Source organism: Osmerus mordax, chromosome 12 (assembly GCF_038355195.1).
Source record: "Osmerus mordax isolate fOsmMor3 chromosome 12, fOsmMor3.pri, whole genome shotgun sequence".
In the NCBI taxonomy this organism is placed as follows: Eukaryota; Metazoa; Chordata; class Actinopteri; order Osmeriformes; family Osmeridae; genus Osmerus; species Osmerus mordax.
In genome coordinates, this window is record NC_090061.1 from 98,747 (window position 1) to 362,798 (window position 264,052).

Genomic DNA, 264,052 nt, shown 5'->3' on the forward strand with positions numbered 1-264,052 from the left:
GCCCCAAACTTGGTCTGGTCTGCTCTAGTCCCCTCTACGGGCGTGTTTCGGATTGGATTTTGATATTTTTTATCATATTTTTGACCATATTTTTGAAATGCACCCCCCTTTATTGTCTGTTCTGTATATCCCAGCATCAAATGATTCTCACTGTACACTGAGGGCACTAGTATGAGTGACCACAGTAAGTTTCAGGCATGTGACACTTTCCTAGTCAGAGTTAGCAAGGGGTGCATTTCATGGCAAGAAGGAATACAACAAGCCTGTCGTGAAATGCACCCCCTCTATTGTCTGTTCTTTATATCCCAGCATCAAATGATTCTGACTGTACACTGAGGGCACTAGTATGAGTAAGCACAGTAAGTTTCAGGCATGTGACACTTTCCTAGTTAGGGTTAGCAGGGGGTGCATTTCATGGCAAGAAGGAATACAACAAGCCTGTCGTGAAATGCACTCCCCTGTATTGCCTGTTCTGTATATCCCAGCATCAAATGATTCTTACTGTACACTGAGAGCCTTAGTATGAGTAAGCACAGTAAGTTTCAGGCATGTAACACTTTCCTAGTCAGGGTTAGCAGGGGGTGCATTAAGCCTGTTGTGAAATGCACCCCTCTTTATTGTCTGTTCTGTATATCCCAGCATCAAATGATTCTTACTGTACACTGAGGGCACTAGTATGAGTAACCACAGTAAGTTTCAGGCATGTGACACTTTCCTAGTCAGAGTTAGCAGGGGGTGCATTTCATGGCAAGAAGGAATACAACAAGCCTGTTGTGAAATGCACCAAACTTGGTCTGGTCTACTCATTGGAGTCCCCTCTACGGGCGTGTTTTGGATTGGATTTTATTTTATTTTTTACCATATTTGTCTTCCCTTTTTGTCCGGCCCATAACTCTGCCTAGAAAGGCCCCACATGCCCCAAACTTGGTCTGGTCTGCTCATCACAGTCCCCTCTAAGGGCGTGTTTTTGATTGGATTTTAAGATTTTTAACCATACTAGACAGCTTTAGTTAGCTTCCGTTACCTAGTAACCTAGCATAATACTCGTAGCAATGCTACTACCTGCTACTTGTTAGCTTCCTCAGTGTACATTTTGAAGCCATACTATAGAGTTTGTCATATAGTTTTTGTCTATTGGAAAATAGTTGGAATGTTTGAAATCACATATGTGCGACGCTTCTCCTTAACGGGTTAATGTGTTTACTGTGTTAATGGACTGAGGATGGGAGTAGGATTCGGTATTCTATTTCGGATTCGAACCATAACCCTAACCCAAAAATCTGGATTCGGTGCATCCCTAATCCGGACATCTAATTTCTTCAAAAGGGTGCGGTCCAATCCCCCCCCCCCTTATAAATGGTACGGTGCACCCCCCCCCCCCTTTCTTCAAAATGGTTTGGTCCAAATCCCAGGTACTGGACGCCATGGCACGACTACCTTCAGGGAGAGCTCCGGGGCCTGATGGTTTCTCAATAGACTTCTTTAAGACATTTGCAGCTAAACTTATAGATAATTTCTTAGATATGTTAAACTACTCCATCAAGGATGGTAGGTTGCCTGAAACCCTGGAGCAGGCCCTTATTATAGTTTTACCTAAACCAGGGAAGGATCCTAGGTTGTGTGAATCATATAGACCTATTTCGCTTTTATCATCGGAGTATAAAATTCTAACAAAAATAATTACCACTCGACTTGAGAAAGTAATTCCTTCTCTTGTTAATGTTGACCAGACTGGATTTATACAGAACCGTTCATTATCAGATAATGTTAGGAGACTCCTTAATATAATACACTGTGCCAAATCCATGGCGAACCCGGTCATAGCGATATCACTGGACGCAGAGAAAGCCTTTGACCGGGTAGAGTGGCACTTTCTCTTTGCGGTCCTTGAAAAAGAAAAAACCTGAAAAAGACCTGAAAAAAAGGCTTCAGAGGGGGTGTTTCCAAAAAATACAAATCCAAAAATCCCATCCAAAAACTGCACATAGAGGGGCGTCTAATGAGCAAACCAGACCAATTTTGGGGCCTGGGGGAGCCTCCTAGGCAGAGTTATGGGGGGGGGAAAGGTAGACAGAGTCAAGCGGTCAAGCGGGAGTCCAAAACCATCTTTTCTTCAAAATGGTACAGTCCAAAAAAAAACTACATGGTAAAGTCCAAACCCCCCTTTCTTCTCCATGGTAAAGTCCTAAAGTCTCTTTCTCTGACCCTAACCCTCAGGTGCCTGGTCCCGCCCTACACTGCCATGTCCCCTGGACTGACAGGTCGGTGGACCCATTTAGTTTCACAGGGGCCCCTCCCCATCTCTCTGGGGGGGGGGTGGCCCTGGACCTCTCCTCATTTCTGGGGAGTGGCTCTGACACCTTTGGTGCCAGTCAACCAATTGCTGTGTCTATCAGACAAACAGATTGGCTTTATCTTCACTTAAAATCCTGCCGGTACCCCTCTTCGTGGCTACCATTCCTACCTTTGGTTTCTCTCAATCAAGCGGGAGTCCAAACCTCCCTTTCTTCAAAATGGTAAAAGTCTCTTTCTCTCTGTCTCTAACACTAACCCTTAGGTGCCTGGTCCTGCCCTACACTGCCATGTCCCCTGGACTGACAGGTTGGGGGAGGGGACCCATTTTATTTCACAGGGGCCCCTCCCCATTTCTGGGGAGCGGCCCTGACACTTTGGTGCCAGTCAACCAATCGCTGTGTCTATCAGACAAGCAGATCGATTTAATCTTCACTAATACTCAGGCCGATACCCCTCTTCGGGGCTACCATTCCTACCTTTGGTTTCTCAATCATTTTCCAGTTTGATTAGGCTCAATGGGGTTTTTGATACCCGCTGCCGACACCGCTTGCCGCTCTCACCGTTGAAAGATTTGCTACCTCAGTTGATGGGGTCTCCCTGAAACGATTCAAGGCCTCATCCGGATCCCTTGGCAGACTCCTGACGTAGGAGTTCCAGACCGGGTTTTACACAGCTTTGGTGAGTATGATTTTCCGTGGTATAGTTAGCGTCGGTAGAAGATTGGTGGGTCCAGTGGTTTAACACAATGGGACATATTCCCAGGACTCACCCGCCGACAAACCTAGGCCCTAGCCACTGGTTGAAGCTTGTAGGGAGTTCCATGGCTCGATAGGAGCCTTACCTTCCTTCCGCCAGCACTCCTTAGCCCCTGCTGGGTAAGCTGTGACAGGGGCAGCTTGTCTGGGTGGGCGGGATACTTTGATCCACTCTGGGCAGGCTGTGATCACAAGCAGTCTGTCCGGGCAAGTGGTTCTTCAGGCCCTCTCCGGGCAGGCTGTGGTAACCTTGCGGTGTTAACAAGCAGTCTGTTTGGGTGGGCGGTAAGTATGCGGCCCTCCTGCGTCCCACTCGGGACAGCACGCAGGATGTGGTGGTCCAGGGCTCAGGACCTTGATCGTAGCCCAGTCTTCTACGGGGGGTAGCCCCACTCATGCACCAATGCACTACACCTTGAATGATTCTGATCATCACCCTTTAGCCCAAGGGGTGTGATCAAACCCATACCCCAGGATACGCTTTTGCCTCCCTGGTTTCTGGTGCTTGTTGGCTTCCCCATGAGAAATGTATTCTCTTGGACATGTTCTCTTGCACAGTTTATTGTGCCTCTTACTGGGTATCCATTCTACCCCAACATTTTCCGTGTGGCGAGAGCAGTGGGCAGGATCCAAGGTAAGAATTGCACCATTTTTGCTTATTAGCATTAGCATTGATTGCTAATATATATTTTTTTAAATTACTTTTCAAAGAAATGTATTTTTCCAAAAATTCAAGCTTTACAATTCAAATTTTATTTCACATTGAACTTACTCTCCAATTCCTCCTAAAACTTGCACCATTTTGCTTATTAGCATTAGCATTGATTGCTAATATATATTTTTTTAATTAATTTTCAAAGAAATATATTTTTCCAAAAATTCAAGCTTTACAATTCAAATTTTATTTCACATTGAACTTACTCTCCAATTCCTCCTAAAACTTGCACCATTTTGCTTATTAGCATTGATTGCTAATTAAAAAAAATTAATTAATTTTCAAAGAATTTATTTTTCCAAAAATTCAAGCTTTACAATTAAAATTTTATTTCACATTGAACTTACTCTCCAATTCCTCCTAAAACTTGCACCATTTTGCTTATTAGCATTAGCATTGATTAATAATAAAAAATAATAAAATAAAGGTGTCCTTCACAAATTAGTTCTACTGGCCCGATTTGGACAAGAATGGGGTTAGTCTTCGGACAGCGGTATGTCATCACTTTCACTCCCATTCTCCAGACCGGTTTCCAACAGATCTCATCCTAGACCTTGGGATATCCAGTTTGTCATTGCTAGACCTATATTACCAAATGTTGGGATTGATACCCTTCTTGGATCTTTACTGGACTTTAGACATTATACAAACTCTATACTAACCCTAATTTATCATAAGGCTACCTATCATGGCCCGTATCAGATTCAAGACCCTGGTATTGACCTTCCGAGCAGTGAACGGGACTTCACCCGTCTACATCAAGTCTCTCCTGCAGCCTTACACCCCCACCCGTCACCTACGGTCTTCTTCAGACAACCGCCTGGTGGTCCCACCGCTCAAGACCGCCCGGTCCCAACACAAGCTCTTCTCCTGTCTGGCCCCCCAGTGGTGGAATCAACTCCCCACCTCCATCAGAGACACTGACTGTCTCTCCACCTTCAAGAAAAGGCTCAAGACGCACTTGTTCCGGGAGTACAACGGTACTTAGGAACGGTTCGCTTGACCCGATGTTAGTTTCCTCAAGGATCACAATGACTCTTGCTTAGAGACTTGTTGCTCTTGTGGTTAGTGGTAACTGATTTAAATTTTTGTTCTCGCTGTGATATATTGTTTTATTACTGTTGCTTGCTTTTTTCCACAGGTACACTTGCACTTATAGCTGTTCATGTTGTTTAATTGTAACTTGTTTAACTACATGCTCTTATGGTTCTTCCCTTTGGCACTTACTTTGGTTGTTCACAATGTGTGCTTCATGTTTTGGCTACTCGCGATGTTTTTTGGCTATCTTGTTGTTATGATCAGTGACCTATGCACTTTGTAAAGCTCTCTCTTGGAAGTCGCTTTGGATAAAAGCGTCTGCTAAATGAATAAATGTAAATGTAAATGTGTTGCAGCTGATAACTTGGCTGCCCATGGTCTTGCAGGTTTTGTGCAGTGTTTTAGAGCACACTATGTTTGCAGATTCTGTTGCTGTACTTCAGACCAGACAGTCCAGTGACGTTTCTGAATCAGAGTTTACTATGAGAACGAAAGCCAGCCATGATCTTCATGTGCAGAATGTTGTGCAAGGAGAAAATGCAACTCAGTGTTACAGGAGAGTGTTCTCTCAGCAAGGCATTGCAGCATTTTCATCCGATTACTGGTTTCCCACCTGATATACTTCACAACCTGTTTGAGGATATTGTGCCAGTTGAGTTGGCCTTGTGCATCCGTGAGATGATTCGTCTAAAGTATTTCACTCTTGAATATCTGAACACACAAATTCGCACATTTCCATATCAGCACTCTGATAGGCTTGATAAACCACAACTGATACCAAAGAACTTTGCAACTAAACTAAGCATTGGCGGGAATGGGCATGAAAATTCCACATTGCTGAGGTTATTACCACTCATGGTCGGAAGTAAAGTTCCCGAAGGAGATGAAGCATGGGCCATATTGATGGACCTTAAAGAAATTGTGCAACTGGTGTTGTCCCCATCTTTCACAGAGGAATCAATTCAGTACATGCAGACTAAAATAAGTGATCACAGAGAAGGTCTTCAAGCGACCTTTCCAGATTTTAGGCTCCGACCCAAGCATCATTATGTTGAGCATTACCCAGAACTGACAAAGCGTTTTGGACCTCTTGTTCGCCTATGGACTATGAGGTTCGAGGGAAAACATCGCTTTTTCAAAAGGGTGATACATGACACACACAATTTCAAGAATGTCTTGAAAACTCTCGCTACCAGGCATCAGCACATGATGGCGTATCATTTCAGTGCCTCATCATTTTTCAGACCCCACACACAAGCTTCAAGTGTCACCTCTGTCCAAGTTGCCACACTGCCTCAAGTGGCAAAAGACTTTGTAGCAACAAAAACAGTTAGCCAAAACATATATAGTACATCAAAGATCTCCATACATGGCACAGACTGCAAAAGGAATGTTTGTTTCTGCAGGCCAGACTGGAGGACTTCAAAATTTAGCAGGATTGAGCATATACTGCTTGTGAATAACTTGGTTTCCTTTTATTCCAGAAACTACGAGTGCTGGTACACAGAGCATTTGAGATCATTTGAGCTGATATCCTCTGACAATTTCTCAGTGCATGAGGTGTCAGAGCTAAAAGACACAGTAAGTCTCACAGCTTACAATATTGGTGGGCATTTGATGTTGACACAAAAAAGATTTATTTCAATCACAGACATGCAGGCTTAAGTGGAGTAGAGTAAAAAACAGGTGTAATGTCACAGTAAATGTCACCACACCAATATGCCATTAGTGACACTTCCCATCATGACAAGCCTAGAAAGACTCACTGAACTGAACCAGCTTTTTTCTTTCTCTCATTTTAGGTCAGTAATACTTGATCCAAATGTTTTTCATTCAAAATGAAAAAGAAATCTGTAAATTGCCTGATTCTGTTTTGCAAAGCTGAATGTTTATCATAGATCCATTCTTATCTTCTTTTTAATTATAGGAAATGGCAGCTCAAAACTTCCTCCTACATGTACATATCTCCACAGACATGATCAGAAAGATGACTCTAGCTTCACGACCAGAATCTGTGGATGAGCTAAAAACCATGAAGATAGATAAGTTTAAGCTAGACTTTGACTTTAGCTTATCATACCAAGATCCAGACTTTGACGGGCAGTTATGTTCCCTTGTAGACATTGAGGAACTTCCACAGAAGGCTGTGCTAAAAGTTGTAAGGCCTGAGAGTGATGCCAGTTCAATAGCATCAGATGACACCATAATATTACCCCATGCCATAACTCCAGACAGAACTGAGAGATGACCAGATGTTTTTCCAGTGCCCACTTTTTCCTACGAGGTAGAACTCATACTGGGTGAGGGAAATGTCACAAACGAGAGAACAGGGAAAACTCTGAAGTTATCTAGGGGCCAAAAGCACAACATCCTAGAGATCCTTGCAGCCAAAATGCATAGCTTCAAAGCATACCCCAATGACAATGAAGTGTCAAGGGTAGTGGAAGCACTTGTAACTAGGCATCTGTGTCTAAAAGAGCCAGGATCTCGGACAGGATGGTATGGCTGGAAAAATTGTTAAGTTTAAGATGGGGAACTACCGCACAAAGTTGAGTCGAGCAGGATTTCATGAGGTAGCTGTAAATTCTGGGAAGAGGAGTAGGAACAACCCAGACAAACAAGCTCCCCACACTAACATCAAAAGAGCAAAAAGAGCAGAAGCAAATTTCCTCCCTAATTTCCCAAGAGGGGAAGATGGTGCAAGCCTTGAGCAATTGAGGCTCCAAATTTTAGAACAAGTTAGGATGACTGACAAAGACCATCACCTGATTGCAAAGTTAATGCAGACTACCTTTGCCCTGCGGCGCAAAGAGGTCATCAATGACAACCTACCTCTTGGAGACATCCTGGAACGCTGGCCCGCCCTAAAAATAGTCACAGGTGACAATATTTTCCTTGGTATATTTGTAATTCTTTTGTATGGCTGTGATAAATTGGACAGGCTTACTCAGATATACATCAATCTTGGCATGTATTTTTATATTTGTGTAGACTTGTGCCGAGTTTCAGAGAATAACAAACATCAATCTGAAGAACCACTTCTATGCCGAGTTGGATCAACATGTCCCTCGTCTTCAGAGCTTGTTCAGGAAGAAAGCTGCACGCACAGGGAAAGTAGCTGGACTGCTCATTCTTGTGATATATATTGTGTGGCTATACTGTTTTAGCATCCCAAATCAAGCAAGAATATGTTCTCACACTCAAGGAACAAGTTGATGTCCATGTCAGACGTGCTGCTGTCCTCCGTGGTCTCCCTGCATATCTGCATGACGATGACTCCAGGTTTCTTAAGCTGTGGGATTTAAGTCAGCCTATTGTTAGAGCATGTAGACCTCCTGTCCTGCATGTTTGGGATGTTTAAAGGCCTTCCGCCACTTCTACCTGGTGAAAAACTTCAACTAAGGACACGCGGGGTGTTTTATTTTAGACACTATAGATTTGACTGCTCTTTTCTTAGCTGAAAGGCCAGCAGTCGGCTCGCACGATTCCCCATCTCCTAATATCTTAGGGAGTCAGGTGGCTGAGCGGTTAGGGAATCGGGCTAGTAATCCGAAGGTTGCCAGTTCGATTCCCGGTCATGCCAACTGACGTTGTGTCCTTGGGCAAGGCACTTCACCCTACTTGCCTCGGGGGAATGTCCCTGTACTTACTGTAAGTCGCTCTGGATAAGAGCGTCTGCTAAATTACTAAATGTAAATGTAAAAAAAAAAGGTAGGAAAAAAGGTGGAACAAAAGGTAGGAAAAGAAAAGTTGCAAAAAAAAGTAGCAAGAAAGGTAGGAAAAAGAAATGTGGAAAATGGCGAAATAAAGGTAGCAAAAAGGTAGCAAAAAAAAAGTTGGAAAAAGGTCTATAGGAGAGGGATTACAGAGCAGAGAGGGATTAAAGAGCAGATACCTCTATAGGAGAGGGATTACAGAGCAGAGGTGTATATGAGGTGTATATGGTGTATATCACTTTAGCCTTCCTTTCCACAGGCCTTGCTCAACTCCTTGTGTAAACTTTGTAACTTTTAAACCGGTACATTTCATTGAGATGGATGGGATGTTTTAAACTTGTCTTATCTTGAATAGTGATTAGGACAGCAGGTAATGCTGGATTGTGGCACTTTGATTGGCTCCAGGGTTGCTCTAAATACTGTAGAGATACACTGGGTTACCACTGCATCTGGAATGTTTCAAAAACATTCAGCGAAGACCGGCAGTTCTGGAAGAGGCCAGTCAGGCTGGGACATGCAGAGCGACAAGCAGTCAGGCTGGGACAAGCAGTCAGGCTGGGACATGCAGAGAGACAAGCAGTCAGGCTGGGACAAGCAGTCAGGCTGGGACATGCAGAGAGACAAGCAGTCAGGCTGGGACAAGCAGAGACAAGCAGTCAGGCTGGGACATGCAGTCAGGCTGGGACATGCAGAGACAAGCAGTCAGGCTGGGACAAGCAGAGGGACAAGCAGTAAGGTTTGGACATGCAGACAGGCTGGGACAAGCAGAGACGAGCAGTCAGGCTGGGACATGCAGAGAGACAAGCAGTCAGGCTGGGACATGCAGAGAGACAAGCAGTCAGGCTGGGACACGCAGAGGGACAAGCAGTCAGGCTGAATCTGTCATCCTGCCTCTCCACCCCGCCATGTCATCTCTCAGCGTTCCTGTCCTGTGGTACTGTAGAGCCTATGGTGCTGGGTGCAGCTGTGTGAACACAGGGGCCCCTGCATGGCTGCTCCAGGTGCTTCCCAGGTGCTTAACAGCCTAGGTGCTTCCCAGGTGCTTTCCACGTGCTTTCCAGGTGCCTAACAGGTGCCTAACAGCCTAGGTGCTTCCCAGGTGCTTCCCAGGTGCTTAACAGCCTAGGTGCTTCCCAGGTGCTTCTCAGGTGCTTCCCGGGTGCTTAACAGCCTAGGTGCTTCCCAGGTGCTTCCCAGGTGCTTTCCAGGTGCTTAACAGGTGCCTTAACAGGTGCCTAACAGCCTAGGTGCTTTCCAGGTGCTTAACATGTGCCTAACAGGTGCTTAACAGCCTAGGTGCTTCCCAGGTGCTTCTCAGGTGCTTCCCAGGTGCTTCCCAGGTGCTTTCCAGGTGCTTAACAGGTGCCTTAACAGGTGCCTAACAGCCTAGGTGCTTTCCAGGTGCTTAACATGTGCCTAACAGGTGCTTAACGGCCTAGGTGCTTCCCAGGTGCTTCCCAGGTGCTTCCCAGGTGCCTAACAGCCCAGGTGCTTCCCAGGTGCCTAACAGCCTAGATGCTTCCCAGGTGCCTAACAGCCTAGGTGCTTCCCAGGTGCTTCCCAGGTGCCTAACAGCCCAGGTGCTTCCCAGGTGCCTAACAGCCCAGGTTCTTCCCAGGTGCTTCCCAAGTGCTTCCCAGGTGCTTCCCAGGTGCTTTCCAGGTACTTCCCAGGTGCTTCACAGGTGCTTTCCAGGTGCCTAACAGCCTAGGTGCTTCCCAGGTGCTTAACAGCCCAGGTGCTTCCCAGGTGCTTAAAAAAGTAAACCTCCTAAATATACAGATAAATATAAAAATACAATATCCTAAGACAGACAGACAGACTGGCAGACAGACAGGCAGTAAGGTAGGCAGGCAGTAAACAGATTAGTCTGGAGTGTGGGGGAAAAAAAGACTTCAGCGGCAAGACTTCAACACACTGCGACACCATCATTTGGCAGACACTTCAAAACACGCCAGGAAGGGGGGTGAGCGCCGCTTTTCAGAGGACTCGCTCCGTGGAAGAGAGGGAAGAGGCGTGGGAGTTTTCGGAGAGGTCGCTTGCTCGGAAGTGTCGGGAAAAAAAGGCTTCAGAGGGGGTGTTTCCAAAAAATAAAAATCCAAATATCCCATCCAAAAACTGCACATAGAGGGGCTTCTAATGAGCAAACCAGACCAAGTTTGGGGCCTGGGGGAGCCTCCTAGGCAGAGTTATGGGGGGGGGGGAAAGGTAGACAGTCAAGCGGTCAAGCGGGAGTCCAAAACCCCCTTTTCTTCAAAATGGTACAGTCCAAAAAAAAACTACATGGTAAAGTCCTAAGCCCCCTTTCATCTCCATGGTAAAGTCTTAAAGTCTCTTTCTCTAACCCTAACCCTCAGATGCCTGGTCCCGCCCTACACTGCCATGTCCCCTGGACTGACAGGTCGGTGGACCCATTTAGTTTCACAGGGGCCCCTCCCCATCTCTCTGGGGGGGTGGCCTTGGACCTCTCCTCATTTCTGGGGAGTGGCCCTGACACCTTTGGTGCCAGTCAACCAATTGCTGTGTCTATCAGACAAACAGATTGGCTTGATCTTCACTTAAAATCATGCCCGGTATCCCTCTTCGTGGCTACCATTCCTACCATTGGTTTCTCTCAATCAAGCGGGAGTCAAGCGGGAGTCCAAACCCCCCTTTCTTCAAAATGGTACAGTCCAAAACCTCCCTTTCTGCTCCATTGTAAAGTCCTAAAGTCTCTTTCTCTCTCTAACCCTAACCCTCATCAGAATCAGAATGGGTTTTATTCGCCATGAAAGTTTGCACAGACAAGGAATTTGCTTTGGCAGGAAAGTGCAAACATTAAACATATAGGAATCTAAAATGTAAATATGAGGACTAACTATACTAAGGGTACATAACTAGCAATACTAAGTGGAATTAGAATTAAAATAAACTATACAATAAAATATAAAATAAAATAAGTTGCAGTAATTTACAATATAAAAATACAAAAAATACAAATGGTACAAGATTGTGTAGTGCAGTGCAAAAAGCAGTGTGTTTTAAGGACATTGAGTCATGAAGTCAGTGTGAACCCTTGGCCTTGTTGAAGAGGCAAACAGCGGAAGGGAAGAAACTTTTTTTGTTGTGTGTGGTATTGGTCCTGATGGACTGCAGCCTTCTGCCGGAGGGGAGTGACAGAAACAGGAAGTGACCAGGGTGGGAGGAGTCGGCCACAATCTTCCTCGCTCGCCTCAGGGTCCTCGAGGTGTGCAGGTCCTCGAGGGCAGCCAGATTGCAGCCAATCACCTTCTCAGCAGTGCTGATGATACGCTGCAGCCTGCCTGGGTCTGTCCTACGCTGCCATGTCCCCTGGACTGACAGGTCTGGGGACCCATATTTTTTCACAGGGGCCTCTTCCCATTTCTGCGGAGCGGCCCTGACACGTTGGTGCCAGTCAACAAATCGCTGTGTCTATCAGACAAGAAGATCGATTTAATCTTCACTAATACTCAGGCCGATAACCATCTTTGGGGCTACCATTCCTACCTTTGGTTTCTCAATCATTTTGAGTTCCCATGATCCTTTGGGGCTGACTGTTTGGTGGACTTTGGTGGAATATTTTCCAGAAATTTTCCAGTTTGATTAGGCTCAATGGGGTTTTTGATACCCGCTGCCGACACCGCTTGCCGCTCTCACCGTTGAAAGATTTGCTACCTCAGTTGATGGGGTCTCCCTGAAACGATTCAAGACCTCATCCGGATCCCTCGGCAGACTCCTGACATAGGGGTTCCAGACCGGGTTTTCCACGGCTTTGGTGAGTATGCTTTTCCGAGGTATAGTTAGCGTCGGTAGAAGATTGGTGGGTCCAGTCGTTTAGCACAATGGGACATATTCCCAGGACTCACCCGCCGACAAACCTAGGCCCTAGCCGCTGGTAGAAGCTTGTAGGGAGTTCCAAGGCTCGATAGGAGCCTTACCTCCCTTCCGCCAGCACTCCTTAGCCCCCGCTGGGCAAGCTGTGACAGGGGCAGATTGTCTGGGTGGGCAGGAGACTTTGATCCACTCTGGGCAGGCTGTGATCACAAGCAGTCTGTCCGGGCAAGTGGTTCTTCAGGCCCTCTCCGGGCAGGCTGTGGTAACCTTGCGGTGTTAACAAGCAGTCTGTTTGGGTGGGCGGTAAGTATGCGGCCCTCCTGCGTCCCACTCGGGACAGCACGCAGGATGTGGTGGCCCAGGACCTTGATCGTAGCCCAGTCTTTTACGGGGGGTAGCCCCACTCATGCACCACTGCACCTTTGACTGATCCTGATCATCACCCTTTAGCCTCAGGGGTGTGATCAAACCCATACCCCAGGATACGCTTTTGCCTCCCTGGTTCCCGTGACTTTGCTCCTCCATGAGAAATATATTCTCTTGGCCCAGCACAGGATCAGAACATCAAGCCGTGACCTGGAAACAGTGAGACTCTAGGAATTCCTGTCTTTCCTGTATGTAAATACTAAATGCTTTGTTCTCTGTTTCCCTTTTCCTGTTATAACTCAGTTACAATGTACTTTTAGCCCAATTTGTAAGAAGTATGGGCTTCTGCACTTCAAACCTGAAATATCAGCATAGCATCAGTCATGGCTAAAGTAGCTTAGCCACTAGCTAGCCCTCAGCACTGTCTGGAGAACCCTTGTTTTTCTCCCCAAGCTCATCCTCACAACACCTTGGCGTGTTTAACATAATATTACTGGGAACTGTTGAAGCTTACCTCAGGAGAAGCAGTCATAGATGCCTTCCCTTCGGACAGTCCAGTGTCAGCTAATCTTGTTCCTGATCAGCCCTCTACACACTGAGGCCAGGCTTGAGGGAAAGCATAGCCAGAGCACAGTTTAACTTCAGTCTCTTAAGCAACAACAACATTCTTCCACACAAGTCCTCTTCCGGTCCAACCACCAGCAGAACAGCTTGGTTCAGCCCACCTCTCTTGCAATATCCTGAAAGAACTGAGCCTGCCTCTGCTGGAGTCGTTTCAGCCTGACTTGCATCTCAGACAGAATCAGTCCAAGCATCAACTCCTCCACAAACCAATACTCTCCAACACGACTCCTACAGTGAACATGCTGATCTCTGCACTCATTTGGAGTCCGGCTTTGAATATCTCTAAGAGTAAACAAACTGCACGTTTAGTATTTATGTATTATTGCACAACACTACTACATGCTCTCTCACCATAACCCTATGGCCAAGGACTCGCACTGATATAAAACTTTACCTATATTTATTTACTTAAGTCCACCACCTATTTGCACATGCCTTTTGCAGTATGCTGCCCGTTTTCATATCTCTTTGTATCATTTTATATTTATTATGGCTGGGAATCGATTTTTTATTAATTTTTTACTAATTTATCACACAATACGCTTTGATTAATCACAATTAATCGCATTTTCCCTGAGCTCGTTATCATCATATAAAACACTGAAATAAATCAATTAACACAATATATTTTAAATTGAACATTTTATGACATCTCGTGAACTGTAAACAATCTCTCCTGGGAACTACAGAATAGTCATTCCCACACTGTAAAACCCGATAAGTTAATTCAACTCAAAATAATTGTTGTAACTGATTACATCGAAATTTTTAAGTAAAACATACTCAGATTTGTAAGTTAAAAACGTATTCATTATTAAGTAACTTTTACTAGTCATTTTAAGTAACACAAACTTTATTTTGTAAGTTAAAGTAACATTACTGATTTAAGTACTTTCTACAAGGAAATTTGTTTTCACGGTACAAATAAAATCAACTCTAGTATACTTAAATATTTTCACAACCTATGAAATAAAATGTTTTATTTCTCTTTACGTAATTGTTTACTTAATCTTCACTTACGTTTTTAAGCTCAATGAAGCTATATGAACTCCATATTAACAATGTTGCTTCATTTCAACTCAAAACTGGATGTTGGTTTAATAAAATGATTTGTTGACAGTAGCTTTAAATCAAAATCCCAGTTTTAATGCAGGTAAATGTTTATTTAACAGTTCAGTGAATTGCATTGTTGCTCAAATAATACACAATAGCATAAAAAGATGAAGAAATTATGTCATACATGAATCTGCTCACTGGTTTATAATGGCCTAATAATTGAGAGAGAGAGAGAGAGAAACAAAGGGAGAGAAAGATATATTTTTTGTCTGGTCCTTCTTTAAACTTCTACTGTCTAGAAGTACATTCTAGAAACAAGATGCAGTGTAGTAGTCATAGGTCCAGTGTTCTCCATCTAAACAATTGTTTTGCTAGACAGGACTTGAAGGTGTCCATTTTAAATATGTTGATATCTCAATCACAACCAGGCCTGTTGGAAAATGGCATATCCATTCATGGGCATCGAAGATAAGTCGTAAACAAGCATCTACATCAGTTTAGGCAAAGGCCAAATATGGTTGACAACTCTCTTACACCGTACAAAAAGACTGCAGTTCTTAACATTATTCTATAAAAATTAGTCAAGGGCCTAAGAAAACGGCCTGGGCCAAGTTTTAAAGGATACAGAAAAAGTTTTAGATTATTGTTTTAGGCATCCATACAAACCATTTTCTCACATTTTAAGATGAACAGTAATGCTTTCAAAACTTGAACAATAACACTCAAAACTTTCCATAGTTTTGCTTTTAAACATTTCCGGAGTGACAGTAGTCCCTGTGCATACGAAAAGTCAAGGAGCAACTTCTGTTCAGAGTGAGATTACTCCACTGCCAAAAGTTCGTTTTTAAGGCTCAACACCCTGGGCTTCAGTTTCCCATCCTCCAAGCCCATCAAGACTTTCTGGGTAAAGTCAAAGGTGTTCGCCAAGTCCTTTGGGTAACTCAAATGCAGAGCTTAAATTAGTGCAAAAAGCATGACAAAGGCTTCAGCCAATGTGGAGAATTCGACAACTATGTTACCCTCAAGCACAACAGCAATCCTCTCTGGGCAGAAGAACGTGGCATCTGTTGAATTGCCTGTGATCAGAAGGAACCCAACCAGTATGTCATTGATGTTTGGTTCTTCAGACTGCACCTCCTGAAGACAAGAACATAAAACTGTTATACATTCAAAACCTGCAACTAAAACCTTAGAATTGAAGAACAGAAGTGATACAACGTTGAATGACTTATTCTGCAATGACACAATCAAGCTTTGATGACAACAGGACAGTTCATACTCTACACCATCAGTAATTCTCAACCCAGATCCTCAGGGTCCTGCTGCCCTGCATGTTTTAGATGTTTCCTTGCTTCCATAAACCCAATTCAAATGAATGGGTCATTATCAAGATCAGAAGATGGCTGATAATGACCCATTCATTTGAATCATGTGTCTTAGAAATGGGAAACCATCCAACTACCCATCCAAATTCGAATGAAAAAAATCCACCGACAAGCATGTTAAATTAGGCTTTGAAATCGTCTTCTCTGCTTGAGACTGGGGGGGCATGTCGCCTGAAGGAGCTGAGTCCCCGCCCCCTCGAATTGATTGAATTTAGCAACAACAGCAACACTAGCTAAATCAATTGCAGATATCAGAACAGACCTACCTGCAGTCTCTGAGTGTTTTATGTATTAATTACTTTGTCTTTGCATCGTACCAGCAGAGTAACCGAATGCAACCGTCTGTGATCTGACGTAGATAGGTCAAAGTGACGTAGATCGGTCATTTTTTGGCTCCGCCCATTAAAACCTGATCTGAAAACGGAAAATAAACTGTTCTACGGTCTAACTCCACATTTCAGTGCGACAAAGTTTTTGCGCTTTGCACATGCTTTCAGGAACTCAATTCGCACATATATAATGTACTGAGAAGCAAATAATGGAATTTGCAGGATCTTTAATTCATTTTATCAAAACCTTTATTACGCACCAGAAGGGTCTAACAATATGGCTACGTTGAGGGAAATCTTTAAAAAGATTGAGCTGTCAAGGCTTACAGAGGGAGAGGCAAAACAACTAACAGTCCCAATTATGTAAAGTGAATTAAGAGAGACCATCAAATTTATGAAGAACAATAAGTCACCTGGGACGGATGGTTTCCCCTGCAAATTTTAAGAAAAGTCTAATGGCTGCTTTTTACATAAGTATATGTCAGAGCCCACACTTCTTTACTTGAACTTGAGTGAAAAAGTCAGTACTTCAACTTTTACCAGTCTTTTTCAACATGAGTATCTATACTTCTACTTCTACTGAAGGATGTGTGTACTTTTGCCATCTCAAAAATTGTGCCGGAGACCAGAGACACCATGATAAAGGTACTAAACCACAAGGAGAATGTTCTAAAGCTGCTCAACAACACTGGGGCCGTCAAGAAGATCTGGCCTACTCGTTTTCATAATAACCATTGATATGCAGTGTTTGTCAAATTTAATCCAGGTTTTTCTTTTGGCACATGTAGGGGCACCCAAGCTAACCCCACCCCAAATCTCAAGTATGCAGCACCCCCCTTTTGTTACCTTTTTTAAGAGCTTTGTAACCTATAGTATCCATGTATGTATACGTGATGTAGATTGTGTTATATTCACCTTGGGGAGTAGTACTGGTTTGTTACTTTTGTAGAAACTGGGTTGGAATTCAGTCTTTGACTCATCAGCTGATACCATCTGATAGTTAAACTTTTTGTACTTTTTTTTTTAAATGCCAAGAAACATAAAATGGCATTGTTTTAATATAGTGCAAACTATTTCAGCATCACATCTGGCCTGTTATCAAACTTTCAGTTTGAGCTGCACCAACTCAAAAGTCCCGACCTAATAGGACAACGGAAGACATGTCACTGTGACGCTGCTCTAATCTGAATCATCTCATCTGATTCTCTGAGTGTCAGCATTTAATGTCAATATATAAATGGCTAGGGCTTTATGTTTAAAGTTAAACTGGTTCCAGCCTAACCTCCTGCCCTGAACTACAGTTGCTCAAAGCCATGAAGAGTGTGAGTTTTCTTTGCCTCATGTTTGTGCTGGTCTGCTCTGCACCAACTTCACAAAACAAAAAAGAAATAATACAGCTACTGTCGGAAATCATCACAGAAGCCAACATAACCTATCCAGAGGTAAGAAGACATGGTAGTGGACCGCTTAAACCTACTGAGGATTCCTTGTAAAGCTACAGGACACTTCTCACTTCTTTAGGACAGACTACTACTATCTTACTAACATTTTACTTTTTCTACCTGTAGCAATTGATGAACCAGTTTGTTCAGGAGCTGCCCATATTGCAGCAGTGTAACGTAAGTGACCGATCTTGAATCTGACAGAGTACACTTGCAGTAGGTTTTACATCAATTTAGCATGTCACTGACTTATTCAATTTTCCACAAAATATTGCTAGATATGGAACAATTGATTTATGCATGAGTGTATCATTTAAATATTATTTACTTTCAGAACACTTACCTCTGCCTTGCTGGGAAGATCCTGTCTCATATCAACTCAAAGGACTTGAATTGGAAGTTGCTGAAAAGACTGAATGAATACGAAAGGCTCACGGTAACAAACTAATTAACAAACGATTGTACTGACCATTGCCTTTAGCCGGGTAGGGTCTAACGGGTCTCTGGGACTCTAAAGTAAAAGGTTTACATGTCATTCTAAGGATCAGTGTAGATTGCACCCAAATTCAGGGTTGTGGCAAGCATTAACCTAAACAGTATTACAGTCTTGGATTAACACTAGCCATAGAGAAACAAATGTCACTGGGGATTTTACATTGAAATGCCTTGTTAGTCCTACACCAGGACCTACCTACAGTGGAATGATTCAGGGCAATGATTTAGGGATTGAATTCACATGGCACCACTGATCCCTATGCATGTTAAAGGTCCCAACATCCCCACACTTCAGGCGACAGCTATGGTTGAAAAAACCATGGAAGTCAGGGACCTGTGATGGACTTTCTGGTTCTGACTAATTGTTTTTCTTCTAGAACACTACATGCCATGTACCACACCCCGAGGACCAGTACGAGCTGAGAGCCCTGCTGACACAAGTCAGGGATTGTGCTAAAAAGCTCAACCGCACAAACCACTCTCACTCCAAATCCTAAACCCCAAAGGTTAATACTCTTTAAGGCATAGTATCAAGAATGACAACCTATTTAAGTTCTAAACCTTATTTATTTAAACATGTTACTTCTGAAATAATGTGTACTGTATCTACTAATTAATAAATAAAAATTATGTAAATGCAGAAATACAGTATCTGATGCTCCAGTAATTTTGTATGGTTTATCTTTTGTTTTATTTCTAAACCACAAGTTTCGGCATCAGTTTGTCAAACTATATGTTTGTACCAATAGGTAGCAATGCTGCTTTATCTGTTAACATATGAACACATCAATGGAACTGTTCCTGTGGACAGGGTTAGGGTTAACCCTTGAATGGAAGGAATTGTTCCCGTGGACAGAGCTGCACATTGCCAACTACACCAGAACACCAATAACCACCACCAATGCCTTAACTAAAAATAGAAATAAACAAAGACAGGAAAAATACACAAAGCAAGATAAAACATGTAAAATAATGTAATAAATTAAGTACAGTATACGGGGGTAAGGGGCATCAATAGATGTAAACATTTCAAACATACAGTATAATACAGAATGTCACTCTGCTTCGACTATGCTGCACAATAAAGACAAGAATAATAATGAAATAAAACTATTTGTGTTTTGAGCAAATGGCCATAGGACCCTAACCATAGGACCTGTCCAGCATGCATGTCTTACCTTTCTGACCTAAAGCATATAAAGCTTAAAGCACATTTTTGATTTCCACAACTCAAACTTCTCTACATAGAGGTGCAAAATACCTACCGTCCATAAGCGTACACTGTCATTAATTGGAGGAAGTGTATTTTCTTGGTTTTCTAACTTTATTTCTGCCCATTTCTATACCATCCTGAAGGATATTGAACAGATTGTTTGGAAGAGGAAACCCCCAGACATCACAGACAGGAACAAGGTTCTGTTTAGGAGGAACAGTGCAGACACTACTGCAAAAAACATTACACATTAAGACCCTCTTGAGGAAGCCAAAAAATGTAATGAAATAAAAATCCTTAATACTTAAAGTACAAGTTAAAGTAATCTCACTGTGTCTAAATCCTACAGTGGGTGCTCCCTGATCCTCTCACTTCTATACAGTGTGTTCACATACGTGTTTTAAACAACATTGAGGAGCCAGATCTCTGTCTCTTGTTGTCCCAGTGTGGCGTTGCAGGTCCCCGTCTTCAACTCACTGCAGGAGCGACTCGATCACCGCCTCAGGCTTTGCAGAGCGCTTCCTGTAGAGAGATCAATTAATCACTTCACCCCGGATAACTGATATCAAGCTTCACAATTTCTGAGAACTGCAACTTATGGCGAGAAGAACCTTTCCATCATTGAAATCAAAGAGGATCTCGGAGTAGAGACTTGGTCATACAGAGGCGTTTATTGGCAGCAAGCATTACTGCAGAGTCATCCCATTACCATGCATTCACAATTGTATGAATCTTTTATGCCAGTTATCTAGTAGATGTCTTGGTTTCCAAACACCCCGCGCCTATTATTCCCAGTGGGGCAGGAACAAACAGGAGCATGGAAATGTTGAAAGACTTGTTAAACTGAACCAAGAAGAGCAGCTTGCTTTTGTTGTGTTTGTAGTGCATGTTTACCTGCGTCCAGTCTTGGGCCTGCCACTCTTGGCGCTCCTGGAGGTGCGTGGCCTCTCCAGTCTCATGAGAGACTGCCTCATGCTCTCCTCTGTGTAGGCCAGGTACACGTGGGACAGGTCCACCTCCAACGGCTGCACACACACAAGGGCGTCGGTCAAGGGAGGGAGAAATAAAGAGACTGAAATGCTAATAGTTGTAGTCCAGCAAATCATGAGGAAACACTTACATCTTTCTCCTTCTTGTCTGGTAGGGGTGTCTGTTTCCTCATATTGTTGCCAGTGTAGGCCACGCATTTCTGGACAAACAGATCAACAACACCATGAGCGGAGAACTAATAGCACCTCCCATGATGAACCACTGCTGCTACTGCACCAGCTCCTCCCACGATGCACTACTGCTACTGCACCTCCCATGATGCACCACTGCTGCTACTGCACCAGCTCCTCCCACGATGCACTACTGCTACTGCACCTCCCATGATGCACCACTGCTGCTACTGCACCAGCTCCTCCCACGATGCACTACTGCTACTGCACCTCCCATGATGCACCACTGCTGTTACTGCACCAGCTCCTCCCACGATGCACTACTGCTACTGCACCTCCCATGATGCACCACTGCTGCTACTGCACCAGCTCCTCCCACGATGCACTACTGCTACTGCACCTCCCATGATGCACCACTGCTGCTACTGCACCAGCTCCTCCCACGATGCACTACTGCTACTGCACCTCCCATGATGCACTGCTGCTACTGCACCAGCACCTCCCAATGATTCACTACTGCAACTGAACATACCAGCTGCCATTCTCCAATGTCTTCGTTCCAGTGCACATAGTTCTCGATCATCTCCTGTACAGAGGAGACAAGCATCATTAAGACCACACACACCATGTAAATATGAATACACACATGCAAATATGAATACACACACACAAATACACACATTCACACTCACTAGTGGGCACTGCAACTGAACAGACTGACATCCCCCAGCAGACACACACAAACATCCCTGGTAGACACAGCCCTGGTAGACACACACACGTCCCTGGTACAAACAAGTCCCACAGTAGAGACATACACTCATCCCAGGTAGAGACACACATCCCTGGTGGAGCCAGCTTAGTACCTGGTACTCCTGAGGGATAAAGTTGTCTATGATCAGCATCTGCAAACGCAGCTCTCTGCTCAGCTGCCTGATGTTCTCCAGAAGACCCTCGATCTCCCTGTGGTGCTCCTGCTGCAGGTCTGCCATCTGACACACACACACCACCACACTACATAAGGGCTGCAACTAATGATTATTTTGATAGCCTAATCTAACGATTATTAGAACGATTAATCGACTAATCATCAAGACATTGTCATTCACTATTTATTTAACAAGTAACTGATGCATAATATCTCCTTTTGTATGTCATATGAATATGGAACAAAATAAAGGTGAGTGATAAGTGGTCTGTACTGTCTCTTTATTGTTGGCGCTGAGTGGCTTTACAAGCCAGTAGCATCTCCACTAGCTCTTTACCTCTGCTGCATAACTAGCTTTACAAACCAGTAGCATCTCCACTACAGGGCTCCAGACTAACTTTTTTTTACTAGGAGCACCGTAGACCCTGACTGAAAATTTTAGGAGCGCAAGCAGAAAATTTAGGGGCACACCTTTAAAACCGACCTGCAATGCAATTATTAATGTAACTAGAGAGGGTACAATTTCTGGGGAAATTGTGGGGTGTGCTTATGTCGGTTGCAATTGGGTCATTTTTACAACTGATATACAGCGACGCACCACACAAGCTTGAGTTTAAATACATGATCTAATGTGACATTACGTACTGTATGAAAGTCTTAGGTATGCCTTATATGTATGATGCACTTATCAATCAGTCCTCCTAGAAGGGGCGATTTTAGACCCTTTTAACCCTAAAAATAATAATAAAAAAACAATTATCATTGTTTATTATCATTTGATGCTGGTAGTCCTTAGTTTTTTCATTCATGCAATATTTTGCATAATAATAAATAAATTGTTATCCAGTGAAATTAGGGATTTATTAGCAAGGGGGTTTAGCACTTTTGCAAGGCACTGTATTCATGTCACATTCTCATTGGGGGATAAGCACCCCTGAAGGTCTGATCCTAGAATCGCCCCTGTCCTACACCACACTTGCTGAGCAACAGCGCAAACACATGCAGGGATACAGTAGCTAACAACTCTAGTGCTAAATAAGTATTTAGCTGCTCGGCTCCATGGCGCTGGGTAAGAAGGGCTCGTGAGACAGCTTTTAGTGACCATGTGCGAGGGAATGTTCATATTTACTGTATTAATGGAGTAATGAATGTAGTGCTGTAATGATTTGTTCAGAGTGATTTCTGGTGATGTTTATAATGATGTCTACAATGTTGACATTGATCATTGTTAAGTAATTTTTATTTGTTCTCTTTTTGTTGGACCCCAGGAAGATTAGCTCGTCCCACTTTGGTGACAGCTAATGGGGATCCTTTTAACAATAAACAATAAACCTAGCTAGCATCGCAGTGCAGCGCCACCTACTCTTCTGGCAGTGAAGTGTTTTCAGCACCCACAGCCTTCGGAGTACTATAAATTCAACCAATCCGTCCGACTCCGTCCATCCGTAACAGAGTCGGAGAAGTATAATTCGGCCTTTAGGGTTACAGCTAGCGATGAGGGTTATGGTTACAGCTAGTGGTGAGGGTTAGTGTTACAGCTAGCAATGAGGGTTAGTGTTACAGCTAGCGGTGAGGGTTAGTGTTACAGCTAGCGGTGATGGTTAGTGTTACAGCTAGCGGTGAGGGTTAGTGTTACAGCTCATGGAGAGTGCTAACCTCAGACTTGGCTGCCATCAGCATGGTCCACACCTTCTTCAGCTTCTTGGTCTTGCCCTGGGCCTCCTCCTGCAGGCTGCTGTACTTCTCCTCCATGTCCACGCGTTCCTGCTGCTCAGTTTCAACAAACAACAAGAACGCACAGTAAGCACTCAATTTCCAAAAGGAAAGCGGCTACATGGTATGTACATATATACTGTATTTCTGTCTGTGTCCGTATAGTTGTGTTAATCTCCGTTTCTCCCCTCACCCTTATTTACACATTCAGGTGTCCATCTGTGATTGGCTCATCACTGTTATGCATCACCATTTCAACTCCCATCTTGTTAAAAACACTAGGTGAGGAATGGGTGCCACCCAATGTACCTTTCTAGAGAGGCGTTATTTGGTGAGGCAAGTTAGTTCATCGTTTTTATGTGTTTGTTTTATGGTTCCCTTGTTTCCCTGTGGCATTCATGTAATAAATGTAACCTTTTATACTGAAACACTGTTTGCCTTTGTTGCTGCGCACACCTTTTCCCCTTCCAAACACGGTTCATACATTTGTTCGGCCCGTGTCTATCCCTCAACAGACACGAATCATAGAGAGATTCGTAATAGAAATACACCAATAACCAATCACCTCAGGAAACAACAATAAGCAGTCATTTTCCCAGCATCTGAAAGCCTATTTACAGACTAGGTTGAATAGGAATATAGAAGGTTGACGCTGAAGTTTGGATTTCATAGGAGCAGCGTCACCTATAGCAACAGAACCCTGAGCTAAAAGCTAACAGAAAATAACTTTCACTCCTTCAAACAAGCAAAATATGATAATTCTACTCATAACATTGGCATCCACTGTAATGCATTCAGTTATCAAATCAAAGTAAAAACTATGTCAGAACTCTGACAGCATGAAGCCCTCTGTGACATGCTTGCGTGTAAAAAGGGCTATATAAATAAATTTGATTTGATGATGCAGCACCTGCCTCCACCTAACCCTTACCAGCTATGACTCACCCCTGCTTCCCAGCAGAGGAAACCAAACATGTTAATGCCATTCCCCCACACATCCTGTCTGGGGGGAGGTGCCCTCTTCTGTAGTAGCAGATGTGTACTGAATGTCATGAAGACCTCCCCTTGTACTATATGTTTCGGCTGTTTACTTTTACGCCTTTTTACGCTTGGTATTTGACATGAGTCAAAACACTTCTGAACACATCTGAAACAGTCATGAGGTATTTTCTATGTTTGGCAGGGGTGAAAAGGCTGCCAGGTAATTCTACAGTTTGTGGTTGGTGGTGGTTTCAGGTAGCATGGTGGTGTCAGTGAGGGTGTTGGTGGACTCCCTACTAGCCTCCCCCTCCTCTTCCTCCCACCTCCTTCTCCTCTAGCTCCCTCCGTAGCTGCTCCGCCCTCCTGCGTCGCTCCTCCAGCTCATTGTTGGACTCCTGCAGCAGCTTCTCCTGCTCCTCGGCCTTGGCCAGCAGGTCCACGCCGCCCACGATCACCTTCTTCTCCAGCGCCAGCAGCTTCTCCAGCAGCAGTTGGTGCTCCTGTCTGCAGGCCAGAGGGCTCAATCAAAAGTCTTTATTTTATTAGCACAATTAAATTCATTGATTTGTTGGTTGATGTATTTAATGGAGGATTATTTACTTTGATTTACTGAGTGATTACTGGATTTAGACAATGAATTACAGAACAGTCACTTGCTGACTGCCGTGTGTTGCATTGTGTGGGGGTTTGTATTAAATTAGTCCGGGGATCACATACAGCCTTGAACCTAATATCTAGTCAACAGAACTCTTTAATCTCTCACTGCATCCTTTCAGAAGTCAATAAAGGAAGGATGGTTTCTTCAAGAGGTGTGTGTGTTGAGTGTGCTGCTCACTGGGCCTTGAGCAGATCCTTTTCCCTCTTCTCCAGCTCAGCCCTGGCCTTGTTCCTCTCCTCCTCCTCCATGTCCAGCTTCGCCTCCAGCACTCTGCGCTCCTCCTCAATCTTTGCCTGCATTTCCACCATCTTGTCTGGAGAAACTTTCTTCTTCCCTGGAGGAGTTCATGAGGAGTTCACAGTATATTTAGCCAAGTTGAGAGCTGAGGCAGATTTAAATTGCTTCATGAAATTCATTTTTTGGATTTAACTTAAGGGAACATTTCATGTCAAGATGGGTTTTTCTAAAAAACAACATTATATCCAAGCTGCTGTCTATCCGAATGGTTTTACAAGTCCAGACAACTTGTCTCTCTCGCTGTCTCTTTCACATTCCATGTTAGATGTATTTATAGATAGGGATGGTTACTCAGCACTGCACACCATTTTTGTTATCAGAATTATTATGTCCAAAGAAATCCAGAAAGGAGCCATATCTTAACTCTGGTCATGTGGAGGATGTCTCTTTTCTGGAGAAATTAGTTTAAAAGTTAAACTCACAGATACAGTATATGTGGTAAATACAATATTCCGTGTACCGTATTTTTCGGGAAATATGCCACTTTTTCTGAGAAACCGCACCCCACCAGAATGGGAGTAAAGGAGGGTTTGTAAATCTGAGTATAAACCGCACTGGAATATATGCCGAACTTGATAGGGAACAATGATACCAAGCAATGCACGAGTATAGGCAGTACAGCATGCCGTTGTGTAACACACTTCGAAAACGAAAGTAAGTAAGTGCGTAATGTATGTTTTCTATTGCCCGGGAATGAACTAATATTTGCCTTTAGACGCGTGAGTTCTAAATACTTCCGACGGTTAAGTTATTTTTCTGAAACGGTAGCTAGCTAGCTTTAGTTAGCTTCTGGGCTAAGTTAGCTAGCATAATACTCGTAGCATTGCTACTACCATGCTAGCAGACATCCTTAACATGCCAAAACTAATTTCAGGGAGGTTGATTCACCGGCTACGCATATATGCGACGTTACGCCGTGGCTACACCAAGCGTAGAAATGTTGTCTTGCGGACTCAGTGTGGACTCAGCAGAGTTCTAATCCATTGTAAGCAATTAGAGTGGCTACACCAGATGCAGAAATGGAATGTAAGCGACGACAATTTCCGCGCAGAAAATTGAGAAATAGACTGGCTTCTATTTTTATTATTTTCCGCAAGGTTTGCATGGCCCTTTTTAGATATTATGGTAATAAATCTATGAAATGTAATGAAAATTCTTATATATTTTGCTGTAAATAAGGAAGGAAGCAAAAATGCCCATTATTTCCCAAACCCTCGAGAGCTGTTTCCATGGAGGTTTCTAACGTTGCTTTTTTATTTGAAGATACGACAGTGATAGTAAGTACCGTATTTTTCGGACTATAAGACGCACTTAAAAGCCTTTAATTTTCTCAAAAAACGACTGTGCGCCTTATAATCCGGAGCGCCTTATATATGTATTAATTCTGGTTGTGCTTACTGACCTCGAAGCGATTTTGTGTGGTACACGGCGCTCTGTCAAAATGTTTTAGTACGACTTTGGTAAACTACAAAGCCGCTCCACTTGCAGCATTACGGCTACCGTAGTCAGGAGCGTCGCGGAGTAATACATACTGTGCTACGTTTGATTTAGCGGTCTCAGACTGTTTTTTTACGTGTTACAACTGAACAAGGTTGGGAGTTATTGTGAATACGCTCATTAACGTTTGAACAATGTTGAGAGTTATTGTGAACACGTTTAATAAAGTCTGACTGTTTTGTTTTGCTTAATGCGCCTTATAGTCCGGTGCGCTTTATATATGAAAAAAGATCGAAAATAGACCATTCATTGACAGTGCGCCTTATAATCCAGTGCGCCCAATACTGCGGAAAATACGTAGGTAGATTCAAGTGTTAAATAGTAAGATAGTTGACAGTGTTTCTAAAATAAATAAACAAAGACAGCAAAACTGATTCATCTTCAACGCATCCAGTGTAGCCGGTTAAATAAAAGATCCGCTTTGTGAACGTTCTATTTCCGCACGGCAGAATTTCCGTGCTTGGTGTAGCCATAGCGTAACGTGTTAAATAGCATTCAAGAAAAGAGTTTCTACTGTTGTTTTGTTATAAAAACGTTCTATAAGCCGCTTTAAAATATAAACTGCACCACCACAAGAACATTTTTAAATCGGTATATAAACCACGGTTTTATTTTCGAAAATTACGGTACTGTGATTAGTGATTTACTGTGGTTGTAACCCTAACCCTGTTGCTAATTAGATAGGCTTACAGTTAATCTTTATCTATATATCTTTTGATAGAAATGTTTTGAGAGCTTTACATAAAAATGCCAACATTGTTTGGTAAAACAAGCTACACAGATGGTACTGAGCCTAACCTTTAGTTCCAACACTCAATGTAACCTAAACCGGCACCCTAAGACAAACCATCTATCTCACCACCCTAACCCCCCACTCTAACGTATCCTGTAGCTGAAACAAACAGCAATCTGTATGCAAATGTAAAATAATGAGTATAAATAATCAGTATCTACTGAACAGAAGCTGTGGAGATTTTCGCACCAACCTCTTTCTTCTTGAGTTAAGATACATAGCAAGTCAGACAGGAGGCACCCAGAGTAAGAAAGAAAGAAAAAGAGTTCACATTACGCAGTGATCTGGAAAAGTTCTATGACGCTACAGAGCATAGGAATAACAGAGAAAGAGAGATTTAGTAAGAGAGAAAGAAAGAGGGGGGAAGACAGAAAGAAAGAATAAAAGAGAGGCCAGTAGATAGACCACAGATGTTTGCTTGTTCAAGAGGAGATTAACCAGATAGCAGACCTGTGAGAAAGATCAGATATGTGTTTAATCTCCTGAGTCAGAGAACCCCGCAGTAGCTGACATGCATTGTAGGAGCAGAGGAAGCTGTGTGATCTGTATCCCACCAAGTGTGGCGTGTTCAACTTAACGTAGCCGTTAACGGCTTGGACTATTCATCTAAGCTCCCCAACAAAACAATTTCAGGGTACTTGTTGGTACTAGGGGAGCCCAGCACAAGGTCCCCATTACATTGCGTTCTCACTACAGTGTGTTGTTACGGATCTGTCTGCACAGTGGCCATATTTTTGTGGCACATACCAACCGGGTTACTGTGCAGGAGTTGTGGAATATCTGTGTCCTATCCCTGATTGATTTTAGCGCTCTGTACCTACTCAAATGTTTAGCTTTTGTCTTTTTTACTTTTGTGTCCATATTACAAAAGGAAAATATGTCCACATCCATTTACAAAATTACAAATCCCCACAGTTGATAGAAATACACAAGTGAGAAAGAAGGGATGCATTTACATGAAGGAGCAGGGTTAGGATTGTATTGTGGATTATCATTAAGGTTGGGTTGAAGGTTAGAGTGCTGTTCTACTCACAGCAGGTCTTCCACTTGAAACCCTAACCTTAACCATAACCCTGTCATCTGCAGGCCAAGATGAGTGTTAGGGGGAGGGGCTAGAGAGGCACCCACACCCAGGCCCAAAGAAAGCTTAAATAAATAAAGGGTGGTTAAGAAGGGGGTGGATAAAGAAGAGGGGGATTGGGTGAAAGACAGCGTAAAGATCAGACCGAAAAGCAGCAAGCCTATAAGGCAATACTATAAACATTTACAAAGTGAAAAGATGTTTAGGAGAGGCACACTAATGCAGACAGAGACCATGGAAATACACTGTGTGGAATGACCATATCTGGCCAATATGCAACTTCTAAAACAACCCTGTGTCATGCTCATGAACTCCAGCAGTGACCAGGACCACTGTCTGACTGACTGAAACACACAAGGATCATCATATGAACATAGTTTCCTGCTGTTTCATAGGCCTGACCTCACCACATCCTGAACATCACTTTGCAGCAGGTTTTGCAGGTTCCCAGCATATTTCTGCTGGGTGGTTCCTAGGGGGTTGTTCCTCGGGTGATTACTAAGGGGTGGTTACTAATGTGATTACTAGGAGAGGATTGCTCGGGGGTGGTTCCTAGGAAAGCATCAGTGCTGTGGGGTGATTACCAGGAGGACGGTTGCTGCTTTGATGAGTCACTAACCTAACGAGGAACTTCAAACCCACAGCAAGCGTCAGGTGAAATATCCTGTGAGGAGGCTGGGGTGTGTGGGAGGATGTCCTTACGGATCCTATCAGCAGCTGATAATCAGGCCATGCAGCTGTTTCTGTTTGCTGTTGTTTGTCTATCTACTGATGCAAGACGCTGTTACAGGTTATAGATAAAAGTAAACATCAACTTAAAAATACAAAGTCTTCTTATAAACCCAAACATCGTTCACACAAGTGTGTGTGAGACAGTCTTACCTCAAGTGTGTGTGAGACAGTCTTACTTCAAGTGTGTGTGAGACAGTCTTACCTCTTCGTTTTCTGCGTTCCTCTCCAACCTCTCCCCCTTCATCTTCTCCTTCATCCATTTCTTCTGACCCGCTGCCTTCTGACCCTGAGATTTCCTCCCCTTAAAGGGCACAAAAGAGATCTAGTTAAGGAACAAGTTGCTTAGAAAACCTTAGTAATAGGCAGAAAACTGTTAAAGCATTCATTTAAACTTGGTAGATTGGAGAACTTCGTTTTTTCTGCACTGTACTGTGTAATATTGTAGTACTGTTCCTAGTAGCCAAAATTTGGTCCTTTGCCTGCTAAAGACTTGACTATGACCACTCAACTCCTGGATTCTGACCACAGAAATACAGTTACAACTTCTGATCCTTGATTTTTTGCTGTATTTCTATATACACTCTTTGTCGCTTTGTATACATTCGTCTGCTAAATCAACAAAATGTGTCAGGACTTTTCTCTTTACAATGCTAATTGTGCTCCCAGTGAAGAGTCTACCTTCCTCCAGCTTCTTCTTGAGCTCTTCGATCTCTTTTTGGAACTGGCGCAACAGCGCATCCTTCGGGTCCTCGTTGATGCGGGCCTTGTTCTTGATGTTCTTGGCCCGGTTGGCATACCGCAGCGTACTGATGGTCTCGTCATAGTTGTAATCTGCCGGCCCGATGTTAGCACACTGGCAGACACATATGGATGAAGGAGAGGGAGATGAAACAGAGGGAGAGAACGAGAGATGAAAGAGGTGGAGAGAGATTGCAGCCATAATGGAAGCTGGTGTGTATGAGTTGCTAAGTGGGCTACCATCATGGTTTTGGAGTTTCCCCCCAGGGAGTCCTGCAGCAACCGGGTGAGCTTGGAGTTCCTGTACGGCACGTGGGTGCTCTTTCCGTCCACCAGGGCGGAGATCACATTCCCCAGGGTGGACAGGGACAAATTGATCTTGGTGGCCTCCTTCAGGCGCTGGCCTGTTGCTCCGGTCTTGCCCTGCCTCTCTGAGCCCTGCATGTGGCAGGGGAGGGGGATCACACCACAAGGGAAAGGGTTTGGTTCCAGGAGGTTGTATCTGAGAGGTTAGGGTTAGGTGCTTGTATATGAGAGGTTAGGGTTAGGTGCTTGTATATGAGAGGTTAGGGTTAGGTGCTTGTATATGAGAGGTTATATATGAGAGGTTATATATGAATATATGTATATATATACAGTCAGGAAAATAAGTATTTGAACACCCTGCTATTTTGCAAGTTCTTCCACTTAGAAATCATGGAGGGGTCTGAAATTGTCATCGTAGGTGCATGTCCACTGTGAGAGACATAATCGAAGAAAAAAGAAATCCAGAAATCAAAATGTATGATTTTTTAACTATTTATTTGTATGATACAGCTGCAAATAAGTATTTGAACACCTGTCTATCAGCTAGAATTCTGACCCTCAAAGACCTGTTAGTCTGCCTTTAAAATGTCCACCTCCACTACATTTATTATCCTAAATTAGCTGCACCTGTTTGAGGTCTTTAGCTGCATAAAGCCACCTGTCCACCCCATACAATCAGTAAGAATCCAACTACTAACATGGCCAAGACCAAAGAGCTGTCCAAAGACACTAGAGTCAAAATTGTACACCTCCACAAGGCTGGAAAGGGCTACGGAGAAATTGCCAAGCAACTTGGTGAGAAAAGGTCCACTGTTGGAGCAATCATTAGAAAATGGAAGAAGCTAAACAGGACTGTCAATCTCCCTCGGACTAGGGCTCCATGCAAGATCTCACCTCGTGGGGTTTCAATGATCCTAAGGAAGGTGAGAAATCAGCCCAGAACTACACGGGAGGAGCTGGTCAATGACCTGAAAAGAGCTGGGACCACACTTTCCAAGGTTACTGTTGGTAATACACTGAGACGTCATGGTTTGAAATCATGCATGGCACGGAAGGTTCCCCTGCTTAAACCAGCACATGTCCAGGCACGTCTTAAGTTTGCCAATGACCATTTGGATGATCCAGAGGAGTCATGGGAGAAAGTCATGTGGTCAGATGAGACCAAAATAGAACTTTGGGGTCATAATTCCACTAAACGTGTTTGGAGGAATAAGAATGATGAGTACCATCCCAAGAACACCATCCCTACTGTGAAGCATGGGGGTGGTAGCATCATGCTTTGGGGGTGTTTTTCTGCACATGGGACAGGGTGACTGCACTGTATTAAGGAGAGGATGACCGGGGCCATGTATTGCGAGATTTTGGGGAACAACCTCCTTCCCTCAGTTAGAGCATTAAAGATGGGTCGAGGCTGGGTCTTCCAACATGACAATGACCCGAAGCACACAGCCAGGATAACCAAGGAGTGGCTCCGTAAGAAGCATATCAAGGTTCTGGCGTGGCCTAGCCAGTCTCCAGACCTAAACCCAATAGAGAATCTTTGGACGGAGCTCAAACTCTGTGTTTCTCAGCGACAGGCCGGAAACCTGACTGATCTAGAGAAGATATGTATGGAGGAGTGGGCCAAAATCCCTCCTGCAGTGTGTGCAAACCTGGTAAAAAAACTACAGGAAACGTTTGACCTCTGTAATTGCAAACAAAGGCTACTGTACCAAATATTAACATTGACTTTCTCAGGTGTTCAAATACTTATTTGCAGCTGTATCATACAAATAAATAGTTTAAAAAAAACATACATTGTGATTTCTGGATTTTTTGTTGTTGATTATGTCTCTCACAGTGGACATGCACCTACGATGACAATTTCAGACCCCTCCATGATTTCTAAGTGGGAGAACTTGCAAAATAGCAGGGTGTTGTATCTGAGAGGTTGTATATGAGAGGTTATATATGAATATATATATAGGTGGTTGTATCTGAGGTTATATATGAATATATATATGTGGTTGTATCTGAGAGGTAATATTTGAGAGGTTATATATATATGAGGTTATATCTGAGAGGTTGTATATGAGATGCTAGGGTCTGTACCGCCAGGTCCACCAGATGTAGCTTGCCCATGCGGACGTGCTGGTTGCCATCCATGCCCTTCTCGCTACACTCGATGGTGATGGTGAAGATAGCGTGCGAGCGTGAGCTGTGCTCGTTCATATTGGTGGCACCAACAGAGCCTGGGCAGGAAGAAAACACAGGAAAACCCATTCTGTTGTGTTCACGGAACCACAGTATGGTCTGCAGCGCGGTGGGCAAGGGAAGGAGCTTACGGTTCTTGTGTCCCAGGGTCATGATCCTGTCCATATCATCTGCATTGTTCACTACGTAACCAGACAGGTCCTTAATGTACACGCCCACGTCAGGCCTCTCTTTCACCTAGGAAACAGACACAAATGTTGATCCACTAAATGCAACGGTGATGTAATCAGAATGTTTTGCTGTGGTGGCTTTTAACCATCACAAAATCCTTTTAAAATCACTGTAGTCACCCTGCTACCAATTAAGGGGGAGGGGGGATAAAAGAAGCATTAGTTACTCAAAGAAAAAAAAGAAATGTTTTTATGTGCCTTCTTGACAAAGCCAGTAGCCAGCTAAAAGTAAGGGCTAGGGAAGGTGTTTCTTAATAAAGAAAAACACATCAAATTGCTTATGTTGCCTTTTGTATTGTGCCTCCACTTGAAATGGATGTAAAAAAAAATGACAATTAGCATTTTTCATTTCTGTAATGGCGATGATTGTTGTCTGTAAATCTAATTTCCACTTCTATCAACGACAATGATGAAACAAAAAAGGCTGGCTGTATGCAGGCAAAAGAAAGTTCAACGTCAACAGATTCTGATTTTTTGGTAGGTTTAATCGATTGACAAAAAAATTAAATTCTGTATGACTGTACTTATGACTCTACTGTATGGCCTACTCTGGCTTTCTCTTGTTCCGACTTCCTCTAGCTCTGGTACAAAACACCTTTCCTAGCCAGCTTTATGTCCTAGCCTGATTACCTCTCATATACTGACAGACCTCTTATATACTGACAGACTGAGGTGTGCCCCCTAGTGCCCAAATAAAAAAAAAAAAACATACAGCTGTAAAAAAATTACATGGTAGAGGGTCAGAGTTAACTCTTGACAAAGATAATGTTATAAAAAGTTTAATCCTGCCGCAGTCATCAAGATTCAAACTGCATATCATTTGGATACAACTGCTACGCTATAACCCACTGAGCCACTGGCACCTCTGTTAATACATGTAATCGTAATCACTCAATCACTGACGCGGAAGAAACTTTTACAGTGTCCAAAGCAGTCTCACAATATTTCTCAAAATACAACTTTTACACACATGAGACAAGAAATCCGAGACACTGGCTAGATGTAGCATGATCGTATCTACAAAACACAATATGGCAACTTGGACAACAAGAGGGAAAGAATATTTCACGTGGCAAACTGGCTAAATAGCTGGCTGAAGGGAGAATTACGAGTATGTGATGTCAAGTCAACCTCTATATCCACTCTGCTACACATCAACTGTTGACTCTAACTGAGATTTTGTCAATAGAAAGGGCAGTGTATTAGCTATGGTCAGTTTGAATCAGCTGTAATTCAGCCATCTTGTGACATCAAGGTGAAATTGTGCATGGTACTTCAGAGGGATGTCATCTTGAAGCCTATTAGGTTAGAAAAATAATCAGTCAAAAGGACATTTGCATTATAGACACATACATTGAGGCATTGTGGACATTTACATAAATCAGCCTGATTCAGTCATATTGTATTCATTTTTGCTAAATAAAGCTTTGAAAGACGTGTATCCTACACATCTATAACTAATTTCAAATTGATTGGACCTATGGTTCATGAGGAGAAGAGTTTCAAAGGCTGTCCCAAATTTGTACTGTACAAGAAAATCCATAAGTCTGACGTTATGGGTCCTTGAGACTTTTTGTGGTGTCTTCCTCGTGTGTGGAACAGATCAAGTCCCTAGGTCAATGTAGCATTGATTTATGGACAAATGAAATATGTGCAACAGATGTAAATTCATCAAAATGCTAATAAATCCGCCATATTGTATTACATTCTTTTTGCTAAATATAAAATTGAAAAACATGTATCCTACACACACACATCCCATATTTCAAGTCAATTGACCTATCGCTAAACCCTGCCCCTCAAATTCAAACGGGCCAATGGCAGTTTAGTAACAGCTGCACTCGGACATCTTCAGTTTACAACTCCATAGAGTAGCATTAGGAAAAGGGATTCTTCTCTTGTTTTATCGGGTTTGTTGTAATTTAAGTGTAAAAACAATGGTCAAACGATGTGCATGGGGTAGATGCAACACTGATACGAGGTATCATGAGAGGATGGGCAATGGGGTATATTTTATCCCATTTCCCAAACCAAAACAAGACAGGGCCAAATGTCTCCGGTGGATAAAGCTGTGTGGCAGACCACACAGTCAACTCAACGTAACAAAGATAAACAAGTATGTCATCACATTATTGTCATTGACAGTACTGGCTTACTTTCACCACTGATGTTATGCTAGGCTTAGGCAAGTTATCTCTGGTTAAAACTAGCTAACGTTAACGTTATTAGCTACGTATAATGTTTGGCTAGCTATTCACTAGCTAGAAAGTTAAGACACTGCCCTGTCAGGGACAGGGTAATGCTAGTAAATAAACTAATAAACGTAGGTTTACATCTCACAGCCTATCCAGATTAGTTAAATTAACTGAAGGTAAATTAATGTAGCTAATCTAACCCTGCGGTGCATCAACAATGCTGGTCTTGCCAAGCATTGGATATCCACGATTCAGGATACGATTTGCCACGATTCAGGATAACAACATCCAAGACTCTTGGATGTTGTTATCCTGAATCGTGAATGAGCGTGAGATGAAGCTTCTCCCTCTTGCATTGAGATCTGTAAATTCTCGCCTCCAATTTAAGTTTGTCATCCACCATATCTACTTTTAAATTCTGAACGTATCCCTCCATTCATTGCATAATGAAGTCCCTTTTGACGGCTAAAACTCTAGTCAGCTGCGATAGCTTGTTCGATTTAGCAACAGCTACTAAGGGGGGCGGTGCTTAGCGATAGGTCAATTGGAACTATGGTTCATAAGGGGTAGATTTTTGTAGTTTTGGACACATTTTTATTGTTCAGAAAATTACAATATGGCGGCCGTTATAGATTCTTTAGGCTTTTTTTAAATATTATACATCTGTTTGGTAGGTTGTCACAGGCAAACTACACTGCACTGTTTGTACATCAGAGTTAGGGATGTGGTAATATTTTTGTGTTGGTCATGAAGGTTTTGTCTCCAAATATTAATGCGATCCTGACTGTGCAATTATTACAATCCTTTGAAAAATAATAATAATGACATGTTCCAGGGTTCTGGCCATGTTATACTCTGACCTCTAGTCTCTGCATCTGATCCTTGCCCAGTAAGTCCCTCACTTCTTCATTGTAAATCTCCAGGTAAGAAACTCGTACTAGGAACCTGGGGAGAGAAAGAGAGACCAGAAAAACATCAGTCAACTAACAATCATAACATCCAAACTGTGAGTCTGTGATGAATTGGCCCTGAGCTCTTTCATCTCTTCCTGGCAGGGGGCCAGCCCCTGGGGTTAGGGTCAGACAAGCCAGGTGCCTTGTGTTCTTGCTGCCTCACCGAGTGTCACCCTCTGCCTTGGCAATGTGGCCAAAGACGTGAGCGAAGGAGTTGGGAATGATGCCTCTGAGTTCCGGCACTGCCCTCACACCCTCCATGGTGAACGTCTTGCCTGTTCCCGTCTGCCCGTATGCAAAGATAGTCCCTGTAATGGACACCAAGAAGCACTCACTAAACAAATCCAACAAAACTATCTAACAATCTGTTATTGGATAGTTATAATGGTAACACTAAAGATAAACAGTCAATTCAAGTAGGCCTATGTTAGTGACGTGAATATCACTTAAACGAAACTACCAACATAACCGATTTTTGTGTGGGAGGAATAACTACGTTATCATCTCCTTGTGTTTTGCTTTGTAAAGTAACATTGAGATTGACAATAATACGATTTACCATTGTAACCCTCTAAAACTGAGTCGATAATGGGGCGGGCTGTGAGATTGTAAACATCCAGCTGTTTACTCTCTGGTCCGAATACTGTGTCGAAGGTAAAGGTTTTGGGGGGTTCGTGGAGTGTCTCTAGTTTGTTGACGGTGATGGTTCCTCGGATCTCGTCCACACTGACTGCCTGTTTGTTGGCCATCATTTTCTCTTTCTGGTTGAGAGGCCGACATCTCACCACCACCTTGACGTTGTCACTGATCTCCGGCTTCTCGGGTTTATCAATCTTGTTGCTCTGCAAAAGCAAACCAGACGCATTCAAACCATGTTAGCTCACATAGCAACCATCGAACAGATGTTTCGTTTTCTGTTGTTACTATAAGAAGCCACAGCGCTGCCAGCTAGGCTAGCAGGCTAACGTATTGCTAATACGAACAAATTAAGACGGCTAGATTACAAGCGCAATTACACATTACAAATAACGACCGTATAAAAATAAAATCACAGACGCAACTCGTTACCTAACGGTAACTCGATGACTAACGTGGACACAGGCTAGTTGCTATGCATCTTCCGTCGTTAGCCGGGTGGAGGAAGGAAGGTAGTTTAGCTACTGTACAGTACCCCTCCCCTGCTTTGTCACAAAAAGCCTAACAAAAACAGAGCACACTTACCGGCATTTTAAGAATGCAGCGAAGTGTTACTATTCAAGCGACGAAAACCGAAGCGTCCTCGGGATCCCAATAGTTGTTTTTCTCGTTTTAAGATAATGCAACCGCTACCAGTTAGAGCTACCCATTTCCGAGATTGATGCCATTTTTTGTCAAGACTTGGCTGAGCCTGCGGCTGCGCAATATACGTTGTGCGAGGCGTATGCAGTAAATGCAGCTGTTGGTGTAAAAATGGATCAACACGGTGCATTCTTTACATCCAGCGCCAATACATATTATCACTATGTGCGTGTATTTAAAAAAGGTAAGGGTAAGGCTTTTTTGCACACTTGAAGTCTAGAAAAGTGAGACACATACATTGTTGATGGAAGCATTGTTTATTACCATATCTTTTTTTTACAAAGGCACTGACTACAGTGTGCAATAATATAGGTCAACACATAAAACACTCTTAAAGTCAGAGGTGAGTTTGTGCCGATGTTTGAACCACAGACAAATACACAAAAATACATTTTAGAACTTTATCTTAACCACAGTATTGAACAGGTTCATTACATTTCTAGGGAAAAATATATTTTGTACAGGTTGGCCATTTGTTGGGTAAATCTCTTGGAAGATGTGCAAACACGCACACACAGGATTTACATCCACACACACACATCCACAAGATATACATCATCCACACACACACACACTTGCTTTGGCAGGCCGGTCATCTCATCTTCAACACATTCAACAGCAAAATGACACATTACACAGCACATTTTAATGAATTATACACATGTACAGCCATAACCTCCTTTAAAGGACAGAAGACCACCAGTCAGCTCCCCCATAACCCTGCAGACCACCAGTCAGCTCAGCCTCTCTAGGAAGTGGAGCACGCTGCTGTGGAAGAGGCCTGTCTGGGCGCTGCTCTCCTGGGTCACCAGAACCCGCCCGTCAGGCCGGTGTGGATGGACCAGCACCAGCTCTCCCTTGGTCAGACTCAACTCGGAGTCTGTCTGGGCCCGGTAGGAGGACGTCAGCCTGTGCCTGGGGGGGAGTCGGGGGTAGGGGTGTTACTGTATTAGTCTAGACCAGGGGTGGCTAACCAGTCCAGCATAAAGAGCCCCCCAAAAAAACGCACCATAGCAAAGAGCCACACATGCACGCACGCACTACAACAGGGGCTTACATATCTAATGACAGTCATAATACAAAGCAGTTTTATACGACCGCACAGGGGGCCTCGCGGCACCGGGGGCCTCGCGGCACCGGGGGCCTCGCGGCACCGGGGGCCTCGCGGCACCGGGGGCCTCGCGGCACCGGGGGCCTCGCGCCACCGGGGGCCTCGCGCCACCGGGGGCCTCGCGCCACCGGGGGCCTCGCGCCACCGGGGGCCTCGCGCCACCGGGGGCCTCGCGCCACCGGGGGCCTCGCGCCACCGGGGGCCTCGCGCCACCGGGGGCCTCGCGCCACCGGGGGCCTCGCGCCACCGGGGGCCTCGCGCCACCGGGGGCCTCGCGCCACCGGGGGCCTCGCGCCACCGGGGGCCTCGCGCCACCGGGGGCCTCGCGCCACCGGGGGCCTCGCGCCACCGGGGGCCTCGCGCCACCGGGGGCCTCGCGCCACCGGGGGCCTCGCGCCACCGGGGGCCTCGCGCCACCGGGGGCGTGTTTGTCAAAAAATCTCATATATTTTTTCGTTCATGATTTATGTTACACCGTGCGAGGAGGAAGGAGACGGCCGGGAGAAACAAACGTCACCTACAAGAGAGCAAGACCGATTTTGCAAACATGAGTCGGGTGCTGAGAAAAGGAATAAAATGAAAAAGAAGCAAGAATTTCACAAGTCGATTCGAGGATTGCTGGATACATTTTTCAGCACGTCTTGCAGAAATGGTGTGGCTCCGCGTGCGCGCAGGATAATAGCTGTCGGAATTATGGACAGTCTCCGTGCGGGTTGAAAGTGATTCTTGCGTGTGCATCACGTGTATGTCAATAAGCAGGGCCTCGCATGTTAAGTTTGCACAGGGTCTCGCACCCCCCCCCCCTGTGACAGCTCTGTGTGGTTTGTTTAAGTCTTAAACAATGATGTGATATGTGATACTAAATGCGAAAGGCTCCATATATATATATACAGTATATATTTGTTGTATTCCTTTTATTCCCCAAGCCGCTCAGTAAGAGCCTCACAGGAGTAAGCAAAGAGCCGCATGCAGCTCTTGAGCCGCAGGTTTGCCCCCCCTGGTCTAGACTTATGCTTGATGTTGTTAGCTTTTTGCTTCATGGATGAATCAATGTATACACACTCTACCTGCTGGGACTGGCCTGTGTTGGTGATGCTGCTGACAGTGAGGTTGATGAGGGTGCGTATGAGGAAGGTTTCTGAGAAGAGGTTAGGCTGTCTGTAGAGGCCGTCCTGAGCACCCTGCCATCTTTGAGGAGGATGCCGGGGCCGTCGCGGCCCAGTGTGAGGGAGGGAGCCCACACCTCGCCCTGCCAGCTCTCCTCACCAGCCACAGGCCCCAGCTCATCCTGGGTGACAAACCTCACAGATTTGGTAGCCTGAAAAATTGAAATATGAAATATTCCATCTGAACTGACATCCATAAACATCAATCTTGTATGGATCTATGGAGGTAAGGGGTAGGGTAAAGGCTTGGGTAAGGTGTTTGCATACCTTGTCTGTGTGGTTCCTGCCTGCCTCTGGCCTCACCAGGATGGACTGAGGAACGCTGGAGGCCTTTCTGCCCAACACCTCTCTGTCCTTCACAACGCTGGCAGCAGAGGGCGCTATGGGCTCAGACGTCCTCCCCAGCATCCATTCGGGCTGGGGCAGCAGGCTGTGCTTCTTCCTGGGCAGAGTAGGGGAGTAGCCGTGTGGCTGGAGGCCCCAGCTGGAGGAGGCGTAATGGCTTCCTCTCTGAGCTGAGCCTGAGGACAACAGGGGTCAGGGACTCACACCACTCACACCACCAGAAGCCATTCTCATCATCTGTAGGGTTTTTGTAGTGTCTCTCCTGACTTCCTTCGACCTGACACTGCGCTGCTGAACATACCGGCGACCCACAAGGCAGGCAAACAGCTGACATCTCCTGACACCTAACCGTATCACTGACTTAACCTTTGTAACCCCACTACACTTCTCTGATCACTTCTTTATCCAGTTCTCTGTCTCTCTCCCCCAACTCCTCCTGTCTCCCCACCCCTCATAACTTTCCGTCTCAACCTCCACTCCCTATCCCCCTCCCATTTCTCCTCCATTGTAACATCCTCCCTCTCTCCCATTGACAAGTTCACGTCCCACCCCACTGACACTGCCACCAACACCCTGTTATCCATATTAACTGCATCACTTGACACTCTGTCCCCTGTCAACCAGGCCGGCACGATCTTCTCCCTCCTGCCCATGGCTCACGGATGTTATTCATGAAGAACGGTCCACCCTTCTGGCAGCTGAGAGGAGATGACGGTCTGGACCTTGATAATTATCACTCCCTCCTTAAATCCTTCTTTGCTCACATAACTGGTGCTAAAACCCACTACAAAATTAACTCAAACCCTCACAAACTTTTCTCTACCTTCTCCACCCTTCTTAACCCCCCTCCCCCGCCCCCCCCCCCTCCTCCCTGACTTTCCTCCTTCTTTGAGGAAAAAGTCGCTGACATTAGCAGTCAGTTCCCTGAGCCCACCGTTCCTGCCCACTCACCCTCTATGACTGACCCAACTAAATATCTAAACTCTTTCTTTCCCCTGTCCGAGGCAGAGATCTCAGACCTCATTCTCTCTCATCGCCCCACCTCCTGTCCCCTTGATCCAGTCCCCTCCCCTTTCAAACCATCTCTCCCTCCATCATAACTTTTCTTATCCATGTCCTTAACTCCTCTCTTACTTCCGGCACCTTCCCCTCTGCCTTCAAACAGGCCAGAATTACCCCTCTACTCAAAAAACCCTCCCTTAACCCTGCCGTCCTCCAGAACTACAGACCAGTATCAATGCTACCCTTCTTCAATAACAATTGAACGCGCTGTATCTAACCAACTGTCAGATGACTTTCTCTCTCAGAACAACCTGCTTGACCCCAACCAATCAGGCTTCAAGACTGGCCACTCCACAGAAACCGCCCTCCTGTCAGTCACCACTGCCCTCCAGTCTGCCAGAGCGGCCTCAAGATCATCCGTCATCATTCTGCTGGACCTTGCACCATTTGATACGGTTAACCATCAGATCCTGCTCACTAGACTTTCTGAGATGGGCATCTCTGGCACTGGATTTCAGTGGATCTCATCATACCTGTCGGGAAGATCCTACCAGGTCTCCTGGGGAGACAAAGTGTCAGGCTCCCACCAGCTCTCCACTGGTGTCCCACAGGGCTCTGTCCTTGGACCCCTCCTCTTCTCCCTGTACACCACCTCACTTGGTCCAATCATCACCTCCCATGGCTTCTCCTACCACTGCTACACTGACGACACGAAGCTGTACCTGTCGTTCCCCCCGACTGATCCGGGGAGCTAAGCTAGAATTGAGGCCTGCCTCACAGACATCTACGCCTGGATGACCAAGCACCACCTCCAGCTGAACCTCGCCCAAACAGAACTTCTCATCATCCCAGCCAAACCCTCCATCACCCACGATCTCTCAATCACCCTGGGATCTGCAACGGTGACGCCTTCATCCTCTGCCAGGAACCTCAGGGTTACCATGGACGACAAGCTCTCCCTCACAGCCCACATTGCTGCAGTCTCCCGGTCGTGTAGATTCACCCTCTACAACATCCAGAAGATCAGGAGATACCTGTCTAAGCATTCCACCCAGCTGCTAGTCCAAGCACTTGTCCTCTCCAAGTTGGAGTACTGCAACTAGCTGCTCGCCGGTCTCCCAGCACGCGCAACCTGCCCTCTTCAGAGAATTCAGAACGCAGCGGCCCGTCTGGTCTTCAATCTACCCAGACGCTCCCATGTTACCCCGTTCCTCATCTCCCTCCACTGGCTTCCCATCACGGCCCGTATCAGATTCAAGACCCTGGTACTGACCTTCTGAGCGGTGAACGGGACTGCACCCGACTACATCAAGTCTCTCCTCCAGCCTTACACATGGTCCCACCCCTCAAGAGCGCCCGATCCCAACCCAAGGTCTTCTCCTGTCTGGCCCCCCAATGGTGGAATCACCTCCCCACACTGCATCACAGATACTGACTGTCTCTCCACCTTCAAGAAAAGGCTAAAGACGCACTTGTTCCGGGAGTACAACGGTACTTGATTTGCTGGACCTGATGTTAGTTTCCTCCAGGAAAACAAAAATGACTCTTATTGAGGGACTTGTTTCTCTTGATGGTTAGTTGTAACTGATTTAACTTCTTGTACTCGCTTTGAATTATATTATTGTTACTTGCTTTCCTACAGGTACACTCTTGCACTTTGAGGTTCATGTTGTTTAAGTGTAACTTGTTTAACTACATGCTCTTATGTTTCTTCCCATTGGCACTTATTTTCTTTTCACAATATATGCTTCATATTTTGGCTACCCACAATGTTTTTGGGGCTATCTTGTTGTTTATGATCATTGACCTATGCACTTTTGTAAAGCTCTCTCTTGGAAGTCGTATTGGATAAAAGTGTCTGCTGAATGAATAAATGTAATGTAAATGTAAATGTTTTAGTAGGATGCCCCTTTTTGATGATGTAAAGATCAACTTACAATTTACGAACATTAATCTATTTAGCAATACATTTAGATACAACACTAATAACATAGGAAATGCATTACGGTTCAGCGGTGCAAGTTATTGTAAGTATTGTATTGTAAGCTATTGCACATCGAAACATGGTATGAGGGAGGTTAGGGTCTATCTGTTTGACTAGAAAAGTAAATTACACCTGTAAACGTCAGGTCTATCAAGACAGCCTGAAGATAAATGTTTACAAAGCACTATATTTGAGCACTATGTACGTTAGGTCCCTTCTCTCACCTCTATGTGATGAATGGAAGGCTCGTCTGACTTTGTCCCATCCTTGGGACCCCCCGTTCAGGGACATTCTCCCTGCGCCTGTTGATGACAACACAGGCTGCCCCCCCCCACTGCCAGACGGGGCCTGTCCTGCTGAGAAGGAGGTTCCTTCTGAATCAACTCTGTCAAGGGCGACGACCACCGCTGGGCCTTTGGAACCCGACGTTCTTTTTCCAGGCACTGTTCCGGAGGCCACAGAAGCAACTTTTGATTCTAGAAGCCTGGCTGAAGTTCTGTAGCAGGAGAATCAGATACAAAGAGGTTATATTGCGGACCAACATAACATGGTACAGTGTGAAGAGGTAAACTTCTTGAAAGTGAACAGTTCTCTTATTTGTTCCTCCTCCAATCACAGTAGCTAGCTACATCACAGTCCTAAAATTCCATTCATCCTTCACAGCCAGCTAATTAAGTTCTCTCAAAGTTATCTGGGGTCCCACCCTCTTACCTGAGCACTGGGGTGACATAGTTGCCTGGCAGAATGCCCACTTTACCCGTCCTAAGTGACAGGCCACGGAGCCAACCCTCCTTGAAACTGCCGTACACGCCCACCATCTCCCCCCTCCTCAGCTCCAGCTCCTCCGGACGCCGGGGCTTGTAGGAGTACAGAGCAGCACACCTGGGGCAACAAGAACACCATCACTAGACAACAAGAACACCATCACTAGGCAACAAGAACACCATCATTAGGCAACAAGAACACCATCAATACTGCTGGGACAACAGCCCTTGCCCGCCAATCATTACTGCTGGGACAACAGCCCTTGCCCGCCAGTCATTACTGCTGGGACAACAGCCCTTGCCCGCCAGTCATTACTGCTGGGACAACAGCCCATGCCCGCCAGTCATTACTGCTGGGACAACAGCCCATGCCCGCCAGTCATTACTGCTGGGACAACAGCCCTTGCCCGCCAGTCATTACTGTTTCCTCTCTCTCTCTGGGAGCATAGCTACTCGCTAGTCGTTACTCACACGCTGATGGAGAGCTGCTGGGTGGAAGATGGCAGTTTGGTGTCGGCTGAAGAAGAGGAGGAAGAGGTCTGGGGGTTGATCAGAGCCATAGTGATAGTGGGAGGAGTCTCGTTCATCCTCCTCTCACCCTGACACACAGAGCCAGAGAAAAAAGACAAGAGAGATAGAGAAGAGAGACAGAGAATAGAGATAGAGGAGGATAGAGATGTGGAGGAGGAGAAGAGAGAGAGATGAAGAGGACAATGTAAGAGGGAAAGACAGGAAGAAAGCAGAAAGGAAAAGAAAGTATGAGATATTGAGGATATTCTGTAAACAGACATGCATTCAAGCCAGTATAAACACCTGGTGGAGCCTCGGTAACCATCTCAGCACATTAGATTGTGTGCTGAGATCTACAGCTACAGCTATATCAGTAAATATATTTACTATAACTTAATAAATATGATAAATATATAAGACATAATACAACCAAAGCCTCTTTCTCTCTCCCACTCTGAGACGTAAAAAACAATGATGAACAAATCAGGGATTTATAGTATCTGACTCTAGGCTCCAATGTCTTTACTCCTTTTGGGGACAGACGGTCTCTCTCGTCCCCTAGCACAACAGTGAGTCAACCATGACGCTGCTTCCTCTCTCTCCCTCACTCTTTCTCTCTCTCACTCTCTCTCTCTCCCTCACTCTCTCTTGCTATTTTTCTTCCTCTACCTCCCTCCATATCACTCTCTTTCCCCCAAATATAGGGAGTCAGATGGCTGAGCGGTGAGGGAATCGGGTTAGTAATCCGAAGGTTGCCAGTTCGATTCCCGGTCATGCCAACTGACGTTGTGTCCTTGGGCAAGGCACTTCACCCTACTTGCCTCGGGGGAATGTCCCTGTACTTACTGTAAGTCGCTCTGGATAAGAGCGTCTGCTAAATGACTAAATGTAAATGTAATATCTCTCTCTCTTCTTCTCACTTTATTCTGCCCCATCTGCACCTAATAGGATGCTGTTAATTAATGACCATTTCGGTCGCTACACAGGAAATTACAGATTTCTTCTCTATGACTTAAAACAATCACACATAGCTATGGAAGTGGCGTCTTTCCCAGGCTAGTGTCAAGGAATACCACTGTTATTATACTTATCCTAATTTCCATCATTATTATCCAGATGTAAACACAGCCCTAGTTCCATTTGCATCTTGGTGAGGATTAGCAGCATGTTCCTGTGGAGGTCAGGGGGAGTCAGCCTCGAGGTGCTCCCATTCAGACATAACATTCACATGCAGCTGCTCTTCAGACTCATGGCTAAGATGCCGTTATTACGTGTGGTGAGTGAAAAGAAGCGCTGTGAGACTAAGTTAGCCCGAGGACAAGTTGCCTGCTTGTCAAGATACTGGGTAATGGTACTTCATTGTTCTACCTGCTGTCGATGGCAGATACTTTGGATGCATTACAGTATTTCTCTTTCAAAGCTTTTCCTCTAGAGCAACTGATAACCTATTTGAAGTGAGTGAGGTGTTCTGAGAGATGAGAAAGACAGATCTAGAAACTAAAGGCCTGGCGGTCATCATTGCCAGTTCCTAGTGCCATGCAGTGTTCATACCATATGAAAGACAGGAGAGTAACAGAAAATAGAAGGAGAGAAGGAGATGGATATACGGTTACCAGCCTACTGATGTACGAGAATAAATAATTGTTTCTCTGTATTTCATACTTGTGGTCTCTCCTGACTCCCCCTCCTACTCCTTTTTCTCTCCACTCCACTTCTCTCCTCCACTCCTTGTCTCCACTCCTCCAGTCCTCCTCTCCTTCATCTCCTCACCTCCTCCTCCATCTCCAATTCACTCATCCCTGTCTACACCATTCCTCATCTCCTCCTCTCCTTCTCACCACTCCTCTCGTCTAGTCCCTCTCTACTCCACTCCACTCCTCTCCTCCATCTCTACACCATTCCTCATCTCCTCCTCTCCCTTTCTCCTCCACTCCACTCCTCCTCTCCTCGCCACTCCTCATTTCCTCCACTCCTCATGGTTCACTGCAGTCACTAGGCATTTAGAAAGACTGAGGCAGAGCCCACTCTAAACTGAGGCAGGGCCTAGTTTTCTATTTTCATCCAAAAAAAGAGTCTTACCTTCTCGGTAAAGAGAAATAGGAAGGAGATCTGAACCAAAGGAGAGGAGAGGAGGGGTTTGTTATGTAACTAACCCTGCTGCCTAGTGAGTCATCATCATAAGCATGTAAGAAGGATAGAAAGAGACTGAGCTGGAGAAGTAAGCATCCTCTTTCCTCACACTTCTACTTCCACTAGACAGTGTTTCACCTTTCCTATTGTGAGAATTCATGATAATCCTTGTCTATCAACACGCTCCCTACCATTCCTGCAGTGTTATCCTCCTCTGCCTATTATTAGAGGAAGCAGAAAGCATGAAGACTCTCAACAACTGCAGGACGACAAGCTAAAGTAGAATAAGTATCTCCAAAAGAAAGACATACCATAAACACTTGACATACCCTGTTTGTTTCTTCCAGCATACATACACACACACATACACACTGTGACCTTACGTGTGACAGGTGTCTGTGTGTGTGTTGAGAGCAGTGCTTGACACGCCGTAAGAAGGTCCCAGAGTGGTGAACTGTGCTGGTCAAGTTGTGGGGGGGGTCCCGGGGCCGTAGGGGCCTGGGGAGGCCTGGGGGGTGGCCCTGGGGGGGGCGCTTCAGGCTGATGTAGTGGGGGGGTGGTGCCTGGGGGGGCTGGGCAGGAAGGTCATGGATGTTGGGGATCTTGGCAGGACCCTGGGGTGCCCCTACGACTGCTGTCCAGTTGGACACATCAGCAGTGTTCCGTTCAAGCTTGGTCCCATTACCGCTCCCTAGTTGAGGGGGATAATCTGACGAGTCACTCACTTTGTTCCTTCCCTCGAGAAGCTTGGCAGCCGCAGAGTTTGTCTTGAAGAGAATGGAAACTGTTAGTGTCTGACATAAATAAACAAGAGAGATGAAAAGAAAAACTGAAAACTCAGAACACAAGAGAAAACAGAAATATATCCCACAGTCAGAAACTCTCAGTCAATTCCACATCTTACAAAGAATAACCGATCATAAAATATATCCCTCCTGCCTTCTCCTTTTCTCTACTGACTTCTCCCTGTGTCTCTACTGCCTCTACTCCTGCTTTCTCCCTGTGTCTCTACAGCTGTGCCTCTTCTTAATATCGTCCTCACCAACTTCCCTTAGGCCTTACACTGGTTGGTTAGGCAGACAGTCAGGCAGACAGACAGTCAGGCAGACAGGCAGTCAGGCAGACACACAGTGGTGACTAGTGCTGTGCAGGGAGGTGGTAAGACAGACAGGCAGGCAAGCAGACAGACATAACACTCACTCTGTGATGGATGTGTTGTTATGTCATTCAAGCAGAGAAAGCATTACTTTGACTTCATACGTGGTTGCACGAGAGGAAAGGACAGGAGAAGAGAGGAAAGTAGAATAATGAAGATACGTTGTTTCATAATTTCAAACTCTAAAACAGTGATGCACTTGTCTGTCTGTGTGTGTGTAGACTGCAATTCCTGAGAAAACCACGTAATCGGTTGGCTACGCAGACAAGGTGGACCTGAGGACTGACATGTCTCTATGCATCAAAGATTAGAATCAACCAGCTGCTTCAGAGTTGAGGACTTATCACAGTCCACTCATCAACAAGCACTGGAGAAAGGGCAGATATGAAACCTGACATGTTTGGTAGACAAAGAAAGGTGGACTAAATGGAAAAGGAAAGAAAGAAAGACCACTGACCTCTGTAAATTGAAGAGGAAAAATCCCAACTTTGTCCCCGAGCTTCCCTTCAATCCAGTCGTCATCTATTCTCCTGATGACTGTGAGGAGGTCTCCCTAAGAGAGGAGAGGCAGAGTCAGGGGGAGGGGAGGAGAGAGGGGGGAGGGAAAAGGGTGGTGTGTTAAATAACTGAGCAAGCAAGTGAGACAGTGTGCATGTGTGTGAGAGGAGAGAGAGGGAGGGAATGGGGTTGAGAGAGAGAGAGTGAGATTGAGGGAGAAGGAGAAAGAGGGAGAGAGAGGGGTAGAGAGAGGGAGAGAGAGGGTAGAGCAGGCCAAGGCCTCTTTTAGGATAACCAGCCTTTCTTAACCCATCTGACTATCTGCTTTTAAAAAAACAGCCCAGATAAAGTATGCTTTAATGGAGAGTGTGTGTGCTTCAAGGTTCTTATATAACGGTCTCTCTGAAACAGTGCCTGTTAGGAGAGCAGTCTCTACTGGAGCTGTCCAGTGCGTGCCTCTGGCTCTGCTTCTTGCCATCTCTGAGCTTTAAAAAAAAAGAAAAACATGAATAGAAAGCAAGGAAAAGCAATCTAGAAATAGTCTGGTTGAAGAGCTGGCATTCATTTAGAAACCTGCATTTCAACTAGTAATAAGCAAACAGGATGAGTTCAACATGAGGGTGCTGTGATTTGTCATACAGACATTAACAGTTGTGAACTATGCCTGGTAGCTGAGATGTGGTTACACTGTGTCTGATACAGACTGTTCCTTAAGTCTGACCACCGAAATGCAGTTTGATGCACTTCTGATTTTTGGTTTTCTGCTATACTTTTTACATGCACTAGCTTGCCAGGTGGCGTGTTTCACAGCACACACACACACCACTACTCAGACAGAGAGTGTGGGTGTGTGAGCCATAGGTGTCCTAGCAGCCACTAAGCTCTTGGCAAAAAAAACCTACTTATACTTTAATTACAGCCTGCAACGCCAACACTAACCCTGACCCAACACAGGGATGAATCATGCAGACATGCCTTCCCTTAAAGACCAGTAACCTAACCAAGTTCTTAAGTATACAGGTTCCCTGTATAACTGAAAAAACATGCACACCCTTTCCTCTCTCTTTCTCTCTCCTGTCTCTGTCACTCTCCCTACTTCTCTGTCTCCCTGCCTTCTGTCTCCCTGCCTCACTCAGGTTCCAGAACAACCTTGAGGAAGGTGAGGCAGTCCTTGCAGTCCTCCAGACCCAGCTGCTTGGGGTCAAAGTTGTACCGGGCCTTGCAGAGGGCCATCTGGGGCTGTGGCTGGAGTTCTAGTTGTTGTTGATGATGATATTGTTGTTGGTGGTGATGTTGTCGTTGAGGCTGGTGCTGATACTGCTGCTTGAGGACCTGTAGACTGCTCACAGTGTTGGAAGGAGCCAGCTCAGAGCTGCTTAGATTTATCATGATTATGTCACCATAGTGCATGTCTTCCTCCACCTTCTGTCCCAGAATGATGATGTCACCAGGAGCCCCCTCAGGCTCCCCTGAGAGGCTGAGGGCCTCTCTGGATACACCCTACACACACAGATCAAGCACACACAGATCAAACACACACAGATCAAGCACACACAGATCAAGCACTCAAACACCTTGCAGACATACAAGACTGGACAGTGTTTATGGGTTTTGCCTGCTCCATTTGTGCCATTTTATTGGGCGAAGAGTTTGACAGAGAAGTCTGTTTAGTACATTTTTGGGCATATTACTGAAGCAATACAATGCAGAACAATGATGCTTGTGTTTCATGAGGTGACCCATATCCAGGTGTAGGTATAGGGAGTCAGGTGGCTGACCGGTGAGGGAATCGGGCTAGTAATCCGAAGGTTGCCAGTTCGATTCCCGGTCATGCCAACTGACGTTGTGTCCTTGGGCAAGGCACTTCACCCTACTTGCCTCGGGGGAATGTCCCTGTACTTACTGTAAGTCGCTCTGGAGCGTCTGCTAAATGACTAAATGTAAATGTAAATGTGTATTAGAAGGATGTTCCTTTTCTAGTAAACCTGCCAGTACAAACGCTTCTCCCTGCAGGGCAACATGAGGCTCTCAGTCTGACCAAGTTCAGCACGGCCCTAATGGCACCAGCCACTCTGGAGAACATAGTTTTAAGAACTATATTTTTTAGGGAAAATTGGACATTTGTTAATAAAAAAGGAAGATGTTAAACGTATAACTTAAAGATCCTTTAAAGCAAATTCCATGATTTGCTTCTCAGTACATTATATACGTGTGAAATGAGTTCCTGAAAGCATGTGCAAAGCTCAAAAACTTTGTCGCACTGAACTGTGGAGTTAGACCGTTGAACAGTTTCTCTTCCATTTCGTTTTCAGCTCAGGTTTTGTATAGGCGGAGCCAAAACCCGACCGATCTACGTCACAGTGACCTATCTATGTCAGATACAGACGGTTGCATTCTGTCACTCAGCTGGTACGATGCAAAGACAAAGTAATTAACACATAAAACACTCAGAGACTGCAGGTAGGTCTGTTCTGATATCTGCAATTGATTTAGCTAGTGTTGCTGTTGTTGCTAAATTCAATAAATTCGAGGAGGTGGAGCTTCAGCTCCTTCAGGCGACACGCCTGAACCCTAGAAGCACTAACCCAGTCTCAAGCAGAAGAAGACTGCTGATTTTCTCACGATTTCAAAGCCTAATTTAACATACTTGACAGTGTTTTTTTTTCATTCGAATTTGAATGGGTAGTTAACAACACATTCTTCTGTGGTGTGATGAACTTAAAACTCGTTTTCAATTCCACTTTACAGGATTTTTAAACGGGCAATGTATCTCGGGAGGTACTGGGTTTAAATTAAAAAATAAAGTGAACTTTTTGAAAATAACTATGAAATTGATTCATTTTTGCCTAGATACATTAGAAAATAGCAATACATTCATTTTCCAAAATGTTTATATGAGTTTTCCCATCTCTAAACTGTGATCACCACATCAGTCTCTAAGCTGTGCTTACCTTGCCTCCTTGCCTCTCTCTGTGCTGAGTGGGCCTGCCTTCCTGCCCCAGAGAGGGCTCCATGTACTGGGCAGCCTCTCTGGTCCTGCCCTCCTGCCCCAGAAAGGGCTCCATGTACTGGGAAGCCTCTCTGGTCCTGCCATTCTGCCCCCGGAGGGCCAACTCCTCCATCTTTGAAGAGGGCTGTCTGCTCTGATGGAGCTTCATGCATCAGGCAACAGTGGTCATACTGGGAAAGAAGTGACAAAATGACATTAGGGACGAGGCACAGGCATACGGAGGTACGTTTTCTGCCGAGTTGATAGTTGCATTGGCGAAAATCCTGGGGGGGATAGGGGACACGACCCCACAATCCTAGGAAAAATACGATTTGTCCTCCCCAATATACAACGTAGGTAATGTATTACAGCACTACTTTTGGTGTCCCCCCTCAAAATTGCCCTTGAGAAAATGTCATGCAAGTGTCACCCCCACCCCCCCGGATACCTGACAACGTACCCCAACTTTCACAGGTACGGTAATCTCACGACAAACTTTGGATAAAACTTGAGAGCCTTGTAAATGTATCAGTGGAGGGAGTTAGGGTCAGGGTGTCAAGGTGGCTGAGCGGTGAGGGAATCGGGCTAGTAATCCGAAGGTTGCCAGTTCGATTCCCCGTCATGCCAACTGACGTTGTGTCCTTGGGCAAGGCACTTCACCCTACTTGCCTTGGGGGAATGTCCCTGTACTTACTGTAAGTCGCTCTGGATAAGAGCGTCTGCTAAATGACTAAATGTAAATGTATCAACAGTGCAGTGTTAAATCCAGAGATGGCCAAAGTACACACATCCTTCACTCAAGTAGAAGTACAGATACTCATGTTTACAAAGACTCGGGTAAAAGTTGAAGTACTGACTACACTTTTCCCTCTATTCTCAGTCATGTAGACATCGCTAACTCCCTCTTTCTCATCCAAAACGTTTTTTCACACACAACACAATATTTTTACCTTAACACAGAGAAAGGAGAAGAGGAGAGCAGAGAGGAGAACAGAGAAGCCTAAAACAAAGTAGTTTAAAGCAGTGCACAAAAGAGTAGAGTCCTCATCAATGAAACAAAAGTTTTGGGAAAAGTTTTTGAAAAAAACTTTTAAAGGTAAAAAATTATAATCTTTTCAACCTTTTGAAACACACACAGTAAAAAGAGAGGAGTGGAGAACAGAGAAGCCTAAAACAGAGTGGAGTAAAGCAGAGCAGAGCACAATATAGTACAGCTAGTGTATAGTAGTTCTCATCAAGTAGTCATCAATGATGCATAAATTCTTTCAACCTTGCCAAACAAAAAAACACAAAAAAACGTCACACAAAAAGTTTTAATTCTTTTTAAATATATTTTTTCAATCTTTCAAAACGTTTTTTTCACAACGTTTTTTTCCAAAATATTTTTTTAACCTTTCGAAACTGATTTTTTTTTAGCAGAGTACAGTAGAGTCCTCATCAATGTTTATTTATTTATTTTGGAAAATCTTTTTCTTGTTGCCTTCTGCTTGCTCCATGGTATCTTACATTTGTTGTGCGTTATAGCCAGAACATGAAAAAACACCAAATACAGATTAAAACCAAAGTAACGAGCCTGGCTTGAAAATGCAATAAGTATTAACTACAGATATTTGTGTAAAAAGTGAAAGTAAAATGTTGTCAGAAAAATGTATTGTGAAGTAAAGTGCTGACACCAGAAATATCTACTTAAGTAGAGTAACAAAGTATTTGTATCCTACTTTGTTACTTCCAAAGTCTGGAGGCATATCAATATTACATAGGACTTGCGCAGGTCTTTCATAAAATATATTGCTATTACAGCGACTGACGATCGGAAATGACACCGAAAAGTGTGCTGGTGTCATGTCACCTGTCTGCATTTGCTGCCATCAGGAAGTGTCGGGTTCTCCTATTATGTCAATACACCTGTAGCGTCGGCTCAGGCTACTTATCCAACACTGACAGTATCGAAGACAGGCTTTTATTACTCTTTTTCATTTGTTCATGAATAAAGTGTAGGCATCAATAAACAAGTTGATTTTGCCTCAATTGGTTGCACAATACGAGGCACGCGCTTTCAAGCAGCTGACGCAGTTGAATCCCAGCAGGTTTAGATACATCAACACAAACAGCGAACTCCGTATCGAGTATATTATGTTCGTAAGTTACAGGGACACCGATTTACTATGACCAACTGAAACAGGAGCCTACGTACCTAAAGCCTATATATGGAAGAGACGGTCTTCAGTGGCTCTGTCCAAATAAAAGTTTGCCAGTTTAGAACTCGTGCACTTGTTACCTGTATTGGTGGCGGCGTTCTGATGACATCACGACTTGTACAGTTTGCAGAACTGGAAATATGAGTGAAGAACACATTCCTTGTAAGTGAAAATGTAGTGCCTTCATTCCTTTCAAATTTGTACTTTTTGAACATGCAAGGATGAGAATATAGGCATTTAACAGCCATGACTGCATTGTTACTGAGGTGAAAATCACGAATATGCACATAATTCATGAATTAGTATGTTCAAACGCGCACCGCAAGCTGTCTTTCTCTGACACAAGCACTTCCTTTAAATTTTAATTTATTCATTTAGCAGACGCTTTTATCCAAAGCGACTTCCAAGAGAGAGTTTTACAAAAAAGTGCATAGGTCAATGATCATAAACAGATAGCCCAAAAAAACATTGCGGGAAGCCAAAACATGAGCATACATTGTGATAAGCAACCAAGTGCCAATGGGAGGAAACATCAGAGCAAGTAGTTAAACAAGTTACAAATTAAACAACATGCATTCATCTTGCATGACTTTGTGCTTTCAAAATATTTCACACCGCTACAGTTCACATTCCCAAGACTAATCATTTTACATCTTAATTATTATTTAAGTAGCAATTTGGGGTTTTATTACAGGTTTTCATTAAATGATAGAAATTACATCTACTGTTAAATAGTAACAAATAGATTCAAATCAAATTTTACAGAACCTCTTGCAGTGATTAGGAGTGTTGGGTGTGTTTAGGTTGAACAAGGACTACTACGACGACTGTCTGTATTGGAACACAATCAATGTATTAGATGAAACTTGGTATTAAGGTGGCTAAATAAAGGTTAAAGGCTGTAAACAGCAGAGCGTCAGGGGAAGCTGCTGTCTCCTGACGTCATGCGCGTGTCATCGTCTCCCCCTGCTGGCGGCTTCTCTCAGCTCACCGCTCACACGCACGCACACACACTCACACACACACTCACCCCCCCCCCCCCCCCACACACACACACACACACACACACACACACACACACTACTTTCACCACTCACACACACACACACACACACACTACTCTCACTGCTCACACACACACACACACTCTATATGTACGATGAGGAATGTTTAGGGTTAATATGTACTAGGTCATGGATTGGTTTTGGTATGGAGGAATGTTTTAAAAATAAATCATGATGAAAATATTACAACATTTTAAAATTAGCATTAATCTCTTGATTGTAAAGAGTTATATATTTCATTATTTTCATAAAATTTCTATTAATTGAAGCCATTTAATTTGTACACTTTATTCGAAGACTCTAATTTTCTTTCTTATATCCCATAGATAAATCATTTAGGTGTATTGGCTAGGTACTCAAAGTTCAGGACATCCATTTAAATATTTTAAAGTAACATGAATGTTTTAAATGCTGTGTAGTCATCAGAACTTGGAGAATTCTTAAAATATATGGCTTATAACAAAAAGGAGAGTGTGAGAAAAAGACAGAGAGGCGAGTGAGAAAGAAAGAGAAATAAGGATCCCAACTATTGTTTCACCTAATTAAATGTATGTATGAACTGGACTGCATTCCTCTCAGGAAAATGTATTTGCATGTATACTGGCCTGAGTACGGGAGTAGGTAAAGTTAATCTTTATTATTACAAATGGTAGCACAGCCAGAAGTAAATAAGGTCATAATCAACAATCAACGCAAACAATTCAGACAAAAAAACAGAATGCCTTACAATGTGATTCAAAAAGAGAATAGCATAAGAGAAGCCCAGGGTCAGGAATAGGGTTACTGTGTGCATGTTTATGTGTGTGTGCGTGTTTATGTGTGTGTGTGAGGTCCTAACATGGTAGATTATTCATGTTGTGTGATGGTGTGTGTGTGTGTGCATGTACATGGTAGATTATTCATGGAGTGTGTATGATGGTGTGTGTGTACATGTAACGCAGTTAGAACCGTGAAACTCGCTCCTCAGGTATGTAACAGGCCACCCGCGTCAAAGAAGAGCTAGCTTTTCTTTGGCGTAGCTGGTAGTGGTCGCGCTTGGCAAGTCGGAGGTCGTGCGTTCGAGCCCAGTGAGTGGCGAACAAGCCTTGGCGTGGCTACAGCTGTTACATACCCGCGTCATACATGGTATGTTATTCATGGTGTGTGTGTGTGTGTGTGTGTGGGTGTGTGTGTGTGTGTGTGTGTGGGTGTGTGTGGGTGTGTGTGTGTGTGTGTGGGTGGGTGTGTGTGCGTGGGTGTGTGTGTGTGTGTGTGTGTGTGGGTGTCTGAGGAGCTGTCCCCAAGGCAGGGCTGGGAGGCCCATCTCAGAATATCCACACTGTCACACACTCCACGAGGACCCTGTCTGGTCCCATTTTATTGAGGATGCTGTCTTGCTGCTAACTTAGTGAATGTGTTACATGCTAACTTAATGAATGTGTTACATGCTAACTTAATGAATGTGTTACATGCTAACTTAATGAATGTGTTACATGCTAACTTAGTGAATGTGTTACATGCTAACTTAGTGAATGTGTTACATGCTAACTTAATGAATGTGTTACATGCTAACTTAATGAATGTGTTACATGCTAACTTAATGAATGTGTTACATGCTAACTTAATGAATGTGTTACATGCTAACTTAGTGAATGTGTTACATGCTAACTTAGTGAATGTGTTACATGCTAACTTAATGAATGTGTTACATACCCGAGCTTGCCGGGGACAACATTTTCTGTTTCTCTGTTTGTCTTGTCTAGTATTTTGTCAGGTGTTGGTTAACTGTGCACACCTGCTGCTCATCCTCTCATCAACCCAGGCTTTCCATACACTCCTCGCCAGTTCAATGCTTCTACGATACTTTTTAGTGTTTGCGCCTGTATTACAGTACCTAATCTCAGTGTCTCTTACAAACTGCTATGATAAATAAGTATGGTAAACAGCAAATGTTGACTCCTCGACAGGTCTGCAAACGCCTTTGTAAACCGAGATTTGTTAAAACGTTTGTTAACCGAGACCGTAGATCGAGGTTTACAAACAAATCGTTTTAACAAATCGAGGCGACAAAGCGTTTGCTGACCTGTCGAGGAGTAAACATTTGGTTTCTTATATACTACAACAATACGTTGGAAGATCACAAATCAAACAGGTCGAATCTGGAGCAGATGCCATATTGTCAGAGCAATCAGCTGCACTTGCACTGGTGATGTGAGGGAGTCAAGTGGCTGAGCGGTTAGGGAAGCGGGCTAGTAATCTGAAGGTTGCCAGTTCGATTCCCGGCCATGCCAAATGACGTTGTGTCCTTGGGCAAGGCACTTCACCCTACTTGCCTCGGGGGGAATGTCCCTGTACTTACTGTAAGTCGCTCTGGATAAGAGCGTCTGCTAAATGACTAAATGTAAATGTAATGTAATATGATGTCACTACACCTCCAAGGCAACATCAATTCGTCTTCTGTCTGCTTCAGATACTTTTTTTAAACGCGAAGCAATTGCGGGGCGTTTGCGGACCTGTGCAGAAACCATATTTGGTTGTTTTAGTTTTTTTTTTGGCAACTTAGGCTACTTTGTTGCCGAGCAGATGCTACGTTGTTAAGGTCAATGGCTACATCTCCAAGGCAACCGCTTGTTGCTAGGTCCATAAAACCGTTTATTTACCTCTGCGAACATTCCGGAGGTATATAAACGGTATTAATCCAATTATTACACTAGTATATAAGAAACCTATTTATCTCCTTAGGGGCAACACTATTGTTACATAAGTGTGTGTGAGTGTGTGAGACAGTAAGGAGTTAGACAGGGACAGAGTACATTTACATTTACATTTATTCATTTAGCAGACGCTTTTATCCAAAGCGACTTCCAAGAGAAAGCTTTACAAAGTGCATAGGTCACTGATCATAACAACGAGATAGCCACAAAACATTGCGAGTAGCCAAAACATGAAGCACACATTGTGAACAACCAAAGTAAGTGTCAAAGGGAAGAACCATAAGAGCATGTAGTTAAACAAGTTACAATTAAACAACATGAACTGCTATAAGTGCAAGTGTACCTGTGAGAAAAAAAAAGACAAGCAACAATAATAAAAAACAATATATCACAGCGAGAACAAACAATTTTAAATCAGTTACCACTAACCACAAGAGCAACAAGTCTCTGAGCAGTAAAGAATAAGAGGGAGATTGAAAGAGAAAGAGAGAGAGTAACAAAGAGAGATGGTAACGTGGCTCATCAGTTACGTTACAACAAAGGAAAAGTTGGGAGAATAAAAGGCTGTTAGCACTGACAAGAGCATTCTTACATGTTTAATGATCTGCAATATAAATTGTACCATTATTGGGTTTATGATAATGTTTTCAGGGCCCATGTCTAGTATGGGGGAGTCAGGTGGCTGAGCGGTTAGGGAAGCGGGCTTGTAATCAGAAGGTTGCCAGTTCGATTCCCGGCTGTGCCAGATGACGTTGTGTCCTTGGGCAAGGCACTTCACCCTACTTGCCTCGGGGGAATGTCCCTGTACTTACTGTAAGTCGCTCTGGATAAGAGCGTCTGCTAAATGACTAAATGTAAATGTAAATGTAGTATAACTGAGCTACTGTAGACACACACACTGACATGCACACATACGCACACACAAACACACATCTGGGGGCTATATGCTATTTAGAGGCAGGCTGTTTGTCATGCTGGAGGCTGTGGACATGACCTAACAACCCACTGGGTCTCTGCAAATGTGTGTGTTGATGGATCTCAGCCTGCTTGCACACACGCAAAGACACTCTTCACATGATCCATTTTACTGGGTGTTCATGAGCACTCATCTTGGTTTGAATCCATGACCAGGCTCAGTGATAAAGCCCCTGCACACACAAGACAGGGATCAAATATTAGGGGTGTTCTGGGTCCTTTAAGACTCTGTAGGACTGGGGTGTTCTGGGTACTGTAGGACTCTGTGGGACTGGTGTGTTCTGGGTACTCTGGGTCTGTCTCTCTCTCGCTCTCTCTCTCTCTCTCTCTGATATGTAAGTGTGTCTGTGTTTTTATGTGCATTTGCGTGTGTCTGGCATGTGCAGGATGTATGTTTGCCTGAATGTGTGTGTCTTTCTGTTAATAAGAAACTTGTCCTGTTTATCCTCCCACAAGACAGTGTGAACGGAGCGTTCTCTGTTTCCCAGTAACAGCAGTAACATGATTGTTATGGGCTGCCATATGGTCTGGGATGATGAAAGTGTTTCAGATCTGGAATGACTGGCTTGATTTCCTCCATTCATCTCCCTCTTGGAACAAACAACCCCATTTCCTTTGATGTTGTTTTGTTGTGTCTCTAATTCCTATTCAAAGCTTAAATACATTTCCATGCTTTACCTCACATGAGTTCTGAGGAGATGGAGACACAGCATGTTAAGGAGTTTATTGTTGTGCTGTCATTCTTTCCCTCTCTTATTCTGTCTCCCCCCACCCACTCCCTGCTGGTGGGTTCATGCTCATTCAAGCTGATAAATATTCATCTACACCATTTCATGCAACATGTTTGAAAAAGGCAAATAGAGGCAGAGTAACAGAATAACCATAACTTAATGACAGCTGACATGAGGTCCTATGAGGATCTCAGATCCCATATTGGAATGTTTGTCTTTTGCAAATTGCCTGTCTGCAATTAGGGTCACAGGATGCCCAGGGGGGTCATGACAAACACACACACATAAGTAGACATACCCACACACACACACACACACTGAAGAAGACACACACACTACCTTAAAACTTATTTTTACATGGGTTATCTGTAACTGGATGACCAAGCACCACCTCCAGCTGAACCTCGCCCAAACAGAACTTCTCATCATCCCAGCCAAACCCTCCATCACCACGATCTCTCAATCACCCTGGGATCTGCAACGGTGACCCCTTCATCCTCTGCCAGGAACCTCGGGGTTACCATGGATGACAAGCTCTCCCTCACGGCCCACATTGCTGCAGTCTCCGGGTCGTGTAGATTCACCCTCTACAACATCCGGAAGATCAGGAGATACCTGTCTAAGCATTCCACCTAGCTGCTAGTCCAAGCACTTGTCCTCTCCAAGTTGGACTACTGCAACTCGCTGCTCGCCAGTCTCCCAGCATGCGCAACCCGCCCTCTCCAGAGGATTCAGAAAGCATCAGCCCGCCTGGTCTTCAACCTACCCAGACGCTCCCATGTTACCCCGCTCCTCATCTCCCTCACTGGCTACCCATCACGGCCCGTATCAGATTCAATACCCTGGTACTGACCTTCCGAGCGGTGAACGGGACTGCACCCGACTACATCAAGTCTCTCCTCCAGCCTTACACCCCCACCAGGTCTTTTTCTGACAACCGTCTGATGGTCCCACCCCTCAAGAGTGCCCGCTCCCAACCCAAGCTCTTCTCCTGTCTGGCCCCCCAATGGTGGAATACTCTCCCCACACTCCATCAGAGACACTGACTGTCTCTCCACATTCAAGAAAAGGCTAAAGACGCACTTGTTCTGGGAGTACAACGGTACTTAAGAAAGATGTGTTGGATCTGATGTCAGTTTATTTACTCCAGGAACACAATGACACTTATTGAGGGACGTGTTGCACTTGTTGGATAGTTGTAACTGATTTAACTACTTGTACTCGCTGTAAATTATATTATTGTTGCTTGCTTTCCTACAGGTACACTCTTGCACTTTTGAGGTTCATGTTGTTTAATTTGTAATTTGTTTAACTACATGCTCTTGTGTTTCTTCCCATTGGCACTTAATTTCTTATCACAATGTATACTCATGTTTTGGCTACCCACAATGTTTTTGGGGCTATCTTGTTGTTTATGATCATTGACCTATGCACTTTTTGTAAAGCTCTCTCTTGGAAGTCCCTTTGGATAAAAGCGTCTGCTAAATGAACAAATGTAAATGTAATTACTGTCATCCTCTGTTAGGGTTAGGGTTAGACATCCTCCGTTTAGGCTGCTGAGCTCACACTAGCAGAGGTGCACTTTAACCTTGAGGTGACCTTAAGGTGACCTCAGGTGATCACTTCCTGTCTCTCCCCTTGCAGACAGATGCATGGGTGACATTTTGAGGAACAGTTCTGCTTTTACATAAGATCATTTCTGGACATCTGGCTCTGTCGTCTCAAAGCTTCTTAGAGTAAAGTCATCTGATCAGCTAAATCATAGGGAGTCAGATTATGTAGACAGAATGAAAAGGAATAAACACACTAGTCCACAACTGGTATTTTAGAACCACAATAAACACTCAAGTGCATATTTTTTTATGTTGAGGCTTTTGAATAGATTGTAGGGAGAACCACATTGATGACCAGATGATGGAGAGGTCTGGGTCTGACACTTCACCTGGAGAGAACACTTCCACACCAGCAGACACACACATGCACACAAACAGAAACTGTAGGCTTTCTGTCTGAATAGGTAGCATGACTAATTAGTAGTGCCCCAATTAGAAATTATTTTATAGTTGTTGATTTTACACCAATCAGAATCTAATCTAATCAACCAAGCCTTCGGGGTTCTCCAGAATTATAATGAGTATGTTGCCACAGTGATCATGTCCATCCCATAACCCCTCTAGAATGTTATGTTGAAAACAGGTTAAATCCCTATGATTCCATAGATGTGTGTCAAATCACAGTCTCTCATCCCAATGAACATTTCTATCCTTTTCTCCTGAGAGATGATGGTGATGGACATAGGTTTAGATCAGTTTCAATCCTTGAATGAGTTTTCTCTGATACTCTACCTCTCTTGCATTTAGTCAGTCTCTTCTGCTCTCCTGTCCTCTCCTTTGCTCTGCACTGCTCTCACATCCACCAGTACTGCAGGCTGTAGGTTAAACATCCACCAGTACTGCAGGCTGTAGGTTAAACATCCACCAGTACTGCAGGCTGTAGGTTAAACATCCACCAGTACTGCAGGCTGTAGGTTAAACATCCACCAGTACTACAGGTTGTAGGTTAAACATCCACCAGTACTGCAGGCTGTAGGTTAAACATCCACCAGTACTACAGGCTGTAGGTTAAACATCCACCAGTACTGCAGGCTGTAGGTTAAACATCCACCAGTACTACAGGTTGTAGGTTAAACATCCACCAGTACTGCAGGTTGTAGGAGGCTGTATGTTACACATCAGTTGTTTTGTGTCTCCTCTGGGCGCTTGCGTAATGTCTGGTGAGAGGTGGCTAAATGAGACTGTGAGATTGGAGTAATCTAGGACCACTCCTACCACTCCAGGTCTCCTACCTGAGACACGCAGCAATGGAGATTAATGCAGGCAAGGGTTCCTCTGTCTGCTGTGCGGGCAGATACACAGTGCTCTGCTCTGGAGGATTTACACTGCAGCATTTAGCTGCTCACTGGCCTAGTTAACTACCCTGGGTAACTAGCCTGGTTAATTAGACTGCCTGACTAGAATACTGGCTCACAATCCTCACATCCTAAAGCTTCCTTAAATGTGGACAGATATGAAGGATGAGAGTCAGTCTCCTCCTCCCAGCACCAGGAGAGAGTCAGTCCCCTCCTCCCAGCACCAGGAGAGAGTCAGTCTCCTCCTCCCAGCACCAGGAGAGAGTCAGTCTCCTCCTCCCAGCACCAGGAGAGTCAGTCTCCTCCTCCCAGCACCAGGAGAGAGTCAGTCTCTTCCCAGCACCAGGAAAGAGTCAGTCCCCTCATCCCAGCACCAGGAGAGAGTCAGTCTCCTCCTCCCAGCACCAGGAGAGAGTCAGTCCCCTCCTCCCAGCACCAGGAGAGAGTCAGTCTCCTCCTCCCAGCACCAGGAGAGAGTCAGTCTCCTCCTCCCAGCACCAGGAGAGAGTCAGTCTCCTCCTCCCAGCACCAGGAAAGAGTCAGTCCCCTCCTCCCAGCACCAGGAGAGAGTCAGTCTCCTCTTCCCAGCACCAGGACAGAGTCAGTCCCCTCCTCCCAGCACCAGGAGAGAGTCAGTCTCCTCCTCCCAGCACCAGGAGAGAGTCAGTCTCTTCCCAGCACCAGGAGAGTCAGTCTCCTCCTCCCAGCACCAGGAGAGAGTCAGTCTCTTCCCAGCACCAGGAGAGTCAGTCCCCTCCTCCCAGCACCAGGAGAGTCAGTCCCCTCCTCCCAGCACCAGGAGAGAGTCAGTCTCCTCCTCCCAGCACCAGGAGAGAGTCAGTCTTCCCCAGTCCTCTAACAAGCTGCAGGGCTGAGACTTGTTCCCCAATCACCCTCCTCTGCAACCAGCCCACAGGACCTTCAGAGCCCTCCTCCACAACCAGCATTCAAAATCATTTACATACAATTTGATTGATTTAGCAGACGCATTCATCCAAAGTGACATATGAATAATACATCTAGAAAGTACAGCAGAGAATTAAGGATTAGAAGTGCACAGCTGTCAGAGTGAAGGAACAGCCTGTATTTACCAGACACAGTGCAAAGTTAATCTCAGCTAAAAATGATATGGATGATGGAGAGGTGTGTGGTTGACACGGAGACCATCACTGCGGAGTGTGGAAGGAGAATGTAACTTGTCGACCTCCATCTCCACAGTGGGCTGTTAAATGATGTTGACAAAACGGCCTCTTTTAATTATTATATGAGAAAAGGCTGTGTTGGAGAATGAGTAAAGAACTAGAAGGGTTATTCAGTAGAATGAGTAAAGAACTAGAAGGGTTATTCAGTAGAATAAGGAAATAACTAAAAGGGTTATTCAGTAGAATAAGGAAAGAACTAGAAGGGTTATTCAGTAGAATGAGACTAGGTGATCTTGAGGATCGGTGGATAGTTTTAGGTTTCCACACGTAAAATAGAAAACCAAGAGTTTTGATACCGAAACAATTGAAACACTGTTTCAGTTGCTCAAACACTGAACAATGCACTTCTTATGACAATATTAGATTGGATAAAAGTTTAATTAATAAAATACATATCTTAGAATGCGAGAGGATTTTAGTTAGGTCTGCCTAACAGGAAGTGTTGTTATCAAACCTGTGCTGCTTGTAATCTGCCACCGAGTCTAAACTGCACCCTTTTACAGAGAACTGTGATTGGCCATTAAGCCGCAACATTACCGTCTTTAACAGGCTTCGGACATTACCTCCACTTATTCCAGTGGAGTGAGGGAGCAGTATGTGTGAGGGTGGTTGTTTGAGGGTGTGTGTGTTTGAGAGTGGTTGTGCATGTGTGCACCTGCATGCATTTGTTTGTATGCGTGTGCCGAGATCATCCAGAGAGGATGTGATGAAGACACGCCTGATGTTTAGTCTGCTCCTTCCGACAGTTTTAATCCTCTGTTACTTCCACCGCCGGCTTGGCAGAATAAGGTCAGAGTAAGGCCCAGAGTGGCCAGAGGCAGAATGCTGGGTCTCTCCTCACAGCTGGCAGAGATCCCACAGCAGACCACTAACACTGCTCGTTCTAGCTGTGCTAGAAGATGACCCCTCTTGCTGACCTCCATGTAGGTGACAAACAACAAACTAACTAACATATACTATTGACTAACTAACATACTAACTAACACTAACATATACTAACACCTCAACATTTTTATTGTATGTGTTTACCGTTTGTCAGCCATCCACACCAACCCTAACTTCCCCTGCATAGGCTGAGGAGCAACGACCACCTAAATGAATGGATTGACGGGAGCAGAGTTTGTATGTTGGGGTTATTTCTGTAGATGTGCTTCAGGCAGGCTGCTAGTAGACTTCTTCACTCTCCTAGTCAGGATTTAGATGTTTTATTCCAGACCCTGTAAATAAATGCATGATGTAGTTTCCTCTGTAGCTGGATGTGGAACTGGCAGCTCCTTGAGGGCAGCAGACCTGAGCTGTGAGCAGACTGGTCTGGTACTGTGGGAACACACAGGGGAGAAAACCACATAAAGACATTTAAAATGGTTGCAACTCTACTAGGAAGACAAGGAATATAAATCCCTTCGTGATTTTATTCAACTTTATCTACAGAACACATTTGTCTGGTTGAGGTCACCTTTGTTTAAAAAACAATTTCAGGTTAGTAAGAACCATGTAGGGTTCTGAAGAGCACCTTATTATCTAGATTCTAGAACCTCAAACTTAAGGTTTTATACCGGGCCGGATGTTGGGGTAGCTGGTGTGTCTATGAGTGTGTGTGTGTCTATGAGTGTGTGTGTGTTTGTGCATGTGTGTTTGTGCGTGTGGAAAAATGTGTGTGTGTGAGGAGAGCCTATGAGTTTATGAGAAACAGTATTGATCAGCGGGGTAATTGATCCTGTCGTCTGAGGGTGTGCCTGGAAAGGGTCATTGTATATTTTATTTGATTCTAATTCTGCTTAGTACTGCTAGTTTATGTACCCTTGGTATAGATAGTCCACATATTTACATTTTAGGTCCCTATATGTTAATTGTATGCACCTTCCTGCCAAAGCAAATTCCTTGTCTGTGCAAACTTTCATGGCGAATAAATCCCATTGTGATTCTGATTGAGTTTGTGGGATAGGGCAGCTTGGATGGGAGGGGCAGTATTATTGCCAGGGGAAAAGGATCTAAGGTTGATCTGAGGCTTTGGTGCCTGGATACGCCAATATGATAACACACAGCCCCTGTGTGTAGCAGGGGCTGTGTGTGTAGCAGGGGCTGTGTGTAGCAGGGGCTGTGTGTGTAGCAGGGGCTGTGTGTGTAGCAGGGGCTGTGTGTAGCAGGGGCTGAGTGTGTAGCAGGGGCTGTGTGTAGCAGGGGCTGTGTGTGTAGCAGGGGCTGTGTGTGTAGCAGGGGCTGTGTGTGCAGCAGGGGCTGTGTGTGTAGCAGGGGCTGTGTGTAGCAGGGACTGTGTGTGTAGCAGGGGCTGTGTGTGTAGCAGGGGCTGTGTGTGTAGCAGGGGCTATGTGTAGCAGGGGCTGAGTGTGTAGCAGGGGCTGTGTGTAGCAGGGGCTGTGTGTGTAGCAGGGGCTGTGTGTAGCAGGGGCTGTGTGTAGCAGGGGTGAAAAGGGAAGGAGACAGGACTGTCAGCAGAGGGGAAGAAAATGTCCTTTATCATTTTTCAAAAGCAGTTTTACACTCTCACCAAGATTCAGGAGATCTATCCCCCCTTCAATCCCACACTGTTTGGTTCCTATAGTTACTACCTAAACATTAATACAAGTCTAAAACTGAGTTGCAAGAAAGCTACGACTTAAAGAAATGTTCTGCTTATGCTGCATTCATAGTATGAGGATCGTTGCTCCTTTGTGGCCTGGATTATAAGGCTCCATTCAGAGGCAGGTGCTTCTACTTCGTCACCGTGGAGACTCTGAGAAGCTTAACTTTCAGTTGGAGGACATTGATGATGCAGAGTCTTGACACTGCCAATCATCACAGCTGCTTACTCTGGTTGTTGCGGCAGTGGCTCCTCCAGCCTCCAGAATCCTCCTCCCAGCCTCCTCCTCTTCATAGTCTCCTCCACCTCCCGGTCTCCTCCTTCTCCTCCTCCCAGACTCCTCCCCTCCTAGCCTTCTCCTCCCGGCCTGCTCCTTCTTCTCCTCCCAGACTCCTCCCCTCCTAGCCTTCTCCTCCCGGCCTGCTCCTTCTTCTCCTCCCAGACTCCTCCCCTCCTAGCCTTCTCTTCTGAGCCTCCTCCTTCTCCTCCTCCTGGCCTCCTCCTTCTTCTTGTCCTCCTCGCAGTCTCCTCCCAGTCTCCTCCTTCCAGCTTCCCCTAGCCTTCTTCTCCTCTTCCTCCCAGCCTCCTTCTACTTTTCTCTCCCTCCCTCCTCTTCCCACCCTCATTCTCCTCCTCTCTCCCAAACCTCCTAGCCTCCTTCTCCTCCTCTTCTTATTTCTCCCCCCAGCCTTCTCTTCCTCCCCCTAGCATCCCCCTTCTCTTGTTTCAATGTGGCGACACTGCAGAATCAGTTTTTGCTAAAAATAGTGCTTTCTATAAATGTTTCTTGATGCTCAGCTAGTCGTTGATCTTCATGTTTCCTTGTGAAGAGCAGATACACATTGCAATGTAAAAAAGAAAGGAAGGATCTAAGTAACTAAACTAAAAACTGCATTTTTCCATCTACGTAACATAGCCAAAATAAAAAATTTCCTCTCAAAGGATGATGCTGAAAAACTAATACATGCATTTGTTACATCCCGATTGGACTACTGCAATGTATTATTCTCTGGCCTCCCAAGTATCTACTTAAAAGATTTACAGCGGGTGCAAAATGCTACTGCTAGACTATTGACCAGAACCAGAAAGTAGGATCACATAACATCTAGTCTTGTCTCTTTACACTGGCTCCCTATCCAAGCCAGAGCTGATTTCCAAGTTCTATTACTAACTTACAAATCTCTGCACGGATTGGCACCACTACACCTCTCTGGTCTTCTTGCACCCTATCACCCCATAAGGACACTAAGATCTCAAGATGCCGGCTATCTGGTGGTTCCCAAAATTAATTAAAAAACTGCTGGAGGCAGGGCGTTCTCATATAGAGCACGTCTTCTCTGGAACAAATTACCTGTCTCAGTTAAGGAGGCTGATACCGTTTCGACATTCAAAATTAGGTAAAAAACGTCTTTGACAGTCTGCCAAAGCTGGAGCTAGTCGCCCAGTGGACACCGGTCTCCATGACGGACATCACAAGTTCCCGGTCCCTTTCCTCACCCCCCGGCCTGTGATGCTGCGCCGGTCACAGTCCCCAGCCCTGTGGCTACCTCTGCTTATACTGACATTTACCAACTGACCCAAGTTGAACACTGGGTTTTGGTGTTTCAACACCCATTGACACTTCCCTGCTGTATGACTATGTTAAGCCTGTGTTCTGCTCTTCTCTTTCACCAACCATCTCTGGAGGAGGGGATCCTTCACTGAATTGCTCCTCCCAAGGTGTCTTTAATTTTTTCTCCTCTAGTGAGTTTTTTTCTGGGAGTTTATCCTTGTTTTCCTTGAGGGTTTAGGTTGGTTGAGGGGCAGTTCTATGGGCATATATGAAGCCCTCTGTGACATTGCTTGTAAAAATGGCTACACAAATTGATTTTGATTTGACTACTGTTTCAAAACTCCTTCTGAAAATAAGGATAACAATAAGAAGGATTGGTTTAAAACTACACTTTCACTTCAACAGTTTTCACAGAGCTTTACCTACTTTAACCAAACCTAACCATACTTTAATTTGGTGCACAATGATCACTTCCTGTACTAAAATCTGAAGAGTCAGTAAAACTATTATTGTTACACTTTCAACTCATTTAATAGATTTTTTTCTATACATACGTATGAACAGAGTTCTACACATAATGACAAGGGTGGACAAATATTGTTTGTAAAAGCAAAAAAAGAATCAGGCAGTGCTTTCCTCGTTGTAGGTTTGCTTCAGTCACCTAGATGGTGCTGGATGATTCCTCTAAACACACAAATTGCATATATTTTGATGTTTTGTTTTCATTTGATGTCCGTTTGCTACAGAGGAGAAATGACATGCAGTGCTGGAGTTTTGCTCATTTGGGATAATTGAGTTATATTGTGCTGTATGGTCTAAATCAAGGCCATGAGTCTGACAGCATCAGGGAGTGTACAGGTGTTAGGCCGAATCCCAATACTCTGTCTTGCCCCTACCCCTTACCCCTAGCCCTTAGTTTACCCCTACCCCCTCGGCTTAAATAATATTACATTTATGGGACTCTGGATGATCTGTCCGCCATTGTTGCAGGTAGCACTGTATCAACATACCCCTAGATTTCAAGTAAGCTCCCGAGCTTACTTGGTTTTAAGGGGTGTATACCCCTTCGTCTTAGCCCTACCCCTCGATCAAAAAGAGTTGTTGGGACACCACTTACTCTCACGGGAACGTGCAAAAACTAAGGGCTAGGGCTAAGGGGTAGGGGTAAGACAGAGTATTGGGATTCGGCCTTAGTCTTCAACCAGGCCTGAAGAGGGATGACAGTCATCCAACAACAAGCACAGGGGTTGGGGGTAGAGTTGGAGTCAAGATAGGGGTCAGGGTTGGGGTCAGGGTAGGGGTCAGGGTTGGGGTCAGGGTAGGGGTCAGGGTTGGGGTCAAGGTGAGGGTAAGGGTTGGGGTCAAGGTTAGGGTCAGGTGTGATCAAGGTTAGGGTTAGGTTTAGAGAGCCTTTAGCTCGGCCAACTAACCATGACCATGCCATTAATGTTCTGTTCTGCATGCTGTTCATCACTCTATCCAGCATGTAGAAGAGCTGACCTATGTGCAGTCAGTGCAGTAACTAGTCACCCTGCATGCAACAGCATGGTGCCCTTACACTCACCTCATACTCCTTTCCCTCTCTTTCATTCTCTCTGTGCATCTTTTTAGTGTCTCTCTAACAGGATCTAAATACTCCATCCCCCCCCTGCCTCCTTCAGAGTCTGTACTTCATCAGCAGCTCAGACTGCCACATGTGCTTCCGCTCCGGGAAGTGCTCCGGGATGCGTATCCTGTGAAAGTCCTGGATGCACTTCTCCATTGCCTGCTCGGGCGTCAGCTTGTCCCCCCCTTTCCTCTTGGCAGGCTCCCGCTGGCGGAGACCCATGGTGCGCACACGGAGGAGGTCCGTCTGGTGCCGCATGAGCTCCACCTGCGCGGCCACGTGGGCGGGGCCTGTCCGGTCCAGTGTGTGGGCGGGGCCTGTCCGGTCCAGCATGTGAGCACTGACTGGGGGCCGGCAGATCACCGTCCCCTGAGGAGAGCTGGCCTCTGATTGGGTCTCAGAGCAAGAAGTAGACAGCTCATTAACAGAAGTGCCGCTCTCTCGCTCACGGCCCCGGCTGCAGCAGTCGCAGTGTGAGGACGACCATCTGGAGGGCCCGCCTGACACACACACACACATATGCACACACATCATACACACACACGCAAGAAGGAGCCAGGAGAGGAGTAAAAAAAGGGAAGGAAAGAAGGAAGAGAGGAAAGGGGAGTGAGGGAGGAATAAACGGGAGGGAGGGATGTAAAATATAAACAATGTACTTCCTTTTTCAATGTTCAGTATTTGTCTGTTGCAGGCAACAATAGTTGACTAAACACTAACCCAACATAGAATCAAGCAATTAAAATATGGTCAGAAAACATCCACAGACATCACTCAATCAGCAACACTTCCCCAGGGGAGGAAGCAGATTCAGCCCTACTACACCTGTGGACACTAAATTAATGTGTTGTGTGCAGGCGGCACAGAGCCAAAATGGGAGAGCATAAGATGGCTGACCTACCACAGGAAAGGCTGCAGCCAGACCTGCCTGCATTTTCAAATGTGGGTGTTGATTATTTCGGCTCTAGTGAAATTAAGAGAGGACGCACCTTATTACAGTTTTTCCTCTATTGCTACCACACACAAATGGTATGTGTAAGCCATCCTCACAAAACCATTTTGCCAAATCCCAGCAGAAAGACCATGTACCCCAGTTTTAACACAATTTACCCTTTTTGACAAATTTCTCAGGTTCATTCACACTTTTTTGCAAAAGTCTAAACACACCTCTCACTTTAAGACACAATTATCACCATTATGTCATTCAGAAAACACTGCTGTTTGATAAGTAAACTCAAACCAGCGCAATTCAAACACCCTTAACAACTAATTATCCATGTGTAAGCACTAACAAGCAAATATACTCAACAAGCAATCAGGGGTTTGGAATGAATACAAAGGTAAGCAAATCTGTACTTTGAAATCATGGATGCAAATATCAGAGGAAGAGGCAGAATTGTCAGAATGAGAGGAGGTGGACAAGGGAGAGGAAGAGGCAGAGGAAGAGTAAGAAGAACAACAATCTCAAATGAGATCCATGCCACACCATGACAGAAATCCCTATAACAGAAGAACATTGCTCTGGAGTCTTTTCAGGGATGGCTCAGGCATTCAAGGGCATTTTCCCTGCTGTTTGGCTTGAGAAAACATTGCCTGTGATGTTGAGGAAAATCTCTGGCCTGACCCTGGTCAGAGATAGGATGCTGACCCAGAATGAACAGCACTGTTGCGTACTCAAGCCCTGTTACCCAGGTAAACATTATTTGTTTATTTCCTTAGCTTTTGTTCCCCAAATTACAATTTACAGGAATACATTTGTGTTGTTGACTAACAGTATAGTTATAGTCAATGTTTCTTGAAAACCTTTTTATAATAGTGTTTTCAATTCCTCCCAGCAGTTTGTAAAGGGTATTCAAAAGGTTGAGTTTATTTTAGGGCTTTGTGTGTATTTTGAATGCAAAATTTGGTTTATACGATAGATAATATGGTTTTGACTACAGTGTTTGATTTTGGGTCAAAAGTCAAGGGTTTGGCCAAAACAGTGTACATAAGAAGATGTGTGTTTAGAGTTTGGAGAAAACACAGTACACATTCAAGAAATGTGTCTTAGCAATTGAGACAAACTGTAAAAAGATACGGCATGTTATTCACATGCATGACCAGTAGGGTCATGCATATTGTGCATATTGAAGTAGCCAACTCCCTCGACACCGACTCGTGTATCAATGCCCTAGGGCGTTTCCTTAGTAGATAAGGGCAAGTGAAATGTATCAGATCCGACAATGGAACCAATTTTGTTGGGGCTGAGAGAGAGCCAAGGGAAGCCCTCTCATTTCTAAATCAGAACCAAATACATGGACCAATACTGCAAAAGGGCGTACAGTGGAGTTTCAACCCCCCTGGAGCATCCCACCATGGAGGGGTGTGGGAGCGGCTTATTGGTTCCGTAAGACAGGTGCTCCATTCTGTTCTGAGACAACAGACTCTGGATGAAGAGGGACTGCAAACCGTCTCATGTGAAGTAGAGGCCATTCTGAACAGCCGCCCAATCACTACCGTCTCTAGTGACCCACAGGACCTAGAGCCCCTTACCCCAAACCATATTCTGTTGCTGAAATCCAAACCTACACTACCCCCTGGACTTTTCGACAAGAACGACATGTATGTAAGACGCCATTGATGGATTCGGCTCCTACAACTACAGACACAGGGAGCGGGAGAGGGATGGCGGAAGGAGAGAGGGGGAGAGAGAGGGATGGAGGGAGGAAAGAGGGGGAGAGAGAGGGATGGAGGGAGGGAGGAGAGAGGGGGAGAGAGAAGGATGGAGGGAGGAAAGAGGGGGAGAGAGAGGGATGGAGGGAGGGAGGAGAGAGGGGGAGAGAGAGGGATGGAGGGAGGAAAGAGGGGGAGAGAGAGGGATGGAGGAGAGAGGGGGAGAGAGAGGGATGGAGGGAGGAAAGAGGGGGAGAGAGGGATGGAGGGAGGAGAAAGGGGGAGCTTCTCTGTGTCTCCAGAGAAGCCCGGCCCAAACCCAGTAATAGCATCATAAAAGTTTCAAGACACAGGAGGAAAATGAGTGGTAATGTACTGACGGTAGCAGAATGTTCCATCTTATTCACCCCAACAACTCAACTAGCAACAGCCAAGCTCAAGCATGGAAAATAAATGAGCTTCTGAGCTTCTGAAATGAGCTTCTGAAATACCAGACAAATGATTCATGAGTCAGACATTGTGTTTCCGTGTGCTGTTGCTGGCTTGAACCAAGGTTGCTATCTATAGCTTGGTGCTGTGATAGCAATCCTTTACTCTGAATGTGTTTGAGTACTCAGCAGAGGTGGTCTAGTGGCCATACTGAGACTGGAGGTTTCTTGTGCTAGTGGATGATACCTGGCTTGGTACAGAGAAGACCTGGGTTAAATCCCCTCCATGAACCCACTCTGGTCCCTGCTGTATTGAGTGTGTAGGGACCACAGCATCTCTTCAGGAAGGAACTGGTTGTGTTAGTTGGAGCCTCATGTTTATCATAGTCCCTTAGAGGATGTCTGGGGATCTCACGGCAGAACATCTCTCTACTGATGCTTTGGGAGCTCATCAATATTACAGCAAGACAGAGATGGAGGGAGGAGAGGGATTGAGTAGAGGGAGGGACAAAGAGGGAGAGAGGAGAGGGAGGGTGAGAGATAGACAGACAGATCCAAAGCTTAATATTTTTCAGAAAGAATAAGAGTCATAAAGAGAGAGAAAAGGAGGAAGATTAAAATAGAGGGAGGGAGGAAAAAGGAGGGAGAGAGGGGGGGAGGGAGAGGAAGGGGAGAGAGAATGATAGGAGAGAGAAAGAGAGGAAGGGTGGGGGGGCAGAAAGAAAGGGGGGATTTTCCACAGTACATAGACACTTGTGCAGATTGAGGGTGTTTGACTATAACACATGCTAGCATGCAAATGTCAGCATGTCTGAAGTTTGGGACATGTCCACTACTTGCCTGTGTGGCTCAACTCATCACACACGGCTCCTACATGGTGTCATCACACACGGCTCCTACATGGTGTCATCACACACGGCTCCTACATGGTGTCATCACACACGGCTCCTACATGGTGTCATCACATACGGCTCCTACATGGTGTCATCACACACGGCTCCTACATGGTGTCATCACACACGGCTCCTACATGGTGTCATCACACACGGCTCCTACATGGTGTCATCACACACGGCTCCTACATGGTGTCATCACACACGGCTCCTACATGGTGTCATCACACACGGCTCCTACATGGTCTCATCACACACGGCTCCTACATGGTCTCTGTGTTCAAGATGTAACTACACTACACCACAGTGTGTGCGCTACACTACACGACTGGATCTATCTACTAACGCAAGGAATCTCTGTGTTCAATCTAGTCTACTACTGAATGTACTCCAAGGATCAAAACATCCCTCCTCTGTCCCCCCCTGTCTCCTCATCCTGTCTCCTCCTCCTCCTGTCTCCTCCTCCTGTCTCTTCATCCTGTTTCCTCCACCTCTGTCCCCCCTGTCTCCTCCTCCTGTCTCCTTCTCCTCAGACTGTTCCAGATGCTTCCTCCTAGTAGCACTCTGCAGTGCTGTTGTTTATCTGCTTTTTAACTCTGAAATGAGGCCAGAGTGTCCTTGCAAGCACAGGAGAGGGGAACTGTTCAACACTCTAGGGCTCAGCTGTCCTCACAGACAGACTGACAGAGAGAGAGGAGAGAGGGAGGGGCAGAGCTAGTGAAAGAGGAAGATGGGGAGAGAGAAGACGGAGATAGGGGAGAGAGGAGATGGTTGGAGAGGGATAGAGAAAGTGAGATGAGATTAGGGTTGGGTTAGAACCTGGTCTGTTAGGTTTAGCTCAGTGCAACATTCACCTTTTCAGTAGGAATAACAATCTCCCCATCCTGCTCCTTCCATTCCTCTCTGTGTCCACTTCTCTCTTTCTCTACCCCATATCCATATCAGGAGATACCTGTCTGAGCACTCCACCCAGCTGCTAGTCCAAGCACTTGTCCTCTCCAAGTTGGACTACTGCAACTCGCAGCTCGCTGGTCTCCCAGCATGTGCAACCCGCCCTCTTCAGAGGATTCAGAACGCAGCGGCCCGCCTGGTCTACAATCTACCCAGACGCACTTGTTCCGGGAGTACAACGGTACTTGGGAATGGTTTGCTTGACCCGATGTTAGTTTCCTCAAGGATCACAATGACTCTTGCTTAGAGACGTGTTGCTCTTGTGGTTAGTGGTAACTGATTTAAATTTTTGTACTCGCTGTGATATATTGTTTTTATTATTGTTGCTTGTTTTTCTACAGGTACATTTGCACTTATAACGGTTCATGTTGTTTAATTGTCTTTACAATTTGCTTCACTCTGAGACGAAAAGGGAACATCGACCTCCACTCCCCCTCTCTCCTTCTGTCTCTCTCTACCTCAACTCCCCCTCTCTCCTTCTGTCTCTCTCTACATCCACTACTCCTCTGTCTGTCTGCTCCCGCTCTCTTTCCATTCCAGCTCTTTTTTTTTACTTCTACTCCCCCCCTCTCTTTCTCTCTCTTTACCTCCACCCCCCCCCCTCTCTCTCCTCCTCCCATATCGCAACATCCATCCAACCATCTATTGGAGGACGCTAGGGTTCAGGTTCAGTTTTCATTATCGTCTTCCTATACTGTAACATATCTCTTTCCTCTTCTCTGTCTCTCTTCCGTCCTTCTCTCCCTTTCCTGCTTTCCTGGCCTCTCCATCTTCCTCTCGATGCCTTCTTGACAAATTATTACAACTCCATCAGGGTCACAAGTCACTCTCTTGACAGCAATCCTGGAGTTTCTCCTCCACCAGCCCTTGGTGGCCAGCTGCTGCTGCTCTTGGCATGGGGGGATGTAGGGACAGTGGGGACACTGTGGTACATTTACATTTAGTCATTTAGCAGACGCTCTTATCCAGAGCGACTTACAGTAAGTACAGGGACATTCCCCCTGAGGCAAGTAGGGTGAAGTGTCTTGCCCAAGGACACAACGTCATTGGCACAGCCAGGAATCGAACCGGTAACCTTCAGATTACTAGCCCGACTCCTTAACCGCTCAGCCACCTGACTTCCCAATGGTAGCAGACTGTGTCGCTTGTACATGAGATAAACAATCTGATCCCTGCATGCAGAGACTCAGTGTTTCCCACACATAGACTAATTCGTGGCGGTGCGCCACAGAATCAATACCGGCAGCCACATATTGCGTTTCGTTATTCTTTTAAAAATGTTGTTTAGCTATTTAAAACACGCAGCATATTCGTTCAGCTGCGTTTCCTTTCCCTGCTCTCCCTCCGTCTCTCGGTCACTCACGCGTCTCTCTCACATACAGCGTCAGCACACGTTAGCAACGACGCATAGATATGTCGTTCTAGACAGACAGCGATATCAGCGAGCCGTCAGCATTAGTACCATTGCTAAAAGTCTAGGAAAGTTAAGGTTACTTTTCGCTAGGTACCTATGAACATATCTTAATCTGCTAAACAAGTGGGTTCCTCTTTGGTCTTTTGGTGAGCAATCTCACGTGCCCTATACTGCATACCGGCATCATGGAGCCGACCAGCTAAATAGTTATTTAGCACTACAGTAGCGTTGCTACCTGCATATACCTACAGCTGGCAGCTCCATTTTTCTCCTAGATTCAGACCTAGCCCCGGTAAATTGTAGAGCTAGCTAACTACTACACTTCTACACTTCTGTAGTAGTGCAGTAACTACTACACCCCACAATTTCCCCAGAAATATATTCAGGCTTCAACCAGTGGTGCTCAAGCAGAAAGACAGGGTCAGGGAGAGAAAAGAGATAGATTCGTTAGGCATTGAAGAAAGAGTAGGAGAGGAGGACAGCATCCAACATGCTGCTGTGAGGGAGCCAGCTGAAGCAACAGGTGAGGTGGACAAACAGATGTAGAAACAGGCAGGTAAGAAAGCAGGTCTCAGGATAAGGAAACTCATTTATTTTCTTCCGTTTCTGGCAGATAGGACTTGAATGGGGTGTGAATTTTGTATAGGGTGTTAAATGTGTGTATTTTAGGTTGGGCGTGTGATTCATTTTTGATTAATATTATTTAATATAATAAGGTTCTGTGTAACAAATTGTTAACAAAGGAATTCTTTTTAACCCCCCCGGTCTGACATGGAACCCCCCCCCCCAACCCCCCCGGGCAGACAATGGGCGACCCCCCCACCACAAATTTCTTTTTAATCTGTGGGAAACACTGGAGGCTGATTACCTGTTTGAGGTCCACCTGGGATCCCTGTGGTAAACACTCTTAATCATGACCTGACCTTAAAGAACAAGATGCAGAACAGCTGCCATTATGTTCAGAAACAAGATGTCTAACAGCTGTCATGTAGTTCTGCATCAATTCATGTATTTTTCTAGATGTATTTAAACACCATGTTAGAGCTGGATGTACATCTAAACCAGAGAGACACTTAGCTCTCGATACCAAGATTACAGTACTTTATCACTAGGGCAATGCTGTCATCCCCAATTTAAAATATAAATATAAATCTTTTTATAAATGACGACCTACATTTTCACAGAACCACTGGGACTTGAAACTTGAATTTCTGTCAGAATAAAAAAAAAAAAAAAAGTTTATACCTCTGACTGAATTACAACCCACCACCTTTCGCACATCATCACTGCGTCTCATCCTATCAGCCATTCACAGACTTAGACATTTGACTGTTCAGTTTTTGTATCAGCAAATAAGCCGTTTCTCCAATGGGTTAGGGTCTCTCATCTCTCTATTCCTTTCCTCCCTTCCCAGCTCTCTGTCTCCTCTGTCCTCCCCCAATCTGCCAAGGGCTGGTGTCAAGGAAAGGGACCAGATCACCCGGCTTGCCTCAGTTTCCAAGGCGATCCGTTTGGAGGAATTAACACAATGCTCTCTAATTGGCCATCTGCTGCACCTACACCCCACTCCAAATAAGAGATCAACCCAAAGTGAATAACTTGTGTCTGGTGGTCTGGTGTTGTGTCATTTCTTCAGCATCAGCCCTGCTGGTTTAAGTGGAGGGTTCAATATGGGATGTGGAGATCTGCATTGCTTGTGCTGCTGTATATTATTCATGTCCCCATGCCCTTGGGCTGACAGGCTGCAGGTAGTCACAGATAGTTAGGCTGATGAGTGAGAAGCAGCACAGCGGCCTGGCAGTGCTAGCACAAGGTAGGCAGCCGAAGAGCTGACCTGAACGGTATATGCGGAGAGAAAGCAGGACTCCATACAACTGCCTTTTCATGGTCGGTTCACGTGCAAGTGCCCTGCGCAGCGATTATGTAGCATTTTTTAAATTGCTCTGGAATTTCCCCTCGAGCACAACGACATCCTGCTCATTAAAAAACTACGGTCTGAAGGTTTGATGTCAGAGTGGACATAAGTTTCACTTACGGTAGAAGACGTACTGCGTGCAGTTGGACCAGACCTTTTCGTCTGTGTAATGACTGAGAGAGGACGACGTCAGAGAGGAGCAGCAGGCAACGATGTGGAAACCGTTATCTGAGAGCATATCAAATGCTCTTTCCATGTGCCGGAATCTGAGATAGGACCGAGAGGAATACCGGTCCGGTGGCCTGTCCACGTCATGGCCCTGATTTAGCGTGTCTCCAAACACTTCTTTAGCCAAACCAACCCTGCCGCTAATAAAGATTCTTGGAACTTTCTTCGCTTTGGAATCAGTCTGAATTTCTCTACAATGTCCTTTGAACCCGACTGTTATGTAGCCGTACCTCCGGTCCAGGGCATACGGAGAAAATATCTGGTCGCTGTTGTCATCGAAATCACTGTAATCATCAGGACAATGTTTAGATTTATCGGAGGTCAAAAATTTTACCAATTCGGGCAGCTGAAAGTATTCCGCCTCTCTTCGCAGCCGTCCTCTCTCAGGGAAGTGATCGGGAAGAACGACTTGTTTATCTCGAAGGTAATCCAAAACATACCGAAACAGAAAACCATCTCTGTCGATGAAGTATCGTCCTCTAAGGTCCCTTACAATGTCGTTCGATGAACCTTTCTTGTTAGAGAACAATTTTCCGAGTAAAGAATTTGGGATGCTTGTTAAAGTACCAAAGCGAGTATAATACACCTGTCCTCCCACATTCAGTTCAACAACGTCCGACTGGATCGAACCCTGCTCTTTAGCCGGCTGGGTTCGGCCATTCTCGCTCAGTGCCATTCTTAGTTAAAGCGCGAAACCAGCTTTAAATCACGCAAAAAAGATTATCCAAAAAGTTTAATTCCCAGGGTTAATTTACTTGATGCCTTGGCTAATGCCCTATATATATCGCACACATTTCAAGAGCTAAATCCTCCGGTTGACTGAATGCGTAAATGTTTGACCACAGTGCATGCCATCGAAACTAAAGCGCTTCGCCCTACACTTTATATTTATTTCCAGTGCCTGCCATTGATGCTGGTCCATGAAAGTAATCCTCTTCTCTTCTCGGCCTGCTACACTAATCAACTACTTTCTACAACCCGTCTGTTAAAGAGGTGTCGATGGTACTGTTTAGGATGACATGTTTTTGTGGTGCGTAAAGTCCTTCCCGCAGATATTTACAGTCCAATTGACCTCGAAGAGCATTAATCAGTTTAGATCTGTGTTTTGCTGTCCACGTAGCCTACCGGCTGTCGCGAGGGAATACCACCAGATTAAAAATGGGACTCCAGCGCGCGCCCATCTCTCCAAACTCCAAACCACTGAACGGTGACTATCAGACTGGCACGGCGTAAAGACGGTCGAGATGATGTTGATCCAGCGGTGCGGGAAACCGTCCTAGGGAGTAACGTCTTACATCATCTTAAAGGAAAATTACGTGAGTGGAGTTTTTTCTCATAGATAAGCCATCTGTATCGGTTTTAATGTAAAGGCTTAATATAGGCCTGACAACAAAACAGTAGAATCGAATATTAGAGGTATCTAGTACCATTCTCATGTTGGATCAGCGTATCACTAACTACTGTGGGGGTATTTCCACTGAAGTAACAAAAATGCGCTTGGATGTGGCTAGCTGTGATCTTACGAATGTGACCTTTCCTCCAGTAGCGGTTAGAACCGAAACTGTACTGTACTGTAGCGAGTGGTACGTGACAGTGGAGCGAGTGGCACTGGCACGTGACAGTAGCTAGTGGTACATGCCAGTGCCTCTACTGGCACCTAGTGGTACGTGCCAGTGGAGCTAGTGGTACGTGACAGTAGCTAGTGGTACGTGCCAGTGGAGCTAGTGGTAGCTAGTGGTACATGCCAGTGCCTCCGCTGGTACATGACAGTAGCTAGTGGTACGTGACAGAGCCTCCACTGGTACATGACAGTTACTGTTCTGTTGATAGTGGTATGCAAGTGAGTCGTGGCAGTTGCATTGGGTGTCTTGCAGCTTTTGTTTACTGTCGTGTAACTGCCCCGCGGCCATTTTAGAATAGGAGAACAGGCTATAAACTTTTATTTAAAAAAATAAGTTAAACTGTTCGTGCTAACAGACTCCAAACCATACTTTTGATGTCTCACTACAAGCTCACCATACAAAGTAGTCGATTTAAACATTTACATTTACATTTATTCATTTAGCAGACGCTTTTATCCAAAGCGACTTCCAAGAGAGAGCTTTACAAAGTGCATAGGTCACTGATCATAACAACAAGATAGCCAAAAAACATCGCGAGTAGCCAAAACATGAAGCACACATTGTGAACAACCAAAGTAAGTGCCAAAGGGAAGAACCATAAGAGCATGTAGTTAAACAAGTCACAACCAAACAACATGAACAGCTATAAGTGCAAGTGTACCTGTGGGAAAAAGCAAGCAACAGTAATAAAACAATATATCACAGCGAGAACCAAAAATCTTAATCAGTTACCACTAACCACAAGAGCAACAAGTCTCTAAGCAAGAGTCATTGTGATCCTTGAGGAAACTAACATCGGGTCAAGCGAACCGTTCCTAAGTACCGTTGTACTCCCGGAACAAGTGCGTCTTGAGCCTTTTCTTGAAGGTGGAGAGACAGTCAGTGTCTCTGATGGAGGTGGGGAGTTGATTCCACCACTGGGGGGCCAGACAGGAGAAGAGCTTGTGTTGGGACCGGGCGGTCTTGAGCGGTGGGACCACCAGGCGGTTGTCTGAAGAAGACCGTAGGTGGCGGGTGGGGGTGTAAGGCTGCAGGAGAGACTTGATGTAGACGGGTGCAGTCCCGTTCACTGCTCGGAAGGTCAATACCAGGGTCTTGAATCTGATACGGGCCATGATAGGTAGCCAGTGGAGAGAGATGAGGAGCGGGGTAACATGGGAGCGTCTGGGTAGATTCATTATTTTCAGATGAAGAACCTTGTCAATTAATGACACCCTATGATTGCAAATGTACTTTCTGGGTAATATACATATTGGAAACTACAAACTCTCCTGGATACAAATCTGTTTAAATCACTCAGATATCTTTATCACAACTGAGGTTACATCATTTTAAAGTCGACCAGTGTCAAAAAGTTATATGGGAGAAAATCCTTTTGTTCGTAATGACGTTGTGAATGTAAATGTCAGTTTAAGTATAGGCTACATTAATAACTTCTCAGAAAGTTATTTCATTGATCGGTTGTTATGGGCTGCTGCAGCACTCAAAAGAGCAGGCAAATTAAGCATTTGATTTGACATCTTGCTAGCTGACATGTCCAAAAACCTTGAAATTAATAGTTTTTCATAAGTAATCATATACTTTTTGTACATTACAATGAAGTTTAGGGTGTTAACGATACAAAACATCATAAATCTCAATTTTGACAGAAAACGATTTTCGATCTTTTATGGCTTATAGCCAACAATGAGCGGCCGCGACATCCACGGGTTTCCGCAGGCCGCCACACATATTTAAACAATTCTATTCTAAAATGGCCGCGGGGCAGTTACACGACAGTATACAAAAGCTGCAAGACACCCAAGGCAACTGCCACGAGACACTTGCATACCACTATCAACAGAACAGTAACTGCCATGTACCAGTGGAGGCGCTGTCACGTACCACTAGCTAGTACTGTCATGTACCAGCGGAGGCACTGGCATGTACCACTAGCTACTGTCACGTACCAGTAGCTCCACTGGCACGTACCACTAGCTACTGTCACGTACCAGTGGAGGCACTGGCACGTACCACTAGCTACTGGCACGTACCAGTGGAGGCACTGGCACGTACCACTAGCTACTGTCACGTACCAGTAGAGGCACTGGCACGTAGCACTAGCTACTGGCACGTACCAGTAGAGGCACTGGCACGTAGCACTAGCTACTGTCACGTACCCCTCGCTCCACTGGCACGTACCACTAGCTACAGTACAGTACGGTTTCGGTTCTAACTGCCTCTCCTTTCCTCTTCATGGACAGCCAGGTAGCTATGGAACGCCGAGTTAGTCAGAATTAAATAAATAAATAGATAGGCAAATAAATAGATAAATACATAAATAAATATGGCAATGAAATAAATTCTTAAATTCAAAAAAGATGGCAATAAATATATAAATAGAGCATCATATAATTATATAGCTGAATCCATTTACCTAATTAATAATTAATAATTAACAAATTATTTCAAAATGACGTTTTTGTAAAGACAACATTTATTTATTTAATGGGACTTTTATTTCCTAATACCACATTTATTTATTTTTTGAGACTTTTATTTCCTAACGTCACATATATTTCCGAACACCACATTTATTTCTGTGCCTTATTTATTTCCAGTCTCACATGCAAACGAGAGGGGCGTGGTTCATAAATAAAGAATTCAAAACAACATGAGGCTGACATGGTATGGAATATTGCATGAGGTTGGGAAAAGTCTTAATGTCTCAATACCAGAGTTGGGAAGTAACGAAGTACAAATACTTTGTTACTGGTATCAGTACTTTACTTCACTATACATTTTTCTGACAATCTTTTACTTCTACTCCTATATTTTTTACTCCTAAATATATATCTTTAGTTTCTACTTCTTACATTTTCAAGCCAAGCTTGTTACTTTGGTTTTAATCTGTAATTTGGTGGTATTTAATTTCCTGGCTATCACGCAGAACAAACGTAAGATAGTCTACAAAGCTACCATGGATCAAGCAGAAAGCAACAAGAAAAATATTTAAAAAAATACATTTCGCAAAAATGTTTTGCATCATTGATGCAATGATGTACTTGATGAGGACTCTATACTCTACTATACTCTATTGTTCTCTACTATGATTTACTCTACTCTGTTTAAGTCTTCTCTGTTCTCCTCTCCCCTCTCCTCCTCTCTCCAATCCTCTCGTTTTACTTTTCATACCTCATGGAAAGTTTAAGAAAGATAGAGATTTATCTTTGTTATTGCTGAAAAACTACATTTTTGTGTGTGGAAAACATTTCAAGGTGGTATAAAATGATATGTACTTTTCAAGACAGAAAAGGAAGAAAGCTTATTTGTTAAAATATCAGAAAATACAGTTTAAAGCCTGTCCAAAACGTGTTGCATTTCTAACAGTCCATTCCTCGCAACATCGTAGGCCTTCGTTTGATCTGAATGAAAAATACGTTTGTGGCCTGACTTCTTATGCTGTAGAATGGGGGCGATGTGGCATGTTTACCATCTGTAAGATTTGCAGAGAGCCAACGCAACTACAGTGTTTCTATTTGTCGAAAGAGGGCGTTGCAGCATGCAGGATGTGACAGGTCAAGCCCAGCGCTCGGGCCGTGCTGTCAGATCTCCATTTTGTATGTTTTTCCTAGAGGTTAGCGCCTACTTTTCTCTTGGCTATGAACCGTGTCATAGCAGGCAGGCTACTTGAGTAGTTAGATAATTCTTTGCATTTCGTATGCATTTTGCTGTCGATTTCCTCGACGCGGATTAAAGGATTTTACTTAGATAATAGCTGTCCAATCTTATTTTATACCGAGGATCTGCAAATAAACACGCAGTTTGGTTCTGCTAATCGCTAGCATTAAGTAGTCCATAACCAAAACAATGTCAGACTATGCATGGACTCGCATCAACTACCAATCGTTTGACGGGTAGGCAAATGCAAACGATTGTTTTTTTCTCTAAATTAATGATTCCATACATTCAATGTTGTATGCATTTTGCGTTTCTGTTTTCAAATTATAAGCACCAGCTAAAAGGTAGCTATCTAGTTAAGAAACTTGACTAAATGTACATTAGTTAGCTAGCTAGCCTACATTCACTGCAGCGACATTTGGGGGGAACTTGTCAAAGTAATATGTTTAGGGAGCATATAGCTCCTAGCTAACGTTGTGGCAAGCGTTGTCGCAGCAGCTAGGGCTAGCTAGCTAGCTAGCATGCAGGAAATAGTGCACTACTAGACTACTAGCTACTAGTACAGTATTATTAATGACGTTGACGTTTAGCTAGTTAGTTTTGCTTGTTGACATGTTGGGCAAATATTGGTGACAAATTATCATCGCGTTAACAAGCAGCTAGCTTCATACTTTAAGTTTATTTTACTAACTTGCCCTTGGGTTTGTGTGGAAAAAATGACATCTAAATAGGGAACGATAGTTCCAAGTTAGCTAGCTAGCCAAATATGCTAGCTTGGCTACAGGGCGCGCATTGGTGCTCACAGAAGCGGGGCCTAATAATACTTTTACTTAGACATCATTAGCTAGCTTGCCAAATCATTATAAATCGTATGCCTGTCTACATTTTCAAACTAAATTTGTAATTTAACCGTACCAGTAGTGCTAGTTTCCTCTTTGGAACCTAGACAGAAATATAGCTCGATTAGATATTTAAGTACGTCATATAGTCTACAGATCGGGTTTTGACTACATTATGGCAGTGCAGTTTTGCTTGTCTAATTTGAAAGGTTTTGGCCAGGATAGCTTCCTCCTACACCCATCGCCATTAATTCACGCCATAAAGATATTCTTGAATGTATTAAGCTATTAAATGGCATTTATCTAAGTGATCATGTGCTAGTAGCACATTTTTGCTGGAGGATATGTCATCAAATATTTTTTGTTGCTTGCCTATGCTTTTTTGTTGAGGTAATCTGAGTTTCAGATTAAGATACATTTGTGTCAATATTGGTAAATTTGTTTTCCTGCTGTCATTACAACAAAACCTACCGTCAGCCACTTTACATGCGTAAACAGTGAGCAATTCACAGGATGCTGTGTTTTTATCTGCTAATTGGTTCTCTCTCAAACTCTCACCTTCTCTCTTTGTCTTGTTCTCTCAAACAATTAGGACCAAAAGATGGATGAAGGAGGAGTAAAGAGGAGAAAGAGTACCAGAGATGCCCATCTGAGCACGCTGGTGTACAGAGAGAGCCCTGCCGAGGGAGCCCCACTGAGAGTCGCTCCTCGCAGTGCCATGTCCGTAGCCTCCGCCACGTCTGTGGGGCTTCCGTCCAGCCTTCTCATGCAGCCCGGAGACGTGCTCAACGGCCTCAGCACCAGCCCCCCCCCAGAGGATCTCACCACAGGCTCTGTCACAGCCTCCGTCGGCCTCTACGTGGAAGACCTGGAGCTCAAGGGGCAGCGGCCCCAGCAGCAGCTGCAGTTTCCCCAACAGCAGGCTCAGAGCCACGCCTCCAGCTCCCTGGGTCTCTGTGCTGCGGGGGAGAACTTCTCCCGGCTGGAGGCTAGCATTGCTGACCTCACTAGTGCCTCCCCCTCCATGGAGTCTCTGATAGGGGGATCCGACCCCAGCCTGTTCTTGAAGACTGAGGACTTCTCCATGGATAAAGGAGACCCCATGGACCTGGATCACGACGCCTTCGGGCACAGGGACGTTGACGTGAGCCAGAAGCTGTTCAACGACAACACCCTGGACCTGCTCCAGGACTTTGAGCTGACCGGCTCGCCCTCAGACTTCTATGTAGGGGACGATGCGTTCCTCTCCACCCTGGGGGACGACGACTCCCTGATGGGGGAGCTGAGCTCTGAGAGGGACAGTAAGCCCTCCCTGGCTGGGCCTGGAGGAGGGGGCGGCTCCTCTGGCCTGAACGGCAGCAGCCTCACACCTTCTCAGGATGAGTCCAACTCAAGCACATCCACCTCCACCACGCCCACGCTTAGCGCTGCCCTGGTGGTGAAGAAGGAGAAGGACGCTGGTTTCCTGCAGCTTTGCACCCCAGGGGTGATCAAGCAGGAGAAGACATCTGCTGGGCGCAGCTACTGCCAGATGAGCAGTGGCTCCACTTCGTCGTCCTCCTCTGGCCTCCCCAGCCCCATCTCCATCTGTGGGGTAAGCACCTCCAGCGGGCAGAGCTACCACTTCGGGGTGAGCTCCTCCAGCCCGGCCTCCAGCTCCAGCTCCAGCAGTGGAGGCACTCACAAGGACCAGAAGCCCGGGTTCAGCCTCTACCCTGCACTGACGACCATCGGGGAAGCCTGGAGCAACCGGACGCCAGGCTACGTGGACGCCTCAGGAATGCAGAGGGGAGATGGCTTCTCCAGCTCCCCCGCCTCCTTCTCGGCTGGCTTCTCCAGGTAAGGAATGTTCTTAGTAAACACAAGCGGTCAGGAGGTGTGGGCTGGGCCAGGGGGCAGGAGGTGGTGTGGATCTGGAAAGGGGCCTTGCTAGCCAGCCCTGGAGGGAGATGGAAGGCAATTCAGATTTACATTTATTCATTTAGCTTTTAATCCAAAACTGTGATGGTAGGCTGCAGCTCTGTCCTAAACTGGCTTGTATCAACATGCACCAAATCACTGTGTTTGTGTGTGCCTTGTGTGCAGAATGAAATAGGCCTATTGTAGTTCCAGCTACAGTTCCGTGTTGGGTAGATTGCCAACTGTTATCCTGCCTTATCTTTACAGTAGAACTAGCTATTGCCTCCACAAATGGGTATAGAAACTAGGTCATAAATTGGGTCTTGCTGCAACTTCTGAACAGTCAGAAAATAAGTTTGTGAAGAGGGGCATGGCACCATGGCTATGCGGGTGTGTATATTGCTGAAGGGGAATTCCAGCCTCTATGCAGACAGTTGACATAATCAACAGTGCTACCTGTTTTGAACCACTCGTCCCTATGGCAACAATGAAGATTCAAGCTAGTTGCACTTTTTCTGTCTAGCTTATGAGAAATATCCATTCTCTAAGAGCCAGAGAGTTCATTTTGGCATATCCTCCCTTTGCTTTATTCTAAAGATAGACTAGAGGGAGACACTCTGCTAACCAGTGTAGCGACTGTACTAACCAGTGTAGCGACTGTGCTAACCAGCGTAGCGACTGTACTAACCAGTGTAGCGACTGTACTAACCAGTGTAGCGACTGTGCTAACCAGTGTAGCGACTGTACTAACCAGTGTAGCGACTGTACTAACCAGTGTAGCGACTGTGCTAGCCAGTGTAGCGACTGTGCTAACCAGTGTAGCGACTGTGCTTACCAGTGTAGCGACTCTGCTAACCACGGGTGAGGTGTAAGGACAGACTTAAGTCCTGGTCGGAGCAGGGTATGGAGCAGAGGAGGGGATGTCAAGCTTTATTCGATGACGATGAAAGAATAAACTTTGTAAGGTGTGTGTTGCACATTTTGTCTCTGCTAGGTGCTGCTCCTTCAGAGCTTGGACCGTCCACAGTTACTGTAAAACTAACACCACTAGTGATGGGTCGTTCGCGAATGAGCAGGCTCTAAGAGCCGGCTCTTGTAGGTGGACGTCGAGAGCTGGCTCGCATATCTGAAGAGCCGACTCTATTTTTAATAGATTAATATATCCTATATAGGGAGTCAGGTGGCCGAGCGGTTAGGGAATCGGGCTAGTAATCTGAAGGTTGCCAGTTCGATTCCCGGCCGTGCAAAATTACATTGTGTCCTTGGGCAAGGCACTTCACCCTACTTGCCTCGGGGGAATGTCCCTGTACTTACTGTAAGTCGCTCTGGATAAGAGCGTCTGCTAAATGACTAAATGTAAATGTCTATAGAAATTAAATGATTATGTAATAATGAAATAATGAATGATTTTATTTGTATTTAAAATAATTGACTAATTCAAAGAACAACAAAACAATTATTATATAAAGGCGCACACACATTCGTTTCGACTGTCTGATCAGTAGGGCTGTCCCCACTCAGTCGACTAGTCGATTTTCTGGTCGATATGCTCTTGGTTGATTAAGATTTTTTTAGTCAAGCTGCCATATGGCAGTGTGAGATCTGATTCCCGCTTGTGTCATCATTGCTGAATTAACTAAATGTTCTACAAAAATTGTAGATTATATTATTTAAGACAAATAAAGCAACTCTAAAACTGTATAATTTAATTATAATTTTTTTTTTTTACTTTCGTTAATCTGCGCTTTGTTTTGTTTTGGTATTTTGCACACGGCACGAGCACAATTGGATGCCGAACTACAAACTCTGCCATAGCCTATTTTGTCGGTGTTATTAGTCAAAAGGGCAAAGAAATCTGTGGTATGGCAGCATTTAATTAAAGTACATTTACAAAGTACCGGGTGACTCCAAAAACGTTGAATGCAAACTCTGCCAACAACGGTTTATTTTTCATAGTTCAACGTCGAATATGATGTAGCTTACCACCTGAAAAACATAAGTTGGCCTAACCCTACTTCATTCATGCTAACGTGCTGGGTTGAAAAATGAATGCCTATTATAAGAATCACATCCAAATCGAATGACATTATCTTCTCCGGCCAATACAACAAAATCTTTCTCTGTTGCACCGTTCCCAACTCAGCTTCTACGTAAGTTCGCATGCTGCAAGTTTTCAGCAAGTGATAAGTGCGCTCTGATGATTTGCATGTTAAACAAACAATATTTTTTATTTGTATTACATTGTAAGACATACTAAATACCATTGGCATTCGGTTACAACAGGACTGGTGATACGATGCTTATTATTAGTAGGCTATTAGCGGCTGAATCTGCAATGTCCAGCATCCATTGAGTCAGATCGGGAAAATGTTAGTACTGTAAGTGTTTCAAATTTCAATTAGTAAGTAAGTAAGTAAGACTTTATTTATATAGCACTTTTCATACAAGAATTGCAGCTCAAAGATTAGTCGATTTTCAGACGTTTTAGTCGAGTCTTGGTCGACCAAAGAAAATCTTATTCGGGGACAGCCCTAGTCACATTCTGTTGCTGTCAATCATACACGCAGTATCAACCAATTATACTGCATGAGGGAGGGCCGAGCCAACTCACACCCACACAGGCAGACGAGTAGTCGAAACTCGGAGGAGAGCCATAACAAATCAATGCATTTTAAAGACATTGTGGTTAAGGTAGAGTATGATTGAATTTAATAATTCAATTAGAATTGTTTTCACACCTAATATAGTCAGTCATAGTTCAAAAAAGTATTTTTTAAAGAGCCGTTTGGGAGCCAAATGAGACGGCTCTTTTCAGTGAGCCGAGTCAAACGAGCCGGCTCACGAAAAAGAGCTGGAATGCCCATCACTAAAAACCACAGAATGTGAAAAACTGAAAACTGGAGGTGCAGCAATACCATTTGTTATTATATAAATTTTTTATTGTAGAAATTAAGTGCCTTCTCTACAAATTAGCTGCAAACTGACATCAAACATAGCTTATCTAGCTTGTCTGTATATGTTGGTCATAAAAGCATACATCAAGAAATAGCCAATGTTTTGCATTTGAAAACTGGCAAGCCTAAACTTGGTTGGTAGCCGTTTCAGAGACATTACTTCCCTGGCCAGGTGGTCAGACTCTGCCTGACGTTTCTCTCTATGAGGAGAGGGCATGTTGGGGCATGCCTAACTACTGTGCGTCAACTCTAAATCAAACCTCATTCAACATCTTGTACTTATCATCATCACTAATTATCCAGATAGGACACAAACACCAACTCCAGCCATGCAGTTCCCTGACAAATGAGAAGTGTTTTGGGGTCAAGTTAATTGGGTTAGGGTTAGTTAGGTTTAGTTAATTTACATAAACATATTGTGACCATAAATGCAGATGTCCTGCATACATATTTAATCTTCACGCCAAATTAAAATTGTGGTTATTCTGGCGGTTGAAGTTTCAGTAGTTGGATTTAGGTTTCAGTGCAATGATGGGGTGGAGGTTGGTGTTGTGGGTGGTGTTGTGATGGCGGTCTGTTACAACGCCAGACAGTTCATGTTGGTGCAGTTCAGCCTTAATTTTATGGAGACAGAACAGATTGGTGAAAAAAAGGATAGGCCTCATACTCAATTCTCATGTGGGTCTAATTTCACACTCTCTTTGTGGTCTTGAGGTGTGTGTGTTAGAGATGATTGGGAGTAGGGTTTGCATGCGTCTGTTGGACTCGACCTGTGACATTTAGCAGCTTGCGGCTGATTTCTCGTCCTCTGTCAGGTAGGCCTCAAGTCACATCTGCCTCTTCACACGGACATGCTGCTCCCTCTAACACACCCTGTACACACACACACCACATACACTCACACACCATGTACACACACACCACATACAGTCACACACACACGCACACACCACATACACACACACACACACCACTGTCACATACTCACTCAAACACACACACCACACACACACACTGCTGCTTTGTCTCCCTCCTTATCCTCCTTCCTGCTGTGACTCAGCATGTCAGAGCCAGACAGTTGGACTGGTTCTTCCTCTCCTGGCTACAAGTCTTGTTAGCTGTCCTCCTGGCTACAGGTCTGGTTAGCTGTCATGGTAATAGGTCTGGTTAGCTGTCCTCCTGGCTACAGGTCTGGTTAGGTGTCCTCCTGGCTACAGGTCTGGTTAGCTGTCCTCCTGGCTACAGGTCTGGTTAGGTGTCCTCCTGGCTACAAGTCTGGTTAGCTGTCCTCCTGGCTACAGGTCTGGTTAGCTGTCCTCCTGGCCTCAGGTCTGATTAGCTGTCCTCCTGGCTACAGGTCTGGTTAGTAGTCCTCCTGGCTACAGGTCTGGTTATCTGTCCTCTCCTGGCTACAAGTCTGGTTAGCAGTCCTCCTGGCTACAGGTCTTGTTAGCTGTCCTCCTGGCTACAAGTCTGGTTAGCTGTCCTCCTGGCTACAGGTCTGGTTAGCTGTCCTCCTGGCTACAGGTCTGGTTAGCTGTCCTCCTGGCTACAGGTCTGGTTAGGTGTCCTCCTGGCTACAAGTCTGGTTAGCTGTCCTCCTGGCTACAGGTCTGGTTAGCTGTCCTCCTGGCCTCAGGTCTGATTAGCTGTCCTCCTGGCTACAAGTCTGGTTATCTGCAGGAAGGGTGCAGGAAATGTGGAACACATGCTGTGAAAGGGTGCAGGAGCTGCAGGGATGTTTAAATATATTGCTCTTCACTTCTTGAAGCCCTGGTTTAAATTCATATATTTTTTATGTCGCCACAATCTAAAAAGGATAAATTGCTCTTAAACATGCACATGATATTAATAGACACCTTTTTGTCTAATAGCATACAAGGAGCTCTTTGTCCACCAGTCACACTTGGCCTTGAGATGCTGCAAGCTCCAAGGGCTTAGCTCTGACACATACAGCTGCTTCAGCGTTATGAATGGTTAGGGTTAGGAGATGTCCTGGTTCTTTCTGCCAGGGTGGTTAGGGTTAGAAGTCCAGCCAGTTGTTTGCCTGCAACAGCAAGACTGAAACACTGAAAATACACTGAAATGTGATAAAAAGCTTATTGTTGTTCACACAGATGGAAACATTCCTTCTATGACCCATGCATACCACGGCTTGAAATTGCGACCTTTTTGTTGCATACGCTCCCGAAATTGTATCTGTGCGACCTCAAAATATATTTGAGAGCATTTGTGCAGGTGCAAATAATCATTATGGTGCGACCTGTTTTAACTTCTTAACAAAACGCTTGCAAATTAGCCTACTGTACAATTCCTGCTGTGAGCTGATACAGTGACCGGTCTACCGTTCTATCCAACGTTACGCAACCAATTTAACTTCATCTTTACGTTCTTAACTTTAATACAGATTTTAGATTGGTTAAAATTAGCTGTCAACTACTCCATGGCACTGCACTCCGTTGTCACGTGACAGGCAGCTAACTCTTGCAAAAAATGTGATGAGCTGAAAAGACAAGAATTTTTTTTTCAGTGGGTTCAATATTTGCTTTCCTAACTTTTAAAAGTTGGGAGCAAGGTTAAAAAGCAAAAAAAACTCACTGCACATATTACAGACATACTGTACTGGCATCTTACATTTTAAACAAAAGATGACATCAATATTAAAGATGTCATCATCTTGCAGTTATTTGTGCATTTGATGAGGACTTCAGATAGAGGAAGTAACTCTTTCAGGTCTCTCACGCAATGGAAACCCTAACCCTGTCCCACCTGTGGCTCCCAGATGTCTGGTAATTCTGTTGAAGGTTGTGTGGGAGTTGGTGGAGATGTGTGGTCAGGTTTGGAGATGTGAGGGGATGTGTGGTCAGGTTTGGAGATGTGAGGGGATGTGTGGTCAGGTTTGGAGATGTGAGGAGATGTGTGGTCAGGTTTGGAGATGTGAGGGGATGTGTGGTCAGGTTTGGAGATGTGAGGAGATGTGTGGTCAGGTTTGGAGATGTGAGGGGATGTGTGGTCGGGTTTGGAGATGTGAGGGGATGTGTGGTCAGGTTTGGAGATGTGAGGGGATGTGTGGTCAGGTTTGGAGATGTGAGGGGATGTGTGGTCAGGTTTGGAGATGTGAGGGGATGTGTGGTCAGGTTTGGAGATGTGAGGAGATGTGTGGTCAGGTTTGGAGATGTGAGGGGATGTGTGGTCAGGTTTGGAGATGTGAGGAGATGTGTGGTCAGGTTTGGAGATGTGAGGGGATGTGTGGTCAGGTTTGGAGATGTGAGGAGATGTGTGGTCAGGTTTGGAGATGTGAGGGGATGTGTGGTCAGGTTTGGAGATGTGAGGAGATGTGTGGTCAGGTTTGGAGATGTGAGGGGATGTGTGGTCGGGTTTGGAGATTGAGGAGATGTGTGGTCAGGTTTGGAGATGTGAGGAGATGTGTGGTCAGGTTTACATTTACATTTATTCATTTAGCAGACGCTTTTATCCAAAGCGACTTCCAAGAGAGAGCTTTACAAAGTGCATAGGTCACTGATCATAACAACGAGATATCCACAAAACATTGCGAGTAGCCAAAACATGAAGCACACATTGTGAACAACCAAAGTAAGTGCCAAAGGGAAGAACCATAAGAGCATGTAGTTAAACAAGTTACAATTAAACAACATGAACTGCTATAAGTGCAAGTGTACCTGTGAAAAAACAAAAAAACAAAACAAGCAACAATAATAAAAACAATATATCACAGCGAGTACAAACAATTTTAAATCAGTTACCACTAACCACAAGAGCAACAAGTCTCTGAGCAAGAGTCATTGTGATCCTTGAGGAAACTAACATTGGGTCAAGCGAACCATTCCTAAGTACCGTTGTACTCCCGGAACAAGTGCGTCTTGAGCCTTTTCTTGAAGGTGGAGAGACAGTCAGTGTCTCTGATGGAGGTGGGGAGTTGATTCCACCACTGGGGGGCCAGACAGGAGAAGAGCTTGTGTTGGGACCGGGTGGTCTTGAGCGGTGGGACCACCAGGCGGTTGTCTGAAGAAGACCGTAGGTGACGGGTGGGGGTGTAAGGCTGCAGGAGAGACTTGATGTAGACGGGTGCAGTCCCGTTCACTGCTCGGAAGGTCAATACCAGGGTCTTGAATCTGATACGGGCCGTGATAGGTAGCCAGTGGAGAGAGATGAGGAGCGGGGTAACATGGGAGCGTCTGGGTAGATTGTAGACCAGGCGGGCCGCTGCGTTCTGAATCCTCTGAAGAGGGCGGGTTGCACATGCTGGGAGACCAGCGAGCAGCGAGTTGCAATAGTCCAACTTGGAGAGGACAAGTGCTTGGACTAGCAGCTGGGTGGAGTGCTCAGACAGGTATCTCCTGATCTTCCGGATGTTGTAGAGGGTGAATCTACACGACTGGGAGACCGCAGCAATGTGGGCCGTGAGGGAGAGCTCGTCGTCCATGGTAACCCCAAGGTTCCTGGCAGAGGATGAAGGGGTCACCGTCGCAGATCTCCAGGTTTGGAGATGTGTGGTCAGGTTTGGAGATGTGAGGAGATGTGTGGTCAGGTTTGGAGATGTGAGGAGATGTGTGGTCAGGTTTGGAGATGTGAGGAGATGTGTGGTCAGGTTTGGAGATGTGAGGAGATGTGTGGTCAGGTTTGGAGATGTGAGGGGATGTGTGGTCAGGTTTGGAGATGTGAGGGGATGTGTGGAGATGTGAGGAGATGTGTGGTTGGGTGTGTAAATCTGTGGTCAGGTTTGGAGAATGTGAGGATATTAGGGCTGAACGATTTCGGAAAATAAGCTAATTGCAATTATTTTGACTAATATTGCAATTGCAATGTAATATGTGATTATTATATGATTTATTATTAATAAATATAGACTACTGATCTCCAGTCAGCAACATAACACACAAAGTTCAGATTTTTTAAATAAATTAAATCAAAGCTAAACGTAGGCTAATAAGATGTGCGTTGCACTTTCTTAACTAAAGCTAGCTAGCTACCGTTTTGGGAAAAAAAACTTGCGCTGTGGGGACCGTCGAAAATATTTAGAACTCAAGCATCTAAAGGTTAAATCTTAAAAGAAAAAGAAACACTGTCTGAACATTTCTGATCCAGTCAGTAGCCTAACAGAAAGAGTATAGCACTGACAGCCTAGTGATCCTACTGTATGTGTATCACCTAGGGGCATCATATCTTTCGTGATGAACGCTGTTACTGTTTGAGTAATTTCGTACATGAATATGGAGTTAGGCTTTGAAACAATTCGATCAGTAATCCTGTCGGGTGTTATCTGGCCTATTTGACACACTGGTGTTCAGAATTTTAGCTATGCATTGTAGATGGCTTTGTGCTGTTTTTTAGGGCCGAATTAGGTTGGTGTTGTTGCCCCGTGAGATAGCAACGTTAGCCAGGCCGGTTTTGCACAATACTTGACACTGCGCAGCATATTTTTTAAAGGCGAAATTGGCAAAGTGTCTGTAGTGTCAGGTTCTGTCGAGCCTGAGGCCATCGTACAGGTCAAGGTAAAGTGTAACGTGCAAAGTTGATCCTTCATCTGCAAACTGCGTTACTCTCGTGTGTCACGTGACCAAAGTAAAATCGCAGCCTTTGTGATTACAAAATCTTGTTTTGTCACATCGCGATATTATCGCAAATGCAATTAATCGTTCAGCTCTAGTGGAGATGTGAGGAGATGTGTGATCGGGTTCGGAGATGTGTGGAAAGTAGTTAAATTTGTACTTGCACGTTTGTTGCTCTTACTGTTATTAAGGTAAATTATTTTACTTTGTATTGTTGGTTATATGATTTTGATTGGCTTGCTCTAAAAACATCCTCTCATCTCTGCCTCCCTTCTTTCCCCGTAGCCAGTGGCAACAAGGCAGTCAACCTCAGAGATGTAAATCCCCTTGATGCGGTTGTGTGTGCGACGTGCGTGTGTTGTGTAGGTGTTGTGTATGTGTGTGTGATGTCAGGAGGGTGCTGGGTGGTGTGTAGGAAAACGTGTGTTGTGTAGGAAATGTCTTGTGCACGCCCCCGTGTTGCGTGGCTTCTCCAACCACAACACTGCTAACACCTCTCGTCTGACCTGCTTTCCTCACAGTAGACTGTTTTCCTACTCTACTCTGCTGTACTCTACTGTGAGGAAAGCAGCCTACTGTATTCTACTCTGCTCCTACTCTAATCTTTCCTCACAGCAGAGTAGATTAGGCATTTTAAAAACTCAATAGATCAGTTCCTCTTTTCTATTTTCATAGTAACTTGGGAAAGACACATTTCCTTCTGGTCCTCCTAGAGGTGGCTCTCTGGCACGGCCTGGTGTGTGTCGGGGGGAAGGAGGGAAAACTCAAGGTTACTTAACTACATTTTATGATGGATATTTTGGATTGGTTTGTTTGCATCAGCAGGAGAGCATCAGGTCCAGGGAGCATGGAGGCTCTGTATACTGCAGCACCAAGCACTGTTCTTCCTGCTCCCTCCTCTCTGAGCTAACCCAGGAAACCAGATTGTTTTCTTTTGTTTTGTGAGAAATGTTTCATAATGCCTGACTGAAAACAGACATTCTGAGTTAAATGGAGACCAGCCAGTAAGACTGTCTGCATGCTGATGGAGGGTGGATCAGTGGTGCTCATCTGATCCCAGTTTGACCAGTCAGAATGGGTTGGTATTGACATGATGTGTGTGTTGCTGTGTTTGTGGGGTTGTGCGATGGGACCTATGCATAGGGATGGGTTTTGAGAACTGGTATGAAATTGTTAGCGGTCCCTGGTCTGTACCAAACTATTCATAAGCTTCTGGACAAACGCTGCTGCTGGTATTCTCCGGCTGAGCAAATCTAGCACCAGCCTAACCATCCCCTGTTGATGAAGCTGCCGGCTCCGTAGAGAAACCTGCCCTCCCCCAAAGCTAAAACCAAGTGTCAGGATGGGTCGGGCTACGAGAATAGACATTGTATAACTACGTGTTTACATTCTGCTCTCCATTAAATAATAATGACCGATGGAAAAAAACTCGAGCGATGTCTGGAGTCATGTTGGTTTGAGGTGCTGCTTCTCTGGCAATGTGTGATTTATCTTTAACAAGAAGCGGTGGCTTTGTTCCCTCTATAGCTCTGGTTCAGAAGAGCGGCAAAACTTCGAACCAGTTTGTGACGTTTGAAGCATTGAAAGTCATCAATCACGTGGTTATCGTAATTTGATACAAGCTCCAAAAAAAAAATTCTAAACTGTACGTATTGGTTTTGCAACACAAGCATCGATGCGACAGTGCCATACGTCCCATCCCTAGTGATCTACATTTAGGCCATACCGCCCAGCCTTACTGGTGTACACATTTTAGTAGCTGCCTGTCTTAATGTACCTGCTAAGTTGTTTAACATAGGCGTGGCAAATGGAGTGTTGGGGGTTGAGTAGAGACCAAACACTGCTGGTGCAGTAATAGGATTTAACAAAGCTGTCCTCATACCTTCAGCCTCAATCCCAGTTCACCAATTGGAAGCCTCCCTCATTGTGATATCACTCTCAGATGAGATCACACACATTTAATGGTTGGTGGTGAGGGGTAGTGGGTGGTGGTGAGAGGTTAATGTGTAGTGGGTGGTGTGTGAGGGGTTAATGTGTAGTGGGTGGTGTGTGAGGGGTTAGGGTTAGTGGGTGGTGGTGAGGGGTTAATGTGTAGTGGGTGGTGTGTGAGGGATTAGGGTTAGTGGGTGGTGGTGAGGGGTTAATGTACAGTGGGTGGTGTGTGAGGGGTTAGGGTTAGTGGGTGGTGGTGAGGGGTTAATGTGTAGTGGGTGGTGTGTGAGGGGTTAGGGTTAGTGGGTGGTGGTGAGGGGTTAATGTGTAGTGGGTGGTGTGTGAGGGGTTAGGGTTAGTGGGTGGTGGTGAGGGGTTAATGTGTAGTGGGTGGTGTGTGAGGGGTTAGGGTTAGTGGGTGGTGGTGAGGGGTTAATGTGTAGTGGGTGGTGTGTGAGGGGTTAGGGTTAGTGGGTGGTGGTGAGGGGTTAATGTGTAGTGGGTGGTGTGTGAGGGGTTAGGGTTAGTGGGTGGTGGTGAGGGGTTAATGTGTAGTGGGTGGTGTGTGAGGGGTTAGGGTTAGTGGGTGGTGGTGAGGGGTTAGGGTTAGTGGGTGGTGTGTGAGGGGTGTTGCAGAGCCATCACCTACCGCAGTTCAATGCAGATTTGATCTGTGCATGTATGTTTATGTAGCCGATGAAGGACAGACAGGTAGTGACAGATGGTGTGGAAAATAAGCAGACCATTGGGTACAAAAACCAGGGACAGGAAGAGAAAGACAGAGACAGATGGACACGCTGGCAAAGTGAGGAACAGACAGGCAGACAGTAATGCTGGCTGAAAGATTAGTGATTTTCTATCATTTTATTTGAAACTTCATTGAAAAAGTAAAGGCTGTGTGGAAGTATACCAGACATTGTTAAGATACTCTGGTGTCTGTTTGAGGTTTTATATTCCTAAAAATATTATAAAAGTCAAACATTTTCAAAATGGTCATGTCCAATATGAAACTAACTTCACCTCGGTCAATTAACACACTGTTTCGAGGTATTTAGTTTAGTTAGAAATGCTCCCACACCTTGGATGACTTGGGTCGTACTGATTTCTCTGCCTCCGCCATGTGTTTCAGAACAACGTTACTCAACAACGTCTCTCCGATGGCCTTTCCTCTACCTCCGCTCCGCGCTCAACTAAACTTTTTTTTTTTAATACTCAAACATCTCCGCGACATTGAGTGGCGTAATAATCGTGCGACACAACGAATCGATAATGAAATTCGTTGCCAACGCTTTTAATAATCAATTTTAATCGATTTAATCGATTCGTTGTTGCAGCCCTACCTCGTATAATCCTAACCCTCTCTGGTTGTGTTGTAGGGCCTGGTAGATGGTACAGCCTTTACCCTGGTAGATTGTACAGTGCTAACCCTGGTACATTTACATTTAGTCATTTAGTAGATGCTCTTATCCAGAGCGACTTACAGTAAGTACAGGGACATTCCCCCAGAGGCAAGTAGGGTGAAGTGCCTTTCCCAAGGACACAACGTCATTTGGCATGGCCGGGAATTGAACTGGCAACCTTCTGAATAATAGCCCGATTCGATAACCACTCAGCCCTCTGACTCTCTGGTAGATGGTACAGAATTACCCTGGTAGATGGTACAGTCCTAGCCCTGGTAGATGGTACAATCCTAGCCCTGGTAGATGGTACAGTCCTAGCCCTGGTAGATGGTGCAGTCCTAGCCCTGGTAGATGGTACAGTCCTAGCCCTCTCTGTGTGGGCGTTGTTGCTGCTGGAGGCAGGACCTGTGGTTCAGGACTGCAGCAAAGCCAGGCGCCATCTAGTGGCCAGTTGGAGAATCCCAGGGGATTGATGCATTCATTTCATAGACCTTTTAAAAGTCCATTCAAACAGTATACAGCGTGGGTGGCTGTTGTTATTGAGAATCATGGACATTTTCAATTTGGGGGGGGAACACTGCTGCAGTGTGGTGTTTGTCCCCTGTACCAAATGTGTTCTACCATGAAAACCACTCACTTCTCATCCTTGACTTTTTACTGTACTTTGGCTAAAAGTGTCTAATAAATAAAATGTCAGATGTAAAAGGTGCCCAATTCCCTTTATAGAGCCCTGATCATAGACTGTAAAAAGAATGGACGATGCGTCTCCGCTTCCTCCCACTGCACAAAAATGAAGCCAAAATATCCCGGATACGGGTTCTGCCCTCTTGCTGTGGTGATGTCATTTGGAGCCAGTCTGTGCAGAGGTGATCAGGTGGTGGAGCCGCGGTATTGAGGTCCCACCCATACACTCGCCAGACCCAATGACGAACACACACTAACCCCTTTTTTATATTGTCAAATAACCAATTAATAACAAACTGATCAAAACAATGAGCACTTGAACAGTCTATGGCTCTGATCCTAACCTGCCTCTTCTCCTTGCAGTTCCACTTCCAGGCAGGAGGGGGGTGCTGGTTCTGTGTCCCAGAGCAAGGCCAGTGGCACCAAGGTCTGCCTGGTGTGCTCAGACGAGGCGTCGGGCTGCCACTATGGGGTGCTCACCTGCGGCAGCTGCAAGGTCTTCTTCAAGAGAGCTGTGGAAGGTATGGTCGCAAGAGGTGGGACACTGCAAGCACACACACGTGCACTTACACACACATTTACACACGCATGTACACACACATACGTACGCACACATACACACACATGTACACACACACACGTACGCACACATACACACATGTACACACTCTAGGGGTCGACTGATTATTGGCACCAATATTAAGAATCTTTATAGTTATCGATCATTTTCAAAAAATATAAATAAATATTTGTATTTATTATTTCAGCTTTTTGCACCACCTGGTGCTGCTGGATTGGGACTAATTGTTACCCATTTTATTAGCTTATAAAACTTCAGGGAACTATTACATTTATTTTCCATTATTTGTTCATTTGTTGCTTGTTGTGGTTTAAATTTACTTCTTTAAGTTTTACTAAATGTTTACAGAATGCTGTTGGATGCTCCCTGCACTTTTTATTTTTATTTTGTTATTATTATTAATATTAATGTAATGTTTAACATTAATGTAATGTTAAGATATGGTTAAAATAATTTAAAGAGAGTCTTTGTCAGAGGCCTTTTTATTCAAAATGTTGACTTTAATTTTTATTTTTACACTAGACATATATATCGGTTCAAAATATCGGTTATCGGTCTACTTGATCTGTAATAATCGGTATTGGTCCTGAAAAACGTATATCGGTCGACCCCCTAACACACACACGTACGCACACACAAGCATGTACACTCACACACGAAGGTTCAAATACATACATGTATATACACACACACGCGGAAATGTACATACAAGCATATCCACATAAACATACTCAAACATACACATTAACAAATATGCACAAACACACACATACATAAAAACACATGTACTTCACCCTACTTGCCTCGGGGGAATGTCCCTGTACTTACTGTAAGTCGCTCTGGATAAGAGCGTCTGCTAAATGACTAAATGTTATGTAAATGTATACACACGTAAGCAATTTTAGTCAACTGCTAAAAAAAAGCTATTGTATTGGTGCCTGTCATAGACGATGACATGTTAAATTAAAGTCTGATAGTGACCTGTTGTTTATTTTTTACCCTGACTTAGCCAACTCAGTTTTAACTGATATTCACACACTAAACTGTCTCCCCCACTCAGGACAACATAATTACCTGTGTGCTGGGAGGAACGACTGCATCATCGACAAGATCAGACGGAAAAACTGTCCAGCCTGCCGATTCCGGAAGTGTCTAGTGGCAGGAATGAACCTGGAGGGTAAGTGTCTATCTCTCTCTCTCTCTTTGTCTGTCTGTCTCTCTGTCTGATCTCTTGTCACTGTCTCTCTTTCTCATCCATGCCTCCCCCTTCATATTGAAAGTGTACTTGCCCATTCTGAAGGTGTGATCACTGCTGTGTTTCTCCTGTCAGCTCGTAAGACCAAGAAGCTGAACCGTCTGAAGGGAATCCAGCCGAGCGCCCCAGCGGAGCTCAGCCCGCCCCCCCTGCCCGAGGCCCGCTCCCTGGTGCCCCGGTCCATGCCCCAGCTCATCCCCACCATGCTGTCCCTGCTCAAGGCCATTGAGCCAGACACCATCTATGCCGGCTACGACAGCACGGTGCCCGACACCTCCACGCGCCTCATGACCACCCTGAACCGGCTGGGAGGCCGGCAGGTCATTTCTGCTGTCAAGTGGGCCAAGGCCCTTCCAGGTAGGAGCTCCCCTCTGCCTGGCCCCCCTGCCTCGTACACCTGCAGACCGACAGACCTGCATCTGTACATTTTCTCTGTGCTACTGTTCAAAATATTCTGTCTGTAGAGTGTTCAGGATGTTCTGTTTTGAGTGTTCAGGATGTCGTCTGTCCAGGGTTCCGGAACCTTCATCTAGACGACCAGATGACGCTGCTGCAGTGTTCCTGGCTGTTCCTCATGTCCTTCGGGCTTGGCTGGAGGTCCTACCAACAGTGCAACGGAGACATGCTCTGCTTCGCTCCTGACCTCGTCATCAATGAGTATGCAGTCCAGCTGTCCTGTCACTCAGTTAGCTCTGTTAGTAGGTTACATCCTTCATCCGTCTGCAGGGCTTGACCATGGGTTACATCATCTGAACCATGGGTTACATCGTCTGAACCATTTTGGTTGCATATGCTCCCAAAATTGTGTGAGCGACCTGTTTTAATATTTTTTTTTACAAAACACACTCTGATTAGCCTACTACACCTACTACTACTATGTGTATACAGTGACCGGTCCACAGTTCTATCCAAGGTTACATAACCAATTAAACTTAATATTTATGTTTTCACCTTTAATGCAGAGATTTTAGTTTGGTTAATATTAGCCTTTTGTCACTGCGCTACGTTGTCACGTGACATGGAGCTAACCAGCGTGCAAAATAAATCTACAACATAAATGTTTTTGTTGTGTTGGTCCTTAATATTCGGTGGGTGCTTCTACATTTTTTACTGGTGCTCCTAACTTTCTAAAGTTGGGATTACCAGTGCCACCAAGTAAAAAAGTTAATTTCAAGCCCTGGTCTGTGTTACATGAGTGTAGGTTACATCCCTCTCTGTCTCTCGCAGGGAGCGTATGAAGCTGCCTTACATGGCAGATCAGTGTGAGCAGATGCTGAAGATCTCCAGTGAGTTTGTCAGGCTGCAGGTTTCTCATGATGAGTACCTGTGTATGAAGGTTCTCCTGCTGCTCAGCACAGGTGAGACTCTGTCTGTCTGTGTCTGTCTCTATGTCTGTGTCTCTGTCTGTCTGTCACTGTCTCTGTCTGTATGTGTCTCTGTCTGTGTCTGTCTCTGTCTGTATGTGTCTCTGTCTGTGTCTATCTGTCTCTGTCTGTGTGTGCGTCTGTCTGACTGTCTGTATAGTATTATCTCAGTTGTTGTTCAACAATAACATCTCAGCGTCGTATCAACAAACCCAGTTGTGTCTTGTCCCTCAGTGCCAAAGGACGGCCTGAAGAGCCAGGCGGTGTTTGAGGAGATCCGGATGTCCTACATCAAAGAGCTGGGCAAGGCCATCGTAAAGCGTGAGGAGAACTCCAGCCAGAACTGGCAACGCTTCTACCAGCTCACCAAACTACTGGACTCCATGCATGAGGTACACACACTCACAGGCACAGGCTCACTCACACACACACACACACTCACTCACAGGCAAAGACGCACACTCACACAGGCATGTGCACACACACACACACACACAGTGTCTAACCTTAATCCTTGACTAGCATGGATTATTCATTGTCCCAGGGTGGAGTAGTGTCAGACAAATGTTCTGTCTGTGATTTGGCAGATGGTGGGCGGTCTTCTGAACTTCTGCTTCTACACGTTCGTTAACAAGACCCTCAGTGTGGAGTTCCCTGAGATGCTGGCGGAGATCATCAGTAACCAGTTACCAAAGTTCAAGGCTGGAAGCGTGAAGCCTCTGCTCTTTCACCAGAAATGACTGTGACCCCCCAGCGCCCCAACACAATGCCTTAAAGTCCCCCAGCGCCCCACCCACCAGGAGCACTCCACCGGGGGCAGGAGCACACTCAGAGGATAGATTCTGCAGAGAAACAAGTGGAGAGAGAGAGGGGAGAAAGTGTGGGGAGAACTATGCAACAATGAGATGGGAGGGTCAGGGGTTGAAGGATCACAGGAAGCAGAGATTTGTAGAGTGAGAGAGAGAAAGCGTGAGAGAACACAGTGTGTTTATGTTCTAAATGGTCTCAGTACAGTATGAAACATGTCGGAAGGATCTCATTTACATAATCCACATAATCAACCATGAAATAAACTAACCATCTATGTTGTCTCAGGATTCTGACATAACGATATCTATAAGTAGATCAAATAAGTATCTGTGTACAGGTAATGATTATATTTTTTACATTACTCGATTTACAATATGTCATAGTTTAAACAGTTTCACAGATCAAAGTTAGATGAGCAAAGGTCATTTCTATATAACTATAACTTGCTGTCAATACTTTCCACAACTCGTAGACTCTCTTCCCCTTGTCTTCTGGGAGGGTTCTGACACCAGAATGACTGCTGTGTGTGTTACACACCTGACACCAGCTGTGTGGAAACATTCAAATGCTTTTCTCTTTTTTTCATGTGGGTTTTTAGAGATTACTTTTTGTAGAAAACGTTCACCCCAGTCAGATACAACTTCTCACATGCTAACTGCAAACAGGTTTACACGTCTTTTATAAAAGGGAAAAATGTGCCTTTTTCAGCTTGAAGTCTGATTTTATCCATCCTAACCCAAACCCTAACCCATCCACCCTCCTAAACTTTTTAAGGCTGGTTTCAATTTGTTCCATCTAAACCCAGCATGTCCATAATTGTATGTGATTGTATTTTGATATGACATGCAGTTCCAGATTTCCTTGTTTTTAACAGTCATGTTTTTTATGTTGAAGTTGGCAGCTTGGTGTTACTGGGTGAACTCATAACAAGTGATTCTTATGAATGAGTACATGTAGCTCTCCACACTATACCTAGTCACTCTGCTCTCTGAAACCCCTTTCCTACTAAATATGCTGTTAAGCAGCCACCGCCCCCAAACTACTAAAAGCTTTAAAAGAGAATGATACTATATACATTAATAGGTTTGAATTTAAACTGCATGGGAGGTGGGGGTTTTAGTCATGTGACTGATCCCTTAACTCCATGTTTGTGGTTTTTCCCATCATGCTACTGCTGGAATGTGATAGGTAGTTGCGTTAGCCAATCAGAAGGAGGTAAACGAGACCTGGCCATAAAAAACAAACTGGATGCCATGGTTTCTCTGAGAGGGCATTCCATCCTGTAGTCTACACTGACCACCAGGAGGCACACCAGTAACGGAGTTGTCAACAAAAAGTTTTTAAGTATGCAACAACAACAAAACAGCTTCAGACCCATACATATTTAAACATCTCTGGTGCATCTGAATGAAAGGCATTGATATTAACCCCTCAGTTTTCCTCCTGCTGTGTGTACACGTGTGGGTGTACGTGTGTGTGTGTATGTGTACGTGTGTGTGTGTGAACACGTGTGTGGGTGTATATGTGTGTGTGTGTGTGTGAACATGTGTGTGTGGCCATGTTAGGAAACCTTTCTTAGTAGTACTTATTATCTCATCCCATATCATCTTGTTGCTAGCATTATCCTCTCCACTCTCTGGGAATTACGCAGTGCCAAATCTTTTATTTACTGTTTTTAAGTTTGGGAAATCTGAACAGATGTCAGTGTTTATATCAACAGAAACCAAGAACGCATCCCCAATCAGAGACTTTATTAGGTTCATGAAGTCAAGTTCTGGATATGTACAGTGCTTTGGACCATAAGTAATGCCCTTTATGAGAATGAGTTATGAATTAATTTAACTAGTGAGCACAGAAGAGAAATGAATAAATTGTCATATTTACTCCGTTGGTATTATCACACCGCACCCTGTCTTTAGTTGTGTCTGGGGTGAGAGGTTGACAGCTTCTTTCTAGTGTGTCTTTCATGTCATTAGAACAGTTCCCTGGTCTTTTATCTTTTACTTATAGTTGGATTTTTAACGTTGTATTGTTTGTGTTGTGAAGCACAGACCCACCCAGATATCAGAAATATTATGAATCCACAGGGGCTTGTCGACCTTTATTAGAATTGTTTCATAGACATTTATCCAATATCATGATGACGCACTCTGTCTGGTCTGGAGAAACTGAAGGACAATAATGATGTAGATTAGAAAGAGATTTTAGGAAAGCTGCAGTGTGATTCTACTTTAATCGAATTAAAATAGTTGTTTTTATCTCGTTTGCTGTCTTGGTTGGTCTATTTGTGCATGGTGGAAAAGCACAGGTGTCATGTTTCTGTGTAACACACAAAGCCAACATCAGTCAAAGCTATCCAGCCATGCTCAAGACATGCTCAGGTGGGGTGTGATGGAGCAGGTGTATGTGGAGCAGGTGGTCGTCTATGTACACCGGTACATGGAATGAACCAAAAACACACTCTTTAATTTTCAACATTGTTTTCGTTGTTGGTTTTGTTTTTTGGCAGGAAGTGCTTAGCAAATTGGGTAAGTGTTAGTTTGTGTGTGTCTGTCGTTCCCCCCCCTCCCTCAGAACGGATGCTTGTGTGTACATTTTTTATTATATTTCAACTTTATTAGCTAATGATCCCTCCAGGCTCCCCAGGTTTACTTATAGTTTACTTTCACATCCAGTGCGTCACACTTCTCTGCCCCCTGCAGGTGTCTACTCCACCTTGTCTCATCTTGCTTTCCTCTGTGGATGAAAGCTGCTACATCTTAGGCAAGGCCTTCAGAATATGCAATAGACTTTAACAGAAGATTAGACTTCAGTGATCTCTGTCCTTTTTACACTAGACTTTTCATACCTTTTCCACACTCAGTTTAGTGGACATTCTTAGTACCTCTGCAGGACAGATTTTCAGGAAACGTTTACCTGTACGTCAGTAAAACAGTCCTCGGAAGCTTCTGGTGCGCGAACTCCAAGGTGACCAAAGCATTGACAAGTTCAGCATATTTCAATCTAGAATTAGCAGCCTTTAGCCAGACAAATGTACAGTACTTTTCTTTCTTTTTTTGCCCCAAATTGCTTTGGTCAAAATGTGTAATACTGTGAATTTGATAGGAGTCGGTTTCTTCTTTTCACACATTGCTTGTGAAAGTAATCACAACCTGAAAATTTGCACTACCCCAAATATTGTTTAAAATTCTATTTTGTATAAAACATATGCAAACATTAACTTTTGAGAATAATCAATATCACATGTCACTGATATTCTTTCTTTAAATCTTGGTTTTGCTTTCAAATCATTATGTTGGGTGTACATATAACCCCAATGTAAAGAAAATGTGGCGTATTTGTCCCAAAATAATAGTTTTCTATATCCACCTGTATAATTTCTCCCTGTAGAGTGAATCTGGTTGATCTTTTCCCTTTATCTGATTAAATGTTCAACAGGTTGTCTTTTGTTGCGTGGTACTTTTCAAAACAAACTAATTGTAAGTTGATGTGTGCTGATATGATAATATTAACTCAAACCCAGCAGTGAGCTGGAAGCCACTTAAGCACTTGCTGATACAATAAAGGTGCATCTCTGTTGCTGTGCGTGTCATCATTACTTGCTGGATGATTCTTGTATAGTGGAGGGGGCTGAATTGCTTTGATTAAATAGTCAACGCACACTATGGTATGACTGCATCTGACATTAGATCACAAGGTTGCGGGTTCTAATTCCCCATGTGGGCTAACACCGTGTCCTAACTGGATGCGTTCCTCTCCAGTTCTGAACTTTAAAACTATGTATAAAGAGACTGCGTGACACTACTGTTGCTTGTTCGGGTAACTATAAAGGCCATATATACTGGACCCATCATTTTGGTCTGACATTCCATAGCGCGCTCTTTAGGTAACATGCTCACTCACACAAGATGACGGATGGAGAAATAAAAGTACTGCTGGGCGGTCAAGAGAGGCGGGGGATAGACCTGCAGGATTACACAAACCTGAAGGCCCCGTCACACCATAACGTTCTGGTCAACGTTCTATGGCGTTAGAGGAAACGTTGGTAATCGTCCATGGTCGCTGGTATAGCGCCAGAAGAGCGTTGTGTGGACGCTGGTGACGCTGGTAATCGTCGGAGAACGCTGGTCCAAAACAAAAGTTTTGAACATGCACAAAAGTTCTCATGGAGACCAGCGTTCTTCAACGTTTAATTTTAAACTCTGGATAACGCTGAAGAACGTTTGTGGACGTTCGACTAACGTTGCACGCGTTTGGCTATCGTTAGTCAGTCGTTACCCTCGCGTTACTTGGTTGTTATTCATCGTTTGAGAAAGCAAACGTTTTCGTCACACGTCGTCACACGCTAATAGTTTTCAGGGGTGTCTTACTTGGTCGCTGTTACACGCTCCTCATGCGTCAGTCCCACGCTAGTCATGCGTTATAGTCACACGTTAGTCACACGCCAGATGTGTCCACCTCATCCTAGAACGCTCGAAATTGAACGATTAGAACTTTCAGAGAACGTTAACCAGAACGTTATGGTGTGACGGAGCCTTGACTCGCCTGTATTGCATGAATTGCGGACATCATTTGCAAATTCTTCCCAATGGGACAGGCACAGGCCAGAGAGACTGGTGACATCCACAGTAAGAAGTCTGTAATTACATGTTTGTTTGGTGAAAATTCTTAATTTCAGAGCTTAATATTAAAATTTTGAGGCTTATCGGAAGCGTATAAAAGGTTACAAGGTGTATTTATAACGCATGGTTTAATATTCCCAAATATAAAGCTTGTTGAAAAGATCATGTAACTTCAGTAAACGATCATTGTCGTTAAGCAGTTGAAGGCTAATCTTACTAAGAATAAGAGGGATACATGGATACATAGATGGATAAAATGCAGACTTCCTCATTGAGTTATGTCTGAGATGTGTGTGAATGTTGCAACAGGTCTCTGCAGCACCAGAATGTTTCTTGAATGAAAACAGTGATGTAATTGCCTCCTAATTAGCCTGGTCCTAACCAGACCCTAGTACATTCCATTTGTCCAGAGGGTCTGGGATCGCTCCATTGACAAGCGTTAACTTCCTTGAAGGCGGGTACTCTGTTGAAGTTTAAAACTATTGGATCTGCCCAGAGCCACTCTGATCTGCCATAACCAATCGCTAGCGTACGCCTTAGCCAACTCCTTCACCACTACTGTAACGGAGCTAGCTGCAGTAGCTGGAAAATCAAACTTTTCCAGAACCCCATGGCGAGGAGGGCCACAACATCATGGCCACCAACAAAACTTAGCAAAGATTGTTCTTGCTCCGGCTTTAACTTTTGGATATTCGGCAGCGTTGCCACAACGGAACGAATGAATGGCTTCGCTCGCATCTTTCTCCGCTGCCATTACTGAACTACAACTTAAACTAGCACACAACATCAACGTCATCGTTCTCAGCCACTCCCTCTGTTCGCTGATTACAAAAAATGTATTTGAGAAAACCGACTTATGTGCCGAATTCCCAGACCTAGTAGAGAAGCAAAATCAAAATTGAGCGGAATTATGTAGGAGGGCAGAGCAAGGCTACCTCCTAATAGCTTTGTCCTTGTAAATTGGTCTCTATTATCAGAGAAAGTGTAATTTTAGAGATTACAAAGGTTTCAGTGGAGATTTGTGTCCAGTTGCATTTCCTGGCAGTATTGTTGACATAGCTGCCGTGTCTGCAGCGGTGCTGCGCGTGAAGGCTGTGGGACGGGCGGTAGTGGCGATCAAGGGAACAGAGGCAGGAAGATACCTGGCTATGAACAAAGACGGACCGCTGCTTGGTTCTGTGAGTAATAAAACCTCGAAAACAGTCCATATACCTTAATGAGCATAAACATGACCCCTCACAGGTGTACAAGGGCACATGTCTAGGTCTGGGTAGATTGGATTGTAAACAAATGAGTTCATGGTCAATTTAATTTCAAAAATAGGATACATACCAGTAAAGCTACAAAACTCCCTCTTGCCACTAATGTGTTTATTTAACACATCAACCCCCTAAAAGTTATATTAATATAGCATGTAATAACAGACATTTAGCGTGTAAGGGCATGTTTATGTAACCCTCCTATTATGTTTGGTGTCAATTTGACCCCAGGCTGTTTTAGCTGTATAGAACATAATCGGTCTTACCATAATCGGTCTTACCATAACAGCCTTTTGATTTACCATAACAGCCTTTTGATTTCAATGGGGGTGCTGGTCCGTGCATGACCAATGCACGGACCAGCACCACAAAGGCAGGATGATAAAATGTTTTCACTCACCAAGGCTGAGGGCTCACTTGAAGAGACAGGCGCCTTCTTTGGTATGCTAACCGTTACACTTTTTTCTTCAAAAACCACTCCACGTTAAACCTGCGGTTACTTATACCAGCAGTTGGAGTGATGACAATGTGTGGCGGCCTGCGGAAACCCTTCACATCGTGAACATTTGACTTTCTGGGTTTTATACATATTTGGAAACTACAATGTGAAGGGAAAACTCTCATACAAACTACCAACTCTACTGAATACAAATCTGTTTAAATCACTCAGATATCTTTATCACAACTAAAGTTTCATCATTTTAAAGTTGACCTGTGTCAAAGAGTGATAAGGGAGAAAACTGCATTCAAAGATTCCACTCCGTTTCAAAATTCGATTTGACATGGCTTGAAAATCTTGCTAGCTAACATGTCCAAAAACCGTTGAATCTAACTGTTTTTCATAAGTAATCATATACGTTTTGTAAATTACAATTAAGTTTAGGATGTTAACTATACAAAACATCAAAAATCTCAATTTTGACAGGAAACGATTTTCGATATTTTATGGCTTATAGCCAACAATGAGCGGCCGCGACATCCGACGGGTTTCCACAGGCCTCCACACATATCCCGTGGCTGATGGGCACGAAGTCGCTTTACTTCAAGTTTCTCCTCCAAATTAAGGGTTTATAAGGTTATATAACCGGTGCTCGCGTATGAAATCCACTTTATTTATTTTCTCAAGTTATCTGGCGTTTGTGAAGCTAACAAGCTCGCTCTTATCGCTCTGGATAAAAGCGTCTGCTAAATGACTAAAGGTAATACAATCTACCCTCCTCGCTCTTCTTGCCGACTAATGTTGGCGCCAGACAGACAGACAGCCAATCAGGTCTGAAATACAAAATGACGCTGTACCGGCTGCCAGCCCCACTTGGCATCAAATTCGTGTGATCTACATTGATCACACAAAAATTCTGAGCATGTGTGTTAACACTTTCACACGTACAATGTACATTGCAATTGTGAGAGAAGGGCTAGCCCCACATTTACGCTTAGCCTACTACCAGAGAATGTCTAATATGCGTTCCTTAAACAGGCTCTAATACTACTGCAAACTCGAATCGGCAGAACGCAGTCTCAAGCAGCGACCGATGAACATTAAATAAAATCGTTACACAAATTATATGCAATTTAGGAAGATGCTATATTCATAGATAATAAATTATAGTAAGTAATCGTCTAGAAATAAAAATAACAATTGTGTTGCAGTTCCTTCTGTTGACAACAGGTCAAGAGAATCGCCAGATGTGATTGGCTGTCTGATTGGCTGCCACTAATGACCAGTCGCTACTGGTTGTTTTATTGACACAGTACTTGTTTTTTTACTGACAGTACTTTTATTTGCTGCTTACTCATAACATGAATGTGCTGCTGTTGCTCACTGTAATGTATCAAATCATGATTAATCAAATGAATACATGAATGAATCATCAGGTGGCTGAGCGGTGAGGGAAGCAGACTAGTAATCTGAAGGTTGCCAGTTTGATTCCCGGCCGTGCCAAATGACATTGTGTCCTTGGGCAAGGCACTTCACCCTACTTGCCTCGGGGAGAATGTCCCTGTACTTACTGTAAGTTGCTCTGGATAAGAGCGTCTGCTAAATGACTAAATGTAAATTTAGATAAATGCAGAGATGGCAAAAGTAAAACACATCCTTCATTCAAGTAGAAGGGCAGACTACACTTTGCAACTAAACTTAAAAGAGAAGATTTACATAATACCCAAATAAAATCTACCAATTTACACACAGTACGTTGTCTTGAAAGCATTATTTTAGGAACATCTGAAGAGGGACTCAAGAGACAGATGAACACTTTAAAAGTTACATTTATTAGACATTAAGCTTTTTACAGTTTTAAACAGCTCATAACAAAACCATAAGGATGCAACAGCACTGTGTGGACTAGGGGTGTGTGGGTCTGGCTGCAGCTGGGCCATCACCCAGGGCAGGTCCACCGGTTGGGACAGTCAGCTAGCTTTTACAAGTTGAAAACATCCATAACGACAATTAATGGGTCCAAAATCATTACTCATAATTATCAAGACAAAGTAATAGTAGCCTATTGAGTGTTATTGTCACTAACCTTTAAGAATGTGAACTGCTAATGAATAAATTTAACCCATTGGTAAAGTTCATGTTTCTGCATGGTTTGGGATGATGTTTCTGCATGGTTTGGGATGATGTTTCTGCATGGTTTGGGATGATGTTTCTGCATGGTTTGGGATGATGTTTCTGCATGGTTTGGGATGATGTTTCTGGGATTCTGCAGGACTATGAGGAAGAATCCCCAGGGTTTAGTTGGTATGATCTAAAAGTGCACCTGCTTACAACAATCTTTGATAATATTTTGATTATTACTTTTCTACACACACTTCCTCCCCACCTCCCCAAACAGTAAATCCATTTAAAACATAAGAAAAATAAACATCTTCTGATCCCTTCATACAAATCAGTATGAATCTGAATAAAACAATGGTTACGAATCATAAATTGAGATGCACACAGACATCACTTGTATTCTAACAATGTGTTCTACTGTGCCTGGAAAAAAAAGACACCATCTCAAGACGTAACTATGCCTACAGACCACCTCCCATTACTGACCTTGAAGAGCTCATTAAAACTCATAAATGTAGCAAAGAACACTGCCCACTTCTGGCTACAACAAGGCAACACTACTTCAAGCCCACAGGGTTAGGGTCACCTGCAACAGAGATCAGTTCATGACTAAATCATGAAAAATAAGGTCTTTATACTCTGTACATGTCTACGTGGAGAGCACTGATTGATGAATAGCAGACTCAATCATTGAAGTGATTCTAAGGTGTAGGTAATGTTAGTAACTGTGTACCCTGACCCGTGGGCTACCGGTGGTGTTCCATCAACTGTACATAGGACTGTTGGGCAGGTGCATGCTGGGATGCCAACGTCAATAGATATAAGGCATCACCCAGTATTACAAACTTCAAATGTAAATAGCAACATTTGCCACTAATGAGTACACAGTTGAACAAACTACCACCTTTATCAACATCCATGAATACGGTCCCCCCGTCCCCCCCCCAAAAAAGTGACAATTATTTCCTGAATGTTTGAGCTGTCTTCCAGCGGATGTGTGATGAGAGTTTGGTTTCAGACTTTTGCAGAGTTGATGTTTTTGTTTTCAACATACAAGAGATCATTCAGATTCCGGGCTTTCAGCAGCTGCATGAAGAGGAAACACGCTTATTCAATAACAGTCTTGTTCACATGGAACTGCAGGGTTTCCCGCAGCACTTTTCAGTTAAGGCGGCCGGCCGCCTAAGCAACACACGCCTGCCGCCTTAACCACGGCGTAAAAAATTTACTTTTTTTCTTTCTACAAATTTTCTGCGGAAACCCTGAACTGGTAAATAATAATAATAATAATGAAAATAGAGTAATAATCATGACGTTGGAAATGGTACATAATGTAGTAATAATTAATAATAATAATGACAACGCTTTTATCCAAAGCAACATACATGGGGGTTCCACCCTGTAAGCCATACCCATCCCATAATCCAGGGGTGGGGAAAGTCCTGCCCCCCATGGCACTGCAGGCACCATATTATTAGGTGCATTGTGTGGGTATTATTAGCTGCATTATTCATTGGTCGCGGCCAGGCAGCAGCACTATTTTAATATATGGAGGACTGTGGAGGCCCGCAGCGTTGTGTACCAACATACCATAACATTTCGCTTGCGTGCTCTGCATTATGTGTGGAATTCCCTTTTTAGCATCAAATCAAACCCAGAATACGTCCTAGGTTTGAGCTGAGCCCCGGATGTTTACAACGCCTGGCTCAGCACCTGATTAACACTCGGATCGATAAGCAGTCTAAAAAATGGTAGCAATTTGAAAAATAATACGATCCCTTTCCATAATCGTGATACCCGCCGCCCAGAATGTTCACTGCACCCCCAGTCAAAGCAGGCTGCATCCGGCCCTTCCAGCTAACATCACAAACCTCACCAAAGAGAAGCAGTTCCAGCCATCACATTAGGGGTGAGTTAATTAAATGTTTGATTAGATATAGCAGGCAAATTTGTAAGTTGATAATTCTGCACGGCCCCCGAATTATGTTATAAATATCCAAATGGCCCTTGGCAGAAAAAAGGTTCCCCACCCCTGCCATAAACCATGACTCATCTGTAAGATTAAACCCTCTTCAGTTGAGAATCAGAATCCGGTTTATTCACCATGTAGGTTTACACAAACACGGAATTTACTGTGGCAGGAATATGCAAACAATCAACATATAAGGATCTAACCACTGCGAGGCTCTGGGACCCATACTCCACTCAAGTAGAAGTACAGATACTCATGTTTAAAAAGACTCTGGTAAAAGTTGAAGAACTAAAACTAAATGTTTTAGTGTCATGCTGGTAACTGGAACTCACATCATATTAATACATAAATACAAAAAGCAGAGTCTTTTAGAAACTTTCTTTCAAAAATATGTTTTCTACCTTTCAAATAATTTTTTTGTGAACTTTTTTTCAAACCATTTTTTTAACCATTGTTATTTTTTGAGTGAAAGCAAAAAGTTGTCTGAAAAAATCTACTTAAGTAAGTACCTCCCATCTCTGGTTAACAGGGTAGGTGGTTAACAGGGTACATCACCTTCAGTAGATGAACAGAACTCTGGTGCGGGGGAGGGTGGCGTAAGAGGGGTCGGCCAGCTTGCGCACCCTGGAGTAGTTCACAAACCCTCTGACGAACAGCATGAAGCCTGGAGCAGAGCAGGTCATAATGTGTTACTTCTGCAATCATATGTTCATCTAGCAGATGCTTTTATCCGAAGCAGTGTACAGTGTCTTGATCTGCATGTCAAAGACTCAAGACTCCACCACTGAGTAGAGGGTACTCTACAATCCTGTGGACGGAAGGCAGCTGTTGGTCGTCACACTTACCCAGAACCAGGAACACCCACCACAGCCAGTACTGCCCATCAAAATATCCAGGGAAGTAAGTGGAGAACTGTGAGGAAAACATAATGACACCCGTTACATACAAACCATGCCACACCAACACTGGCTGAGATGTGGTTACGTTGCACTGCGTCTGGTAAACAGACCGTTCCTTGACTCTGATTACCGAAGTGGTGTTAAAACTATGAACTTCATTGACTTTCTATGCAAAGGGTTAGGCTAGATGGTGAGAAGATGGAGGTGTAACACCTCACCCTAACAATGAGGACCCATTTGATGAGTGACAGGCCGAAGCCAGAGATGGCCCCATAGCGTCCGGCTGCCGAGGTGGTCAGGCAGAAGGACAGGAAGAACCCGATCCAGTTGAAGAGGAATGCCACTGGAGGGAGACGACAAATCACACTCACTAACAAACTCAAATCCACAATAGCTGTGACCACATACAACATTATTGAGGACAGCCCAACCGAGCTATACAGCTGCAGGTCACAGCTAACAAAGCATCAATGCAAGGACAAGTGACACATTACATTAAAACAGGATTTCATCTGAAGTTACATAAACGTAAATGTTGTGTTAGAATGTTAACATATTGTTGATATGTTAGGTAGGGCTTGTTCTGGACTCGTACTGAAGAAGGTGAGCATGAAGATGCCATCGTTGCCGATCCGGAGCTGGTCAGCATCATCAAACTCATCCCTGGGAGCAAAGTCCTCCTCCTGCAGAAAGACAACAATTTCAGCTTATTACCTCAGGACCCAACCCTACCACGTTGTGTTACAAGTATTACAAGTCTAACAAATCTTCAGTAGAATCCTGAGAGTAGAACAGAAACTAGAGTCGAGAGGTTCCTGGTAGAGCTTTACCGTAACCCTGCCAGGCACCAGGGGCACTGCAGCCTCGGCCTTGGACCGCTCCGCCTCGTCGTAGGACGGCAGTGTGGTGGCAACGTTGTAGGACGGGGGGTTGGGGAACCGGCCGCCATCTTCCTTGTAGTCAAAGAAAGCTGTGGAGGAGTGGAAGCTGCATGAGCTACAGGTAATAAAAACTTCTGGAAGGCCAGGGTCTGAGTTCTGGTTCAGGTTTTTGAAAGGTGATATAACTGATCAACATTGGTCCTGTTGAACCCTTTTAAAGTGAAACCTTATCTTACAGCCAAGTACTAAACTAAGGATGTCAAAATGAGTAACCTTTAACAGGGTATATGAAGTGATGATGTTGCTTGAGGTCTAAAGGTGGACTAGGACCATATCAAGAAAGTGTTTGTGACACACTTCCATCAAACGTGATTGGTTTAAGAGCTCACCTACTGAATGGCTTTATTTAAGTGTCAGAACTACCTTTCCCTGCCATGATATTAAGTTAAAAGAATCGTTATATAGTTCCTAGTGATTATCTAAAAGTATTTCTGGTTGACAAGCCCCTCCCAGGTGACGAGGGACCGACCTGCGTTGGCTGCTGTGACACTGCTGTAGGGTGGAGGAGCGTCCAGCCCCACGGCCTCCTGGGAAGACACGCCAGGCTCCTCTTCATTCACCAGCTGCAGACAGAACATACTTTCACTACAGCAGAGCACACTTTACACTACTGCAGAACAGTCTTACAGACAAGACTTTACACTACTTGATAAAAGCATTTTCACAACTGAAGACAAGATACACTTGACGCTACTTGAGAGGACAGGGTAACCACTTACTGGAGGGCAGGGCTCGTCTATAATTTGTAATAACACCAATTACTACAAAAGTACTGATCCGTATCCCATGGACCATTCCCACTCTGGCTCGATAGTACCATTCCAGGTTCGTGTAGATGGCTATTATCAAGTGAAATCTATACGAATTTCCCGAGAGCACCCCTTATTAACATCCAATGAAACTAACACAAACGACAAGAGATGATCTTAGAATTTGCCTGTTTAGAATCTACCTTAGACTACCATGTACAATCTGGCCATTTTAACGAATTAAAGGACAGACACCTATACCTACAGCTGCGGTTGACTATCTCGAAAATATTGGGTGGGACGTTATCTGAATGGGCCCTCCTAGCACAGCAGCTAGTTGGGCTAACGCACTAGCCCAGTCTGTAAACAAAACACAAACCGAACGATCAGTGTGACGAAGTGATTTTCAATAATGCATCAAAGCAGCCGATATAATTCTTATAGCTGGCTTCAAACTAGAAAAACTATTTGGTGAGTTGCTAGTTTGCTAAATCTTCACTGCATTCATAATTGCAATTGGGCCATTGCTTGGCTTGGCTGACTTACTGGCATGTCAGAACCCGTTTTTTCGTTGTACTGCGATAACATGCTAGCTAGGTAGCGAGCAAGCTGAGAACACTAAAAACAATGTCTTACCTCCTGATAACGAACATTGCTGCCTTGCTCTGCCATAACGTCCGAGATTCAATCACTTTCAATTGATCACTTTAGTTCTCAACTTGGGTGCGTAAATGTAGTCTTGACAGCAAACTAGCACAGGTCGGCCATCGCTTCTTCTAAAGTCTAGGCGAGAGTGCTTGTTGTTCCTCCCTCGCACTGTCATGTGACCGATTGAGACCAACTGACTGGTTCAACACCAAAAGACGTAACAAGATCAACCGAGATGTAAATGATTACATAATTACTTAAGAATGACTATCAAAGTAATTTTATTTAAAGGACAAATACTTACAAAAGCAAGGTTGTTTCAAATTGAATAATTTGTTAATGTGATCATAAAGAAACAGCAATGGAACTATCGACCAACATATAAGTACAGTCATTCAATAGTAGGCCTAAAAACAGACAACGACACAGAAACGTAAAGCAGCATCCCAGCTGACTCAGACTGGAGGCTCCACCAGTTTGTTGTGCACATGCATCATTCCTGTTAGGAATAAAAACAACACATGAAGTGGTAAACACCCCCAAGTCCCCATAAATTTACATTTCCTTTCTTTTCAGACTTGTCTTCAATTTAATTTGTTTCCAAACCAAAGCTAATTTATCCTCATTCCAACATTGTAAGCTCCTGTATTTTCTTACAGCAGATTGAAAAGAAAGAAAAAAATATCTAGATTTAGGGTTTGTAGCACCAAGATAGCTCTTTCACCAGAGAATCTGGTGTTCTCATGTTTCTAGTGTTGTCACGAGTGCTGTGAAACTCTCACCATGGAAGTACTTCACGGTTTTGACCTTGAGCTCCAGCGTGGCGTCCTCGTCACACACAAACACGGTCTGCGGGTGCTGCTGGAAGGCGGACACCGTCCACATGTGGTTGACGCCCTCCTCAATGGCCTTGTACAGAGCGAAGGCCTTATGGGCTCCTGTGATTAGGATCATCACCTGGCCGCCAAACACACATTAACACATGATACAGATGGAATGCTTTTAGATCCCTTATAAAGCAGAGCGATTCTATCTAAAGCGACAAACAAATAGTGCATATAAAAAGTAAAGCAGGATAATCAAGGACCAGAAGTGCATAGTTCTGACTGCGTGTTAGTGGTCAGTGTCAGGGACAAACGGCTGACCCGTCAGAGGAACACGCCAGAGCGTCCCGCCTCACCTCCTTGGCGTCCATGACAGTGCCAACACCCACGGTCAGAGCCATGGTGGGCACCTTGGTCAGGTCCCCGTCGAAGAAGCGAGCATTGGCCAGGATGGTGTCGCTGGCCAGGGTCTTCACCCGCGTCCGGGATAGCAGACTGGATCCCGGCTCGTTGAAGGCAATGTGGCCGTCCGGCCCGATGCCTAGACATGGAGCGACACGTTATAGCAGACGATGTCACTGTGCTGTTATGTCCTTTACTTACTCATAACTAGCGCGCATGTGTGTGTAATTGTGCTCACGAAACTGCCTTTAACAACAGAAATTACAAATGTTATTCTAACTGCCTGAACAGAATCCAGGGGAGCAGGGCTGGTGTTGGGCTGTGAAGGACCATCCTCCTCACCTCCGACGAACAGCTCAATCCCGCCTGCAGCAGTGATCAGCCCCTCGAAGGCCTCACACTCCTGCTGCAGGTCGCACGCGTTGCCGTCCAGGATGTGGGTGTTCTCTGCCCGAATGTCTACATGCTTGAAGAAGTTGTTCCACATGAAGGAATGGTAACTTTCAGGGTGTTCTCTGGGAAGTCCTGTATGATTTGGATAACAATTCATCCAAGTCAGTCTGGTCTCGGTAAGTTTGGCTAAATTTGTTATTTATCTGTATTAAGAACAAGGTTTTATGCAGAAAAATAGGTGAAGCACATACCGACATATTCATCCATGTTGAAGGTTTTGACATATTTGAAAGATATTTCTCCATTCTTATAATATTCAATCAGCTTTTTATAGCATCCTAGCGGTGTACTGCCTGTTGTAGGAAGAAAGAGACACTAAAAACAGAATAGTCATTGGGCTACACAGTTGGCTGGGGGGGGGGGGGGATTTGATTGACGAATAAATACGTTTTCTAAATACAGCAGTCAACTATCAACTATGTTGATAAATGTGCCAACCCCCCCCCCCCCCCCCATTAAACACTTGCTAGCTCCGCCACTGATTACAGGGCTTCGGTGTTCAACACGGTGGCATGTGGAAGTCGCTTTGGATAAAATCGTCTGCTAAATGAATAAATGTGTGTGTCTTACCAGTAGGAAGTCCCAACGTGAACAATCTGTCGGGACCAGGATTGAAGCAAAGGATTTTATTCCTGATGTACTTTGCAGCCCACTCACTGGCCTGGTCATAGTTGCTGAGGATAATCAACTTCATTGTGCTGAATGAACTTAAAAGTAAGTTAACGAAGGACAAAGCTGTTATCACAAGATACAGATCGCATTCGTCAAACACTTAAGAGACTTTAGACCCATGAAGGGTTGGGACTCGACAATTCAGGAGACGTAATATTTGTCAACACTTAACATTCTATTTTTGCACGGTCAGCAGTTTTTTTTTAAAGTTTGCCATGGTTAAATACTGTCTATGGTTATAGTTATATTCGGACTAGCGTCTTTTTGTTGGGCAGGTCTATTTGCAGTTTCGTGAAAAGGAAAGCTATTAATTAAACGTAGCCTACCTGTTACCGCATCCGACTAATCCACCCCCGTCTTTCTCGCAGAATCAGGAAGATATCAAGGAGTGCGCGAGGTACGGGAGAACTATTATCACATGACGGAGGACCAGCACAGCGGCAGAGGCGGGGCGACGGGCCAAAACAACCAATATGTTGATGTCAAAGAAATTGTCTTTTTTATATTCTGTCACACTAAAAAGGACTGGTTTCTTTGGAAGAAGTTATTTTGAAAATCACCACACAGTAAGATAAGGAATAAAGTTAAAAATTAAACAAACACCGATTTTCAGTGACTTTACTAAAACCAAATTGTGACATTGACCCAAACGTTTAGAGGGCACACAACAGAGTACAGTATTTAAACCATATTTAGGCCAACTGGAACACTTCACTAGCTCTGGTACAACTATGATCTGCGTCTCGATCCGAAGGGGAGACAGGATGGAAGGGGGGATGGGTGGGGTGTGGGGGGTAGCCTGCCTAGTCAAGGTCCATGTCAGGCTTGCTTTCCGTGGTTTCTGAGGCAGGGTTGCCATCTGTGATGGGGGTTTCCCCCTGGGCTCCGTCTCCCTGCCCGTTAACAGAGCCGTTCTGCTCGCCCACCGGCTTGTCGTCCTTGGGGAGCTCCACCTTGGGCTTGGGCCGGCTCAGCACCGGGCTGCAGGCAGAGAACAGCTCCTGCAGGGGGAGACACAACACAGCTCTCTGGTCACAAAAGAGGATCTAGTTTGCAGGACAAGGATGCTGAGTCGTAATATCTGTAAAACCAACTTCCTGGCCTGAATCTCCTTGACCCACCTTGGTCTTGGCCTGAATCTCCTTGACCTTGACTGCTGGCTCCAGTATGAGGCTCTGCTTGCTCTACTGGTTCATCTTGCTGTTCATCCAGACCATGGCCTCGCTCACCAGCCGGTCCACCCTGCTTACCTCGGCCTCCTCCAGGTACTCGTACTGCTCCTCCTGCAGCCCGCGGGACACACAGACACACAGGTCAGAAACAGTAAAGTAAAAGAGCTTCAAAATTCACATGAAAGATGTAAGCAGGGGCGTCAAAGTGGGGAAAAAGAGGGACTGACTAGAAGCGTGGCCCTCGGGAAAGCTTGGAATGAAGATTAGTTGAATGAAAAAACAGACATAACTAAATGGGGGGGATGGGGGGGGGCATCCGTGGTTAGAAATTAACATCCCTGTGTGTTGTACCCTGTGTGTTGTACCTTGGTTTTTTAATAATCTTGAGGTACTGCTGGATGTGTTTGCCCATGTCGTTGAACGCCCTGGGTCTCTTCTCTGCCTCCTGGTGGCGTTCCTGGATGGGCTGGCCCAGACCCTGCAAACACAACACCAGGTACAATTTACTGTATAACCACACCTCTGCAGAGAGAAGGAGCTATACTAGACATGGGCTCTCAGCAGTTCTCTCCAGAACATTCCAGGGGACAACCCCAACACTAATCAGTGCTCCTCTCGCTGTTATAAGCAGAGAGGGTGACCCTAGAATATTCAGCTTTTACAAAATACTGAACTGTTTTAAATTGAAACTAAACATGTTCTGGAAATTGCATCTAGCATTGTGTTGCATGTGCTGTGACTAGTACCAGCTAATAGGACCATGCAGACCCAGCGCTCTGCGGGGGTTCCTGGAGCGTGCTTACCTTGAGTTCAGATAGTTTGTCGATGTAAACCTGTTTGGGCTGGTCCTCTCCATCTTCATACAGCCAGTTCTCTGTGTCCTCCAGTTTCAATGACAACGCATCTCGATCCTACAATCAATCCACAAGATGTAACAAATAATTGTAAGGATCATCTCTGAAAATTGTCAAATGTACAAAGACTGTATAAATGCAAAACATTACTTGGTCAGCAACTGAGAGATGAAAAAAAAGGAAAAAAAAGTTTTTTGTCACATGCCTGGCAGCCACAGATGCAGCAAAGCATAGGAAGAGCTCCCACAACTCACAGCCTCAGTGACATATTTCTCCAGCGCCCCGTGCAGCCTGTCCCTCATCTCGTACACATACTCCTCCAAGTAGTTCTTGGCGTCGTTCCTCTCCTTCAGATACCCACAAACCCTGCTTCTGTCCCTGACAACAACACAGGGAAAAGAAGTTGAGAGAAGATGGGAGGTAACCGGTCTGTTGTTACCGACCTCGTTCTCTACAAATAGATTGAGCATGTCTTCAGCAAGCTGCCACTGGGGGCTGTTTTCAATTGGAAGCTCCAGGACTTTTGTTTTGACTGTGGGCTTCTTAGCTTGTGGATGCTGGTCTGACTTCTTCTCTGCTTTGACCTCGCCTGGGGAGGCCTGGGGGAGGAAGAACACACATCAAGCGACACCGCAAGAGATCTACCCTCCTGTAGGTTCACTCCAACCCTGCTGCTGGAGAGATACCCTCCTGTAGGTTCACTCCAACCCTGCTCCTGGAGAGATACCCTCGTGTAAGTTCACTCCAACCCTGCTCCTGGAGAGTTACCCTCCTGTAGGTTCACTCCAACCCTGCTCCTGGAGAGATACCCTCCTGTAAGTTCACTCCAACCCTGCTCCTGGAGAGATACCATCCTGTAGGTTCACTCCAACCCTGCTCCTGGAGAGATACCCTCCTGTAGGTTCACTCCAACCCTGCTGCTGGAGAGATACCCTCCTGTAGGTTCGCTCCAACCCTGCTCCTGGAGAGATACCCTCCTGTAGGTTCGCTCCAACCCTGCTCCTGGAGATCTACCCTCCTGTAAGTTCACTCCAACCCTGCTCCTGGAGCAACAAAGAAAAGACACAATAAACACACCACACTCCTTTCTATTTTTATTCAACTCAATCTGATTCCACACAAATAGACAGTGTTCAGGGACTCTAACCCCTGTTCTAAGGCCCCATTCCCCTTGGAGACCCTGCCCCATCTGCCCCGATGCCTCATCAGACCTATGAGTGGTCTGCCCCCCCCTTTCCCCTTGAAGACCCTGCCCCACCTGCCCCAATACATCATCAGATGTTCGGGGAAGCCTGTTATACATTTATGGATAGGACCATTCAAGGTAATCGAGAGAACCTCGCACGCCCTAAGGGTGCTGGGCAAAGGAAGTACGTGGTACCACTGGAGCATGTGTTGTGCTGCTCCAGAATCCAGTCATACGTTGCAGGAGTTGGTGGAGAAGGGCCAGGAGGGCCAGTGAACCGTTTGCAAATTTGCGAATGTGAGTCCGGAAAAGAGGGTTACGACTAGGTCAAGAGTGATACTGATTGACCACACTAGAATTGTACTGGACTAAGAAGGTTTCCGCTATTTTACTTAAGAGTGTGCTATCAATATCAACATGATTGTTGCTCTATCCCGTGTATCAGGTCCCTGTGCAACCAGATCATTGTCTCGGCTGTGGAGAACCCAAAGACGGGGTTCCAAATGCCGTTGCTGGAGCTGGCTGACCAGGACGAGGAGGCGGTGGTTGGTCCAGGCTATGTTGATTGATCTCTGGTGTTTTCAGAGATCAAAAGAGGGAATAAAGAATATATTGTGCTTAGTAAAGTTATGCATTGTGCTTATTAAAGTTCTGTCTTATGATCTGAGAAGTGTGCTCAGGCTTAACCCATCAGTCGTTGTGACCCACCGTCGTATTGCGACAACTTTACCGCATACAAAAACAAAGTGAAGCATTTTCTTTTAACCGTTGGGCTGTCTCAGTACCCCCACATTGCAAAGGTTAAAATAAAATTATTTTTATTCGTTTTTGTATTGGGTAAAATTGGGTAAACACAACGATGGTTCGTTATGAACCTTTGGGTCATGTGACCTGAAGGCAGCACAAGGGTTAAACATGGTGTCTCACACAGGGTGTGGGAAGCAGGCTGTTCTTTGTGTCTATCTCTTCATTTTCAGAAACAACCTTGAAACCGGGTGGAGACGGCACCCGAGCAGGTGGGACGCGTAGGCAAGAACAACTCCCTGATGCACGAGAGAACAAGCTCAACCCTTTTTTGATACTTGTGTTTCAATTGCATTGTATATGATATGCTGGGGCAGGGAAAGATAGCCAGTTGGACTTTGTGAACCAGCCCAAAACTCTGTTGCGGGTATGGAAACGTAGACAACCCCAGAGCTCTGTACTTGTTGATTTCCAACTGCTGCATTAATGCTGATATTATCGGACCTCTGCGACTCCAGACCACTCTTTCTAGAACACAGATTTGTGTCATTGAATACCATCATTACATATTGGAATAGACACAATGATTTTGAATCCTTCAAGATACAACTTAGACATATGACACAAACCCGAATTTGAAATGACTAAAACACGTTAGGTTTTAATTAATCATTCCACCCACTACGAGCCAAAATTGTTGGTATCACACAGCCCGACATCAGACAATTCCTCCCAGTTCTGACTTTCACCATAAAGGTCCCCAACGTTCTATACCGGTATGATCAGTGGCATCATGTAGGTAAGTGGTTCTCAACCCTGGTCGTCAAGTACCCCGTCCTGCACGTTTTAGACGTTTCCCTGCTCAAACTCACCTGATTCAAATGAATGGTCGTTAACATGTCCCTGTACTTACTGTAAGTTGCTCTGGATAAGTTCGTCTGCTAAATGTAAATATTAGGTTAATGAAATAATAAATTACCAACACGCTCAATTATTTAACCTGCAGACCAGGGGCGTTGTTAGACATAAAACTCTACTGGGGCACAGGCCCCTATTCATATCCCTTTTTTTTCTTTCAAGCTTGCTGCACACAATGCACTACTAGGCTATAGAAACTCCCCTTACTTAACCCAATATACACAGTTCAAGGAAGGAAGTTTGATATCAGCTTTGGCAGGGACATCAATAGTTAGTGCGAGAGTGCACATTTTTTTCGCATTCATTTGAATGCAAATACTGTTTTTTCCAGCTTCATGTAATATTGTTTTAATGTTTTAGTCAAAATAAGATAATTGGTAAGTCTATCATTTAGAAACTTTTAGTTGTGTAATGTTTTCTTAGCCTATCAATTCTGACTTGTGTGCCGAGTCCGACACCTGGACTTCTGTGTGCGTGCTGCAGTGGCTATTTGGCAAGCTCAGAAGAGCGCGCTGACATGCATCGGTTTGCGTTTTCGGTTAAACTGCTTTGATTTTACAAGCGTTGATTGAGATATTGTGTTTATTTTTTCCAGGATTATCAATCTAAATTAATGCATTGACGAATAAAGTTAATTGTTAAAACTCAAACTTTAGATTTTACTGGGGCACAGCAGATTTATACTGGGGCACGTGCCCCAGTAAAAAGGGTCTAACAACACCCCTGCTGCAGACAAAGGCGGTCTTGATACACTGCAGTTTACTTCAATAAAGAACAACGTAGCATTGCTTAACCCTTGTGTTATCTTCGGGTCATTCTGACCCATCAGTCATTGTGACCCACCGTCGTATTGCGACAACTTTACCGCATACAAAAACAAAGTGAAGCATTTTCTTTTAACCGTTGGGCTGTCTCAGACCCCCCACATTGCAAAGGTTAAAATAAAATTATTTTTATTTGTTTTTGTATTGGGTAAAATTGGGTAAACACAACAATGGTTCGTGATGAACCTTTGGGTCATGTGACCCGAAGGCAGCACAAGGGTTAAGTTTTACAGTCTCCATCCCACATGACCCCAAACAGTAGCACCAAGTGACCTGCTGTGCGGGCAAACTGGAGATACAGTCCAACCACCAACATTTATATACACTGGACAGCAGATCTCTATGGAAACAGAGGTCTACATGAGTGGTTCTCAGAATAATACATCCAAATTAATACAGGTTTGTGATAAATACCATCTTTACTTAGAGAAACACACAGTCACATGAACATCAGGAGCTCGGGAGGTCAGTAGAGGATCTTCTACTCCTCGGGGGTTTCAAAGTCAGACAGATTCTTCCTCTTGCCCTGCTCATGGACATGGTTCCCCCAGGTATAAGTCAGGTACATGACGATCATGGCTGAAACAGATGAACGACACATTCAGCCATGTTATGTTTACTCCATGTGTGTGTTTTGATCAAATAAGGAGCAGCTCTTTAGTAAAAGGAAGATGATTTCCATTTGAAAAAAGTATTTTTGATATATATATGAATAAGATAACTTGTAAGTTCCCTGAGCAAGTGGTACAGTTAAGCACTACAAAACTCACGGGGAGCGGATCTGAAGACGGAGGCTCTGAACCGCCTCCACATGTTGGGGATTCCCTTGGAGAAGTAGTTTGGGAAAGCCCTCTGCTCAAAGGGGGACAGACTGTATGTGATCACATGTCTGATCTTGGCCAAATCTCCAAAGTGGCGACCCATGATGTCAGATGAGATGAGCTGATCTGAAAACAATAGAAGTTGAGTGACTGCAGCATGTGCATCTCACAAATCAGCATAACAGTAACTACAGTTGTGCTGACTAGCTTATCTTAACCTTTCTACCATAGTTCAGAGTTGTAGTCAAGTCAGAGTGATCATCCATGTCCATGCCTGGGACATGGGCAGAAGGGCAGTCTGTTCTGATTGGGTTCTTTGCGGAGGAGACTCATGACAGCATGGCACTGTGCCACACTAGTGTACCCATAGATATATATCTATGAGTGTACCTGCTACAACATGTCCACTAGCCTATATGTTTAGCTTTGTGTACGTATCAATGTCTTCAAGACAAACAAAAGCAAAACAAATTATGTTAATTAATGTTGGCTAAGACCACTTGGTGCCTAGTATTGCCCACGTAATATAACTACGTCTCGAAAGTCATTTTTTGATAAGTGGCATTTGACACACATTCTGGCCACAAGACTAACGTTAGCTAAGGTAAACACTGTAGTTTGTGATTATCTGGACACATTGCTGTGAACAGCGCAAGGAGCTAGCAGAAAATGCAGCTAGGCAACATTGGGTCCTCGAGACCTTGTTTGACATTCACACGAAAATACACTTAGTCTCAAAGTTCATTTAGTTATATTGCAAAAAGTTGTAGTCCGATGGGCTCAATTACGCCATTAAGTAGCAGTTTATATCATTTTAAAATAAGGTAAGCAATAAAAAAAGAACATTCATCACTAACCTTTAGCCGCAAGAACTTGTAATGGCGGATAACTGTTGTGACGACAGGGCTTCTTCTTCTTCTTTAACTTTGATTGGTGGAAAGCATCCAACTTAGGAGTGCCTACACCGCCACCTATTGTGCAGGAGTGAGTGGCCAGTCACGGCCTGACTCCCACTCACGGTCGCAACCAACTGTACACGTCATACAACCAGTCGCAGGGTTAGGGCCATTGACTGAGAAGGTTAGGTCAAATAGTATATAAGTCTTACATACTCTTTGGTTAGGGTTAGGTAGGCAGTGACTGGGCTCACACTCCAGCACAGTAGATAGTGTATTCATTCAACAGTTGGATGCGATCCGACAACCAGAACCCATAGAAGATTAGGTCCTGACCGTCCTGTGATATAATTCTGAGAGCGGACGAGCACGGTATAGGCTATGCTTTCTCTTCACGGGGCAATCTGTAGTTGGCTGTGCTTGGAATAAACTTTAGGGTTACTATCCAGTCTCAATTGACAGAAAGATACCACATTTACATTATAGTACAGTTGGCACTTTCAACAGAATCTTTCAACAGACACATGAACTATGCAGTTTGTTTATTCTAGTCTCCACAGAGTAGACCCTATAAAATCAGCAGCGGAACAAGAGCTTAGAGTAAATTCATTTGATGCATAAATAGTTCATGACACGCATTTAGTTAGTTAAATTCGTCAATACAAATTCATTGGTATGCAGCCATTTCATGACCAAAGGTAATAAATACACACTGAAACGTTCTTTTTGGATATTATGAAAAGAGGTTGTCCATGAGACAACTGCAATCCCAAGGAATAAAATGTTAAAGTGTTTTGGTCAGAGAACAGGAACCACTTTTAGATTTAGTCCAGAACAGATTTGGCCTACTTAAAATTAGCAGATTGTGTTTTAAGTAATAAACGATAACCCCCCACCCAAAATAAATAAACAAATATATTTTAAACATAAAAATCATTTTGATAATATTTGTAGATAACATGTGTCTTCAGCTGCAACACCACATCGCAAAACAAAACAAGACGGATGCACTAAAATATCTGTTAACAACATTCCTGCCATCACGTCACTACAAAAGCAAAATTAATCCTAATATTTGCTAATAACTTTTCCAGTATTTAACACAGTGCTTGGCAAAGAAAACACTGGATGAAGTAAATGCATCTGCTCTAGATAAATACAATTTCACGCAAAGATGGTTTTACAATGTATGAAATCACTGAGGCTGGCTTGTTAGTATCGCATATCTGATTCCGGTGAAAGCCACGTGAGAACGACGAGGATCCCTCCTGTATTCAAAGCTGCCAGGAAGTTGTATGTTATGCTTGTAAAACTAAAACAACGTCGTCACACTATGTCACTCTTGGATGTTAGCGACAAGTACAGCGAGTAGCGATCATCTCCTCGTACACCTTGTAGGTGATGATGCCGTTGTACTCCGTGATTACATTCATGGGTTTGTATTCTGAGGGAACACAGGAAGGCCTTGGCACTGAGGCGTCCAGTCTCTCGTAGATGATGCTCTGCACCATTGTGTGGACCGGGGAGCCGTACATGAAGCCCATGGTTCTAGGGCAGGTTCCCTTGCAGTACCTGGGGTTGTACCAGTGAGGGTAGATGATCCAGTGGTTCAGTTTCAGCTGGCTGAAGGTCACCCGGAAGTCGTACAAAGCACAGTCATTAGTGGGGAAGTCGTAGGTGGACTTGAGTTCGGGGAGGCTGGCTTTAGCTGCTCTGTTTCTGGTTGCACTCCTCCTCAGCCGGCCCGTGTTCTGCCCCACCCAGCGCTCTGCCTCGGAGTCCCTCTGGGTTTCAAACCGGTTCCAGCCTGCTGACCTCTGATCTGGCACGGGGGCCCGGTGGTGGGAGGCCCGCTCGCTGGTGTCATTGAGATATAACAGCAGAGACGGTGACCTCAGGGTCATCTCCACAGAGCCCCCTCTGGACATCTTAACCCCTCTTTCCTCAGCACACGTCAGGTTGATGAGGAGATGAATGTCTTTCTGGTGGGCCTGTACGAGGGGAAGTAGGAAGGAGCTGACGTCCACCTCTACCCACCTGCTTCTGCTCGCTGGTCGGCGCCCCCTCCCCAGCAGAAAGCTGGAGGCATGCTGTGCCTCGGGACCGAGGGGGCACTGCTCTGCCTGCTGCTGCTGCACTGACAGGTGGCAGACAGATGGAACCAGGCTTGGGCGCTCAAAAGAGTAGAGCAGCACAGATTTCATAGGTTGTTCTTTGGCTCTCACCTGCTCAAGGTTGAAGGAGAGGTCTTGCATAAAGATCTCTTTTGGGAAATATGGAAAAAACATTTAAGTGCAACAGATCATTGTCATCAGTTTGTCTGTGTTGTTTAGTCATGTCTGTCTGGGCCACAATAATTACATTCATTTGTTATGCACTTCATAAACAAAGAATATATATCTTCTCATTTAAGTGTAAGAATGTTTAACAACAATATAATATGTAATACAACAAGTGTTGTATTACGGTTTCACTGGCCTTTTTACCTTTGCTCCGCTCGAGACATTCGTCTCTTGGGGTTATGAGACGAACTGTGTTGAACAGCGGGTTAGTCCCAGCTGCACCCTTCTGGCTAACGGACTTCTTGTACAGTCTTTTCATGTACCGAACATGTCTAGGCTCCGCTCGCTGCTTCGGGTTTGGGCCTACATGTCGCCAGTGCTCTCCATCTTGTTCCGACAATGCCCTCAAAAGGGGGGATAATATATTTCCATGTTGAAAGAGATAGGAGTCGGCAAAGTTGTTTAATCCGTTTGTCGTTGAAGGGGATGATCGTAGGGATCGACCACAGATCACAAGATGCAGTAAAAGAAAAGTGTTCAGATTATAAAGTACGACTGACATCCGCACAATAGTTTCTGCCATAGTAAACAAATCCACCAACATTTGAGAGAGAACTTTGCGGTGAAAACGGATGTCAACCAACCTATGCACGTGCTGCTCATAAAGCAGGTGCGCGTAATCACCGCAGGTCGCCATGCAGAACAACAGAAGATGCCGGGATGAAAACCGAACAGTTTAATATTGAAGGTGAATGATCTATTAGACGTGTCAAAGTATACTGCTACTGCTACTGTAAGGCCATCCCGCTATATTACCTTAATAATTAATTGTGAACAGGTATTAGTCTATCTCTGTGGGTCAGCAGTCATATTGGTCTTTTTCCAGACCTGCAGTCTGTGGCAACTCCATGCAATAATATTTTGCTATGTTTTTTTACTTCTTTGTAAATATTTATTTGGCCTTGCTGATTTTTTATTTTGTCCGTGTGCTTTTGTTGTTGTTGCCTGAGGCCTTTAACATTCCACCGCATCTCTTTCACTCGAGGGGATTCCGGGAACAGCTCTGCTGCATTCTGCTCTGCGTGAGGAGCGGCAGGCCGAGAGGAGCGGCAGGCCGAGAGGAGCGGCAGGCCGAGAGGAGCGGCAGGCCGAGAGGAGCGGCAGGCCGAGAGGAGCGGCAGGCCGAGAGGAGCGGCAGGCCGAGAGGAGCGGCAGGCCGAGAGGAGCGGCAGGCCGAGAGGAGCGGCAGGCCGAGAGGAGCGGCAGGCCGAGAGGAACTGGACCTCTCATCATATTAATACATTCATACAAAAAGACACTACAGACATGCCGAGCATTCGCCAGGAATCCTTTTTGACGTTGACAATTTCATACATCTCCCTCACTTATGGCAATTCTCAGTCATGTAGACATCGCTAACTCCCTCTGTCTAATCCTTAATGTACATTTTTTCTAAACTTTTTTCCCCCCACACACAGTGAGAGGAGAGGAAGGAGAGAGGAGAACAGAGAAGCCTAAAACAGAGTAGATTAAAGCAGAGCAGAGTACAAACGAGTACAGTAGAGTCCTGATCAATGATGCAAAATATTTTTGTGAAAACTTTTTTAATAAATGTTTTCTACCTTTCAAAACTCTTCCACAATCTTTTGGAAAAAATCTTTTGGAAAATATATTTTTTCGAAAAACATTTAGAGGCTGCAGTAATTGGAGGCTGCAGTAATTGGAGGCTGCAGTACTTAGAGGCTGAAGTGAAAATGTAAGAAGTAGAAACTACAGATATTTGTGTAAAAATGTAAGGAGTGAAAGAAAACAGTTATCAGAAAAATAGTGAATTACAGTACTGATACCAGAAAAATCTATTTAAGCACAGTAACGAAGTATTTTTACTTTGTTATTCCCCATCTCTGCAATTCCTCATGTTTAAGTTCAAGGTAAACAAGATGTCATTCATTTAAAACTACTTAGAATGTGTAATTATCTTTATTAAGTACTTAGTTTCATACAAAAATAATGTGAATTTTACCAATTTAAGAGAATCAGAATTCGGTTTATTCGCCATGTATGTTATACAAACACGGAATTGACTGTGGCAGGGAGGTGCAAAACACTAAATATATACGAATCTTAAATTAAGTAAAAGTACAAAAGTTTAACTATTTCTAAGAACTAAACAATCTAAGAATACAACAATTTAAATATAAAATAAAATATGTATAAAAATAACAATAAGAATGAGCAGCGTGAGCTCTATATATTTAAGATATCATTTTAAACTTTAAATTATCTCACTCACAGGTCCCCAGGAACACAACCAGATTCAGAAACAGAATAAGAGCATCACATTCATTAATGTTTATTGTCACTCAAGACAAGGGACCCAAGCCTAGCCTAATGTAATTCTAGGCAATTACAATACTTTAAAGACATTACAAGTTATTAAATACAATTCACATGTTAGAGGATATCAAAATATCAATATTCTGAATATCAAATAGCGAGCTAATACCCACCCTGCTCTATATTGGAAAATCCTTATTTGTACATGTGCATCTTCATCCTCCTGCCCCCAGTAGATGCCCCCAGCCTCTCCTAGTCCCAGCCTCCTAGTTCCAGGGTGAGATGCCTCCAGCCTCTCCTAGTCCCAGCCTCCTAGTCCCAGGGTGAGATGCCCCAGCCTCTCCTAGTCCCAGGGTGAGATGCCTCCAGCCTCTCCTAGTCCCAGCCTCCTAGTCCCAGGGTGAGATGCCCCCAGCCTCTCCTAGTCCCAGGGTGAGATGCCCCCAGCCTCTCCTAGTCCCAGCCTCCTAGTCCCAGGGTGAGATGCCTCCAGCCTCTCCTAGTCCCAGCCTCCTAGTCCCAGGGTGAGATGCCCCAGCCTCTCCTAGTCCCAGGGTGAGATGCCTCCAGCCTCTCCTAGTCCCAGCCTCCTAGTCCCAGGGTGAGATGCCCCCAGCCTCTCCTAGTCCCAGGGTGAGATGCCCCCAGCCTCTCCTAGTCCCAGCCTCCTAGTCCCAGGGTGAGATGCCCCCAGCCTCTCCTAGTCCCAGCCTCCTAGTCCCAGGGTGAGATGCCCCCAGGCAGCATCTTGTGTTTCCTCCGGTGCGCCGTCCCGTGAGGCTGCATGAAGAGTCTGCTTAGGGTGTTTATCCCTCTGGGCATGTCCCTGTCCTCCTCCTCCCTCCCGTGTGCCTGGGCCCCGCCTCCCAGCAGCTGCTGCAGCTCAGGAGACACACCTGGCCCAAGGTAATGCAGCGGCTTCTTCCCATCATTGTCCCGGATGTTTGCGTTGGCTCCGTAGAGCTTCAGCAGCAGAAGCATCAGCTCTGCATGGCCGTGCAGGGCAGCGAGGTGCAGCGGTGTGTAGCCTCCATGCGTGCGAGCGTTCACATCCACTCTCGCCTCTGTCCTGCGTGACACATCCATGATGGTGTGCACCATCTCACTGTGGCCGCTCTTAGCCACCCAGTGCAGCGCTGTGAATCCAGACATGAAGTCTTTCCTGGTCGCCAGCTGGCTGTCCTGCTGCAGCTGGGCGTGGATCTGACCCCACAGCCCAGAAGCTGCCGTCACCAGCCACCGGTGGCCCCCCGGCGGCAGGGGGACACACCCCAGGCCCTGCTGGTCCTCTGCTGCTCTACAGGTCCTGCTTCTCCTGAGCAGGGGAAAGCCTGGGGCTCGTATCTCCTCCTGGGACAGCTCTCTCCACAGGGAGGCACTCGGCTCTGAGCCCACCCAGCCTGGACCATTAGGAAGAGGCATGAAATCTCTCTCTGACGATGAAACTGGCATCTGCATCAGAGACTTTGATCCAACTGGGGTTTTCAATCCAGAAAAGGTTGGTATGCAGTTTAACTCATCTTGTCTTGCCGGGGGTGAATCACCACGGGATGGAGATTTGACTGGCACGATAGGAAACACTGGGCCAGTCTTTCCCGTTTTGATCACCTGATCATAAGAAACGTTCAGGACCTTGATTACGGTAGGGGGGTCTTCGTTACAAGTCTTACATGACCCACCGTTTCTTAAGCCTCTTCCTATGTTACTGATATGCACAGGCGTATGTTGGAAATCAGCCCTATTGTTCAAACAATTTCCATTCCTGTTTGAGGAGTTGCACGTATTGTTGTTTTGAATATCCAAGTTCGGTATGTTGACAGATTCGTATTTAACTAAAGCACTGAGCTCCGATACCGTCGGTGAGAGGGACAAGGTCTGGCTACTAAAGCTGTCGTCTAAATCCGAATTTTGCGCGCTATATTTCATACCCACTTTAACAAAGTCCTGATATCTTTTTTTCACTACCACAAACTTGACTTCATTGACTTGTTTCACAACCGCAACACTGTTCACGAATTTCTTAAAAATATCCCTATTATGCGTCTTCTCTGCGGGATCGCTACAATTTAGTTGACATTTGAAATTATTTACCAACTCAGAATTTTTCACTTTTCCGCCGTTCTCCAACAAAAACGTCAAAATAGATTCTTGAGTCAAAGCCATATTTTCACCTCTCAATCCGTTGACAAGATATCAGCGGGATGCAGGAAAACCAGTTTTTCTTTGACTCTTTGCTGCAAATCCCGCCGTCCGTCTTTTCTCTTGAGCTGCTCCGTGTGATGGTCAAGTAGTATTATCTCTTCCCCCTCGTCACTACCTGCTGCTTCCGGTGTCTGGACTATAGTTTCTTGCCATTTTCTTTTCGCTTGAACGCGGTATTTAATTCTCCAAAAGGCAGAACGCGCATGAAAAGCGCGCCCCCGATGCTTGTTCTGTCTGTTCTTGAGCTCGGTGACGCCTGATGCTATGGAATCAGCTCAAACATTACTAAGTAAATAGGTTCAAGGTATACAGACTACACACATATTTGAACATGTTTTGGCTATTAATGTAGGCTACATCTGTAAGTTGCATTCAATTAATTAGCCTACGTTGTTTGTTAATAGCCTAAACACCTGTTTACATTTTACATTTAGTCATTTAGCAGACGCTCTTATCCAGAGCCTGTTACATGTTGTTATAACTGTTGCGATGTTTGTCGATAGGTTTCTGTGAGGCATAGGCCTATGTGGTAAAGCATCCTGTTAACATGGCCCCTACATTTTATTAACATCATTTTGATGTCACATTGTGTTTGATGATACGGTTTTTTGTTACTAACGAGTTATTATAGCATCTACGTCCTGTAGGCTATTACCCACTCCTGTAATATTGCAGTAGGCCTATGCCTGCTTGTAGTTAAGTCTGGTTGCTTTTGACAAACATCGGTTCAAATCAAGAAGCCGAGTGCCCGAGGTCTGGACGTGCTTAGTGAATGGCATTCCAGCACCGAGGGGGTGTAGCCACGAAGTAGCCATATTGAATGAATTGAGCCGTTCCCCCAGTCAAACCCAGTCCCGATGAAGACAGGTCCTCGAAGATTCTCTCCGTACTCCTTGCACGATGGCGGCTACGGACATGGACATTTTCGCTGTAAGTAGCCAGGCCTATTGGTTTAGGGTTGTCATGTTTTCAGTTACCCTTGTTCGTTAACTGGGGCTTTTGTGATGCTGCATGTGGCCCAATGTTCAGGTGTAGTCTGAATGCGCCAATCGTACGAGGGCTACGAACCGTGATTTGTCTTTCGATGTCAACAGTCGGGCTTAGCTAATTTCTGCTTAAAATAAGACTTGTTTATTATCTCAATATTCAGGTTTAGGTCTATTGTGAAATTCCGGGTTTTAAATAGGCAATGCAAATCACGCTACTGCACACGATTCTCGCTGTCAGAGTAAAACGATGACACATACTCAGTTCACGGATCAGTGGATGTGACGTTGCTAAATTGTAAGAGTTACATGTTATCTTTAACTGCATTTATTCAGGTTACTTTTTTATTTAGAAGGTTACTTTTTGTAGCTGCTCACACACGGAATGAAGTGAGAGTGGAACGGGGTGGGCTACGGTGTTTATAGAGTAGGTTGTAACATGGACTAAGAGGATAGTGGGATAATGAGATAAAGAGCACACTCCTCTGTCTCCTCTCATCCTGTAAAATAACAGCCAGATAAAGGCACTCATGTGCACATGTGTGTGTGTGTGCACATGTGTGTGTGTGTGTGCACATGTGTGTGTGTGTGCACCAGGGATATTGTTGATGGTTGTGTGAAGCATATCCAAGTCCTCATGGTTTCTCTCTGAGGTACCAGCTGTGTGTTCCTCACAGGTCTGTGTGTTCCACACTGGGAACACATAGGCCAGTTATCACACATGGGACAGGCCCCTATCATTCATATCATTTATTCAAAAAGTATCACAACTGTTTCAAAAACCTTATAATTAATAGACGACATTGTGGATTTTTTGACAAATATTTTTAAAACCTCTTCATAAGATTTAATTGTCAAATGGTTGCAGAAAGCTAGTATCTTTGTGTCTTGGCTGATACATCTAGGTTGTCGTTGGAGCAAAACATGACATGCACCTAGTGATATAGTCATTGCATCTAGTCTTTTACTGTTATACAGTTAGGTCCATAAGTATTTGGACATTGACACAATTATCATCATTTTGGCTCTGTATACCACCACAATGGATTTGAAATGAAACAATCAAGATGTGCTTTAAGTGCAGACTTTCAGCTTTAATTTCAGGGTATTTACATCCAAATCAGGTGAACGGTGTAGGAATTACAATACATTTGATATGTGGCCCCCCCTTTTTAAGGGACCAAAAGTAATTGGACAATTGGCTGCTCAGCTGTTCCATGGCCAGGTGTATGTTATTCCCTCATAAAGGGAGTTCGTTATTTCATTGACAAGGAGCAGATAAAAGGTCTAGAGTTCATTTCAAGTATGGTATTTGTGTTTGGAATCTGTTGCTGTCAACTCTCAATATGAAGTCCAAAGAGCTGTCACCATCAGTGAAGCAAGCCATCGTTAGGCTGAAAAATCAAAACAAACCTATCAGAGAGATAGCAAAAACATTAGGTGTGGCCAAATCAACTGTTTGGTACATTCTTAAAAAGAAAGAACGCACTGGTGAGCTCAGCAACACCAAAAGACCCGGAAGACCACGGAAAACAACTGTGGTGGATGACAGAAGAATTCTTTCCCTGGTGAAGAAAAAACCCTTCACAACAGTTGGCCAGATCAAGAACACTCTCCAGGAGGTAGGCGTATCTGTGTCAAAGTCAACAATTAAGAGAAGACTTCACCAGAGTAAATACAGAGGGTTCACCACAAGATGTAAACCATTGGTCAGTCTCAAAAACAGGAAGACCAGATTAGAGTTTGCCAAAAAACATCTAAAAGAGCCTGTACAGTTCTGGAACAACATCCTATGGACAGATGAGACCAAGATCAACTTGTACCAGAATGATGGGAAGAGAAGAGTATGGAGAAGGGAAGGAACTGCTCATGATCCAAAGCATACCACCTCATCAGTGAAGCATGGTGGAGGTAGTGTTATGGCGTGGGCATGTATGGCTGCCAATGGAACTGGTTCCCTTGTATTTATCGATGATGTGACTGCTGACAAAAGCAGTAGGATGAATTCTGAAGTGTTTCGGGCAATATTATCTGCTCAGATTCAGCCAAATGCTTCAGAACTCATAGGACGGCGCTTCACAGTGCAGATGGACAATGACCCGAAGCATACTGCGAAAGCAACCAAAGCGTTTTTTAAGGCAAAGAAGTGGAATGTTCTGCAATGGCCAAGTCAATCACCTGACCTAAATCCAATTGAGCATGCATTTCACTTGCTAAAGACAAAACTGAAGGGAAAATGCCCCAAGAACAAGCAGGAACTGAAGACAGTTGCAGTAGAGGCCTGGCAGAGCATCACCAGGGACGAAACCCAGCGTCTGGTGATGTCTATGGGTTCCAGACTTCAGGCTGTCATTGACTGCAAAGGATTTGCAACCAAGTATTAAAAGTGACAATTAGATTTATGATTATGTTAGTTTGTCCAATTATTTTTGGTCCCTTAAAAAGGGGGGGCCACATATAAAATGTGTTGTAATTCCTACACCTTTCACCTGATTTGGATGTAAATACCCTGAAATTAAAGCTGAAAGTCTGCACTTAAAGCACATCTTGATTGTTTCATTTCAAATCCATTGTGGTGGTATACAGAGCCAAAATGATGATAATTGTGTCAATTTCCAAATACTTATGGACCTAACTGTATGTTAACAAGATTCAACAAGACATTTTCACCTGGCTATATCCAATGTTTAGAGATGTTGTGGTATTTATGCAAATTAGCGCATACTTAATTAGATTATGCACCATTTTCCCATGTTAACGAACAATTTAAAAAACCTTGTAATACATTTTTTGTTTGTCTTGATGTAAGTAATCAACTCAGTAATTTTCATGGTGATATCTAAAGGTTAAATATGGTACCCTATTCACATGAGAAAAAGAATGAATAGGTGTATGAATAGGCTATATTTGGGTATTTTTTTAAACTTTCCCCTAATGGGATTCTTCCGGGGTTTCTTTTCCTTACTCAGAACATATTGACGATACACAACCAGTTGAGTTTGCTTCTGTTGCAATTTGTCCCAGGTTGACCCCGATTTTGGCTTAAAGTGACTGGACTAAAAGAACAGATTTTTACTATAACTTGGTTTTATTTGAGGGCAGTGAAGGACTCAGTGCATCTTCAAATGTTAAGATGTTGGGTGTTCTAGTAGGATGTTTATTATGAACTTATTCATGCAGATTCATCCCTGTTTTATTCAAACCCTCTACCTGTAATTAGTACATACATTTTCCATAAATAATGCAGGAAAAACATAGCGACACAGAACCCAGTAGTCATATCAAGAAAGCAGTCCTCATTCTGTGTTTTGTGTCTCAGGATGAAGAGAAGAGGAAGCTGGAGTTGGGCGGCCGTGTTGGGTTCGACAGCTTACCTGATCAACTGGTCAGCAAGTCCGTCACACAGGGCTTCTGCTTCAACATCCTCTGTGTGGGTATGTATCCATGGAGATGTGAGGAGACAGGAGTGTTGCCCCTGGTGCAGTCTGCTTCTCAGCGCCACAGAAACTGGAGAGAAGGATTATACGCTGAATCTGATTCAACTGATAACATTTTGTTTCTTTTTTCTTTTCTAGGGGAGACTGGGATTGGAAAGTCCACTCTGATGAACACCCTTTTCAACACAGAATTTGATAATGAGGAGGCCAGCCACTACCAAGACAACGTCCACCTGCGTCCGAAAACCTACGACCTGCACGAGAGCAGCGTCCACCTGAAGCTGACCGTGGTGGACAGCGTGGGCTTTGGGGACCAGATCAACAAGGAGCAGAGGTGAGGTTACCAGGGGTTACCAGGTGCTATAGGGGTAGATGTGAGGTTAGCAGGGGCTATAGGGGTAGAGGTAAGGTTACCAGGGGCTATAGGGGTAGAGGTGAGGTTACCAGGGGTTAGCAGGGGCTATAGGGGTCGAGGTGAGGTTACCAGGGGCTATAGGGGTAGAGATGAGGTTACCAAGAGCAGAGGTGAGGTTACCAGGGGTTACCAGGGGCTATAGGGGTAGTGGGGAGGTTACCAGGGGCAGTATGACCCTGATCTGTGACGATGCTCCCAGAAAGACGAAACTGTACACTGTTGCTATGCCCCATTAAAGCTTGAAATGTGACTGTTCTTATTGGCTAAACAAAGTATTTTGAGAGTATTTGCAAGTAGTATTTGACCAAGGTCTGTGCCTTTTGTAGCTCTATTCATGGTGTTGAAGTAGAAGAACCCTAACCCAGAAGACTCTTCTGGGTTAGGGTTAAGGTTTCTAGGGTTAGGGTTAGTAGTAGGTAGGACTCTTCTGGGTTAAGGTTAGCATCTGCTAAATGGATACAATTTAATATAATGTAACCGGACATTATTAAGTGATCCACGGAAGGTCTCGCCTCCCAGACCAGCTAACTGGGTGTGGGGCTTTGGACTTTGTGTGGGCATGAATGAAAGGGGAAGAGATGGTAGAGAATGACTGGTGGAACTAATGTGATCTCAAAGGACTTGGTCCAACGAGAGAGAAAAGGATTCTTGGCAACTACTGATGTAGTTGAGACTGTTACCAAGATACAATGGTAATTTTTTCTGCCTTTGAAAGAGGCCTGGTAACCTGGAACTATTCATTTTCGGCGGTTTTAAACACATTAATGCATTTTTTGTATGTAACAATTTGAATACAAGTATTCAGTTAATTACGGACTGCATCTGATTATCATTGTACCATGTGATTCTCATTGTACCATGTTATTATCATTGTACCATTGGCTACATTGAGCATTTTATTCCTTTAGCAGATGCTTTTATCCCAAGTGCAGCAGAAGATGAAGGGTCAGAATCACGATAGTTCATGTCACATACCTTATCTTTTGCTGAAACAACCAGTGTTGGGCAAGTTACTGAAAATTAGTAATTAGTTACAGTTACTAGTTACTTCTTTTAAAGGTAATTGAATTACTTCACCAGTTACTGTATATCAAAAGTAATTAGTTACTAGGGAAAGTAACGTTTAGGTAACTTTTATGTCTGCTTTTTAAATGTAATGAATATGAACAGTACTTAAGTCAAACACAATAAACATATTTTTTAGACCTATTTATTGTAATCAAGAGGGCAACAGGCCTTCAAATCAATTAGTAGTTCAAAAGTCCCTTTTAATACTTTAATACAAAATAACTGTCTCAGTCATTTAACAGTGTTTTTCTTTTACCAAATTTGGCCCAATGAAATAAAAGTGATTGGCTTACAGTATTAACACTAATTAAAAGAGAAAATGAAGGTGCCTTCAGCATCCGTAGGGCTGGGGTCTTCCGCTACTAGCTTTGTCGAAGCGTGTTGTTTCAACAGGTGCTTCATAAGATTTGAATTGCTACTCTTAGATGTGGATAGCTTCTTTGCACCTGCACATAATTTACAACTCACCACTACATTTTTGTCTTTAATTTCAACGAGCGAAAAGTAATGACCATACTTCCAGGAGATAAAGTCATCAAATCAAATTTATTTGTATAGCCCTTTATACACGCAAGCATTTCACAGAGGGCTTCACATACGCCCATAGAAAGCTCATTCTATCCGCACTGTCGGCCATGATGTGGTTTAATGCTCATTGATTGACTCGATTGGTGTATCATTGCGCCACCAAGGTCCTGCGACATCAGATCAGAAGCAGCCTTCTATCTTGTCTTCAAGTGTTCATTTTTCCCAAAAGAGAATAACGCGAGTAACTAGGGAGTCAAGTGGCTGAGCGGTTGGGGAAGCGGGCTAGTAATCTGAAGGTTGCCAGTTAGATTCCCGGCCATGCAAAATGACGTTGTGTCCTTGGGCAAGGCACTTCACCCTACTTGCCTCGGGGGAGAATGTCCCTGTAGTTACTGTAAGTCGCTCTGGATAAGAGCGTCTGCTAAATGACTAAATGTAAATGTAAACAAACTCATTTAAATTTCAGTAATTGTAACTGCATTACTTGATAAAAATTATTATCATTACCGCTAAAAGTAGTGGAATTACAGCAATGCGTTAATTTGTAACGCGTTACTCCCTACGCTGGAAACAACGCCCCTGGTTGTAACAGGATTTTAGTGGACAAAGTCAAGACACTGTATTTACCAGGCACAGTGTACAGTAACATCTCAGCTACCAGGCACAGTGTAAAGTAACCCCATCTCAGCTACCAGAAACAGTGTAAAGTAACCACACAATTTCTCATGTGCTCTCTCCACACAGCTACAAGCCTGTTGTGGATTACATTGACACACAGTTTGAGAACTACCTTCAGGAGGAACTGAAGATCAAGCGTTCCCTCTTCAACTACCACGACAGCAGGATTCATATCTGCTTGTACTTCATCGCCCCCACCGGACATTCCCTCAAATCTCTGGACCTGGTCACTATGAAGAAGCTGGACAGCAAGGTATTTGCAAAATGTTCAAGATAGGTATAGGAAGCTAATTATCCAAAACATTCAACATTTGAATGGCAAGATAGTTAACTAAAACGTTCAAGATCGGTATAGGAAGGTAATGTTTCTCAAAAGAGAATGTGTAACCAGTTGTAACGCTATTATTGGGACAGGTAATGTCTCATGTATTGAGCAAAACTTTGTAGCTTGAGTCCCATGCTCGCCAAGCTCTCCAAGGCAGCTTATCAGGTGTCCAGCCTGTCAGGTGACCAGCGTATCAGGTGTCCAGCCTGTCAGGTTTTCAGCGTGTCAGGTGTTCAGCGTGTCAGGTGTTCAGTGTGTCAGGTGTTCAGCCAGTCAGGTGACCAGCCTGTCAGGTGTCCAGCCTGTCAGGTGTCCAGCCTGTCAGGTGTCCAGCCTGTCAGGTGTCCAGCGTGTCAGGTGTCCAGCGTGTCAGGTGTCCAGCGTGTCAGGTGTCCAGCGTGTCAGGTGTTCAGCCAGTCAGGTGTTCAGCCAGTCAGGTGTTCAACCTGTCAGGTGTTCAGCCTGTCATCAGAATGTCATGCCTCTGCAGGTGAACATCATTCCCATCATCGCCAAGGCAGACACGATATCGAAGAGCGAGCTGCACAAGTTCAAGATCAAGATCATGAGTGAACTGGTGAGCAACGGGGTGCAGATCTACCAGTTCCCCACGGAGGACGAGGCCGTGACAGAGATCAACTCCTCCATGAACGTGAGTCTGATGTCTAAAACACACACGCAGATACCTCAGAGCTGGCACACACACACATAAACAAACACACATACTCACTCACACCAGTAGCGGCTGGGAAGCCACCGCAAGGCGGGGGGGGGGGGGGGGGGGGGGGGGGGGGGGGGGGGCGGGCGCCGGCCTGCATTGCAAAAAACAGACTAGGCCTATAAAAACTTTGAGGGCGCTCATTGAGAGCCCCAAGTTTCAACTGCCAGGTAAAGGAAACCCGTGATGTAGGCAACGTAACAGATCTTCATCCACTTCCATGGGCTAAAAAGTCTCAAAATCACTGAATCTGGCAACAATGGCTTTTGCGTATCTTACGCGCACTTCTACGCCGTTACGCCTCTTGAATGCACACATTTAAAAAAAATTCATCATTACGTTTTGCAAGATGACGGTAGAGTAAAAGAAAATATGCAAGCGGTGCTCAAAAGCGCAGCAATAAATAGTTGTCTGAACAAGCTCGAGCAAAACATCCAAGATTACACACTTATTTAGACCAGCCAGAGAGGAAGCTATCATCAGCATCTCCACAGACAAAACACTCGAGCAGCAGCAGGTAGCTAGTAGCACCACGTCTTCACCAGCAACCAACAATAAATATACTTGCTTACTTATTGTCAAAAATAAATGTTTTCCATTCCCTCCATTGATTGTGTCTTATTTCATATTGGCGATGCTTTCCTTGGTGCTGAACTATCAGAAGGCTATAGCGCTGTCTTTCGTTTTGAACAATGACAAATAGGCTGCTGTTGTACTGAAGCAATTCTGCTTAGGTTATTTTTAAACTTTTTTATTTCTCTCTCACATTGCTGAATATAGGTTATAGTTAAAGGTAGACAGCAATCAGTCTATTGGCAGTGGTATAAGATAAAAGATAGAGAAACATTTTGAGTGGATTTAGGGGAGGGGCCTCGAGCTCCGACTTAGCGGAGAGGCCCCTCAAAGTCCTGGCCGCTACTGACTCACACACACACACATACACAAACATACATACATACTCACTCACACACACACACATACACAAACATACATACTGACTCACACACACACACATACACAAACATACATACTCACTCACACACACATACACACAAACGTACACACAGTGGGGCAAGCTTTCTGTCAGGCATTCCTAGTTACACCCAACACCACTGTACACATACCACTGACTCTGGGGAAGGGTTAACCCTAACCATCTAGTCTGTTGTTACCTAACCTTTGGTCTTGTGTGATTGACCTTGTGAGCCCTTGGTTCCAGGCCCACCTGCCATTTGCAGTTGTGGGGAGCACCGAGGAGGTGAAGGTGGGGAACAAGACGGTGCGGGCCAGACTCTACCCCTGGGGCACCGTGCAGGGTAGGTACCACTCCACTACGGTGGCCCTGAAATGCAAAACACACCCACTAATACGAGTACATCCCCCAAATGAAAACACTCCCCCCAAATACGAGTCAACTCCCCCCAAATAGGATGACTTGCTCTCCTCCCCCCAATACAAACATTACATTACGTAACTCAAAACAACATTACATTACGTAACTCAAAACAACATTACATAAACTCAAAATGGAAAGGGTAGGTACAACACTTTCGTCGCTGATTGGATGCACAGTAACTAACAGGAAATAAGAAATTGATCGACAAAAGTACAAAATGCAATAATGACAGAGTTATGTGCACCAGGACAGTTGTTTGGCCATCGAAGCGTCGAGGCACCACCATCCCAGAACATCACTGTAAAATAACACCCCAGATCAGTGTGCTAAAAAAGATAAACATGAGTCAGGGTATCGTACACACCCACACGTGTCCTTGTCTCATGGTGCTGATAGGGAGATCTGTGGGCATCTATGAAGCCCTCTGTGATGTTGCTTGTAAAACGGGCTGTACAAATACAAATGTGATTTGATGTACCCAGTTGAGAACGAGAACCACTGTGACTTTGTGAAGCTGAGGGAGATGCTGCTGCGGGTGAACATGGAAGACCTCAGAGAGCAGACACACACTCGCCACTACGAGCTCTACCGACGCTGCAAGCTGGAGGAGATGGGCTTCAAGGACACAGACCCAGACAGCCAGCCCTTCAGGTGAGGCTACCAGCACCACCTAGCTCCTCTACCAGCTACCCTATTTTATTCAACCAGTGGGGTTAAAGTGTGTGTCTGCGTGTGTGTCTGCGTGTGTGTGTGTCTGCGTGTGTGTGCATGTGTCCACCCCAGCCTCCAGGAGACGTATGTAACTAAGAGGAAGGAGTTCCTGGGAGAGCTGCAGCACAAGGAGGAGGAGATGAGGCAGATGTTTGTTAACAAGGTGAAGGAGACCGAGGCTGAGCTGAAAGAGAAGGAGAGAGAGGTAAACCAGTCTGGGAGGGGGTCGTCTTTAACCAGTTGTTGTGTCAAATGTCAAAGAGGATATAACAGAAGGTAGTCTTGCATGGGTGTATGACTACATGGAGGCTAAAATGAGCATGTGTCAGTGGACACTGGTTAACGGTAAGATCAAGGTCAAGATCTTTTATTGTTGCATCTCTGCTAAGCTGTATGTCTGTGAATCAGCTCCATGCATCTCTGCTAAGCTGTATGTCTGTGAATCAGCTCCATGCATCTCTGCTAAGCTGTATGTCTGTGAATCAGCTCCATGTATCTCTGCTAAGCTGTATGTCTGTGAATCAGCTCCATGCATCTCTGCTAAGCTGTATGTCTGTGAATCAGCTCCATGCATCTCTGCTAAGCTGTATGTCTGTGAATCAGCTCCATGTGTAACAGACGTGGTCTTGCAAGCTCCATCAGAGGCATACGGGCCACTGTTCACTCCGACCAGGAGTCGAACCGACCACCTCTGATTTCCCAAGCGCCACCACTACCAACTACGCCAACAAAAGCTAGCAATTCGTTGACGCGGGTGGCCTGTTACATACTTGAGGACTGAGTTTCACCGATACACACCAGCTACACATGCATCTCTGCTGAGCTGTATGTCTCTGAATCAGCTCCATGCATCTCTGCTAAGCTGTATGTCTGTGAATCAGCTCCATGCATCTCTGCTAAGCTGTATGTCTGTGAATCAGCTCCATGAGCGGTTTGAGCAGCTGAAGAGGATGCACCAGGAGGAGAAGAGGAACCTGGAGGATAAGAGGAGAGACCTGGAGGAGGAGATGAACGCCTTCAACAGGAGGAAGGTGGCAGCAGAGGCGCTGGTGGGACAAGCCCTGCAAGGATCCTCTCAACCCTTCAAGAAGGATAAGGACAAGAAGAAGTAAGTCTTCTTTGTTTTTTTCTCTCCTCTCTTACCAAGTACTCCTTCTCTCTCCACCTCTCTCTTTTTAACTCCCTCTCTCGCTGTGTAATGAGGTGAAAAGTGATGAAATATAACCAGATGAGTCCCCCTCACCCCCCCTCCCTCACCCCCCCTCCCTCACCCCCAACCTGTCCCCACCCTCATCCCCACCCCCACCCAGCTTACAGTGCAGTTAGAGCGCTGATCATACATTTGGTTCTTTCTACTTTAAAGTTTTCCTCTCTTTTCTTATCTTTAGTCTCATCTTACTATAGTTTTTAAGTTCGGTATGTCATTTATATTTTATATTTATTTTCATTTCAATATTTTATATTTTGTCATTTTAATGGTTTTCCCTTTTCAGTTGATTCATGGAACTGACATCCAGGGAAACCAGGGCTTTGTGCTCCATCATCATGGGAACTTTTGACTTTTGTAACTGAATACTGACTTGTATGTATGGACTCAGTGACACTGTGACACCTGTGTGTGTGCGTGTGTGTGTGTGTGTGTGTGTATGTGTGTGTGTGTGTGTGTGTGTGCGCGTGCGTGTGTGTGTGTGTGCGCGATGTGGCGCCCCTAATCCACTTGTGTTCTTATGGATCAGAAGGCGTCTAAGCTCAGTGGACTTGGTGTGTCTCGAATGCTGACTCCGCTAGATGTGTGAAAACACGCCTGGGGGCTCTGGTGCGATAACTAGGCTTATGTTGTTTCATGATCTCAAATCGTTTCCATCCTGTAGAGCACTTTTAACCCTGTGTTCCCAGGGATGGGTCAAGCTCTGGTGTAATGATGCAATTCACGCATGTATGAGTGTGTGTAAGTACTGTCTTAACATGGAATTATACATTTCTGTATTTATACATGCAAATGCTTGTGAAGCTACATAACTAAATATGACTAGTCTGTTAATCCACAACATTAATTTCTCCAGTGCTGTCTTATATTAATACAGTTCCTATGAGTATTAATACAATATCTATATCTAAAGATTCTGATAGTTTTTCAACTTAAAAATTTGCTTATGAAGCGGAATAGATCATGTATGTAGAATATATGAGACATCAATTCATGCATGGATCCGAAGTGAGAGGTTGTGTTTAGGCGATAGTCTCTGCTGTTTCAGGCACTCTGGTCAGTCCTGTCACAGTGTAACAGTGTTCTTGCTTGTTATGAAAATAAAGCAATGAATGGAAAATGGGCTTTACTTAAATTGGGTTTTTTCACGATATCTTGAAAAAAACTAAATGGAAACTGAAATTCAATTAATAGATTTATTTCCCAAACATTAAAATGTTCAATAACTTTCTTTGTTGTACATACAACTTAGTTAACTCAGTATAAGTGATTTCTGTGAATGCAGTGAATGCACGCGTGACACAGGTGCAGAGTAGGTTGCGTGCTGGTAGCTCATCCAATAGGATAAAAGGGCTACGATACATATTGTAAAACTATTTGCATTGGGATATATTGTGCCACAATATATTGTTACACCCCTATTATCCATCTTTGGTTTCTTTCCACATCCATCGATCCATCCCACCTCTCCTCCCTCCTCTCCTCCTCTTTCCTCTCCTCCCTCCTCTCTGTTAGCCTGGCTTATCTGGGTTAATAAACACTGGTTGAATCTCAAAATGAACAGCAGGTTTTGACACAGTATTTACTTGCTATAACCAGATAAGACTAACTATTTACCTAACATACTTTTAATAGTTTTAAGTGTTATTTTGCCACAAACTCTAAAGTGATAGGAATACATCTTTGTTTCATCCATGTTAATGCTTATGTTGGCCAATGATAGTTTATTAAAGTCAGTACCCATACATTTATTTTGGTCAGTTTAGTAGCGTTGCACGTCTGTCAGGATCTCTGACCTGATGTTCTTCTGTTTGTAGCTTCTTTAGTCTCCCGTCTGCGTGCTCCTTAACCTCAGGGAGGAATCTACACTAGAAGACTTTCTACCACAGAAATACATTTCCTTGTTTGAAACTAATAATCGAGTTTGCGTTTTTTTTGACGGTATGAAGCAAACATTTTCGAAGACCCTCTGTGCTCCTGTTTATGTCTGATCTCTTGTGATCTTCTCTGACCACTGTCTTCCAAACCTGCCTAACTCACGGGTGGTTACCCAGGTACAGATTAACTCTGAAGCAGAAGAAACAGGAAATCAGTGTTTTTCCCAGTTCAAGACCAGATTTAATCTGTGTTTAGGGGAAGCTAAAGAACCACTCTCTTCCTCAACCTCAGTAGCATGGTTACTCCTCTCTCTTCACCTGACACAGAATGCTTGCAGGTAACTATTAGATTCTCTTTATTTACTATTAAATGTGCTTTTACTGATGTTGCTGTATTTTGTTTCTGTTCATATTTATATATACCTATTTGACTGGTGTCATCCTAATGCACTGTGAAATTGTAAAGTTGAAAGGGGTTGTATTAAAAGAAGAAATGCTTAAAAGCCTTGTCAGAAAGGGTTATCAGGGTTGGTCAAATTATAAATAAGAAGCACTTTAATGAAACAACGCGTACACTAAATTATACACAATACCTATAAATGTGATCGTCGAGTTATTAAATAGCCAAACATTGTTGAAGGCTGAAGGGATTAACTGTCTTAATGAGACTAAACTAAAATGTGAATCGTGATTCAAAGGTTTTCTTATATAGTTAATCCATATTAAGTATTGTCTTCATGAGGTTTGTGCTTAATCATCCCGTATGGATTTGTATGTTTTTTTCTCAATGAATAAAGTACTTTGAAAGAACGTGTGTAATGTGAAGTTAATGAACGAAAAAAAAAATTAAACACATGTTTATATCATAGCTGAACAAGGGTGCGACTTTATAGCAATCTGCCACCACACTACTAGAATGTTCTGGACTGTCCCAGAAACAGGTAGGGGTCTAAAAGTTCTAGAAAACCAGCTGCTGGTTAATAGGCCTACAACCTGGCGCTGAAAAGGTCAATTCATAAGTATTTTTTCACCAATTTCCCAACTAATTTTGACTTTTTACATATACCTAATCTGTGTGTATTTCTGGAATTGAGTTAATCATTTAGTATTTGGAGGGAGGGAGAAGACATTGTGTATTGTCATAGGCCGAGCGTAATGTTCCAAAAACCGCTTCATCGTTTTATATTTAAGTAAAAAGGAACGCCTAGCAATCACTGCCCCCTGTCAGAGTGACTTCCGCGTTGATTTTTGCGATTTCATCGAATCAGACTCCAAAATGAGGGAGGGTCTTCCCTTCGACAGCTAATCAAATATCCCTTTGTGTGGGCGGGGCAGAGCGGCCGTACTTAAACCGCCGGAGCCCTTTCTCGGGCGCTTTATGCCAAGGGTAGGGAGTGTGCATAGGCGGAAATTTACGTTTGCTTGAAGCTTTCTTGTCGGAAGATCATACTGACACTTTTTTCATTTCCTTTCTAAACATTTTTATTTAGAACATTATTCTGTAAGATCTTGGATAACCATATTGCAACGCTTTCCATCACTTAAGATAAGGTAAGTTACCGTGATCTTCTATTGTAATTTCAAATCGTGTGCTAACTAGCTACCTTTTATTTAACAACTTGTTATAAAAACATTCGCTATAAATATTTGCTTGTCTCCTATATGTTTTAAACTTGAGTTACAATGTATAAATTAGTTTCATATGTAGCCTACCTCTTAGCTAACGTTAGCCTAACGTTTGCTGTGACGTTCAGTTATCGATGACAGGGCATTATAGCCTAAACGGTGCCTGCGCCTTTGACAGGAATATTTTAGTTATGTCATGTCATCCACTAGTGTAGTTTAAGAAAGTATTTAGAATGGTGTTTTTAAAAGTAGATATTCGCGTAATTGCGATACTGTGGTCGTGTCTATTGCTATCTTGGCTAGTCCATTGCTCTATGTTGGGGACATGCCCCGACATGCCGAAACGCTGCTGCCCTATTAGTGACGCACAGGCGTAGCCTACAAGGCCCGGGTCGCTCGCTACTCTAGCCCCCAAAAGTTAAGTTCTTAAATCAAAGAGTAAAATATGTCTATCCCCTATACATAGGTAAAACGCAATATGTTTGGGTGAAGAATAATTTTGGATCACACTGACATTCATGATTACTATAATTATAATGTAATTATTTGTGGCCAACTAGTCCAGTTCAATGACAATTTCAGCTAGGAATCTGACTCAGTAAATGAAAAGCGAATACCCGTCATTTAAAACATTGGTAGCGCATGGGGGTGGACTGCAGGTCCAAATATGATTATTCTTATCAGCGTTTGGTAACGTCTGTGACCCTCCGCAGATGATCGACACAGTGCCATCCCCAGCGGTCCAGCCCTTCTCCGCCCAGCTGCGCACGTTGACTGAGCTGGAGTCTCGCTACCAGCCAAAACTCACGGGCCTGCGGGTGATTGAGAGCGCTAACGACAACGGTCTGAGGATGACGGTGCGGCTGAGGGAGTATGAGGTGAAGGACCTGCTCTCTCTCACCCGGTTCTTTGGCTTCAGCTCGGAGACCTTCTCCCTGGCCGTCAGTCTGCTGGATCGGTTCCTCTCAGTCATGAAGGTGAGTGTGACCGTAGCTGCAGGCTGCACACACCACTAGACTCACTGGTTTGAAACATCTGGTGAATGAAGAAAATGTTTAGACAGGCAGCCTTTCATGTCTAGGTCTCCCTGGTGCATATTAACTCTCTCATATTAGTCTCTCTCAAATATTTACATGGTTGAATGTTGATGGTCATGTGCTACATGAGCTGTCAAAATGATAACGTCAAATCTCAACAGACATTTATTAAAGAACTATGCCATTATGTCTACATGTAGATTAACCAAGCTCTCCCCCTCCAGATCCAGCCCAAGCACCTGTCGTGCGTTGGCCTCTGCTGCTTCTACATTGCCATCAAGTCTTCAGAAGAGGAGAAGAATGTTCCCAACGCCGCCGATATGATCCGCATCAGCCAGAACCGCTTCAGCGTGTCGGACATGGTCCGCATGGAGAGGATCATCCTGGAGAAGCTGCTGTGGAGGGTTAAGGCTCCAACCGCACTGCTCTTCCTGCGCCTCTTCCACAGCCACGTGCAGGAGCAGCTGGGCTCTGACGGGTAGGCTGCTCATCTGGAGCGCAGTGGCTCTTAGAGGGAGAGCGTCTCTAACCCTAACAGGGCGTTTTGTCTCCACAGCCAAGAGGTGCTGAGGATTGAGAGACTGGAGGCTTTACTGAAAGCTTGCCATTGCTCGTTCGTCTTCTCCAAAGTTAAGGTAGGTTGATGTCTTGTCTTTCCATTATACACTTCAGCGGCACACTGTAAGCGCCAACTGTTATGCATGTTATGAAACGTGATATTGGACCTTTGTCTATTTTTAGTTGTGTCCTGGTGTGTCTTTATGAACCTCCTACAGTGGTGTGTCTCACTATGTTCCTCCCCTTACTCTCCCCTCCCAGCCCTCTCTGCTGGCCCTGGCTCTGCTGGTCCTGGAGATCCATGAGGAACACGACAGCGATCACGTCCACAAGCTAGTGGACGCTGTGCAGTCCCTCCAGCAGCTCCTGAGTGTGGGTGACCAGGGTCCTCTCTCTCCCCCCTCTCTATGTAACAGGATACTGAGTGGCATTTCTCACAGCTGCTGTTGTAGCCTTGTTGCACAGCTGAAGGCCTAAATGTGTAACCAGGGTTCATGGGAAATTTATAGTTGATCATTAATCAAGACGATGAGATGCTGGGTGCTAATGCCCTCTGGCTTGGGTTTAGTGGCTCTGTCTCACATAACAGCAACGTTTGCTTGATGTGAAGTGTTGTCCCTGTGTTCTGTTGGCCAGGTCAGAGACGGGGACCTGGTGTGTGTGCGGGAGCTGGTGGCTAAGTGTCTGGTGGAGTACTCCACCACCAGACGTTCCAGGCCCAACAACCAGAGGTTGCGCTGGGTGATCTCAGGACGGACAGCCCGGCAGCTGAAGCACAGCTACTACAAGATCACCCACCTGCCCACCATCCCAGAGTCTGGATGCTGAACCCACCTGCCCACCATCCCAGTCTGGCTGTTGAACCCACCTGCCCACCATCCCAGAGTCTGGCTGTTGAACCCACCTGCCCACCATCCCAGAGTCTGGATGCTGAACCCACCTGCTCACCATCCCACCATCCCAGTCTGGCTGCTGAACCCACCTGCTCACCATCCCAGAGTCTGGCTGCTGAACTGGCCCGAGCTGGAGGCGTATATGGCCACACTTCCTACTAAGAAATAAGCCTCCTACCACCGCCAACTATTTCCTTACAGAACTGCATTATGGATGATGGAGTTCTTTAAGGAAATGCCAACTACTACTTTGTTTCTATAGTTCTTGTTTATCCCCCCCCACCCGCCTCCTAAGTTTCTGTGATGTCGTTTTTTGGATAAGCTCACCATGACATCACATCTGTCTGGTCAACAGTGGGCATGTCTTGCTGCCCCCTAGTGAAGGATTTCCTTCCAGGTTGAATTGCTTGCACAAGTGTACAGTTATGCTCTGATGTTAATCAGTGTGAGGATGTTTTCTGAGACGTTCTGTAGCACCGGTTTCAGTTTTAAGCGAAGAAGTATGTAGAACCACCTAGGTCCTCAAGCCACCATGTGGAAGAGGAGGGAGAAGGGTTTTGTGAAGTGCACTAATAATGGAACCAAGAAATCGGGCCCAAAACCCTTCACTCCCACCCTAGGTTGACTTGTCCTAAATGCACACTCCTACCCAAGGTGATGAAAACAAACTTTATTTTTCTTTTTGATACTGTGAGGGTGTTGTGGTTTCCTCAGTGATGGAGGAGCTAGGTTGATCTGAAACATGGTTGAAGCTTGCCTGATATAGCGATGCTGTTTTAGCTCAACTACTCATAGTTACTTTGCAGCCCCCCTCCCAACAACTGACAAGATGTGTATTGTGGTAGTATTCACAAGTTGCACAAAATACAATTTAGATGTAGACAATTGTTACCATTTTAGTATATTGTGCCAAGGCAAAGGGCCCCTGAGTTGATCTATATAGGAAGTAAACTTTTTTCTTTACAAATTAAGTCCCTTTTTTTTTTTTTTAAGTATAACAAATGTTTTTACCAATTGGCTTAATACACATCTGTGTGCCCCATGTACAACCTTTCAATAAAACTTTATTGAAAAGCAATTTGTGCTTTACCTTGTCTTTGGACCAACCACGCAACAATGTGTTTCATAAGGAAAAACCATTTTATTCCACTTAAAATATATGCAATATACTTTGCTCAAAGCAACCCGGTTCACATATTCTTAGATTCAGTTTCTGAACCCCACCCTAGCCGACATGTTCAAAACACTCATGTGCAATGAGAACAGCTTGGAAGAATACACAGGACTTAAAAGGCAGGTGGTTGGCTGTTAAATTATGGCTTTCACTGTGCACTTGCATCCCCATGTATAAACCCTTCCCACTTTGTACATATCCACTGTTGGCGTGTAGCACTGGGATGACCCAGATCCCATGCCGTTAATCCCCAGCCCCCTGAGGGGACATGTGTTAGCACGTGACAATGGTTTTTACTTCCCCTTCAATACCGAGTTAAGAGTCGCTGCCATCCACCTGGCCAGCTGCTGGGGTCTCAGCCCGGACAGGAGAAGGTTCAGGGGTGGGGTCAAGACCTCCAGCATGGTGGTTCAGGACAGCACTGTGGATCATCACGTCACTTCTGCAGGTTGGAAAAGTCTGGCCCTCCACCTGCAAAGTTCCCAGAGATCTCTGCCCCACTGAAGTCAAACCCTGGATTCTGCAGGAGGACAACACCGGTTAGAGAGGGCATCAAAGGGATGGTACAAAAGGTTAGAGAGGGTATCATAGGGGTGGTACAACAGGTTAGAGGGCATCAAAGGGATGGTATAACAGGTTAAAGGGCATCACAGGGATGGAACAACAGGTTAGAGGGCATCACAGGGATGGTACAACAGGTTAGAGAGGGCATCACAGGGATGGGTGCAGCTCAGAGGTAAATCATCTCTGGCTTCCTTTGGAATCTCTTAAAAAGAAATAACTGTCAAATTAAATAGTTTTATATTGACTTTTTTTTACAAGAAAAGTCACAAAGGACTTTACAGCTCCCCATATAAATTGGCAGTCTACATAAGGGAATGATTTCCGGGCTTGGCCCAGGCAGATGTAAGGCGTGTTGGTGTACCTCTCTATGGAAGCGCTCCAAGGTGAGTTTGCGCTGCATCTGGTCCTGAACCCAGGCGTCCGCACAGTACTGCCCCTCCAGCAGAGACGCCCAACAGTTTCCTGCCTCCCGGTTTGTCTTCATCAATACGATGCGGATCAGACACTTGTCCTCTGGAGTGTGGGAGGGGGCGAGGGGTTGTACAGTATACATTCAACCATGGAACTAGGTTAATTAATGTAGCTTAACAGATACAATAGGTAGTGCTTAGCTGAGGACTTACCTAATGTCCATGTTCCTTCATCAGAAACTGTGGTTCCAAATAGCTTACCCTGAAAGTAAAAATGTGGTAATATTTCAGCCAGTAAGCTAATTCTGATTCTGATGGCATGTTGATGTCTACCAAATACATTATGGGATGACACAGAAGATCCAAATCACCATCCAGTGGTTTGAATTTGATTAATTGCTACCTTGAATATCTCTTGTCCTTTCACGTGCAGTTCAATGTGTTTTGATCCCAGATTGCATCTCACTTCTTTACCAGACGTGCCGTGAGGAACGTTTACTTCGATAAACACCTCCTCCATGGTTTGATACCAAGACCCCCACGATGTTCTACACAGGATGACTCCGCTCCTCTCCTCGAAGTGAGTTGACATGCTGCTTGCTTAGAACAACTTGAAATAATCAGTTCAAAATATTCATAAAGTTGGCTAAAATTAGCGTAGTAGTCCCATTAATGTTTGGTAAACACGTAACCACAATTAGCTCTAGATACTAGCTAGTTTTTCACTTCGTTACAATGGGGTTAAATTACAACTGCGCATGCTCGATGACCTTCCGGTTTGGAATGTGAAAACGCCCCTTCCTCGGTGCGGACTTCAGATCGACCAGACGGCAGCCGAGGCTAGCTGGGGATATTAGCCAGCCAGTTGGCTTAGTACTCAAGTGATAAGTCACTCAGAAGTTAGCTATCATCGCAGTTTTTTACGATGCAGAACAGCAATCGCTACAACTTCTTATCGAAGTAGTTGAACAATGGAAACTCGGGGAATTGAACATATGTTCGACTTTCAGCGGTAAATTGTTTTGGCAAATGTCGAAAGGGTCAAATTAGCACTAGCTCCGAAGCGATTTTGAGCTCTAGCAAGGGACGAACAATTTAGCTAGTTTGCTAATTGCATAGCTGCCTAATGTATAGAGCACTCCTTTGTCGTAGGTGTGTTGTAGATTTGTGGTATTGTGTCGAGAACTGTCTAGTTATCTATTTAGTGGTATTTTATTACAGTAGCTGGCTAGTTAACGTCACTTTTCATTGATAGCTCTAGTTAGTAGCGCTAGCAGTAATCATTGGAAATTGTCGATTAGCTAGGCTAGTGATGTTGGCTAGTTACTAGCTGGTAAGCCACGTTGTGTACGTGAGAATTTGTCGTTACGTTATTACACGAATTCCTAATTAGGAAACTTTAATTATCAACGTATACCTGGTTACCATTTACAACTTTAATTATGAACATTATAGTATTACATGTTTTGATATACTGTTACACAAATGGGATCTAGCTACAGCAAGTTGACCCGCTAGCTTGTTAGCTAGCTGTTGTTGGAGATAAACTGTGCGACCTGAGCCATTGCGCAACTAGTTTAGTGTGTTTAAATTGTAAAACTGTACAAGTCATGATAAATAGTAACAGGTCTAGGTGGTGACCTTCTTTTATAGCTGGTCTAATAGTTCTTTTTACGTTTGTATTATAGATTTCCTAACGATGGACTGGTTCGCCTCCTGCTTCTAATCTACTCTCCTATAGGCTTATGCCTGATGTTAATACGCATCTTTATAGGTGTACATGTGTTCTTAGTAAGCTGTGCACTGCCAGACAGCCTTATCAGACGGTAAGCACTAACTAACCCTGCCTTTTATGTAAACTTCTACTTCAAAAAATATGTTAAATAATGTTTCAATTAATTTATAGTCTTGATATCTTGTCTTCTGTTGTGATGTCTAACAAATCTTTTATGTAATCTAGATGCATTGTGAGGATAATGTGCTCGGTGCTTGGGATGCACGTAAGACAAAACAACCCACGCCTAAGAGACAAACGCGTGAAACTCTACATTTGCAATCACGTGACAGAGTTTGACCACAACATCATCAATCTTCTGACCTCTTGCAACACAGTGAGTGTAATATCCGTACCAAGTGTATCTGGGTGTTCTGATTCAGTTAAACATGTGGAGTGTGTGCAATCTGCAGCCAATGATTCAGTTAAACATGTGGAGTGTGTGCAATCTGCAGCCGATGCTGGACGGCTCAGCAGGGTTTGTGTGCTGGGCCCGAGGGTTCCTGGAGCTGGGCCCGGTCCCGGCCCCCGCCCAGCTGCAAGAGGTCCTGCAGAGGTACTCCTCCTCCCCCGGCACCCCGCCCCTGCTGCTCTTCCCCGAGGAGGACACCACCAACGGAAGAGCCGGCATGCTCAAGTTCAGGTTTGTCTCCATCTCGCCATTTAGAAGTGTCACTGGTTTGATAATCTTTCATTTTCATAATAATTTTTTCAAATCTTGTGTGCAAGTTTGTGCATGTTGGATAAACCAGATCAATAATAAAAGTTATTAATCATTGAACTGGCTGCGAACATGACATCTGTTACTGCTAACGGTGGTTCCCTCCTCTAGCCTGTGGCCCTTCTCTGTGACTGAGAGCCTGCAGCCTGTGGCCCTGCAGGTGAAGAGGCCATTCCTGTCCCTGGTAAACATCATGCTCCCACCTACTCTGAACCACACCAGCTGGTCATTGTGTATAATAGGGTCTGGGGTCATGTGTAAGAAGATGTGGAGTTAGGGTAAGACAGGTTAGCTGGAGGTGAAGAGATGTGTTGTTGATTTTCTCCTCAGAGCATCCCAGAATCCTCCTGGTTGACAGAACTGTTGTGGACCTTTTTTGTCCCGTATACAGTCTATCATGTAAGGTACTAAATAATTACTTTTTTTTTCCATTCACAATTATTTCAGGTTCTAGACGATCACAGATAATATGTATTCCTGCGAGAGCGCCACAGGCAGCAGTGGGTCTCAGTGTTCCAGAGAACAGCCTCAGCTCACACTCTGCTTTTCTTAATCTATTCCTCCTCCAAGATGGCTCCCGGCTGTGTCCAGGCAGGAGGGAGAGACCCTGCAAGACTTCACCAATAAAGTACAACAGGTGCAGAAGGTTCATGTTCACTTCCTCTGCTGCCAATCATCACTGGCTGCTACATTTTCAGATGACTTGACTGTGTGCCTTTCAGCTCCTTGCAGCTGAACTCAGTGTGGCGTCTACCCAGATCACTAAAGCAGATAAAGCTGAGCATATCAAAAGGACAAGACACGTTGCTCCGCACATCAACACGTCCAGTAAGCACACCACCTTCCAGTAACACCTCAGCATTACCAGTAACACAACCACCTTCCAGTAACATCTGGGCATTTTCCTGTGTGTGTGTGTGGTCTTGTGTGGGTGGTCGTGTGTTCCTGTAGGTGCCAGCCCCATCCCACGGGGGGCCCAGGTGCGTGGTGTGGACGAGGCTGGTCTCAGCAGGCTGGCCCTGCAGGTGAAGGATGTGCTGCCTGACGTCCCCCTCAGCGTTATCACCAGCGACCTCGGTACCCACACACTCACACCGCGCGCAGTACGCATGTTAAACCACAGAATAGTGGGTCTGTTTCTTATTAAATGTTCTCTACAGTGCAAACCAACTGTGTGGACGCCACCATCACTAACCTGCTGGAGAGGACTGAGGATTTCTCCTCTGGGCCGACCGGAAGCTCCGCCTTCACCTCCAGCAGGAGCTCCTCATCTGCCTCTTCTCCTCCCCCTGCTGTCAAGGTCCTCTTCCCCCACCCCTCCACTATCGAAGTACTCCCCACACACACACACACTATGAAGGTGTGTGTGTGTGTTAGACTGTGCTTTTGTTATTGTCTTATGCAAGGTTGGGGTTGTAGTCTGATGTAGGGTTCTTCTTGTCACCCACAGTGTTTTGGGAAGTCGCCAGTAGACAGACACATGTCTCTTCAAGAGAGGAAAGAGGCCTTGTATGACTTCGCTAGAAGGTAGGAGCCTGTGTTAATGTCATTCAGTCTGCAACAACAACCCATGCACATTTACAGTCTGAGTGACATTCTGAAGGAGTTCATGTTATAACACCTGTTTTCTTGTGTTTCTCCAGGCGCTACATTGAAAAACATGGACTGTAATTGGAGGACAGATTTTGAACAAGTAGAAGTGGTTCCTATTAGGAAAACCATCGTTGAAATCAAACAATAGCAAAGACATTTGAAAGGATTGGAGGAAATCAAGGAAATTTTCTTGTTGGATTTGTTTTTGCAACAAAATGAATATTTTGAAAATGGATTTTATTGACTACCCTAACTAGAGGAATATGTCAGGACTTCAGTGGATTGTTTTTTTTATTTGTTGGCATGATAAGTCTGCATGTGTCTTAAATAATTTGTTCTTGCAAAAATATATTATTTTGATAATGTGTCTTGTGATTGTGAAACACCACATTCTAATTATGTGCAGTGGTCTTGTGTAAGACAGGACACATGGACTTCATCAGTGAGAGTGTGTGTTTCTGCAATTACAGTTTTTGAAGACAATAAAGTCAATCATCTACAAATTTAAAACTTGTCTTAATGAAATTATGTAGCAAGTTCACACATCTGCTCTCAAGTGTATGTGTCGTTGAAATCGTTAAAGTATAAGTAAGAAATACTGGCATTGGCTATAAATTAAGTATCAAGATGGCTACACTGTCCTGCATAATATGCAGGTCTGCTCTTATTTTGACTAAAGCATGCTTAGTAAATGCGTGCTCCCCCTGTTGTGACCTCCCCCCCCCCCCTTTAATTAGTTCTGGAGCAGTGTGGCTAGAAGTCCTGCTGGAAGAGCAAGAGAGCTGACCAGATCCAGGCTGTAGGGGAGCTGACCAGATCCAGGCTGTAGGGGAGCTGACCAGAGCTTGTTGTTCAATCTACAAAGGTCTGACATGTTTAACTGAAATGTTCATATTGAACTGTCCTAACCATCTGAATTAACATAGTTTACCATTATGTTTGCTTGTATACTTCTCTAACCTGACCCAAGGTTATCCACAGCTTCTCCAGCCTGTCTCTGCTGGTATCTGGCGCGGTGATAATGTGCCGCAGAGAGCAGCACCTGCAGTGCTCCTAGCATCTGTAGTGTTTCATTAAAACGCTATTAAACCAGTAGGAGTTCTCAGTGTGGGGGGTCTGTTCCATGACGGATAATCCTGATTCGATGCTGCTGAGGTGAGAAAAGACGCGTTGCCACCTCGTATCCCTCCATGAACACACACAGGAGGCAGAATTACGATGACTTGTATCACAGGATGTGAGAGAAATATAAAGCAACAAGTCACGCACTTAAACAGTTACTTGGCCGATTCATTTCTGCTGGATCTGTTACGCACACACAAAGCCTGATTTGAGCGAAGCAGGTTATTAGTTTCAGTCTGTCCACAACGACGGGCCTTGCCACGCACAGACGCATGAATGCAGCCAGAGAAAGGGGCCGTCGGATAGGGGTGCGCGGCCCGGCACTCATGTTCAATGGCCGCGGCACCAAACTTACCGCTGAAGAGGAGCGTTTTCTGGATGCGGCAGAGTACGGCAATATCCCAGTGGTGCGCAAGATGTTGGAGGAGATGCCTGCTCTGAATGTGAACTGTGTGGACTACATGGGCCAGAATGGGCTTCAGCTGGCGGTTGGAAACGAGCACCTGGAGGTTACGGAGCTACTCCTGCGGAAAGACAACTTGGCGCGTATCGGGGACGCGCTCCTTCTCGCCATCAGCAAAGGCTACGTCAGGATAGTGGAGACCATCCTGGCCCACCCGTCTTTTGTTACCAGTGAGCGTCTGACGCGTAGTCCCCGCGACCTGGAGGACGACGACTTCTATTCCTACGACGAGGACGGCACGCGCTTCTCTCCAGACATCACTCCCGTGATCCTGGCGGCGCAATGCCAGAAGTACGAGGTGGTTCACATGCTACTTCTGAAGGGCGCACGCATCGAGCGGCCGCACGATTACTTTTGCAAGTGCGAGGACTGCACTGAGAAACAGCTCAACGACTCATTTAGCCACTCGCGCGCTCGCATTAACGCGTACCGGGGGCTGGCTAGCCCTGCTTACCTGTCCCTCTTCAGCGAAGATCCCGTCTTTATGGCGCTGGAGCTCAGCAATGAGCTGGCCAAACTTGCCAACATCGAGAAAGAGTTCAAGGTAGGCTACAGGATAAAAATGGCTTGAAATGTCATTTAGTTTTCCTGCTTTTTTACATTGTGGCATAACAATATGTCCTTCAAGTTGAGTTGATTTGTAAGTTTTCACGTCTGATACATTTAGTGCACGGAATATATTTTAATCTTATGAGGTATTCTATTAACACCAATTTTATGCCTGGTGTTTGTATATGTGCTACTGTGTCCACCAGGAGAAAAAGAACATTAAAAAAGAGACAACACACAATTGCTTCTCCCTGGTAAATATATATTTGGCAACAATTAACTAGGCTACTTGTTGTAGATTCTTCATGATATCAAGACTGCATAGTACTCACTCGTCTCATAAAATCATGTTTCGTGTCAGTTCAACTTGTATTGAGGATCATGAGTTATTCATAACGATTTCGTTATAACATGCCCAAATTGACTGGAAAATATTGGAAATTAATGTCGCCCTTCTCTGTCTCTTGTTTGTCCAGAATGATTATCGCAAGCTTTCTCTGCAGTGTAAGGACTTCGCGGTGGGCGTTCTGGACTTGTGTCGGGACACGGAGGAGGTTGAGGCCATCCTGAACGGCGACATAAGTAATGAGACGGAGGAGCGGCAGCGACGCCACTCCCTCCTCAACAGGGTCAAACTCGCCATTAAGTACGAGGTGAAGAAGGCAAGTTACTGCGACAGGTCCTGCCAAGACCGAGACCCTGAGATTTGACATTAGGAGCTACATCAAGGCCGTAGCCATGGAGTCAACATTGGGGGGGACGAAATCTGCTGGGGAGTCTGAGGGTCCCCACCTTAAAAGTTTTACGTTTAGTTATGAATATGATTACATTTTTGATGATAATTTTGGACAGCGTGCGTGGTTGCCTGTAGTAGCGTAGCACATTAATATTTTATTAATATTTTATATCAATATACTGGGGGGGGACATTTTGACCAGATTTGAATATTGGGGGGGATGTGACCCCCCCAATATATATTATGATAACGGCCCTGCACTACATTCATTTATATTCCTTATATACTTTATATACTTATATTCATTGAGCAGACACTTTTATGCGAAGCAACAGTGCATATGTACAAAATCAATTATCAGAAATGCATAGTTCTAACAGTATTTCAGTGGTCAAAGAACAGTCTGTATTTACCAGGCACAGTGCAGTGTCCACAAACAGCTTCTCAGCTTCCAGACACTGTGCTCACAGTATCTCAATCTCACTTCAGTTCATTTGTTTTTCCCGATCTTCCTCCACAGTTTGTGGCCCACCCCAACTGCCAGCAGCAGCTCCTGAGTCTGTGGTACGAGGACCTGTCCTTCCTCAGGGAGCAGAGCCTGTTGGTGAAGTGCCTAGTGGTGCTGCTGGTGGGCCTGGGTCTGCCCCTTCTCGCCACAGCTTACTGGCTGTGCCCCTGCAGCAGGGTGAGACACCACCACCAGGCCAAACTACTGTCATCACCACTCACTGTCGAACACTCTGGTGAACAGTCAGAGCCAGAAAACCTGTTTTGCTTCACAAAGGCCTAAACATTTAGTTTATTTGGTTGGATTAGTAAATGTTGAAACTCTTTAAGGCTGAATAAAGTGGTCTGACTTGTTGCTTGTCTCTGCAGCTGGGCGCGGCGCTGCGAAGTCCCTTCATGAAGTTTGTGGCGCATGCGGCCTCCTTCATCATCTTCCTGTGTCTGCTGGTGTTCAGCGCCTCAGACCGCTTCACAGGCATCACCACGCTGCCCAACGAGACCGTCACGGAGCACCCCCGCCAGGTGTTCAGGGTGACCACCACGCGCTTCAGCTGCACAGAGGGCCTCATCATCATCTGGGTTGCTGGTTAGATCAGAATTATGAGGAATTGTACAATAAACAAATCCCTTCTCAACGTGGGTGTCTGCTCTCAGCACTGTGTTCTTCCTGTTTCCTGTGCAGGGATGATGTGGTCGCAGTGTAAGGAGCTGTGGACTCAGGGCTGCAGGGAGTACATCTTGCAGCTGTGGCACGTTCTGGACTTTGGCATGCTATCCATCTTCACAGCCTCCTTCACTGCCAGGTTCATAGCTTTCCATCTGGCCAACAAGGCTCAGAAATACGTAGATGACCAGGTTCAGGCCAGCGATCTATCCCTCGTCACCCTGCCCCCACATGTCAGATACTTTACCTATGGTGAGAGCAAGGAGCACTCGTGTGTTTCAACGTGACATTCTCACTGCATAAACAAAGCTGAGGGAACAAGCACTTTAGTAATCTGGATGAAGTGTGTTGTGATGCAAACGACTCATTCGTTTTTTTTCTGGGACTTGAAGTATGACCTAAACCTGCTTCCTCACTGGGTAGCCTTCAATTTAACATGTATTCATTCAGCAGGGGCTTTCATCGAAAGCTACGTACAAATAGTGCACATGGAAAGTTCAGTAGAAAATCATCAGAAGTGCATAGTTCTGACAGTGTTTGGGTGGTTCTTCATGGTTCTTACACTATCTGTGGTTCTGTGTGATTCTGACTATGTGTGTGATTATGATTGTATCTGTGTGATTCTGACTGTATCTCTGTGGTTCTGACTGTATCTGTGTGGTTCTGTGTGATTCTGACTATCTGTGTGATTCTGACTGGTTCTGTGTGGTTCTATGTGGTTCTGTGTGATTCTGACTATCTGTGTGATTCTGACTGGTTCTGTGTGGTTCTGTGCCCTGGTCAGCCAGGGCCAGATGGAGCCCTTCAGATCCTCAGCTGATCTCAGAGGGGCTGTACTCCATCGCCGTGGTGCTCAGCTTCCTGCGGATCGCCTACATTCTGCCGGCCAACGAAAGTTTCGGGCCTCTGCAGATCTCCCTGGGCCGGACGGTCAAGGACATTTTCAAGTTCATGGTCTTGTTCATCATGGTCTTCCTGGCGTTCATGATAGGCATGTTCATCCTGTATTCATACTACTTGGGCGCCAAGGTCAACCTGGCCTTTACCACGTGAGTAGGTTCATCAGTGTGGTGTTAGCTGGTATAGTCAGCTGGTACAATCAGCTGGTACAGTCAGCTGGTACAGTCCCAGCACATACAACATGATCCTGGGTGTGACTGGGGTTGGGGTCTACAGTGTTCTCAAGCTGTTGTGATGGGGTCAGGGGTCGGGTTACAATGTTAATCCACTGATGAGGTATGGAGACAGGCATGCTATGCAGTAGGAGTATCATGTCACACAATTAAATAAATAAAGCCTTTTCAAAATAGGTTTTGAAAGAAGGGCCCTTTTACTGGGTATCTGTTACAGTATATACAGTGCCAAACTGTTCTTTTTTTCTTATCCACTATAGCTACTGACACTCTGCGTAAGTGACACAAGAGATCGTCTTTCCTTACCAGTTTCATGTTGTTACTGTAGGGTGGAGGAGAGCTTCAAGACGCTGTTCTGGTCGATATTTGGACTGTCTGAGGTGTCCTCAGTTGTACTGAAGTATGACCACAAGTTCATTGAGAACATCGGCTACGTGCTGTTTGGAATTTATAATGTGACGATGGTGGTGGTGCTGCTAAACATGCTCATAGCCATGATCAACAGCTCCTATCAGGAGATAGAGGTACGGTCTATCAGCACCCATTACACCAACACCTGAACATGCTCATAGCCATGATCAACAGCTCCTATCAGGAGATAGAGGTACGGTCTATCAGCACCCATTACACCAACACCTGAACATGCTCATAGCCATGATCAACAGCTCCTATCAGGAGATAGAGGTACGGTCTATCAGCACCCATTACACCAACACCTGAACATGCTCATAGCCATGATCAACAGCTCCTATCAAGAGATAGAGGTACGGTCTATCAGCACCCATTACACCAACACCTAAACATGCTCATAGCCATGATCAACAGCTCCTATCAAGAGATAGAGGTACGGTCTATCAGCACCCATTACACCAACACCTGAACATGTTTCTTTTAATACAGGAAGATTGTTTCCAGTGTATGATGATATAGTCCTTCCCTTCTCTCAGGATGATGCTGATGTGGAGTGGAAGTTTGCGCGGTCTAAACTGTGGCTGTCCTACTTTGACAATGGAAGGACCCTCCCCCCCCCCTTCAGCCTGGTGCCAAGTCCCAAGTCCTTCCTCAGGGTCATCCAGGCAGTCGTCTGCCCAAGACGCCGCGTGGAGAGGAAGACAGACCTGGGGATATACTACTCTAAGTCCAGGGTATGAATACATTTTGAAGTCACATAAATGAGCCCTAGATGGTGATAGTTTGTCAATTTTATTGTCATGTTATTTTAATTTCAGTTTATGAAACAAGATATGTTGTTTCATAACATTTGTCTGTTTTAAAGTATGTTTTAAGTATGTGTCTTAATGTAGGCCAATCATCAGATGTCAGAGCTTCACAGTTTAAACAGCCAGCTGAACCAGCCCACTCGCTATCAGGTACAGAATGACTGTCAGCTCTCAGAATGTTACCCAGAGAGCTTGTCTTTGAATCCTCCATAAAAACACAACATCCCACCTGCTTACTATAATTAATCTCATGATTGCAGCAAATTATGAAGAGACTCGTCAAGAGATATGTCTTAAAAGCGCAGGTGGATAAAGAAAGTGATGAAGTTAATGAAGGTATAGCTCTAAAGATTAAGGTTAATTAATCTAAAGTACAGGTACAACCTCACAGTCACACTGACTCATAGTGTTGTCCTTTGTTCTCGTTGTCTCTGTCCTTCCTCTCCTGTTGGTCCACATCCCTGATCTAGGGGAACTTAAAGAGATCAAACAGGACATCTCGAGTCTTCGCTACGAGCTCTTGGAAGATAAGTCTCAGGTCACAGAAGAACTCTCCTTAATCATCCACAAACTGGGCACCCAACTGAACCCAGTCTCTACACACTATGCAGGAACAGGGGACACTGGAGATGGTCTGGCACAGCAGACAAACATTTATGCTACAATATAGCAACAAAACACTTTCACTGTTAGATTGTAAGATTTTCTTTGAATTTTCAATTAATCTGCTACCCGGAGGCATTTTACCTGACACTCCTATGCACATTCCAACATTGCATGTATGCATAATAAAATAAGGTTTGTGTGAGGGAGTGGAAGAAATGGGCTAAAAGTTATGCGAAGTACATGTAGGAAACGTTTTGACTTTGTTTTGTTAGAACAGTTTTGAATAGGGCATTCACCAGCGGTGGTATTGTCAATAAACCGCAATGTATCTCATACATACAAAATAAACATGTTGCTTAGGAACTACTTCTTTCAAAGTGCACACTTTGCTTGGGGAGTTCAACTTTGTCCTAATAGACCAATTAGCAGTCAGAATGACTCAGCACATAGAGATGGGCGTCTCTAAGATCGCTTTTGTCCGCCGCTTTAAATTTCCAGACTTTTGTTTCCAAACGCACTCCGTCACTAACGCAGTCAACCTAACCAACATTCCCTTTTGCCTCCACAAGTAAGTTGCAAATTTCGTATTTTTGCAATATTGATGTAATATACAGCGTACAAGTATTGCTCTGTGCACATTGCTAGTTCTAGCTTTGTCATTTAGTTAACTGCCATAGTTGTAGAGGTTTCTAAGCAGCGCAATCGCTTATCGAATGCTTTAGTGAATGTAAGGTTATAAAGTGAGTGTTATCGCATTTGTAAGGACGGCTTAGGATACATGTTATGCTTACACAAGACACGTGTCTTAATCGTTATGTAACACGGGTCGCGACGCAGTGTACTCGTTTGAGTTAGTGTCCTGATTTGTTAGAGAACTAGTAAGTTGTCTGAGTAGCGCTTGAATGTCCGCATACAATATGTGATGCAAAATACTTTTTTCCCCTATGTGACTCATCTCCTTTATCACCCCTATAGTGCCACCCTACACTATCACTTACTTTGCTGTACGAGGTATGTGTAAAGAATAGAGAAATGAATGTATTTGTCAAACCATAATGCCACATGATCTTGAGCACATGACTGTCTCTCCAGGGGCAAACCTCTTTTCCACTTGGCGCTTGACTTTTGTCTGATTAATCGACTTATTTCATTGCATTACTTTGCAATGAAATAATTAGCTAACATGTACATTGTTGTTCTAGATGATTTGGCCTCGTAGGAATTTGATACACTAAAGAGATTATCTTCCTCTCCTCCAATCCCTTCCCTGGAGCTAGCCCTAGAGTATTTCATGTGACACAGGCATTCATAGGCCGACACTAATGGGCCACCCTTACCCTACATTGTTGAGACAAAATAAAGGAGAAATTAGTCTGAATGTATTTATGTAAAAAATATCAAAAACATTTCATTTCACCAATAAATATGACGCTTTGGCTTCCTATTTACATTTATCAGACGCTTTTATCAAAGCGACTTCCAAGAGAGAGCTTTACAAAAGTGCATAGGTCATAGATCATAACAACGACATAGCCCCAAACATTGCGGGTAGCCAAAACATGAAGCATACATTGTGAAAACCAAATAAGTCCTAAAGGGAAGAACCATAAGAGCATGTAGTTAAACAAGTTACAATTAAACAACATGTACCTCAAAAAGTGCAATGGTGTACCTGTAGAAAAAAGCAAGCAACAAAAATAGTTATCCTATGATTACTTTAGTCTGTGTGCCAAAGAGATGTTTTGTGTGACAGGGCGCTGTAGTGCTGCCAAGATTATGCTGGCGGACCAGAGCCAGCAGTGGACAGACATTGTCGTCAACTTCGAAGACTGGATGAAGGGAGACCTAAAAGCCACTTGTGTGAGTGAAATATCTTCTCTTTTTAATTTTCACAGATTTATAATAGTTTGTTTTATATATCTTCACTGATTTATAATGTAAACCTGACACCTGTGCATAATGTCTTTACAATTGACTGAACTATTTTTGTTGTTTTAGGTTTTTGGCCAGTTGCCCAAGTTTGAGGATGGAGATTTGGCTTTGTTTCAGTCAAACGCCATTCTGAGACACTTGGGTCGCAATCATGGTGATGTGCATCTTCACTCTCTTATTGATATAAGATCAATAATTCATTGTACATAATTTCTATAGACCAAGACTCTTATTTTATATTCTTATTAGGCGCATGTACTGAATCACTACAATCCTGCAATGCTTCGCAGTGTGTAAATTGCATAGTAGGTTTTGAGTCCCACACTAACCCACATCCCCCTGCAGATACTAGAAACAATTTGTAAGTCACTTTGGATAGAAGTGTCTTCTAAATGAGTAATTTTCCATTTAAACCCATATATAACAATCCATTTACAGGCTCTAATTTGTATTTAAACAAAAGCTGGTATAAGAAGACCTTGCATAATGAAATACTATTGAACTACACATTTATTACTAGAATTTTTCTGCTGAACTATTTTTGATGTTGCTACATGAATCAGGAGTGTAAAGAGTTGCTGTTGTCTTCAGGGGCGTATGGGAAGGGCGCTAAGGAGGCGTCTCTCATCGACATGATGAACGATGGCGTGGAAGATCTGCGTCTCAAATACGGTCGCCTGATTTACCAGGAATACGTACGTATGGGATGTAGCTCTGGTATCCTGTCTCCTGCAGAAGAGTAGGAGTTGACTCTTGGCTGTTAGAGCAGTTAAGCTTTTCTGACTTATCTCACCACATCTGAAGCACCTTCAGTCCGTCTGGTTTTCATAATCGGTTCGATGGCTGTATTGAGATCTAAAACGTCTCTACATTGTTGTCATGTAGATTACTGGGCAACTGCTCAAGTGGTTATTAAGTGTTTTATCACCATGGCATTGACTCATTTTATTTATTCATTCAAGGAAACTGGAAAGGATCAGTACCTGAAAGACCTGCCTGACCACCTCTCCAAGTTTGAGGCTGTTATGGCTCGCAACAAGACAGGTTTTCTTGTTGGTGATAAGGTACTCATCCTGCCAGACTAGGTGAAAGTTTATTCATGAGAGCATCTGGAGACTTTATTCCCTGTGTTTGTGTGTGTTATCTCTTCAAGGTTTCCTTTGCTGACTACAATCTGTTTGATATCCTGCTCAACCACCTGGTCCTGAGTGACTGCTGCCTGGATAGCTTTCCTTCCCTGAAGAGCTTTGTAGGAAAGATGTCGGCTCGACCTAAAATCAAGGCCTACACTGACTCTGACGAGTACAAGAAACAGCCTATCAATGGAAATGGCAAACAGTGATTGTTTGCCATTTCCATTTGCCCCCCTAAACATAATCTGGTACTTAAATTAGATACCACTTATTTGGTTGTATTGCACTTCCGTCCATACTAATGGTTGTTTAGGGTTTATTTTAGGTTAGTTGAAATTAATAGTTGTTTTTGTTTCCACCTTTTTGTGATTTCCCCATCATGCTATACAACTTCAATGGATACAAATGTATTTTGTATATGGATTTGGCAGCTGAAATCTAATAAAAAGTACATTGAAATATGATTTTATTTCTTTGTCATTGCTGTCAAGGACTTAATTGTTTCAATGTTGAATAATGTTAATTAAAAAAACAAGTTACTGGTCCATGACACTGGAAAAACCAATTCACTGTTACTGGTGCATGACACTGAAAAGTAATATTGCATTTTGTGTCATGCACCAATCTGTTTCCTAAATTGAAAGTAACTCAAGTTGATTTTATTGGGATGTAGCCTCTAGAACTGAAGAGGAGGAACCAGTTCTCTTGTTAACCATCAAACAAAAAAAGAAAAGCTGTATCGGAAATGACATTGGAAATAAGTACAGGGTACATGAGGTAAAAACATGAACTAAAATTAATACTGTGGGAATTGAAAAGAGCAGTGGAAATGTGTAGGTGTACTTCTGGACATCATAGATTGCAGTGTCCTAGGACTGACCTCTCCTTTAAACAACGGTGGGGGTTAGCATATAGGTGTTTATTTTATTTATTGTGTTGATCTTTGGGGTTTATTTTGAGATTGTGTATGCCACCGACTTCACACCCGAACAGTAGGTGGCGATGATGCACCTCAGAAACGTTGGTTGCAACCTGCCATTACAATCACAAGAAGAAGATTTCCTGGCAAACTCGGCTAGCATAAACTACTGTGCGAGTTAACTAGAAATGTCCGGTCTAGAAGACAATTATGGGATACCCTCGGAATTTCAAGAGGATAATGAGGGCGAAGTGGATTTTGAAGAGGAGCCTGAAGCCGATTACGTGAACCCTTTCCGATATGTCTTTTATAGGTAAATTAAGTTAGCTCGCTAGCTAGCTAGCAATATACGGTAACTGGCCAATATGATGAGCATCATAATGCTCCGGATTTGCATAGCCTTCTCTTCTTCGCTAGCTAACTAGCACTGTATTTGTTTAGCTGCTAGTTGGCTTTGGTGGGAAAGATTTGTTGTCTTGACAGCTTCAAGCAACATCCATAAACGGGTCTTAGATCTAACTAGTAGTCTTAAGGGTCACCGAAAATCTGCCGAAGTGCCACTAGTGACCACTTGAAAGTTACACCTGCCTGGGTTCCTAGCTAGCTCTAACTGCTAGCATAGTTGACTTAAAACAAACCAGCATGCCATACGATTGCGGATTGGGAACCTGAATGATCTGAATTTCTTTTCCTCGACAGAGATAGGAAAGAGTGGTCGGATTTAGAGGGCGTTCCACAAGATGACGGACCCAATCCTGTTGTGAAGATAGCGTACTCTGACAAGTGTAAGTGTGACGTAAAATGGTCACAGTCTAACGAGCAAAATATATACCTAGCTCTACGTTTTTCTTTATTCCCTCAATCATCAATATTCGACCAAAAGACAAGTTGCAATAATGTATAATTTTACTGCTGCATGTTCTTTCCCACAGTCACGGATGTATATGACTATTTCCGAGCATTACTGAAGAATGACGAGAAAAGTGAAAGAGCCCTCTCACTCACTGCAGAGGCCATTGAACTGAACGCAGCAAATTATACCGTATGGTAATGAAGCCACACGTCACTACCAGCTCATCACATAAAAACCAAAACATTTCAAGTTGAATGAAAAACGAAAACAAAGATTGCAAGTGCTGACTTCCTTCGTGTGAATCTGCAGGCACTATCGTAGAGTCTTGCTGCAGGCTCTGGATAAGGACCTTCGGGAGGAGATGAACTACATTACAGCTATCATCGAGGACCAGCCAAAAAACTACCAAGTCTGGTGAGCTCCCGCAAGGTAGCAGCCCTGGCTTGGATGCCACGGTGCTGCAGTCCTTTTTGTGTGTCCTTTTGTTGTCAACTTTATTCATAGAGACAGGCAGGGAAGGAGAGAAGGGAAGACATGGTGGACATGACCTTGGGATGGATTTGAACCCAGGTCCCTGCGCTATGGCAGAGAGAAATATGACCATCGTGAGCTTGTCCATACTGCATGCTCGCTACCCTATCTGCTCCCTGTGACCTTTCTCTGACCCCTGGTCTCCAGGCATCACAGACGCATTGTGGTGGAGTGGCTGAACGACTCTTCGGAGGAGCTGGAGTTCATAGCAGACATCCTGAACCAGGATGCCAAGAACTACCACGCATGGCAGCACAGGCAGTGGGTCATCCAGGTAGCAGCCTCAAGATTCATACATGGTCAGGATTTATACATGGAGTATCAGTATTTGAACATAGTCTGATTTGATTGTGCTTATTATTGATTCATGGGGATGGGGGAAGCACAGTATAAAAAGCACCGGCACAATACATGATTACATTATTATTAATGGATGGAGGCTTGAAACAGTAAACTGAGGGGGTGGTGATCATGTGTCCTCCCCAGGAGTACAGCCTGTGGGATAGGGAGCTGGACTATGTGGACCAGCTGCTGGAGGAGGATGTGAGGAACAACTCCGCCTGGAACCAGAGGCACTTTGTCATCTCCCACACGACTGGCTACTCTGACTCAACCGTACTGGACAGGGAAGTTCAGTAAGTTTGTTAATTCATACCTGGAACCTCTTTAATCTTACATAGAAATTATTGTCTTTAATTAGTTGAATTTGTACAGGCAGTGTGTCTTATCCATACATATGTAATACATTTGTTTTTCTGTTTGCTGAAGGTATTGTCTCAAACAAATAAAGAAAGCTCCGCACAATGAAAGTGCATGGAATTATCTGAAAGGGTGAGTTCCTTAATTAAATTAAATACAGATGATTTCAACATTTACAAATATAATATCCTCATACATTCACACACTGAGTAAACATGACACAACAGCTCCTAGCATGCTCCAGCAGATGGCAGTACTCTCTTGGTTTCATGAGTACTTGGAGAGACTGAGATTAGACCGCTGTTTGAGCGTCAGTGGCGGGGTCGGCATGGCCGTGGGGGAGGCATGCTGCTGTGCCGCTCGGCCACGGGCTCTTCCACATTGATTGACAAACATTTGACAAAATATAAACACACTGTGCATGACAATAACTATGTTGATAAATGTGCCACCCACATAACGATGAGACTCATCTGGCCTGGTAACCCCCCCCCCCCCCCCCCCCCCCTCCCAGTAACTCCCCCCTGACTGGTAACTCTCCCCTGACTGGTAACTCTCCCCTGACTGGTAACTCTCCCTTGACTGTTAACTCTCCGCTGACTGGTAAGTCTCCGCTGACTGGTAACTCTCCGCTGACTTCTAACTGTCCCCTGACGTATGTCCAGGATCCTGCAGGACCGCGGCCTGTCGACCCACCCCGGCCTGCTGGAGCAGGTGCTGGAGCTCAGGCAGACCCACTGCTCCCCCTACCTGCTAGCCTTCCTGGTGGACAGCTACGAGGACGCGCTGGAGTGCTCCTCCAGCCCCCAGGAGGAGTGCCTGAGCAGGGCCCTGGAGGTAACACAGCTCCTCAACACTGCCCTCTGTTGTACTCTACCTCCCCTGACCCCAGCCCTCCCTCCCCTGCCCCCCTAGACCCACGTCTCTGTCTCCCCCCAGCTGTGCGAGGTCCTAGCCCAGGAGAAGGATACAATCCGTAGGGAGTACTGGAGGTACGTGGGCCGGTCCCTGGAGGGTAAATACGGACCTGTGGTGAGGTCCGAGGTGGCCCCAGACTCTGCCCCCGGGCCCGAGACCAGCAGCTGAGGAGCAGTCCCCCGAACCTCCCCACCTCACTATCACCTCCATTTCCCTGTCTGCCCCACCCTCTCCATCCCCCTCATCCCCCCAACCCTCCATCCCTCCACCTCCTTCCATACCTTCATCCCCTCTATCCCTCCACCTCCCCTCCATCCCTCTATCTCCAGGTCGCTGCTTGTTAACCAGTAGTTCAGCATCGCCATGTTGTTTAGGTGAAAGGCTGTAACCAGGATAGTTCTGCTGTTTTTACGTGACGAGGTAGTCAGGATGTGAGCCAGTGCTCTCTGTAGGGTCCTTGCTGGTGTCCAGACACACCTGCTGAGCAGGGGAGCTACCCCTGCTGTACCCAGATATCACGTATGTATCATGTTAAAGAAGTGGGTCACCTTTGTTGTCAATGCATCTAGCTTTTTTGCAGAATACAGTGTAACTATATTCATGTCTGCTGTACTCCTACAATGTTTTTTATGCAAGAAAAAGCCTGAATACATGAATATTGTAAACTAGGCAGTCTTCTCTTGAATTTTTGTGTGAACCATGATGCCTTGAAGGTCTTCTTTCAGTCATGTTTCCACTTTGCTGCTTGAGGCACTAATCACATCATCTACCATTAGGTGAATTGAAAAGAGCTAATGCATCTTAATGTAACTAGAAATGAAATTAGTTAAGAACACATGAGTCACAACACAGGCTGATATTAAGCCACATACATATTTTAGTGTAAGTGGTGTTCTGGCTTGTAAAATATATACATATATAATAATAAACAGAGTAAACTGCTCCAGCTAGGCTACAAGTGTCAATCCTAAATCCCCAAGAGGCTCTAAATCTGTGTAGGGTTTTTGTCTTCTCCAATGTTGGCCATCAAAAAACGTTAAAAAGATATTTTTCGAAAACAATGCTGTTTTCTCAAAATGCCATTAGGATACCAAGCCAGTCTCTTTCATCGTTAGAGGCAACAGCCGGCCACAGGTTTAGTACCATGGACAGCGTTTGGTACACGCTACTCACTGGCCTATGTTGTGTGTCACAAAACCCCATGAAAGATCCAAGTCTTAACTCCCAGGTTTCCAGACATTGTTTGATCTCTGCCGCTTCTCTGCAGCATGGTGAAGAAATTCTATGAACGCCATCACCCTCACGCGACGTGAGCACCGGAGGGATGCCTATAATCCTGGTATAACTTGATGGGATAGGAGTGTCATGAAGGTATTCATTACCACAGGGTTGGATTTGGGGGGTCTTTACCGCAGAAACAAACCATTCTTTCTATTAATAATTAATACATTCATGAAGCAGCGGAAAAGCGAGAGAGCGCATGCAGTACTGGAGATCCTCGTTCTGAATAGCTGTCACCGGCGTATCATGTCACAGTCTGACAGCGCTTCGCGAGGGGCAGACGAGGAGGACGCGGGAGGATGAGGGAGCAAGAGGGACCGGGAGAGGTAGAGGAGGAATATAATGAAGTTGAGTGGGAAAGGACTGTGTACCATCATCTCCAGCACCCTCCTCTTCCTCTGTGCCGTGAGCGAAGTTGTTGTTGGATTCAAATGCATCGCGATGGGCACCAGAGTAAAAGTGCATTTCCATCTGGGCACTGCGGCCGGAGCCTTCTACTCCGGGATACTTATCGCTCTCGGCCAGGCGCTCCTAGGCTTTGCGCTGTTTTGTTGCAAAGGGAAGCCCGGGTGTCGGAATTTTTTCCTCTTGGGGATCCTGGTGTTCTTGCTAGGAGTTCTCACAGCCTTCTCTGGCGCCGTGGTGGACGGGGACACGGTGTCTCTGGTAGAGCGGAAATATTCACACTATTGCCTGCACTCAGTGGATATAAACCACATGTGCGAGCAACTAAAGGAATATCAGAGGGGGCTAGTTATCTCAACCATTCTTAGCACTTTGGAATGCCTTCTCGGACTTATGAACTTGATTATTATAAAAAAATATAAAACAGCGCAGTTTTACAGACGGAGGCAATCTCAGAGACAGAGTACGGGGGCTATTATATTTAACGAAGAACAGGATTTCTCCTCTGCAGAATTTCAGCCTGTTTCTTATATAAACTTGGGTGTTTTTCATGTGTTTGATGAAGCTGGAGTGGAGGTACAATGCGGGGGCCACCCGTCAGTCGAACTCCCGGGTTATTCGCCTACGGATCCTGAACTAAATCATTCCTATCCCTTTTCTTACCGGCTTCCGAGTGAACTACCGCCCGCGTATGAAGACATTTTCCCTGGAGAAGAAAGCAACAAATAGTCTAGCAAATCTTAGTCCCTCAGTTCCAAATTCTGCAGTGACAATCACTGGCTTTTACCCCACAGAGTAAGATACTCTGTATGAAGAGAAAGGGCAATTTTCTTTAAAAACTGGATTTCATTCATCACAGCATTGTGAGCTCTCATGCGTAGCTAATTTTTCAGCAAGAGTCGGTGCCTAGTCCATTGACAATATGCAACAAGAACATGCTGTCTATAAATTAGGCTATTTCCATCATCACTCGACTAGTTTACAGCATAGTCAACGGTGTTTGGAAAAAGAAAAGTCCCTACTTTGAGATGTTACCATACAATTTAAGATATCAAAGCAGCGTTTGTGTTGCTTTCAGATTGTAAACACTCATATGCTCCAATAGGTTGTTGTTGTTTATTGTTCCTTACCATATCAATAAACGTGTATTTACTCTTATCCAATGTTGACATCATAAGTCTGCAAACCTGAATAAATAAACTTAAACCACCACTTTTTCAATGCCCCATTAGCCCACTGCGTCCCTGTTACACCCTCCAGCAAACAAGTCAAACTGTAAACATGGACCTAGAGTGGATGACAGCATAGAGTTATTTAAACACGTCATGCATAGAACAACTCGTGGCCGTGCTGTGTTGCCGGTAGTGTAACGGTAGTGTGTTCAGTGCTGAGCGGAGAGCAGATGTCAGCAGTTCTCACCTGAACGTGACTCACAGGGTGGGTCTGTCTCAGGGGCGTTGTTAGACATAAAGCCCTACTGGGGCACAGGCCCCCTATTCATAACCTTTTTTTTCTTCCAAGCTTGCTGCGCACAATGCACTACTAGGCTATAGAAACTCCACTTGCTTAACCCACTATACAACAGTTCAGGGACGCAAGTTTGATATCAGCTTTAGCAGAGACATCATCAATAGTTAATGCGAGCGTGCACATTTTTTTCCGCATTCATTTGAGCGCAAATACTGTTTTTTTAGCTTCATGTAATATTGTTTTTGTCAAAATAAGATGATCGGTAGGCTTATCATTTAGAAACTACCTCAATTCTGACTTGTGTGCCGAGTCCGACACCTGGACTTCTGTGTGCGTGCTGCAGTGGCTATCTGGCAAGTTCAGAAGAGTGCGCTGACATGGAATTCTGCGGGCATCAGTTTGTGTTTTTGGTTAAACTGCTTTGATTTTTCAAGCGTTGATTGGGATACTGTGTTTATTCTTTCCGGGATTATCAATCTAAATGAATGCAATGACTAATAAAGTAAATAGTTAAAATTCAAACTTCAGATTTTACTGGGGCCCAGCAGATTTATACTAGGGCACGTGCCCCAGTAAAAAGGGTCTAACGATACTCTTGGTCTGTCTCATCACTCATATGAGCTTTCTGTTCTGACACGAGCACTGGAACTGCTCTGTTACTAGGTGTTTTCAGTTCCTCTTTTAGGAGCAGTGGACAAAAACCTTCATTCTAATAGTTGACACGGAAATAATAGTGAAATACAGTATTTAGTTTGAGACCATCTAATGAGACAGGTGTAGGCTGCTCTTAGTTTGCCAGTTTGCAGTGGAATGACATCATACATCTAAACTTGTCTTCTTTAAGCCTTTCGATTCCATCATAGTTAGTTCTGACATAACTGCAGAGATGCAAATCTCAGGGGCGTCTTGATTGGATGATTACTGAGAATACCTGGCCAACGGTGGCACCCGTCTTCTTACTTTAATCTACAGCGTTGATTGTTACCAGCCAGTTTTATAGCAAGGAGGTCAAGGACAGTGTGCAAGCTCTACTCAGAAGTTAGCTATGTAGCCTATTCAGCTGTTAGCTATGTACTTAGCTGTTAGCTATGTACTCTGCTGTTAGCTATGTAGTCTATTCAGCTGTTAGCTATGTAGCCTATTCAGCTGTTAGTTATGTACTCTGCTGTTAGCTATGTAGCCTACTCAGCTCATGTACTCTAATGTAACTCTATGTACTCTGCTGTGTTACTGTGTTTTGTACTCTGCTGTGTTACTGTGTTAGCTATACTCAGTTACTGAGAACAGCATGAAGGCTCACTGAGTTAGCTGTGTTACTGGGCTCTGCCCTGCTGTTGAGTTAGCTGTGTTACTGGGCTCTGCCCTGCTGTTGAGTTAGCTGTGTTACTGGGCTCTGCCCTGCTGTTGAGTTAGCTGTGTTACTGGGCTCTGCCCTGCTGTTGAGTTAGCTGTGTTACTGGGCTCTGCCCTGCTGTTGAGTTAGCTGTGTTACTGGGCTCTGCCCTGCTGTTGAGTTAGCTGTGTTACTGTGCTCTGCCCTGCTGTTGAGTTAGCTGTGTTACTGGGCTCTGCCCTGCTGTTGAGTTAGCTGTGTTACTGTGCTCTGCCCTGCTGTTGTGCTGCAGGATGGGCCTGAGGTGACTCAGCTTTTGCCTCAGGGTGTATTCAAGTTTAAACAGACAACATATTAGTAGTTGTTCATATCACTCTATAAGAAGAGAAAGGGACAAAGGGTAAAAATACATGGATCAACTATCGAATTATAGATGTGACATAATTGTTTTGCAATGTAACATAAAATAACATAATTTATGTTAATGAAAACCGGTGCTACTTTAGCCTGCAAACATAAAACAGAAAGTAATTATCTCCATTGGGTATATTACATTTAGTCATTTAGCAGACGCTCTTATCCAGAGCGACTTACAGTAAGTACAGGGACATTCCCCAAGTACAGGTACAGGTGGCTGAGTGGTTAGGGAAACGGACTAGTAATCAGAAGGTTGCTGGTTCGATCCCCGGCTCTGCCAAATGACGTTGTGTCCTTGGTGAAGTGCCTTGGGCAAGGCACTTCACCCTACTTGCCTCGGGGGAGTGATCCTGTACTTACTGTAAGTCGCTCTTGATAAGAGCGTCTGCTAAATGACTAAATGTAAATTTGAGTTTAATAGCTTTAAAAAGTTGAGTTTACTAGCCTACCCTACGTGTCCACTACATCGTTTTTTAACGCTCTGAACCGCCCACAGTACACCACTCTCGGGGGCGTGTTAGACAAGTTAATACAGAGTTGTAGTTCTCTAAGGTCACTGTTGTAGTCATGGCCAAGCGTTCAGACTTGGGTTTATGTACTCACAATATTGATCAAAATACCACTTTTACACAACATTTTGTGTAAAAATACACAATATTTTACTGGTGCACGATTACAGTAGACTACGTGTTACGCCACCGGTCACTTAACCAGTCGTGTGTTGGCTGGGCTAGCGAGCTAGCAGTGGCACAGAACAGTCACATAATGTGACAAGACTGAATTTAAAAGTATAAAAACCTACAGGGGACACTGACAACATCGGCAACCCTGCACCATGCATTTTATTTTAATGTAATCTTTAAATTCAGGCTCATCACATTACGTAACTTTGTTCTGAATGTAACGGTGTGAAAACCGTGGAACTCACTCCTCAGGTATGTACTGTAGCAGGCCACCCGCGTTAACGAAGAGCTAGCTTTTCTTTGGCGTAGTTGGTAGTGGTCGCGCTGTGCAAGTCAGACGTTGAGTGTTCGAACCCAGTGAGTGGCGAACCCTAACCCTTGTTATGATGGTGGTGCGTGGCTACGTCTGTTACATACCCGTAACATGAACAGGACTGGTTGTGCAGCCACACACGATAAATTTCTCATCCATTTTGAAACTGAAACCTAGCAATGTTTACCATGATCAACGGTTGCTACGTTACCTAAAACAAGAAACCAATCCGATTGGCCAACGCTAGCGTTTAACGCTCCTCATTTACATAAAGTTGAGAAACGTCAACTCGCAACGCTCCGCTCGCCTTCACACAATGCCCCATTCTGATGCCCTACGCACGTTCAATGCCCGGTTTCATTGAAAATGAATTGGAAGTCGACGCCCCGCTCCGCTGTTGTGGACACGCACAGTATTCAAGATCATGCTTTGTGCTACTGTAGCTGATAAACAGCGCATGCAGGTTGAAATGTTAAGTAGAGTTTTTCATTTTTGGCTCTTTTTGTTCTGATCAAAGGTGCTGTCTTGGATAGCCAAGTTGCATTAGTTTAATGATGCAGCCAACATTACTATGTCCACACAAAGAAGAAAAGGCTGACTTGCATAACTCCCAGAGCGATGGGGTGATTACGCTGCAGAGATGGAGGATAGGCCAGGGAGTCTGAAAGGGAAAAGTGGTTCAAGGTAGGGTTAGGTATATATAGTAGACCCCTCGTCTACCTGTGGTCTGGTATCCTCTAGTCTACCTGTGGTAGGCCCCAGCCTTGGCAGGTAGGGCATTGTGAGTACTGTATGTGCTGAGGGTGGTACATACCTCAGTATCTCTGCTTCCCATCCCGGGTAACATTTTTGAAGGGTAAAAAAAACTACACTTAGATAAAATCAATCGTCCCTAAAAGCCTTTCATTAAACACACTGTGCAGAGCTGCCAGGAACAGTTCCCTTTGGAGGCGTTCCAGTGCCTTCTGAAAGCCAACAATGGGTATTTCCGTGGAAAAAATGTGGTTCATTACCCTTGTGTGTGCTTCCAGGCCATTAGCCTTGTTAGTGTGGTTGCACGCTATTGTTCTTTTCTTCAACTTTGGAATCTATAACTTCCTCAGTTTTAGAGTTAGATTTGACGCGTCAAAAGTAATTAAATGTAATTTAATCAGAAAGGTGAACTATATTATGGTGTCAAAATAAATAAATGTGTAGCGTATGGAATTTTAACAGTCTGACTTGGGTAGGTGTCAAAATAGTAAGTGATCAATGATTGCACAAACAACAGTGATAACATCTATTTTGTAGTGTTAGGTTCATTAGCATATTACCCAGAAGCCTCTTTTGCAGCTTCACCCAAAAAAGTGGAGAGGAATCCAGGCTGGATGTCTTAAGAGATGGAAGGAGAGATGTTTCTCAGCTCACAGGATGACACGCTAAGAGCAAGCACAGTAGAAACTCCATATCTAGTGGCTCAGGGTCTCATCCAATATGACATGTTTTATTATTTTTAAGACACCCACTTTGCTGCTTGCAATCAAGTAAATTAATCAGTGTAACAAATCAACCCCAGTCTCCACTATCATAGCTGAGGAAGTGCCGCCAGCTTCCAGTTTTCCAGACAACAAACGGTTCAAAACCTACCACTTCCCATATCAGACCGTGTTACTTACTGAAACATATTCATTTATCAGGCTGAGTGAACACTGGGCTGAATGTGAGCTAATCCACTTGGCTTGTAGGTTTGCAGGTCTGAGTGACATCATCACTTTTCACTTCCTGCTAAGAGGATCTGAAGGAACAAAGTGGGCCGACGCAGAGAGCAAATGGAGCGAGACGGAATTGATCTTTTGTACAATAAAGGACTGTCTCCAAATTCAGGAGGGCTGCTATCTCTGTGGCGACCTGGGCCTTTCCAACTGTCAGCCTCGGAACAAGACAGCCTCTGAACAAGCCGTCTTGGAGTTGTGGATAAGCATCTGCTTGCCTGTGATTGTCTATAGTTCCTCTGTCTTGTTGCAGGGTGAACCTGAGGAATGCGTGGGGAGGGCAGAGAGAAAAAGACCTGCTCCACTTTTTGATGAGGTCAAAAACAAAGAAGCGCAGTTTCATAGAGATGATCTGCTTAGTAAAACCTCTGAGCGTGTCCATGCATGCTGTGGTTGAAGAACGTGGCCGGCAGGCTAACTCCAACCAGACATGCTGCCCCCAGAGACAGAACCGCCAATCTGGATGCTTACAGCCACACACAAAGGCACCTTTTGAGCTTAATGTAAAACAGATCAAGTGCCTTGACCACAGTAATTCCCAATCTGAGATGCCTCAGCTTGCTCCAGCTACCTTTCCCCCACTGGTATTAGGATGGATGTAATTAAAGGAGCTTAAGTCAACACATTCAATTACCATGGAGAGTTTGATAAGGACCCAGCCTTTGGTCTGGATCATGTCCCTTACTCTGTTTTCTGATGGCATTCTAAATCCTGCCTGACAAACTTTAATTATCCTGAGAGCCAATGATCTGGCCATGCCTAGCCTTGTCTTAAGGCAGAGGTATGTCATTCTCTCAGTACCAATCAACAACCGCCTGTGACCTGATCATGCTGAAGTTCAATTAGTCATTACAGTCAAAATGGACTTCCAACACTGTAGTCATTACCCATAGAGGTGTCTGGCATGAATCATATGTTGATGTGGGGTGCACATGCTCAGACAGGGGGGATCAGCAGACAGACAGGGGAGATCAGCAGACAGACAGGGGAGATCAGCAGACAGACAGGGGAGCTCAGCAGACAGGGGGGATCAGCAGACAGGGGAGATCAGCAGACAGGGGAGATCAGCAGACAGACAGTGGAGGTTAGCAGACAGACAAGGGAGATCAGCAGACAGGGGAGATCAGCAAACAGGGGATATCAGCAGACAGGGGACATCAGCAAACAAGGGAGATCAGCAGACAAATCCCCTTTTGTCACCCTATCAGAATTTTGCTGCCTCCGTTTTTGGGAGGAAAATGCTTTGCAGCTCTGTGATTGGTGGTCCAGCTATGAATTTACAGAGGGCCGATTAATTATTCAATGAAAGACAAATTTCCATTGACAGTAAAATTGACCAATCATATCTTCCCTCTAAATGGGTGTGCTTTGTTATCGCTAACTTTATGAAAAGTACCGCCCGCTGTGGGGAACGCGATCACAAGCTGATAAACTAGCTAGCTCTAACGTTAGCTTGTTCGTTCACTTCACAACGGAAGCCGCGAGTAACGTTCCCGCTAGTGAGGAGGACATAAAAAATTACAGGACATTTTAGGAGGACATTTTAAATTAAAAGCAAAGGATCAGTTGCATGACCCAGCAATCAACCAATTCATCCAAATGGACAGGAAAATGGACTTTGTTTTCAAGTAAAGATCATCAAAGGTAGGCTATGTTATATAAAAACTTTTCGGCTGCCATGACACTGTTTTGTAGCCTTAGCCTAGCCTAGATGTTATAGTGTTGTGCAGAATGACCGGTCAATCTGTAGGCTAAATGTACCAACGCAACGTCATTATGCACAATTACTGTAAATAGTGCAGCAAGGGCTGGCTCAAATAGTGCGTAATGACCAACACAATTTCATGTAGGCCTAATGCTGTGTGCGCGCTGTATCGTGTTTTTTTCTGATGAGTAATTGGGGTCAGAGGGCCAAGGTTTAAGAGTCACGGTTCGCTACTGATATATACCATGTATAGTATATCTATAGTACCATGTATATAGTGTCCAAATAGACACATTTCAAACCCTCAAAGACATGGATGACTTGTGAATACTAAGTTCATGGATATAATTCCTTCTAAATTGATGTGTGGATAAACTTCAGGCTAATCAATTACAGAGACTAAACACTGTAAAGGAGAGAATTGAGCTGCTGTATGCCACATGTAGTCCCTCTGCCATGGAGTTCAGGTCTGTGTTCAGGGAACACCCCCCACGGGGGGCTTGGTGACGGCACACACAAAATGGAGTGTCAACTTTCCCAAAATGATTTTGTTTAGCATGAGAATGATTCCTGTCAGGCTGCATCCGTTGAAAGGTTAAAACGGTCTTCCTTATCGTCCAGAGCGGAGCCCCTGGATGCAAGGGAAGCCATGCGTACGCACAGAGCTTCTTTGTTATACCAACAATGAGTTTGTCTCCAAATACCTGCTCTAGTTTGTATAAAGGGTTTGTACTGGAGGCCAGAGTCTGACACAGAAGAAGAATGTCCATCTAGCTTTATTCACATCTCCGTTCACCCTCCTCCTGGTCCCTCTGGCTTCCACTGAACAACTGGTAACTACTCAGAATGAGTTTGAGGTCATGACTTATGCATGGGGACTCCAGGTTATAATGTGAATAAATATGAACCTTGTCAGGAACCGAGGCATTCCATAAATTAAATATGAAGTTGGGATGGCATGGGTAATTTGTTTATCCTGAGGTTCCACGGCATAATTCTTACTCTTTGTGAAAAGTTTGGTGTTGCAATATGCGGGGCTAACAACACTGAGCCGTGTTTCGAAATCCAATCTATTATCCTTATTTTGTCACAGCCGTAGTGTGGGTAAAGTATTGCACACTCAACAGCAAAATATTCAAGCTCAAACCTATTGTGGAGCCCAAAGCCAGACAGTATAGAACTAGGTCTCTCTATTTTCTACACTGTTTAACTGCCCTGACAGGTAATCAACTGCAATTTCATGCTGTATTCTAATGCTGCGTCTGGGCTGATGTGCTGCGTCTGGAATGAGTGGAGTAGCCTGAAGGAGAGGTAGCAGGAGAGGAGAGGAGGAGGTGAACAGCGACTGGTAGCAGGAGAGGAGGAGGTGAACAGCGACTGGTAGCAGGAGAGGAGGAGGTGAACAGCGACTGGTAGCAGGAGAGGAGGAGGTGAACAGCGACTGGTAGCAGGAGAGGAGGAGGTGAACAGCGACTGGTAGCAGGAGAGGAGGAGGTGAACAGCGAATGGTAGCAGGAGAGGAGGAGGTGAACAGCGACTGGTAGCAGGAGAGGAGGAGGTGAACAGCGACTGGTAGCAGGAGAGGAGGAGGTGAACAGCGACTGGTAGCAGGAGAGGAGAACAGTGACTGGTAGCAGGAGAGGAGAGGAGGAGGTGGTGAACAGTGACTGATAGGAGGGGGGAGGAGGTGAACAGTGACTGGTAGCAGGAGAGGATGAGGTGAACAGTGACTGGTAGCAGGAGAGGAGGAGGTGAACAGCGACTGGTAGCAGGAGAGGAGGAGGTGGTGAACAGTGACTGGTAGCAGGAGAGGAGGAGGTGAACAGCGACTGGTAGCAGGAGAGGAGAGGAGGAGGTGAACAGCGACTGGTAGCAGGAGAGGAGAGGAGGAGGTGAACAGCGACTGGTAGCAGGAGAGGAGGTGAACAGCGAATGGTAGCAGGAGAGGAGAGGAGGAGGTGAACAGCGACTGGTAGCAGGAGAGGAGGAGGTGAACAGTGACTGGTAGGAGGAGAGGAGGAGGTGAACAGTGACTGGTAGCAGGAGAGGAGAGGAGGAGGAGGTGAACAGTGACTGGTAACAGGAGAGGAGAGGAGGAGGTGAACAGTGACTGGTAGCAGGAGAGGAGGAGGTGAACAGTGACTGGTAGGAGGAGAGGAGGAGGTGAACAGTGACTGGTAGCAGGAGAGGAGAGGAGGAGAACAGTGACTGGTAACAGGAGAGGAGAGGAGGAGGTGAACAGTGACTGGTAGCAGGAGAGGAGAGGAGGTGAACAGTGACTGGTAGCAGGAGAGGAGAGGAGGAGGTGAACAGTGACTGGTAGCAGGAGAGGAGAGCGGGGGAACACCAGCTGCAGATCAGCTGCACTTGAATCAATAAACAGCAGACGCTGTATTTAAGAAAGAGCTCCCTTTTTCTCTCCCAACAGTAAATCTTTTGGCTTTCTTCCAGTTTCCATCTGGCAGGCGATTCGATGTTGGAGGCTGGCAGCCGAGGGAGGGGTACAGTAACAGTAACTCAGCCTCCGAGACTGGCTGCATCTCCAGAAGGCAGAGATGGTACAGCGCAGTGTTATATCCAGAGATGGTACAGTGCAGTGTTATATCCAGAGATGGCAAAAGTACACACATCCTTCACTCAAGTAGAAGTACAGATACTCATGTTAAATTTTTTTTTGTAAAAGTTGAAGTACTGACTACACTTTTTCATTCAAGTTTTTAAAAAAATTACGATGTTGTAACTGTAACTTCCCCAACCCTGGACACACTCTGTTTCAGCCACTCCCCTCCGGCAGAAGGCTGCGGTCCATCAGGACCAAAACCTCACACCACAGTTTCTTCCCATCCGCTGCTGGCCTCTTCAACAAGGCCAAGGACTCGCACTGACTTTAACACTTAACACCTTGCCATATTGCACTATGTTGCCCTATTTGTATTTGTATATTTTAGCTATTTATATTTTATTTTATGCTCATGAATATATAGATGAGCTGCGCGCTGATTGGTTGGTTTACAACGAGTGAAGCTGTGGAGCAAAGACGCAACATATCCAAACATGCATCGTGAATTGTAGATTTACTTGACAACACAAGTTATTTATTTGAATGAAACAGTCAGTTTCACCCCCTACTGTGGGGGTCTTGTGTTTAAATCTGTCTGAAGGATCTTAGAGCAAAATATTTGCTCTATAAATAAAACTGATAAAAGGTACATTTATTTTGGGACTCTTGGTTGAGCCTTTCCTTGTGGGACAGTTGGGTACCTGGAGAGACAGTTGGGAGAGGGGATCTGGACAGTCGGGGAGTGCGCTGCGGTTACAGGGATCTGGGCCCACGGATGTGTTTGGCACTACGCTCTGTGCTAGATTTGAACCCAGGTCGTTGTCGTTTAGGCCCTTGTTCTCAACCCACTACACCACAGCTCTGCAGCTGGAACTGAAATAGCTGCAATACCTACAGTGCCACTAGAGGCGCTGGCAATCCACAAAATGTTAAAGAACACTAGATTAACATGGAAAGTTCCTTCATAGAAACATTGTTTATGTCAAGTTAAAACAGCAATGCGGACATGTAAGAAAGCTCATGTTTGCATGTTTTATTTGGATGAAAGAAACAGTTCTCCCACAGTAGACATGCTGATGTCAGATTATTCATGACATTTCACCCTCAAAAATTACAGAAATATGATCCAAAAGCCAATATTCTCCATTTCCATCTTTACAAATTCACACAGGAGATAGCTGCAGGATATCTGACTGATCACATATTCTCTGCACAGCCCTTTGTCCAATAAGTTAAATGTGCCCATCAATAAACTAAATCAACAACTATGTAGAAACACTTTGGATCTGTCCTGAGGAAGGTTTTAACACAAGCGCAGGTACATGGACAATAAATGAAAGGGAATCACACCAAATTAATTAGATTAAAGTAAAATAAATAGAGGAACCTTCAAGCAAGACAGTATATGAACATTTACAGCAAGATTCACCCAGTGAATCTATGATTATTGTTACTTTCAAGCTCTATTCAAAAAGTAATCTGTAAACAAACAAATAGTATTCCAAAATATCACCACATCAAAGTTCTCAGTGAAAGAAAGATTTACACTACACAATTAAAAGATAATTAATAGAATATCAGAATCTGATATTAACCTGATCAACCTAATCATGTCCTTCTCGATTGGAATATAATATAATTGTTGACGAAAACTGCATTATATCGATGGCTTGACTTACAGAGTGCAAGAGTGGAATCTTAATGAAGTTACTATGAAGGAGACTAGAGTAATCGAGGTAGGTGAACGCACCACTACTGTGCTGCACAACAAACACACTATAAAATAACATAAAAACAATTCCATAGATGTATGCACCCCTGCCAGAAGTAATGTGCTCCTTCAACAGTAATATTATTAGAACACCAACCCTGCAATCTGCAGTCCCTCAGTCCCACTAGAACACATCCAGATTTTAGACATCTGCATTTATTACAAAAACTGTCATCAAGTATATTGCTTTTCCAAACACATTCTCAGAACTTCAGTCCCATCCACACAGTTCCTTATGCGTTGTGCCTCCTGTCCACCAGGGAGAGGGTCCTTGGTTCTGTCCAGTCACCCAAACCCAGCCCTCCCCTTCCAGTCCCTCCCAGGCACAGCAGTAGAGCTAGGCTCTGCTGGGGTGTCTCTGCTCCATGGTGGTGAAGAGCAGGCAGAGGCCGGCAGTGATGACCGTGTGCAGCGCTTCATACAGCAGCTTGGGGGAGAACACGCTCCAGATGAACAGGTGGTACCGCAGCACCGTCACCAGAACCACGTAGGTCGCCACGGCAACAGACCGCAGCACCGCCAAGCAGTAGCAGCCATGACCCAGCCCCACTGAACTCCTGAAGCGGGAGAGGAGGGGAAGAGAGGAGACAAGACAGGAAATATTAATGAAAATATGAACAGAAGGTAAGATGGGGGAAAAAAGGAGACAAAGTTTGAAAGAAGGAAAACAAGAGGCGACAATGACCAGTCTAATGGGAAGGAGAGTAGCAGACAGAGGAGGAGAAACATTGAATTGAATAAAACGTCCTCCTGTTTAGGTTCTTGTTTAGAACCGGTTCCCAGTGAATTGATTCCTTGGAATCGTTAGCAAAATTCCTTAACAATTCTGTTAACGGTTCTCTGTGCCGTTAAACAATTAAAATGCTAAGTTTAATAATGGATTAAAAATCGATATGCTCAGTTTAATAATGGGACACGCAAACGTCTGTCTGAATAAACTATAAAAGTTCGCGCATGCAGCAAACATGGCAACTAGGAAGAAGCGTTCTAAAGTTTGGTTGTATTTCACACGACAAAATGACAACAACGCCACTTGTAACGTAAAAGCATATTGGATGGATTTTTAATCCATTATTAAACTTAGCATTTTAATTGTTTAACCTTTTAATAGTCCTGTCAAATGTGCATGAAAACGCCTAAACAACATACCCAACGTACATTGAAAGCTGTTGTTGAACCATTTGGAGTACATGCATGTAAATGGTCTCTTTTGAAAGGTGACACTGAAGTTATTTCCCCTGTTGTTAGAACCCCTGTAAGTCCTACTGGTGTTGAGTAATACAAGCTTGAACACAAGGAAACTGAAAGTTTCTATCTCAGTCTAGATTTTGTTTTGAAAACAGAGGCCTGAAGAGGCCTAGAGGTGGTAGGTATTACCTCATTTCAGAGCCAGTCAAAGCCAGTTTGAGAAATTCATTTAGAACGAGTGTGTGTGTGTGTGGGGGGGGGGGTGCAGGACGCACAGACCTATGGCTGTAGAGGGGAACATCGATAAGAGAATCGATAAGGAATCGAATCGATAAGCAGGAATTGATAAGGAGTCGGAATCTTTAAAATCTTATCAATACGCATCCCTACTCCTGTTTTTTGTGTCTCTTTCCAAACATGTACATGTTGTGTTTCATGAGGAAAGCTGCTCTGCACCATGTGTCTGGACCACAGACAGCCCAGAGGGGGAAAGCTGCTCTGCACCATGTGTCTGGACCACAGACAGCCCAGAGGGGGAAAGCTGCTCTGCACCATGTGTCTGGACCACAGACAGCCCAGAGGGGGAAAGCTGCTCTGCACCATGTGTCTGGACCACAGACAGCCCAGAGGGGGAAAGCTGCTCTGCACCATGTGTCTGGACCACAGACAGCCCAGAGGGGGAAAGCTGCTCTGCACCATGTGTCTGGACCACAGACAGCCCAGAGGGGGAAAGCTGCTCTGCACCATGTGTCTGGACCACAGACAGCCCAGAGGGGGAAAGCTGCTCTGCACCATGTGTCTGGACCACAGACAGCCCAGAGGGGGTCAGACAAGCAGGCAACAGACAAGATACAGCCTCCGCCTGACTGCTGCACAAGGCCCTGCTACCTTCTAAACAGCCTCATATCTATTCACATCTAGTCTGTGTGCCACTAGCAGCAGGAGGACAGGCGACCTTAGAGGGCAGTCCTTGAATTAAACCCACAAGCAGCAATGAAAACAGGCCGGCCTTTCCGGGCCTCCAGTGTCCACGACTATATTGTATATAAATATATACATGCATACATTTGAATGTTTACACACACCCTCACACAAACACACACACACAGAATGCCACCATCCTGGTTATCAGGAAGCAGGGTCATTTTTCAAGCCTCCAGAGCCAGGTCGTCTGTCTCAGCTTAGACACAGGGTTATGGTGAGGGTTGGGTTAGGTTTAGGGTAGGGTTAGTGTTAGGTTTGGGGTTAGGGTTAGAGACTGTATTCAAACAGGTGTTTATCAGCAAAAAGTTATTATCAAAAACTTTTGATATGGGCAGAAGACGTTTTGGTTCATTATGCATATGTACCACAAATACTTGTTTACAAAATAGCAATTCCAGACCATTTGCAAGTCTAATACCATCTCCAATGGGTTAGGGCTAGTTACCATCTCCAACGCCATGTTTATGACCTTGTTGATGTGAGATGTAGTGCAGTGTTTGGTCCTACTGTCTCTCTCTTACACACACACAGACCTCTCAACGCCCACTCCAACTCTCTTTGTGGGTTTAGACTGGGAGTTATTGATCAGAGTCCATTTCCAGTCTGTGGTCTGCTGACGGAGCTAATGAGCTGTATGGTGTCAGACCTAGAGGCTCAGACTCCGTCAGAGGCTCAGACTCGTTTCTCATCTCTAACTGCACTCTGGGAGGCCGGGAGGGGGCTTGGAGGAGGCTGGGGGGCTGGGAGGAGGCTGGGGGGACTGGGAGGAGGCTGGGGGGACTGGGAGGAGGCTGGGGGGCTGGGAGGAGGCTGGGGGGACTGGGAGGAGGCTGGGGGGACTGGGAGGAGGCTGGGGGGACTGGGAGGAGGCTGGGGGGCTGGGAGGAGGCTGGGGGGACTGGGAGGAGGCTGGGGGGCTTGGAGGAGGCTGGGGGGCTGGGAGGAGGCTGGGGGGCTGGGAGGAGGCTGGGGGGACTGGGAGGAGGCTGGGGGGCTGGGAGGAGGGTGGTGGGGGGGCTGGGGGGGGCAGGGAGGAGGCTGGTGGCATTTTTTTTGGACAACCTGTTTAAATACAGTTTTTCTTTTCTTTTTTCCCAACATTACAGTGCATGTAGAAAGTACAGCAGAACAAGGATCATGTATAAATCATTCAATTAATGATTATCTTCAATTAATTTAATGAGAATAACGGCAATCAATTAGTCCTGGATTAAAGCACAGGGCCCAGTCTTGTAGATCAAGGGGATGTGCTGTGATGGTCTGCTGGCATCTTTGACCCACCCGGGGGCATCGCCGTCTGGGCCGCATCAGAGCACAAGGCTAGCGACTGCTCATCACAGTCTTGGCCCTCCCCCTCCCTCCTCTCTCAAGGCTAGCGACTGCTCATCACAGTCTCGGCCCTCCCCCTCCCTCCTCTCTCAAGGCTAGCGACTGCTCATCACAGTCTCGGCCCTCCCCCTCCCTCCTCTCTCAAGGCTAGCGACTGCTCATCACAGTCTCGGCCCTCCCCCTCCCTCCTCTCTCAAGGCTAGCGACTGCTCATCACAGTCTCGGCCCTCCACCTCCCTCCTCTCTCAAGGCTATCGACTGCTCATCACAGTCTCGGCCCTCCACCTCCCTCCTCTCTCAAGGCTAGCGACTGCTCATCACAGTCTCGGCCCTCTACCTCCCTCCTCTCTCAAGGCTAGCGACTGCTCATCACAGTCTCGGCCCTCCCCCTCCCTCCTCTCTCAAGGCTATCGACTGCTCATCACAGTCTCGGCCCTCCCCCTCCCTCCTCTCTCAAGGCTAGCGACTGCTCATCACAGTCTCGGCCCTCCACCTCCCTCCTCTCTCAAGGCTATCGACTGCTCATCACAGTCTCGGCCCTCCACCTCCCTCCTCTCTCAAGGCTAGCGACTGCTCATCACAGTCTCGGCCCTCCACCTCCCTCCTCTCTCAAGGCTAGCGACTGCTCATCACAGTCTCGGCCCTCCCCCTCCCTCCTCTCTCAAGGCTATCGACTGCTCATCACAGTCTCGGCCCTCCCCCTCCCTCCTCTCTCAAGGCTAGCGACTGCTCATCACAGTCTCGGCCCTCCCCCTCCCTCCTCTCTCAAGGCTAGTGACTGCTCATCACAGTCTCGGCCCTCCACCTCCCTCCTCTCTCAAGGCTAGCGACTGCTCATCACAGTCTCGGCCCTCCACCTCCCTCCTGTCTCTCTCCTTCATTTTCAACTTCAGGTTTTATGTTATGGTCGGGGTCAATTCAGTTTCCATTCTATTGAAGGGAGTAAATGAAAATTCCACTCATGAATAACTTAGCTTTTTTTCTTAGCAACCTTTGAATGAAAACTGTCTCCAGGACACAGACCTGGTTTAGAGAGCATTTTAAATCAATCAGAATACCTTTTATATGTGCTACTGAGCTGGCCTGGAGTAGTGGAACAAATAACCAGAAATGAACACATCACACCCATCACGACTAACTCCAGATAACACAGGCGATTTTAAATGAAGGTCTACTCTAACCTGGAAGGACGTGAAATGTATCATTTCATTCAAATGTTCTGAGTTGTGATTTTCCACTCAAGTGATTCAGCCTCATGGTTAGGAACAGCTGCCTCTGTGGATCAACCAATCAGCAGAAAGGTGACAGTGAGGAAGAGGAGGAGGGCTGACCTGTGAGAGTGAGTGCTGAGGTAGTACAGCAGGTGGCAGGCCCAGAGCAGAGGCCCAGCGTAGGTGGTCAGGGCGGTAAGGAAGATGGCAGGAGCTTCCACGTAACTCTCCAAACCCACGAAGCCTACAGAGATGTCCACGCTGGCGATATTGTTGGAGTTACCCTGCGGACACACACACACACACACCTTCCCAGGAAACCCTCATGATGAACGGGACACAGACCATTAGGTGGAAGGAGGCCCTCTCCCTGCTCCTTCTCAATCCCTCCTCTCTCTCTCTGTCTCTCTCTCTCTCTCTCTGTACAGATGTCTCACCTGTGTGTGTGTGTGTGTGTGTGTGAGTTTAGTTGAGTGTGTGATGTCTGGGACACAACCAGCTTGATCATGTCATGAATATCCATTTCAAAGCCCACAGAACAACATTATTCTGGTGGATCAATGTAATCGCTCAATCATGAAAGCCCCAGACAGCCAACTGTTGGGGGACCAATCAGAGGCCAGAACATTGGCTGTTCAGCGATGCCTGGAGTGGGCCAGGAGAATGCCAATACCGCTGTTCCATAATGCCAGCACTCCAGTCTATAATTTCACGGCTGGACGGCTGAGGAGGTAATTGGTGGTGGTGGCAGATTCCTGACCCCTCAATGCTGCTAACGACTCTACAGCAGAGATGGTCATCACCCATCAAGAGCAGAAACACTGAGAGAAAAGGAAGAGGAGAGGAAAGGAAAAGAGAGAAGGAAGGGAGCGGAAGACAGGAGAGGAAGAGACAGGAGAGGAGGAGAGAGAAGGAGAGAACAGGACCATCTTGGAAAGTTGCTTGGTGGGGTCACCCTGACCTCCACAAATATCAACTTTCTCATTCACACACATACTGTACTCACACACACACACACACACACTCAGAGATCTGAGATCTCAAGTGGTCCTCATCAGCCTGGCTCAGAGGGAAGAGGTGCTCCTTTCTCCTCAGCAAATAGAGAGGGGGAGGAAGCGAGGGAGGGGAAGAGGATGATAGTGGCAGGAGAAAAGGGTGAGGAGAGGGGAGAGTGTGAGGAGAGGAAGAGGGTGAATGGAGAGGAGGAGAGGGTGAGGTTAGGGAGGTGAGGATGAGAGGGTGAGTGGAACAGAGAGAGGGTCAGATAGCTGCATGTTCCTGCTGACCTGGAAGTAGAAGAAGGCCTGTCCAAACCAATAGTGCATGACGCTGGTGTGAGCGGGGCGGTAGTGCAGCGGGCTCCAGATGAAGCGGGCCATGAGTGTCTGGACCAGCAGGCAGCAGGCCAGCACCGGGAGGTTGTGGGGTCGCAGCAGCAGAGACACCAGCAGCACCACCCCACTGTACAGCTCCCACAGGCCCCTGCTCTTCAGGCGGGCGTCAGCCGACACCACCTGCGAGCGCAGCAGGTCCCTGGAGCCGCTGAACAGGATGCCCAGCACAAACACGTACACGAAGCGTGCCTCCACCGTTCCCCTGGCAACAGGAGGGGCCGCTGTCAGTCACGTGTTTACCACAGAGCAACACACACATATACACACACACGAGTAAACACACACACACACACTGTTACGTGCATGCCGAGTGGCTGGGTGATGGGAATGTTTCATATTGATTTCTCGGAAGTAACTTTAATGATAACTAGTGATGGGCCGTTATCGGCGTTAACGCGCGTTAAATATCGCCGTTAATCTATTCTCAAAGTTGGGTTGGGAGCTGGGTCTATACTACGCAAGCTATGATGAATTTCACCTTGATATTTTAGCGTGGATGTATACCTAGCCGAATTGCAATGTAGGGGGCGAGATCCAGTCTTCGAACCTGTGTGTTTGCCTTGTGTATGAAATTATCACATCAAACGTGACGTGCTAACATGGATGCAGCTATGAAGCCGCCTGGTTTGTATGTATTTTTAAGAAGCTTCCCAATGGAAACCTCGACAAGACTAAGGTTGTTTGCACCTTGTGCTATGCGGAATTAGTTTGCTGTAGGAGTTCTTCCAGTCTCAAATACCACCTAAACGCAAAGCATCCCTTAGCTAATGCGGAAGATGCCGGGCCAAGCACTGATGTAGCGCAGGGGAAGAGTCGTCGTCAAACTACGATGTTTGAGTGCAACCGAGGCAAGCCCGTCAGCACAGCTCTATCAGCCAAGCTAACTAATCTAATAAACAGTTAATAAACAAGTACATCTTATTGAACATAATTTATCTTCTGTAATCTTCTGTAAACTGTTTATTTTCAAACATCCAACCCGAAGCCTCCTCGGACCGCTTGTCTATCAAATCCAAAAAACAACATCCATATTTCTCTATATTAGCTTTTTTTCTCACCATTTACATGTAGTCATTTAGCAGACGCTCTTATCCAGAGCGACTTACAGTAAGTACAGGGACATTCCCCCGAGGCAAGTAGGGTGAAGCGCCTTGCCCAAGGACACAACGTCAGTTGGCACGGCCGGGAATCGAACAGGCAACCTTCGGATTACAAGCCCGATTCCCTAACCGCTCAGCCAACTGACTCCCTCACCAGACATCACCAGGCATCACCAGACATCACTAGTTATCACCAGGGCATCACTAGGCATAACCAGGCATCACTAGGGCATCACCAGGCATCACCAGGCATCACCAGGCATCACCAGGCATCACTAGGACATCACCACATGAGTTCTGATGGGAACTGGAATATATTTACATATTTCCTGAGAATGTGCATGCATACGTGCTCAGAATTTAAGTGTCAGCACAACACACATTTCCAGGTTAATCAGGATAATAAATAATTGAGCCGTGTTTTGTGCAGGTGTAAATCCCGGCAGAGCCGTCTACAGCAGCAGCAGTGGGCGTGTGGGAGTGGGAATCATTAGCTACGTTGCAGTCTATGCAAACAGTCTCATCTCATGCCCGGCTGGGATTCTATCTGCCCTCCTGGACACACAGGAGGAGCTGCTGAAACAGTCCTGCAGACTCTCCCCAGGAGCTGCTAACACAGTCCTGCAGACTCTCCCCAGGAGCTGCTAACACAGTCCTGCAGACTCTCCCCAGGAGCTGCTGACACAGTCCTGCAGACTCTCCCCAGGAGCTGCTGACACAGTCCTGCAGACGCTCCCCAGGAGCTGCTGACACAGTCCTGCAGACTCTCCCCAGGAGCTGCTAACACAGTCCTGCAGACTCTCCCCAGGAGCTGCTAACACAGCAGCCAGACAGCAGAGCAGCTCAGACACCTGGCCACAGCCTCGCGCAGGAGGACTAGGAGGAGAGGCCAGCCTCACGCAGGAGGAAAGGCCAGTCTCACGCAGGAGGACTAGGAGGAGAGGTCAGCCTGACGCGGGACGACTAGGAGGAGAGGCCAGCCTCACGCAGGAGGACTAGGAGGAGAGGTCAGCCTGACGCGGGACGACTAGGAGGAAAGGCCAGCCTCACGCAGGAGGACTAGGAGGAGAGGTCAGCCTGACGCGGGACGACTAGGAGGAGAGGCCAGCCTCACGCAGGAGGACTAGGAGGAGAGGTCAGCCTGACGCGGGACGACTAGGAGGAAAGGCCAGTCTCACGCAGGAGGACTAGGAGGAGAGGTCAGCCTGACGCGGGACGACTAGGAGGAGAGGCCAGCCTCACGCAGGAGGACTAGGAGGAGAGGCCAGCCTCACGCAGGAGGACTAGGAGGAGAGGCCAGCCTCACGCAGGAGGACTAGGAGGAGAGGTCAGCCTGACGCGGGACGACTAGGAGGAGAGGCCAGCCTCACGCAGGAGGACTAGGAGGAGAGGCCAGCCTCACGCAGGAGGACTAGGAGGAGAGGTCAGCCTGACGCGGGACGACTAGGAGGAGAGGCCAGCCTCACGCAGGAGGACTAGGAGGGGGGGCCAGCCTCACGCAGGAGGACTAGGAGGAGAGGCCAGCCTCACGCAGGAGGACTAGGAGGAGAGGTCAGCCTGACGCGGGACGACTAGGAGGAGAGGCCAGCCTCACGCAGGAGGACTAGGAGGAGAGGTCAGCCTGACGCGGAACGACTAGGAGGAGAGGCCAGCCTCACGCAGGAGGACTAGGAGGAGAGGTCAGCCTGACGCGGGACGACTAGGAGGAGAGGCCAGCCTCACGCAGGAGGACTAGGAGGAGAGGCCAGCCTCACGCAGGAGGACTAGGAGGAGAGGTCAGCCTGACGCGGGACGACTAGGAGGAGAGGCCAGCCTCACGCAGGAGGACTAGGAGGAGAGGTCAGCCTGACGCGGGACGACTAGGAGGGGGGGCCAGCCTCACGCAGGAGGACTAGGAGGAGAGGCCAGCCTCACGCAGGAGGACTAGGAGGAGAGGCCAGCCTCACGCAGGAGGACTAGGAGGAGAGGCCAGCCTCACGCAGGAGGACTAGGAGGAGAGGCCAGCCTCACGCAGGAGGACTAGGAGGAGAGGCCAGCCTCACGCAGGAGGACTAGGAGGAGAGGCCAGCCTCACGCAGGAGGACTAGGAGGAGAGGCCAGCCTCACGCAGGAGGACTAGGAGGAGAGGCCAGCCTCACGCAGGAGGACTAGGAGGAGAGGCCAGCCTCACGCAGGAGGACTAGGAGGAGAGGCCAGCCTCACGCAGGAGGACTAGGAGGAGAGGCCAGCCTCACGCAGGAGGACTAGGAGGGGGGGCCAGGACAGCGGTGATTAATGAGCAGGGGGTTAGGGTTAGGGTTAGACAGGACTGATGGGCTGGAGGCAGCCCACCTGTCACCTCCACACTCCAGCCCATCAGTCCTGTCTGCTCCCAGGGAGCTGAGAGAGGGACCTGTGCTCGAGGGAGCTAGGTTATCTGTCTGACTGCACTCAGTGGTTATCTGGTTATCTGGCCGACTGGTTATCTGTCTGTAGGGAGACAAGGTCTCTCGGCTGAGAAGCCCCTCATGGTGATTACAAGCATGGGAGTAAACAACGCGATCAGCCGACTAATTGATCCATTTATCATGCTGATCCAAGGGGCTGGCGAACAACAACTCAATGATCCTCGAGCTGGAGGCCTCTAACTGTTCTGCTGTGTAATGATCCCTGCCCCCCGCCCCCAAGCCCCCTAGGCCCCCCAGGCCCCCAGACGTCCACCCCCCGGACTCCAACCTCTATCCTTCGGTCTTACATACACTGCACGTTCTGATGTACTCAAGTATTCTACACTTCTACAACGGTAAACAAAACAATACTGCATAATAATAATAACTTACTTGGACATGTTTCTGCCAGCATGTTGCCACGGGAACAAAACATTTCCCACAGCGGCACGGTAACTGAAGACTCCCAGAAGGCCGAGCGTCAGCGCCACCCTGGACACCCAGGAGCAGCGCCGCTGGACCAGGAAGTAGATGAGAGACAATGAAAACGCAGCCAGGAGGGAGAGAGCTGTCTTGTGTTCCGAGCTGTAGAGGAGAAGAAAGACAAGTTGTCCGTTAATCCTCTCGAGGCACAGGATGTCTGTACTCACACACAACTTCTAGCCTAAAAGCTTGGTGTGGAGCTGCCATGTTGTGCTTCCTAAACAGATATCAAACCATTGACCTGGGTACTGCAGCAAGCAGGAGAAGCCTTCATTAGGCTGCAGGGTGTAAAGCACCAAGCAGCTGGGGACACATACCAGAGCAGCCTCATTATTCAGACCATAGGCAGAGGAGACGAGGGGGGAGGCAGTGATGGAGGGAGGTCAGATGAGCACAGAAACAAACTCTGACCTGCAGGAGAGCCCAGGAACAACCACAGGCTACCAACCACACAGCCTCGCCCTGCTTTGCCTACTTCTTCAGAACCTTCTCCTGATGAGACCTTTGCTGAAGGTTAAGCAGATCCTTCATGACGTTCACAATCTGATAGAAATCTGCGGAAATTCATTGGAAAGAGACTATTACGGCTCGTTATCTCTGCAGACATCAGCATTAGCTCTCCCCCCAGAGTGACAGACTCATACAGGCTGAGCTGGTACCTGCAGAGCAGACAGGATGTGACTCAGACAACAGCTCTTAGTTCCTGTCCAGGTGCTTTTATTCATAACCTCGCTGCAAGGAGCCACTGTCATTATGTTGCAGAAGACTTCCACCCTGAGCCACAAAAGCTAATGGAAAGCTTTCTCTGCTCTCAGCTTGGATAAAGAAGAGTGCATCTCTACTTGTTATCTAACACTCTCCTTCACTCTGAGTCTCTCTGGTACCAAGAGTCTTCTCAGATCAGATAGTTATTAACTCCAGAAATCATGTGGTTTCTAATGTACTGTAAACAGGCCTTAGAAGATGTGTATTAAGCCTTATGAAGAGACATAAAAACAAGATAACAGATTGGTGATTTTAGTGTCCAGGATCATAGGGAATCTGTGTTGGACTAGGGTTAGGGTTTGGGCTAAACCTTATTCAGTTAGTCAACACACAGACCCAGACCTAGTCAGTATACAGAACCAGACAGTATACAGACCCAGACCTAGTCAGTATACAGACCCAGACAGTATACAGACCCAGACCTAGTCAGTATACAGACTCGGACCTAGTCAGTACACAGGCACAGACCTAGTCAGTATACAGACCCAGACCTAGTCAGTATACAGGCACAGACCTAGTCAGTATACAGACCCAGACCTAGTCAGTGTACAGACCCAGACCTAGTCAGTATACAGACCCAGACCTAGTCAGTATTCAGACCCAGACCTAGTCAGTATACAGGCACAGACCTAGTCAGTATTCAGACCCAGACCTAGTCAGTATACAGGCACAGACCTAGTCAGTATACAGGCACAGACCTAGTCAGTGTACAGGCACAGACCTAGTCAGTGTACAGGCACAGACCTAGTCAGTATTCAGACCCAGACCTAGTCAGTATACACACACAGGCTGGTTAACTGGATCTGCTTCCAGCTCTGGCCTGAGCACACTTTATTTTAGAATGTGTCCAGGAATGTGTCCAGGTGAACAGACCAGCCACCAGGCCCTCTGCTCCTTTTCTGAAGGGGGAGACGGGATGAGGGGGGACAGGAGGATGAGGGGAGGGAGAGGAGGATGAGGGGATGGAGAGGACAGGAGGATGAGGGGAGGGAGAGGAGGATGAGGGGATGGAGAGGACAGGAGGATGAGGGGAGGGAGAGGACAGGAGGATGAGGGGAGGGAGAGGACAGGAGGATGAGGGGATGGAGAGGAGGATGAGGGGATGGAGAGGACAGGAGGATGAGGGGAGGGAGAGGAGGATGAGGGGATGGAGAGGACAGGAGCATGAGGGGAGGGAGAGGAGGATGAGGGGATGGAGAGGACAGGAGCATGAGGGGAGGGAGAGGAGGATGAGGGGATGGAGAGGACAGGAGGATGAGGGGATGGAGAGGACAGGAGGATGAGGGGAGGGAGAGGACAGGAGGATGAGGGGATGGATAGGACAGGAGGATGAGGGGAGGGAGAGGAGGATGAGGGGAGGGAGAGGACAGGAGGATGAGGGGATGGAGAGGACAGGAGGATGAGGGGATGGAGAGGACAGGAGGATGAGGGGATGGAGAGGACAGGAGGATGAGGGGATGGAGAGGACAGGAAGATGAGGGGAGGGAGAGGAGGATGAGGGGAGGGAGAGGACAGGAGGATGAGGGGATGGAGAGGACAGGAGGATGAGGGGAGGGAGAGGAGGATGAGGGGAGGGAGAGGACAGGAGGATGAGGGGATGGAGAGGACAGGAGGATGAGGGGAGGGAGAGGAGAACGAGGGGGTAGCGTAGTGTGGAGAAGATCACCTGTTAAGCCAGTGGCCCAGGTCGGGCAGGTGGGCCCACTGCACCCCTGTCTGGTTGAGGGAGCGCAGCAGCCGGCAGCAGGCCAGCGTGACGACCGGGGTGGCCAGCGCAAGCCACCTCTCCGCTCCCGCACCCTTCACCCCCAGGGAGTCTGCGGGGCTGGGGGCCAGGGGCTCCTCGGAGCAGGGCAGTAAGGGGTCCACGGGGCCCCTGGGCTCTCGGAAGTAGGTGCGGCAGACGTCCTGGAAGAGGGCGAGGCACAGCGTGCTGAGCAGGAAGTACCACGTCTGGTGCTCCTCCTCCACAAAGCTGCTGGCCGCCAGGCTGAGGGTGTGTCCGGCCGTGCCCAGCAGCAGCAGAGCCTCCAACTCCGACACGCTCCAGACGCCCCGCACCGGCGACTGGGGAGGAAGCAGGGAGGAACACAACCCTTACATGCAGTACAGGTGGTACAGTCTAACCCCCTACATACAGGTGGTACAGTCTAACCCATTACATACAGGTGGTATGTAATGGGTTAGAAAATCTCAACTCGAATCGCATCGTGTCGCTACCCACAATGCACCACGCAAGCGATTTGCCTGGCTCCATTGAAAATGAATGGAAAGGATGTTGTCGCGTCGCTCGCGTCAAAAATCTCAACTCGAATCGCATTGTGTCGCTACCCACAATGCACCACGCAAGCGATTTGCCTGGCTCCATTGAATATGAATGGAAAGCATGTTGTCGCGTCGCTCGCGTCGCTGCAGTGGACACGCACCATAACCCCCTACATACAGGTGGTACAGTCTAACCCCCTACATACAGGTGATAGTCTAACCCCCTACATACAGGTGGTACAGTCTAACCCCCTACATACAGGTGATAGTCTAACCCCCTACATACAGGTGGTAGAGTCTGCCCCCAAAATACGACAAAAAAGACAAAGACAAAAATAACATCAGCAAACACATTTTTTGCAGAGCCTGAAAGAGTTGAATCCCTTTGGCATTTTCCTGAAATTGCCACACGCAAGTTGGGTTTATCAGATTCCCTGGCAGGCTGCTTTAGTAGGGTTATCTCTTTCTGCAGATGTCATAAGCAGTAGGGTCTCCAGGTTGCATAAATGTTCATTCTGCTGCTGAGATCCCAGCGGACTATCGGACAGAGCCAGTCCTGTGGTCCTGACAACCCTTATCATGCCAGGTCCCTCATTCTGCCTGCCCCCCGTCAACCACATCTCTCATTAAATCACTCCTTCAACCTGAGAGACCCTGCCAGTGATGGTGCTTGATAGAAGGAGGGTAAAAAACTCACCTTCCCAGGGGGCTTTGCTCCCAGGGGAAGCCTCCTGGTTGCCATGGAGAGCAGTATGCAGAGCAGGGCTGAGGAGAAGGCCAGTGCTGGGAACACCAGGCCCCAGGGGAGACTGCAGGAGTAGCAGGAGGCCTGGGCGGAGGTGCAGATCAGCACGTGGGCAGAGCAGAGCAGCAGAGAGAGCAGGTAGCAGGGCGGGGCCAGCAGGGCGGCGCTCACAGGAACCTCCACCTCCCCCGAGCCACCCAGAGCCTCCGGCAGAGCCAGCAGCAGCAGCAGCACGGACTGGAGACACACACACACACCACACAGACACACCACACACACCACACAGACACACCACACACACACACACACACACACACACAAAGGGGAGAGAAGAGAACATCACAGGCTTGTCCTTGGCTCTCCTCAGAGACGAGCAGCTCACTGTCAAACTTTCTTTGTGAAAATAGCTCCTTCTTCCTCCCTCCTGGTCCCTCAGACAGGAGAGACCAGGCAAGGCTGGGAACCCGTCAGTCCTGACAGGAGAGAACCCGGGACTTGTGGATAGCATTTCTTAAAGAACTAGTTGACTGTAGAAACCCACCTGGGTAAACGTTTTACCATCAAAAGAAGCTTTTTACTTAGATGAATCATGTTCAAATGCATGTTGTCGGTGACTCCAGCAGCCAGCGTGTGGGTCCAGCAGAAAGGCTGTGCTCGTCTGTGTGGAGGAGCCCACCAGGGGACTGTGTTTCTGCTAATGTCCCTTTTAACATTCGCTGTGTAAAGAGCTAAATAACATTGCTCCCCATAATAGTGTGAGAGAATGGATTTCTCAACAAAAGCTATGAAAACACCCTGTAGTTGCTTGAGAACTTCTCCTAGGCTGAAAAACCAAACAAAATAATGCATATTCAGGAAAAGAGTTACGTTCATGAAATATTAATGCACAAGTATGGAACAGGGGTGGGCAAATGAAGTAAAATCATACCGAAAATAACAAGCCAGCAAAATGAGCCAGAAAACCACAGCAATAATGTCTCCTTAACAGTATTGCCATCCCTTTATTTTATTTGTTTTGCGTAAATGAAGCTATGAAATGGAGCTACAACAATCCAGTAACATCAGTTCTGATGATAATAATAACATACTGATAATTATGTTAATAATGTTCTGATAATGATGATAACGTACTGATGATGGCAATAACGTATTGATGATGATGATAATGTACTGATGATGATGATAATGTACTGATGATAATGATGATAATGTACTGATAATTATAATAATGTACTGATGATGACAATGTACTGATGATGATGATAATGTACTAAAGATAATGATGATAATGTGCTGATAATTATAATAATGTACTGATGATGATGTTGATGATGATAATGTACTGATGATGATGATAATGTACTGATAATTATAATAATGTACTGATGACAATTATAATAATGTACTGATGATGATGATAATGTGCTGATGATGATAATGTGCTGATAATTATAATAATGTACTGATGATGATGATGATGTACTGATGATGATGTACTGATGATGATGATAATGTACTGATGATGATGATAATGTACTGATGATAATGTGCTGCTGCTGCTGATAATGTACTGATGATGATAATAATAATACCATACTGATAATGCTGATAATGATGATAATAATACCATACTGATAATGATGATAATGTACTGACCAGCCCTCCAGGGAGAGCTCCTCACCTGGAAGACGAGGGCCATGCCCACCAGCATAGAGTACAGGTCGTAGCGTCCCAGCTGCCTGCTGAGAGCTGAGCTCAGGGAGGCCAGGGCCTGCTGGTACAGCTGCACCGCCTTGCCCCCCTGGCTGGACAGCACCTCCGGGGTGCTGCCCTCCTGCTGCAGACGCAGCCAGCTGCTGTGCGCCTTCTGCGCCACACGCGCCTGCTCGTAGCCGGCCTCTGGAGGGGAACATACAAATATATACATAAAACATCACTCTGTGTAAAGAAGACTGGTGATTCATTGTTTCTTGTTTTTGCTTTATTTCAGACTCTGAGATTCCAACAACTTTAATGATAATCATCTTTTGATGACCCACCAGTCAGAGTAAAAAGGTGGGAACAATGATGAATGAGCGTTGTGATGACGCCAGCAAGCCACTATGAGGGTGACACAGGCCACAGTGTCAAGTATTAATCAGGGTCCTAACAGCTCTGGCAAGGTTCCACCAGACACACACAGCAAGTGGTCTGAACACTCTCTTTAGGTCATGGATGGGCACCTGCAGTTCATAGCACACAGCGAGGAGATTAAAAAGGGAATTTGGCAGAAGAGTGTGTGTGTGTGGCGGTGTATTTGTGTGCCTGCGTGGGTATGTGACTATGACGTGAGCGAGAGAAAGAGCATTAGAGAGAGATGGAGAGTGAGATAAAGACAGATGTTTTTGTTAACCAAAACTTTTCCATCTCCTGTCATCTCTCTGATATTGTTAGAGTGACCAAGTTGCCAAGTTACACTGCAGTCTGTACCAGCCTCGTGATTGGTCACTCGTCACTTCCGTTGCAAACAATGCAGCAGGAAACCCTGTCCTGGTGTTCTGGGTCATCATGAATCTGTACCTGCCAGTTGCTGCTGGCTGTATGTACAATGTAAAAATACTCTCTGTTCAGGTAGATCCTGTCCTCTCCACACAGGTATACCCAGAGATGGGAAGAAACAAAGTACAAATAATTTGTTACTGTACTTAAGTAGAATAACAAATAATTAAAAAAAAGTTTTAGTTCAAAAAGCAATTTTGGAAAAAAGGTTTTGAAAGGTTGAAAAAATACATTTCAAAAAAGGTTTCTCTAACAAAGTTTTGAAAGGTTGAAATAATATTTTAAAACAAAAGAAACTCAGGAAAAAAAGCTTCACACAAATGTTTTGCATCATTGATGAGTACTTGATGAGGACTGTACTGTACTCGATTGTACAATGCTCTGCTTTACTCTACTCTGTTTTAGGCTTCTCTGTTCTCTCCACTCCTTTCACTGTTTGTTTGAAATACAAAAACAATTGTAAAACAAAAAAACAAAGATTTAGGTTGAAAAAAACTTTTTTCACAAGGTTTTGAAAGTTTTTTTTATTTAGTTTTTTATGTTTGGCATCATTGATGAGTACTTGAAGAGGGCTTCTCTGTTGTCTCTCCTCTCCTTTCACAGTTAGAAAAAAAGATTTGAAAGGTTGAATATTGTTCAATAGAAAGGTTTATTTTATTTTTATTTATTTTTTGGGGGGGGGGGGGGGTTAAAAAAAAATCCCCAAAAAAGTTTGGCAAGGTTGAAAAAATATTTTTTGAAAAAAAAAGTATTGAAAGTTTGAAAAAATGTAAATGTATGTATGATTGATTAACCTGGCTGGAGGGCGGTCATGCTTCTCTTCATCTGGTATGTAACCAGACAAGCTCAGCCTCAGGTGGGCCTCTAAACCAGACAAGCTCAGCCTCAGGTGGGCCTCTAAACCAGACAAGCTCAGCCTCAGGTGGGCCTCTAAACCAGACAAGCTCAGCCTCAGGTGGGCCTCTAAACCAGACAAGCTCAGCCTCAGGTGGGCCTCTAAACCAGACAAGCTCAGCCTCAGGTGGGCCTCAGTTAAACACTCCAGCTTCTCTTCATCTGGTATGTAAACCAGACAAGCTCAGCCTCAGGTGGGCCTCTAAACCAGACAAGCTCAGCCTCAGGTGGGCCTCTAAACCAGACAAGCTCAGCCTCAGGTGGGCCTCTAAACCAGACAAGCTCAGCCTCAGGTGGGCCTCAGTTAAACACTCCAAACAGCCCAGCTTCCAGAAGGCTAACAGACCAGGCAACCAAATACTGAATGGAGTGGAGTTGTCGGCCCTGTCAACAACATCTCTCTGAGCTGTAGCAGAACTGATCAGCAGCTGGTTACAAGAGCTCAGAATGACAGATCCCTGGAGTCGTGCTCCAGACAAGAGGGCCCACTTGGGCATGATGAATAATGTTTTACTGGCTTCCTGTATCACCTGACATGGTGACACAACGTCTCTGACAGGTTCATCTCAACCTTCATCTCACCTCCAGGAGCGATGCGTGTGTGATTGTGTGTGTGTGTGTGAGTGCGTGTGTGAGTGTGTGAGTGCGTGTATGAGTTAGCTCGAGGCCTCGTCACGACAGAGATCTCGTCTGTATTGTATGACAAAGCTCTGTATCTCAGTTCCCAGAGGACAGATATGTATGTAAACACAGAAACACTCATGGGAACCCCACATCACAATTAATAAAAATAATAAAAAAACAGCTGCAGTGCTCATTTTGAAGCTCAACTTTTAAATTAATCAGGCTATTGTATTATTCCAGACAGAACTGTCTCTGTTGTCTAGGAGATGGGAACTGTCTCTGTTGTCTAGGGGATGGGAACTGTCTCTGTTGTCTAGGGGATGGGAACTGTCTCTGTTGTCTAGGGTATGGGAACTGTCTCTGTTGTCTAGGGGATTGTAACTGTCTCTGTTGTCTAGGGGATGGAACTGTCTCTCGGAGTCAGGTGGCTGAGCGGTGAGGGAGTCGGGCTAGTAATCTGAAGGTTGCCAGTTCGATTCCCAGCCGTGCCAAATGACGTTGTGTCCTTGGGCAAGGCACTTCACCCTACTTGCTTCGGGGGGAATGTCCCATGTTACTTACTGTAAGTCGCTCTGGATAAGAGCGTCTGCTAAATGACTAAATGTAAATGTCTCTGTTGTCTAGGGGATGGAACTGTCTCTGTTGTCTAGGGGACGGGAGCTGATGCATCTCAGAAACATCCCCACCTTGCTAGAACACACAGCTATAGAGACGGAATATCTCTAATAAGATGAACAGAACACAGCTTAGGGGCAGCATATCTCTAATAAGATGAACAGAACACAGCTATAGACAGCATATCTCTAATAAGATGAACAGAACACAGCTATAGAGACAGCATATCTCTAATAGGATGAACAGAACACAGCTATAGAGACAGCATATCTCTAATAAGATGAACAGAACACAGCTATAGAGACAGCATATCTCTAATAAGATGAACAGAACACAGCTGTATTAATAAAAACATCCCTTGAGAAGGAAGAAGGAGCAGTGACTCCTCTCTGTGTCTGCAGAGACACTCAGAGTACAGTGAGTATATGTGTGTGTGTGAGTTCAGAGAGTTGGAGTGTGTGTACCTCTCTGATAGTCGGTGATGCTGTCCCGGAGCAGCGTGCTGAGCTGGTGAGTGTTGAGCTGCAGGTAGCGGAGCTGCTGTCTCAGAGGCAGCTCCTCCAGCAGGGGCAGCAGCAAGTGACCCACGCTGTTCTGAGGCACAGCCAGCCCCAGCCCCAGGGCCAGGGACGAGGGCAGGTCCACCTGCTCCACCACGGAGGGCTTCTCCATCCCCACTGCAGGAGCACACACACACATGCATACACGCACACACACATGTATACACACATGCATACATACATATACATGCACATACACACACGCACATCACACACATAGCCATTAAGGTATATAGGTACCTGTGGAGATCTAAGGTGTGTAGCAGTGGTATGTGAGGAGGCTAGCTAGGGTAAATTTCCTTCCTAATCACAAGCTGACATGGAAATACAAACAGGCAGAAAGAAACTAAAATAGAAGAGATTAAAAAAAGAAACAATTATCACATTGACTCTGAGGTGCCGTGACACATTCATCACAGCCTTGACAAGTTCATCACAGCCTGTTCATGAACCAGTCTACACATTACTGTACAGTCACACAACTGCTCACAACCAGAGGGTAGAGGGAAGATGGGGAGGAGGGTAGAGGGGAGGAGGAGAGGGGAGGGTAGAGGGGAGGAGAGGGGGAGGAGGGGGAGGCTAGAGGGGAGGATAGAGGGGAGGAGGGGAGACGGGGAGGGTAGAGGAGAGGGGAAGAGACACACTCACCTTTCCTCCTGAAGGCGGGGCTGATGAGCACCAGGGGGGTGTTGACCTCTGGTTCGGAGGAGCCTCCGTGACTGCCTGTGTCTGACATGCCGTGGTCGGCACACAGCACCAGCAGGTATGGCAGCGAGCCCTCCTCCTCCTGGACAACAGCCAGGGGTCAGAGGTCAGCTCAGCAAGACTCTGAGGTATCTACACACACTTCTACAGAGATACAACTGCTACTATTAATATTACTGCTATCATTAACTACTGCTACTAATAATACTAATCCTCCTACTACTACTATCATTAGTGAATACTAATACTAATACCACTATTATTTACTACAGTACTGTTACTACTACTACTCCTCCTTTGATTCAATTAATAATATATGTATTTAGACTCTCTGTATAAACTAACTCTTCCTCTCTAATTCCGCTCTAACAAGAAAGAAACTTGATTGAACAGGTGTCCGGACTGCCCTGTCTGTGTGCTGGTGGAGATGCTAAAGTCTCTGGTCTCTGGGTAGCAGAGAGGAGCAAGGAGGAGCAGAGAGGAGGAGCAGAGAGGAGGAGCAGAGAGGAGGAGGGAGAAGGAGCAGAGAGGAGAGAGGAGCAGAGAGGAGCATAGAGGAGAGAGGAGCATAGAGGAACAGAGAAGAGCATAGAGGAGAGAGGAGCAGAGAGGAGGAGCAGAGAGGAGGACGGAGGAGGAGCAGAGAGGAGCAGAGAGGAGGAGGGAGGAGGAGCAGAGAGGAGGAGCAGAGAGGAGGGAGGAGGAGCAGAGAGGAGGAGCAGAGAGGAGAGAGAAGAGCAGATAGGAGGAGAGAAGAGCAGAGAGGAGCAGATAGGAGGAGAGAGGAGCAGAGAGGAGCAGAGAAGAGCAGAGAGGAGCAGATAGGAGGAGAGAGTAGCAGAGGGGAGCAGAGAGGAGCAGAGAGGAGCAGAGAGGAGCAGAGAGGAGCAGAGAGGAGCAGAGAAGAGCAGAGAGCTGGGAGGATCAGAGAGGCGCAGAGAGGAGGAGGGAGGAGCAGACAGCTTGGAGAATAGAGAGACCTTAAAGAGAGAGGAGACAGACATGGAGAGGTACAAGGAAGGATGGCATTATCCTGCCTGCCACATTTCCTCAGCTCTCATCCAGGCTCAAAAGACAGCAGAAATTAAATATCCTCGACCAGAATTAGAAGCAGTTCTTCATTTCCAGGCGAAAATGAGAACGTACATGATAACATGTCCATCCTGGATGAAGTTGTGTTCTATTCTATTTTGCTACCATCTCCATATTTAAACATCTTCAGACTTACAACAAAAATATTCTGCGATATTCAGCATGTATTTCAAATCAAATCAAATCCAATTTATTTGTATAGCCCTTTTTACACGCAAGCATGTCACAGAGGGCTTCACATACGCCCATAGAACTGCCCCTCAACCAACCAAAACCCTCAAGGATTTGAAATGTTTCAAAGGAAACAGAGCTTTCCAGCTGTAAACAGCCCCTGAGAAGAACCAAGCCTTTTATACACAACACAGCAATTAACACCAGAAATTAGATTACAGCTTTAACAAGAATAGCATGAAGAAACATTACCAGTCATAATTGGTTCCTTCACACCTTTCTCTCTGTCACTTCCTGTAGTCCTGTCTAATTCCAGCAGGAACAGGAATCTTATTTATAGAGGTGCCACTCAGAAGACATGGGGATTTCTACCCCCTCTCTCTCTCATACACAGACGAACAGAAAAATACCTCTTAAAATATACAGTACAAGCCCTCTCTAGTGTCATAACTTGATGATGAGAGCCCTCGAGAGGCGAGACATAGTTTAGGTGATGAGAGAACTTTAACAAGTTGTGCCTTGAAGCCTTCCTCTCCTACCCCAGGCCTGCAGACTGTGAGGTGAGAAGGAGACAGGCTCCATCTCTGTTCCCTTTCATCCAGGCTCGCGAGGACCTGCCAGACACTACGCTTCACAGGGCTGCCGTCACGGCAACAGGAAAACATGCCATGAAAGGAAACGGAGCGGAACAGTAGAAGATGTCAGGCTTCGCCCGGCAACTGATGTGTTTATTCCAGGGGATGTGTGCCCTACGTGGAGCGCACACAGAGCTTGATCACTGATGACTGAAGACAGCCTCTGGAATTATTATGACCTACACAATCACACCGTAAAAGATGATGGAAACTAATTCATTATTTTCGCTATTTCAACTTCAATTTGTCTTCAGGAACCCCATACACATTTCCACACACCAGCCACACCCAGCCCCATACACCACCCACACCCAGTCCCCCAGCCCTCCAGTCCCCCAGCCCTCCCAGTCCTCCAGTCCCCGAGCCCTCCAGCCCTCCAGTCCTCCAGTCCTCCAGTCCTCCAGTCCCCCAGTCCTCCAGTCCTCCAGTCCTCCAGTCCTCCAGTCCTCCAGTCCCCCAGTCCTCCAGTCCCCCAGTCCTCCAGTCCTCCAGTCCTCCAGTCCTCCAGTCCTCCAGTCCTCAGTCCCCCAGTCCTCCCATGTTGAGTTTTCCTCTCTGTAAGTACAGTAGGAAACAACTCTACTGTTCCTCATAATTACCACAAGCCCAAGTAGGCCAGAGCTGCAGTTAGGTTTGAACAGAGAGAGAAGTGGAGGAACACCCCCCCTCCTCCACCCCCCTCCTCCACCATCCTCCCAAGAACACAACTCTCTCTAGCGCACTACGGCATGGAAATAACCAGAGGTTTCTAGTTCGGAGGGGGGGGGGGGGGGTGATAAAATTCAGTGTTTTATATAGCCTACCTGGAAACTGAGTGTGCCTCCTCATCTGAGGAACATGTCTGCTGTTGGGCTTACGGGACCACTATCAGATGTGTCTATATATAGGTCACAATCGCTCTGTGGAGAGGAGCATGGAGGCAGCAAGGCTGCGGCAAGGCTTTCAACAAACGCTGCTCAAACACCTACCGGGTGGATCTCCCAGCTGATTCCAACTACACGACTGGTTAAATATGCAGGAGAACACAGTTTTAGTCATGATCCCATTAAAACGTGAACAGGAAACCACTGCTGAGTGCATCGCGCAAGCTATGTATCGTTCTCACACAAATAAATGATGCAGAGCCGACTCATAATACCAAGTGATACCATACAAATTATTACTGGGAATGAAAAATATATGAACTTTCAGGAAATTACATAAATGTGTTTACAAACAGATCAACTTCAAAGTTTCAGGAAAAGGGAATAATAAATTAATAAAAGCTTATGTTTGTGTGAGTGTTGTTTAACAACTAGGTTTGACACACACACACACATATACACACACGCTCCGAAGACAATCGAGAGTTGAGGGAGGGTGAGAAAGCACCTTGGAGATGAGCGAGGCGTGAATCTTCTTCAGGATGTCGTCCATCTCCAGTAGCTTGGGCTGGATGAGGGAGCTGTGTGGCCCGCTGGTGTGCCCGAGGTGGTCCAGGCCCAGGTAGTGCAGGATCAGCATGTCCCAGTCGTCTCTCTTAAGCGTGACGTCCAGGTGACGAGTCACATTGTTGTCCACCTGCATGGAGGGAAGACATTGAGACGCAGACGCTTATACACACACACACCGATGACTACCCCTCCCATTCTCTACACCAGGGGTCACCAACACGGTGACCGCTAACCCTAAGGAAGGAAGACAAGCGAGACTGACCTCAGTGCAGACACCCAGGATGCAGACTGACCTCAGTGCAGACACCCAGGATGCAGACTGACCTCAGTGTAAACACCCAGGATGCAGACTGACCTCAGTGCAGACACCCAGGATGCAGACTGACCTCAGTGCAGACACCCAGGATGCAGACTGACCTCAGTGTAAACACCCAGGATGCAGACTGACCTCAGTGCAGACACCCAGGATGCAGACTGACCTCAGTGTAAACACCCAGGATGCAGACTGACCTCAGTGCAGACACCCAGGATGCAGACTGACCTCAGTGCAGACACCCAGGATGCAGACTGACCTCAGTGTAAACACCCAGGATGCAGTGCGAGACTGACCTCAGTGTAGTCAGACACGAAGAAGGAGGAGGTGCCGTCGTGCTCCAGGAAGTGTTTGGGGAAGAGGCGGACCCAGGTGTCGTCCCCATAGAAGATCAGTCTCCTCCCGGCTGTCTTGGCCTGCCAGATCAGGTTGTCTTCCATCAGCGCTGGGGAGTTGAGGTTCATCACCACGTCTATGAACCCAGGGATGGTGCCTGTGGTCAGAGCCTGCGGGCCAGATAGAGGGCTCAGTCATAGACTGTCAGGTGCCAGATAGAGGGCTGGTTGATGCAGAGGGAGGGCTGGGTGGAGCAGATAGGGCTGGGTGGAGGGCTGGGTGGGGCAGAGAGAGGGCTGGGTGGGGCAAAGAGAGGGCTGGGTGGGGCAGAGAGAGGGCTGGGTGGGGCAGAGAGAGGGCTGGGTGGGGCAGAGAGAGGGCTGGGTGGGGCAGAGAGAGGGCTGGGTGGGGCAGAGAGGGCTGGGTGGGGCAGAGAGAGGGCTGGGTGGGGCAGAGAGAGGGCTGGGTGGGGCAGAGAGAGGGCTGGGTGGGGCAGAGAGGGCTGGGTGGGGCAGAGAGAGGGCTGGGTGGGGCAGAGAGAGGGCTGGGTGGGGCAGAGAGAGGGCTGGGTGGGGCAGAGAGGGCTGGGTGGGGCAGAGAGAGGGCTGGGTGGGGCAGAGAGAGGGCTGGGTGGGGCAGAGATAGGGCTGGGTGGGGCAGAGAGAGGGCTGGGTGGGGTGCTCCATACAACACTCCAGCCTGTCTGATGCAGGCCCACATAACCAAATAGAAGCCCCTCTACACTGTTCAGTCCTGTCCCTCTCTGCTTCTCATTCTCATGTTCTCATGCGCCGCAGGAGAAGAGATGAACCTCACACTTCATTTACTCTTATTGTTCTCCATCTTTACAGAACAAAGACTAGTTAGGCTGGAAGGGGAACTTGTTTCTTATTTAAAGCCCTTCAGGCCTTCACCTTGAACCCAACAGGTACAGGTCAGGTGTGTTGCAGGCCAGGGTCATCTCTCTGCATGACCGGGGTTAATGGCATGCACAATTCTACAGGTTGTAGTGTAACTAACTTCTGATAAAAACTGACAATGATCAGCAAACACCTTTAAATAATGTCAAAGTCAACAAAATCTTCAGTCTGCTGCCATGGTAACGCTCTGGGGAGAGACTGAGATCCAACCTGGTTTCTTGTTTTTCTGAGATCTGGCATGAAAACAGTCCAGATCAAAGAGAGACGAGTTGTTTCTGTTGATTTCATCATGCAGAGGATGGATTCCACTATCCTATAACTGCGCCTGACAGTCTAAACAAACATGCTAGCTGAGCACTAGAGCCCAGCATTTAGAGAGCTTGATGTTCACAGAACAGAGCACAGCGCTTTCATGTTTGGAACATAAATTAAGTCTTAAAGAAAGTCATAACAACTTGTTAAACATTAAATATTGAGTGTGTGTGAGAGAGTTTCATCTTAGCAGCACCAAGAATGAAAGCAAGAAGAAAGTAAAGGCCCTGGTCATCTCAATGATCTAATTCTCAACATCCATTGTTTCCCATTTTCAAATATATTTCTGTCAGGCTGCCTAAGGTAAGTGTTCTATGTGAAGCGTGCTTCTGTGAGGTTGAGATGTGGGTTAGCTAGCTGGGCTGCCAGTTTACTGGCTGCACTGCAGTGATATCAGGTGCAGTACTCTGTCACAGTGGTACAATACTGCCACCTTCTGACTATTTACAGAACATATCTTCAGCAACACACCAATTTAGCAATTGGTATTCATCATTTGCATGCCAAAAGTTAAAGGCTGGGTAGGTAATGTTGTTGAGAAGTACTTTTTGTCATATTTACTGAAATAAACTTCACATCCTGATAGCAACCAATACATCTAAAGGTTTTGACAGTAAGATTTAATCAATCCAATATCTGTGGTCATCCCAGGACTGTAATAAACATGGCTAATCATTAAGGTCGGACCTGCACTAATGATTGGACGGCATTTGGACTGCATTGGACGGGCTACTTGTCTGTCTACTTTCCTCCCGGCAGGAGTTAGGCAGCGAGTTCATGTGTTTTTGAGGAGTGGCCTTTAAGGGAGGGGTGAGATATTTTGGTATGAATACTTTCAAACTCAAGCTAAAATAGCTAGGTTCGCAAAACTTGCCAACTCCGCCTTAAATATCCTTGAGTTATGAGTAGTAAGTAATGAGCTCCTAGTCCCACCACACTGCTCTGCTCCATCGGTACCTTGATCCTCGGCATGGTGACGGTGGGCGGCCGCGCCTTGGCTACGAAGCTGTGCGACGACCCGCGCTCCACCACATGTCTGGTGTACGGCATGTAAGTACGTCCATTTGGTCCAAATAGAAAATCTTCCCGCAGAGCGTCAATCAACATTATAACCACTCGTTTAAAGAGCGGCTGGGGGGCTGTGGAGGCATTAGCAGAGTTCCCTGTAATGCAACAACAAAACACAATGTCACCAAATACCTGAGCTGAGGAGTTAACAGCTGCCTTGTAGTATTTTCGTCTCAAATAATGTTTCCAGTGGAAGATGACTATTATTATTTAAAGATGTGTACAGCTAGAGGGTTGAGCATTTGACTACAGATCAAGTGGGAGCAACTTCAAACCCCCATCTGTAGGGCAGTTCTGGGGAGGTGGAAGGTAGGGGGCAGTCCCCCTGTGACAACAAGCTTGGACCCCCTTGTGACCCCCCCTAAATGTAGTCTGAATAATTACATGATATTTTGCCTGTTAATGCCTGAAATATAGTGAAGAAAACTATATGACAACAATAATGTTTAATGTATCTGGCCCCTCTAACAGTACAACTGGAACATGATACAAGAGGGCTAACAGTACTACTGGAACATGATACATTTCAGCGGGATGCTAGCAAGAGGGCTAACAGTACTACTGGAACATGATACATTTCAGCGGGATGCTAGCAAGAGGGCTAACAGTACTACTGGAACATGATACATTTCAGCGGGATGCTAGCAAGAGGGCTAACAGTACTACTGGAACATGATACATTTCAGCGGGATGCTAGCAAGAGGGCTAACAGTAGTGAAGGCTGCACCTGTCCCGGGCTCCGCTGGGAGGTCCAACAGCGAATTCTTTGACGAGAAAGATGACTTGATCGGGACAGGAAAAAATCCCCTTAAAAATAAAGCTATTCCCAACACCTCAAATATGAGGCAAAAGGATGCGAAGACAGACGAACGCACTCTCATTGTGCTTGCCAGATAGACACTGTATGTTGTATCAAGCTATGGAGTACTACTGTAGCTAGATAGCTGTTGTCAGACTTGCCAACAAACTAACCGAAACTTTCAAGCTATTCGAGTTACCTTTAAACAGTCATATCTATAGACTAGCAAACTTCAGGTACAGGCTAACCCGACGGATCCCTACTGCAGTCAAATGAACCAGTTATGAACGATGTGGTAGCCTGCTACTTTAATAGCTAGCACGAGCTACCTCATTCCCTTTTGCTTGTGGAGTTAATTAGTCTAACTATAACTATATGCTCACGCCACCCTGTCGAAATGTGGCCCGTTTGCTACAATAATAGAGACAATATATGTTTATGTTGTTTTTTCATAATAAAACATTAATTAATTCGCAAACTGAAGATACAGTAAGAGCTCCAATCAGTGCACTTGTCTATTGTTACTTCCGTGTTGTGTTGAGCTACGGGTATTCAAAGTAGTCAAACCGTGCAGATTGCCATTCTACCGTTCTGCAACACGTTTGACATTTAACTGCTTAACGGACCGAATGTGTGTATTTTTACTTTTTTATCGAAAATTAAAGATTATCGAAAACGAATATAAAATGTGTTAATTAATCTAATCCAGTCTGATATCTGATGTTTGAAACTAGGATTTATCATAATGTTTCAATTTTAAAGCGAAGTGGCCGCTAATTGACCCTGTTACTAACCATAGTCTTAAAAATGCAGAGCACGGGATTATACGTTTGTAAATGTATTTATCAAATGTGTATTCATTCTTTGACAGAAGAGGAATGTAATTTGCTGGTGTACTGCCATCGATACATTGGAGTTAGTGACGTACTTGCTATGAATGACTCACTGTAATGATGACACATTTTATGTATAAAATTAATAAAATTCTGATGATAATCTTAATGTAGCTTTCGCATCCTTCAGCTCAGTTCCTGCAATACAGCACAAGATGGCGCTGGAAGTCAGTGGAATTTGGGGGGAGGGGGGGGTAAACAGATCAGCAAGCAGGGATGCTGAGTGTCCCTAAGGTGAACTGCTACACTGAGCGGAAATGGAGGGTCCTGTCTCCCACAGTGGAATGGGTGTATAATGGCTCTGTGTTCATCACTGACTGGTGACAAGAACAAAGAAAAGAATGACAATATCACACAGTGTCACTGTTTTAAATCTGTTCATTTGAAGTTGCAGTCAGATTTCTCCACGGTAAACTCAGTTTCCTTCTGGTCATTGGCGCTTTACTGTGAGAATACTCCTGAGGTTCACTCTTCCTTTAGACGCCCTGAGGCCAAAAGTCATACATTTGCTCACAGAAATGTTCACCTGCTTATCTGGCACCAGTCTGAGCTGTGAACTTTACCTTCCCTGCTCTTCCATTCATCATAACTCATTATGAGGCTGTAGCCTGGGATGCAGTGTCAACGTGACAGATCTATCCATCCACTTCCATTTGTCTCAGTCCATTAACCCAGGAGATGGAGATGGAGGCCTTCTCAGAGTCTCTAATCCTACGCATCATCTCTCTCATCTGTCCTCACACACAATCTCTTTGTGTTGTCCACATCGCCATGCCAACAGATGCAGTCAAGCTATTCATGCAGCTCGCAGGAAGGATAAGGACCGCCTCTGGCCTGCGATGCTGAAATGCAAAAGACCTTATAATCAGAATAACCTGTAAGATAAGAGCCCTTATAATCAGAATAACCTGTAAGATAAGAGACCTTATAATCAGAATAACCTGTAAAATAAGAGCCCTTATAATCAGAATAACCTGTAAGATAAGAGCCCTTATAATCAGAATAACCTGTAAGATAAGAGCCCTTATAATCAGAATAACCTGTAAGATAAGAGCCCTTATAATCAGAATAACCTGTAAGATAAGAGACCTTATAATCAGAATAACCTATAAGATAAGAGACCTTATAATCAGAATAACCTGTAAGATTTCTTCTTGGGCATACAGTTGCGTAATACTTGCTCTCAACAACAATACTGCTTCGAGAGGACCAAGACTTTAAAGGGCTAATTTAAGTTGTCTGTGATAAATACATTGTACTGAATATGACAATGACAAGCTGATGAGGAGCATCTGTAAACACAGTTTCCCTCCCTCCCAGCAGCTCTGGGGCCGCACGTCTGGGCTTCCTGTCTGATTTATTCATCAGCCCACCAGGCTCCCGTCCTCTGAACTGTGCAAGTGACATTTAAGTTCCCACTCGAGTCGAATGCTATAAAGAAAGAGCCTTTGGTGAGATGGTTTCTTCAGCAGCAGGGATGTGTTGAGACCCTGACGACTGGTTAGTAGCAGGATGGTAGAACCCTAAAGAGAACCCTGAATGTCAACTGTCTGAGAGACACAATCTGCTTATAAAATAATAACCCATTATTTAAAAAGCTGCAGTTCTCTGACAATTAGATAATTTCATGATCTTAATATAATTGCATTACTAATGAATGTGCTGTACAAAACATTAACTGCATAATTTGATGTTTTGCTAAAACTGAATGAAACCTTCTGGGCACGCACCATGTCATGAGGAGGAATATCCGTCAAAGTTTCAGACAGTATAGATGGGAGGGAAGCATGCGCTCAATTCTTTTGATATTTGACAAATATGCCCTCAGCTGTGCCTGTACCCTGCTGGGGGATCAAAATGCCAAGTTAATTAGAGAGCGTTTAATCTAAAAACACATCTGCCTGTCCATTTGCAGTCACCAGCTGATCAATTTCCTCTAAATTCACCTTGTTGTCAGCCTATGACAGGAGACCAGAGTGTGACAGCATCAACTTAGAGCTGGAGCATCTTGACGAGGGCGGAACGCACCCGCCTGCATGGAGGGCCTTCCTCTGGGTTCTGTTTGTATTAAATGGTTTAGTTTGTAAATGTTTGTATGAAAAACAAAGTTAGGGTTTGTGAAAAGCCTCGAAAGAAAGGAAACAAGGTGTTTAGTGATGTAGTACAGTAATACAGTAGTCCGACAGTACAGATGTAATAACTGTGGACTGGAAACTTTGTTTGTGCGTCAATAGTTATACGGTGCTTGCAGAGGCACAGGTTCATACAACCAGTCTCTCTAGAGCCATCATCATTATGTGATAATGGTGAGGAGAACATGTAACTGTTGTAAGTATCTTCCTCCAACAGCAGCATTACCTGTACTCATACAAAATAATAACTAAACAGGACATGAGAAGGTCAATGTAAATGTTGAGCTATTTTTTGTACAAATATATTTGACAGATTTTGAATGACATAATTTGTTCTGAGTTTAGTCTATTAGAGATGCTCTGCACCAGTTCCTGCTCTGATGGAGATGCTGTATTAGAGATGCTCTGATAGAGATGCTCTGATAGAGAGAGATGCTGTATTAGAGCTGCTCTGATAGAGAGAGATGCTGTATTAGAGATGCTCTGATAGAGATGCTCTGATACATTTACATTTATTCATTTAGCAGACGCTTTTATCCAAAGCGACTTCCAAGACAGAGCTTTACAAAAGAACATAGGTCACTGATAATAACAACAAGATAGCCCCAAAAACATTGCGGGTAGCCAAAATATGAAGCACATATTGTGAACAGCCAAAATAAGTGCCAAAGGGAAGAACCATAAGAGCATGTAGTTAAACAAGTTACAATTAAACAACATGAATCGCTATAAGTGCAAGTGTACCTGTAGAAAAGCAAGCAACAGTAAAAAAAAACACAGCGAGTACAACATTTTAAATCAGTTACCACTAACCAACAAGAGCAACAAGACTCTAAGCAAGAGACATTGTGATCCTTGAGGAAACTAACATTGGGTCCAGCAAACCATTCCTAAGTACCGTTGTACTCCCGAGATAGAGAGATGGAGAGAGATGCTGTATTAGATGCTGTATTAGAGATGCTCTGATAGAGATACTATGATAGAGAGAGATGCTGTATTAGAGATGCTCTGATAGAGATGCTCTGATAGAGATGCTGTATTAGAGATGCTCTGATAGAGATGCTCTGATAGAAATGCTGTATTAGAGATACTCTGATAGAGATGCTGTATTAGAGATGCTCTGATAGAGATGCTGTATTAGAGATGTTCTGATAGAGATTCTGTATTAGAGATGCTCTGATAGATATGCTCTGATAGAGAGATGCTGTATTAGAGATGCTCTGATAGAGATGCTCTGATAGAGATGCTGTGTTAGAGATGTTCTGATAGAGATGCTGTGTTAGAGATGCTCTGATAGAGATGCTCTGCAGCAGTTCCTGCCCTCGCTGGCGCCCTTGAACGACCCCCCCCCCCCTCCCCCTCATGGCTTCATGAGCACCAGCTGGACCTGGGCCAACAGGTGCCCGTGGAAAACTGCCCCCCAAGGTGCTGACCTTGCAGCACAATACCCACTGACAGTGTGGAAGCATCTGTGATGTCTACAGTCACCCCAGATGAACTTCAGTTCTGTGAGGTGGTCAGTTTGATTTCACTTTAATTTGATTCAGTTTGTTTACTTCAACTGGACTAGCATATTTGAAAAAGTAAAGCCAGATACACAAAACATATTTGTACGGGGACATTCGAAAGGCAAGAGGAAAGAATGTCAATCACAATTCCTAATCCAGGTTCTAAGATACCAATGCCAAGACCACAGAGGGAATTCATTTTCAGAACACGGTTTCCATGTTGTGGAGGTCCAGACATATATTAGCTACTGCATCTTATCTACACTGTACATCATGGCCTTGTTGTGTTGTCTGTTTGTATTGTATCGTGTTGTCTGTAGCCTACATATTGTCTGTGGTTGTTGTGGTATGAGATACCTGAACATCCCCACGGGATTAATAAAGTATCTATCTATCTATCTATCCATCTATCCATCTATCCATCTATCCATCTATCCATCTATCCATCTATCCATCTATCCATCTATCTATCCATCTATCTATCTATCTATCTATCTATCTATCTATCTATCTGGAGGCTGAAAACAAGAGCCCTGTCTTCCTGCTTCAGCTTCAGATGCATGAATCTTATCAGTGGACCACAGTTGCAGCAATTCTTAAATATTCTATATGAATCCTTTTTTTATTTTTTATTATTCATACAACTTCAATATGTGCTGATTCCGAAGTCAGTTGGCTCTCCAACTGCAATGGTGATAAGGTATGTGTGTATCAGAATACTGGAATTTTTACAGGCATGTACCCAAGGATGGGCAGCATTCATGATACAGTACATGTATTTAAAGTACGATTTTAAAATACAAAATAGGATTTAGTAATTTGCTTCCTATTTTGCATCAAAATACTTTTTATATATGTTTTATATTTTGCATTTAAAAAATACTGTAAAATACTTTGTGAGAAGTCTACATAATGATACAACTACTGCAGGGTACCCGTGATCAGAATCAGAATCAGAATCAGAAAGGGATTTATTCGCCATGAAAGTTTGCACAGACAAGGAATTTGCTTTGGCAGGAAGGTGCATACAATAAACATATACCTAAAATTTAAATATGTGGACTAACTATACTAAGGGTACATAAACTAGCAGTACTAAGTGGGATAAATATAAGTTGCCATAAATTACAATATAAAAATACAAATATTACAAAAAAATACAAATGTACAAGATACCATGTTATGGTGCAGTGCAAAAGCAGAGTGTTTTAGGCAATAAGTCATTTGAGTCAGTGTGGTCCCTTGGCCTTGTTGAAGAGGCCAACAGCGGAAGGGAAGACACTGTTTTTGTGGCGTGAGGTATTGGTCCTGATAGACCGCAGCCTTCTGCCGGAGGGGAGTGACTGAAACAGGGAGTGACCAGGGTGGGAGGAGTCGGCCACAATCTTCCTCGCTCGCCTCAGGGTCCTCGAGGTGTGCAGGTCCTCGAGGGTAGGCAGATTGCAGATTGTGATGCAGTCATTCAAAACTATGGAACGCCATATGTGCCAAAACATGTAATTTAGCATTTTCGTTAAGACGACACATTTAAAAAAAACACTCAAACACTGTTAAAACTCTGCTTTTCTGATCCGTGACTTTCTGCTGTACTTCGTATGAAGTATTTGCACTTAACTTGGATAGAAATGTCTGCTGAATGAATCAAATGTAAAGGTAAATATGTAGTGGGGTGTTGGCATTGCCGCTCAGGTAAAGTTCAGGAGGATTCCCAGATGACTCCAGATGGAGGGATGCACCACAGCAGTTTTAATTTGTTGGAGGGTGAACATGAGCTTCCTTGTCAGAGGAAGGCAGATTTTCTTTTTGCGTTTAAAGATTAGCCATCTCCCTGGGCTGTGGAGAAGCTGTTAATCCTCCAGATTCAGCATGGCAGACAGGAAGCTATTATTTATTCAACCTGATGTCTCATGAGTCACTGAAACATTAGGAATGCAATCAAAGCCGATGAATCACAACTTGCAGGATTGGGGTTTTGTTTTTCAAACATTCAATGGATATGGGTTGTTTTTCATAGAAATCATTCTGTACGTTTGTAGTGCTTGCTTCCGTGTGAATGAGTTTTCTCCTTTAAGACATTTCTGAGCACCTTGTTTCTTGGGTTCAGAAGCAGGACTGTAACCAAGCAGAAGTAGTGGGTGAGAAGTGGCAGAATAATTGGACCTCATTTCTTCTTTGATGGAGAAGAAATTAAACTTCACAGCACACACACAATTTTCTACCAGTTACTTCTGACACATGAAAGGGTATTTCTGAAGTCAGATATGTGCTACAAAGACATGGTGCCAGTAGAACTTCATCATGCCGACACTTTTAGAAAGGCCTGCAGCATTTAATAGACGGAAAAAGGAACAAGCTTTGAAGGGTAGAATTGATAGAATGGCCGATTTTTTAACAGCTCTCTAGAGCACAATGAGACCATGTTCCTTCTGCATATTCATGATATCCTCAGCATTCACAAGAAGGTTTAAGTTCTGTTTACACTCACGGTCTGCAGAAATATTTAAACTAAACCAGCAGACAACAGAACAGATTGTGTTCCAGTTTGTATCTCTCCAGCTCCAAGCAGCCTGTCTCCTGTCGATATCTTCCTGTTGTCCCTTCTGTTCCAATCCCAGATTTTCTATTGACAGATCTAACTCCAGTAAATCATGCCTTGTTAGCACTGGATTTGCATAAGGCAGATTCCAAGTAATAATGATTCTTCAGCAGAGACTGTCATGAATAATACATCTCACAGGTCTCAATCCCCCAGCCCCCACCATGACGGACGTCTCCATGTTGACACCAACTCTGGAGTGTAAGATTACCAAGCTACCAACGAGGAGACCACCGTTACATGTTTGTATTCAAAGAGCAATCGACTCCGGAGTTACCATAGAAACAGTGCTATCAGTGCTGAACATGTTATTGTTTTTTATTTCTTTATTTTTTACCCCGGAGGAATGGAACAAAACATGTCCTACCAGAATGGTGAAGTGGTTCTCAGTGTGTAGTGACAAGCTGTGTGGAGATGGACCTTGCATAGGCACAAGCTGGTCTAGCCTGCCACTAACACACCTACCAGCCTTGTTATTACACACTCCAACTTACCTTGAGAGTCGAGATGTAAAATGATTTCTCCTGATGCAGTACATTTGAAGTCTCCAGATTAGGGCTTTGGGTAGTAAAAAGCCAGCAGGTTTGCAGTCTTTCTGTAACACTTTAATTTGACAAAAGAGCCAGGACAGGAAAGGCTGACTGGTTTTCCACCTGTCAACAGTGACGAGAGGCTACAGGGCTCCTATACATACAGTCCAGAACAATAACACAGCACTCCAGGAAAGTCCACCGCACATCACGCTCCCCTGCCTAACGTCACTCAACGGTGCCCAGACACATATGAACTGGTAGTTGCGATGAAACCTGCAGCTGTTGCAGTACCATTGTACACAGTAGTCACTGTACAACACAAATTACATATTTTGCGCTCTTGTAATTCTAGATTATAAATGATTCAAATGACATGCTATCAGTGGCAGCAATACACATTGGAACTCACAGACTGATTATGGACATCCTATAGTAACATACAAAGACTAATATAGCAGATAATAAATGGTATTGGCAATCACTCATCTATAATGTGTAAACAGGCTAAGTCTAGATATTATTGAATGTATTTTTCCATTTAGAGTTTGTACTGTTTTGATGTCTATTTCGGAACAACTGAACTGTTTTAAATTTTCAACTACACCAAGCAAACATTGAACATTAGTTAGAAATCAAATGAATTTCATATAAATGGTCAAACAGTTAATATAGACTTGTTGATGAGCTGTCTGTTTTGAACATCATTTTGATACATTTTTGAATGGATATAGAATACTCTGTTGTATGGCCTTCCAGAACTGGATCTGTAAGTTACCATGGTTTAGAATGGCAGAACTAGATCTGTAAGTTACCATGGTTTAGAATGGCAGAACTAGATCTGTAAGTTACCATGGTTTAGAATGGCAGAACCTCAGTGTTTGTAGTCTGTGAGCCAAAAAAATCAGCATCGGTAAACAAGTCACAGCCTGATCCTTACAGACCATACTTCTGGAGAAGTTCAGACTGCCACTGTCGCTTGCGTTCAGGAAAGTCCTGTGGGATTGTGATGTTGTGGAAGTCCTGTATGCACTGCCTCATGTCCTCCTCCACACCAGGCCTCTCCTTCCTCCTGCTCAGCCCCTCCCCCCCCCCTCCCGTCAGGGACTGGAACAGCTCGCTGTTGCGGCGCTTGCTGGGCAGCTGCATCCACTGTACTGAGGAGCCCTTCTTGGAGGGGTGACCCAGGGTCAGGGTGCTGGGCTGGCGGGACACGGACTGGAGGGCTCCGCAGCCCCCCACCACTACCCCCACCACGGGCCCGTCCTGGGGGGAGCTGGCCTCCGAGTGGGTCTCCGAGCTGGAGGTGGAGAGCTCGTTCAGGGACGTTCCACTCTCACTGCCCTTGTCGGCGAGTTTCTCCTGCTTGTGTTCGTCACAGCCCTGCTTAGGGGACAGGGTCCGGCAAGAGGGCCCTGGCAGACACACACACAGGTAAGCACCATTCTGTGTTTTCACTGTAGATAAAACCCTTCTGAAACCATTATTAACACAACCATTGTTTTGTTATGTTTAAGTAAACTAGACTCATAAACCATGGCTGAATGTTGGTCTAGTGCTCAACACCAGATGCAAGCTGGCCTTCAGAGCTAATTATTACTCATTAAACATGCAACTGAGAGGACCATTAGTCCTGCCCTGGCCAGAGGAGGGCTCTCTAATCACTACGGTGATCGCAGGGTGGGGATGGTCACAGTAAACTACAGACAAAACAGGATGAAAGCAGACTTAGGCTAACAAAAATGTGTAAAATCAAGGAATTATTGATATTAGAGGTCTCACTTCAAAGGAAATGTGTATGTTTAAATAGTTGGTTTTACAGTTCTGAAAATAATATTTAACTTTACTTGGCCAAGCATATTGAATTACAATTCTTACGTGCTCTGGTTTCAATTCATATGTGGGAACATTAGGAATACATTCAGCCTTTTAATTAAGCATGCAGGGATAGCGCTCAAACTGTTCTGCTTTCCTTCTACAGCCACTCTCCCTGGCTGTCACCTCTGAGAAGATTATTATGGTAGGGAAAATGGCAAGAATCTGTGTTGGAAAGTGTGAGGGAATGAGAGAGAGGATGAGGGACAGGATGAGGGAGAAAGGGGATGAGGGAGAGGATGATGAAGAGAGAGGATGAGGGAGAGAGAGGTTGAGGGACAGAGAGGATGAGGGAGAAAGGGGATGAGGGAGAGAGGATGAGGGAGAAAGAGGATGAGGGAGAGAGAGGATGAGGGAGAGAGAGGATGAGGGAGAGAGAGGATGAGGGAGAGAGAGGATGGGGAGAAAGAGGATGAGGGAGAGAGAGGATGAGAGAGAGGATGAGGAAGAGAGAGAGGATGAGGGAGAGAGAGAGCATGAGGGAGGGAGAGAGAGAGAATGAGAGAGAGGATGAGGGAGAAGATGAGGCAGAGAGATATGTTAAGACCTGTATTGTAATTCCTGTTTTATCCCCAAGGTAGAAACATCCTTTTCCGCTGAAATGCATTGTGGGATGAGTAATCTAGGATTTCCATATGTAATGTGTCTCTGTGGCGGAAGCCACTCAGGATTCCTGCGTGCTTGCCGCCCCTGGGGCCTGCTGGGGCTGTTGCCATTAGAGATGGTAAACCAAATAGCAGCTATGCGCTGGAGGAAACGTTTCACTGCCCACCCACAACCAGGGTTAACGTTTCACTGCCCACTCACAACCAGGGTTAACGTTTCACTGCCCACTCACAACCAGGGTTAACGTTTCACTTACAGAGCTTAAACAGTGGATGATACTAGCGTGGATTCAGATAATTGCAATTGTGAAGTGTTAGTCTGTAGTGTATCATAAAAAGTCTGCTGTAATTTGAGGTGGTTTTGATGTCGCAGAAGATACGTGATCTCATCTGATGTACCTATCCATTGAATTAAAAACAATAAACTGTTTTATATGGTAAACTATGGTTTGTGTAAAGAAAGGAAATTCAAATGCCACCACAAACCAAACTTAACTCTGCTGATGTGCATACCAGGTATTTTGTGATGTTTGAAGTACTGCAGACAAACAAGACTGGCTTGTGCATCAGTAGAGTTGGGGTTATGATGGTTACACGAATATTCTTTCTTTTGAGGCTTTCTACAAACCAAATGAAATGTATTATTTTGTTTGAATTGAAAAAAAAAAATATATTGTAGGATTTTACACAGCACTTCTGTCACTACCATCTCCGTGTTCTGTTTTTTCTTTTACATTTTCTTGAACCGTTAAAGTAATCTGCAGGTAGTGTCATGGCTTGTGCAAGTATTTGTCATTGCATCAAATTTCAAATACGTTGTAGTTAACTAGTTAATGCAGCTAATGTATCTAGTTATAAATGTATCTAACCCTACACATCAAGCCAGGCTAACTGATGGCAACAACCTTCTCGGGAAAAATAGGTAATTTAGTTAGTGTGACAAATCTGACAGGAAGGCAAATATAATTGCAGTAGAAGCTTTCCATGTTTCCAAGTCGGTGAGGAGCTTACCGTAGTAAGCTTTTGTCTGTTAAAATTTTGTGGCGACATAATAAATATTGTTTTAAAATTCTATTTAGATTGATCATGTGTACAGTAGACCATGTATCCATGTATTGTCATAACCTTTCCTTGTGTTGTCAGGCCAGAGGCTTGGAGCATAGGGACAGAAGACCTGCTGAAACACCACAAAGCTGCCCTTCTCTGCTAGCACTGGCACACTGACAGGAAGAACTCCCCAAAGAGTCCCTACCAGGCACACTCAGAATGAACTACAAGCTGACCTGGGGCAGCAGGGTCACTCCGGAAGGTCAGAGGTCATTTAATCAAGCACCGTGACCCCCTGTCTCAAGGACATGACTACTGTAGCTGCACTGGGATGCGCCGAGGGCAATGGAATCTTCCATAAGGTCAGATCAAGTTGAGTGAGGAAAGAAGGGAATCAATATCATTAGCATATAAATACGCCGTCAAGCTGATAGTTTAACTCAACAATGTTCCCAGTCTGGCTTCAGAACTGAAACGGGAGGCAGGCATCACCCTCAAGGCAGCAACATCACACTAAAGCCTGCCGACAGCCCTGTCCACACTGCTCTCCCCCCTCCTCTCCCCCCTCCTCTCCCTCCTCCTCTCCCCCCTCCTCTCCCCCCTTCTCTCCCCCCTCCTCTCCCTCTTCCTCTACCCCCATCCTCCCCCTCCGGTTCTCCCCCCTACTCTCCAATGCCTGCTCTTTCTCACCAGACTTACCCTCTCCCTGTCAAAGCCTTCATGTTTGCACGAAAAAGCCCTCAAGTTCTTGGTTGGTTTGGGGGGAGGGGAGATGAGGGGAGGGAAAGAAGAGGGGTGGGTGGGGGTCACATGATGGGGAAGTTGGAGTTTCTTTTATTCATCGTTAACTCGACTGGCTCGGTTTAAGCTTCATTAACACTTCTGAGTTCCTGAGAGGCCAAATAGAGCTCATGCTAGCAACTACATGCAGGCACTTGCTCAAGTGACACACACACACTTAACCGTTTCACAGATAGTCAACACAAAACTTCCAGATCCCAGTGCCAGTATCCCATCTGGTCATGACATGTGTCCACTTACTGAAGAAGATGTACTCGGTGTAGCTGCTCCACACCTTGTCCAGGTCTCGGTATTGGCTGACAAAGGCTGCGGTGCCGGTGGAGTTGCAGGCCACCATGTGGAAGCCGGCGTCAGAGAGCCGGTCGAAGGCGTGCTCAAGGTAGATGAACTTCAGGTAGAAGCGAGATGTGTACTTGTCTGGAGGCCGGTCGGGGTCTCTGCTCTCATTCAGCGTCTCCCCGAACACCTCCTTAGCCAGAGCGATGCGTCCGCACACTGTTATCCGTGCTACGCGCCGGAACTTAGCGTCTGCCTGGCTGTCCCTCAGAGTGGTGTAGGAGCCCCTGTAACCGACGGTGATGAACCCTGACCTCTTGTCGGAGAGGGAGGCAGGGTTACGGGCTGCTGGGTGCTCGCTGCCCTGGGAACTCTCCTCAACGTCGCTGTGGCAACCCTCGTCGTTCATGGAGGCGTGCCTGGCTAGCCGCGGTCCCAGCAGCCTCTGCAGCTCCCCCAGGTGGAAGTGCTCGGCCTCCCGCTGCAGGCGCTCGCGCTCTGGGAAGTGCTCGGGCAGCACTAGCTGCCGGTCCCGCAGGAAGTCCAGCACGTAGCGGAACAGGAAGCCGTCACGGTCGATGAAGAAGCGCCCCCGGCTGTCTCGGGGCAGCTCCCGGGGCGGGGGGGAGAGGGCAAACATGGCGTGCAGGGTGGTGTCGGGCACGCTGAGCAGGGTGGAGCGCTTGGTCACGTACACTTGTCCTCCCACGTTCAGCTCCACCACCTCGGGGTAGGGGTTGGACACCTCGCTGATGGGCAGGATGCTCTCCTTCATGGCCATGGTCCAGACCTCCAGCAGCCTGGAGAACAGCACCTCTCACCTGGACCGACGAGAGAGATTACTCCTGGAGATGCAGCAGAGGTCGCCACTTAGTTCACAGAAGAACAGATGCTGAAGTTTAGGAGAGAGGACTACATCCCTTCTTTTTAGCTGTCAAAGATGTCAGAGTAAAAATGCTGCCCGGATGCTGGTCTGAGAGAGGTTGGAGGAACAGGCTATCCTGGACACTGTAACCTTGTTTGAGAGAGAGATGTGAGGAGAGAGACCAAGAGAGCCCTCTACTCCTAGCATCATTTGTTCAGAGTCTGAGGGAGGACACAATGACATCATCTGTTAAATGAAAGGGGCGGTGCTTGAATGGCTGACTAGTGCCTCTTAAAGAGACAGTACGACTTCAATCAGAAACAGATAACCTCATCATTAACACATTGTACTACCTTCCTAATCTGTCCACATCGCACATATACCTGGAACAGGTCAACCTGTCTTCCAGCACATCATAACTTACGTGTCAACGCTCTTCTCCGTCCTGGTGTGGAGGTGAAATGCTGCAGCCAGGTGGGGAACCCTAAGCAAGAGCGCCACCTGCTGCTCACTGCAGTGTGTCACCAGGACAGGAACACTGTCTAACGTGCAACCATCTATTATCATCACAATGAGCCTTCATTACTTCATCTACTGTAGCATTCTGTGTAAATCAGAGACTTCAGATTCACCCTCATCAGGATCTAGTGATACACATGCATTAATATAAATGAGGTCCACAAGTATTTAACCAAACAATGGTTCAACCTTTAATAAAATGTACAACTTTAACTATTTACAGTTGTAACGGTAGCATGGAGCTACTCTATATGTCAATAAATAACAACAGGGCAATGGTATTGTATTGGTCCTCTACTTGTCCTTCCTCTTCAGCACGTTGATGAAGGCGTCTTTGGGAACGTCCACGTTGCCAATGCGTCTCATCTTCTTCTTCCCCTCAGCCTGCTTCTTCAACAGCTTCATTTTTCGAGTTACATCACCCCCATACTGGACACACACACACACACACACACTGTGTTACATCATGGGGGTCAGATGTCTGAGCAGTTAGGGAATCGGGCTATTAATCAGAAGGTTGTTGGTTCGATTGGGCAAGGCACTTCACCCTACTTGCCTCGGGGAGAATGTCCCTGTACTTACTGTAAGTCTCTCTGGATAAGAGCGTCTGCTAAACAACTAAATGTAAATGTAAAATGTACATCACCCCCATACTGGACACACACACACACACACACACACACACAGTGTTACATCACCCCCATACTGGACACACACACACACACATTGTGTTACATCACCCCCATACTGGACACACACACACACACACACACACACACACACACACACACACACTGTGTTACATCACCCCCATACTGGACACACATACTGTGTTACATCATCCCCATACTGGACACACACACACATTGTGTTACATCACCCCCATACTGGACACACACACACACACACACACATTGTGTTACATCACCCCCATACTGGACACACACACACATTGTGTTACATCACCCCCATACTGGACACACACACACATTGTGTTACATCACCCCCATACTGGACACACACACACATTGTGTTACATCACCCCCATACTGGACACACACACACATTGTGTTACATCACCCCCATACTGGACACACACACACATTGTGTTACATCACCCCCATACTGGACACACAACATGGAATGGATGGAGGAATTATTTGGAGCCAAATAATTAATTGTGAGAGGAGAGATTTACTTACACATTTGGCAAGCACGTTTTTCCGGAAAGCCTTTATCCTGCCATATGTTATGTCAAAAGGACACAGGGATCCAAGGTTAACAGTCATGAAAACCAGTAAAGAATACTTCTAAACTATTTAATTTCCACTTTTGAATGTGAACATACAAGATCCCCTCTGATGGGCTCGGTAGTCTGCTCATTGAGGTAGTCTGCCCTGTGAGGTAGTCTGCCCTGTGAGGTAGTCTGCCCTGTGAGGTAGTCTGCCCTGTGAGGTAGTCTGCCCTGTGAGGTAGTCTGCTCATTGAGGTAGTCTGCTCATTGAGGTAGTCTGCCCTGTGAGGTAGTCTGCCCTGTGAGGTAGTCTGCCCTGTGAGGTATTCTGCTCATTGAGGTAGTCTGCCCTGTGAGGTAGTCTGCCCTGTGAGGTAGTCTGCCCTGTGAGGTAGTCTGCTCATTGAGGTAGTCTGCTCATTGAGGTAGTCTGCCCTGTGAGGTAGTCTGCTCATTGAGGTAGTCTGCCCTGTGAGGTAGTCTGCCCTGTGAGGTAGTCTGCCCTGTGAGGTAGTCTGCTCATTGAGGTAGTCTGCCCTGTGAGGTAGTCTGCCCTGTGAGGAAGTCTGCTCATTGAGGTAGTCTGCTCATTGAGGTAGTCTGCCCTGTGAGGTAGTCTGCCCTGTGAGGTAGTCTGCCCTGTGAGGTAGTCTGCTCATTGAGGTAGTCTGCCCTGTGAGGTAGTCTGCTCATTGAGGTAGTCTGCCCTGTGAGGTAGTCTGCCCTGTGAGGTAGTCTGCCCTGTGAGGTAGTCTGCTCATTGAGGTAGTCTGCCCTGTGAGGTAGCGTTGTTGACAGGAAGGACTCACGTCTCTCTTGCGATGACCTTGCTGCCGATGGACGCCTGAACTGCGATCTCAAACATCTGTCTGGGGATGGAGTCTTTCAGGCGCTCACACATGGCCTTGCCTGCGCTGTACGCCTTGTCTCTACGACAGGAACACAGGGACCATCAGCCACACTGACGGTCAGTTAGTACACATCAACCAACATGGACGACTTGTGTTAGAAAGGCCAGAGACCGGAACAGGTTGCCCATGCGCAGAGATCTGTTTTCTCAGCAGCATCTCCTGATTGTGGAAGTTTGCGGCAAAACACCAGAGGATTCTGCAAGGTGTTAATTTGGTTGTTCCTATACAGTTTAATTAGTAGAAGTTGGTCCTGTTACCTATTATTCTCAGACATGTTTGTGTGTCACTGACAAACCGCAAGTAATTTTTATTTTTCTGTAGCTCCAGGATAGCGTCTTACACGTCACTGACAACAGTGGAGAGTTAATAACTCTCTAACCTCACTGCCTCAAACCCTCCAAAAATTTTCTCTACATTCTCCACCCTTCTTAACCCACCTACCCCACCTTCCCCCTCCACCCTGACAGCAGACGACTTCTCCTGAACTTGTTTAACTGCATGCTCTTATGGTTCTTCCCTTTGGCACTTATTTGGTTTTCCACAATGTATGCTTCATGTTTTGGCTGCTCGCAATGTTTGGGGCTATCTCGTTATGATCAGTGACCTATGCTCTTTTGTAAAGCTCTCTCTTGGAAGTCGCTTTGGATAAAAGCGTCTGCTAAATGCATAAATGTAAATGTAATGTATTCATTAAGCAGATGCTGATGGATACTAATCCACAAACTCTTGATCTGAAGTTCTACTCTACATACCTCACCTGTGTACTATAGTGGTGAGTTCCTCTACTGGTCGTCCGTTCAGCAGAATGTCCATCTTGATGAGGTCAGCTGCCTGGTAACCTGCCTCCTCGTAATCAAAGCTGAAGAGGAACACAGCGACAGCAACACACCGTAAACACAAACAACAGCAGATGTTACTGGCTCACACAGCCGACACACACGTATCTTCATTTACAGCACTCTCAGTAGCCAATCTGAGAGCCGCCCCAGTCTCACCTGGCGTAGCCTGAGGACATGGACTTGAGAAGGTCGTAGAAGTCCACCACCACCTCATTGAGCGGGAACAGGTACTTCATCATGACTCTGTGTTCATCGATGTACACCATGTTCTTCTGCAGGGCTCTGCGATTCTGAGGCAGCAACAATCACAGATTAAATAAAACTAAACATCCAAACTAAACACTGTTCAATAGTGTTGTGTTTCTTCCTGGTAATCTGTCAATACTGAACACACGACTGAGGGACCACAACAGCAGATCTCCTGGTCATGTGCTACCATCGCTCTCTATCAGCTGGCGACAACACACTCATACCCACAGGTTCTCCTGCAGGTTCCAATACATTCTGAAGAACCAACATGCAGGTTCCAGTACGTTCTGAAGAACCAACATGCAGGTTCAAGTACGTTCTGAAGAACCATCATGCAGGTTCAAGTACGTTCGGAAGAACCAACATGCAGGTTCCAGTATGCTACAACATTGGCTGCTCGTGGTCTACAAATCCATTCTGGGAATGACCCCTCGCTACCTATCAAATCTTCTGCACATCTCTGACAGTAATCGCCACTTAAGATCAAGTGACTTCATTAGGCTCAGCATTCCGAAAGTCCGTACAGTGTTTGGTCAAAACGCCTTTCATTTTGCCGCTGCAAATGACTGGAACTCACTTCAAAACACACTCAAACTAACAGCTCTTACCTCTTTTAACATGTTCAAACTAAAGATGAAAGGAATCATAGTTGACTGCTGTACCTGCTGATCGGCCTTTGCTTCTCTCGCTCGCTCTCGCTTCGCTCTCTCTCGCTCTTTTTCACTCTCGGTCTCTCTTGCTCTCTCTCGCTCTCATTTTTATAAAGAAAACCCAGTAATCTCCTTTTTATTTGTATTTTTTTATTTTTATTATTTCTTTTATTGTTTATTTTGGTGTATAGTGTTTATTCATGTGTGTTTTTGCCTTTTCCTCATGTGTTTGTCATACTGTTTTGTATCTGTGTTGGTTGTGTCACTTGTGTGGACTGTGCTTCTGCCTCTTGGACAGGTCATCATTGTAAATGAGAATTGGTTCTCAATTGATTTTACCTGGATAAATAAAGGTAAAAAAAAAAGAAGAACATTCCCTCTGAAGAACCAACATGCATGTTCCAGTACGTTCTGAAGAACCAACATGACAGACATACCAGGCAGAGGCTCATGATCCTACTGATGTAGTCGTCGGGGGCGATGATGGTTCCCAGCACCATGGGTTCCAGGTACTCACTGATGACGCTCCTGTCCGGGAACTGAGCCGGGCTGACAATGGTGATCTCCTGCGCCCCATGCTCCTGCAACACACAACCACCTGCTATCAGGTCTTCACCTAGCAGACGCTTTTATCCAGAGAGGTACTGGGGGGAATTTGAACCAGGGAGCTCCGTAAATGCTCTACCACTGAGCCAGACCCATCTATAGTGGATGTAGAAGGTCTGACTGGTCATGCTCCTAGAACACAGACTGTCGGAGCAGCAGAACAGGACGGCCAGTCTGAGTTCTGTTGGGACAAACCATAACAGCCACCAAGTCTCTGAACTGTGTCCATCTGAACACTGGTGTCATTTGATTGCTGTGTTATCATATTAACTAATGCTGGTGTCATATTGGTATCATGTTAACATATATAATTCTATGATCATATCATCATACTGGTGTGATAGAAGCTTCATTATGTGAAGGGTGGATGGGTTACTTTGATGAGGCGGGGCGATGACAGGACGGCTCGGTAGGGCACAGTGGGCGCCGTGACAATGACCGAGGCGTTGTACTCCTGCTCCAGCCTCTGGTTGAACACCTCCATGTGGAGCAGACCCAGGAAGCCCAACCTGGAGGGTAGTTAACCACACATGTACAGGCCTATCTCCATCACCTCCAGCCTACCTGATGCCTTCCCCTGGAGAGGCCTACCTACATCACCTCCAGCCCTCTATACCCCCTGGAGAGGCCTACCTCCAGCCTGCCTACCTCCAGCCTGCCTACCTCCAGCCTGCCTACCTCCAGCCTGCCTACCTCCAGCCTGCCTACCTCCAGCCCTCTATACCCCATGGAGAGGCCTACCTCCAGCCTGCCTACCTCCAGCCTGCCTACCTCCAGCCTGCCTACCTCCAGCCTGCCTACCTCCAGTCTGCCTACCTCCAGCCCTCTATACCCCCTGGAGAGGCCTCCCTCCAGCCTGCCTACATCCAGCCTTCCTACCTCCAGCCTGCCTACCTCCAGCCTGCCCCCAGCGCCAGACTGCTGTCTCTCTTCACCGTGACACTGGAGTCGTTCAGGGTCAGTTTCTCCACCGCGCTGCGGAGGGCACTGTAGTCTGATTGGTCCACAGGATACATCCCTGTAGGACACAGAGCTGATTCATTTATCCAATCAAACAACATGTTACACGTACAGACCTTTTTACAATCATTGTCACAGAAGGGTTCACAGATGCCCCCAGATCAGTAGTCTGTACCAGCAAACACCATGGGCTTGGCGGGCTTGAACCCTGGCAGGGCCTCCACGGGCTGTTTGAGGCTGTAGAGCGTGTCACCAATCTGGGCTTCCTTCACCTCCTTCATGCCTGCTACCATGTAGCCCACCTGCCCTGCATACCTGCAGATACCACACAAAGCTATACTGATGCCTATCTTTAAATAGGATGATCAAACATGGATACAGAGATGGTTCTAGAACACATGGATACAGAGAGGGTTCTAGAACACATGGATAGAGAGGGTTCTAGAACACATGGATACAGAGAGGGTTCTAGAACACATGGATAGAGAGGGTTCTAGAACACATGGATACAGAGAGGGTTCTCACAGTGTGCTTGTCGGGCTCTCCTCTGGCCTCAAGATTCCCAGCTCGTTCACCTCGTAGGTTTTCCCCAGATATGCCGACACGATCCTGTCCCCTTTACTGACCTGCCCTCCGAACACAGCGATGTTCGCAACCACCCCCCGGTAATGGTCAAAGTTGGAGTCAAACACCAGTGCTCTGAATGGCTCCTCTGTCCTGGCTGTGGGCCTGTGAAGGGTTGGTTTTCATGAGGTTCTGAACATGGATGCACATAGGGGTCTAAACAGCTGGATGGTTGAACATGGATGCATATTCAGGTGTAAACAGCTGGATTGTTGAAAATGGATGCATATGGGGGTATAAACAACATTGTTGTCAGGGTTACTTGGACTTACGGTGGGATTCTAACAATGACTTCCTGTAACACTTGGTTCACGTTGGTGCCGAGTTTGGCTGAAATCTAGGAGAAGAGTATTAGCACCCCTTTAGGACATTTCACTGTTACAGATCTGTAGACACTGTTAGTCTATATTATATATTCACTCACCCGAATACATTCCTCACGTGGAATATCAAACACTTTCTCAATCTGCTTCTCTACTCTCTCTGGATCTGCATTTTTCAAATCAATCTACAGAAAAACCGACAGAACTACTGTAACTTTCTTCACTTCATTACAGGGACAACTTGAAGACAGCATGACGGGAAAAACAGACAACCAGCAAATATACAAAATATTTATCACATGGTATTACCTTGTTAATAACAGGAATGATTGTCAGTTGAGCTTCAAATGCTAGATAGAAGTTAGCCACTGTTTGCGCTTGAATTCCCTGACAACAACAAGAAACAATACTGGATGATGGTATAGTAACAGTAATGTGTGCATTGCTTTGGATAAAAGCGTCTTAAATGAATCAGATGTAAATGCCATGGTCAACACAATGCCAGATGTCCGTGCAGGAGAGCAAACCTGGTTGGCGTCAACAATCAGCAAAACTCCCTGACATGCAGAAATCGATCTTGAGACTTCGTAACTGAAATCCACATGGCCCTGCGCCAAAACAAGGACATGAAGCTTAATTTGGTGCACTGGTGTACAGTAAATTCATATTTTATTCTTTCAACGGGCGCTTTCATCCGAAGCTGACATGCAAACAGAGCACATAGAAAGTACAGCAGAAGGCCAAGGATCAGTAAAGAGTTCTAACAGTACTTGAACATTTTTCTGGTATCAGTAATTTACTTCAATATTCATTTTTCAAACTACTTTTTGCTTTAACTCCTTACATTCTTTACACAAATATATTTGTATACAGATATATCTGTACTTTCTACTTCTTACATTTTAAAGTCAGGCTTGTTACTTTAGTTTTTATTTATATTTGGTGGCATGATCAATACTTCGTTACTTTAACTTGAGGGAAAAAGTGTAGCCAGTATAGTCAGTTAAACATGAGTGTCTGTACTTCTACTTGAGTGAAGGATGTGTGTACTTTTGCCATCTCTGCATACTGGAGTATATATGTGAAACATGACGTACTGGAGTATCTATGAGGTTGAGCAGGTAGGTCTGTCCTTGGTGTGTGTAGAACAGAGAGGCAGTCTGAGCCTTAACCGTGATGCCTCTCTCTCTCTCCACCTGCAGCTTGTCCAACACCTGTTTGTTCCTCTCTGTCTTGGCTATGGCCCCTGTTAAGAAACATAATATACAATCATGTGTTCATTCATGCAGACACTCCAAAGCACGGGGAACCTTCTCTCTGCAGTCAAATGCTCTAACCACTCAGCTATATCCATCCCACCTCTTCACACAGTCATCACGTTATGACTGTTCTGAGGAGGTCTGAACTGAACAGGGCTGTGGAATGAAGGGCTGTCAGCCTGGGATTACCCGTCATCTCCAGAAGCCGGTCCGCCAACGTGCTCTTCCCATGGTCGATGTGAGCAATGATGCTAAAGTTCCGGATCCTCTCCACTGGGAACTCAGACATGTCAAAATGTTCCTTAAAATAAAAGAATAGTTTTAAAAGGCGGTCGTCCAAAATCATAGACGTGCCAGAACAGATATTATTGGCGGCAGCGGCGGAGGTGCCTACTACCGCGAGATGCCCTAGTCTCAACAAGGTCGAACAAAGTAGCTAGCTACTGTAAATTGTAAAATACAGTATGTCCGAAACAGTCACAGTCAAACGCAGGTCTGCACTGCGGGTAGAAATACAACTGATTTATTTTACCTTTTCAGGTTGCGTACTGAACATCGTTGTAGTGTTGTTTTGAGAAAACACTGGTACATTTTTCATCCAGCGGTGTCTTAAAATTGTGCATGTTGTATGATTGCCCTGGTTCCTCAGTCTTGTTCGAAGGATTCTAAAGTCCAAAATACGCCTACAAAAGATTGTCTTGTAAACAAACTGAGAAGAATACAGTGAAAATATCATGTTGAGGGCTGTGATCATGTGTGGGATCAGTAAAACACGTCTAACAGGGGGCGGCCATTTTCCAGATGTCAAAGGTCGTCGCTAGCGCATCATGGGAAGTGTAGTTAAAAGTAAGTAGTTTACGCCATTGGAGCGTAAGGTCTTTACCGCTTAAAGTGGTTTTAAAGCAGAACTGCAAATTCGAACGAAAAAAAAACACAGACAAGTATGTTATATTAGGCTTTGAAATCGTGAGAAAATCAGAAGTCTTCTCTGTTTGAGACTGGGGGGGGCGTGTCGCCTGAAGGAGCTGAAGCTCCGCCCCCTCGAATTTATTGAATTTAGCAACAACAGCAACAACTAGCTAAATCAATTGCAGATATCAGAACAGACCTACCTGCAGTCTCTGAGTGTTTTATGGGTTAATTACTTTATCTTTACAGCAAACCAGCTGAGTAATAGAATGCAGGTAATATAAACCGTCTGTGATCTGACGGTGGCTGTGACGTAGATAGGTTGGGTTTTTCACCACCTACACAAAACCTGAGCTGAAAACGGGTGAGAAACTGTTCAACGGTCTAACTCCACATTTCAATGCGACAAAGTTTTCACGCTGCATTTGCTTTCAGCAACAAATTTCACACATATATAATGTACTGAGAAGCAAATGATGGAATTTGCTTTACAGCACCTTTAAAGATGGTGTAGGCGATGTTGTTGAGAAGCACTTTTTGTCATATTTGCCGAGATAAACTTCACATCTTGATAGCAACCAATACATCTAGCCTAAAGGTTGGACGGTAATATTAAATCAATCCGACATATATGTTGGCGTTGCAGGAATGTCATAAACACGACAGACAATTGGACAGTCTTGAACTACCCCTTCCCACCCAGGAGGCCTCCCACCTCCCCCCCTCTACAGTGACGACTCTCTCCATTCAGGAGGGTGAAGTTAACAGACTTTTCAAGAGGCAGAACCCCCGCAAAGCAGCTGGGCCGGACTCTGTCTCTCCAGCCACCCTCAAGCACTGCGCTGACCAGCTGTCTCCGGTGTTTACCCACATCTTTAACACCTCCCTTGAGACATGCCATGTGCCAGCCTGTCTCAAGTCCTCCACCATCATCCCTGTGCCCAAAAAGCCAAGGCCAACAGGACATAATGACTACAGACCCGTCGCCCTGACCTCTGTGGTAATGAAGTCTTTCGAGCGCCTGGTGCTGGCACACCTTAAATCCATCACTGACCCTCTACTGGACCCCCTGCAGTTTGCCTACAGAGCCAACAGGTCTGTGGACGATGCAGTTAACATGGCCCTCCACTTCACCCTACAGCACCTGGACTCCCCAGCATCCTATGCCAGGATCCTGTTTGTGGACTTCAGCTCTGCCTTCAACACCATCATCCCCGCCCTGCTTCAGGACAAGCTCTCCCAGCTGAACGTGCCTGATTCCACCTGCAGGTGGATCACAGACTTCCTGTCTGACAGGAAGCAGTGCGTTAAGCTGGGAACACAAGTCTCTGACTCCCGGTCCATCAGCACCGGATCACCTCAGGGCTGCGTCCTTTCTCCTCTGCTCTTCTCCCTGTACACCAACAGTTGCACCTCCAGTCATCCGTCCGTCAAACTCCTGAAGTTTGCGGACGACACCACCCTTATTGGGCTCATCTCTGGTGGAGACGAGTCTGATTATAGGTGGGAAGCGGCCAACCTGGTGACCTGGTGCAGCCAGAACAACCTAGAGCTCAATGCTCTTAAGACAGTGGAGATGGTTGTGGACTTCAGGAGGAACACAGCCCCACTCACCCCCATCACCCTGTGTGACTCCCCAGTTAACACTGTGGAGTCCTTCCGCTTCCTGGGCACTATCCTCTCCCAGGACCTCAAGTGGGAACTGAACATCAGCTCCCTCATCAAGAAAGCACAACAGAGGATGTACTTCCTTCGGCAGCTGAAGAAGTTCAACCTGCCAAAGACAATGATGGTGCACTTCTACTCAGCCATCATTGAGTCCATCCTCACCTCCTCCATCACCGTCTGGTACGCTGCTGCCACTGCCAAGGACAAGAGCAGACTGCAGCGTATCATCCGTACTGCTGAGAAGGTGATTGGCTGCAATCTGCCTACCCTCGAGGACCTGCACACCTCGAGGACCCTGAGGCGAGCGAGGAAGATTGTGGCCGACTCCTCCCACCCTGGACACTCCCTGTTTCAGTCACTCCCCTCCGGCAGAAGGCTGCGGTCTATCAGGACCAATACCTCACGCCACAAAAACAGTTTCTTCCCTTCCGCTGTTGGCCTCTTCAACAAGGCCAAGGGACCACACTGACTCAAATGACTTATTGCTTAAAACACTCTGCTTTTGCACTGCACCACAACATGGTATCTTGTACATTTGTATTTTTTGTAATATTTGTATTTTTGTATTTTTATATTGTAATTTACGGCAACTTATATTTATCCCACTTAGTACTGCTAGTTTATGTACCCTTAGTATAGTTAGTCCACATATTTAAATTTTAGGTATATGTTTATTGTATGCACCTTCCTGCCAAAGCAAATTCCTTGTCTGTGCAAACTTTCATGGCGAATAAATCCCTTTCTGATTCTGATTCTGATTCTGATACCTGTCTGTCTACTACCTACCTGCGCGCACTCTGCCCCTGCACTCAACTTCACGCTATTTGACGTGAATTTACTTTTGGCAAATAAGACAAAAAGTGCTTCTCAAAAACATTGCCTACCCTACCTTTAAAGGAAAAGAACCCAAGATAACGTGTTTCAAAAACAGCCAATGTAATTGACTGCTAAATGACTAAATGTAATGTGGTGCTGTTTGGCGTGCAATTCCTTTATTTTCCACACTGTGGCGCTTTAGACAATAGATGAGAAAAGGGACAAAGGGAAACCATCGCCATAGCAACATCAACCAGCTGCTCTAGCAGCATTCATTTTCAGATAAGAAGATTGACAAATGAAATATTCCCTTGCTTTGATCCCTGATATCTTTGACAATGGATATTTCCTCTTACCAGTTTAAGATATTATGTCAGAGAGTGTGTGTGTGTGTGTAGGAGTGTGTATGTTTGTGTGAGAGTGTGCACACGCATCTCTATTCATAGTCTAAATATGGATATGACTGGTAAAACAAGGTATGGTGAAAGGCCACATCCAGTCATTCTCCCCAATGAAGGGCTTTTCCATTTTGATGTTTTCTCTGTTGCAAAGGACCAAACGGTGTGAGGGGTGAAGAGAACCTCCTCTGGGAGGCTGGGTTGGATCCACGATGCAGTATTGAGCTGTTACACACATACAAGCAGCCACCCATGGCTTGATGTGTGTAGGCTGCTTAGAGGAGGAACCACAGCAGACATCCCCCTGCATGCACACACATGCTTGCCTGCATGCACACACGCACACACACGTACACACACACCTATGCACCACACACACTGTGGAGAAACACGCATCACAGAGGAGTCTTGTGGCATGGAGACAGCGTGGGAGAGCACTACCTAGATTAAAAAAATATTTTTTTCATCAAAGTGAGCCAAACACCCACGCATCCTTATTAGCTGCAAAAGTGTCTTGCCTAGCATATTATAGTTAGTGTACATGATTTGATATTGTACAGTTTGAAACAATGTCTTAGGAGACAGTTCAGTAAAGGCATTAACACATTGTTTGTTTCAAATGGGGGCTTTTCCTGTTTGATGGTGATGAGCTGTTGGAGTACAACCTGGAGTAGAGCGGTTAGGGGAGGTTTAGTGTGGAGGGCCACTGTTACCACTTGTCTGATGGTGCTTTTAAACCTTGACCATCACCATGAATAACATCCAGCCAAATGTAAGTTGGGAAGTGGAGGTCTGAGCTGTGTGATGAGCTGTCTGCATGTTCCCAGCATGCACCTCAGCCTCTCTCAGGGACCTGCCATTGTCTCATCTCCTGGCCACCACAGCCAGCTGCTGCACATTTGTAGCTTTTTCTAATTATAGCAGGTTGGATCTGAGGAAGACAGTTCTTCTTATCTGCTCAGTAACTGAACTGCATGAAGTATTCATGATGCCTGCATCGCTTTCACAATAAGAAGCTATTTTTAGCCGATGTGCTGCCCTATTTGGAATGCTAATCAAAGACTGGACTATCTTCAGAAACAGCTTTTTCATTTGCTTGTAGTTTACTGAAGTACTCTTCAAAACATGAGAACCTCCAACCACCATACCATAGGATTTTTAAAATTTGAATGACCATTATGACGAATACAAATATATACCTCCTGTGATCTACTCAAATTAAAGCTAAATGTTCATAGTGTCTGGTCTAAAATCTAATCTCTCCGCTTGCAGCAGAGATGAAGGGCCTGTTGTAGTGGGAACTGCTTCCTATGGAGAATCAGGATGGCATGTTGTAATCATCATGCATCACGTCTGGGCCGAGCTGTGAAAGTGGACTGTGATGACATTTTAATTAAAGCTGTAATGAAGCCTGATGGCAGGGCCAGTCAGCGGAGATCTGATGCTGTTAATCCAGATCCACCATCTCCTCAGGGTCTCAGACATGCACCTATGGCATCTAATGCTCCATCAAATATATTACATACGTACTATTTGCAACATAAAATATGAACCCCACATTTACAAAATAGGATTTTCAAATGTAAATATTTGTACTTAAAATGTATTTATTTAAAAATTAATTTTAACAGGGGGTTAGGGTGAGGGGGTGAGTGTGAGGGGGTGAGTGTGAGGGGGTTAGGGTGAGGGGGTGAGTGTGAAGGTGGGAGTGTGAGGTGGTGAGGGGGTGAGTGTGAGGGGGTGAGTGTGAGGGGGTTAGGGTGAGGGGGTGAGTGTGAGGGGGTGAGTGTGAAGGTGGGAGTGTGAGGTGGTGAGGGGGTGAGTGTGAGGGGGTGAGTGTGAGGGCGTTAGGGTGAGGGGGTGAGTGTGAGGGGGTTAGGGTGAGGGGGTGAGTGTGAGGGGGTGAGTGTGAGGGGGTTAGGGGGTGAGTGTGAAGGTGGGAGTGTGAGGTGGTGAGGGGGTGAGTGTGAGGGGGTGAGTGTGAGGGGGTTAGGGTGAGGGGGTGAGTGTGAGGGGGTGAGTGTGAAGGTGGGAGTGTGAGGTGGTGAGGGGGTGAGTGTGAGGGGGTGAGTGTGAGGGGGTTAGGGTGAGGGGGTGAGTGTGAGGGGGTTAGGGTGAGGGGGTGAGTGTGAGGGGGTGAGTGTGAGGGGGTTAGGGTGAGGGGGTTAGGGTGAGGGGGTGAGTGTGAAGGTGGGAGTGTGAGGTGGTGAGGGGGTGAGTGTGAGGGGGTGAGTGTGAGGGGTGAGTGTGAGGGGGTGAGTGTGAGGGGGTTAGGGTGAGGGGGTGAGTGTGAAGGTGGGAGTGTGAGGTGGTGAGGGGGTGAGTGTGAGGGGGTGAGTGTGAGGGGTGAGTGTGAGGGGGTGAGTGTGAGGGGGTGAGTGTGAGGGGGTGAGTGTAAAAGGATGTAAAATGATTTAGTACAAGCTAAACAAACACCTATTCTCTATTCACCATTCTCTACGTTAAATTATATAAATAGGCTCTACAAAGGATGTGATAAACACCATGGAGTCTTTCTCCACAGCGGTGGTGATGAAGAGGGGTTGAGGTTTGTGTTTTGGTGAAAGGTGCTTCATGGTAGTGCTGCGTGTCTTGACAAGGCTTTCTTCAGAGCTCATATTAGCTCTGGGACTGTCATGGGATGCTTAGCTGTTCAAACAAGAAAATCCCTTCTCTTCGGTTACCAAGGAAACTGTTTAGAGAGGCTATTTTCTCCTCACAATTTTCTTTTCACAAAGACACACACCAGAGCGTGGATTCGCTGAACAGCTCCTGCTGAAACCAGCCTGCTTCACATGATGTTTTATGGTAAAGAAAAACTGAAGCACACGCCTATATTCTCAGTGGTTGACTTGCACTTTGTTTATTGTGCCTCATAAATGTTTACAGAGGAACAGGAATAAACATGGCTCTTCTAAATGATCCTGCAGGAGGCTGGACTTTTCTGTGTTACAGTAAGAACAGAATTGTTTTGTCATCTAGTATGGCTCTTAAGTCCTGGTTGTTTAACTTTTCACAAAACAGTTTATCCCTGGCAGTGTTCTGCTTCACTAACAAAATCACACAACTCAGCAAAGATTAACACTGTTGTTGGAATCCAGTGTTTCCAGGAACGTGATGGCCGTTTAGCTCTGCGATGACGGAGTAGATGAACCCGACCGTGACGGGAAGGTCTCTTCTGCTTCTGCAACACAGCAGCTGAATGTCACAGCTTCACGGATCCCAACACAACCGCTTGTTTCAAAGTGACATATGGAAGAATGCATTGTAGAAGACACTCATATGGCTATTTTAATGTAATTATAAGCTTCACAGCTAGGGCAATGTTGTTGTGTACCTGCTGTTGTGTTGCTAATAATTATATTGCAGAAGCCCAGAGGTACCAAACCTCTGCCACAGCTGTCATCACTTCATGTCACGCTGAACTGATCTGATCTGAAGCTGGGATATTGCTGAAGAAGTTCTTTTTGAAACTTTTATCCTTTTCATCATGTACACATAAATGGGGGGAGTCATCCAGAGAAACAGGAGGAATCATCCAGACAAACAGGAGGAATCATCCAGACAAACAGGAGGAATCATCCAGAGAAACAGGAGGAATTATCCAGAGAAACAAGAGGAATTATCCAGAGAGACAGGAGGAATCATCCAGAGAGATAGGAGGAATCATCCAGAGAGACAGGAGGAATCATCCAGAGAGATAGGAGGAATCATCCAGAGAGACAGGAGGAATCATCCAGAGAGACAGGAGGAATCATCCAGAGAGATAGGAGGAATCATCCAGAGAGACAGCAGGAATCATCCAGAGAGACAGGAGGAATCATCCAGAGAGACAGGAGGAATCATCCACAGAAGCTTTATTCATGATCCCTTAGCATCTCTGCCCACAACTCTTCAAACAAAGACAATCAGAGCCAATAGAAAATAAACACTTGACAGGTGTGCTTCTAACGTTTTAACAAACAGATGTGGATGAAAACTGAACCATCACATTATCTGTGTATCCTACTATCCATCTCCTCCATGCTCAACATACTGTCGTGTATCCTACTAACTATCTCCTCAGTGTTCAACACAGAGAATACTGATAGACAACCAAAAAGTTTGCTTGCCATTCTTCTGTTTAAAGTGGCAGTGTTGCGTCCTACACATCTGGTGGATTGGTAAATACATCTATACAACTATGGGATAAGACACACACACACTCACTCCATGTCTTCAGTACAGTGTATGTTACACATGTTTATCATGTGATTGCACCATTTTTAAATGCAGAGATGTTTCCAATTCTAACCAATTCTGTCACAACTTGATGACAAGCTGCACAGTCCAGGTTCATCATCTGAAGACTGTAGACTGAAGAGTAATACTACTATCGTCCAGTCAATATTAGTTGTATATTACTAAGCTATACATAGCTATAATGACAAGTTCCCTCATTTTGGCCCTGAAGTCATGAATGACTTAATACATACAAACCATTCACACATCCACAGAAAAACATAAACAACTCCCTGGAATGTCCAATGCAAAATAATTTGTCTAAAATATACATCTTTATCAATGGAACATGATGATTGTGTTGAAAGTGTCAAGATCTGTTAAGAGTAAATATACAGTACATTGAACCAGCACTCAAGAGGATGTGCATATTGTTCAGAAACTCTAACATCTAATTTACATTTATAATATAATCATATGAAAAATATAGATACATTATTAAAATGTCTTTAAAAAGGTGTTTATGACTGAAGTACAAATACTGGTCCAATTGTAATACATAGCTTAGGCTAGGTTGGGTTGAAACCCTTGGGGTAGTTTGGTACGTATTCTGGGTTTTGCCTGTGAACCAGGGCTGGATGAGTCTGAAGATAGCAGCCTACTAACTCCTAACCGGCAGGGCCACACAGTACATCACGATTGCTGTAAGAAGATATGTCTGAAAGATTCTGGGATCAAGATAAGGACACAAATATGTCTGAAAGATTCTGGGATCAAGACGAGGACACAGATATTCTCTGTGATGACAGAACTCCAATCCATTTTTTCAGGACTTTGGGGAAGTAAAATCTAATAAAATGATCATGAATAAAAACATTAATACAGTAAACTTCATGCAAAGTCTTACTGTGATGTAACGAATCACACTGATGATAAAAAAATGTTTTGTTCATTTTAGTTCACAAAATATACAAAATTGGCAACTTTCTTTCTTTTTTTTGCATTGGACAGATTAGAAGCTTACACAATAAAGAATTGAGTTTGCTCACAAATTAAAACAAACACAACAAAAGTCACCAAAAAGATAAAGGAAATTTGAGCTAACAGTATAATGGAATAAAACACTGAGTATTTAATGTAAACTTGTTTTTAAATTGTTCATGTCAGACTTCCTGTCTCAGTTTCTCAACACCATAGGGTGAACGGAAAATAGAAAGCACACAGATTTAAATACTATTTACAGATTATACCACCAAACACACATAACTCAGGAATATAAATACATACACATTTACAAAGGCAGTTATTTAAAAAGCAGAAAGTGGTGTAGAAAAGAGAAGAAAGAGGCTCTGTAGAGCTCAGGATTAGAGTTACTGCTGTAGAGCTCAGGATTAGAGTTACTGCTGTAGAGCTCAGGCCTGGCTGTAGACCTCAGGCCTGCAGTTACTGGTGGTTTTGGTTTGTCTCTTAGTCCCCGAATTCAGATACAGTATAGAAGTCGAGTCTTTAATTGGATGGGACCATATCCTTAATGACAGGTTCTCTGTTTAGGTACGTGGCCCAGTAGACCAGGTTAAAGCTTCCAAACAGAACAGGGAACATTATCCTCGACATCCGGTCGATCTTACTCACGCTGTTGAACGTTTTCTTGCTGTCCGCGGCCTTGCCCTCCACCTTGGTCTTGCCAGGGTCAGACACCCCGCCCTTGGCGATGGTGGGCAGGCCTGAGTCCTTGGTGATGTTGGGTGCGTAGTTGGCCACCGCTACGGCATACGCGTTGTTCTTCTTCACGACAGATGCCTTCTCTTTTTTCTGTCCAGGGATCGAAAGTTCAGAGATAGTCATCAGAGCTCACAGGAAGAACACCATGTGACACTCCTCCAGCCAGTCAGACTTAATGAATGAATTCACCGAGGCGGGCTCATAACAAGACAGAATGGGATCTGGGAAAGGCTAATGTATCAGAATGGGATCTAGGAAAGGCTAATGCATCAATATAAATGCAGGGGAACGGCGGAAAGAAGACGGCAAGGTCTCATATATACTCAAGTCAAGACGCACAATATCTCAGCCTCTGTCTATAGCTTCGTTCCCTTCCTGCCTGAAGAGGTAAGGGCAGCTCTACGCTGTATTGACTCGTCATTAGGAGCCCTCATACTGCAACATCTACCTGAACATCATAGTAATCACTTGACCTGTATAACAGGCTATGTTCTGGGCAGGAGAGGAAGCTGAACACAAACGTATTCACTGCTGAGCTTGTACTGAGGAATATGAAATCTGAGTTAAAAAACAGATGTCATATAAAAGTGTCACTGGTAAAAGTGTTGCAGAACTCTGCATCTGAAGCACAGCCAAAGGTGCTTACACACAGCATAGTGCAACATCCTAGATTGGAGAGGATCCCCTTACAGAGAGATGCTCAGTAACAGAAGGACAGCATAGTTACCTTGTCATTCACAAGGCTCTTCCCGTCCCACGCCCAACCGCGCTTGGTGAAGTAGTTGACGGTGGCAAACTCAATGAGGGCGGAGAACACGAAGGCGTAGCAGACGGCGATGAACCAGTCCATGGCCGTGGCATAGGCCACCTTGGGGAGGGAGTTACGTGCGCTGATGCTGAGGGTGGTCATGGTCAGCACTGTGGTCACCCCTGCAGGCACAGAACAGACCAGCACTCTGGGTGAGCTAGAGAAAACAGCCACTGAAAGGTCAACTGAAAAAAAACAGTTGTGTTGTTAAAACATCCAGAACTGGTCAAATGTTGAGGTTTGGACACCGTCGTGATTTGTGTCTCCGATCCGCATCTCTTTAGATAACATTTACATTACGATGCGGTACGAGCCGGGGGTGGAATATGACACCACTGCTAAGGGTCTGAGGACGGAACTATATCTTCAGCATGTCATACTCTATATCCCCGGGCTGAGCTCCACTAACAACACAACTGGAGTTAGTTCAAGCTGACCTTTCAGGGACTTCCTTCGTCCTGGTTCCCAGCCTTGCAGGCTCACTATGTGGCTGTTTCAGATTGGTGATGACCTTCTTGTTATCTGTAAACTATTCCTAAAGCAGGCTTTGCGTTGATGGGAGCATTGTCTCCACTGTCACCATGTGCAGAGTACAGTCCTGCTGTCAATGGTTATTACTACATTGAAGATACTGTAACATATTTAAAACGTTGACTCCTCAAACTCAGACTGACGCTGAGCTTCTTGCCAGTCTTTCTTTTTCTGAAGAAGAAAAAGAAATCATCTTCTCTACAAATCACACAAAAGACAGTATTTACCCAAAGGATATTTTTAGAACCAACAACCAGAAAATAACACTTTGAATTTCTTTAGCCTACTTTTTTTTCTTATCAGAAGAGAAGAGAGCACACTCTACCAAGGGTAAACCATATGTGGCACCAAAATAATGAGGATGACTTGAAAAGCACACAGTGAACCATGAGCCAACAAGCCCCTCGTTCGACACAAACACAATTCAGACAGAACCTGATCCCTTAAAACTGTTGGAAGAGCTTGACCATCAGCCACTGTGCCAAGGTCATCATACTGTCTCAGTCCAGCGGGAGGTTCTCTTAGATTTTGCTACACATAATGAGTTACGTCAAACCCAGTTTCTCCTCTCAGACAAGGAATATAACACTGCATATACAGCATTTTCTACTGTAAATCATATAGTATACTATACTACAGTATACTATCTGTATATATTATACTTTACTGCTATATAAACTTTATATAATATAGTATCCTATGTGTCCCTTGCCCAAGGACACAACTTTATTTGGCACGGCCGGGAATCGAACTAGCAACCTTTTGATTACTAGCCTGATTCCCTAACCGCTCATCCAACTGACTACCAGTAGGTAGGTAGGTAAGGACAAGACAGTCCTTACCTACCCAACACACTCCTTACCTACCCAACACACTCCTTACTTACCCAACACAGTCCTTACCTACCCAACACACTCCTTACCTACCCAACACAGTCTTTACCTACCCAACACACTCCTTACCTACCCAACACAGTCCTTACCTACCAAACACACTCCTTACTTACCCAACACAGTCCTTACCTACCCAACACACTCCTTACCTACCCAACACACTCCTTACTTACCCAACACACTCCTTACCTACCCAACACACTCCTTACCTACCCAACACAGTCCTTACCTACCAAACACACTCCTTACTTACCCAACACAGTCCTTACCTACCCAACACACTCCTTACCTACCCAACACACTCCTTACTTACCCAACACACTCCTTACCTACCCAACACACTCCTTACCTACCCAACACACTCCTTACTTACCCAACACACTCCTTACCTACCCAACACAGTCCTTACCTACCCAACACACTCCTTACTTACCCAACACACTCCTTACCTACCCAACACACTCCTTACTTACCCAACACAGTCCTTACCTACCCAACACACTCCTTACCTACCCAACACACTCCTTACCTACCCAACACAGTCCTTACCTACCCAACACACTCCTTACTTACCCAACACACTCCTTACCTACCCAACACACTCCTTACCTACCAAACACAGTCCTTACCTACCAAACACACTCCTTACTTACCCAACACAGTCCTTACCTACCAAACACACTCCTTACTTACCCAACACACTCCTTACCTACCCAACACAGTCCTTACCTACCAAACACACTCCTTACCTACCCAACACAGTCCTTACCTACCCAACACAGTCCTTACTCACCAAACACAGTCCTTACCTACCCAACACACTCCTTACCTACCAAACACAGTCCTTACCTACCAAACACACTCCTTACTTACCCAACACAGTCCTTACCTACCAAACACACTCCTTACTTACCCAACACACTCCTTACCTACCCAACACAGTCCTTACCTACCCAACACACTCCTTACCTACCCAACACACTCCTTACCTACCCAACACACTCCTTACTTACCCAACACAGTCCTTACCTACCCAACACACTCCTTACCTACCCAACACACTCCTTACTCACCAAACACCGTCCTGGCAGGGACGGACTCCCTGTTGAGCCAGAAGGAGACCTGAGACAGGATGACAGTCATGATGCAGGGCAGGTACGTCTGGATCACAAAGTAACCGATCTTCCTCTTCAGGTGGAAGTGTGCAGTCATCACCGTGTATTCACCTGCACAGCACAGGAACAAAGACACATTCAGTGACTTTTTTATGTTGTTACTGTAACATCTCATGACAGCATTAGACGAGGCGATGCATGGTGTATTGTATGTCTAACAGCATTATGAGCTGCTTGATTTCATATTAAAGTTCTGTGTTAGGATATCTAGTTGAGCCATTCACATTCGTGAAATCTTGCATCATACAATATCTACAACTTTATTTTGGGCTGGGGCATGAGGATGTTTCCTGGTGTCCATTTTCTCACACTCGAACAACTGATGATTCTATTATAATCACACAAAGCTGGCAGAAGCTCGCGGCTAATGAGGACATGCTAGTGGTGCAGCTGATGGGAGATCTGATCTGATCTCAAAGAGAAGCTCAGATTAGACATGAGACGAAGAAGAAGAGTGTTACCCATGGCAACCGAACAGAGAAATATATCTAATTTGCTGCAATTCTGCAACGAAGGCCTTGATACTGCCACTTGACAGGAGGGGGCTCCTTTCTGAGCAGGAGGGAGGGACCGCTCAGTCTAATCCCTCAAGAGTTTGTATTCACTCTTTTATTCCAATGCACTTCCAGTGTTTTCTCCATTGATGTGGCATCCTCTCTCTCTCTCCCTCTCTGTCTCTCTCTCTCTGTCTCTCTCTCTGTCTCTCTCTGACACGCACACACACACACACACGCACACACACACACACACACACACACTTCCCACACTTCCCAGCTCTGGAATGAAGTGAGCCAGCACACTCCCAGTCCGCTATATAGCTCTACATCATGTGTAATTTAATTAGCATGCCTGTCCTCATGCCTGTCTGCTGTGGGGGGAGACAGAGGAGAGGGAGGGAGAGAGGGGAGTGGGGGAGGGGAGGGAGAGAAGGGGAGTGGGGGAGGGGAGAGAAGGGGGAGGGGAGAGAAGGGGGAGGTGAGAGAGAAGGGGGAGGTGGGATATGTGAGCCGTGGCAGCAGTCTCACCAGAGAAGCTCCTGCTGTCGGGTGAGAGCAGCAGGATGGTGATTACAGCACGATGACGCTCATGTCAGCAGGTGTCCTGGCGTAGGAGACAGGCCCTTCGCCAGAGGGACACAACATTGCTCACAAGGAGACGCAGATCCACGGCCAGCGGACCGGAGGACCAGTCTAGATGACCAGGGGACCAGGCTAGATGACCAGAGGACCAGGCTAGATGACCAGGGGACAAGGCTAGATGACCAGAGGACCAGGCTAGATGACCAGGGGACCAGGCTAGATGACCAGAGGACCAGGCTAGATGACCAGGGGACAAGGCTAGATGACCAGGGTACCAGGCTAGCAGACCGGAGGACCGAGCTAGATGACAACACGTCCTTACTAGGAATGCTAATATGGTAATGCTCGTGTCGGCGATCGTCTCTCGTCCTGGTGCTAGGAGGAGGAGACTGAGTCTCTTGGAAATGTCTCTGACCCATAAGACAAGCACATGAACACATGAAGGTGAGAGGTGTAGTCGTTTGGTAAAGGTGCCATGAACACTTATGAAGTCCTTTATTCATGTGGTGTTTTTGGGTTCTTTACAGTCAGTGTCTTGTTGTTCTCTTGGCTCCATGCAGGATGTCCCTCACCACCACGCCTGCAGGCACACGGGGCTGCCAGACGGCCTGGTTTCACAGCACGCTAGACGAGCCTCCCACACTGCACTGCTGAATTATTAAGCTGCTGTCAGCCAATCACTAGCATCCAAGCACATCATCAAACAAGAAAACAGCCTTGGGCGGCCACCTGTGCGCTCCTATTGGTTGAACCACAACACTTGTTCTAGATTGCAGCTTTTAGTTGTGCATAAAGAACAGGACAGGGATTCCCTCTGGACGGGGGGGGGGGGGGGGGGGCGTCTTGCTGTGGAGGTTCTCCTCAGAGAGGAGACACACCAGAGAGGAATCTAGGAAGAAGCTCCTTCCCCCTGGAGTGCTGTCTCTCTGTGCTGAGGAGGCAGAGAGCTTCAGAGCTGTGGTGTCACCCTGCACTGTTAGGAATCCAACCTCTGTGACCAGCGCCACCTCTGAGAGCGTTCCAGGGTCTTAATGGCCCGTGTGACAAGGCTGCTCCCAGGAGAACGGCTAAAGGGCTGATCCTAATTACTGAAGACCACTGCATCTGCAGGCTATTGATCTGACCACCAGTGACAGGCCTGATGAAAGGACAGTCAGTGTCACGCATTGGACAATGTTAAAGCCCCTCTCTCACCTCACTACAACAAACTATCGCTAGTTAGTTAGTTAGTCTGTACATTGGGTTAGTCATGTGATGAACCATGTCGGGGATGTGAATCAGCAGTTCTCTAGGATGACTCTGGGCTTTTGACTCATGATGATTACTCATGATGCTCAACTAAAAACGAAGAACTACATTTAATGTGGGAATCTGGTTTTTGAAAAGTCTCATAAGAAATGAAATTCTAAGTGACCAAACCTAATTCAACCAATGCACAAACCAGGGGTAAAGTGCTGTATCATGCAGCACGTACACCAACACGGCTACAGCGCTGCCTGTAGGCCTGGCCTGTGGACGGTAACGTCTAAAAAAAAAGATAAACAATAACTCGACCCATGATGCTATATCCAGTTCCGACATTTCAGAGTGGAATTCTGAAAAAAATCTCCATCGTAGTGTTCTTCATATTCCAGGTGAGGCCTGGTGACTGAGCCTTGCTGTTGGACGACTCTGGATCTGCTAATGACTCCTCTCCCTCCAGCCCCTCTGAGGAAGACACATCTGTTCCCCTCCAGTGATTTATGCTTCACCGTGTCTCCAAGCCCAGAACACAGCCTCTCCTGCTTAGTGAACGCTTCGCTGCTCGCCTGTTAGACAGGCTCTTCCTCCACAGCGCCAGGAGAGACGACCAGATATTCTCTTTAAGGATCCTTGTGTTGCTGACTGACACCACACAGATCCCCATTCTCACCTGACCCCTCATTTCACTCTCTCTTTCCCTCTTTCTCCCTCTCTCTTGTTCTCTCTGCCTCCTCTCTTTCCGTCTCTGTCCCTCCTTCCCTCTCTCTTCCTACCCCCTCCTTCTCTTGTTCTCTTTGTGTTATTTCCAACCCCCAACTGTGGGTTGAGGCAGTTGTCTGCACATCGTCATACTGTGACTGAATTTCTAAAGTCCTTTGTCCTCTGTAAGAGGTTTTCTGTTCTTTGGTGAAGTGTAACGCCCTGGGAGGGGCAGCAGGTCTGCTTCTGTTGTCACACGCACAGTGACACATTCTGTAAATCATCTGCAGGTTGCCTTACATGTGGCTCCTACTTTAAAGACAACAAATCCCTCCTTTCCTACATGTCCTCTTCAATAAAGATGCTTGAAAATAAATCAACAGCCATCATTCAAGCTGATCAAAGTTGCTGGCAATAACCACACCAGAGGGTGTACCAGAGGGTTGGGGGTACCTGTGCTGGACTTGATGGTTTCCTGTCCTGCAGTTTTCCCCACCAGGTCGTACTGGTTGAGACGGGAGCTCTCCTCCTCCACTACCACGGAGGATGAGGCGTTGTGGGTCCAGGCATACGTCACCTCCGACATGGTGTAGGCATCTGCAGGGGGCAGTAGATCAGTACTGGAGCTACATAACCAGGCAGCACAACAGGAAGTACACATAGCCACAATTAAACTGCTACACAATGAGACACATAGAGGAGAGGACGTCTGCTACACAATGAGACACATAGAGGAGAGGACGTCTGCTACACAATGAGACACATAGAGGAGGACGTGTGGTCACTATGTTGTTTACTAGAGGGACAAGATTTAACACTGACTGGGTGAAAGCAAATGACTCTGACCAAGGTCATGCTGCTGGTGCAATCTAGCTGGTGGACCTCTCAATCAATGAACCCTCATGATACATGACATATGATGTCCAGAATAACTTAATGATAATATACTTTGTGACGGCTGTTTTTTGTATTTCTCTTTAAAGGATGTTGAACATGATCACTCACAGCTGCCGAACTTCAGGGGACATGAGTGGAAGTCCATGGGGAAATCTTCTAGATGCATGGGACACTCAGCATGAACTGTTAACCTGCGTCCGAAACACAGATACAGACACACATACCCCCACATATCCACACACACACACACACACACACAGTACATTAATACAACATACAGTGCAGGTTACATGTTTTTCATCTGTGTTTGATAAATGAGGGACAACATGTCTCTCCATGGTAAACTGTCTCAGTCACTGAACCAGTTTCAGATGTTTCCTCCCCTGCTGTCTGTAAACCAGCGCGCCATGAAAGCATGTTTCCACTCTGCTGCTTTCACCAATTAAAACGTGTCAGGTCAGCAATCACCTCCACAAGGGATGGAGAAAGGAGGCGTCTAATATAATCAAACATGCTCAGATGAAGGAACTGAATGGATGTGCCTGGGCAGCAGAGATACAGCAGAAACCAGAGCAGGTCTTCACATTCCAGTCTGCATGCTGTGCTGAGGAGCTTTATAGTTTCATATGAACGACCTGACTATGCTCTTTCCAAAGTGATTTTCTCTCAATGCTTTTGACAATTCAATGCTTTCAGCAGTATCTGAGGGGAGTCACTTGTCAGAATAATGGCTGCTGTCAGACGCCATTCCATAAATCACAGCTTTATTGATTTAGAGATTGAGGTAGAAGGAGGGTTTTTTCAGAGACCGATTTAATGAGAAGCAAACGAGATGTGCAATAACATTTAATCTCTTATTTATGTCTAGGAATCCTCTGTTGGGTCAGTTTCCCTCTATTGCTAGGATATAATTATGATGTTATAAAATATGTTGAAAGACAGTTAATTTAGGTATAAGTGTGTTGTACATGTGTCATATGTTAGATGTGAAGCAACACATGCTATTTTTGGAGTGGTTTGGTTTTAAACAGAGTGAGATGTTTGTGTTTAGCTCATGGTGTAGAGCAGGCGAGGTGTGTGTGTGTTTACCTCATGGTGTAGAGCAGAGTACCATCATCTTGGATCCTCAGTAGCTTGTTGGGCATGGTCATGTTGTGGGCGACTGACTTCTTGCCATTGTGGAAAAACGTATCTGGAGTCCAGATCTTACTGGCCATCAAATTGTTCAGTCGCAAAATGTTCATTGGTCCCTCAAACTTTAACCGTTCATCTTTCCAGCTCTGCCGGAAAAAGACGTCGATGGTGTATTCCTGTGGAAGGAACATGGTCACTCACAACAACCTCAACATCTGTACACAGACCAGCACAGCAGACCATCTGGAGCGGCATGAAGGTGCTGTTCCTTGATGAAAGCTCAATGAAAACTTATTTGAAAAGGTTAGTTGGTAAAGCCAGAGTTATTTAATTAAGCCTGCCGGTACAGGCACACACACACATTGATTTAGCAGCCTCCCTAGGTCATGAGCACAGACGCAGACCAACCCCCCATCCCCCCCCCCCCCCCCCTAGAGCTAGCATAGGGTATGGGATAAGGATAGGGTACAGTTAACATGGGGTTAGTTTTGAGTTAGGATGGGGGATGGGGTTAGGGTAAGTATGGGGTTAGGGTTGAGTTAGGATGGGGGGTGGGGCTAAGGTTAGGTACTGCTCTGTGAGTGCATGGTAGTTACTGTAACCTTGATGTAAAGTGTAACTATGAGGCTGTTCCTATAGGTGTATGTATCACACACCAGCCATGTGTGAACAGGCTCACATGATGACTAACCAGAGCTCACAGGCATGAGTGCCCTGGCCTCCCCTGAGACCATCACACAAACTCCACGAGCAAGTCTCCAACACCCCACATATGGACACTCATGTTAGTGACTTGAGTAAACTGATCACTTTTAGATGAGGGGCCGTGGCGTTAGCAATCACCTGCATTCAGACATCATAAATGTTTAATCAACAGTCCAATCACTTGAAGAATGCCCCATCTCCCTCTCTTGTCATTTCCAAGGAACCCGCAGATGATAAATGCTTGTGTACTTTCTTGAAAACAAGCAGAAGATAAACGAAAAAGTGACTTGAATAAATAATAAAGTATTAGTAATTCATAAGATAAAACTGCCAATAGATGAGTGAACATTATCTGGCATGTAGGCAACAAAGACTTTTAAACTGAAGTTAGCACTTTTACCCTGCTTGATAGATCTAAGTTTAGAAAATAATAAAATATTACTTAAACATTCAGTGTGGAAATATCAAGTACAGTCAGTTACTATTCAGAAGGTTAGCTGTTACATGCACATTTAAACCACTTAAACTTAATCAGCTAACAAGTGTAATCGAGATGTTATTGTTGCTCTGCGAGTATGTACTGCACTGTTGTATAATATTTTGTTTACCGTGCATGTTGAGAAGTGGCTCCTTTGTCATGTGGCTTGTATATACAGACTGTTTCTTGACTGTGACCATCGAAATACTGTAGAACTATACACTTCTGCTCCTTGATCTGCTGCTGTACTTTCAATATACACGACTCGTGAGTCGCTTTGGATAAAAGCGTCCGCTAAATGAATGTGAATGTAACCCAACGATCCCTTCCCAGGCCTGGTCCAGCTCTGCTCTCCTCTGTCGCCTGGATCCCACGCCTTCCTTTAGTCTAATAATAGAGAGAAGGGAGCTGGAGGAGGGCATGCTGCCCTGCTCTCTGAGGTATATCATGAAGGGAATCAGGCAGGGGCTGACAGTGAAACACTCCAGCAGAAGGGGGAACCTGACGGGAGGATTCAGTGAGATAGGACTGAACTGGAAAAATAAGGGACCCTCACAATGAACACAAACTGTCTGCTCTTATCTCTCCTTGTCATGCAGTGTGTTCCTGTTGAAGAGAGGGAACAGAGAAGGCTGCGCTGTGGAGAACATTAACCAGTCATGACGGATCCAAAGAGATACGTTTTAGAAAAGCAAACAGGTGTGCAGCCTGTGGTATGAGGAGCACTAGTCTGGGTGAGGAGAGACTCGGAGCTGGGATGAGGAGGAGAGACTCTGGGCTGGAAGGAGAGACGCTGGGCTAGAGGCCTGGCGTGTGGAGTCCAAAGTGGAGGCCGGTGTGGAGGTCCTTTCCTCTTCAGGAAGGAGGGAGCTAGCAGGTCAGGATGCAGACGGACTGTGTGTGAAGAGGCAGTGTTCTCACCATATCTGTGTCTGACACGGGGCCAAAGCTGGTGACGTAGATGTTGGTCGTCACTTCTGTCACACGATCTGAGGAGAAGAACAGAAATGAGAGACTAGAGCTGCAAAATATAAAGCTTTCCTTGCCGACAAACATCGATAAATATGAATATACAGAGATGTGTCTGTCCTCCCTGTTCCCCGTCATCCCTGTTCCTCTGGTCTGTCCTCCCTGTTCCTCTCGTCTGTCATCCCTGTTCCTCTGGTCTGTCATCCCTGTTCCTCTGGTCTGTCATCCCTGTTCCTCTCGTCTGTCATCCCTGTTCCTCTCGTCTGTCATCCCTGTTCCTCTGGTCTGTCATCCCTGTTCCTCTGGTCTGTCATCCCTGTTCCTCTGGTCTGTCCTCCCTGTTCTTCTGGTCTGTCATCCCTGTTCCTCTCGTCTGTCATCCCTGTTCCTCTGGTCTGTCATCCCTGTTCCTCTCGTCTGTCATCCCTGTTCTTCTGGTCTGTCATCCCTGTTCCTCTCGTCTGTCATCCCTGTTCCTCTGGTCTGTCATCCCTATTCTTCTGGTCTGTCATCCCTGTTCCTCTGGTCTGTCATCCCTGTTCCTCTGGTCTGTCCTCCCTGTTCCTCTGGTCTGTCCCCCCAGTCCTCCCTGTTCCTCTGGTCTGTCATCCCTGTTCCTCTGGTCTGTCCTCCCTGTTCCTCTGGTCTGTCCCCCCAGTCCTCCCTGTTCCTCTGGTCTGTCCCCCCAGTCCTCCCTGTTCCTCTGGTCTGTCCTCCCTGTTCCTCTGGTCTGTCCCCCCAGTCCTCCCTGTTCCTCTGGTCTGTCCCCCCAGTCCTCCCTGTTCCTCTGGTCTGTCCTCCCTGTTCCTCTGGTCTGTCCCCCCAGTCCTCCCTGTTCCTCTGGTCTGTCCTCCCTGTTCCTCTGGTCTGTCCCCCCAGTCCTCCCTGTTCCTCTGGTCTGTCCCCCCAGTCCTCCCTGTTCCTCTGGTCTGTCATCCCTGTTCCTCTGGTCTGTCCTCCCTGTTCCTCTGGACCACCGGCATGTCCTTGTGGTCTACTGGTAAACACCAGGGCAGGAGACCAGGGTTCAATCTCACCAGGACAAACATGTTGAACTATGTCATGACACAACAAACCCAAACGTTTCACACTAGCCTCCAGGTAATATTGCATAGAACCTGCCAACAACAACAGCAAACAAGCATAGCTCTGTCTCTGCATCATGTCTGCTTCATTAAGCACCGCATCTCCTCTCCGCTCGACCAATTCCAAAAGCTTTTAGAGGTTCCTATCCGCCCTGCCCGGCACACTACCTCGGTGTTCCAGAGAGCTTCTCATTAGGCTGACTAAAGTGCTGTCAGGAGCAGACCCGCCTTGCGCCTCGCCTCCCTTCGCCTTGCCTCCCTGTGCCTCCCTGCGCCTCCCCTCCCTGCGCCTCGCCTCCCTGCGCCTCCCTGCGCCTCCCCTCCCTGCGCCTCGCCTCCCTGTGCCTCCTTGCGCCTCGCCTCCCTTTGCCTCGCCTCCCTGTGCCTCCCTGCGCCTCCCCTCCCTGCGCCTCGCCTCCCTGCGCCTCCCCTCCCTGCGCCTCTCCTCCCTGCGCCTCCCCTCCCTGCACCTCCCCTCCATGCGCCTCCCCTCCCTGCGCCTCCCCTCCATTCGCCTCCCCTCCTGCGCCTCCCCTCCCTGCACCTCCCCTCCCTGCGTTTCCCCTCCATGCGCCTCCCTGCGCCTCCCCTCCCTGCGCCTCCCCTCCCTGCGCCTCCCCTCCATGCGCCTCCCCTCCCTGCTCCTCCCCTCCCTGCGCCTCTCCTCCATGCGCCTCCCTGCGCCTCCCCTCCCTGCGCCTCCCCTCCCTGCACCTCCCCTCCCTGCGTTTCCCCTCCCTGCGCCTCCCCTCCCTGCACCTCCCCTCCCTGCGTTTCCCCTCCATGCGCCTCCCCTCCCTGTGCCTCCCCTCCCTGCGCCTCCCCTCCCTGCGCCTCCCCTCCCTGCACCTCCCCTCCCTGCGTTTCCCCTCCCTGCGCCTCCTTTCCCTGCGCCTCCCCTCTCTGTGTTTCCCCTCCCTGCGCCGCCCTGCGCCTCCCCTCCCTGCGCCTCCCCTCCCTGTGCCTCCCCTCCCTGCGCCTCCCCTCCATGCGCCTCCCCTCCCTGCACACTGACATGTAATGGATATCCTTACTTATTCATGAGCTACAGGGGGACCACAGTGGGTGGAGGGTGCGGTACATTTAGCCAGACATACTTCACACTTCATTATCTAATACATGTCATAATACATGTCATTTCATCACATATATTTAAGTATGTAAAGCTAGATTACGGAAGATTTTCAACATGATTCAAAACAGAAGCAGATTTGTTTTCCTTTTTTTATGCAAAATGACATTTGATAGAAAAGACAACATGCAATAACAACATGCTGGGAAAAACAGTATAACACTAAAGGGCTTGTTAGTAACCTTTATCTAGTGTCCTGGCATACATAGATGTTTCATGCTCTAGTTTGGCTTCATGAAGTATATTGTGTGCCTACATTATGTAAATGTACACATGTGCAAAATGATGTTGGGGAAATCAACAACGCTGTAATAAACAAGATTTAAAAACCTATTTAAAAACACAACATACCTGTGTACATTTTAACAAACAAAATATAATGTCAAACTAAATCAAGAACAAAAATAATTGGAGCTATATTTTCTACTAAAAGAGGCACCCTAACATAACTGCAGAGTATAAGAAGACAGAAGAAGAAGCCCTGGGATGTTTATTAAGACCAGAGTGCTTTTACTGCCCCAGGACTTCAAACCACTCATTTATAGTAACAAGGAACAAACTGTCAGAGGTTCATTTGTGTGTCTCAGACGAACAGACCGAGTTTAACGGATGCTAATCATCCGTCCTCGTCTTTCTACCGACACACATGATTCATGCATCCAACGGTCACAAATAAACTCAGTTAATTCAGCTGGATAACTCTAATCCGGAACAGTCAACAAAGCATGAAACAAAATATATTGTTTCAATTGATCTGTTGAATTTATCCATAACAACACCACATAAACCTAATTTGCTGAGAGGGCCACTTCTTTATATTGTATTGATGCAACGACATTGTGAGTAATTCTGTGAACTAGTTCTACAGTGTCACCCCAACACAAGGCCATGGATGAGAGTGAGTCACCTCTCTAAGATGTCACAGCCTAACAGACACCAGCCCATGCTGACCACATGATGAAGACCAATAATATCTAATCTACTATTGTCTTGACAACATTGAAAAGGTGATTGGTTAGCTGATTTAGGGTGCTGCTGGAGGAGGACTGGGGTGGTTAACCCTGCTGCTGACCAGCCCCCCAGGAGGACTGGGGTGGTTAACCCTGCTGCTGACCAGCCCCCCAGGAAGACTGGGGTGGTTAACCCTGCTGCTGACCAGCCCCCCAGGAGGACTGGGGTGGTTAACCCTGCTGCTGACCAGCCCCCCAGGAAGACTGGGGTGGTTAACCCTGCTGCTGACCAGCCCCCCAGGAGGACTGGGGTGGTTAACCCTGCTGCTGACCAGCCCCCCAGGAAGACTGGGGTGGTTAACCCTGCTGCTGACCAGCCCCCCAGGAAGACTGTGGTGGTTAACCCTGCTGCTGACCAGCCCCCCAGGAAGACTGGGGTGGTTAACCCTGCTGCTGACCAGCCCCCCAGGAAGACTGTGGTGGTTAACCCTGCTGCTGACCAGCCCCCCAGGAAGACTGTGGTGGTTAACCCTGCTGCTGACCAGCCCCCCAGGAAGACTGGGGTGGTTAACCCTGCTGCTGACCAGCCCCCCAGGAAGACTGGGGTGGTTAACCCTGCTGCTGACCAGCCCCCCAGGAGGACTGGGGTGGTTAACCCTGCTGCTGACCAGCCCCCCAGGAAGACTGGGGTGGTTAACCCTGCTGCTGACCAGCCCCCCAGGAAGACTGGGGTGGTTAACCCTGCTGCTGACCAGCCCCCCAGGAAGACTGGGGTGGTTAACCCTGCTGCTGACCAGCCCCCCAGGAAGACTGGGGTGGTTAACCCTGCTGCTGACCAGCCCCCCAGGAAGACTGGGGTGGTTAACCCTGCTGCTGACCAGCCCCCCAGGAAGACTGGGGTGGTTAACCCTGCTGCTGACCAGCCCCCCAGGAAGACTGGGGTGGTTAACCCTGCTGCTGACCAGCCCCCCAGGAAGACTGTGGTGGTTAACCCTGCTGCTGACCAGCCCCCCAGGAAGACTGGGTAACTGGGACTTGCTAAACCAGCAGCTTCGCTGTGTTCTTCCCCAGAGCACTGCTCTGGCTCTTAAATACAGACATTTAACAACTGGTCACGCTGACCTACATGCTGTAGCTGGGATAAATACAGACCCTGTCTTGAAAATAAAAAATATATTGTTTGTTTGTTGGAGTTCAAAAAACAAATATGCCATTGACACATAAAATTTTCATGGATCCATCATGTGAATACGTAGAAGAGGGCAAAAAGGAATATTTCTTCATGCGGCATGCGGTTTTCGGGGCACTCTTTTAGAATGGTTTTGTTCTGTGATGCATAGAGATCTGTTTTTGATGTCCTCCCTGCCCCACATACAGGACAGTACTCAGGGAGGTACAGGACAGTACTCAGGGAGGTACAGGACAGTACTCAGGGAGGTACAGGACAGTACTCAGGGAGGTACAGGACAGTACTCAGGGGGGTACAGGACAGTACTCAGGGAGGTACAGGACAGTACTCAGGGAGGTACAGGACAGTACTCAGGGAGGTACAGGACAGTACTCAGGGAGGTACAGGACAGTACTCAGGGAGGTACAGGACAGTACTCAGGGAGGTACAGGACAGTACTCAGGGGGGTACAGGACAGTACTCAGGGAGGTACAGGACAGTACTCAGGGAGGTACAGGACAGTACTCAGGGAGGTACAGGACAGTACTCAGGGAGGTACAGGACAGTACTCAGGGGGGTACAGGACAGTACTCAGGGAGGTACAGGACAGTACTCAGGGGGGTACAGGACAGTACTCAGGGAGGTACAGGACAGTACTCAGGGGGGTACAGGACAGTACTCAGGGAGGTACAGGACAGTACTCAGGGAGGTACAGGACAGTACTCAGGGAGGTACAGGACAGTACTCAGGGGGGTACAGGACAGTACTCAGGGAGGTACAGGACAGTACTCAGGGAGGTACAGGACAGTACTCAGGGAGGTACAGGACAGTACTCAGGGAGGTACAGGACAGTACTCAGGGAGGTACAGGACAGTACTCAGGGAGGTACAGGACAGTACTCAGGGAGGTACAGGACAGTACTCAGGGGGGTACAGGACAGTACTCAGGGAGGTACAGGACAGTACTCAGGGAGGTACAGGACAGTACTCAGGGAGGTACAGGACAGTACTCAGGGAGGTACAGGACAGTACTCAGGGAGGTACAGGACAGTACTCAGGGAGGTACAGGACAGTACTCAGGGAGGTACAGGACAGTACTCAGGGGGGTACAGGACAGTACTCAGGGAGGTACAGGACAGTACTCAGGGAGGTACAGGACAGTACTCAGGGAGGTACAGGACAGTACTCAGGGAGGTACAGGACAGTACTCAGGGAGGTACAGGACAGTACTCAGGGGGGTACAGGACAGTACTCAGGGAGGTACAGGACAGTACTCAGGGAGGTACAGGACAGTACTCAGGGAGGTACAGGACAGTACTCAGGGGGGTACAGGACAGTACTCAGGGGGGTACAGGACAGTACTCAGGGAGGTACAGGACAGTACTCAGGGAGGTACAGGACAGTACTCAGGGAGGTACAGGACAGTACTCAGGGGGGTACAGGACAGTACTCAGGGAGGTACAGGACAGTACTCAGGGAGGTACAGGACAGTACTCAGGGGGGTACAGGACAGTACTCAGGGGGGTACAGGACAGTACTCAGGGAGGTACAGGACAGTACTCAGGGAGGTACAGGACAGTACTCAGGGAGGTACAGGACAGTACTCAGGGGGGTACAGGACAGTACTCAGGGAGGTACAGGACAGTACTCAGGGAGGTACAGGACAGTACTCAGGGAGGTACAGGACAGTACTCAGGGAGGTACAGGACAGTACTCAGGGAGGTACAGGACAGTACTCAGGGGGGTACAGGACAGTACTCAGGGAGGTACAGGACAGTACTCAGGGAGGTACAGGACAGTACTCAGGGAGGTACAGGACAGTACTCAGGGAGGTACAGGACAGTACTCAGGGAGGTACAGGACAGTACTCAGGGAGGTACAGGACAGTACTCAGGGAGGTACAGGACAGTACTCAGGGGGGTACAGGACAGTACTCAGGGAGGTACAGGACAGTACTCAGGGAGGTACAGGACAGTACTCAGGGAGGTACAGGACAGTACTCAGGGAGGTACAGGACAGTACTCAGGGAGGTACAGGACAGTACTCAGGGAGGTACAGGACAGTACTCAGGGAGGTACAGGACAGTACTCAGGGAGGTACAGGACAGTACTCAGGGAGGTACAGGACAGTACTCAGGGGGGTACAGGACAGTACTCAGGGAGGTACAGGACAGTACTCAGGGAGGTACAGGACAGTACTCAGGGAGGTACAGGACAGTACTCCACCCCCTGACCAAGGGAGAACCTCCCTTTTTGAACTTTCAGTTTCAAATCACACCTGATGGGAGACAGTGGTGGGGTGAGGGGCACTCGGAGAAGAGAAGGAAGAGGAGAGGTAGAGGAAGAAAGATGGAGGAGAGAATATGAATAAAGAGAGGGAGAGGAGGAGGAGAGGAGAAGAGGAGGAGGGGCGTAGAAGAGATGCACAAGGACTGGAAGGAGAGATTCGGTCACCATATAGAAATATTCTTCTGTGTTCTTGGATGAAGACTTTTAATATGTCACATGTTCCTGTGTACAGAGACATCATCTCTCCAAGGTCCATCGTTTATGATCCACATTAACACCCTGGCATTGATTAGCTCTGCTTTGAGTTTTTAATCCTCATTACCCCATAATGGAATAACATCTCATATAGGGCACACACACATTCACCTTAGATTAGTACCTCTTGTACCCTGCCTCCACAAACCCTGCGTCTACACACACACACACACACCCTGCCTCCACACACCCTGCTTCCACACACCCCGCCTCTACACACCCTGCCTCTACACACCCTGCCTCTACACACACACCCTGCCCCTACACACACACCCTGCCTCTACACACACACCCTGCCTCTACATACCCTGCCCCTACACACACACCCTGCCTCTACACACACACCCTGCCCCTACACACACACCCTGCCTCTACACACCCACACTCACACACACACACACTCTGTCACCACATACCCTGCCTCTACCCACACACCCTGCCCTTACACACACACCCTGCCTCCACACACACACCCTGCCTCTACACACACACACACACACACCCTGCCTCTACACACCCTGCCCCTACACACACACACACACCCTGCCTCTACACACCCTGCCCCTACACACACACCCTGCCCCTACACACACACACACACACACACACACACACACACACACACCACACCCTGCCTCTACACACCCTGCCTCTACACACACACCCTGCCTCGACACACCCTGCCTGTACACACACACCCTGCCTCCACACACCCTGCCTCCACACACCCTGCCTCTACACACCCTGCCCCTACACACACACCCTGCCTCTACACACCCTGCCTCTACACACACACCCTGCCTCTACACACCCTGCCTCCACACACCCTGACTCTACACACCCTGCCTCTACATACACACCCTGCCTCTACACACCCTTCCTCTACACACACACCCTGCCTCTACACACCCTGCCTCCACACACCCTGCCTCTACACACACACACTGCCTTTACACACCCTGCCTCTACACACACACCCTGCCTTTACACACCCTGGCTCAGACAAATCAGCTGACATGAAGATACATGAACAGAAACTGTAGAACGTTTCCTAGCAGTAGAGTTGTTGCTGGCGAGGCATCGATGCAAATGGTCACAATGATACCAGTGAAATGATGGCTGGCTTTTTATCCTTTCGTAAAAAGGTCCAAGTAATGGTATTACTGTAATTTACATTTACTAAATGCCATTACATTCCTCATCCACTCAAGATAAGGGAGAGTGCTTTTACGGCTTAGTAGCGCTGACCTAAGATATGAATATCACAATACAGTAAAACACCCAGGAGAAGGAGCAGGCCTGTCAGAACAGGGCCTTCATGCTGGTGAATCAGCACAGCTCCGTGACACAGTTCTGTCACAAACACAGAGACACTGGGAGGACGCGTGGCACAGCCCTGCTGACTCACAACACCAGGAGACGGGGAGATCCACGACCAGCCCTGGGCTCTCACTGTCCCAGAGAGAGGAGGAGGAGCGAGGGGAGGAGGGAGAGGAAGAATGAGAGGAGGAATGAGAGGAAAAGCAATAGGACAGGAGTGAGGAAGAGGAGTAATGAGAGGAGTGAGAGGTGGGAGAGAAGGAGGAAAGAAGGAGGGAGAGGAGAAGGGAGAGGAAGAAAGAGGGAGTGAGAGGATGAGAGAGGGAGGGAGAGGAGGAGGGAAAAGAGTGATGACAGGAGGAAGACGAGGAGGAAGAGTGAGATGAAGCAGGAAGCCTCTCCCCTGCGCTCCCTGGCACGGTGCCTGTCACCCCAGGAGCCTCAGGGTGCTCTCCCTCCACCTGGCTGCTGTCAGCCTGTCAGCCTGTCAGCCTGTCAGCCTGTCAGGCTGGACCCCAGACACGCTGTTCTCACATCACCCCTCTTACATGATTACTGATTAGATCACATGGCTCTGCCAACGAGCAAGGACATGCATTCATCAGTCTGACACCATTAAGACTGTTGATAGATGTGGCCTGGGTACGGTCCCAGAGGTCATAGTTCAAGACTGAGCGTTGATAGAGGACAGTCACCTCCCCCCTCTGGTGGTCCAGGACAGTCACCTCCCCCCTCTGGTGGTCCAGGACAGTCACCTCCCCCCTCTGGTGGTCCAGGACAGTCACCTCCCCCCTCTGGTGGTAGCAGGACAGTCACCTCCCCCCTCTGGTGGTCCCGTCCGGCTGGGACTCACTGCCACTGTTGTGGACTTATAAATCAGTCAAGTGCTCCTTGTTCCTATAGACTGTGGATTCCCCTACAGACAGAAACCCCAAGCTGCTCACCCCCCAGTCCTGGACGCAGGCGATTGTCATAGCCATCCAGGAGGCGGTCCAGGATGCGAGTGAACAGGGTGATGTTGGTCTTGAAGGCGTTGGTGGCAGCATCAGCAGAAACGGACCTGGACAACACACCAGAGTTAAGAGCAGCAGCAGCTGTAGAGCTGTGCTTCATCACAACAGACACAGGGGAGCCACTTCCTGTGACCAGGAGCTGGACTTCATCACAACATCTTTCCACAGAAATTAATCACGTATTTTTAAACATCAGAAGGCCTCTCATTCACTCACATGCAGACACTACACGGAAAACACACACACACACATACAATATAGTGCACACACACACACAACATATGTGCACACACACACACATACAATATAGTGCACACACACATACACACACACACACACACATATCACTCTGCTTAGCTGACCCAGTTCCAGACTGAACATTTGTGTGCCATCTGATCTGGGAAAAACACACAATTGAATATGCAAATGTAGCGGTACACTGAGGGTAGCATATATATACAGACCGTTCTTTGACCACCAAAATTACAAACATACACTTCTGGACCTTGATTTTCATTTACTAGCTTTGGATAAAAGCATCTTCTGAATTAATGAAATGGAAATCTTGTAACAGCATTGTTCATTATTGTTCATTTTTTATATTCATAACAACTTGAACCCACTGTACTTACACAACGCAGGTTATATAAAAAATTACAATGTACCACCATCTCCAAATAATAAACAGACATCAGAGCACCAATCCTGGTCCTCCACTGAGCCAACACACCTTAACTATGACACTGGTTGGACATTTTTATCCAGTGAAGTTAGTCAATATAAATAAATAAATACATTCTATGTGTTTGCTTATTTTCCCAATTTGTGAAGAGTACTTCTTCAGGGCCCCTAACGGATGAGGCGTGACTACATCCCAGACTCCCCCTCACCGCCACCGGGACCGCGTCCTCAAATCAAGACGACACAGTCAGTTTACAAAGACCCCCGCTTTGACAACTATTCACTGCCGCTTGCTCGCTACCTCACGCTGGGGCATTATCACAGAGTCGAGTCCATCCAAATCCTACATTGTTGTTCTTGTGTTCTGAACGAGTCCCAGTATGAGTGAAACACAGAGCTTTGCTTCGTAATGCAACTAATACGTTTCTTCCATTAATTAAACGACTTACCTCGTCTGCCAGAGGATCATCAGCATGAAGCAGATGATCAGATATGGAAATCCACTCTCCTTATTCCTCATCGCTGCATGCACACCTACACAGTAAGAAACAAAAATGAATAGATAATTAATGCAGTCACATAATTAGAAAAGCTGCTGTAAAAAGCGTTTTATGTGTGGTATGACCAACAAAACCTAGTATGGCCTCAATAACCAAGTCGTTGGGCGGCCCACACCATGTCAATATGAAAGCCCAATTGAGTATAACAGCGCGTTAACCAGGGACGCCCAATTAGTATTCAGTGACACGTAACATGCCTGTGTTGAATAATAATGTACAGGCTACTGGCTAACGTGATATTCAATGACCATTTCTGAAAGAGTTGGCATCTAAATTCCCAGTTTATCAAAACGTTTAGTTCAGAGAAGCATTTAGGAGGGATATCCCCGTTAACCGAAAACTCTAAAATATGGGTTAATTAAAGCAGAACAGGCAAGCCGTTAAGATCTTAGAACATGTCATGCTTTTTTCATTCGTAGATTCGCTGATAGACTTTTTGTCCGTAAAACACATACAAAAACACTAACCTGGAATGTAGGGCGCACTTGCAAGTGATCCGACCTCAAACCGAGAAAAACGTGAGAGTTGAGCCCAATTAGACCACAGTGCTTTCAGTCAAACTGAACCAGGTTCTGTTGCTACCACACGTCTTGGAAATTCCAAGCCCAAGAAATGACTCTTGAACACTGGGATCTCACAGCTGTCTCACAAGCTGATTAATCTTTTTTGGAGGGCTGATAAAATTGTAGTCCTAGCATTCACAGGGGAATAATCATTTTACATTCTGAAAGCTGATTCCAGTTCAGTGTAGATCGTGATACAGACGCGCTCTCTCTGTCCCTTGCCTCTCTTCACCCTCACTAACTACAGAAAAAGCCAATGAAGAACGACACCGGGTCCTAAAGGTAGCACAGTTTAGTAATTGAAAATTGTCACCGAATGTTATTTTCTTAACGGTTACAGCCTACGATTTAGATTCTAATTCCGCAACAGAGATATAACACCTCTATCGAAGATCGTAGTTCGTGGACAAGTGAATAAGGCACTCGACTTGAGAAAGAGCTGTTCCTTCAGCACCACGTGCTTTCCTTAGAATGAAATATCTTATTTGACGAAATTAAAAAATGCCAGGTGTACTTTAATTAATCATGTACATTGGTCATTAATCAAAACCCATCTTTTAAGGAAATTTCCATAAAGACAATGACATGATATTACCAGTGGCAAGTAAGGGATTCACCTGAATGTTCCACTTTAGAGTGCGCATGTGTGGATATATCTCTGTGCCAGGTCCTGTCGGGGATAGTCCGCGTGCCTCCACGCTCTCTGGGGACAGGTCCTGTCGGGGATAGTCCGCGTGCCTCCACGCTCTCTGGGGACAGACCTCAGGTGTTTGTCTTCACACAAAGCTGCACATGTCAGGAAGAGATCTGCACATGGTCAGCTCAACAGACATGGCACAACCCCGTTCATGCCCAGGACAGTGTGAGAAGTGGTCAGGCCGTGCTTTTAGGGTCACCAGCATTGAGAATAGAAAAGCCATATTCATCTTATTTCTATGTTCTGGATTAGACAGCTGGAAACAAGAAAATACCTTGTTGAACTTTTTTTGCAAAAGAGCCATCAGTCAGTTCCTATATCAAATAAAAATGTGTTGCCATAATTCATTTAGTCACGGTGTAAGCACAGCACATCAGTCACATACAGATATTTCCATTTTTAAAGAGGAAACATTTTTTTAGATTGAGAGAAAAGGCCATGTGTTCCTGATGTAGGTGGCATGTGTGGGAGGCTAAAACACTATGAAAGGATGAATTGAGAGAAACATGATAGAAAGAGAATTTTCATGAAAATGAACTACACAGCACTACCTATTGAAAGAACATGGTAGTTACACTTTACATTAAGGTTACAGTAAACATGATAGGTTTCACTTGGGTAAGAACTCTGAGTTTGAGCTTTCCAGGAGTGGATGATCGTGGAACAACCTTCATCTGCCCCTTTACAGCATCCACTTACCCCTCCCCCACCCCCTCCCCCTACTGTGCCTTCTTAAACTTTACAACAACACTTCATTATTTAGCAGCTCCTATGGATCTACGTTGTTACTATAGGTATTGCTATGCAGTCACATGGTAGGTAACATAACATCAATGTAAAGTGTTAGGTTGTGTGTGTTGTGTAGTTGTGGAGGGGGTTGTGTAAGTCACGGTATGCCCCTGGTTGTCACATTAT

General features: G+C 45.6%; 22 protein-coding genes across 36 annotated transcripts; 8 read left to right on the plus strand and 14 right to left on the minus strand.

The window, feature by feature from the left end:
- Positions 1–19,008: 19,008 nt before the first annotated feature.
- Positions 19,009–37,081, minus strand: kif3a (kinesin family member 3A). 2 transcript variants are annotated; one of them, XM_067247494.1, is made up of 17 exons: positions 36,940–37,081; positions 36,278–36,560; positions 35,882–36,026; positions 35,626–35,710; positions 32,472–32,577; positions 32,239–32,378; positions 30,082–30,279; positions 29,782–29,956; positions 29,306–29,404; positions 24,881–25,037; positions 24,369–24,549; positions 23,008–23,118; positions 21,290–21,415; positions 20,956–21,009; positions 20,384–20,452; positions 20,158–20,288; positions 19,009–19,785 (listed from the first exon to the last, which is right to left on the minus strand). In XM_067247494.1, exons 1-17 carry the CDS (start codon positions 36,943–36,945, stop codon positions 19,737–19,739), a joined length of 2,115 nt encoding a protein of 704 aa, XP_067103595.1. In that variant the 5' UTR covers positions 36,946–37,081; the 3' UTR covers positions 19,009–19,736. The 2 variants fall into 2 exon arrangements, 1 of the variants encoding a protein (XP_067103595.1); XR_010878046.1 differs by lacking the exon at positions 19,009–19,785 and having other exon boundaries at positions 20,208–20,288; positions 20,384–20,888; positions 20,952–21,009.
- A 220-nt stretch (positions 37,082–37,301) lies between these two features.
- On the minus strand, positions 37,302–52,998 carry sh3rf2 (SH3 domain containing ring finger 2). 5 transcript variants are annotated; one of them, XM_067248177.1, is made up of 12 exons: positions 52,906–52,998; positions 50,800–50,902; positions 50,674–50,748; positions 48,872–49,222; positions 47,682–47,777; positions 46,794–46,835; positions 43,900–43,913; positions 43,376–43,546; positions 42,889–43,160; positions 39,601–39,854; positions 39,235–39,485; positions 37,302–37,971 (listed from the first exon to the last, which is right to left on the minus strand). In XM_067248177.1, exons 2-12 carry the CDS (start codon positions 50,878–50,880, stop codon positions 37,791–37,793), a joined length of 1,788 nt encoding a protein of 595 aa, XP_067104278.1. In that variant the 5' UTR covers positions 50,881–50,902; positions 52,906–52,998; the 3' UTR covers positions 37,302–37,790. The 5 variants fall into 5 exon arrangements, with proteins under 5 accessions (XP_067104278.1, XP_067104277.1, XP_067104276.1 ...); XM_067248176.1 differs by having other exon boundaries at positions 43,900–44,027; XM_067248175.1 differs by having other exon boundaries at positions 46,452–46,835.
- A 15,122-nt stretch (positions 52,999–68,120) lies between these two features.
- kctd16a (potassium channel tetramerization domain containing 16a) lies at positions 68,121–77,375 on the minus strand. Its single transcript, XM_067247799.1, has 2 exons — positions 76,592–77,375; positions 68,121–68,721 (listed from the first exon to the last, which is right to left on the minus strand). Exons 1-2 carry the CDS (start codon positions 77,373–77,375, stop codon positions 68,273–68,275), a joined length of 1,233 nt encoding a protein of 410 aa, XP_067103900.1. The 3' UTR covers positions 68,121–68,272.
- Positions 77,376–81,936: 4,561 nt separating this feature from the next.
- On the plus strand, positions 81,937–104,847 carry nr3c1 (nuclear receptor subfamily 3, group C, member 1 (glucocorticoid receptor)). 2 transcript variants are annotated; one of them, XM_067248302.1, is made up of 9 exons: positions 81,937–82,217; positions 83,413–84,659; positions 97,623–97,795; positions 98,900–99,016; positions 99,170–99,451; positions 99,607–99,751; positions 100,322–100,452; positions 100,693–100,850; positions 101,046–104,847. In XM_067248302.1, the coding sequence occupies exons 2-9, from the start codon at positions 83,422–83,424 to the stop codon at positions 101,196–101,198; spliced, it is 2,397 nt and encodes a 798-aa protein (XP_067104403.1). In that variant the 5' UTR covers positions 81,937–82,217; positions 83,413–83,421; the 3' UTR covers positions 101,199–104,847. The 2 variants fall into 2 exon arrangements, with proteins under 2 accessions (XP_067104403.1, XP_067104404.1); XM_067248303.1 differs by having other exon boundaries at positions 97,623–97,780.
- A 4,878-nt stretch (positions 104,848–109,725) lies between these two features.
- ndfip1 (Nedd4 family interacting protein 1) lies at positions 109,726–115,075 on the minus strand. Of its 2 annotated transcripts, none has more exons than XM_067247696.1 (8): positions 114,907–115,075; positions 113,991–114,084; positions 113,411–113,550; positions 113,176–113,263; positions 112,799–112,923; positions 112,527–112,593; positions 112,237–112,345; positions 109,726–109,854 (listed from the first exon to the last, which is right to left on the minus strand). In XM_067247696.1, exons 1-7 carry the CDS (start codon positions 114,940–114,942, stop codon positions 112,239–112,241), a joined length of 657 nt encoding a protein of 218 aa, XP_067103797.1. In that variant the 5' UTR covers positions 114,943–115,075; the 3' UTR covers positions 109,726–109,854; positions 112,237–112,238. The 2 variants fall into 2 exon arrangements, with proteins under 2 accessions (XP_067103797.1, XP_067103796.1); XM_067247695.1 differs by lacking the exon at positions 109,726–109,854 and adding an exon at positions 110,070–110,795.
- Positions 115,076–115,182: 107 nt separating this feature from the next.
- gnpda1 (glucosamine-6-phosphate deaminase 1) lies at positions 115,183–117,697 on the minus strand. Of its 2 annotated transcripts, XM_067248282.1 has the most exons (7): positions 117,596–117,697; positions 117,168–117,304; positions 116,789–116,890; positions 116,487–116,669; positions 116,099–116,283; positions 115,701–115,875; positions 115,183–115,417 (listed from the first exon to the last, which is right to left on the minus strand). In XM_067248282.1, exons 2-7 carry the CDS (start codon positions 117,289–117,291, stop codon positions 115,374–115,376), a joined length of 813 nt encoding a protein of 270 aa, XP_067104383.1. In that variant the 5' UTR covers positions 117,292–117,304; positions 117,596–117,697; the 3' UTR covers positions 115,183–115,373. The 2 variants fall into 2 exon arrangements, with proteins under 2 accessions (XP_067104383.1, XP_067104384.1); XM_067248283.1 differs by lacking the exon at positions 117,596–117,697 and having other exon boundaries at positions 116,789–116,912; positions 117,168–117,306.
- A 189-nt stretch (positions 117,698–117,886) lies between these two features.
- On the minus strand, positions 117,887–120,400 carry hspa4b (heat shock protein 4b). Its single transcript, XM_067248284.1, is given in 5 exon segments — positions 117,887–118,270; positions 118,391–118,552; positions 118,776–118,919; positions 119,245–119,352; positions 119,550–120,400. Coding segments are annotated over 5 exon segments (828 nt in total). The 5' UTR covers positions 119,766–120,400; the 3' UTR covers positions 117,887–118,072.
- Positions 120,401–123,367: 2,967 nt separating this feature from the next.
- uqcrq (ubiquinol-cytochrome c reductase, complex III subunit VII) lies at positions 123,368–124,699 on the minus strand. The gene is made up of 3 exons (XM_067247755.1): positions 124,646–124,699; positions 123,738–123,914; positions 123,368–123,546 (listed from the first exon to the last, which is right to left on the minus strand). The coding sequence occupies exons 2-3, from the start codon at positions 123,889–123,891 to the stop codon at positions 123,449–123,451; spliced, it is 252 nt and encodes an 83-aa protein (XP_067103856.1). The 5' UTR covers positions 123,892–123,914; positions 124,646–124,699; the 3' UTR covers positions 123,368–123,448.
- Positions 124,700–125,650: 951 nt separating this feature from the next.
- gdf9 (growth differentiation factor 9) lies at positions 125,651–127,481 on the minus strand. Its single transcript, XM_067247295.1, has 2 exons — positions 127,171–127,481; positions 125,651–126,947 (listed from the first exon to the last, which is right to left on the minus strand). The coding sequence occupies exons 1-2, from the start codon at positions 127,283–127,285 to the stop codon at positions 126,034–126,036; spliced, it is 1,029 nt and encodes a 342-aa protein (XP_067103396.1). The 5' UTR covers positions 127,286–127,481; the 3' UTR covers positions 125,651–126,033.
- A 2,536-nt stretch (positions 127,482–130,017) lies between these two features.
- sowahab (sosondowah ankyrin repeat domain family member Ab) lies at positions 130,018–131,466 on the minus strand. The gene has a single exon (XM_067248397.1). The coding sequence runs from the start codon at positions 131,464–131,466 to the stop codon at positions 130,018–130,020; it is 1,449 nt and encodes a 482-aa protein (XP_067104498.1).
- Positions 131,467–132,369: 903 nt separating this feature from the next.
- On the plus strand, positions 132,370–144,911 carry LOC136953851 (septin-8-A-like). 2 transcript variants are annotated; one of them, XM_067247293.1, is made up of 10 exons: positions 132,370–132,435; positions 135,811–135,925; positions 136,067–136,262; positions 138,684–138,870; positions 139,433–139,594; positions 140,880–140,976; positions 141,539–141,707; positions 141,840–141,972; positions 142,688–142,875; positions 144,792–144,911. In XM_067247293.1, exons 1-10 carry the CDS (start codon positions 132,406–132,408, stop codon positions 144,844–144,846), a joined length of 1,332 nt encoding a protein of 443 aa, XP_067103394.1. In that variant the 5' UTR covers positions 132,370–132,405; the 3' UTR covers positions 144,847–144,911. The 2 variants fall into 2 exon arrangements, with proteins under 2 accessions (XP_067103394.1, XP_067103395.1); XM_067247294.1 differs by lacking the exon at positions 144,792–144,911 and adding an exon at positions 143,261–144,010.
- A 1,313-nt stretch (positions 144,912–146,224) lies between these two features.
- ccng1 (cyclin G1) lies at positions 146,225–150,043 on the plus strand. Of its 2 annotated transcripts, XM_067247148.1 has the most exons (7): positions 146,225–146,402; positions 147,191–147,454; positions 147,739–147,992; positions 148,071–148,149; positions 148,334–148,444; positions 148,709–148,870; positions 149,055–150,043. In XM_067247148.1, the coding sequence occupies exons 2-7, from the start codon at positions 147,191–147,193 to the stop codon at positions 149,082–149,084; spliced, it is 900 nt and encodes a 299-aa protein (XP_067103249.1). In that variant the 5' UTR covers positions 146,225–146,402; the 3' UTR covers positions 149,085–150,043. The 2 variants fall into 2 exon arrangements, with proteins under 2 accessions (XP_067103249.1, XP_067103248.1); XM_067247147.1 differs by having other exon boundaries at positions 148,709–150,043.
- Positions 149,900–151,850, minus strand: nudcd2 (NudC domain containing 2). Its single transcript, XM_067247149.1, has 4 exons — positions 151,517–151,850; positions 151,327–151,375; positions 151,065–151,216; positions 149,900–150,659 (listed from the first exon to the last, which is right to left on the minus strand). Exons 1-4 carry the CDS (start codon positions 151,703–151,705, stop codon positions 150,576–150,578), a joined length of 474 nt encoding a protein of 157 aa, XP_067103250.1. The 5' UTR covers positions 151,706–151,850; the 3' UTR covers positions 149,900–150,575.
- Positions 151,558–155,711, plus strand: aup1 (AUP1 lipid droplet regulating VLDL assembly factor). Of its 2 annotated transcripts, none has more exons than XM_067247146.1 (12): positions 151,558–151,693; positions 152,802–152,939; positions 153,074–153,224; positions 153,343–153,530; positions 153,720–153,792; positions 153,939–154,012; positions 154,179–154,245; positions 154,331–154,436; positions 154,560–154,685; positions 154,769–154,908; positions 155,059–155,135; positions 155,252–155,711. In XM_067247146.1, the coding sequence occupies exons 1-12, from the start codon at positions 151,671–151,673 to the stop codon at positions 155,277–155,279; spliced, it is 1,191 nt and encodes a 396-aa protein (XP_067103247.1). In that variant the 5' UTR covers positions 151,558–151,670; the 3' UTR covers positions 155,280–155,711. The 2 variants fall into 2 exon arrangements, with proteins under 2 accessions (XP_067103247.1, XP_067103246.1); XM_067247145.1 differs by lacking the exon at positions 151,558–151,693 and adding an exon at positions 151,945–152,125.
- Positions 155,712–156,592: 881 nt separating this feature from the next.
- trpc3 (transient receptor potential cation channel, subfamily C, member 3) lies at positions 156,593–162,621 on the plus strand. The gene is given in 11 exon segments (XM_067247386.1): positions 156,593–157,330; positions 157,812–157,997; positions 158,592–158,756; positions 158,948–159,164; positions 159,261–159,494; positions 160,027–160,291; positions 160,704–160,899; positions 161,323–161,538; positions 161,680–161,745; positions 161,856–161,931; positions 162,066–162,621. Coding segments are annotated over 11 exon segments (2,556 nt in total). The 5' UTR covers positions 156,593–156,595; the 3' UTR covers positions 162,266–162,621.
- A 42-nt stretch (positions 162,622–162,663) lies between these two features.
- On the plus strand, positions 162,664–165,730 carry LOC136953918 (glutathione S-transferase P-like). Its single transcript, XM_067247387.1, has 7 exons — positions 162,664–162,769; positions 163,177–163,212; positions 163,955–164,061; positions 164,200–164,287; positions 164,725–164,828; positions 165,096–165,197; positions 165,287–165,730. Coding segments are annotated over exons 1-7 (627 nt in total). The 5' UTR covers positions 162,664–162,768; the 3' UTR covers positions 165,476–165,730.
- A 440-nt stretch (positions 165,731–166,170) lies between these two features.
- On the plus strand, positions 166,171–169,854 carry fnta (farnesyltransferase, CAAX box, subunit alpha). Its single transcript, XM_067247887.1, has 9 exons — positions 166,171–166,498; positions 166,885–166,970; positions 167,118–167,232; positions 167,348–167,452; positions 167,717–167,843; positions 168,056–168,204; positions 168,338–168,400; positions 168,934–169,105; positions 169,208–169,854. Exons 1-9 carry the CDS (start codon positions 166,374–166,376, stop codon positions 169,352–169,354), a joined length of 1,089 nt encoding a protein of 362 aa, XP_067103988.1. The 5' UTR covers positions 166,171–166,373; the 3' UTR covers positions 169,355–169,854.
- A 911-nt stretch (positions 169,855–170,765) lies between these two features.
- On the plus strand, positions 170,766–172,058 carry LOC136954652 (transmembrane protein 271-like). The gene has a single exon (XM_067248289.1). It carries the CDS (start codon positions 170,810–170,812, stop codon positions 171,599–171,601), a length of 792 nt encoding a protein of 263 aa, XP_067104390.1. The 5' UTR covers positions 170,766–170,809; the 3' UTR covers positions 171,602–172,058.
- Positions 172,059–182,122: 10,064 nt separating this feature from the next.
- Positions 182,123–210,294, minus strand: pigg (phosphatidylinositol glycan anchor biosynthesis class G (EMM blood group)). 3 transcript variants are annotated; one of them, XM_067248132.1, is made up of 13 exons: positions 209,709–210,294; positions 208,871–209,052; positions 206,642–206,851; positions 205,971–206,159; positions 202,645–202,783; positions 201,901–202,113; positions 198,447–198,664; positions 196,718–197,002; positions 195,422–195,822; positions 192,901–193,092; positions 188,874–189,183; positions 187,708–187,871; positions 182,123–183,432 (listed from the first exon to the last, which is right to left on the minus strand). In XM_067248132.1, the coding sequence occupies exons 1-13, from the start codon at positions 209,860–209,862 to the stop codon at positions 183,213–183,215; spliced, it is 2,877 nt and encodes a 958-aa protein (XP_067104233.1). In that variant the 5' UTR covers positions 209,863–210,294; the 3' UTR covers positions 182,123–183,212. The 3 variants fall into 3 exon arrangements, 2 of the variants coding, with proteins under 2 accessions (XP_067104233.1, XP_067104232.1); XM_067248131.1 differs by having other exon boundaries at positions 208,871–209,076; XR_010878113.1 differs by lacking the exon at positions 188,874–189,183 and having other exon boundaries at positions 183,295–183,432; positions 208,871–209,076.
- An 8,081-nt stretch (positions 210,295–218,375) lies between these two features.
- On the minus strand, positions 218,376–223,095 carry LOC136954221 (BTB/POZ domain-containing protein KCTD8-like). 2 transcript variants are annotated; one of them, XM_067247804.1, is made up of 3 exons: positions 221,994–223,095; positions 218,688–218,825; positions 218,376–218,657 (listed from the first exon to the last, which is right to left on the minus strand). In XM_067247804.1, exons 1-3 carry the CDS (start codon positions 222,822–222,824, stop codon positions 218,376–218,378), a joined length of 1,251 nt encoding a protein of 416 aa, XP_067103905.1. In that variant the 5' UTR covers positions 222,825–223,095. The 2 variants fall into 2 exon arrangements, with proteins under 2 accessions (XP_067103905.1, XP_067103904.1); XM_067247803.1 differs by having other exon boundaries at positions 218,376–218,854; positions 222,008–223,095.
- Positions 223,096–223,604: 509 nt separating this feature from the next.
- On the minus strand, positions 223,605–231,843 carry guf1 (GTP binding elongation factor GUF1). Its single transcript, XM_067247730.1, has 17 exons — positions 231,615–231,843; positions 231,272–231,383; positions 230,921–231,069; positions 230,351–230,431; positions 230,133–230,210; positions 229,925–230,008; positions 229,773–229,837; positions 229,402–229,605; positions 229,052–229,191; positions 228,811–228,934; positions 228,293–228,425; positions 227,748–227,891; positions 226,568–226,701; positions 226,330–226,431; positions 225,471–225,590; positions 224,630–224,666; positions 223,605–223,856 (listed from the first exon to the last, which is right to left on the minus strand). The coding sequence occupies exons 1-17, from the start codon at positions 231,834–231,836 to the stop codon at positions 223,722–223,724; spliced, it is 2,064 nt and encodes a 687-aa protein (XP_067103831.1). The 5' UTR covers positions 231,837–231,843; the 3' UTR covers positions 223,605–223,721.
- Positions 231,844–240,600: 8,757 nt separating this feature from the next.
- On the minus strand, positions 240,601–261,837 carry LOC136953780 (gamma-aminobutyric acid receptor subunit alpha-2). Its single transcript, XM_067247185.1, has 9 exons — positions 261,767–261,837; positions 260,568–260,683; positions 251,379–251,446; positions 249,230–249,450; positions 248,249–248,331; positions 247,697–247,840; positions 244,122–244,274; positions 241,544–241,746; positions 240,601–240,906 (listed from the first exon to the last, which is right to left on the minus strand). Exons 1-9 carry the CDS (start codon positions 261,835–261,837, stop codon positions 240,601–240,603), a joined length of 1,365 nt encoding a protein of 454 aa, XP_067103286.1.
- Positions 261,838–264,052: the final 2,215 nt, after the last annotated feature.

Coding starts and splice junctions, on each gene's coding strand:
- sh3rf2 (XM_067248173.1), bottom strand. CDS start 50,880: ATGAAGCTCCATCAGAGCAGACAGCCCTCTTCAAAGATGGAGGAGTTG. Junction 39,486..39,600: donor GCAGGAACCACACAGACAAG/GTATGCAAACAC, acceptor TCAATTTTTCAG/GCTACCAAATCTGTGAGGTT. Junction 37,972..39,234: donor ACACAGGCCAGTCCCAGCAG/GTAGAGTGTGTA, acceptor ACTCCCCCCCAG/GCACAGGCTGACGTCCTCCT.
- pigg (XM_067248131.1), bottom strand. CDS start 209,862: ATGAGAGTGCGTTCGTCTGTCTTCGCATCCTTTTGCCTCATATTTGAG. Junction 206,852..208,870: donor TCACCATGCCGAGGATCAAG/GTACCGATGGAG, acceptor TCTGGCCCGCAG/GCTCTGACCACAGGCACCAT. Junction 195,823..196,717: donor GAGCAAAGCCCCCTGGGAAG/GTGAGTTTTTTA, acceptor CTTCCTCCCCAG/TCGCCGGTGCGGGGCGTCTG.
- LOC136954652 (XM_067248289.1), top strand. CDS start 170,810: ATGAAGTTGAGTGGGAAAGGACTGTGTACCATCATCTCCAGCACCCTC.
- nudcd2 (XM_067247149.1), bottom strand. CDS start 151,705: ATGTCAACTCACTTCGAGGAGAGGAGCGGAGTCATCCTGTGTAGAACA. Junction 151,376..151,516: donor AAGGACAAGAGATATTCAAG/GTAGCAATTAAT, acceptor TTTTACTTTCAG/GGTAAGCTATTTGGAACCAC. Junction 151,217..151,326: donor TGAAGGAACATGGACATTAG/GTAAGTCCTCAG, acceptor CCCACACTCCAG/AGGACAAGTGTCTGATCCGC.
- kctd16a (XM_067247799.1), bottom strand. CDS start 77,375: ATGGCACTGAGCGAGAATGGCCGAACCCAGCCGGCTAAAGAGCAGGGT. Junction 68,722..76,591: donor CACGCAGTACGTCTTCTACC/GTAAGTGAAACT, acceptor TGTGTGTGTCAG/GCGGGCCCTCCAGATGGTCG.
- nr3c1 (XM_067248302.1), top strand. CDS start 83,422: ATGGATGAAGGAGGAGTAAAGAGGAGAAAGAGTACCAGAGATGCCCAT. Junction 99,017..99,169: donor GGCAGGAATGAACCTGGAGG/GTAAGTGTCTAT, acceptor TTCTCCTGTCAG/CTCGTAAGACCAAGAAGCTG. Junction 99,752..100,321: donor CCTGACCTCGTCATCAATGA/GTATGCAGTCCA, acceptor TGTCTCTCGCAG/GGAGCGTATGAAGCTGCCTT.
- ndfip1 (XM_067247696.1), bottom strand. CDS start 114,942: ATGGCAGAGCAAGGCAGCAATGTTCGTTATCAGGAG. Junction 112,924..113,175: donor CTTCATGCTCACCTTCTTCA/GTACGAGTCCAG, acceptor GTCTCCCTCCAG/TGGCATTCCTCTTCAACTGG. Junction 112,346..112,526: donor GTGGGTGTTCCTGGTTCTGG/GTAAGTGTGACG, acceptor GCTCTGCTCCAG/GCTTCATGCTGTTCGTCAGA.
- fnta (XM_067247887.1), top strand. CDS start 166,374: ATGTCCGGTCTAGAAGACAATTATGGGATACCCTCGGAATTTCAAGAG. Junction 166,499..166,884: donor TTCCGATATGTCTTTTATAG/GTAAATTAAGTT, acceptor TTTCCTCGACAG/AGATAGGAAAGAGTGGTCGG. Junction 167,233..167,347: donor GCAGCAAATTATACCGTATG/GTAATGAAGCCA, acceptor GTGAATCTGCAG/GCACTATCGTAGAGTCTTGC.
- uqcrq (XM_067247755.1), bottom strand. CDS start 123,891: ATGGGTCGCCACTTTGGAGATTTGGCCAAGATCAGACATGTGATCACA. Junction 123,547..123,737: donor CGTCTTCAGATCCGCTCCCC/GTGAGTTTTGTA, acceptor CATCTGTTTCAG/CCATGATCGTCATGTACCTG.
- ccng1 (XM_067247147.1), top strand. CDS start 147,191: ATGATCGACACAGTGCCATCCCCAGCGGTCCAGCCCTTCTCCGCCCAG. Junction 147,993..148,070: donor GAGCAGCTGGGCTCTGACGG/GTAGGCTGCTCA, acceptor TTGTCTCCACAG/CCAAGAGGTGCTGAGGATTG. Junction 148,150..148,333: donor TCGTCTTCTCCAAAGTTAAG/GTAGGTTGATGT, acceptor CTCCCCTCCCAG/CCCTCTCTGCTGGCCCTGGC.
- aup1 (XM_067247145.1), top strand. CDS start 152,085: ATGGAAACTCGGGGAATTGAACATATGTTCGACTTTCAGCG. Junction 153,793..153,938: donor AGAGGCCATTCCTGTCCCTG/GTAAACATCATG, acceptor TTTTCTCCTCAG/AGCATCCCAGAATCCTCCTG. Junction 154,246..154,330: donor TCACCAATAAAGTACAACAG/GTGCAGAAGGTT, acceptor TGTGCCTTTCAG/CTCCTTGCAGCTGAACTCAG.
- LOC136954221 (XM_067247803.1), bottom strand. CDS start 222,824: ATGGCCATGAAGGAGAGCATCCTGCCCATCAGCGAGGTGTCCAACCCC. Junction 218,855..222,007: donor CACCGAGTACATCTTCTTCA/GTAAGTGGACAC, acceptor TGTGTCTGCCAG/GGCCCTCTTGCCGGACCCTG.
- LOC136953851 (XM_067247293.1), top strand. CDS start 132,406: ATGGCGGCTACGGACATGGACATTTTCGCT. Junction 132,436..135,810: donor CGGACATGGACATTTTCGCT/GTAAGTAGCCAG, acceptor TTTGTGTCTCAG/GATGAAGAGAAGAGGAAGCT. Junction 136,263..138,683: donor CAGATCAACAAGGAGCAGAG/GTGAGGTTACCA, acceptor CTCTCCACACAG/CTACAAGCCTGTTGTGGATT.
- sowahab (XM_067248397.1), bottom strand. CDS start 131,466: ATGGCTTTGACTCAAGAATCTATTTTGACGTTTTTGTTGGAGAACGGC.
- guf1 (XM_067247730.1), bottom strand. CDS start 231,836: ATGATCACAGCCCTCAACATGATATTTTCACTGTATTCTTCTCAGTTT. Junction 231,070..231,271: donor CCGGCTTCTGGAGATGACGG/GTAATCCCAGGC, acceptor GTTTCTTAACAG/GGGCCATAGCCAAGACAGAG. Junction 224,667..225,470: donor AAGGTCATCGCAAGAGAGAC/GTGAGTCCTTCC, acceptor AACATATGGCAG/GATAAAGGCTTTCCGGAAAA.
- LOC136953780 (XM_067247185.1), bottom strand. CDS start 261,837: ATGAGGAATAAGGAGAGTGGATTTCCATATCTGATCATCTGCTTCATG. Junction 251,447..260,567: donor CCTGCGTCCAGGACTGGGGG/GTGAGCAGCTTG, acceptor TCTTCTCCTCAG/ATCGTGTGACAGAAGTGACG. Junction 240,907..241,543: donor AGAGCCTTGTGAATGACAAG/GTAACTATGCTG, acceptor ATCCCTGGACAG/AAAAAAGAGAAGGCATCTGT.
- gnpda1 (XM_067248282.1), bottom strand. CDS start 117,291: ATGAAGTTGATTATCCTCAGCAACTATGACCAGGCCAGTGAGTGGGCT. Junction 116,891..117,167: donor CACGTTGGGACTTCCTACTG/GTAAGACACACA, acceptor TTCCTACAACAG/GCAGTACACCGCTAGGATGC. Junction 115,418..115,700: donor AACCGTGAAGTACTTCCATG/GTGAGAGTTTCA, acceptor TATTCCTAACAG/GAATGATGCATGTGCACAAC.
- kif3a (XM_067247494.1), bottom strand. Junction 24,550..24,880: donor AAGGATCTGCTCAAGGCCCA/GTGAGCAGCACA, acceptor TCTGGCCTGCAG/ACAGGAGCACCAACTGCTGC. Junction 21,416..23,007: donor TGATGGCAGCCAAGTCTGAG/GTTAGCACTCTC, acceptor TGTGTGTGTCAG/ATGGCAGACCTGCAGCAGGA.
- gdf9 (XM_067247295.1), bottom strand. CDS start 127,285: ATGAAAAGACTGTACAAGAAGTCCGTTAGCCAGAAGGGTGCAGCTGGG. Junction 126,948..127,170: donor ATGTCTCGAGCGGAGCAAAG/GTAAAAAGGCCA, acceptor ATTTCCCAAAAG/AGATCTTTATGCAAGACCTC.
- LOC136953918 (XM_067247387.1), top strand. Junction 163,213..163,954: donor CACTTACTTTGCTGTACGAG/GTATGTGTAAAG, acceptor TTTGTGTGACAG/GGCGCTGTAGTGCTGCCAAG. Junction 164,288..164,724: donor ACACTTGGGTCGCAATCATG/GTGATGTGCATC, acceptor TGTTGTCTTCAG/GGGCGTATGGGAAGGGCGCT.